General features: G+C 44.1%; 7 protein-coding genes, 3 long non-coding RNA genes, 5 other non-coding genes and 5 pseudogenes across 19 annotated transcripts in view; 5 read left to right on the top strand and 15 right to left on the bottom strand.

Moving 5' to 3' along the window:
* Positions 1 to 12,714: 12,714 nt before the first annotated feature.
* On the bottom strand, positions 12,715 to 163,812 carry LOC130378378 (zinc finger protein 345-like). The gene is made up of 14 exons (XM_056585155.1): positions 163,636 to 163,812; positions 163,340 to 163,399; positions 162,896 to 163,013; positions 162,515 to 162,631; positions 161,724 to 161,803; positions 161,376 to 161,502; positions 161,131 to 161,244; positions 160,804 to 160,925; positions 159,334 to 159,477; positions 159,173 to 159,237; positions 158,791 to 158,981; positions 157,696 to 158,363; positions 149,598 to 149,611; positions 12,715 to 13,460 (listed from the first exon to the last, which is right to left on the bottom strand). Exons 2-14 carry the CDS (start codon positions 163,358 to 163,360, stop codon positions 12,863 to 12,865), a joined length of 2,379 nt encoding a protein of 792 aa, XP_056441130.1. The 5' UTR covers positions 163,361 to 163,399; positions 163,636 to 163,812; the 3' UTR covers positions 12,715 to 12,862.
* On the bottom strand, positions 63,845 to 65,918 carry LOC130378387 (uncharacterized). The gene is made up of 3 exons (XR_008894678.1): positions 65,829 to 65,918; positions 65,572 to 65,753; positions 63,845 to 65,491 (listed from the first exon to the last, which is right to left on the bottom strand). It is a non-coding gene; the product is annotated as an uncharacterized LOC130378387 (long non-coding RNA).
* Positions 70,548 to 71,966, bottom strand: LOC130378389 (uncharacterized). Its single transcript, XR_008894680.1, has 3 exons — positions 71,770 to 71,966; positions 71,607 to 71,648; positions 70,548 to 71,249 (listed from the first exon to the last, which is right to left on the bottom strand). It is a non-coding gene; the product is annotated as an uncharacterized LOC130378389 (long non-coding RNA).
* LOC130378392 (5S ribosomal RNA) lies at positions 78,971 to 79,090 on the bottom strand. Its single transcript, XR_008894682.1, has one exon. It is a non-coding gene; the product is annotated as a 5S ribosomal RNA (ribosomal RNA).
* Positions 79,773 to 80,958, top strand: LOC130378382 (uncharacterized). Its single transcript, XM_056585162.1, has 3 exons — positions 79,773 to 80,261; positions 80,402 to 80,478; positions 80,657 to 80,958. Exons 1-3 carry the CDS (start codon positions 79,854 to 79,856, stop codon positions 80,898 to 80,900), a joined length of 729 nt encoding a protein of 242 aa, XP_056441137.1. The 5' UTR covers positions 79,773 to 79,853; the 3' UTR covers positions 80,901 to 80,958.
* Positions 85,246 to 86,640, bottom strand: LOC130378384 (putative ATP-dependent DNA helicase Q1). The gene is made up of 3 exons (XM_056585164.1): positions 86,132 to 86,640; positions 85,909 to 85,988; positions 85,246 to 85,635 (listed from the first exon to the last, which is right to left on the bottom strand). Exons 1-3 carry the CDS (start codon positions 86,602 to 86,604, stop codon positions 85,631 to 85,633), a joined length of 558 nt encoding a protein of 185 aa, XP_056441139.1. The 5' UTR covers positions 86,605 to 86,640; the 3' UTR covers positions 85,246 to 85,630.
* On the top strand, positions 129,041 to 130,252 carry LOC130378383 (uncharacterized). Its single transcript, XM_056585163.1, has 3 exons — positions 129,041 to 129,109; positions 129,221 to 129,314; positions 129,654 to 130,252. Exons 1-3 carry the CDS (start codon positions 129,093 to 129,095, stop codon positions 130,245 to 130,247), a joined length of 705 nt encoding a protein of 234 aa, XP_056441138.1. The 5' UTR covers positions 129,041 to 129,092; the 3' UTR covers positions 130,248 to 130,252.
* On the top strand, positions 132,272 to 136,640 carry LOC130378388 (uncharacterized). The gene is made up of 3 exons (XR_008894679.1): positions 132,272 to 133,412; positions 133,504 to 133,628; positions 133,851 to 136,640. It is a non-coding gene; the product is annotated as an uncharacterized LOC130378388 (long non-coding RNA).
* On the bottom strand, positions 144,977 to 149,560 carry LOC130378379 (uncharacterized). Of its 2 annotated transcripts, XM_056585156.1 has the most exons (7): positions 147,326 to 149,560; positions 147,061 to 147,236; positions 146,837 to 146,913; positions 146,558 to 146,738; positions 146,076 to 146,324; positions 145,750 to 145,921; positions 144,977 to 145,661 (listed from the first exon to the last, which is right to left on the bottom strand). In XM_056585156.1, exons 2-7 carry the CDS (start codon positions 147,077 to 147,079, stop codon positions 145,472 to 145,474), a joined length of 888 nt encoding a protein of 295 aa, XP_056441131.1. In that variant the 5' UTR covers positions 147,080 to 147,236; positions 147,326 to 149,560; the 3' UTR covers positions 144,977 to 145,471. The 2 variants fall into 2 exon arrangements, with proteins under 2 accessions (XP_056441131.1, XP_056441132.1); XM_056585157.1 differs by having other exon boundaries at positions 147,061 to 149,560.
* Positions 163,813 to 177,422: 13,610 nt separating the features above from the next.
* On the top strand, positions 177,423 to 198,424 carry LOC130378386 (uncharacterized). Its single transcript, XM_056585165.1, has 6 exons — positions 177,423 to 177,648; positions 178,765 to 178,809; positions 185,115 to 185,207; positions 191,406 to 191,495; positions 195,021 to 195,073; positions 197,161 to 198,424. Exons 3-6 carry the CDS (start codon positions 185,121 to 185,123, stop codon positions 197,378 to 197,380), a joined length of 450 nt encoding a protein of 149 aa, XP_056441140.1. The 5' UTR covers positions 177,423 to 177,648; positions 178,765 to 178,809; positions 185,115 to 185,120; the 3' UTR covers positions 197,381 to 198,424.
* A 49-nt stretch (positions 198,425 to 198,473) lies between these two features.
* LOC130378377 (tudor domain-containing protein 15-like) lies at positions 198,474 to 204,565 on the top strand (annotated as a pseudogene).
* Positions 204,566 to 227,227: 22,662 nt separating this feature from the next.
* Positions 227,228 to 227,288, bottom strand: LOC130378398 (U6 spliceosomal RNA; annotated as a pseudogene).
* A 4,458-nt stretch (positions 227,289 to 231,746) lies between these two features.
* LOC130378397 (U6 spliceosomal RNA) lies at positions 231,747 to 231,808 on the bottom strand (annotated as a pseudogene).
* Positions 231,809 to 234,054: 2,246 nt separating this feature from the next.
* On the bottom strand, positions 234,055 to 234,161 carry LOC130378401 (U6 spliceosomal RNA). The gene has a single exon (XR_008894687.1). It is a non-coding gene; the product is annotated as a U6 spliceosomal RNA (small nuclear RNA).
* Positions 234,162 to 236,407: 2,246 nt separating this feature from the next.
* On the bottom strand, positions 236,408 to 236,514 carry LOC130378400 (U6 spliceosomal RNA). Its single transcript, XR_008894686.1, has one exon. It is a non-coding gene; the product is annotated as a U6 spliceosomal RNA (small nuclear RNA).
* A 2,870-nt stretch (positions 236,515 to 239,384) lies between these two features.
* Positions 239,385 to 239,481, bottom strand: LOC130378394 (U6 spliceosomal RNA; annotated as a pseudogene).
* A 2,256-nt stretch (positions 239,482 to 241,737) lies between these two features.
* LOC130378399 (U6 spliceosomal RNA) lies at positions 241,738 to 241,844 on the bottom strand. The gene has a single exon (XR_008894685.1). It is a non-coding gene; the product is annotated as a U6 spliceosomal RNA (small nuclear RNA).
* Positions 241,845 to 244,720: 2,876 nt separating this feature from the next.
* On the bottom strand, positions 244,721 to 244,817 carry LOC130378395 (U6 spliceosomal RNA; annotated as a pseudogene).
* Positions 244,818 to 247,072: 2,255 nt separating this feature from the next.
* LOC130378396 (U6 spliceosomal RNA) lies at positions 247,073 to 247,179 on the bottom strand. Its single transcript, XR_008894683.1, has one exon. It is a non-coding gene; the product is annotated as a U6 spliceosomal RNA (small nuclear RNA).
* An 8,266-nt stretch (positions 247,180 to 255,445) lies between these two features.
* Positions 255,446 to 256,244, bottom strand: part of LOC130378381 (uncharacterized) — an 11,516-nt gene continuing 10,717 nt past the window's right edge. The window contains exons 7-8 of one of the 4 annotated variants that reach the window (XM_056585161.1): positions 256,213 to 256,244; positions 255,446 to 255,698 (exon numbers count right to left, since the gene is read on the bottom strand). The exon at positions 256,213 to 256,244 is cut by the window's right edge and continues 790 nt beyond it. The gene's annotated coding sequence lies outside the window, so the exon portion shown is untranslated. Of the gene's footprint in view, positions 255,699 to 256,195 lie in introns of those variants that run through there. The other 3 variants (XM_056585158.1, XM_056585160.1, XM_056585159.1) reach the window with 3 other exon arrangements.

The following is a 256,244-nucleotide window of genomic DNA, read 5'->3' as shown; positions in this document are numbered from 1 at the left end:
ATAGTTGCAGTTCACTCTTTATGGTGAGGTGAAGTAGGGTAAAACTGAGGAATGGAAGTACAGCATTTCAGTATGAGAATAACAGAATGCTGTAAAATTAGCTTAGCTACTAAGTTAGCTTGCTAACGTAAGAATATCCATCCATCTAATTTGTTTACAAAGTTTCCTTAATCTCATTATACATCAAACCCCCTTAACATATCAATACAGATAACGTACCAACGATGCTTACAAAGGCCAACTTGAAACCAGAGGAGACACAATTATGAACACGAGTGTGAGTACCATGCTTTCCGATCAAGTGAATGTAGTGTAATGGAGTGCAAGGCATGCATATCAGAACGTATTCCAGAAAAATACCAAAGTTCGCCAGTAGATGGCATCACAGGACCATCAATAAACATAAAAGACTGAATTACACAGGAGAAAACATGCATGTAACAGAACACATATGTTTATATATATGTATACATATGTATATATATAACGCATAGAAGTATATACATATATATATCTATATATATATATATATTTCTATGCGTGTGTGTGCGGGCGGGGTCCTCAGATCTCCCCTTTTATTTACTCTGATGTACTTTTCATCCTTTCCAATAGAAGTGTGTTTCTATGGGCCCGTTGGCTGTGTCACCGTCAGCAGTTACCAGGGACCGTCCTGCCGTCGCCTCTACCCACCACGGGACCACCACCCTCTCCGGCTACCCACCACGGAACCACCACCCTCTCCGGCTACCCACCACGGGACCACCAGCCTCTCCTCTACCCACCACGGGACCACCACCCTCTCAGGCTACCCACCACGGGACCACCACCCTCTCCGGCTACCCACCACGGGACCACCAGCCTCTCCTCTACCCACCACGGGACCACCACCCTCTCAGGCTACCCACCACGGGACCACCACCCTCTCCGGCTACCCACCACGGGACCACCAGCCTCTCCTCTACCCACCACGGGACCACCACCCTCTCAGGCTACCCACCACGGGACCACCACCCTCTCAGGCTACCCACCACGGGACCACCACCCTCTCCGGCTACCCACCACGGGACCACCACCGTCACCGTCAGCAGGTCAGAGCCCCCTCACAGCTTCACCCTTTTGAAATAGATCTATCTTTATTGAAATGTATTCACCCTGGAGGCCTACCTACACCAATCGCACCAACACCACACAGCCACACTACCACGCACACAACAGACGCACGCTACCTCCCACACCTACATCCCGTTATAGACCCCCCAGCCTTCCGTATAGACCCCCACACACCCACCATCACCACAATAGACCCACACACACATATCAAACCACAGAACACACCAGACCCACACCAACACACCCACACACACAACCACTCAGACCACAAAGACCACCTCCACCATCCACCCGTCCACTCCTCCCACCACCACCAACACACACCCGGTACATTGCACCAGATGGCCCCACCCGTGGAAAAGACAAAGTATATTTTAAAATACTCCAGGCCCTGCACCACAGGGACACAGCGGACAGAGCGGTGTCCACCGGGAACTCCCCAGGGGGATGTTACGACAGGTCCACAAATGATCACACTTCATCAAACCCATCACCCACAGACACCACATCACAAAGAAATAATGACAACACCAACACCTGGATGCACAATGACACGTTGATCCTAAAAGAACACTACACACACACAATAGACAAACTCACACAAACACCCCAGCCCACCAACACACTCACTTAAGACCGCTACCAACTGGGCGCACAAGAGATTGGGCCACAGACTATTACCCACCACCTTACATCAACTAGAACACACACTACTCCATACACCGTCCGCCCCTCACTCACCACTCATTACCAACCCACACCCCCTCAACCTACTCCCCCCCTCCCCCATACCGACCAGTCCCCATACCACCCCACCTCGAGCCTGGACCTTCCCCTCACCGACACCTCCACAGCCCACACTCAGCCACACAGATCCCCCCCCCCCCCCCCCTCCCTCTGCCTCCCCAACCAGCACCCACGCACACCCTAGATCACTCTATTTAGGCCCACGTCAGTCAGAAATCCTCCCACCAGATGAACCTCCGTCTCAGAGGACCGAGCAACAACCAACACACCACCATACACCACCCTCTCTCCAGAGTTCCCCCTCACTCCATCCAGACACTTGCATCCAACCACTCCCACTCCCAACCTACGCCACTCAACAGCTACATAGTCACTGATCTCAGTCCCCTAATAGAAACTCCCCACGACACCTTCACCACTCAGCCTGACAACATACACTGGACACCAAACACAGCACAACACATCCTGGGACTGTAAGCTCCCCGGGGTCCGGGGCCCTGGACCCTGACTACATCATGCAATCCCAATCTGAAGCCCCCTCTAATAACACCAAGTCTCCTCCGCTGTCCGTCCAGTCCACGAGCACACCCTCACAGCGCACTGTGCAGCTTAGACTCCACCACGTCCTTAATTCGGCCTCGTTAAGTCACCTCACCGTCACTCCAGAGCGCCGACGGCCGAGTGGAACCACCGACCCGAAGCCTCGACCGAACAAGACGATGTTCAAAAGGACCAGACACGATCCCACGGGGCATAAAGTTAGGGATTGGACTATTTGATCCATCCAGCCCGTAGTGATCATCGGTGACTCAACCCTGAGTCGGTTCCTTCCCCACACTCACACAGACGTCCACATGGAGAGTTATCCCGGTGCCAAATAGCAACACGTCACACAGGTCTGAGATAAACATCCAAGATCCACACCAAGATTGTGGTGATCTCTCTGGGCCTCACTCGCTCCCCCCGCTGAGAAGAGGGAGACCCCCCCACCCATCTACGAGGCAACACACACATACACACACACACACACACACCGAACTCACACGCACAAACACACACACACACACACACACACACACACACACACACACACACACACACACACACACACACACACACACACACACACACGTCCTTACATAAACAGACACACACACAATAACACGCACGTACGCACACAGTCTTAGCGTGTCAAGATGTAACCCCCGTCATGGCCCCCCCAGCGTCTAACATAGTGCTGTTTGACTCAACATGGTGGTGTGTTGAGCACCAAAGGCTCTTCAACCATTCAAACACCTCCACCACACACACACACACACACACACACACACACACACACACACACACACACACCAGACACCACACACACACACACGCACACACACACACACACACATACACACACACACACACACACACACACACACACACACACACACACACACACACACACACACACACACACACACACACACACACACACACACACACGACACACCTGTGTCTCCTTCACCCTAATCCTGTTGGCCAGAAGGTGAACTGCACCGAGGTGGATTCACCGCCTCTTGGTTAAAGGTTGTATCAGCGATTCTGGTTGCCCTGACTTCCGTTGCGAGATTCCAAAAAAACCGAGCCAGCTAGCCCCTCCCTCCTATGTTTTGAAAATGATCATGGACGCGCATTTTCATGAACGTGCATGAAAATGCAAGAGGAATTTGTAGCTACCACTTCGCGTGCACAAGCGCGAAACACCACAACACCCACCCCTTGTCTGTGACTGGTTGGAACACTGTATATTTTGATTTTGAGGTGTTGGTAGTACCATTTGTTTCTGTGTGCGATCTCGTAGCCTAGGCTGCCTAGAGAGACGCGGTTTTTTGACAGCCTGCTTATGGGACGGGCAGCTAGCGGATCGTGAGGAAGAAGCAGATTAATGTGATACTTTATGTTTCAATCAGAATCGCTGATACAACCTTTAATATGAATAAAATTAGGGCTATCAAATTAACACGTTAATTTCGATTAATTAAGCACAGAAAAAAATAATATATATATATTAATCACACTTCTATAGTGCCCTTTGACCCGGTGCGTTATTTGCGTTGAAACAAAATGGAGGCAGACGAGAAGACGCTGTTGGCCCCGTGCACGGAAAGTTCAAGTTTTAAACTCCCGGACGGAACTGTAGATAGCAACACCGTTATCTGCAATCTCTGTAGTAAGAATTTTCATATCACCGAGCTGCCACAGCCCCTGAAGCTGGCGCTAGCAGCCAGCCTCGTCAAGACACACTCGACTGAGATGCATTGAATCTTGAGTGAGATGGAAATGTTATTAATTTGATCTTAATATGCACCGTAAGTTAATGAAAGACATGTTTTAACTTTAAAGTCTATTATGTGAATTATTCATTGAATCACGAGGGAGACCGGGGGAGGGAGGGAGACGGGGGGTGGTGGGGGAGACGGGGAGAGAGAGACAGAGAGAGACGGGGAGAGAGAAAGAGAGACAGAGAGAGATTGTCCGGCCGTCTGTCTGTGCATATAATACAACGTGGGCCTAAATAGAGTGAGTAATACAATAACATTTGTTGTTCTATTAATAATTTCTGATTAATATATTATTATTCTTAAGGCACTTATGGAAGCATTATTCGCTAATAAAACAAGAAATCATCGGCTGAACACACGAGAACATTCAGTTGGATCCAATGAGTTGTTTATTGCAATTATGCTTCATTAACAAATAAGACAGAAAAATAGTCCCTTGTGCACAGAAAAATGTGCACAATAAACACGGGGACTAAAACAATAGAAGCAGCAGACTTTACAAATCATCAACAGGTGAGCACGTATCTTTAATAACTGAACATGTTCTGCGGCCGTTTGGTTCCGAAAAATCAAGATTCAGTCTTAAGTAATTCACAACATGCATCATTATGCCATAAACCTCTTGGATATTATGAATAAAATATAAAATCTGCTTTAAATCAGGTTGTAAATCAGGATTATGATAAAAATGATATCAGAGCCCTGAAGACCAAAATTGTTGCCGTCTGAAATTATACAAACATTTACCAATAGGTATTTTATATACGTTTCAAATAATAAATGTGCTTATCTAACTATGGTAGTTCTTAAAAGTATATACCAGAAGAGAGAGAGAGAGAGAGAGAGAGAGAGAGAGAGAGAGAGAGAGAGAGAGAGAGAGAGAGAGAGAGAGAGAGAGAGAGAGAGAGAGAGAGAGAGAGAGAGAGAGAGAGAGAGAGAGAAGAGACTGTAATTGCCACAGAGACACTGAGTCATCAGCCCTCTGTGTGTGTGTGTGTGTGTGTGTGTGTGTGGGTGTGTGTGGGTGTGTGTGTGTGTGTGTGTGTGTGTGTGTGTGTGTGTGTGTGTGTGTGTGTGTGTGTGTGTGTGTGTGTCATTTTGTGTATGTATGTGTGTGTGTGTGTGTGTGTGTGTGTGTGTGTGTGTGTGTGTGTGTCATTTTGTGTATGTATGTGTGTGTGTGTGTGTGTGTGTGTTTTTTTTGTGTATGTGTGTGTGTGTATGTGTGTGTATTTACGGGCTCGCAGGGGCCCCCGCACGCCCGTAAATACGACGCTGAGGCCCCTCCCCCCTACCGCTGAGGGATGACAGAGACGTGACAGAGACGCTGTTCCTCGGCCCCCATACCGCCACCCCCGGGAGGAGGTCCTCCTGGGTGAAGGAGGACCAGTAGGTGTGGAGGTGTGTCAGTGTGTCTGAGGACCCTCCTCCACCTGGGGACACTCTGTAGAAGGACAGAGAGCCAGCAGGCCGGTCCAGATACACTTCTACTCTGGTGGAGCCAGCGGGGCGGAGAGGGAGGTCTGTCTCTCTATCGTTGTACCGGGCAGAGTAACCAACATGAGAACAATGAAGACTCCAGGACTTGTTGTTCCCTCCAAGCAGGCTTTCATGAACCCCTCCTCTCCTTGTGATTCCTCTGTATGTCACTCCTATATCAACCCATCCTTCCCACTCTACCTCCCAGTAACAGCGGCCAGTCAGAGCCTCTCTACCCAACACCTGGGCCCAGGAGTCAAATCTCTCTGGTGCCCCTTTCACACAGCCGCAAAATCGGGGCCGGTTCCGGGCCAGTTCGGAGCTAGGGCCAGGGCTTTGGTTTCACACCGCCAAAGAACCGGCTCCGGCCCCTAAAAACCGGTTCAACTCTGGCCCCACTTTTGAGCTGGGCTAGAACTAGAACCGCTTTTACGCCGGGGGCAGGGGGCGGAGTTATCCGTACCTTCATAAACACGAAGACCAACGAAGACCGGCATTTTTTAAAACACCGAAGTAAACAATGGACGTGAATCCGTGTATGGTTCTTTTTTGTTTTTTCTGATTTTGTTTTAAATCGGAATATTCAAAGAACGAACCATACACGGATTGAATCGACCTTCAACGCGTCAACGCGCCAACGCAGCTAGATGAGTCCATGTCCATGCAAGTGAACGGAGTGTTCCCTCTTCGTCATAACTATAGAAACAAACATCCTTCACATTCACCGAGCGAACATTATGAAAGTAAAATGCACATTTCTCGCTAAAAATGTTTCCATAAACGCATTTAATGGCGCAACTATGTTACTATTTCCACCCAGAATAAAGAAAGATGTCGGCCGTATGCTTCTGTCCAAGCTCACTAGCGGAGACGTTTGCAGTGACGTCATGACGTTGCTCACGCCGGCTCCATGGCTGGCTCTGGCCGGTGTGAAACCAACTGGTTCTTAAGTGGGATAAGGCTGGAACCTGTTTGGAACTGGCCCTAGCACCAGCCCGGAACTGGCTCTTGGTTCTTTTTGGTGTGAAAGCAGCATGGGTGATCCGGATACGACTGGACCTCTCCTTCAACCCACGTCACCTTCCTGTTGTCCTCAGACAGAGAGAGTACTGTGTTGGCCGTGTTGGGGTCCAGTGTGAGGTCACAGGCATCTGAGGGAGAACCAGAGATGATGAGCTGCTGAACCGCTCTTCGTCCTCATCATCATCATCATCATCATCACTAGTACTGTTCTCCTGCGCTCTGTGTACATATACATAGATATGAACACATACATACATATACATATGTACACATTCATAGATACACACACCTCAACAATAACGTTATGAACACATCAACAACAATATTATGAAAACATCAACAACTATGTTATGAAAACATCAACAACATTGTTATGAATACACTCATTCATCACTGTTTTCCTGAACATGACATGTGGGGGGGGGGGTCATGTGATGATAGTTACACTATTGCTACATCAACAACAAACATCTCTCCTTGGATCCAGGACTTACCAAAGACAAGCAGCTCAGCGCTGTGATTGGCCGTGCCAGCGCTGTTGCTCGCCATGCAGCAGACCGTGTTCACGCCGTACCTCCCACCTCTGACGAAGAGTAAGCCCCTCTCCACCCAGGCCTCTGATTGGTTGACTGTGCTGTTCCTCTCCAGGGGCCTGCCGTTGTGGAGCCACTCTACTGTGGGCTCCGGCGTGCCGCCGGCGTGGCAGGTGTAGCGGGCCGTTTGGCCCACGGGCAACACGTGGGTAGAGGAGTGGAACTCTGTGATGCTGGGGGCCTCCTCCTCCTCCTCCGTGGGCATCACTGAACCTGAAGAAACCAGGAGGAGAGGAGTGAACGTCTACAACACAGATCTAGAGATGCAGCGTCAGACACTCCCTTCACTCTCTCCTAACACCTGTCCACTAGAGGGCGACCAGGGGATTCACACCCAGTATTCTGACCTGCCTTTACAAACATGATTGAATAACACAGCAGTGTCGACAAAGATTTCCCAGGGAGATTAACGAGTCATGGGCAGAGCTTGCAGAGAAGAAAGCAAAACCTTTAACCAGCTCCAATTGAACCCAACGAAAGCAATCGCAGAAAAAGATGCTACGTAAACACTAGAGATGTGCAGACAGAGTAAGAGTTTATCGTTTCATATTTTAAACTGTTTAAAATATGCAATGGATTTGTGGTTAATTTAATTTAACTTCTTACTATCAGCTATTTCTTGTATGCATCCTAATTATCTCTTCCAAGTTTTGTATTATCTGTATTATCTGTATTATCTTTATCTGTATTATCTTTGTATCATATCTTTTAAGGCGATTATAACCTGTCCTAAAAGGTCCTACCATTTTTTTTTCTGTAAGCCTGAAAAAAAATGAATTGAATGAAATAACTCTAATTCATTTAATAACTCTCATAACTTCTATAAAACCCTCATTAGGGTTTTATAGAAAACCCTAATGAGTTTAATATTAATTAGTATTAATACAAATTAATATCAATACAAATTCTTATAACAATTACAATTATTATGATTATTTACATTTACATTTAGGGCATTTAGCAGACACTTTTATCAGAGGGACATACAATAAGTACATTTGTCATAAGAAGTGAAACAATATATCGCTGTCGGTACAGTAAAGATATTCATACACTGGAAAAAGGGTTTTAAGCCGTACTTCATCTGATTATTATTTTGTAATTCAATTCAAATAAACATTTTTTGTTTTATTTTTAAAATAACTTTTTTTTATTTAAAAATACTGTGAAATATAGATATTTTTAATTAGGAGCTCAATTAAGAAATATCCATTTTGACAAATGTAAAATTTTAAGGTTGTGTATTCAACTGATTAATAATTTTGTCATTCAATCCAAATAATTTTTTTTGTTTTCTTCCTAAAACACTGTTATACTTGATTAGGAGCTCAATTTAGAAATATTTGTTCAGACAAATGTACAATTTCAAGGTTACGTACAAGCCTGCGCATGCGCATTAAATACAAAGACGCTTACGACTACTGGACCAAACCGCAGTGTTGCCAACTTAGCGATTTTGTCGCTATATTTAGCTACTTTTCAGACCCCTTTGGCGACTTTTTTTCAAAACAGCGACAAGCGACAAATCTAGCTTCTTTTTCAGCTGCTATTGGTGACTTTTGGCGACTTTTTGAGGTGAAAGCACTAGCCTTGACCAGAGTGACGATGACTCACTGGTTCTGTGAGCTAGGACAGTCTGTCTGTGTCTGGAGGGAGGTCTGGAGTTGGTCTAACTCTGCCATGTCGAATCCAGACAGAAGCGGCGAGAGCCGAGCGGGAAAAAATGATGATGATGATGTATACAATAATGAGAAACAATTGTTTGATTAAATTGTAATCTTTTTGATTGGATAAACCAAATTATTTCTGATAGATATTTCTTAAATGAGAACCAATTGTTGGAGTGAATCAATATTTTTTTGTTTAGGATTTAACATACGATTTAAATGTATTAACTTCATTCAAAGAATAGAATTATACTTGGTGCCAAGTTGTATTATTTTGTTTTTATGAACATAGGAAATATTGTTTGAGGCAAGCTATATATTTGTCATTGGCTCAAGTTATGTAATATAGATGTGAACCATTACCCATGTTTTTTTTAATTGGTTCAACAGAAGGCTTTTTCCAGTGTAGCACCAAGTGCAAGTTCTAACAATCGCCAGGCTACCCCATTCCCTGTGTATAGCAGTGATTGCAGCTACTACAGATGCTTCACAATTAAGTACTATGAATATGTGCAATGTAGATTAAGTGCGTACAAAAGTGTGTACATTAAGTGCCAGGACGTACAACAAACAATGGTAGCCGGAAGGGACTGGATGGCATTATCATTTTACTATAAGAATGAATTATTATTGTTTTTATTATTATTATTATTATTATTATTATTATTATTATTATTATTATTATTATTATTATTAATAATAATAATAATAATAATAATAGTAATATCAATAATAATATTATAATTTTTACTTCCATTGTTATTTTTTATTTTAATCAGGATGATATGATTTAGACTCACTGAACTGCAGGGAGATTAAGAGAATACTCAGCGGTCCGAATATCAGCAAGACAATGTTGCAGGACTTTAGGGCTGTTCAGGAATAGGACACACACACACACACACACACACACACACACACACACACACACACACACACACACACACACACACACACACACACACACACACACACACACACACACACACACACACACACACACACACACACAGAAACAGTTATGTACACAGGGATATATTCATACTGCATGGCTGTCATTCACAGTCCAGACAGTCTTCCTACGGTCTGCAGAATCCCTCCCCATCTAGAAGAAACATCAGAAGTACTGTAGCTCTCGTGTTGAATTATGAACACACTTAAGCAGAACAAGAATTGGTCTCCAGCATACTTGTTATTATTCCCTGATTATTGACATGTACACACATACAGTTACACAGTAATACATTCATACACACAGTTATACAGTAATACATAAACATAATACATGAAAATATTTCTTTGAGTGGTTTATTTCTTTTAAATGCTCTAAAAAGTTCACCTACCAAATCTTCTGTGGCTGGTCTTCCTCGGGTCCAAAGACTTGTCCTCCTATAAAAATAGAACGTATTTGTGAATAAATGCTTTGAATTCTGAATACTGGACTTGGTGAGCTTAAATAGGCTATTAAGTGACCTTTAGTGAGATGGCCTAAAACGGAATACAAATGAATTATTCTAGGACATAGGCTTTCAGGATCAATTCAGAGGTTCAACTGTTCGGGATTCATTTTGCTTAGCCAGTGAAAGTGACCAGCTGTAGATTCCGCACTGTTAAAAATACCTCACTACAAGTAGGCTATAAGTCCTCCAAATAATTCAGCAGAATTGCTTTACTGCCACAAGCATAGGCAGCAGTATGCGCTAAAATGGTCCCTGCCAGTGTTTTTCTATTCTGATGTTTGTGGATGAATCTTTCAGCTACAGCTTTGTTACATTTCCTTGCGATGGTTTGCTGGTTTAATACAGCAATACATCAAATTATGTAAGATGATGTGTCCGTTGCGTGGCTGTCATGTGAGAGCCGTATACGCATTTTAAAAACACCTGTAATCAGCGTGACTATGACTTTCCGAGCGGATCATGGGGGGCTCTTCAATCATTTATTTTTCAGGATTTTCTCCCGTCATCCTCCAGTTTATCGCAAACATCTGGAGATAAGTCGGTTTAATTAAATACTCAAGTGAAATACAAGTGTACCTCCAAATTGCACTTATTGTACAGTACTTCGGTAAGGGCATTTACAATCCATCACTAAAGTTTTGATAGAGTATTCTGATCCAGCGGATTTAAAATGTATTTGTATAATCTTCACAAATCTTGCAGCAATGCAATGTTAATATATCATCATGGGAAATGAGTATTCTGATTCAGCGCATTTACTATTTATTTGTATAATCTTCACAACTCACAGCAATGAAATGTTAATTTATCATCATGGGAAATAGCATATAAACAAGCTTCATAAAAATTCATTTCTAAGCAGTAGGCCTACTACATATTTCTCAACGTAAACATCATGACCATAAGCTATCCCAAAGTTTTCACACCTTTCACACAGTAGGGCAGCATTAGTCATACATGATTAACAACACATCAAAGAAACTTTATTGAGGGATAACAGTGAATAAAACATCTGCGTCTTGGGTACAGCTGGGCTATGCTTAATGTGAGGAGCAGGGCCCGATTGGAAGGAAGCCCATTCAGGACGAAGTTGACCCGGAGAAGGCAGCTTCCAGGCAGAAAAGATGGGGGGGCTCTACTTCTTATTACCACAACAGGAACAGAACGCAGCCAAGCCAATGAATTCAGCCAAGTCACTGAGAAGTCTGTCTGTAACATTTGGAAGATACAGTTCAACCTTGTAGGACTTTTCTAATTCCCCATTGTACTTTACAGAGATAGAGCACTTTGTTGCAGTCAGACATTTGTTTTTGTTTACCTTAAACATAGTGAGGCTGGAACACAATAGTTTGACCTGGCTTGGTGGAAAGCCCACTCACCACGTCAAGGTGCAGGTCATGAGTGGGAAAAATGGTGTGTGTGTGTGTGTGTGTGTGTGGGGCAGTCCAAGCGTCCTTCCCTGTGTGTGTGTGTGTGTGTGGGGGCACTCCAAGCGTCCTTCCCTGTGTGTGTGTGTGTGTGTGTGGGGGCACTCCAAGCGTCCTTCCCTGTGTGTGTGTGTGTGGGGGCACTCCAAGCGTCCTTCCCTGTGTGTGTGTGTGTGTGTGTGTGCGGGGGCACTCCAAGCATCCTTCCCTGTGTGTGTGTGTGTGGGGGCACTCCAAGCGTCCTTCCCTGTGTGTGTGTAGGGCACTCCAAATTGACCAAGAAAACTGCGATTGTCGCAGAAAAGCGACAAGTTTGCAGCTTTGTATATTGAAGTGAATATTTCACGGAGGGGCGGCGCCCTAGCGCCCTCTATTGACCCACCGCCACTGGTTGATATATCTATCATTTGTTCACTCTATTAGCCTACCAAATCACAGGCCTCTTCAACGGTTTAAATCAGACATCCTTTTTTTTCTCACTTCCATTGAAGGACGGTGAATAGTAATTATTATTGGAAGATTGAAACATAATTATCAATAATTAATTCAAAATGTCACTGAATCCGGGGAAGGGGAACATCTTCGTGGAGCTGTGGTTCCCTCTGGTGGTCAGTAACGGGACCTCAGCTCATCCTTTGAATTCTACGTTATACATAACAGCATATCAAATATAATTCACCAACATGTTGGACTGCATCTATTCTATCCAGACAAAACCAGACATCTCAACACTGCATATCTGATTTTATTTGAATTTCTACAGGATAAATAAATAAATACATACAAATGAAATAAATATAACAATGACGTCAGAGAATAATTCAGTTAACATTATCTCTCTCAAACAATTTTTCTTCTGAACATTTTTCGGGTAAAAACCTTCACTCATACAGACATGAATATAAATAAATACATAAAGTTGATGAGATAAACAATTAACCGTTCATGTGCCCTTTTAACATATAACAGCAAGGACCATGTTCGATTAGATTTGAATAACAGATGTCTGGGAACCATTTAGTTTCTTCACATGGTTGTTTGGGTGGAGACTCCTCTGTGAAGTTGTGCGTGACTCTTGAGATTACCAGATGTACTAAATGTTTTCCCACACTGTTTACAGTTGCATGGTTTCTCTCCTGTGTGGATGCGCTGGTGTACCTTCAGATGACTAGATGACCTAAATGTTTTCCCACACTGTTGACAGTGGTTTGGGTTCTCTCCCGTGTGGATGCGCTGGTGAACCTTGAATTCGTCAGATCTACTAAATGTTTTCCCACACTGTTGACAGTGGTATGGTTTCTCTCCCGTGTGGATCCTCTGGTGTAGCTTCAGATTACCAGATCTATTAAATGTTTTCCCACACTGTTTACAGTGGTATGGTTTCTCTCCTGTGTGGATGCACTGGTGTTTCTTCAGATCATCAGATAGACTAAATGTTTTCCCACACTGTTTACAGTGGTATGGTTTCTCTCCTGTGTGGATGCGCTGGTGTCTCTTCAGATCACCAGATAGACTAAATGTTTCCCCACACTGTTGACAGTGGTATGGTTTCTCTCCCATGTGGATGCGCTGGTGAACCTTCAGACTATCAGAGTGACTAAAGGTTTTACTGCACTTCTCACATCTGTGTTGTCCGGCTCCTTCTGCTGGAATCTGGCTCGTGCTTTGGACGGTTCCCGGGGAGGCTCCGATTGGTTCTTGATAGGAGGCTGCGACGTATGGGAGGAGACTAGGCTCCACCTTGATTTCTCCACTCCTCAGCAGTCGGCCGTACAGGTCGCCATGGCTCCTCTTCATGTGTTTGTGGAGGAAGATCTGAGACGTGTAGGAGTACGGACACTCGGGACAGGGGAAAGCCTGTGCTGGTGTCAGCTGGGATTTCCCTCCTAGGAGAAAGAGAGAGTCATATGTATTTTATTTTGAGAGTGCTGCTGATGGCTGGTTTAAGCCATCAGCAGCACTCTGATGGCTTTTTTTGAAACCTCCATGGTACTGTATATTTTGCATTTAGACATTTTTCCAAGTAAGAATATTTTTCTATTATGTTGTCATCTTTTGTTTATTATATTTAAATGTATGGTAAAACTTTACTATTTCCTGTATAATTTCTTAACTGCTTTGTTAATGTAGATGTTTATTGTCCAAGCTCTTTTGAATTAAAATGAGAGATGTGGTCATGAAGTGCCGCATAGAAACCAAACCCTGACAGAAAGACAGACTTGAAGGCAGACCTTTAGTAGAGCTCTTGTTGTTCCACAGTCGATCAAATCTGATTCCCAGATGTCTGGCGTATTCGTCCCCATACCAGACCAAGAGCTCTGCTCCTGAAGTCACGAGGCCACAGGTGCGATAAGGAATTCCTCCTTTGTGCTGAAACGCTATTAGGTTCTGTTCCTCTTCATTACGAGCACAATTGACGTACCTAACACACAGACAGGTACGTCAACACACCATTACAGTCTATCTTCTGCACATGTCATAGCAACACAGAAAATATTGTGGATCTAATCATATAACAGACATGGAGAAATATAAATGTTATCAATAAAGTAATGTAAGTAAGAAAATTGTGAACATTATTCATGCAGTAGATGGTATAAAAGTGAATAGGGTCCTACCTCATCCAGTTAGAAAGTGTCTCTCTCTTTGCATCAATGTAATCATTGTGTCTGCTCTTGTAGATCTGGAGAAATGTGTTAATCAGACTCTATGCCATCCAATAAACACACAAGCACACACACAAGACTAGATCAAAATAAATGAATACAAACACACTGACCTCCCAGGAGTATCCACTCTCCAGGGCTCCCTCTTCATCGGTCCTGTGTCCTTCGTAGGGTCCAAAGTGTGTTCCAATGGGAAGGCCACCGTCTCCACAGTAAAACACCCCTAGACCGGCCCCAGGGATCCCAGAATCTTTGATCTACCCCACATGAGACAGAGATGGAGAGAGGAGGAGAGTCGTAGAGTGAGAGGAATACATAGAGGGAGGGAGAGGTGGAGGAGAGATAGAATACAAGAGAGGTAGAGGAGAGCGAGATGGAGACACATGGAGCAGAGAGATGTAGAGAGAATGAGGCAGGGAGAGACAAAGAGAGGTGAGAGGAATGGAGAGAGGAAGAGAGGTGGTGAGATGGAGGGGGGGAGAGGAAGATAAGATATGATAAGAAATGAATGGAGATGAGTAGTTGGGAAACAAGTGAGAAAGAGAGATTTAGACAGGAAGAGGGAGGGAGGAAAGGAAAGAGGGGGTTGGGACAGGGAGTTCAGAGAGGGAGTCACAAAGAGAGGCAGATAGAGGGAAATGGGGGGAGAGAGGGAGAGATAGACGGAAAGCACGATTCAGGAAGAAGAACCATTGGGGGAGAGATATATCCATCTGCTTTGGCAATATAACTGTTCACATTACTGTTTTTATATACATTAGCTGGGAAATGTATTAAACAATGAATGTTATACCGTCTCATTGGACGGGGAGAACTTTGTTGTGTTAAAGTACGACATATACCTCAAACCCAGCGGGCAGCGTCTTCTTGGCTCTGACTTTCTCTCTGACAGCAACGGGGCGATCAGCCACGAAAACGATAGGACCGTGGACCTCGCACTCTTCAAGGAAGAAAGTCCTACACTCATCACAGACTGGAGAGAGTTCATTTATTTATAACGTCCAAAAGAGCTTCAGCTACAAATCTATATTAAATAGACAGAAACAGGAAGATTAAAAATTGGTTTGTGAATGAAAAAGAGGTGGGGAAAAAGAGGTGGGGAGAGAGAGACAGAGACAGAGACAGAGACAGAGACAGAGACAGAGACAGAGACAGACAGAGAGAGAGACAGAGACAGAGACAGAGACAGAGACAGAGACAGAGACAGAGACAGAGACAGAGTGAGTGAGCCCTCTTACAGAAGTAGTCGTCATCCTTAGGTACTTCCGGTTCTTGGTAGTTAACTCTGAGAACATTTCTCAGGTTCGTCTCTCTTGAATAAACACTTGAGCCCTGCAAATGTTCATGGAGAACTGATTCACACACACACACACACACACACACACACACACACACACACACACACACACACACACACACACACACACACACACACACACACACACACACACACACACACAGTTACAGACATACGTGCACAAAAAGGTGTTATTGCAGGGAAGCAGTGGTGGGATCAGAGCTAACCCAATGAGACCTCCTCCTGGACTGCAGAGCCCCTCTCTACTCCTCCTCCGGGGGGGTCGATCTCTGGATGAGAAGGAGTGGTCCCTCCAGAGACCTCCTGGTCACTCCAGCCCCGCCCTGAGAGACTCTGACAGACAAAACGTCTAGTTAGGAGTACTCCTTGTTTTATTAATGTGGGTAGGTGCTAGGGCTGTACGGTATGGACTAAAATGTACATCACGGTAGGGCTGGGCGATAACTTGATTACAATTATTAATCGCGATAAATCTCACGTCGATTACGACGATAAGCATTAGACATAAATGCTCGATATGAAAAAAAAAAATATATATCTATATATATATTTTTTAATTAAAAAAAAAAAACATTTCTGATATGGATTTACCTGACAGCCAATTCGGCAGAAATAAACAAAATAGTCAGATCGCAGTTTTGCGGTTAATGCCTAAGTACACGCCCATTCCCTGGTGCATGTTTGAGCTTCCGTTACACACACACACACACACACACACACACACACACATACACACACACACACACACACACACACACACACACACACACACACACACACACACACACACACACACACACACACACACACACACACAATCAACAACAATGAAAATAAGAGAAAGGAAAATATATATATTTTTTTTTTAATGGTCCCATGACATGAAAATCTCACTTTGTGAGGTTTTCTAACATAAATATGAGTTCCCCTAGCCTGCCTATGGTCCCCCAGTGGCTAAAACTTGCGTTTGGTGTAAAACGAGCACTAGCTGTTCTGCTCGCCTTTGAAAAAACGGAGGCTCAAGCGCGCTGATTTGGAATGTCTGTGCTCATGACGTCATGAGGAATCTCAGCTCCTCCCCTTACTCTGCCTGGCCCGCCCAGAGATGTTGGCCCGCCAATGAGACTCGACCGTGCGAGCGCCACATGTGTGTGTGTGAATACACACACTGTAACGCAAGTGTTTCTTGTCGGTTCTTTGACGTGTCTTGTATTTCCACAACGAGACTGTCGTGGGGGTTATCTGAGCCATGGTTGAGAAGGAATTGGGGGAAAGGAACTTTGGTTTGACTCGCTGAAGTACATGAACTGCGACATGCCGCCGGTTGCCGCGAGGCACCATCGCCCGGCATCGGGCAGCCGGCAGCAGGCAGCGCGCGGTTCAGTCGACTTCAGGTTGATGTGAAAGTGGAAGAACCTGAGACGTCGCAGAACCCGACAAAGTCGTTTGTGATTCATAATATCGTCTGGAGGCGCACACAATATGTTATATGATATAGATATCTATGTATTATATGATATTATTTAGATATAGAGCTCCAGGACTGTAACGCAAGTGTTGTACACTTCCTTGTTATTTGGATAACCGTTCTGCTGTTGGTGTGATGGCGCATAACACGTCGGACTCTCGTCTCTGGTATTTCTACAACGAGACTCGTATTGGGGGTTATCTCAGCCAAGGTTGAGAATGAATTGGGGGGAAAGAACTTTGGCTTTGACTCCCTCAAGTCAAGAACATGAACCACGACAAGGAGGAGAAAGGGATCTTTGCCGGGCAGCGCTTAGGCGCCTCCGGCGGTGGTCCCTCAGCGGGGCTCAAGCGGGAGACATCAATCCCTTTCTCCTCCATGTCGTGGTTCATGTTCTTGAGGGAGTCAAAGCCAAAGTTCCTTCCCCCCAATTCATTCTCAACTTTGGCTGAGATAACCCCCAATACGAGTCTCGTTGTAGAAATACCAGAGACGAGAGTCCGACGTGTTATGCGCCATCACACCAACAGCAGAACGGTTATCCAAATAACAAGGAAGTGTACAACACTTGCGTTACAGTGTGTGTATTCACATTGATGTGGACGTTGAAGAACCAGGAACGTCAGAGAACCCAACGCGGTCGTTTGAGATTCATAATATCGGCTCACACAGCTTTTGGCCGTGATAATATATATTATATGATATAGATATCTGTGTAGGCTATATGATAATATTTAGATATAGAGCTCCAGGACTCCCGTGTGTTCTAGAATATTTACAGAACACGGCTAAAGGCTGTGTGCGCCTCGCCATTGCGATACATCCACTGTAAACAGAGCGCATGGTGGCTGTAAGCTGCTCAGGGCCACACCCCCACCCTCCTCCTTGACACGCCCACCGAAACAGCGCATTTGGGGGAAGCTCAATGTGCGACTGGCTCGGAGTGGCTGTAACTCTGCACCACGGCTGAATTTCAGGAACGTCTTTGAATACTGTGTTAGTTGCCCACTAATACCTATATTAAAGAATACATAAAATAGCATGTCATGGGACCTTTAATATTATATATCGTGATTAATATCGAGATCGAAAAAATAATCGCGATAATATTTTTTGCTATATCGCCCAGCCCTATATCATGGTAAGATTTGAGGAATAGACGGTAACGGTATTATATCACGGTATGTTCATTTTATCTTAAATTTCGATATAAATGCCTCTGAAGGGGGAAAAATACTTAAAAAAAAAAAAAAACACTAATGTTTAATAGTATGGATTTGTTTCTCCACTTGCTTGCGGACCTTGCCGTATAGTTTTGGAATCTCAATCTGGCTGAAGTGTGTGCGGGCATGTAACGCGTACCTGGGATCGAGTGTTTTGACCATCTCTTTAAAGCCCTTTCTATCGACAGTTTGAAAGGGAACCATGTCCTTAGACAGGTAAACAGTGACAACGTTTGTCATCTCGTTCCACCACTGGCATTTTGTTGTAAGGACTGGCTTTCAAAATGCCTGCGGAAGCAATGTCTGATTGCAGAGACGGCTTCACGCTACCAGCGTCTGTCTCGTACGTTGTGGAATGAGAGCTCGTGAAGGGACTATTGCGCAACGCAGGAGGGCTTGCTGCGCGCCTGCGTGCTTGCGCAATAGCATACGGCCTGAGAAGGCAGTATCGCTGTCAATCTGTCCCTGGGAAAAGTAACGTGGTGCCGAATTGAAAAAGGAACTATGTTTCGTTACCATATTTTCAGTAGTTGCTCGTAACTTTACTTTTTACATGAAAAAGTAGTTAGGGAACTGTATTAACGCATTCCTTACTTTGTTACGCGTTACACACAACATTGTCTACCGGTCACACCGGTCTCACGGTAACGTCAAAATCCATACCGTAGCGCAAATTCACACCGGTATACGTTCAGCACCGTTTAGACCGTACACCCCTAGTAGGTACCTTACCTCCTAGCAACAATACGTCTAAGGTTATACATCGTGCTGGTGTAATTAATACCCTTAATCCATCAGTCTGCTGTCACACGGACATGAAGCAGGTCTCGTACCATAGAGGACAGGACATGGTAAGGCTGCTGAAGGTGATGTGTGCTGTTTTATACCTGTACAGAAACTGCATCTGACGTACTGGGCTGTTGTAGAGACCCCTGTCTGACTGTTGGTGGCTTCCACACTCGAGCACCTGCTGACATAACTGGCTTTAGGTTAGGATGTAACCTGCTAACTATTACAACTGACTATATGAGTTAGGATGTGACCTATTAACTACAACAAACAGACCATATGTAAGGATGTACTATATTAACTATGACTAACTGACTAAAAGGTAGCTTAGAAGCTATTAACAACCGAGGCAGTATAAAACCTATTACTATTAACTTACTATAAGGTAGTATTTAACTTTCTGACTTACGATAAATTCATATTTAACCAAATAACTACTTGTTGACTCTAAGTAAGGAAGTATCCTACTCACTACTAACTGACTAAAAAGGTAGTATAAGCTACTAGCAACCAATGAAGGATAAAACCTAACTTACATACTATATCTGACTAACTATAAGTAAGGATGTATGCTACTAACTGACTATTAGGGCTTTGACTTTTGCCCAAAAATCATATTCAAAGTTTGTTTGTTTATTAATATTCAAATATATTTGAATATTTATTAATAATATTTTGACCATTAAATGCCTTCAGTAAGATCTGGGCTGAATCCTAGTACTTAGTACATACTATTTCGGTCTACAACTATGCGTAGACCGCCTCTGAACGCTTCCGAACACCGCTGAAACTCCACCGGATGTTTGGAGATGACGTATCTCCCCTCAGATGCCGGCAAGTTTACCTTGATAAATTACCTGTTTTCCGTCTTGTCATCGTTGCTATTAAATTAAAAATGTCTCTTTTTACTTAATTACTTACTTTACTTTTTTACTCTTTTTAATGACTCTTTTTTTCGCCGCTTTCTACAACGTCTTTCTAAGCCGCTGTTGGCAGCCATCTCTTCTTCGTTCGTTACCAGATTCCGGTTGCATTGTGGGATAGTGTAGTGACCTACCGTAGTACTGAGCCTTCGGACGCCCTATATTTGTGGCGTACTAGAAATTGCATACTATAAGTATGAGTATTCGGATTCAGCCCTGGATTGGGCTTTGCGAGGTTTGTTTACCGGCGATGCTATGGTTACCGGTCTTGCGTGTTCCAACGGTTTATTAGGTTTCTAATAAATCGCTGTCTAATCAATACTTCATTCACTGCCTCTTCCGTGGTCATTACAATATTATGAACAGACTGCGTCGGGTTCTCCGACGTCTCTCCCTCTTGGCCTGCCCATAACAGGTTTGAATATTAAGTGCTGCCTAATATTCGTTCGAATTTTGATTTATTTTTTGATATTCGAATTACATTCGAATAACGAAGTTCGGAGTCAAAACCCTACTGACTATAAAGTAGTATATAAACGACTCACTTCAACTAACTGACTAAAATGGGTAATATAACTTGCTAATTTACTATGAGGAACAACCTATTATTAAAAATGTTTATTACAGGTTTTCCTTTTTTCAGATGCAATAAAATCCCTTTAAATCAATAAAACCCCTTTTTGTTGCTATATCTTTGGTCAAATGATTAAGCAGTATATGCAGGCTAATGTATCTTCAGGGCTTTGAAAGGGATAATGTTCACTGCACATTACCCCTTCCAGAAATGTCTTGTAAGTGTCTTTGTACCGGTCAATCCAGAGGTCCAGAGCTGCTCCTCCTCAGAGTCTGTCTCTTCAGGTGAGCAGACTCTCACCTGGCCGGGCTTCTCTCTCCTCATGAAGGCTGGAGCCACAAAGGACAGGCCTGACACACACACACACGCACACACACACACACACACACACACACACACACACACACACACACACACACACACACACACACACACACACACACACACACACACACACACACACACACACACACACACACACACAAAAGAAGCAGTGATGTGTACAGCAGCACAACCTGTGTCTGTATGTATAGCAATGTACTCAGTAAAATAGTATTTAAGTATGAGTGGTTTACCAAGAGACGACATAACCAAATGGTTTTCCTTGATCTGCAGGAATCTTTTTTTCTCTGCCATACAGAGGCGGTTCCATTTTGTTGTGGAAAAGTAGGCCCTGATATCCACAAAGTCCTCCTTCACCACAAACAGACAACATAATGTCCAATACTGTTCATCTACAACCTTACCACTTCGTAGATAAACAACCTTAACTACAACCGTAACACATTCTAGGTAATACTGAATATATCAAAGTCAACAGTTGCTACAGAGCAGCCAATTAACTGTTGTAAATCCCACATATTTTGCATAAATAAAGTAATATCGGTCTCCTAAATTGCCATTCATTCCATGGAGGGGCCCTTTCATGAACACATTGGTCTCATCTGATCGTATTTAATGGTGATTAACTCACCAATGTTGCATGAACAGATGTTTAAAGTATTGATATGGTGTCTCACCTCCTCCACTGAGTGACTCATCTGACTGGTAGGCCTACAGCTTGAGTCCAGATCAATCGTCTAACAATGAAACATAATCAGAGCATCTGGGGTAAATGTCGACGGCTAACATCCCTTTGCTAAGTTAATAAGAGTTACTTAACGTTGGTTAGTGAATTGGCGCTGACTAGTCAACACGATGATTGGAGGGATTCTGACCATAAATCACTTACGTCGTCCACTTATGCTTAGTTATGTTAGCCATTAAATTATATAATAACCAAACAAGTTTCAAATATAATACATTTCAGAGCATAATATGCCTTACCACATGCACTTGAATGGCACAAAAATGGAGATCCGAGATTCTATTGTTCAGTTGATTCGGCCCCAAACTGAGAAGAAGCGGGAAAACTTGGGCGAAGTCCCGCCCCTTCTGTTGGAGCCCACGGCACATATGTACGATGTGTATAAAATGGACAACAGATTCAAAAATGGCGCCTATTCATTCCTATGTAAACTGCTCAGTGGCGCAGGGCACAAGCCCCCAGGAGCACTGCATACTTCCGCAATCCACCAGTGCTCAGCGGCCAAGCCTGGTATTGCAGCTGTTTAAGCGGGCTGTGGACGGGTCCCTCAAATCATGGGACCCAGAAGTAGATATCTCCGTTCACTCCAATAGACCCTTTTACTGTTTGTAAACAATGATGACATAGAACGCATGCGCGCGCAGTCAGGCAACAGAAGTATGGCAGAGATCAACAGCTTGTCAAGCTATGCAAGGGAATTATCAACACAAGATCGCAAATTTTACTTCAACAACTTGACTTTGACAAATGGTGTCCGACTTCCAGATCCGTGTACTATTAATGAGTGGGTTGAAGACGTCAACAAGTGGCCGAATATACAGTGGCCAGATATATAAACGTACTTAATAGAGAAACCGAGCGTGTACACCAGAGAGAAATTACGAGCCTATAAGTCACTGGATGCTTATGAATACGTTGTCTGTGGTCATGTCCAGAACGTCAAATACCATGACATAGACTCTGAGTTTTGTGTGGTGAAATCAGAAATCCTCCCTAGTTAAAGACAAGGACACAAGACAACAATGTATGAGGCTTGGGTTATAATCTTAAATGGTTGTGATCCTGTCGGAATCCTATAAAACTTTAGTCCGCCGGTGGAATATCGATTCTGACAACCATATACGCAACAACCAGACATTTTAATGCTGGAAACTGTTTTTTATCCACTTTTAAACTCTTGCTAGCCAGTTGCTACCTCGTGTGTTTTCTACCTCGTGTGAGTCAGAACGACTAGGAAACAACCCCACTTCTGTTGCCGGCCTGCGCACGCAACTATTTGATGACGTTGGCTGTAAAAGGGTCTATAGAGTGGCGAAGTCACGCCCCTTCCGGTAGAGCTCATGGGACCTATGAGATCGAAAAATATGAATGGGTGTCAATGGAGAGAAAATAATTATTTTCTGGTCCCAGTCTTTATATGCCCTGGATTACACATATGTTGTTTGTGGATTTAAATGATAATTTTTTCAAAAATTTGTAAAGAAGTTTGATAATTTTAGGCTTTATGGGAGGCCGCTTTGTGAACTACAGCTCTTCGCTGCTCTCGACGCATATGATATACGTCACCACACCCGCACTTGGAACTCGGCACAGAGATGGCACATAGAGATGGCACATAACTAAAACTCTCCACATGCCCCGACTTATAGTGGTTTCTATGCTTTTATCCTCGCCTTGAAAAAAAGTGGTGAAGTGGAGCAGAGTTCCAAGTGCGGGTGTGGTGACGTATATCACATGAAGCATCCTTATTTGCATTATCTATACATTTTAAATGACATATATACAATAGGGAAGAGGAAGCAGCAGGTGAGTAGGGGATGGGAGATGAATGAGAGGGGACTGAGGGACACGGGATGGTGGAGAACGATAAAAAACGAATAAAATAAATGAAATTGAGGGCCTAGATAAAGGGGGAAGTCGCAGGAAGGGTCAATGGGGAGCCGGGAGGGTAAATTAATAGATTGGTGAAAGTAGGGGGGCCGATCGTAAGGTCGAATTAAACTGCAATAAAAATATAGCGTGTAAACAATGTTATTTTTGTACGTTGTACTACCATCAAACATCCAGGAGATGGAGCATGGAGAACCGTGGTGTTATAATGAATTTGGGTTACCAACAGGGGGTGCTAAGTGACTCCAAACCATATTAATGTTGGAGATCCAAGATGGCGGCCTCCGTGGGCAGAAACGTAAACAAAACATTAAATAAGAGCGGTATTAGGGGTCACAAAAATCCAAATGTGTGACGATAGATAGTAAAAGTAGAACACGAAACGAACAAGCGGAGAACAAAACACATAAAGCTACAAATTGAGCCGAAAAACTTAAAAGCGTTCGGACCAAAATGGCCGCAGAGTGTTTTCGTTCCCCGTGGTCAGCACGTGTCGCCAAATAGACCAAAACCATGCGTTCCTATTAAAACAGTGGGTCAAATCAATGTACTGTCGAGGTTTGAAGAGTACATTAAAGCACTTTTAAGGAATGATGTGGTAACGTGATCGCTTGAATAAATAAGAATGGCAGGGAAGGGGGGGGGGGGGCACAGGACATCAATAGAATAATTACACAGGGTGCATTTGGAAACCATATTAAAAGTAATATTGTTTGTAAATAGGAATGTATGAAAAATAAAAAAAATAGGGGAACGAAGGGGGGCTGGGGCAGGGGGGCAGAATAAACACAAACACATGGTAAGAAAAATAAGAAAGGGGGATCCTTTGTGGGGGGCCGGGGTGGAGGTCATGTAAGGGGGCCTTTGGGGGGTAGGGAAGGGAGAGGTTGGGGTTAGGGTCAGGGGTGGGAGAGGTTAGGTTTAGGGCCAGGGGGCGGGGGCGGGGTCAGGGTAAGGGCTAGGTAAGGGAGGGGGTTGGGGTTAGGGTCAGGGGTGGGAAGGGTTAGGTTTAGGACCGGGAGAGGGTCGGGGTTAGGGTTAGGGTCAGGTGAGGGAGAGGGTTAGGGTTAGGACAGTCAGCAATTAACGACGCCACGGTGGCGTCGCTGGCACGGGCCATCATCAGGCGGCTCCCCAGGGGTCCCCGACCCACCCCAACGTTCAAACCAAGGGGTTGCATGGTCCCCAGCCTGTCAATCCAAATCCTCTCCGACCTGCGCCGTTGGGCGGCAGACCAGAAGGGGTTGGCTTCTAGCACCGACGCGGAAAGGGCCAGCCATCCGTGTTGTATAAAATGCGCAACCAAGGGTAGGTGAGCGTCTCTTTTATGTTTGATATTATGTCGGTGCTGGTGGAAGCGGACACGTACTGTGTTTCCTGTTTCTCCTACGTATTGGAGTTCACAAGTGAGACAGCGGATCAGGTAGACACAGTTCTTCGTATTGATGCCTGCGTGCCGTTCAGTGGGGAGAACATTCCCATTGTTTTGGTTCCGGGCCAACGGAATAAAATTATAAAAATACGAGAGTCTAGTGACTCTGGGCTCCGACAAGGGGCGCAGTTTGGCCCTCACCAGGAGGTCTCTAATATTTTTGTTTCTCCTGTAGGCGGCGATGATGCCATAACCCGGAAGGTAAGTGGTCGTGTCGAGGAGATGTTGGAAGTTCGACCTGACCAGTCGGGTCAGGCGAGCGGACGAGGTGGAGGAGGTCGTGATAAAGGGGATGCGTTGCCCCTCGAGAGGAGGACGTGTGAGATTAAAGGTTTTAAGGGAGAGACGGCGGGCCGATCGTGAATATCCCCTAAGGGCGAGGGCGTCAAACAGAATTTTAACTGCTTCCCAGAAGTCTGCAGTTCTGGAGCATATGCGCTCAAAGCGCAGGAGTTACGGTTTAAGGAGCCCCGCGAACGTGTGCCTAGGGTGGAAGCTGCTCGCATGTAAGAGCTCGTGTGTGTCTGTGGGCTTAAAGAAAACTTTCACGTCTAACATGAGGGACGTCATGAACTGTGGGCCTTTGAACGTGGTGGTATCGAGAAAATCAACGGAGGAAAAATGTTTGCATGATTTGAGAGTAATGGACGGATCGTGCGTGTTTAGGATGTTTAGAAATTGATCGAATTCCGATTCAGAGTGTTGCCAAACGCCCCATATGTCATCTAGATAACGCATGTATGATAGAGGTTGCAGAGGGCAGACGGCGAGCGCAGAGGCTTCCCACTGCGCCATAAAGAGGTTTGCATACGAGGGGGCGAACTTCTTCCCCATTGCCGTGCCTTTGATTTGGAGAAAGAACTGATTGTCAAAGAGGAAATCATTTCTCGTGAGGTTTATCTCCAGCAAGCGAAGAAGTTAGTCGTCAGGGCGCGTGACGTCCGGACGCAGGTTAAAAGCATCACGCACGGCGCGCATGCCCCCAGCAATGTCTATATTAGAGTACAGACTGCCAACGTCCATAGTGAATAAGAAAGCGTGCGCAGGGATCCGAAGAGCACGGACCTTGGTGACGAAATCTTAAGTGTCTTTTACGTAGCTCGCGTGTGAGATAGAAAGAGGGTAAAGATAGTGATCCAGGTACTCAGCCGTATGGTAGGTTTCACTGCTACAGTCCGAAACTATCGGGCGCCCCGGGGGGATCTTAAAGGGCTCACTCCAGGCCACAGGCTCTTTATGTATTTTTGGTAACATGTAGAAGAGGCTGGGCCTGGGTTGCGCGGCACCCAAGAGGTAGTCACGCTGCCCGTAGGTGATGTACTTTTTTCTCCACAGGGAGTAAATCAAATCAACAATCATCGGGACGGTCGCAGTATATATGGGAGCCTCCAGTTTGGAGTAGTAGCGCGTGTCGTGCAGCTGCCTGTGGCCCTCCCATATATACTGAGACCTGTCCATGATGACAACAGCGCTGCCTTTATCGGCGGGCTTGATTACTATATTTTTGTTTTGAATTAGTTCGCGGAGAGCCTCCGACTCCTCAGGGAGGAGGTTAGCAGGGGCCCGGTTGATCCTGAAGGATTCGTGATAATAACGGAGGTCAGCATTGACCAAGCGCGCGACTTCTAACGGGATGTCATCCTCGGGTGGAACCCAGGAGGATTTGTATGTGAAGGGTAGTTTCTCCGACGGGGGGTGATCCCGGAAATAGACGGCTAGTTTAACCCTGCGGTGGTACTGTTGCATGTCCGAGCGGACCTGTTGGTACAACTCGCACGGGTCTATGTCGGTGGAGGGAATGAACGTGAGTCCTTTATCCAAAACTGAGAATTGCGCCGCCGTAAGTAGGAAAGACGTAGAAAGGTTAATAACCGAGCGGTTCCCTCGAGGCGTGTCTCGGGACGCGGGAGCGCTCAGTTTAAATACCGGACCCATTGGTTAAAGAGGAGCACTGCCGTGTCCCGAGACCAGTGGATGTTAGCACGTTCGGTGACGAACGCCTGTCTGGGCAGCGTTGGGATCGACTCGTATCGAGTGGCGATGAAAGCATTTAACTTGGAGAGAAGCTCCTGCTCTCTGAACGGGAGCGCACGGGAATAGTTGACTTCAGGAATCAGGAGAGCAGCGCAAGGGAACGCGATACGTGCCCATTTAACAGCGGTTTGGAGATTACGCACAAACGATTTCTCTAACTTGTCATTCCTTTCGTTTAAGCCGAAAGCCAGGACCAGTTTGCGGACCTTGGGGTTGATGGTGGTCTTGGCCATCACCGCGGAGGCATGACGGAACGACGCGCCAGGATAACCATCGATCTGGAGACCAGGTATGCTAAATTCAGCGAAGCGTGTGACGTTTGAGTCACCGAGAATGAGAAGCGGTTCCCTAGACTGTAAGTGCCACTCTTGGCATTTCTTAGCCGTGCTTGGGTGTCGGGTGGGTCGAGCGAGGGTCACAGTCGGGTTTGAGAAGGAAGAGGCGGGGCTGGCGGGGTCCCGTGCGTCAGCCGGTGCGTCGTTTCTCTCCGGGTCGGCCCGGGGTGTCGAGCCGGAGGGCGGTGGAGGAGGAGGAGGGGGAGGAAGAGGAGAAGAGGAAGGTCCGGGAGCGGGCATGGCTGCGACTCGTCGGCAGAGGCGGCTGGACGCGAGCCTGGTCCTTTGAGCCAACGGTGTGGTGCTCTGGAGAAGTCCCGGGGCTGCAGGCCGTGGAGGAGAGGGGGTAAGGGGAACGGGAGAGGAAGAGGAGGCGGGGGGGATGGGGGGGCACAGGGGCGGAGAAGAAGGAGAGGAGGAGAAGGCCAGCGAAAAGGTAGGCGACGGCAGCCTGGCCGGGGAGCGCCGTTCAGCAGGTCCTACCCCCACGTCGAGGGCCTCCGGACCGGGTCCAGGGGACCGGAGGCCGGGGGCAGGAGGCGGTGGTCCAGCAGGTAGGGTGAAGCGTGGCAGCACGGCTCCAGGGGCGGGTTGCGGGAACAGCTGGACCAGAGGGACCGGAACGTCCAGAACCTCTCTGAGGCGAGAGCGCAGCGCGCTCACTGTCTCCGGGCGCAGGCGTTGGCCGAAGTGGCGTTGAGCCCAGGCCAGGGCCACGGTGAAGTTCGGGCGCCAGATGGGGTCTGGAAGGAGGAGGAGAGCACCCACCTTCTCGTCCACCGCAGCCTTGTAGTGGTCCCGGAGCAGCAGCATGCTGGTGTACCGCCTGTTGCGCGCGTCACCGTCAATCAGCTGCGCGGTCGCAGCGTTGGGGACAGCAGGGCGAATGGAGACCCTCAGGGACTCAGCTAGCCTGGCGACGACGGGAAGGGGCTCCGGGCCCTCGGCGTTGGCGAGGTGGTGAGAGGCCTTCAGGGCCGCCAGGAGTCCGGGTCGTCAGAGAGCTGAGCAGCCGGGGCACGCGGCGCCCGCCTGGGTGGAGGCGGACGCGCAGACCCAGTGCGCGCCGCGGTGGTGACCGGAGGTCGGGGCCGGTCGCGGGGTCGTGGGTCGGGACGCGGAGGTGGAGGTCTCACCTGCGGGGTCCGGCGGGGGGGCTCGGAGCTCGGGCGGGATGGCGAGGAGCCCGACGCGTCTCAGGAGCGCGGCGATGGAGAGGCTCCTGCGCCTCTCGGCGAGGAGGCGAGTAGGCCGGTCTGCGAGGAGGTGGGTAGGCCGGTCGGCGTGGAGGCGAGTAGGCCGGTCCGTGGGCCTCGGACCAACCCTCGTGGTGGTGACGGGTAGGCCCGTAGGGAGACCAGTCCCTGACGGGCCTCGCGTGTTGCTCCCAACGTCTGGGAGACGGGTGGCGTGGGGCCCAGAGACGTTCGTGTCCGTGGTCGAAGTGATGGAAGCGGGCCTCCGGAGCAGGTGCAGCCCACGCGGAGAAATCCATCAGCGGTGGGGGGTAGTGGGGGTCCCGAGGAGTCCGCCTGCGACGTCCCCGTTGGACCAGGGTCCACTCACCGTCATCTTGAAGGTGCTTCGGTTGAATGTTTCTTTTCGAATAGTTCGAATTCAAATTAAAACGGAAAGTATCTAAGCTATACTGAAATAAACTAAACTGAACTGTAAGGTAATGAGACAAGTGCGATCCAGACAATATACGATTTATTTGGAAATTAGGCTGCTGTGGGCATAGTACTACGTTTCGTCAATATAATGACTTCATCGGGTACAAATAGATAGCATAGAAACAGACCGTATAATGGAGAATCCAGACAAGCCGTGGTTACAGAGCACAAATGAGAGACAACGAAAACAAATACTTTTATACAGACATGTAGGAGGGAGGGGGGACTTGAGGTCTGGGGCAGAGACATCCAATAGGGGGCCAGGGCATCAAAACAATTTCAAATTTAAACATGAAAAGCCAATGGGGGGGTCAGGTGAAGAGCCAATGAGAGGTCAGGAGGGTAAACATTTTAAAGTTTGAATTTGGGCCAATCAGGGGGTCGAATTTCAAAAGTAATGCTGAAGGAATGCAACATTGTATCACTTTTGCTGTGTTTCTCCAGGTCACCAGCAGGTGGAGCCCGGAGGATCGTGGTGTCTGCACCAACCAGAGCCGCCAGCAGGGGCTGCTAAGTTGCCTTAAACCGTGTGGTGTTAAGGAAGCAGAGATGACGGCCGTAATAGAAATAATTAAAAACACAATAAAATAATACCGTTGTATCGAATTATTTTAGTGTGGGGGTCAAGGTGATACAATCCAAGGGTAAAAAAATATACAAAAACATAAAAGGCAAACTGTACATTAATGCGACCGTGAAGGGTTCATACATAAAAAACATTGATTTTGACATGTATATATGCATTTGAAAAAATGTATATAAACATAAAAGAAGAGGGAGCAGCAGGTTAGTGGGGGAGAGGGGATAAGTGAGAAGGAGGCATGGAATGGGGGGCACGGGACACTGATAAAGGATGAAAATAAATAAAAATATGGGCCTGGATGGAAGAAGGAGCCGAGGGAAAGGTCAAAGGGAGGGTGAATCAAATTGTAATTACAAGTGGGGACGATAATAAGGTCAAATTAGACTGTTATAAAACCGTTTTGATAATGTTGTATTTTTCCGGTGCAATACCATCAAACAAACAGGAGATGGAGCATGGAAAGCCGTGGCGTTGGTGTTAGTCTGGGTCACCGACAGGGGGTGCAAAGTGACGCAAAACAATAATGGAATGGGGGACACGGGACATGGATAAAGGATGAAAACTAATGAAATTAAATAAAAGCAAGGGCCTGGATGAAGGGAGGAGTCGAGGGAAAGGGCAATGGGGAGCTGGGAGGGTGAATGAAAATATAATTACAAGTGGGGCCGATAATAAGGTCGAATTAGATCGTTATAAAAACGTTTTGATGTTATTGTACTTTAACGTTGCAATACCACCAAACATCCAGGAGATGGAGCATGGAAAGCCGTGGCGCTGGCGTTAATCTGGGTCACCAACAGGGGGTGCAAAGTGACGCCGAACAATAAAGGTAAATATTGTGTTCGTTTAAAGAGGGTTAATGCATTAAAGATATATTAAAGGAAGAGGGGCAGCAGGTGAGTGGGGGATGAGGAATAAGTAAATAAAAGGATGACAGGGAAGGGGGGCACGGGGCATATAACAAAAAATACCAAATAATAACAGTGGGTGCAGTGGAAGATCATATTAATATAATATTGTTATTAATAATAATATACATATATATATATATATGAAAAATAAAAAATAGGGGGACGGAGGGGGGGCCCTGGGGCTGGGGTGGGGGGGCAGAATGAACACACATGCATGTTATGAAAAATAAAAAATGGGGGGACGGAGGGGGGGCCCTGGGGCTGGGGCGGGGGGGGGGGGGGGCCAGAGTAAAAACACACACATATGTGGTATGAAAAATAAAAAATGGGGGATCCTTTGTGGGGGGGCGGGGGCTGGGATGGGGATCAGATGGGGGAGGGGGGTTAGGGTCAGGGGTGGGAGGGGTTATGTTTAGGGTCAGGGGGGGGACCCGGGTTAGGGTTAGGGTCAGGTGAGGGAGGAGGTTAGGGTTAGGATAAGGGGTGGGAGAGGTTATGTTTAGGGCCAGAGGGGGCGGGGTTAGGGTGAGGGCTACGTAAGGGAGGGGGTTGGGGTTAGGGTGGGGGGTGGGAGAGGTTATGTTTAGGGCCAGAGGGGGTGGGGTTAGGGTGAGGGCTAGGTAAGGGAGGGGGTTGGGGTTAGGGTGGGAGGTGGGAGGGGTTAGGTTTAGGACCAGGGGGGGCGGGGTTAGGGTAAGGGCCAGGTGAGGGAGGGGGTTGGGGTTAGGGTGGGGGGTGGGAGAGGTTATGTTTAGGGCCAGGGGGGGCGGGGTTAAGGTCAGGGTCAGGTGAGGGAGAGGTTAGGATGGGGGCTAGGGGAAGAGGATAAAAACCATGATGAGGGCCCGGTCTGTGGTGGAGGCAGAAGGGGGACGGGGCCAGGTAGGCTGAGGTAAGGGCCAGGGCGAGGGGCACAGCTCTAAGGGAGGGGGCATTGAGGGAGGGGGGCACACACACTAACATGAAACATAAAACATCAAACATAAAGAACCAACGGCAGGTAGGTAATCTAAACGGGATCACACTTAATAAATGTACAATCCAATGCATGAACCTTACATCATGTAGAGGATAAAAGGTAAGTATGAACATAATAAAGCACAAGCAACACATAAGGTCATAGCACATAGATAGTCATAGAACAAGTATCAAACAGTGATGACCCTGAGGCGGTGCAGTCCATGTAACAGAGATCCCAGTGGGATTCAAGGGAGAGCAGGCAATGGTGGCAGGGAGGGAAGGAGGTCCGAGGAGACTGTAGGAGGCACTGGCGGGTCAGGACAGTGTTAGGGTTAGGGTTGGGGTTAGGGTTAGGTTTAGGATTAGGGCGCTCCCTCATGCGCCATGCAGCAGTACATGGGACTATCATGTAGTCTCCCATGCACTACTACCATGTAACAGGAGGAGGGCACGGGCACAAGCAATTAAAATACGTTTACAACTTTTGCTTTAATAAAATCAATAAAATAAATAAAATATGGGAGAAAGGTTATGTTTAGGAGGGGCGAGGGAAGAGGTTATGGTAAGGAACTGATGGAGTGGCTATGTTTTAGGACCGGGACGGATGGAGGGGCGAGACGGATCATCATTTAGGCCAAACGGGGCTATGGAGGAAAGCCTAAAGATCCACCTTCTCTCAGCAGCTCTCCACTGGACCAGGGACCAACCGACATTGGTCTCTAGACCGGACAATGAAAAGTTGTTGATATGATGTGAGATGAAGTGAGTATACAGCCGTTTATCGTTTGTTCCTTTCTGAATATGGTAAATGTGTTGGTATAACCTCTGTTTGATAGTAGCTCCCGTTTCGCCCACATAGATGATCCTGCATAGTTTGCACTGGATGGCGTAGACGACGTTCCAGGAGAGTAGTGTGAAGGTCTGCGAGATGGGGGCACCGGCTCGACAGTTGTAGATGTACTTCAGGTTAGTAAAATAGGGGTCGAAGGTTGTGCGTATTGCCTTGTTGAGTGCCGTATGGACTAGCATGTCCTGCAGATTTTTATTACGGCGGTATGACATTAAAATTTTAAAAGAAGCGAGTGGGGCGGTTTGAGGTAAGGCGGAATTAAAATGTTGTTTTATAGCTTGCTTGAGGGGGCCTAGTTGTCACGAGAATGTTGTAATGAATGGAATTAACTTATGTTCCGTGTTCTTTTTTCCAGGGAGAACGGGCCGGCCTGGCTGGAAGAGGGCGGTCACTTCCCCTTTAATAGTCAGAAGAAAACGTTTGGAATAGCCGCGGGGTCTAAGGGCCTTGAAAAGGGTCCTGGTGGCCTCCTCTACGTGATGAGGTAGAGAGCAGATGCGGTGGAAACTGATTAGTTGGGACTTGATGATGGAGCTGAAAGTATGCCGGGGATGGTAGCTGGTGTTAAATAATAAGGTGTTACGTATTTTAAGAATCTAAACTACCCACACATAGACCCAATGAAGCAGGACCAAACATATAAGCCGTAAATACCATACATAGCCACAAGGGGAGCAAGACCTTACTGAAGGCTGTAATAAATACTTTAGCCACAGAAGGCAGTATATCACAGACCAGGCGAGAAAAGCCGAGGGTTATCTCACATCGGCTCCCCCCACTACTTCCGGACCGCGCTGATCAGACCATAACAGCCTACAGATCCACATTGTCCTCAGAACTCTCTCGGCAGCAATTAGACATAGATGGGTTTATGTTTTTGATCAGCTAGGAGAATACTCGCACGTGCTTAGAATACATCTTCAATCTCTCTTTGCTTCAGAGTATCAGTTTACCATACCGAAAATACTTTATACAAATAAAGTATCTTTAAAGCTATTCCTTTGGATTCGATCGCTTTCCTTGAAGAACTCTGCAAAGGAATGCCTGTCAGTGTCTTTAAAATAAACCTTGGTGGCTAATGTTTTGTGTCCATCCTTCGTCTCTGTGAAAAAAACTATCGTGTCAAGGAAGGGGACCTGCTGAAGATGGAGAGTGTGTTTGAGTTTGATACGGGAGTGGTGTGAGTTGAGGATATGCATAAAGTGGTTGAATTCCGTTTCGGATTTGTCCCAGAGTCCAAAGATATCAGATAGCGGAAATAAATTAAGGGGCGTGACGGGCAGATGCAGATTCCTCCCAGTCGGCCAGATAAATGTCTGCGTAGGCCGGTGAATATTTCCTCCCCATGGCGCAGCCGCATATTTGTAAAAAGAACGATTTGTCGAATAAAAAGTCGTTACGGGTAAGAGCGATTTCTAAAAACTTTAAAATAAATGTATCAGAACGAGATGGATCAGGTGACGAAGCCAATGCTTTCTTCACCGCCTCAAGGCCCAGGACAGTGTCGATGTTCGTGTATAAGGAATCTACATCGATTGAAAAGATAAACGTGTTATCGGAGACGGTGAGATTTTTTAACTTGTTAACAAATGTATATGTGTCCTTGAGGTAGCTCGGGTTAGTATGGGATAGGGGGTTAATATATAAATCTATAAACTCCGCCAAATGGTACGATTCATGGCCACAGTCACTTACTATGGGGCGTCCCGGAGGGACCACGAATGGAACAGTCCAATTCTCTGGGGGTTTGTGTATTTTGGGGAGAAGGTAGAATAATTAAGACCCTAACCATCGTCTGAGTCTCCAGGTACATGGGCTGCGTGAGAGGGCGATAGTAGATGGGGTCATTAAGTTGACGTGTCGCCTCCAGAATGTAATTAGTTCGATCATGAATTACAATTTGCCCTCCCTTATCCGCCGGTTTAATAATAATCTCATGGCGAGATTTTAATTTGTTGAGGGCCTGTTGTTGATGGACATTGGACAGTAATATTGTCCTCCCCTACAGGACGTCGAGGTCGGAGGTCACGGAAGGAACGGAGGTCCTGATCGATGAGCTGGCGTATAGGCTTCGAGATGGATTTCATGGCTGGTTCCCAGATAGACGTGTAGTCTCAACAGGTCACGGTCTGGGAGTGACGGTGTGGGGATGAAGGTGAGGCCTCGTTCGAGGATCTCCTGTTCTGACGGGGACAGATGAAGAGCAGAAAGGTTAGTAACGTTAGATACTGAGGACGGAGGGGACGGCGCTGCGCCTGGTGGTCTAGCTATAAATCCAGCTGAGTCAGCCAGTCATCCAGCATAGACTTCGCTGTCTCCGGAGTCCAGTGAATGTTGTCATGGGCGGTCTGGAATTTAAGTGTCGACAGTGTGTTAAGGTAGCCAGCACGTGAGTCAACGTCCTCGATATTATCTCTAATAAAGTCGTTAAAAGCCTTGACACAACGGAGTTGGGTGGCGGATAGTTTAATAGATACCGTTAAGAGGGGAATAGCAATGCGAGCCTGGGGGAATGTTTCTCTGGCTGTCCTGATTAAACGTCGGGTGTCCTTGATTATTGTGATGGCTGTTTGTTCTCTAAGACAGTTGTTTTTGCCGATGGATAACAAAATGAGTTTAGTGTCCGGTCTGGGAGATGTGTGTCTCAGTAAGACGGCTGTTAGGTGTCTTAATGTAGCTCCTGGAAAGCTGTCTATTTGGATGTCGTCCATTTTTCTTTTTGGAATCCGGGCCAAACTTGAATCGCCCGTGATAATTCTGGGTTTTCTGATAGGGAGGGACCACATAGTGGCTTTGCGGTTCGTAGGGGGGTGTATGCAGGGCTGGTGGTAAGAAGTACTGAGCATAGAGGAAGAGAAAAGGGAAGAGAAGTCGGGGTTTGGCGACTCGGACCTTCCCCCACTGGGGCAAGGGCAACATCAGCAGGAGTGGTCAGAGGAGGCGTGAGAGGGCAAGGGTGAATCTCAACGCAAACTGTGAGTGGGTCAGAGTTCTTAATTGAACCATTATTAATGATGTTTATCTTTGTCATTGTCAGGGAAGGTTCCTCCGCCTGGCCAGGTGGTGGAGTGGTCAGCGCCGGCGAGGAGGACGGCGGGCAGAGCCGCCTCCGGGTCGCGTCACCTGTAGGGGAGAGACGGCTGGGTCTAGGGGTTAAGGAAGCGAGAATGGTGACTGGGGGCTCGGGGTCCGGCGTGGGAGATCCAAGGCTCGTCTCCAAGACGCAGGGAGGGTCAATGACTGCCGAGGTGGTCCGCACCAGTGGGACGACCGGAGGCGGACGCGGCCTGGTCACTGGTAAGCGCTGTGGCAGCGGGGGGCGGCTAGGCCGCGGTGGTTGAGGGGCCTAGCCGCTCAACCAGTACAGATGTGGGAGGAAAACAGTGTTGGATTAAAGTCTTTACATCTTTAATCATATACTCTATTGTGTTCTCTTTGATTTGGTTTAAGACCAGATCGTCAGGTGCCGCCGGTTTGATGAATGCTGTAAGTTGAGCTACCTTCCTAGCCATCCCTAATGGTGGGATACCTGTTCTAATGGATTCTTCTAAAATGTCTGTGTGATGAATTGATTGTAGTATTTGAAAATAATGTTTAATTAATTTCGGGTCTAGATCGGTTGAAAGACTCGTCCCGACCGGAGTCAATTTCAAAAGAGAATGTTTCTGTGGGTCTGTGGGGTGAGTAGGCCGACCCAATAGGCTAAACCTATTTCTAAAATCATTAGCCATTTCGTTGGGAGAAAATGGAATGGAAATCAAAAAGGCCCAGGCCTATTTACAAAAACAGGAGGGGGTTTGGGAGTTGGAGTTTAAAAAGAACCAACGTAGAAAAAATAAGGAAAAGATAATAGAGAGATGTAAAATCAACTAAACTAAAATAAGGTTAAAACCATAGCTTGCAAAAAATGGAGATTAAAACAATAGATGTAGTTATAACCATACGATAAACAAAGAATGTCAAATAATAATGGCAAAATAGAAGACTGTTGATCCGGTCAGCTGGTGCAATGTCTTTTAGCTAGGAGGCATGGTTAGCTTAGCAAGGAAGCAGGATAACGTCGATTCCCCCAATCGGTTCAGTCGAGTGGTTTTTAGCTGGGAGGTAGGCTGTGCTTGGGTTAGGAGACAGGGTGTCGTTGATCCGCCCGATGGGGTTGTAGAATATCCCAAAACTGTTACAGTCCGAAGTTAAAAAAAGCTGAACACGTAGATGTCTCTGTACTCACCAGCCAAAAAAGGGGGGGCCATTTGAAGGAGATTCGATTAAAACCAAAGGGAATAAGGTAATTTCCACAGGTGGTAAAAAAGAATAAAGTTTATTCGCTCCAAAATGCAGGTCAACTAAGTTAAGACAAACTTTGTTTAAAAGTAACTTGAAAAAAACAAAGTAAAAGAAGTAAAATACATCCAAATTAGAAACTCCAAAGTTGCTAAAAAAAAGGGTTAGGGTTAGGTTCAAAAGCAAAGGTTGGCGCGCCACATGCGGCGACGCCGGGTGCACGGGCCATCATCACACAACTAACCTTTATCTCCAACCCAACCCCACACTATGAGATGATGTCCTGGAGGTATGCTACGGAGAGGCCTCCGTATCTGAGCCCCTCAGTGGTGGAGCAGCCAAACGAGGCTTCCCGGCAAGCCTCCTGGCGGTGCTGGCACGTCTAGAAAACATGCGTGCGTGTGCCATCGGTGTGACGCCATCCGCTGGCGGGTCAAGGGTCACACAGGACCTTCTGGCGGTATGGGCGTGTCCAGGATGGCGCTGTCAGCCGGAGGGTTGAAGGTCTGCCGGGCGCGGTTGGAGCCAACGGGGCTGCCGACAGGGACAGCGTCCCGACGAGGGTTGGTCTGGGCAGACCCACTGGGGGGTGTCATGCCGGGAGACGCAGGAGCTGGCTGAAGGGGCGTGGCGAGGGTCCGGCGCCGTGGCAGGGCGGAAGCGCTGGTCTGGGCAAACACATGGGGAGGTGTCGTGCCGGGAGACGCAGGAGCTGGCGGAGGGGGCGTTGCGAGGGTCCGGAGCCAAGGCAGGACGGAGGTAGGTGTCGTTCTCTGCGGCAGGGGGCGCGGCCGGAGGGGGTCTCAAGTCTGCAGGGAGAGGGGGGAGAAGAGGGAGAGGGGGGGAGGAAGTGGGGAGGAACAGCGAGGAGAAGAGGGAATAGCAGCTGGCCTGGGACGGAGAGCGGTCCTCGCGGTCTTCGCTGTCCGGGGCCCCGGGGTCCGGGGAGGGAGGCGGCAGGTCGGAGGAGGGCAGGGAGCCGTCCCGCAGGGCGTCCGCGGGGTCCGGGGCATCGAGCTCACGCCTGAGCTCGGAGCGGAGGGCGTCCAGCGTGTCCTGGCGGAGGCGGTGGCCGTACTGGCGAGCGGCCCAGGAGGCAGCCACATCAAAGTTGCGCCGCCAGGCAGGGTCCGCAGGGCAGGAGAGGTCGCTCACCTTCTGGGCCACCGTGGCCCTGTAGTGGTCTCGCAGGAGGATGGTGGTGGTGTGTCCCCAGTTGCGAGCGTTGCCATCAAGAAAGGCAAGGGTCGCGGCGTTAGGGACAGCAGGGCGGATGCGGATGGAGGCCGTCAAGGAGGCGGTGAGCCTGGCGATGATGGAGAGAGGGTCCGGGCCGGAGGCGTTGTCCAGGTGGTGGGCCGCCTTGATGGCCGCGAGGATGAGGCGGTTCTTCAGCGCGAAGTCCGGGTCATCGGAACGCGGGGCGTCCGGAGCTAGGGGTCTGGACCGCGCGGCAGACATCTCCGGAGGTCTGGGATGTCGTGGAGGGCGGGGTCGGACACGGGGCCTAGGACCCGGTCTGGAGGGCACCTGGTGGCGTGGTCGTGGAGGGCCGGTAGGTAGGCCTCGGTCACGGGCGTCGGGGCGGAAGTTCTGGCACGCGTTAGCTTCGTGGTAGCTGCGCTCATCTCGTCGTGGCGAAAACGCGGACCGGTAGGCCTGAGGCAGGAAAACTGGGGGATACGAGGCTGACTTGAAGGGAGACGGGTCCCGGGCGGGTCGTGAGCGGGCTTCCCAGCCTCGTGGAGGGGGGTCGCGGGGAACCCAGTCGCGCCCGTAAGGGTCCGCGAACGACGTGGAAGTGCGTCTCATGTCAGTTGTTTGTCTAAAAGGTAGACTACCCAGAGGAGGGATATCCGATGGGTCCCGGGGTCTATGGTGGCGTCTTCCGTGCTGGACCAGGGTCCAGTCGTCGCGCTGGCTCCGAGCAGGCATCATCAACGGTAGGTTGCGTGAAAGGCGAATGGCGAAAGGTTAAAAACTAATAAAAACACGAGTGGTCCGGTAAAAACTCTGTTTTTATTTGGGTTTAATTACCGTTTATGCAGGTACGACGTTTCGTCACAATAGTGACTTCATCAGGTACAACAGAGCAAAAGCAAAGCGTGAAAAATGTCCATACAAAAAACGAGCCGCGGTAACAGTGACAGTAGTAGACGCGTACACACACACGTTCCACTGAGACACGTGTCGGGTGAGGGAGAGTGGCCGTGAACTCCGCACGACCCTGAGCCAATCAGAGTCGTGCAGGGGAGGCGGGACTCTGCGTGTAACATGCGCAGAAGCGCCGAAGGCAACCCGGGAGGAGGAGGGGCCAATCAGGTGCCAGGCTGAGTGAACAATTTCAAATTTGTGAAGATTGTATCAAAGGTCACGAATGTATCAAAATAGAGAGGCCGTCTCCCAGATGAGGGGGGGGGGGCAATCAGATGTCAGGTCAGGTAAACACCGTTCGTATTTGAAAAATGTGTCACGCGTCATAGCTAGTGACGGTCGCCCGGAGACGGGGGGACCAATCACAAGCCAGGACGGGTAAACAACACTGAGCCGTGACAATGGGTGATCCCAGCCAGCAGAGGACGCCAAAAAAGCCGATACCTAGTGGCAGTCGGGACACAAGGGGAAACACACAAAAAGCGAACCAAATGTAAACGAACGTACCAACAGGACATAAACGAATACATTGGACGGGGCAGGTGAATAAATAACAATAAACAAAATAAAACGCATTAAAATGAGGGGATAAAGGGGCAAATAAACAAAGAAAAATAATAGAATAACGCGAAAGCGTCACAATACGAATGTGTAACGCGTCACGATTCTAAAATGGCGGCCCGGAAGTGGGGGAGCCAATCAAACGCCAGAGCAGAAAAACAAGCCAGAACGGCTGCAATCAAACCCAGCGGACAGCAGAGGACGCCAAACAAACCGGTACCAGGTAGCAGTCGGAATACATGGGGAACTACAAACGGGAACGGGACAGATGAAATAATGCAAACAAACGTACCAAGAGGACATAAACAAATGCATTAAGCGGGGCAGATGAATAAAAACAATAAACACAATACAATAAGGGGATAAATGAAAAATAATAAACGGATAAATGAATAGATAAATCAATAGAAACGAATGGAAACAACCGAGAGGCAGACGCACACACACACACACGCACGAGCGGTGCTGGGTCAGGCCAAACGGGGGGGACCTGAGAACGGTGGTGAGGGGGACCAGAAGGGGGTTAGGGTCAGGGTTAGGGTCAGTCGCTAAGGGTGGTCAGTGGGACCCGACACGTGTCACCTCATCTCTGAGTCGAGGGGTGGTTTCTAAATGCTTTTAAGCTGACTTTCCCGCAAAATTAATCTGTGTGTGTGTGTGTGTGTGTGTGTGTGTGTGTGTGTGTGTGTGTGTGTGTGTGTGTGTGTGTGTGTGTGTGTGTGTGTGTGTGTGTGTGTGTGTATGTGTGTTCATGTCTGTGTGTGGGTTTGCTTGTGGGTGTGTCTGTTCATCCATGGCTTTGTGTCGGGGTAAACCCTGACACGCTTGTCCACGGTGAACGAGTCTGCACAGCTCCTGACGTGTTGGAGGACTATTGATGTGAACCGTTCCAGGTCCTCATGCTCGTATTCCTCCCATCCGGTGTCATGGAGACTGATCTGCAGTGGCGTGGGGTCTGCTGGCCAGGTACTTTTCCTGATGGGGCTGTACACTGGAATCAGAAGGATGGACACATGGTCTGACTGGCCTAGGTGAGCCAGCGGTCTAGCTATGTTGGCTAGTTTAATGTTGGTATAAACCTTGTCCAGTGTCTTCACTCCCCCCGTGGCACATTTAACGTGCTGGTAGAATTTCTGAAGTACTACCTTTAGATTGGCATGAATAAAGTCCCCGGCGATGATGCCGACTGCCTCAGGGTCCATGCTCTGTTGTTTACTGATGACGTCATGTAGCTGAGCCAGTGCTATGTTAGCATCAGCGTCGGGAGGTTTGTAAACAGCTGTGATCAGCATGGCATTGAATTCCCTCGGGAGGTATGTAGGCCGACATTTAACTGTGATATATTCCAACTCTGGGGAACAGTGGGTACTCACAGTTCTAGTGTTGGAGCTCCAGCTGTCTTTAGTGAAAATTAGTAGGCCGCCACCACCTTGTTTCCCACTAGCCTTGATTCTATCAGCTCTGTGAGCTGCACGTCCATCCAGTGCTTCCGCAGAGTCGGGAATGGACGCCTGGAGCCACTAAAACAGCCATATCCCTCCTCTCAATCACACCACCTCTGAGCAATGTTTAAATCCTCACTTCTTCTCAATAGACTTAGCATCTTTAAACTGTTCAGGAAGTCCCATAGACCAGTCACCCTTCATGGAGACACAGCTGGGTCCAGGGGAGTCTGCTCTCTCCTGCTGCTCTGGGCTTCACCACAACACAGCTGTTACTCAGACTAATGATGAAGTCATGATATACATCCAAACAGTGTCAACATGGAAATATTTTGGTAAGACTTTACAATAAGGTACGCAAAAACATGTGTAGTTACTGAGGGACGAATGAGTAACGAATGATGAACGACCAGGGCCCTAACTGGAGCCCTAACGGGCCCTAAGTAACAGTTATTCATTTTTGAGCCGGGTTAGGGGTGGGCGTGGGTGGGGCGCAGTGTGTGTGGTGGCGACCTGATATGTCAGGTGAACACACAGTTCACACACAGTTTTTCTAGAACTGACCACTAGGGGTGTACTCCGAGAAATATGTACACACATAGATACACACACACACACACACACACACACACACACACACACACTTTAAATCCGGTGGAACCTACCCGACGAGGACCTATATGGATTTTGAGGGGTACATTGCCAAGCATGTTAGAATTGTGTTTTCTTTCATTTGCAATGCTTGTGCCTCTGGGGACCTGGACTCAGGTCCTCACCGCACACGAGGTTCCCACGGGTATGGTGTGCAATCAGGTTCAAGTTCCCGCTAAAGAGCCAAACAAGTACACCCACACAACCACACATAGACCACAGATAACAAGGGGTTATCAAAGGGTTTAGCGTCCTGTAGCTCTACGTATCTGGAGATGCAGCGGTGCAAGCCTGCAAGTCTGCAAGTGTACATAACAGCTTACACAACAGCAAACGTGTATGTCTGTGTGTGGTGTGTGTGTGTGTGTGTGTGTGTGTGTGTGTGTGTGTGTGTGTGTGTGTGTGTGTGTGTGTGTGTGTGTGTGTGTGTGTGTGTGTGTGTGTGTTTTGTGTGTGTGTGTGTGTGTGTTTTGTGTGTGTCAACATTAACTTTTTCATGAGGCCTTTCCCCTCGGATAAGTACATTCACCTTTTACTTGTCAAGGCCCAAAAGTCACTTTTACGAGTAAAAATTTGTCATCTTACAATTCAATAATTGTTCATGTTGTTTGTGAACGGAGAATGCGGAATTCAGAAGAACCAACAGTTGCAATCATTCAGACCATGTCAACCACATCACTAAAACAGCCATATCCCTCCTCTCATTCATACCACCTCTGAGCAACGTTTAAATCCTCACTTCTTCTCAATAGACTGATTTCCATCTTTAAGGAAGTCCCATAGACCAGTCCCTCTTCATTGAGACACAGCTGGGTCCAGGGGAGTCTGCTCTCTCCTGCTGCTCTGGGCTTCACCACAACACAGCTGTTACTCAGACTAATGATGGAGTCAACATAGAAATGTTTCGGTAATACTTTACAATAAGGTACGCAAAAACGTGGGTAGTTACTGAGGGACGAATGAGTAACGAATGATGAACGAACAGGGCCCTAACTGGGGCCCTAATGGGTTCCTAACGGGCCCTAAGTGATAGTTTTTCAGTAACTACTGAGGAGATACTGGTAAACAGACTAGGGGATACTGTATTCGTTACTGACTAACTAATGATGAACAACTGGGGCCCTAACTGGGGCCCTGACTGGGGCACTAAGTTACAGTTATTCAGTAACTACTGAGGAGTTATGAATCATTCGTTACTTATTCGTTCCTCAGCAACTACCCACGTTTTTGCGTACCTTATTATAAAGTGTGACCCACACACACACACACAAGCACGCACGCACAGACTCACAGACACACACACACACACACACACACACACACACACACACACACACACACACACACACACACACACACACACACACACACACACACACACACACACAAATACACCCACAAACACACCGGAGTGAATTATTGAGGTTCAACATAAAAGTGGTTTGCGTAGAAGTTAATTCCCCGTGAGCAGAAGAGATAGGCTTCACAGAAATTATACGAATCAGAGTTAACATCAAGTACTGGAACTACGCACACTGCTTTTAGACCATATACACAATCACTCTCTCTCTCTCTCTCTCTCTCTCTCTCTCTCTCTCTCTCTCTCTCTCTCTCTCTCTCACTCAATCACAAAGTTGTGATAGAAAAGTTTAAAAGCTGTCTGCTATATGTTGCATCTTTATATTCAATTAAAAAAAAATCTTGATTGTTTGTGTTTGCATGCATCCGTGAGTCTGTGTGTCAAATGAAGACATCTGATAAAAGTAGAAGACAAATACAGTCACTTCCTGATACTGATGATATCAGATTGCAGGCTGACGATTGGTCAGAATTAAAACATGTGACGTGTTTTTTCCAGCTGATATAGCAGAGCTGACTCCTGAGAGCAGACGTATTGGAAGCTTTTCAGGGAGGAACCACGGTTACCATCTTTGAACCGGACCCTGGACTCTCTGAGGAACCTGAGGACACGTCTTTGGACCGGAGGGAGCGCAGGAAGAGAAGATTTGGTAGGTGGCCTTTTGAGAGGATTTAAAAAAAATAATCCAGTAAAAAAAAAAAAAATTCAACTGCATACATATAAAATGTACTTTTAGAAAACGTTTTTAGCCAAAGGGTCCAACCTGATGAACCAGTGACCGTATATATTTATTCTAAATAAAGATGTGTGTGTTTGAGACCTAAAGCTCACATTAACCTTACTTGACTTTTGATTTTGCCCATGGGTTACAGACTATTGATAGGCATCTCAAGTAGTTGTGTGTTTCATGATATATGTTCGTTATAGTGGAACAGAGTGCAGAGTAACTTTAGGGAGCAGAACACAAGTTTAGTATCTCATGACTTATCATTAATGGTAGTGCAACATGAAATTAGAGTGACAATGGTTTATTTAATAAAAAATGTTGTGTTTAAATAATGGCTGCTAATATTACCGAAGTGATATCAGGTGTACTTTTGAATTTAACATAATTCTATAAAGTTTGTCATTAATATGAACATATCTTAAATTACCCCACAATACATGTCCTCATATTTTCTGCGTGGGCCATTGTGAAAGACCCTGGTGACAATCATGCCACATATTTCTCCCCCCTTGATTACTGTGTGTGTACATATGTATTTCAGTCTGTATTACTGTATAACTATCTTTGTATATACCGTATTTTCCGGACTATACGTCGCTCCCGAGTATTAGTCGCATCAGTCAAAAAATGCTCCATGACGAGGAAAAAAACATATATACGTCGCATCGGTGTATAAGTCGCATTTATTTTTAAACATTTAAACAAGAACGTTTAGTCTGGAGAGACTGAATAAAATTGCAATAGCAATATAGGTGTGTCGGTCCCACTCGTAGTTGAGAGTATACCGAATTCAGTGACACCGGGATTCCACCGGACGGGTATGCGCCGCGGTCCTAAACCTGAGCGCACGATCGGGAGGTGGAAGTTGTGCTCACAAGTCCAGCGGAGGGCTCCAGTTTTCGCCGGCCAAGTCATGCGCTGTGATATGTGTGACAGCTATGTTGTACAACATTGCAGCTAAGGCTGGGGTAGCTTTGGTTGAACCGGAGGACATTGAGGACGATGACGACGAGAATATAATTTATTCGGTGGTGCAGTAGGCTTGCAGCGTTCAGTTGTAGGCCTAATGAATGACGGTGCCATCTTGCGGCCGAAGATTATGTACGCACAATTTTGGCATATAAGTCGCTTCGAAATATAAGTCGCAGGGCAAGCCAAACTACAAAAAAAACGCGACTTATAGTCCGGAAAATACGGTATGTCAATAATGAGGGAATAATAACATGTATGCTAAAGACCAGTACTTGCTCTGCTTAAGTGTGTTCTAAACACGAGAGCCACAGTACCAATCATCACTTACTGAGGTGTTCTCAGTAGAGGTCTTCAGGTGTTTCTTCAAGACGGGGAGGGAGTCTGGACTGTGAATGACAAACACGCAGTATGAAAATATCTGTGTGTACATTACTCTGTGTGTCCTTGTGTGTGTGCTTGAGTGTGTCCATGAGTCTGCGTGTCAAATGAAGGCATCTGATAAGAGTAGAAGAAAAACATATGACACTGATGGTATCAGATTGCAAGCTGATAATTGGTCAGAATGAAAACAAGTGACGTTGTTTTTCCAGGTGATAAAGCAAAGAAAAAGGCTAAGTTCAGAAGCCGTCAGAGAGTAACAATGGTCACCATCTCTGAACCGGACCCTGCACTCTCTGAGGAACCTGAGGAGACGTCTTTGGACCGGGAGGAGACCAGGAAGAGAAGATTTGGTAGGTGCCCCTTTATAGATAATTTGAAATAAGTTACCCAGTCCAAAACAATGATCCAAAAAAGTATGTTTTCCTCCAAATATAGTTAAGATCTATCTTTAAAAAACTTTTTTATCCAAATTGACCGTGTGTGTGTGTGTGTGTGTGTGTGTGTGTGTGTGTGTGTGTGTGTGTGTGTGTGTGTGTGTGTGTGTGTGTGTGTGTGTGTGCGCGTGTCGATGTGTGTGTTTGTGTATGTTGGTGTGTGTCCTACTCCTGAACAGCTCTATGGTTGCCCATCACTCTCATTGTGAGCATCGGACTGCTGATTATTCTCACGATCTCCCTGCGCCTCAGTGAGTCTAAATCATGTCATCCTGAATATAATTGCAATACAGTATAATCATATCAATGATTCAAATAATAGCAATGATGATAATTGTTTTTGTTAGAATTAGTGTTAATGATATGAATGATCTTACTACTATATAATAGCAGGCCTGTCGGAAAAGTTACTCTGCACACTTGGTCGAAGCGAATGTGCCAAGCAGCCTGCAGCTCACACACACACACACACACAGCACGCGCGAACGCACACATGCACTCAGGCACGCACGCACATACACACCGCATACACACACACAAACTCCACACACAAGCGCACGCTGATGCAGACATTTCAAGACAAAGGTTGCGCAGGGCACAGCACACACACACACACACACCACACACATGAGCACACACGCACGCACACACATGCATGTGCATACACACACTGCACACACGCGGATGCAGATGTTTCAAGACAATGGCAAAATCGATATAACAGCCCCGCCGTTGACACATTCAAAACACTATTTATTTTTAAATAAAACCCACCTCCTTGAGCATCCTGTAATGTCTTGCGATATTGGTATCCCCCCCTCCCCCTTCTGACTGTTTTAACTCTCCCAGGTAAGACGATCTGCCTATGGACTGTAGAAATTGAAATAAGAAGTGAAGAGACAATTTCTCACGTCGACAACATAACGCCAGGACGTAGATTTTGCCATATAATGACCATTCAATTCAAACATCGTGCCGACCGGAATATCAACACACAAGTTGCAGGATCTTAAAGAGACAGCGTCCCTATAACACAGAGCGAAACCATGTCAATAACACAGTATGGTGAATTATGTCAAACTTAACATTATTCTCCTCATTGAGCCTCCCAAGATGTCTTGCAATAATAACATCCCCCCTTCCCCCTGCTGACTGTTTTAGTTTAATTTGTTTAATGTTTTGTGTGTAAGCTATGTGTGACTGTAGGCTACTACTGCCTGTCCTGGACAGATCACTTGAAGAGAAGTTTAATCTCAATGATGAATTTTTCTGTTGATTAAAATCATCTAAGGGCGTATTCAAACCTGCCTTGTTTGGTTCAAACCAAACCAAAAAAATCGCTGGTGCAGACCTTTTGGGCTGGTTTGAATACAAATCAGCGAGCTCTGGGGCGGACCAAACAGCCGGTCGGAGACCCAGCCGGATCGGTTCGCCTCCAAACGAACCCCGGTGCGGTTCGCTTGAGATGTGAAAGCGACCGCGCTCTGTCCGACCTAGTTCTAAAAATAATCTGCCTTTTTGAACGCAACAGGCTCCCATTGCTGCTTGTTATTTATATTGTTTGATTAGCGTGGTAAATTCAAAGATCAATGGCACGTTATCAGACCGGCATCACATCATCAGACTGGCATCACGTCATGAGCCCAGTTAACAATGAGCCCTGGCTCAACATGTAGTGAAGAGGAGACGAAATGTCTTTTGGATATTTGGGCAGACGCCAACATATAAAGTATGCTGCAGAACACTTAGAATACAAATTCCAATGCATTTAATACATTCAGTACAAGGATTGGGGAGAAGGCGTTCGAGCGGTCCACGGATAGCATAACATCATAAAACCGACGTTGTGCCAAACGCCCCTGATGTTCCAAAAGCACTACAAATGTTCGTAACTGTTTGAAACCTATCAGTATAAGCACAATGAGGGCAGCACGCTGAATCTCCATAATCTCCATAGTTTGTTGACTTTGTTTTCTTTGTTTACTTTATTTTATGCATTACCCGGCATTACCCGAATCCCGACCGTCTTGTCCAATGATTGAACGATCTATGCACACACGACTCCTTTTCACAAAAAGTGTTTTGGTCTGGACCAAAGACATCAAACTGAGGACTTTCCTGGTGTGAATACGCCCTTAAACTCTCACGTCAGGTAGCCCATGCACAATCTAAAATCTTGCCCTCAACCCCCCCCCCCCCCATCCTCCCCCTCCCCCACACAAGCCTGTGCTTTAGTTCACTATAGTTAGGTAGGTTGCTGCCTTAGCTGTTATATGAATACAATTTTCAGCTGTTTGTCGTTATTATTTTGAACTAACCAATAGTAGTTGCCATGCATTTTTTAAACGTCAATGCACTTTGAGCCCTGAATAACAGTAAAATCTATTGAATGATTGATTTGCATGCATAATATACTACACTGTTCAAACAACTGTAACCCAACAGTTAGCTGAACATTACATGGTCCCGTCCTTCCAGTCCCTGTTTTCTCACCCTGTTTAAACAAGAAATCAACTGCATTTGTCCCAGTGTTTGTTATATGGGAAATTAAGCAATACAATACCTTGTCCTTCTCCGGTAACACGTCATTCGACGCCTTTCTCCTTCGTCTTTTCTTCAATTTGTCTCTAACTCAATCTCCAATCTTTCATTGATCGATGTTTCGGATGGTCTGAATGCAGCGGAATATATGATGCGTTGTTCCAGGAACATTAAAGATGATCGTGATGAGTTCTGCCCGTTCTGCCTCCGGGATGTCTGCGGTCAAACAAAACAAACTACAGTGACAGCGGCCGCACTTATTCCGCCTCTTACAAATTTAGACCCTACGTCATATAGCGCCCCTTTAAAGCTCAAACCCCTTAACCCCCCGTTGATTCTACTGATGTCTTAGTGACAACGATGTCCGCATATTCATGTAATACATCAAGTGTAAATCAACCTCAGGGTTGAATCTCCTGACATACAAATGTGGCGAAAATGTGGAGGACATGTGTCCTTAAAATGATTATGCTTGCTTCATAACGTAAAGAGAAAAATATTATGCTTGCATCACTTCGTAATTGGTGAACCAAAATGTTATACGTTTTTTTTGGACGATAATCATTTTATCGTCAAAAAAAAAGAAGACGATAATCATTTTTTTTGATTATCGTCCGGGGTCTCACTTTATAGCTATGGGGTACTTACAACTAGAAATTTGAACGTGCGCAACACGCGTCCGGAATCTCTTGTTTGAGGTTGATGGCGCACAACCTCTAGTTGTAATTAAACATGCGCAATGCGCGTGTGGAAACTCTTGGTGTAATAATAGCAATGACGATGATCATTATTGTTTTTGTTAGAATTTGTGTTAATAATATGAATGATTGTAACAAAAGCAATGATAATGATATTGATAATTATAGTTATTGCTGTTTTAATTATTATTAATATGAATAATAATAACATGTTTTCTTTCAGGGGAGATGGACTTTGTGTTTGGTTGGCTGTGGGTCCTGTGATGTTTAGAGATGATGTCGTTCTGTTTTAGAGCTCATGTCTTCTGTATTCCTCTGTCCTGTCCTAGACTCACCATCATCTTGGAGGGAGGGGAGAAAGCACTTACTGAATGAACTCGGTGAGGGTTTTATCCAAGTTATTGAATCAATTGCGTGATTAACATTTATTTCAAAAACACCCTCTGCTTTTGTGATTTATGTTTGAACATCCCCTCTTCATTAGAACCCTTCATTAGTGTTGCACCGATGCCATTTTTTGCCTCCGATACCGATACCGATACCTGGCTGTGCAGTATCGGCTGATACCGATACCATACCGATACCACTCTGTTTGAAATTGATGTGTGTGTGTTTGTATATGAAGAGCTGCATACTACTTGGATGTAAAATCATTGCCATCATGGCTTTGTCAAGCTGCTGCCTACCTTTGTGAAGCAGGAAGACTAATACAAAGTGAATCCAGTAGAACTTTTTATTGCCTACCTGGTATGGGTGACAACAATAGCTGAATAAACTTTTGTCTCTCAAAGGCCAACATAGTGCAACATTCATGAAATAAGAACATGTATAATAGAAGTGAACAGTGCAACAGTGCAACAGTAAGAAAGTAAAATACATTAAAATTACATTACATTAAAAATACATTACAAACTCTTAAAAACCCTGAGTTTTGGCTCTCAAATGCCAAAATAGTGCAACTTTCATAAAATTATAACATAATACTAGTGTATAAAACTAGTGCAACAGTAAGAAGTAGAACGTTAAATTGTATTAAAATAAGAAATAATATACATATGAGGTACATTTGAGAGATAGCTGCATTAATTTAACGTATCTGAGGTAAGAACAAATAGCATTAATCAGTGACAGATCTGTCACACAACACCTAGTAGTGTTTACTCTTGTTTACTTTTGAGGATTCAAGTCTTTGGGGTTCAAGCTCAGGTACATTGGCAGATTTTTCTTGAGGAAGATTAGTGTTTCTACATGATCTCCTGACAGCCTATTCCTCTTCTCATCAAGTATGTTAGAAGCTGTGCTGAAAAGCCTCTCACTATCTACGCTGGTGGAGGGAGCGGAGAGAAACTTTGCAGCTGTAGTAGCCAGGGAGGGGAACCGTTCTTTATTCTTTCCCCAGTACTTGAATGGGCTCTCTGTGCGGTGGATTGTTTTCTCAGCCAGATATGTCTCTATCTGCACCTGTGTAACTGTGCTGCTGGCCCCACCTTGTTCAGCAGCATGCTCTTGCAGGAATTCCTCATACAGCCCCTTAAAGCAGCTGCTTGTGTTGGGCTCTGCTGTCATCCGTGGGGTCTTACTGGCTGGGTCTGCTGCCTCGGTGGTGGTTGTCTGCAGTGATGACTCCTCATTTTTCTCCACCTCTTGGGTCAGTGCACTTCTTGCAAGCTTGCTGCTCTCTGCACTTGTGAAGTATCTGCAGTAACGAAGTAAACAGAATGGCATAATATAGCTGTTAGCTCATATGTAAGGAATAATCACCGAGAGGCCGGGCAATAAACAGTTTGATATGCCCGGCTCGTGGACGGTAACATTCCGCGAGCCGCACATATCAAACTGTTTATTGCCCTGCCTTGAGGTGATTATTCCGTTTATTCTACTTCGCGCCGGCCAACATAATAAAACAATTCAAATACTTTAATAATTAGCCTTTTTCTTATTCGTATTGCATGCTTATTAAATGTATACTCTGTTTAAGTTCATCTCCCTCGAAAAGTAGTTCCCTTTAGAACTACGGTGAATAACGTTAGCTCAGCTGTAGGTAACTCGTTTCTATAGCAACCACACTAGGCTGGATCTGATCACTAGTTTAATAACGTAGTTGCTACATTCGTATCAAGTCAGTTTTAATGACGATCGATCAAACATGCACTCCTTGGTTTATTTTTACTATGGACCTCATGTTGGAAATGTATGTGATAGAAAACGATGCAAGCGGCGTATTGATCTACTGTGCTCAGTCAGCAGCAAGTAGAACCGACAAATCAGCGGGCAATATGCCGGATTAATGCACCCCTCCCAGCCAATCAGAATCGAGCATTCTTAAATGAAGTAGAATAAATGCTGTTATTTAGCACTGCATTTAATTACACACTAACACAAGATGTTTAAACTTTAAACTATACAGCTCACAATTAAAGTAACATACCTGTCTTTGTAACGTGGGTCCAATATGGTTGAAACAGAGTACAAGGGCTCCGCCTCAACGGTCTGGAATCTTGTGCCCATAGCTGCTAGAAGTGTCGCCTTCATTGTTTTTATCCCGCTGTCCTCTGTGGTCTGTTTGGCCAACAGACGCTTCAGGACGATGACTGAGGGGATGACCTCTGAGGTGGTGGAGGTGGCGAAGCTGATCTGTTTTGTGATCTCTTCAAATGGAGCCAGAAGAGTGTTGATTTTCTCCAGCAAGGTCCAGTCACTTGCTGTCAGTGTTGCTGGGAGCTGGGGGTCTGCAGCATAGAGTGAGATGGCACTCTTTTAGTCCAGCAGGCTCGCAGTCATATAAAAGGTGCTGTTCCAGCGGGTGGGAACATCTTGGATCAGACGTTTGACTGGCATTCCCAGTCCCGTCTGGACAGTTTCAAGTCTTGATGTGGCCAATGGGGAATGTTTGAAGTGCCCATTATTTTTCTCCCACTGGCCAGCGCATCGCTCACACTTCGCTGGGACAGCAGTCCATCGTGCACCACGAGTTGAATCATGTGCGAGAAACATCCCAGGCTGGAGACTCCCAGGTCCCTCATTGGCTTCTTCATATTGCTTGCATTGTCCCGAAGAATGGCATGGACCTTTAATAATAAGAATAATAATAAGAATAATATTATTAATAATAATGTAATTATAATAATAAAAATTAACCAAAGCATCCTGTCTTTGTATCAGCCTCCCTCTCTCTGTGCACCAGCAGCAACATCACTCAACTCCATCGTCATAGCAACGCACAAATGCAAGTAGCGCATGAGTCTCTGTCTCTGTCTGTCTGTCTGTCTGTCTGTCTGTCTGTCTCTCTCTCTCTCTCTCTCTCTCTCTGTCTGTCTCTCTCTCTCTCTCTCTCTCACACGGTTCCCTTGAAATGTATTGAACCGATAAGGGACGCGATTTGTTCCGTATTTTCATGAATGACTACAATTATAAAACAATTGGGTTCTAGCGCGTAATTTAGCTGTTTCTGATTGGACGAGAGATGTTCCATGCTACAGGTTATTCGTCAACATACCTACAGTTACGGGACTTTTCACAGCTAAAAATAAATCACTCCGCGATGAAACATTCGCATTGATGATAACCGTTAATTCAAAAAATTTAAAATTCCAAACCAAGACGTTGACAATGGAACTATTTTTTGTTGCGGAGAAACAATGGCGAAATAAACCATTTTTAATCAATAACTTTGTGTTGAAATGTTAATTTGTTGATGGTAGAATTGTTTTATAAAAGCAATATAGCACTCGTGGGAGTGGGGTAGGTAAGGGATAATCCCTTATCTACCCCACTCCCACGAGTGCTATATTGCTTAAATAGACAAGTCGCAATAGAGAGCACGACACACACACACACACACACACACACACACACACACACACACACACACACACACACACCTTTACTTCAACGGCTCAAATTACTGCCGCAAATTACTGCGGCATTTCTTTCAAAGTCTAGACTAGAAAAGTTACGTGACCTTTGACTTCGGGATGCTCCAGTTGAGCAGCATGCGCTCTATTGCTCCTGCAATAGCTTCGCCCGTGTGTGATCCCTTGAATTCATTCGCATGAAGTATGACGCTTTCTGGAGTGAATGTTTCCAAGTTTACCCAGTGGGCTGTCAAGCTAAGCAGGGAAAGTGGGGAGACTTGGCTGCTCCAGATGTCAGTTGAAAAGCTTATGGTCCCTGCCTCCCCTAGCTTTCCTAAAACATGCTCCGTTACTTTATGTTTTAGTGCAGGGATAGTCGTCCCCGTGATGTATTTGCGACTTGGGACCTTATACTTAGGTACTGCGTGAGCCATAAAAAGCCGGAAGCCCACGCTTTCAACGAAGGAGAGGGGCAGGTTACAGAGAACAGTCATCTCGGTTGTATTCTCGGACATCTGTCTTGCTGCTTCACTCTTCTCATCCCACTGCTCTTTCGCACGAAGTGAACTGACCAGGGATCGTTGCTGCGGTCCATCCCGCTTTCTCTTGCTAGCTGCAGTTGCCTCAGTCTCGAACTCTTTGTGTTCGTTCACATGTTTCGACTTCAAATGTTTTATCAGGTTTGAGGTATTGAAATTGCCCCGTTTAACTCCACCTCTCGAAACTTTCAGGTCGCAAATCTTGCATTTAGCCAATGTACTCGCCGGCGTTTCTATAATGAAATAATTCCACACTGCAGACATTTTCTTCTCCTGGTTTGTTTTCCCGCCGCATGAAAAAGACGGTTAAGAGTGGCTATTGGCCCGCTCTCATTGGTCTGGAGCAGGCCAATAGTGATAGTGAGTGTGGGGAGAGAGAAGGCTGCGTTTAAGTGACATACAAGCATCAAAATGGTATCGGTGCACTATTTGTTGGTACTCACCGATTCCGATACCACCATTTTAGTGCTGGATCGGATCTCCTTCCGATACTGGTATCGGAATCGGTTCAACACTAATTAGAACTTCACATTATATATTGTAAGGCTAACAGAGCATAGACGGTGTTAAACTACCACCAAATAAAATAAATAAAGGATGTCCCTATTCTGGCAGCACGGTGGTACTGCAGGTGTTGTTAGTCTCCTTCTCCAGCAGGGGGAGCAGTAGAGTTCAAAGGAGCTCATCTTTGCTATGCGCTCCTTTAAGCTGGGTTTACAATTTTAAGGCACTTCCACAAAGACAGACCAATTCATATTATGGTCTACTAAGGTCAGGGGCCGTATTCACAAAGCATTTTATCTTACCGCTAGGAGTGCTCCTAACTCGCGCTAAAACATTTTACGTAGGAATTTTTTCTTAAAAGTTATTCACAAAGCCGTTGAGACCTACTCTTACTAAGGATAAAACACAAAGAGTGAACTAAGAGTGACGCGCCGTTGCTATGGATTACGTCAATTCTCGTGCACGAGTTTAGAAGCGTTCAGTTCGGTGATTGGTTGTTCAGACGAGCCCACTGAATCACCGAACAACAAGGAAATAGCCTAGTCTAGAAATTAATTCCTATTAAGTAGTTATAGTGCAGTGTCATGGCAATTTCTCTATCAGATATTGCGTCTAAGCAGATGAGATATTTAGATGCAAAAAGCACACAATACTTGCAGGCAATTGCTGGTTATATATATTTGTAATAAAAGTACGAACAAAGATACATCACAACATGCATCAACAAACAACATAACAGGCATACAATACAATAATCTGAGGCCTCAGATGGGAGCTTCTCTTTGCGTGTTACTTCATACTCAAGGTACGCTGGGGAGAAGTCCACCGAGTGTTTGAATCGATGAGATCTTATTCACTTCGGTTGGCTTCTGGAGGAGGTGTGTCCCCCAATCAACCAAAAGCCTTTGTTTACCAGATGGTAATCTTTTCTATTGAAGCCCCCAATGCCATTTGAGGGGTCGGCGGTCGTGCCATGTAACCTTCTGGCCTCGTTGACGCTAGCCAGGGGGTCGAGGAACAGGCCCATACATCAAAGCATTGCTTGAAAGCTGATTTACAACACACGAAAAGATAGGAAGAGGCAGGCAATAAAACGCATCACACGATCCTAGAAGGTTCACACTTTAGATGACCCATAAGGAGAGGAGAAGGCAGGCAATATATGCATCACATAAAATAGTAAGTTCATAGATAGACCAAAAACGTAACAACATGTAGATTTTCCATCACAGCAGTTAGCAGAATACACCCATGATGACAATTTTGTGCAGACCATGATAATGACGTTGTAGCCTGCACGTTCAAGAGAGAGAAAGCAAACAATAAAAATACGTAAAATTTAAAAGAAAATAAATGTTATGAACTACCCAAGTGTTGACTGATTTGTGCCAAGGTGTTTACCTAAAATGTGTTTTCAAAGTGATCCCTAAATGCCTATCCACTCATCATCATCATCATCATCATCATCATCATCATCATCATCATCATCATCATCATCATCATCATCATCATCATCGTCTGGCTGTGGAATGTTCCTCTGCTTACAGAGGTTGTGTAGAATGGCACGTACAGTGATTAATGTGCTTGCCCTCTCTGGGGTGAGGCGTATTTCGCCGTGGAGGACATGAAACCAACGTTTCATCTGCCCAATTCCTCTCTCTGATGCCATCGTCTGGCTGTGGATTGTTCCTCTGCTTACAGAGGTTGTGTAGAATGGCACATACAGTGATTAATGTGCTTGCCCTCTCTGGGGTGAGGCGTATTTCGCCGTGGAGGACATGAAACCAACGTTTCATCTGCCCAATTCCTCTCTCCATAACATTTCGTGTATGTTTATGTGCTCTAGCATATATGGAAGAAATCAGTAAACAATAATAAATATGGATTCAACAAATAAAAGGCGTCAAAGAGACAATACGATGTGTTTTACGCATAGGACTAAGCGTAATCTGCGTAATCACTTACATGTTATACTTTAACTGTGCTCCCGGTTGTGGATTGAGGTAGGGTGTCTAGAGCCACGTCTTGCATGGATACTAGTCACTGTCACCCAGCAAGTGACACCCAACTGGTACATCTCAAAAAGCTGCCTCAGACCGCTCACCATTAAAATGCGCGAATCATGGGTAGCTGAGATCCAGGCCACTTTGCAACAACATCCAGTAGGCTATGTTAAAATTTGCATCAAAAACAACCTGCGTGTTGATGGAATGCACTTTCTTCCTATTGACGAGCACGTCCTCGTCTTTTGATGGCGCAATTATTTTATGTGCGTCCCGTCAATAGCACCGACCACACCGGGCATACCTGCAATTGCCATGAAGTTGGCTTTGATCCTGTGTAATTGTTGAATGTCCAAAGGAAAGTTTATGGCACGGCTGACTGATGGTTGCGATAATTTTAAATCGTCGGCATTGCAAAGTTGCATTTCCCCTGTTGCTAAATAACGTAGTGTGGCCAAACATTTTATTTCGGAATTTATCGGATTATTCGGGGATGTTATTGCATCGCGCATTAACTCAACATTAATCTAACATTTCGTCTCGCAGGCATTTTCCGATTCTTTGTGAATAGGTCTTACTGAGTTAGGAGTCCTCTTGAGGACTTTTAAGCTCTCCTAGACTTAGATGCTACTTTTAGGCCTAAAATACTTTGTGAATTGCCCTTAGTGAAAAAAGTTAGGAGTCCTAAATTTAAGAGTGACACGCCCATTATTTTTAGGAGTTACTCCTAAATTCGCCAGTTAGGACCTACTTTTAGCCCTAAGATCCTTTGTGAATACGGCCCCAGGTTTCTATTGTCGTCTATTAAGGTCATGCTTCTATGTGGTCTGCAAAGGTCAGGTCTCAGGGTTGTGTGTCCGTTACGAAGACCGTACGATAAGCAGTTCTCTGTTTGTTCAGGATTTTCTTTTACATTCAACAGATGAATTGACACTTCAGGGCTGGATGCTTTACGACAAGAGTCTCTACCTTATTTCTACTACTAAGAAGGGCTGGAGGGCCAGTAGAGAAGATTGTCTGCAGAGAAAGGCAGACCTGGTGGTCATCAACAGCAGAGAAGAACAGGTGTATGTGTGTGTGTGTGTTTCTGTGTGTGGGTGTGTGTGAGTGAGAGAGACACATTGTGTGAGTGAGAGAGAGAGACATTGTGTGAGTGTGAGAAAGAGAGAGGGAAAGTGTGTGTGTGTGTGCGTGCGTGTGCGTGTGTGTGTGTGTGTGTGTGTGTGTGTGTGTGTGTGTGTGTGTGTGTGTGTGTGTGTGTGTGTGTGTGTGAGTGTGTGTGTGTGTGTTCATCTGTGTTGTCATAACAACAGATGCTATTACCTTTGGAAACAGGGGTTTGTCAGCAGATTGATGGGTCCTTCCTGGATTGGACTGAGTGATCGAGAGACAAATGGGACCTTCAAGTGGGTGGATGGTACCCCCATGACCTCAAGGTAAGGCTGAAGACTATTCAGCAGTATTTCTTCTCTGAGAGTGACAGACTGACGTCCACTGTCTCCTCCTCGTGCACTGTAAAAACGAAAACTTAAAATTGTTGGTCTCATCATGATTTCTGAGTAAAATGAATATAAAACATTAAGTATTCATGTCAACTGTGCAATGCAATTTAGTCCAACCAACAATGTTGAGTTTTCGGTCAGAGTTGGGCTCACTGTAGTATCTTTGTTAGCAAGACACACGGGTTTAAGTCAGACTCTGTCTGAGGCTGGGCCAACTACGGTGCACATGCGCATTTCAACACTTTGGAAAATACGGGGTTTCCTAACGGGATTTTCAGATGGTAAATATTGTGGCGACTCCTCCTACCCCCCGGGGTGTCTGGGTATTCGTGATGCCGGTTGGAAAAAAGGGGTTTATTGCCTTTTGTCAATTTGTTTCTGTTAGGTTTAGTGGGGTTTGGGGTCTTAATTGTTTGTGTGTTGTTTATTGTGTGTAGTGCAGAGCATGTGAGCGGAGCGGAGCGCCGCGCAATTCCCGCTCCCTGCTCAGGAGGATGTCCGCTCATTCGCTCTGCCGCTCAACGTTGTGCCAGGGCGCTCCGCTCAAAACCGCTCCGCGCTCATCTTACATTTCCTGCCGCTCCGGCGAAATCGCTCCACGCTCCGCTCAAATTTACTTCCCAAACTCCATCTTGCTACTCTCGCGGGCACACGAGCCGGTGTTGCGGGGGGGGGGGGGGTGGAAGGGTCTCACGTGACGCGTTTTATCCAATCAGGTTGCTTGGATGCTCCCATTGAAACCCATTCTATTCTACGTGAACCACCTACATGTAATCCGCTAGAAGCAGTTAAAATCGGAGCGGACTGGAGCGGAGTGAAATCCCCGCTCCGGCCTTTGAATTTAAAACCGCTCTGCGCTCCAACCCGCTCCAATGTATTTCTTCCGCTCCGCTCCACCACCCGCTCCACGCTCCGCTCCGCTCACATGCTCTGGTGTAGTGTTGCCGCCGTCGTTACCGTGACTTGCATGACCGTTGGTTGGGTGTGCAGTGCGTGTGTGTTGTGGGTGTGTGTTAAATAAAGGCAGCTCTCGGGATCGTGCGGTGTATGAGGCACGAGAGTTGCGTCACCGTTTAACCTGGGCTCCCGTCTCGTGCAGAACATGTTTGACCATAATGTCAAACTTGCTCTGCACTTTGGGTTGCTGCATTTAGACAGCGATTCTCTGCTGCTGAACTAGCTACATGTTGCTTGTTCTATTGCTGTCTGGCATTCAGAAATGTAAAATGGAAGTTTCCAATTATTAATTTTAATAAAGTCAACTTAAAACTTGTTTTGCATTCTTTGAAATGTTTTTTTTTAAATAATATTGACCTTAATTTGAAATATTAAGTTAACAACCCTGACTTACTTTCTTGAGTTTTGTAAAATGTAAAAATATTAGTTGGTATAACTCTAAATTTCAAGTTTGTCTAAAGAAGAAAATGTTTGTTTGCTGGGCTCAAAACTCAAAAATGTATTGCAGTAAGTTGCCTTGCAATTTTGAGTTTTCTCAACTTTTTATTTTTTACAGTGTGGTTCTCAGTTGGAGACACGGTAAACCACGAGATGACGGCGGAGCAAGAGACTGTGTCGTAGCAGGGGAGGACGGCTGGTCTGAAGAACCGTGTAACAGACTGCACCACTGGATCTGTGAGAAGGTCCTAGACCTGGATCATCTGGAGGCTGAGCGGAACAAAGAGGGTCCGTAGACTTTGTTTGTGTTCATGAGTGGAGAACGGTTCCTCCTTTCTGTTCTCCGTGCCGTAGATTTAGTAAATATACTCTTTAAGAGTTGAAAGGAAAGGTTGTTTGATATGTTTAGGTCTACTAAGGTAAGGTTTCTATTGTGGTCTACTGAGGTCATGTTTATATTGTGGTCTACTAAGGTCTGGGTATATAGTGTGGTCTACCAAGGTCAGGTTTATATTGTTGTCTACCAAGGTCATGTTTCTATTGTGGTCTACTAAGGTCAGGTTTCTATTGTGGTCTCCTAAGGTCAGGTCACAATGGTCAACCCTTTCTGGGTTCACTTGCACTAGTTTCTATTTGAGCTGCTGAACAGTTTTGCATTCTTCTCTGCAAGCTTCGCCCCAGACTTGTTAATCTCTGCGCTGAAGTGACTCTCCCTCCCTGGGTAATCTTTGTAGACACTGCTGTGATACCCAATCATGTATGAAAAGGCAGGCCAGAATACTGGGTGTGAATCCCCTGGGTCGCCCTGTAGTGGACGGGTGTTAGGAGAGAGTGAAGGGAGTGCCTGACGCTGCATCTCTAGATCCGTGTTGTAGACGTTCACTCCTCTCCTCCTGGTTTCTTCAGGTTCAGTGATGCCCACGGAGGAGGAGGAGGAGGCCCCCAGCATCACAGAGTTCCACTCCTCTACCCACGTGTTGCCCGTGGGCCAAACGGCCCGCTATACCTGCCACGCCGGCGGCACGCCGGAGCCCACAGTAGAGTGGCTCCACAACGGCAGGCCCCTGGTGATGAACGATACAGGCGACCAATCAGAGGCCTGGGTGGAGAGGGTGTTCCTCTTTGTCAGAGGTGTGAGGTACGGCGTGAACACGGTCTGCTGCATGGCGAGCAACAGAGCTGGCACGGCCAATCACAGCGCTGAGCTGCTTGTCTTTGGTAAGTTCTGGATCCATTGAAAGATGTTTGTTGTTGATTTATTCATAACATTGTTGTTGATATATTCATAATATTATTGTTGCTGTATTCATAGCGTTGTTGTTGATATATTCATAGCATTGTTATTGATATATTCATAATGATGTTGTTGATGTATTCATAACATTGTTGTTGATATATTCAGAATACTGTTGTTGATGTTTTCATAACGTTATTGTTGAGGTGTGTGTATCTATGTATGTGTACATATGTATATGTATGCATGTGTACATATCTATGTATATGAACATAGAACGCAGGAGAACAGTAAAAATTATGATGATGACGATGAAGAATGGTTCAGCAGCTCATGTCTGGTTCTCCCTCAGATGCCTGTGACCTCACACTGGACCCCAACACGGCCAACAGACGACTCTCTCTATCTGAGGACAACAGGAAGGTGACGGGGGTTAGAGAGGACCAGTCATATCCGGATCACCCAGAGAGATTTGACTCCTGGGACCAGGTCTTGGGTAGAGAGGCTCTGACTGGCCACTGTTACTGGGAGGTAGAGTGGGAAGGAGGGGTTAATATAGGAGTGACATACAGAGGAATAACAAGGAAAGGAGGGGATCATGACAGCAGGCTTGGATGGAACAACAAGTCCTGGATTCTCTATTGTGATGATTGTCGTTACTCTGCCCGCTACGACGGTAGGGAGACAGCCATCCCTCTCCGCCCCGCTGGCTCCACCAGAGTAGGAGTGTATCTGGACCGGCCTGCTGGCTCTCTGTCCTTCTACAGAGTGTCCCCAGGTGGAGGAGGGTCCTCAGACACACTGACACACCTCCACACCTTCTGGTCCTCCTTCACCCAGGAGGACCTCCTCCCGGGGTTCAGGGTATGGGGGGGGGGGTCAGCGTCTCTGTGATCCCTCAGCGGTATGGGGGGGGGGGGGGTCCTCAGGGGGGGTTGTCCTCAGGGGGGGGTAAGACTCAGACTCAGTCGTAAAAAAGAAATGGGAGGAGGGACGGTCACACACACACACACACACACACACACACACACACACACACACACACACACACACACACACACACACACACACACACACACACACACACACACACACACACACACATACTGAGAGGACTGATGACTCAGTGTCTCTGTGGCAGTTATAGTCTCTCTCTCTGAAATGTATAGAAAATACCTTTTGATGGTAAATGTTTGTATAATTTCAGACGTCACCTGTTTTGGTCTTAAGGGCTCTGATATCATTTTTATCATGATCCTGATTTTAATCCTGATTTAAAGCAGATTTCATATTTTATTCATAATAACCAAGAGGTCTATGGGATAATGTTGCATGTTGTAAATTAATTTAAACTGAATCATGACTTTTTGTGTTCTGATGAGAACCAAACGGCTGCAGAACATCTTGATTGAATCTTGATTTTTCGTGTTCTGTTGGGTACCAAGAGGCCGCAGAACATGTTCAGTTATTAAAGATACGTGCACACCTGTTGATGATTTGTAAGGTCTGCTGCTTCTATTGTTTTAGTCCTCGTGTTTATTGTGTACATGTAAGGGACTATTTTTCTGTCTTTTTTGTTAATGAAGCATAATTGCAATAAACAACTCAGTGGATCCAACTGAATGTTCTTGTGTGTTCAGCCGATGATTTCTCGTTTTCTTAGTGAATAATTCTTCCAAAAGTGCCGTAATAATAATAATATATTAATCAGAAATTATAAATAGAACAACAAATGTTTTTCTGATATTATTCTCGGACCTCCTCCCTGGGTTTTGGTTTTGGGGGGGGGGGGGGGGGGGCGCCTCATATATATGGATAACTCTCCATGTGGACATCTGTGTGTGTGTGGGGAGGGACCCGACTCAGGGTTGAGTCACCGATGATCACTACGGGCTGGATGGATCAAATAGTCCAATCCCTAACTTTATGCCCCGTAGGATCGTGTCTGGTCCTATTGAACATCGTCTTGTTCGGTCGAGGCTTCGGGTCGGTGGTTCCACTCGGCCGTCGGCGCTCGGGAGTGACGCTGAGGGGACTTAACATGGTCGAATTAAGGACGCGGTGGAGTCTAAGCTGCACAGTGCGCTGTGAGGGTGTGCTCGTGGACTGGACGGACAGCGGAGGAGACTTGGTGTTATTAGAGGGGGCTTCAGATTGGGATCGCTTTGTGGGACATTTCCCTTTGCTTTGACCCATCATCACGGTGTTCTGTTCAGCCACCTGGTTGAGTCTCTCCGCTGTACCTGTACCAGTCCGGGTCTGTGGTGGGGGCCGCTGCTTGGTGGGATCTACAGGAGGGGGAGGAACAGAGTGTGTGGGGGAGGGACCGAGATCTAATTATATTGAGGGGGAGACCAGGGTAACTATGTGGCTGAGATGATGTGTGTTAATGTGTGTGTGGAGGTGTATAGATTAATTAATATATTGTGGCTGAGCTGATGTGTGTTAATGTGTGTGTGGAGGTGTATAGATTAATTAATATATTGTGGCTGAGCTGATGTGTGTTAATGTGTGTGTGTGGAGGTGTATATATTAATTAATATATTGTGGCTGAGCTGATGTGTGTTAATGTGTGTGTGGAGGTGTATATATTAATTAATATATTGTGGCTGAGCTGATGTGTGTTAATGTGTGTGTGTGGAGGTGTATATATTAATTAATATATTGTGGCTGAGCTGATGTGTGTTAATGTGTGTGTGTGGAGGTGTATATATTAATTAATATATTGTGGCTGAGCTGATGTGTGTTAATGTGTGTGTGGAGGTGTATATATTAATTAATATATTGTGGCTGAGCTGATGTGTGTTAATGTGTGTGTGGAGGTGTATATATTAATTAATATATTGTGGCTGAGCTGATGTGTGTTAATGTGTGTGTGTGGAGGTGTATATATTAATTAATATATTGTGGCTGAGCTGATGTGTGTTAATGTGTGTGTGGAGGTGTATATATTAATTAATATATTGTGGCTGAGCTGATGTGTGTTAATGTGTGTGTGTGGAGGTGTATATATTAATTAATATATTGTGGCTGAGCTGATGTGTGTTAATGTGTGTGTGTGGAGGTGTATATATTAATTAATATATTGTGGCTGAGCTGATGTGTGTTAATGTGTGTGTGGAGGTGTATATATTAATTAATATATTGTGGCTGAGCTGATGTGTGTTAATGTGTGTGTGGAGGTGTATATATTAATTAATATATTGTGGCTGAGCTGATGTGTGTTAATGTGTGTGTGTGGAGGTGTATATATTAATTAATATATTGTGGCTGAGCTGATGTGTGTTAATGTGTGTCTGGAGGTGTATATATTAAAGGCACCCAGTGCAACTTTCAAGGCTTAAAAATAAACATTCAATTTCTAGTCTTTTTTACACGTAGTAAGTTTCATTAACTCCATACCATTACATACCGACATTCAAGCAGCAAAGATGAGACGTCGTTGTGTGGTGAGAACTGATAGAAAATCGATAACAACAACAATGCCGCCATTTTCTTTATTTTTTGTAACCTACAATAAATAAAGCAGGATTCCAGTCAATGGAAAAATGGCTTCTCCCCACCGGCGATTGTTGTACTAGATGGTTATCTTTACAACTGCAGCTGTGGGGAATGCCATTGGAGGGGGTAGCGGCCGTGTCATCTAAAACCCCTGGCTTGGTTGACGCTAGACAGGGGGTCGAGAAAACAGGCCCACACATAAAAGGATTGCATGGAGGGTGATTTACATGACAAGAAACATAGGAAAGGGCAGGCAATAAAATGCTTCACACGACTCTCGAACATTCACACTTTAAATGACCCAAAAGGAGCCCAGAAGGCAGACACTATATAAAATTACACAGAATAGCAACAAAACTTAAATTCATATAGACCAAAACCATACAACATGTAGATTTTCCATCACACATCTCCACCATTTCCTGTCCCTGAGGTGGAGTGGTTGCTCCCCGGGAGCCACTCTGTACCCCATACTGGAGACCAAAAGCTGAAGGAACGGAATGACTCCGACCCCTCCCGCCCCCAGGTAACCCCTCCCGTTCCCACCGAATCGCCTCACCCCGGACATCAAGCAAAGTAGCAGTAGCCTGCCTCCTGACCAACTGCTTCAGCTCGCGACGCAAGGCACCGTCCAAAACATGCTCGACAAATTGGTCGCGCAGCAGAACGTCTGCATTCGTCATACCACCAGGTGCACTTCTCTTCACCGACTCCATCAAGCTCAACAACGCGAGGGAGAACTCGTGCAGTGTCTCCCCCTCTTGTTGCCGTCGGGAGAAGAACCCCTCCTGTAAGGCTACATAAGACTTTGAGCACCCATACAGTTCCTGTAACACAGTGATGGTTTTAGCTGAGTCTTCCTTCTCCACAACAGACCGATATTTGATCTCCTCTCGAGCCTCACCCTCAAGATGATCAAACAAGAAAAAGGCTTGCTCAGATGTGGATAAGTGACGCGCCCGCATGCAGGCTTGAGCCTCCTCAAGCCACTCAGTCAACCCCATACCTGATTTTCCCCTGAACATAGGACACTTTCTATCCCTTGGCACAAAAACCAGCCTCTCTGCTATGGGGTTCCTAGTAGTAACAGGGGCCACAGGTGGCACAGAAGAAGTGGAGGATTTCGGAACTAGGACCGGGCACGGCCACAGCCTGCTCCTGCCGCAACCTCTCATTGTCCACCTTTAACTGCGCCACCAGCTCCCTCAATTCCTGCAGCTCTACATCCATAACTGACACTACAGTCAGACTAGGACACAACAACCCCACAACTGGATTCTCACCGGGACTCTGCGGACCACGAAAGGCCAAGCTGCCGTTTTGCCTCTGAACACAATTCAAAACATCTACATCAAATATGTACCCTGGGGACTATTAAAATAAACAAAAAAAAATGATATAAAGAAACTGGACCACACGTCTCTGCTTTCCAAAAGTAATTATCCTGCCGACAACGCCAAATGTGGCATTCGGGGGTCGGGGAAACAATAAGATAAAGTTCAGTTAAAGAACTAGTGACAAGTTGCCAACAACGCCACCCCAGGAATTTCACCTGGAGAGTTAGATTAACCTAAGTTAAAGCACACAAGTTCGTTCACTAATGAAAGCTTGAGACTGGGTTCAGCATACAAATTCAATTCCTTTTAATTAATATATATAATCTTTAAGCATGACTTCTCAATAAAATATGTTCACACAAACACACTAAAGCGAACACACACACACACACACACAAAATACACAAAAAGGGAAGAGCAAATAACTAAATGGGGTTTAAATCAAAAGTAAAGGAGATTTATCCAAACTGATAAATCCAAATGAATAAGTAAAGCAATTAAACCAAACCAAAATAACTAAGAAAACGAATTAAACCAAAACAACCATGCAAAGCAACCCACAAAACACAAATAATATCATGGATAAGTAAAGCAATTAAGCCAAAACAAACATGCAAAGCAAACCACAAAACACAAATAATATCATCAATAAGATCAGTTGGAAGTCGGTTAAATGAACGGATCAAGATAATGAGACTGAGGGTGAGGCAGCAATCACCATACTCGGGGCAGGTACAGCACAGTAGGAGATGCAGAGTAGGATCGATGTGTTGGCTATATAATCAGTGGACAAAACGGCAGCCGGCCAACAGCAGCGTGAAGAGGGGGGGGGACGTGCTGGCAGAAACCGCCCACACACACGTCAACCCTGCCATAGAAAAATACATTTGTTCTAGAGGCTGAACAACAACTGTAATAACTTGGGTTAGCGTCATCTTATCCACATACCGTCAGGAGTTGAATGAACATCAAAGGGGAGGAAGGGGATCACCTGTAGCGAGCAACACCATTACAAGTGCAACTCGATCTACAGCTGATCGCTCCTCGCTGCAACAGGTAGAGGAGGAAACACTCGCACGCCCTACAACTGGGGTCGATACGGGAGAGGGAAGACCCGGCCAATAAACTGCCTGAGGGATGGAAGCCAATATTGAGGACTTGTGCAAAGTTTAGAAGGTACACAGATGCACACAACCACTACATACCAAACAACGGCGAGCTGCACGATCCAACTAAAAGGTGATCAGGTGAGGCGATCAGGTTTCGGTGACAACAGGGGGAGGGGTAGCCAGGAGCTCCCAGGCAAGAGCGCTCCCAGTGCACAACCACCCACCTTTATAGGCAGCGCACCCAACAGTGATAGGCCGGTACTGCAGCACTAATTAAAGGCCCATCCTGCTACATTTGCATAATTTCTTCGAGTGAAACCAGCCCTGCCCTTCTTCAATGCAGCAAATGGACTGAGGATACCATTGAAGTTATTGCTAGACATTTTGAAGTTGTATTGGCAGATTTCAAATTCAGTGGCGATACCAAAAACTGGGAGGAGGCTTGGACTATGGCAGTGAAGTGGGTGAGTCAAGAGTTGGTTGAACTGCATTGATGCGGCAGACAGAGCTAAAGGGATGATTCAGGAGAAATTTGAGAAATTGTATAGAGATAAAGCCTTGTTTACAAGACATGAGCATTTCAATGACAAATTTGGAAATTGGAAGCTAAGCATCCAGAGACCAGTATTGATCATTGGAGATTCAAATATGTCAAAGCTACCAAAATGTAATGATGAGAGAGTACAGATAGATTCTTATCCAGGTGCCAAATTTAGCCATGCCTTGCACATGTTGAAGAAAACAGAGAAAACAGATACTGGCCTGAAAGTAATTCTTTCATTTGGAATTAATCATGCAGACGGCTACAAATTAGAGCAGGTAAAGAAAGATTTGGAAAACATTTTTAAAGTTGCACAAGAAAGATTTCCAAAGGCTGTCGTAGTTATGCCGTTGATCTCTTTCTCAAAACATCTTCCCAGCCATAAGAAACGAGTGCTCTCTTGTATTAACTCATGGATTGAGCAGTATCCACATCTTTCTAACATACCTGAGGAAATGTTTAAAACTAGCGTGAATGATCATATACATTGGTCTCCACAAACAGCAAAACACATCCTCTCTGACTGGAGAACACAGTTTAACTTTTAATTATCAGTGCTAGAATATATACTGGTCCAGGCCAAGGATCAATTCTTGGCATGTATGGATAAACTGTCTGAATATGATGCTGACTAATTGTATTCTGCAGATAAAATTATTGTGTTGTACTACCTTGAAGCTATTGTGATTCTAGGACATGTTCAAAGGCCGAGCGTGGTGCAGACATGACTGTGAGGACAGCAGATGTGATTGCCACACCAAACAGCCGCCGGGCAAGTTGATCAAGTACTCCAAAAATAACTCAAACGTAAAGCCCAAACATTGCAGTTTGGTATTGAATGGAGAAATAGGCATGTGACTCTTTTTCTTGCAACCAGGACTATATCTCCAGATGAAGAGGTGTTGCTCCCTCTTAGTGTCAAATTAACTCTTTGAAGGACTCCTAAAGCTTACAGGGCATCTGCCTTCAGAGACACATATGACATGTCCCTGTTTGGTGAAATGTTTCATCTGTGTCTTTGTTTGTGCTGATGGCTCTTTAAAGTATAGGGATGAGGACTCCAAAAGCGTGAAATGACCCATTTTGGTGAAATGTTTCATATGTGTTTTTTAGTGCTGATTTTTGTTTTTGTTGTGTAGCTGTTTTGCAACTTTTTCTAGCTTGTGTAACTTAAATTGAGGTTCTGTGGTGATTTACATGGTTTTAAATTGTACAATTGTGATAAATGTGTTTTCTTCAAATAAAAGCAGATTTTATGGTGTATTTTCACCAAGTGTGTGTTTGAGTGGTAATCTGGGGACAAAACCATGTTAAAAGAGACAGCTGACCAATATTGGGTCGTCACATGAAGGGAAATCTGAGTGTAACTACTTTTTAAGTAGAGAGATATATGAAATAATTATTTAATCTACTTGTATTTCAAATTCGAGAGAGAGAGATTACATTTTTAAAGTCGCACAAGCAAGATTTATTTTGCAGAGTGTTTGCTATTCTTAAAATGACCAATTCCAACAGCATATGCTGGTTGAAATGTTTAAGGGAACACTTGATTAGGTTTAACTGGAGTCTTGGGGGGGGGGGAGGGGTAATTGTCATGTATTAAGATGTTGGTTGGTTAGAAAATAATTCAGAGAAATACAGAGATAAACAGATTCAGAGAAAAATGAAACTACGAAACCACAAATTTTTTTTTATTATTATTTAAACGAAACCACACAACTATATACAAAAACAAACATAAAAAAAAAATTCAATCATCCCCCTCATCATCTCCCAAATATCCCTCCTCGTCCCCCTCCTCAGCCGGGGGTAGTTGAGGGGAAGCAGGCTGAGGAGGGGGCTGCGGAGCCAGCTGGCTCCCCAGCTGGGGACGCAGCTGGGGACGCAGCTGGGGACGCAGCTGGGGAGCCAGCTGGGGAGCCAGCTGGCTCCCCAGCTGGGGAGCCAGCTGGGGACGCAGCTGGGGACGCAGCTGGGGAGCCAGCTGGGGAGCCAGCTGGGGACGCAGCTGGGGAGCCAGCTGGGGACGCAGCTGGGGAGCCAGCTGGGGACGCAGCTGGGGAGCCAGCTGGGGACGCAGCTGGGGAGCCAGCTGGGGACGCAGCTGGGGAGCCAGCTGGGGACGCAGCTGGGGACGCAGCTGGGGACGCAGCTGGGGAGCCAGCTGGGGACGCAGCTGGGGAGCCAGCAGGGGAGCCAGCTGGGGAGCGGGGGCCTCCTCCTCCCCAGATAAAGAAAATAAATCCTCCTCCTTTAAAAAAAACATTGTATGCATTGTATTGTACATATGTATTTAGAAATAAGTTTACATTGAGACTTGTAACATAAAATGTGGCAATAGGGTGTAACTTACAGTTCTGGACAGGATGATGGTGGAGTCCTCCGACATCCCCACCCCCCCCCCGTCGTGTAGCCACTTGTTTCGGCCATCTGAAAAAAATAGTGGTTAAGTTTTGTATAATTAGTCATGAATGGCCGAGTTAATAAAAAGGAAAAGGCCACACACACACACACCCTGGAGAGCTCCGGTCAGTCCGATTTTGATGCCCTTTTCCCGGATTACCCCGAGGCTCCTCACACACCCTCTGGAGGTATTAAAATCACTTTTGGGCACCGTGGAGACCCTGCAAAGCGCTGCTTTGGTAAAGTGCTATCACTTCGCTGCTATCACTGATATGCTGCTATCACTTCTGTGTATTATATTATTATTATTAATGTCTACTTTATCTTTTTATATATTTTAAATGTGTATGTCTATGAGTATGTCAGAAAACCTGGCGGTGGTGACAAAAAACTACCAACATGATCTGCATGAGTTGTTCAAATTAGCTAACTTCTTTCCACTTTGTTGCTAGCTACTTCAGACCTCTAATTAGAAAGCAAACATTTATGGTATAATCTAATATTCTAATATTTGTATACAAAAGTGACAGTGTTGACATGTTATGGTAGTGACAGCAGCAGTGTCTAAAAATATGAAGTGGAGAAAAAAGCGAACTTACATGAGCTTGAGCAATTTGAAATAATGTAAATAGAGCAGAAGGTTTGAAAAGAGGGTCCTCAGGAATATAGTTGACTTTGTAGGTGTACAATTGTAATGCTTATGGTAAATATCTGTCCCTGCACAGATAGCAAAACTTGATTGAATCAACGTTGAGATATGGTCAGGCTGAAGGTTGTGATCAATATTGATGTCAGACATTGAAATATACATTGAAAGTGCTCGCTATGATCAACATTGAAATAACGTTGAATTTCCAATCAATTCTGACAATGAATCAACCTTGATTCAATTATGATATGATCAACATTGAAACAATGTAGAATTGAACAACATTGATTCAACTATATATATGCATTGCATTATACATTGAAACAATGTTATTATTAAAGGGCCATTTCAACACTTTTCAACCTTGCTTTGTATGTTTACAATATGCCTCATCAGATTGGCTATTTCCATTCTTTTTAAGAAACCAAGGTTGAGAACAGCTGCTTTATTGAATGCTCTATGAACAAAAAAACTACAACAACAAAACAGACCATTATTCAAAAAGTTATTTAATAAATATTCAAAAGCAATTATAAACAAACATCTTAAGGAATTATGAACATTAACCCTATAATTAACCCTGTAATTAGAACATTACAGTAACATTTGTCCTTAATAGTCCTTAATCTTTGCCTTTTCTTGGTACCCCGCCACTCCTCTCCGGTGCGTAACGCAGCCACTTCTGCAGGGCACCCCTGTACTGCAATTCTGTCAACTTGCGGTCAAATTGAAACAAAAAGAAAAAAAGAATATTCATATAGTAAAACAATGGCACAGTTTATGTCTACTCTGTGTCTCAGAGAAGGGCACTGAAATGCTTGAAATTATGTCACTGGTAGGCCGGAAACGCAGAGCGAGTAGACAGAAGTGGTATATTTAGGTATTGAGTGATTTATTTATTTTTTAATTATGGCAGAGTTGGCCCTCCATATTTATCAGGCTCCCTCCATGGTGAGGAAAATGCATCCATTCTTATTGACTTCAGAAGAAGTTTAAAATACTTATGAATTAAATAAATATTAAATATTAAATAAATTTAACATCCATCATCAAAAATGCCAAAATCCGTAGTATTTTGATTTGCAGACTCACCAAACATGCAGTCCTGCATTAACGTGTCCTTGAAGGCCCTCTTCGGTCCCTTTCCCGCCCAGTTGAAGATGCATGCTACACGGTTTGCCATGGTAGTGGATAGCATTCGCCGGATCATATTTTCGGCATTGGTCCCTCCGACTAATGCCAAGCGGGTAATCTTAACAGATTAGAGAGAAAATGGTTAGTTTGCTAAAGTGTACAATGTGCCATGTCAAATGGACAGCGAGAGAAGCGTCGTAGCGGTCTCCTTTTGCCTCCTTCAGCTGATGAAAAGGTACGCCCAGTAATATGAAGGGAGGGAAAATAGTGCCGGATGAGGTCAGACTTTTTCACGGCCAACAATTCGTGATGCAAATGTATTACTCTTTTGAATGCATATTATTTTTTGAAGCAAAACTACTTTCTGCAGCGCAAAAACCGGGCCAGAACTCCGCTCACGGGACGCAGTGGGGGAAAAGGCACTGCTGATGCCCGACACCGCTGATGAGGATGTAATACGACCTCTTGTCCAAAAATCCAAACTATCCCTTTAATGCCTCCAAACCTACAATTCCTGACAAAATGTAAGAAAATACTTGTATGAAAAAATGGTTCACCATATTTCGAAGGTCTAATTCCTCCTTCAGTGCAGCTTCAGCCTCATCAAACTGCTCCTCATTGGCGAGTGGCAGAACAATGGGGAAGGGCTCCTCTCTCTGTGATCCCGCTCCAGGAATACTCATGGAGGATTTGGCAATTTCAGTCTTTATGAACTGAATGTCCCGTGACATTTGCTTCACCTCCATGAGTAGCTCCGTTAGCATCTTGGTGTTTTGGTTGGCAGCAATGTCTTAGAAGAAAAGCAATTGGTTTTACATTACATTTCAAGGATAGATTGACCATTTTCAATTGTTTAGAATGACACTCAGCAACTCACTGATGTTTGCACCCCTAACTGATAGTAACCATTAATTCCTTGCTTGCTCTGATGGCACAGTGTGGTAGGGGCTCGAGTTATACATTTGCATTCACATACAGACAGCAATAAGAAAATAAGGTAAATAAGCACTATCAAAGTTGTTATGAATGAGCACCATATAGCAACTAAGGATGCCGATTGATTGGCCATCGAATGGCAGCATTTGACATTGGTTGGCATGTCTGGTGTTAAAAAAAATATATATAAAAAAAATGTTAGTTAACTCACCTGTATAGCCCTGGGGGTGTTGATGGTGATTGCCAGGAAAGTCTAAAAGAGGACAAACAAATGATATCCTTGCAAGATAGGGAGACACTGAATAAACAGACTCTAGACACAATAAGAGTGGCTGAGGGCATCACATAGCCATGGAGCCTATTTGTCTACTTACCATCATTACAGAGATCTGTTGACTCTAGCTCTGCCAAGAAGTTTCCACAAAAGTCTAAAATGAGAGAACACAAAACATAAACTATGATTGCTATAACTCAGACAAAGCACATTTAAAATCTGTCCGACCTGATAGTTTTTTAGTTATGTGAAGTGGTTCACTTACCATTATTAGGCTGGTAAAATGACTGAACATCCTCAGAATAGTTTCCTCCAGAGGCTAAAAGAAGGGAACACAAGAAAGGAATAGAGCTGTAACTTTTCAACACATATCACATGACTGATATGTTTGCATGCATTGCCAGAGGAACTAAATTAAAGCTCATATGCCATTGTAATAAGCAATGACATACCACTGCTTGCATCTGGGGTTGGTAGAGAGGGGTACTGGTTGGATACTGGCAGCACTGTATTAACAAATAAGTTGAATTATACATGGCAAAAGTAGTTGTAGTATCATAACTGACAGTGTCACCACTGTACCTGGAAAGTGAATAGCAGGTGGCTTGGCAAATTTTCTCTTAACACTGCTGGTTTCTGGCTCCTCATCTGACTCCGCATACACAGTATTTGTTCTTGAAAAATATAAATCAAACATACCCAGCAATTGAAAGAATTTTAAATATAATTACATTAAATGAGCAAGCCTTGAGAAAGACTGTTCTCGGGTCAGGAGCCCATCGCCCGTTTCTGTGAAATTAGGCGGATTGACATACAAGTACACATAGACATAACACAGGACAGATATCCAATCAAACACTCAAAGCTGAGTGCCAAGCAGTTTCAAGTCTTTGTTATGACTCGTCCGGAGATCGAACCCTGACCTTATAATCTCTGGGTTGACACTCACCACAAGGCAGCGGCGTCTAGGTGTAGGCTAATTTACCCAGCACATTTGGTTGAGGAATTCAACTGTACCTTGTTCTTCTTTTCCGACGTACATCTGCTTCCACCTCTGATTCCAAATCTGTGGTCGGACATCCAGTAGTAACATACTTTTCTTCATGTTGCTTGGCCTTTTCAAACGAGGCTGTAAAAGAACAGGCAGAAAATACAGTGCCATTTTTAAGAAGTATGATAAACAACGTAATATAAACAGGGTTTTGCAAATGGCAATTCGATTTTAATTCAAATACATATCTGTTTAGTTTCCATCTGCCAAATGAGGTAACTAACTACCAATATATGTTATACTATACCCAAACACCCACGAGTAATGGTTCTCCTTAGATACCAGAAAGGAGAACAAAATAACATCAAGGTGGCCACTTCAATTAACCTGATTGACTAGTCCCATTTGTGACCGATATAAAAGTAATGCCATTCATTCTGTCACAAATGGGATTGACAGGCTTAGATATGGAATAATTCACATCAGACAATAGTGATGTAGTGACTGACTACTTACCACAAGTATTTAAGAGCCGAACATTCTCATACGCGGTCCATCCTTTACGGGGCATCATGTTTTCTTTTAGGGCCTTTGAATAATTTATGTTTTTTGGGGGCCAGGACAATGTACCTTCCTTTGCATTGAACCAGCTGGAAAGAACTGTTGCAGTTCCGCCATTTGGAAATAGAACAACGGCCCAAAGCACTGTGGGGAAAAACGGTCTGTCTAGCTACTGGACCAGATAAAATGAGACGGAGAGGTAATAAAGTCTGTCGGCACGAGGACCTTGGATTATTAAGTAAAGTGGCAACGGTTATACAGAGTCATAAAGCGTGAGAAATCGAATATGTCTAAGTCCCTAATCAGCGCTGATGGTTCGTCCGGAGCTTCGCCTCCGTGGAAGGTCTGCTTCAGAAGAAGGGGAGCAGAGTCCCTGTGTGGTACAGTTTTTATGCTGTATCCTCCTCTCGATGAGGTGTGTGCGTTTGAGGTGTGTGTGGTTCTGTGTGTTTTGCGTAGTCTTGGCTCCCAGGCCCTGAGAGAGCTTCGTAACGGGGGAGAGTTCCTCGTGTCTCCGGTGTGATAAATTTAAACGGGGAGTGCCCCCCTGAAATGTCTCGTGTGTGATAATTTAATGTGGCTCTCAGGCCCCTGGTGTGGGCAGAGGTATCTCTTGGTTCCTCCTAACGGGGAAGAGCTCTCAAAATGTCTCCTGTGTGATAAATTAATGTGGCTCTCCCGTTCTGGAGATGATACTGGTGCATTGTCTGAGTGTCCACCATCTGCCTGCCTGGGAGATGGGGCCTTCAGCTCCGGCCTTGACCTGACTATATATTATCATGTTTGTGTTGTTGGGTTAGAGCAAGAGTTGACTATATTGTAATGTGTCTGCCATGTGATGTGCTCATCGGGCTAGGGTAGGAGTTAGCTATATTTATAATGTACATGTGATGTACTCAGCAGGTTATTTTTCCCAACAGCACCACCTCTCTTTCCATTCTGTGTACAATAAATTCAATTAGAATATAAATGATTAAAAAAAAAAATACTCATGAATCGTAAGAAGTCATAAACTTGCTATGCTACTGCATATGAGCTATTGGAATAGCTATGAGGCTATTTCCCTCCGACTCTGGATACAGAACACATTTACGTTTAATACAGCCAAGTTTACCAACGCCGATATCATCACACAACTCTCTAACCTTATATGTACCTATGCATGAGGACTCACAGGGATAAGTGTAATATGATTCTTGGTGTCTGAACTTTCTGTATATCACATAGACCTCATCTTCTTCTTGGACTATATTCTGCACTACTGCAATTGTATCTCCCACCTCAATACAATTATCCCCCTGCTTTGTAGACAAGGTAAAGCGACTACTGGAGACCTTTCTGTACTGTAGAGCAACATTGAAATGTCGAGGAAGTGGTCCATCAGTATGGATGTTCTGTAAGACTGGTTCATCTGTTGCTAATGGACGCTCAACATGTGGCATTTCTGACAACCTTTTGACAACCTGCTGTAGAGGTTTGTGTGGCTTGCGTAAAAGATGCTTAATTTGGCCTAGATAATTCTCAAAAGGGAATCCCGAAACATGATCTAAAGGTCCAAATTGTTTGTATTCATCAACTAAATGTATAAGCTGATGAACAGTGAACACAATCTCATCCCTACCATACAGCTGTCCAAAGTGTTTCACAAAGGAAATCATCAATCTATGTGCAAATTCAACCATTTGGTCAGAAAGTCCCGGTGACAAATGCAAATACATGGCCACAGAAAATAACATAAAATTGTCATAAAACTCACTGGGAAGGCAACCCTTCAGAACTACAGGACCCCAGTATAACATAAAGGATCGGAGCTCAGTAGCTTTCCAACGATCAAGCTCATTCAAACCTCTTGGCTTACGATTGAATTCAACAGGGGTGTGGGAATGTAACACCAGCAGTTTGCTTGATATACTGTTAACAGTTTGTGAAGGAAGCCTAGTGGCTAGCTTGCCCTTTGACCACATATTCAACAGTTTTCTCATCAACCCAAGACAACAGAGATGCATATAATCTATTGGGAATGAAGAAACCATCTTTACAATCCCTGTTAAAGGACTGAGTGTCTGTTTCAAGTGATGTTCCTCATCAATCATATCATAATAACTCGAGTCAGTCCTCAGCCTGACATCTGTTTCAGGATACGTCATTTTGTTCTTCCACACACCCTCTTGATCACACTTGTCGCATCCTGAATACCTATTATGTGACTTAACATTCTTAACATAGGCTCTGGCGGGAGCATCACACACAAATGAGGAAACCTCTACATTCAATAGCTTACCCTTATGAATAATGCCATTAGCCAGTACATTTTTAAGGTCCCTAACAAATTGCTTCAGATACTCAACAACACACTTTGGCTTGCTTAAACCACAAAATATGCAGACAATAAATGGGGACTTAGTGTAATCACATTTCAGGATTGCAAGTATAGGCCAGAATTGAAGACTTGAACTCTTAAAGAGGGGGAGACCATCTATGTTGAACTGTAAAGTAAGAGTTGTGAGGTTCACTGGTAAACTCAGACATTTCAATCGTGAAAGTATTCCTTGCACCAATCCAAAATGAAAGTACTCGCCACCTTGCATTTGAGTGGTTGCAACATGAGATTGTGTTCCAAGCAGAGTTCTTCCATTTTTAGGAAGCCTGGGGTGAAATAGCTTTAAGATGGACAGCAGAGCAGACAAAGCAACCAGACTGATGGAGTAGGATGTTGCCCAATATCTCAGGCTCCTTATAAGCAGATCCTGACTAGGTTGATGCTCATCACTGTCAGAGTGAGAATCAGATTCATCTCCATCACTTCCAGCTACACTACCATCTGTATGATCATTTTCCATTTGTACATAATCTGATTCAACTTCATCATTGCCATCTACACTACCATCTATATGCTCATTTTCCATAGGTACATGGGAAGCTAGTGTTGTATCGAGTTGGCAAACTTGAGAGATTGTGAAGGGTGGTTCCCCATTCACACTGGTGCACTTTCATTATGCAGAGTTTCCTCGTATTCCTTAAGGATATCTTTCTCTATGTCCCTTACAGTTCTGATGACCCTACGTCTTTTGGCCCAATAAGAAGCCATCTTAGCTAGAGAGAGAGGTGGTGGTGCTATATTAAATTACTTGTATATTGCTTGCAGTGAATCCTCCAAGTCCAAGTGGGGACCTCTTGTAAGTTACTGCAACCCAGAAAAAGATGGAAACAAAGAAAAATAAATAACAATGCATAAACTAACAATACAAATATATATAAGACAAATAATTGTGTTATTCAGGCTATTAAAAAATATTTCAAAATATCTGAGAGCCGGAAGCATAAGGAGATAGTCATGATGTTGTCGCCATATATATAAATATTAAATAGATGCCTCGTCCACGCTGCTGGCCAATGGAGTTGAACGTCACCACTGGCGGCCATCTTCCCAGCGTAAGCTGCTCACCCATAACATTGTGTAGGTAGTGGTAGGTACACTGGAAAAAGGGATTTATGCCGCACTTCATCTGATTATTATTTTGTAATTCAATTCAAATAAACATTTTTTGTTTTATTTTTAAAATAACTTTTTTTTACTTCAAAATACTGTGAAATATAGATATTTTTAGTTAGGAGTTCAATTAAGAAATATCTATTTTGACAAATGTAAAATGTCAAGGTTACGTACAAGCCTGCGCATGCGCATTAAATACAAAGACGCTTACGACTACTGGACCAAACCGCAGTGTTGCCAACTTAGCGATTTTGTCGCTATATTTAGCTACTTTTCAGACCCCTTTGGCGACTTTTTTTCAAAACAGCGACAAGCGACAAATGTAGCTTCTTTTTCAGCTGCTATTGGTGACTTTTGGCGACTTTTTGAGGTGAAAGGACTACCCTTGACCAGAGTTACGATGACCCACTGGCGGCAGTAGCTCAGGTGGTAGAGCGGGTTGGCTGGTAATCTGAAGGTTGTTGGTTCAATCCCCGGCTTCACCAAGCAGTGTATCGAGGTGTCTTTGGCAAAGCACCTAACCCTGACTGATGTCGCGATGTGATGTCGAATCCAGACAGAAGCGCCTCAAGGCCATGAAGCGGCGAGAGCCGAGCGGGAAAAAATGATGATGATGATGTATACAATAATGAGAAACAATTGTTTGATTAAATTGTAATCTTTTTGATTGGATAAACCAAATTATTTCTGATAGATATTTCTTAAATGAGAACCAATTGTTGGAGTGAATCAATATTTTTTTGTTTAGGATTTAACATACGATTTAAATGTATTAACTTCATTCAAAGAATAGAATTATACTTGGTGCCAAGTTGTATTATTGTGTTTTTATGAACATAGGAAATATTGTTTGAGGCAAGCTATATATTTGTCATTGGCTCAAGTTATGTAATATAGATGTGAACCATTACCCATATTTTTTTTACTTGGTTCAACAGAAGACTTTTTCCAGTGTATGTACTTTTTAAATAACAACTTGCTCAATTTTCCACAGATTTTCAACCGGTTTGGTTCATTATAAACATCAGAGACGTAGTTATGACACTGCCTACTTTTGATAGAATAATGAAAAACAGAATAATGTTCTAAAATATGTACAATATCATAACCACGTTAATAACGTTTGTAATAAACCAAACCGTTTGTAAATCAGTTGAAAATTGAGCAAGTTATTGTTATTTAAAAAGTAAATGTACCACTACCAACACAATGCTATGAGTGAGCAGCTGACTGTGGTAAGATGACCGGCTATGGTAACGTTCTAGACGCCACAGTATTAGGCATCTAGTTAATATATATATCTATGGTTGTCGCCGTCGGAAAACGAGAAACGGCGATTTATTAAAAAAAGGTGGCGAAGAAGATAGAGGAAGCCGGTGTCGTGTCAATATAAGAAGTGTATCATCATCACGATGCATTCAGTACACACTACGCTCTCGTATGTGTGTGCGTGAGAATGGCAGCGTGTGTTGACTTCAGCGAGTGAGCGGACAAGCAAGGAGAGCGAGCGATTGCGCATGTCAGTTTAGTGAACGAACGAGTCTGGTTGTGTGTACTGTTAAGTCACTGGAACTACGAATAAAGTACCCAGCCCGTCAATAATCGTGTCCGATTCATTCCGACCTATAAGCAGACCCGCTGCCTGTCAAAGTTAAGGGTGTTACCCCGAGAGAACATCGGCCCTGGAGGGAACGTCTCTCCTGTGCCCCTGACTATTCAGCTATTAAAAACGCCAGTAATACTTTTATATACACAGATAAATAAAATAAGTTTTGATTGCGAAGCTTGCTAGCATGCCACACAGACTCATATGATGGTATCTGAACGGATAATATATTACATTAGGACTTACCAGTTAACTATTATTAGCGAGCATGCTAGCGATTGATAATGCTATCAAGCTAAAGCCTCCGGACTTCGGTTTACATGGCATGGCAATAATACACCAAGTTAACATTTAGTCATACGATGACAGGTGAATATATATATATATAAGGCAGACTGTGGGAGTCACCGGTGTCTGTGTGACTTCAGGACCATGGAGAGCACCACTGCAGCCTGCACTTGAACAGGCTGAATTGTGCTGAGTGCTGCGGGCAGCAGGGGCCCACTAGGAGGCAGAGCCAAAATGCTTGCAGCACCTGATATTCCCAGGCGGTCTCACATCCAAGTACTAACCAGGCCCGACACTGCTTAGCTTCCGAGATCGGACAAGATTGGGCGTGCTTTTTTTTTTCTTTTGGTGACACCCGCCACTACTTACAGCAACCTGGGCTTCTGAGGAGGTCTCCCATTCAAGTACTAACCAGGCCCGACCCTGCTTAGCTTCCGAGATCTGACGAGATCGGGCGTGTTCAGGGTGGTATGGCCGTAAGCAATTGCTACCTGTGAAAGTCAGCCTCATGAAGCTCAGGTGTGGGCAGTGCTGGGGGTTAGGGCAGTGCTGGGGGTTAGGGTTAGGGTGAGGGTTAGTGCTGGGCAGTGCTGGGAGCTCTGTGTGTGTCTGTGGGCTAGGGTTAGGGTGAGGGTTAGTGCTGGGCAGTGCTGGGAGCTCTGTGTGTGTCTGTGGGCTAGGGTTAGGGTTAGTGTTAGTGCTGGGCAGTGCTGGGAGCTCTGTGTGTGTCTGTGGGACCCTCAGTGACCTTTAATAGCAGGCAGGCTTTTGGGGCCTAAAGGGAGAGAAGTGTGAGCCATTGGGCCTTGCTGTGACTTAATACAATACACAGGGCAGTGCTGGGAGCTCTGTGTGTGTCTGTGTGACCCTCAGTGACCTTTAACAGAGAGCAGGCTTATGAGGCCTACCTGGGAGGTGTCTGTGCCTCTGGGCCTGTCAGTGACTTAATACAATACAAAGGGCAGTGTTTGGTGCTCTGTGTGTGTCTGTGTGACCCTCAGTGACCTTTAATAGACAGCAGGCTTATGAGGCCTACCTGGGGAGGTGTCTGTGCCTCGGTCTTGTACTGGAGGCCGTGGAGAGTGGGGGCCCTCTGGGCGCCAGGCCAGCCCGGGCATGTGTGCCCTGGGCTGGAAATAAATACATTTTATTTATTTCTTCACTACCACAGAGACCACTGTTCAACCAAGCAAGGAGGTGGACGCCGCTGATGACTTTACATTCAGTACATTGTCAGACTTGGACATGGCCGATTTGGGTGTTGCTCCATTGTCTGCCTCAGCACTTCCAACCTCACCTGCACCTCAAACATATTCCATCATATTCGACAACCTGGACTTTTACGTTCAGACGCATCATCAGTCCACCAGCCAGACCAACAAGTCAATTCACTGGATCCACCACATGTGTGTCATCAACAGAATCAACTCACTACACCTTGACAAGTTGAAACCGACAAATTCTTTGATTGACGATGATCTCGGGAATTCACTTCCTGGACCAGACACACAAACCAGTATGCGTCGGGAATTCGTTGTTTTGGGGAGCCGAATCCTGACAGCTTATTTGGAATCATTCAAGACCCTCTCCAGTGTGGTTGTTCAACATATCCCCCACCAGTTCTCTGAAGAAATGGCCCAGCCATCCACTCATGTAAGTTTCATGTCCTTTTAAATATCAAATGAAACAAATACATTTGTAAATTCACAGTGCAAGTTGCAGATGTAATGCACTTATTCATGCTTTAAGTGTTTCACACACTGACACATAATTGTAATATTACACTTTTGTAGTATCCACTTGGACTTCTATTCAAGGACGAAACACAAACTGCCGACCTGGTGGATGTGCTCCAGCACCTTCAAAAGGAGTAAATATCATGCAAGATCAATCATTACTTTGTGTACCCTGGGACAGTTTCCCATACATGAATTAGACCATTGGCTGAAAGCGCTAGGGGAAATCAAGTCTGGGAATAGTCTAAACCCATGTAAGAGAAATGGACCGATTGTGTTTAAATTGATATTCTAACTGTAAGTCCTCTCTAGGTATGTGCCAAGATGTCCTGATGGGCTTGAAAAGATTTTGATCGGGGGTGACAGACTGACAGAGGCCAATTCCCGGAATATCCAGTTGGCGTTTGCTGATGGGGAGACGGAGGAGGACCGCCTGGAAGGCCTCTGTGTCAAATATGAAGACTGGCACGCAATTCGAAATCTCTTTGAGGTCGGTATTGTAATCATTAACTACATGCACCCTGATACACAATTTATATTTACAAAAAGCACATAATGTTGATTTTTTTATGATTACAATACACTGCCTTCCAAGGCATAGAGAAGTAATGATGTTTTCTAAGGACTGGTTCAAACATGATGTTTTTGATATGCATTACAGATATATCATCAGATCTTCTTTAGTGAAGAATCTGCCAAAGACCATGGCACACTCCACGCCAACATGAATCTCTTGAGGTAATCAATCACTAAACATCAGAAACCATGTGTTTTCAGATTAATGTTAGATTGACATTCATTACTGTGTATGTATCTTATTGTATAATTCTTTTCTCTCTACATTTCTTCCCCTAAAGAGTATCTTCGCCAACCATGAAGTTGGCGTGGACTTATGAACTGTGTGCATGTTACCAAGAAAGCACAGCCACCATGAATTCGGCTGCTTTCCATTTGGGATTTAAGGGAAAAGTGGGTCATTGGTACCAGTGTTGGGAGTAACGCGTTACAAAAGTAACGCGTTACTCCCAACAAAAAAAGGTAATATTTTACTTGGCTAAACCTAACCCGACTAACCCAGAAATACGTTTTAAACCCGAAATTAACTTGTGTGTTTTTATACAAATTCGCCAACACTGCGAGAATCACAGAGGAGAAAAAAATCTTACTGCTAGAGGAGAAGATCACGGCAGCAGCAGAGTCCAGGGAGGCTGGTTGTAGTCTTTTAGCTTGGTTCTCCATATCAACAGTAGGGCTAGAACAGAGCGAAAAGACTACAACCTGGTTGTAGTAGAAAAGGGGGCTCAATGTGTTGTTGTTTTTTCCATCTTCCCTAGTAGGCTCTAGCTCTATTGATTTATATGAATACCTAAAGTTACAGTATTTCTATTATGAAATGTATTGTACCATGAGCCATAACTGCGACCATTATATTGTACTTTTGTTAGCCTTAAGCCTAGCTCAGTCATTATGCCATACCACATCACCTCCTGCTGTGCAATGAGCTGCATTGAACACAGGAAGATCTATTGAGAACAACAAATCCATATTTCCTGTTATTTTGGTAAAAGTAGTGTAATGCCGTACAATTCAAAGACAGTAATATTGCAATGTAACTAATTACTTTGAAATGACAGTAACAAGTAATAAATAATGCATTACTCTTTTGAAGTAACTTGCCCAACACTGATTGGTACTACTAACAAACACACACCATCATGAATTTATGAACTATGAATATAATTTCACAAGCAGATGTTTTATGCAGCCATTTAAATAACTGCTATGTGATTTACAGGTGCAGCAATGCGAAGAAAGGCCCACATGCTGCGTACAACGCTTACAAACAGTTTGTGCAGATTGACACGACAGCACTTTTCCTTGCGGCAGCAATGGAACATTTTCATTTGGATGATGTCACAGGTCTGTATCTGCTACATTGTGTTGAAAGGATTAAAATCAAGGAATCAAACATTACCTTTTCTTGGCATAAGGTACAATGTATGAATTTTTATATATATATTTCTTTTTTGTTTTCTCACAGCTACTCCAGACGGCTTAGTACCAGACCACATCCAGCAAGGCTCTGCAGAACAGAAGAGGACCTGGCTCCATGACTCTGTGGCAGAGGTCGTTGACAAGTTTTTAATGTCTACAGACATTGCTGACCTGACAGCTGGCGTTACTGAAGCGGCAACAGCCCAACGCACTGAGAAGGAGAAGCTCCCTTGTCGTGAGCCAGGTTGCAAGAAAGTTTTCATTTATCGAAAAGCCAGAGAGACCCACGAAGAGAAAGTCCACAGTTTTGTGGTGGCATCTATGCCAGTTGTTGAGCCGGCTTCCTCTGGTCTGATTGACCACAAAAAACAGCATACTGAGGCCAGGCTTAGCTTTGGATTTCTGCTATTCGATATGTTGGATGCAGTGAAAGAGGGAGATGGGGAGCGCTTGATAAGGCTGTACAAGGTGGCACTACTGATTTACAAGGCTTACGGGCACACTAATTATGCCTACAGCACTTTCCTCTTGACTGTACAAATCAATGCAACAATGTCCCCTAGGGTTAAACATGATGTAACCTGGAACCGATTCTGGAATAGTAGCGGCGGGAAAGGGAAAAATGTTCCTCTTGATCTGCACCTCGAGCACCTCAACAACTTCCTGAAATCTTTTTTGAGGAATAAAGGCACCAACCTTGCAGAGAAAACAGCTGACAGGGTCAGCAGGTCTGTTGGTTTATTAAAAACCCTGATGGATACAACAGACGGAGAGCTGCAGCTATCCCGGCCCAGTGGCATCCACCATGCAGCAGATCTAAAAAACAAAATTTTAATGGTGCTTCAGGTATTAAGGAACATGGATGCGTTGCAGGCTGAAAGACTGGAGGACTGTTGTTCTTTAAATTACCTACCTGTGCCCTATACCACGAAGCTCGCTGAACATACCCAGGCTTTCTTGGGAAAACCTGGCTCGACAGAGCCGCAACTCGCAATCAGAGTTAAATGGTACCACGAAGCTCACTTTAGATTCAATTAGTTGAACCAGGTTTTCCGCTTTTGGTTCAGTGCGCGTTCACGTGAAAGGGGCGTTTTTTGCGTCATTTTTCTCACCTTTACGATAGATCAAGCAGTCTATATGCGTATAAGTGAAAATATTCTGCATATTGTCTGTAAAATAACTATGCCAAATGCAGAATTGTTCGCCATTAATCCAAATAGAATGATGATGATTTAAAAATGCATAAGCAACGTCCATCCTGCCTTATTCTATCATTTAGGGAATTCACTTTAAATACACCCTATGTAAGAAATGTATCGCATGTTTTCAACCGCCGAGAGGTAGCGGCTGTAGCGTAGTGGATTAGTATAAGACCCGAACGCCAGCGACCGGGGTTCAAATTCGCCGGTCTATCATCATGCATTTTACCCCCATAGATGTGGTGCCAGCACGGCCTTTAAAATATGGGTTCAAGTTCGAAATAAGCACAAAAATATAATTCCATAAGCTTTAGTGAATAAGCATTCCATATGCATGATAATTGGGACTTTTTAAGCTTCACATAAATTCGCGTCACTTGGGAGTCGAACCCCCCGCGCAGATATTCAAGACTGACGCGCTACCTCCACTCTAGCACTCTGTCACGGAGACAAAATGCGCAACAGTAAGCATTGTCTACATAAGGTCCAAAAGGACGATCGAATAACGAACACCCTCTTATGAGAATCTGTATCTCTCATGAAGAACCCCAATTTCGTTGTTTGCACAATGACAATAAAGTCTGAAATCTGAATATCGTCAGACAATGCCAGGGAATCGGTTCTGTCCCGTAAAACCCTCTGTCTCCGGAGAGACGCCTGTACGAGAAGTGCGCAGAGGTCCACGGGAACACCCATAAATGGTGACGCCATTGTCAGAGGAGGGTCTAGGAAGCTGCGCACGCCGATTTAAGTAGCCGATCTCCGGCTAGACTAAGCCGAAAAACTGCTCCTGACCAGGTTTGTTTGCGAGCATAAGTCACCATGGTGATACAGCGACGCTAAAAGAGATCGACTTTCGTGGTACAACTAACCCAGGCTTGGAGCTCAACATACCTCGCTAACCCTCTAAGCGAGCTTCGTGGTACAGGGCCCAGGTCTGTAATGGTCCTAGCCTTGTCCTGCCAGACTATTTCATTTGAAGCTTTTATAGAAGGCCTATTTGTATGAATGTGTAAATAGTTCATATTGTTATGCAAGTACTTTTTGGTTGAATCAGTAAAAAAAACACTTTTTCATAGTACGTCTCGTTTCTTTTATAACTTAATTAGGGTCTTACAAGTATGTGTTTTGTACACTTTTATTTAGTTTTGTAGAATTGCACAAATAACAACCAAACACATACAAAACAATATACAACTGACACCAATCATGTTCCTGCACAAGTACACAAAGGGGTTTGAAGTGTTCTGTACATCACAAGCATCACAGAATTCACTGTTCAGACTCAGAGCTACTGACACGGCTCGTGAGTGTATCTTCAACATCATCATCAACATTGTCGAAGTAGTTACTGAAATAGAGATCTGGGTCAGTTAATGAGTGGGCACCTTGCACAAGCCAAGACGGATGTTTGTCTTGTTGGGACTAGCGATGATTTGAACAGCATTGTCCATATGGAGTAGTCTGATGACTCTGCTTCTTGACTTGATGTCAGCGGAGGCAGTCAGTGCCAAAACAGGTGTACCTGGGAGAGTAGAAATATGACAAGATAAACACATGCCCCATTTTATAACATACCCAACAAGTTGTCAAGTGTTTGTTTAATATTGTTACGGCCTCCACATAACTGAATAAGATACCCAGTGGCTCGAATTGGAGACCCCAACATAAAGGAAGGACACCATGAAATAAGATGTTTTAACAGGTTTTATTAACCAAATGAAACCATAGCTGAAATGCAGTATGAATACTTTAACAAATAAAGAAGACTGTAAACCAAAAGGGACCTGAGGATGCCGGACAAACTCAGCAAAATGGAGGGGGGACCAGGCCACCCCCTATAGGGACGTCGAGGCTGGCCCCCCTCCCTGCCTGACCAAACCAAATCATAAACTAAGAACTAAACGGAAAAGTAGGACCGCCGGCCATCCCCAGGCCTAGATCAAAGATTACAGAAAGAAAAGGCTATTTAACAACTCGCACTGTGGGACAAAGGTGTTGCCGGGTCTGTTCTCCTCAAGCAACTGACTTGCTGGCTTTATGCAGCAGGCTGGTAATTGGGCGTGGGGATCTCAAATTTGCTGCAGGTGTGTCAGCCTGATGGGAAAGCAAAGACATGGGGGTTTAGGCACAGCACAGTGATTGAATGAGTTATGGCCACACGCAACAAATATACTATTGCAGGGAGGACTTAATGAACAGCACTATGAACATGAATGCACTTAATCACACAATTCTGTTTCATTACAGTAACTAATCCTTGCAACAGATATTATCCATACACAGAATATTGACGATACTATAGCATTCAAATGAGATATTTCACAACATGTAAGGTAGGAGCAACAAAGGGCAGTGCATTCAACTCACCCTCCTTGGCTATAGATCTTAGCTCTCCGAGCTTGGCAAAACTCTCTCGGAATGCCGACTCGCCTTTGGAAGCCTCGCCCCTGAGTGAAACAAAATGGAGTACAACATTAGCCTAAGCTATCGAGTATGGAAGAACAGAACTACTCACGTTGTTTAACCTAAGCATTGAAGTATGCAACACAGCCCTATTTATGTTGTTTAACCATATTTAGTGCTTGCTTACCATTTGTACGTAACGTGGACCTCATCTACGACGATACCAATGAGGTTGTCCTGGTATATGGTTGAGGCTAGCATTCGTCGCCATTTGTTGTTCAGCAGCCAGGACTCGGGGCTGCCGAACACCAGACTCAAGCTTCCATCCAAAATGTCACGGTCATCATGCACGCCAAGCTGCCCAGCACGAACTCCCAACTGTTCTGCCTCCTTCACTTGGTCCTCCATTAGTGCAACGAGAGGGGAGACTACAATAACTATCGGCTTAGCATCGGCAGCATTCGCCTTACCCAACTCATTCACCAATAACGGAGCCAGCTGGAAAATCAAACTTTTCCTGAACCCCGTGGGGAGAAGCGCCACCACATCATGGCCACCAACAAAACTCAACAAAGCTTGTTCTTGCTCCGGCTTTAACTTCTCAATATTCGGCAGCGTTGCCACAACAGACCGAATAGCTTCGCTCACATCGTTCTCCATTGCCTTCTGACTACCGACCTACAACAACAACTCAAACTGGCGCACGACTTTATCGTCATTGTTCTCAGACACGCCCTCTGTTCGCTGATTGGGCGCCGCTGTGGCGGCCCCAGAAAACCAAATTACATACAGCAGGTCCAGACCTAGCCTGGTTCTACCAGACTCTCGTACTTCACTTCATTTAATTTCATTTGTACAGAGAGTCTGGACCTAATCAATTGACAAACGTTAACTCACTTGAAGGCGGGTGTCTGTTGAAGTTTAAAATGATTGGATCTGCCCAGTGCCACTCTGGATCTGCCATAACCAATCGCTAACGTTTGGTTGTGACGTATGTCATGCGCCGGGAATCACGCGCAGGTTGTACACAAACCAAAACACCTTGCGCGTCTGCACAAAAATGTCCGTCAACGACAGATGCAGGTTTTGTTCGTCGAATTTAATTTATCAGGGAAAAATTGCACATTGTAAATCAATATTTTATAGTAAGGCCAGAGATGATGTATGCAGTCAACTTTCGAAGCTGGGTCTAATCCATGGACATAATAAAGGATGGACCACAGACGAAAGAAAATGGCCGCCCATTCATTCCTATACAAACTGCTCAGTGGCGCAGGGCAACATACAGGAGCGATTTGCTTCCGCGTTATGGGGCCAAGACACGTGACCTAGTCCGTGACGTACCGGATGCAGAGATCTTCTTCTTCTTCTAGTTTAGTGGCGGATCATAGTTTTTCCCCATATACCGCCACCTACTGGACTGCTAAACAGGAGTTTGTGACAAGGACGTTGGCAAATGATACTTTAAATCATAAAAATAAATTCAAAGAAAAAACCAAACTAACGAAACAAAATAAACAAAATAAAACAAACTAACAAAAGAATTAAAAAATAAAAATAAAAAATATATATACTTAAGGTTAAATTCTTCTAATTAGGTTAGTATCTTTTAGCTAATTTATCAGCAATTTCATTGCCATATATTCCATGGTGGGCTAGAATCCAACAGAACTGAATAACTAAACCAAGGCTTATAATATTTAAAAGAAGATGCTTTACCTCTATCACCAAATCTTCACGTATTGAATTATCTGTTATAAAACTTAGTATCTACAACCCATCTAAGAGCGGTTATTATTGTGGCCATCTCGATTGAGTATACTGATAAAGTCACCCACTCTATATCTAGCTTTTTTTATTGTAACACTTGGTTCAAATCCTATTTCTTACACATGCAGCCATTTGGACACCATTCTATGATAGCTGATAACCAAGGTACACACTGTAATATTATAATCAAGAGGACATACAGGCAGTTCAAATAAAAAGAGATAGAACTTTATTGATCTGGAAACTTCATAAATATGTAAGATTGCTCCATATAATACCATAGTAACATAGTAAACGTATGTAGGCCTAAAAAATTCAGTTCAATGTTATTGCTTAAGAAACAGATTCCTTCGAACTAACTATTTACGAAAAATGCAATCAATAATTTATATAAAAGTAAATGTTTACATATCGACCAGCAACGAAGTTGGAGTAGCCTACCCAAATAATGAATTGTAATACACCAACATTGTCAACTGTCATACATAGCTAACCATAACCCTGTCATACATAGCTAAACAAGCAAATGAAAATGAAATACCTACCAACGCAACTGAAATGTTAATATCAGACAATTAACAATATTATGAAAATTACGTAGGTCTCCCATAATCATTCAGGTAATCAATACGTCCGTGCCTGTTACAGCTATTTCAATGATATGTGTGTTATATATCCGTGTTCAACGCCATTCATGTTAAGTAAAAGGACAAATCTCAGACTTTGGAAGTTAATGGAGTTAATGGAAGTTAATTCGGAATTTAATTTTAATTCGGAAGCCGTGCACTTCAAAATAGGTCCATAGCAAGGAGCCGTTTGTTTCAGTACGACTCCTTTCAGCTGCCCACCCAACATAAACTGCTAATAAAACGCTTGAGGAGGCGTTTTAAAAGAAAAAACTAAAAAAAATGTAGAACAGGGTAGAAATATAATTATGAGCCTTTGATTGATATCCAGACATTTTTTGCGGAGACACAATCCTGTTCCCCACTTGTATTGGAGTGGACGGCGATATCTACTTCTGGGCCACATGAAATGACGGACCCCCGTCCACAGCCAGCTTAAACAGCTGCAATACCAGGCTTGGCCACTGAGCACTGGTGGATTGCGGAAGTATGCGCCTATCCTGGCCCTGGGGGCCTGGTCTAATCGTTGACAACACGCCATTGTCATTGTTCTCAGACACGCCCTCTGTTCGCTGATTGGGCGCCGCTGTGGCGGCCCCAGAAAACCAAATTACATACAGCAGGTCCAGACCTAGTACTGAAGGGAAATTCAAATTGAGCGGAAGTACTTAGGCGGGCGGAGCCAGGCTAGTCCAGACCTAGTACTGAAGGGAAATTCAAACTGAGCGGAAGTACTTAGCCAGGCTAGTTTAGACCAGTGGTTCTCAACCTTTTTTGAGCCCCCCTGACCTAAAAAAAAAAAATTAAAAAAATTAAAATAAGCCGTCCACGAGCCGGGCATATCAAACTGTTTATTGCCCGGCCTCTCGGTGATTATTCCTTACTTAATTCTTTAATCTATTTAGCATTTCATATTTTGTATAGACCCTTTTACTGTTTGTACACAATGATGACGTAGAACGCATGCGCGCGCAGTCCGGCAACAGAAGTATGGCAGAGATCAACAGCTTGTCAAGCTATGCGAGGGAATTATCAACACAAGATCGCGAATTTTACTTCAACAAGTTGACTTTGACAATGGTGTCCGACTTCCAGATCCGTGTACTATTAATGAGTGGGTTGAAGACGTCAGCAAGTGGCCGAATATACAGTGGCCAGATATATATATACTTATTACACAGGTCTTTTCAACATTCCGTTCACTTGCATGGGCACTTCACAACTTCCGGCGGTGAATTATTTTTATAAGCCCCTTCATGGCGAACAGGACACCTCCGCTGCGCGTCGGTGTCCTGTTCGCCCTGTCGGGGCTTATTTTCTCGATAATGACCGGCGTTCTATACATTATCCCTTACGTATTTAATAGAGAAACCGAGCTTGTACACCACAGAAATTACGAGCCTATAAGTCACTGGATGATGCTTATGAATACGTTGTCTGTGGTCATGTACAGAACGTCAAATACCATGACAAAGACTCTGAGTTTTATGTGGTGAAATCAGAATTTTGTATTATGTCCTCATTCCAGTCAACACGTTTAATCGCCTGCAGCCACAGACGCCGCCGGTTGCTCTTAAATGGTTGTGATGCTGTCGGAATCCTATACAACTTTAGTCCGCCGGTGGAATATCGATTCTGACAACCATATACGCAACAACCAGACATTTTGATGCTGGAAACTTTTTTTGATCCACTTTTAAACTCTTGCTAGTCAGTTGCTACCTCGTGTGTGAGTCAGAACGACTGGGAAACAACACCACTTCTGTTGCCGGCATGCGCACGCAACTATTTGATGACGTTGGCTGTCAAAGGGTCTATTCCTCACTTTATCTTTCTTTTGCTCTTTTGACTCTTGAACTGCTGGAACAACTGAATTTCCCTCTTGTGGGGTTTATACATTTATATTATCTGGTTGTGTGTGTGTGTGTGTGTGTGTGTGTGTGTGTGTGTGTGTGTGTGTGTGTGTGTGTGTGTGTGTGTGTGTGTGTGTGTGTGTGTGAAAAAAATTAAAATAAAAATAAACTAACAACTCCACTCACACTCACTTCTGAGTCGGTTTTGGTGCAAAAAATATAAAAATATTAATGAATCTTCATGACATGCAATTCAACAGAGAGAGAGAGAGAGAGAGAGAGAGAGAGAGAGAGAGAGAGAGAGAGAGAGAGAGAGAGAGAGAGAGAGAGAGAGAGAGAGAGAGAGAGAGAGAGAGAGAGAGACCAAGAATGAAGTGTTGAGGAAGAAATGGTTGGATTGAACATTCATTCACCGTGACCGCGGTGCGGCCACTCCCGCGACTCCCGACCGCCACGTCTCCCGTCGTGCCCAGGCCGCGGCACCCTGCGGCCTGGGCACCGTGACCTTGGGCACTGCGACCACTCCCACGTCTCCCGCGACTCCCGCCATGCCCCGTGAACAAATGAATGAATGGCCCGGGAACCACGGCCACCACGGCCCGGGCAACGCGGACTCCACGAAAACAGATTGCAAGCAAAGGCCTAATAAGGCCTATATATTTTGTATTTGAAATGCAACAGCCTTTTTATGGAGACTACGCTCAGAGCAGCTGGAACTGAAAAAGAGGAAGAAGGAAAACGGGCTATGAAACAAAATGTGATATTTTTTTCTTGCTATCGGCCATGTTTGATTGTGTTGGTTATTGACCTGTTCACCCGCAAACTTGGGTTATGTTTATCAGCGTTACTATAGCTGATGTAACGGGAGTCCCGGCGTGTGCAGGACCGAACCGCGCTGTATTATCACTGTTCCACTGCGCATAGACAGTAAAAAGTAGCTGAGACGGTAGAGGGGTTAGAAAACAATAAATGAAAATAGGCTAAACATTTTTTTTTTAAATCTCCCCCCAAAAATGGAATCACGTTCCCAGCGCCCCCCTAGGTTGTGCCAACGCCCCCCAGGGGGCGGTACCGCCCCCGTTGAGAAACCATGCCCTAGGCGATCGCCTAGCTCGCCTATGCCGAGCGCCAGCCCTGCATCCTTGATTTGTTTACATATTTTATAGTTCATCTCAACTCAATACCATGACATCAAGCTCTGCAGAAATCGGCTAATAACCATTTGATTTGAATCAGGTGAGAAGGGAAAACATGCCTATAATAGTGCGTTCCAGGTACACTTCTATGCCCGTAAATAACCAGATATAATTGGGAGTACAAGAGGGTAGAAGGGGGCGAAAACACGGGTTCCCAGAAACGCACAATATGTATTTAGGATGAGTTTAACAGGTCAATCTCCTCATCAGTAAAACGCTAGAACTACTGCGGTCCAGTGGCCGGTAAAATACAGTTGTATTCGTTTGTTGTATGGTGAGCAGACATTGTAAAACATTGCATTCCCTTGGTATCCAAGCAGTAGAGATCAGTGCCTGTACCCCCTTTGATGAATTGTGCCCATTCTCGTGTGATGCCCCATGCTTGCTGAGGTGCACACTCGACTTACAGTGCGTGTATTTATAGGAATGAATGGGCGGCCATGTATTAGTCCACTGTCCTTTCTCTATAATAGGTCCATGGTATTTACACACATAACTGATGCTATCTCCCTTAACATTAGCGACAATAACTTGGCTGTTAGCTGTAGCGCTAATGCTAAAGCAACATTATAATGCTAACAAGGTAACCATATACAGTAAAGCAACACAATGATATGGCGTTAGTTAACTTACTTTTTCGAGGTTTGTAGCTGAGCCGAGGAGAGTTGGTACTGATCCAGACTTGATTTTCAGACGTTGAGCAAGTCCAGCTCTGTATTGGCCCAAGTTGAGGAAGCAGTGAAATGTTTGGCGCTGCCGTGTTCTAGCAACGGGACGGCCATATGTTCCTGACCTTATCTGACTCCCGCGCTGCGTTTGTATCCAGTGGGCGTGGCCTATGACCTAATGGCTCCGGCTTCCTCATCTGTCTAAAGATGCTGCCAGAGCCATAGAGAGAGAAGAGTTGCGACACTCTCTGATCTCGCCGGCAGGGTGGTCACGTGGTTCATGTAAGCCTGTATAGTTCCAAGCCACGCTGCTGTGTTCTTCAATGGGACTGACCGCAGCGATTGCAATATTGAATGGTAAATATAAATTAAAAAAAACTTTTTTAAAGTACTTTTCTGACCATTGTTGCATATTTGTAAACGTCAGTTTTACATTTGGAGTGGTAGGGTGACAACTGCAAGCTGATTAGATACGTTAAGTTTGAGGGAAAGCTTCACGTTCGTGTTAGCATGGGTAGCACTAGGCTACTGACTTTAGTGGCTTAACCTTGCTACATCTGTTCTGAAATCAAAGACGATTCAAGATGTTCATTTTAGCGCAACTGAACTATTGAATTTTCTTGATTTTGCTTGTAATTCCGATTCACTTACCCGTGGTCAGAGGGCGATTGAGAAAGCAGAGTAGCAACAGTCAATTTAGCATTTAGTTTCCAGGCAACTTCTTCTGATGAGGCAGATGCTGTGTCACGGTTAGCGGGTGGCAGGCAGGCAGGTAGGACCCAAACGCAGACAGTTCAGGTAAAAGGATAATTTATTAACTCAAAAAGGCAAGGAACACGGGTGACGCGGGTAACACAGGGAACACAGGAACACACAGGACAGAACTCACCACAAACTACAATGATCCGACAAGGAACAAAGAAAAGACAAGGGCTTAACACTAGAACAGCCGTCGAAGGGGTCAAATGACCCGTGAGTTAAAAAAATATATATCTTTGCACTCGATCACGTTCCAAATCCCTACTTTCTTGACTTTTCCTAAATATGTCTGTTGTACCACCCTGTGTTCATAAAAAAAAAAATTCAGACCGGGAAAGGTATCATAAAGCATTTTCTTATGTGTTCCTATGTTATTGTTCTTTTTCCAAGGATGCAATGCTCTTTCTTTGACAGCAGAGGTCGCAAGGGGACATTCTGATGTGAATAAGATTGATATATATAGGTAGATATGCACAGACAGGCAGACAGACGGACGGACGGACGGACGGACGGACGGACGGACGGACGGACGGACGGACAGAGGTGGCCAATATGTCGACCACAATCGACTGGTCGACCGCGAGAGTAGTGCGGGTCGATTGCGTCGTTGCTGTTGGCTGAGTGGTTTAGAATCTGCCCTGCAATACGGGAGACCTGAGTTCGCGTCCTGGGTATGTAATTTAATTCTTGCCGTTGACTTATTTTTGTAATTTCCTTTATATCAGAGAAATTAGGCCTGACAATTTACTTTTTATGTAATAAATATGTCTTACAATATCCCTATAACCCAAATATACTTTGCAAAAACTCATGGTAAAGTTAATGTTAATATTAATGTTACTGATAAGCCTTTGTCACAATGACAAAGTCACTGCATGGGAAATTACAGCCACATAAATTCCATTCAGGTGAGTTTCGCGGCAGGCAGCCAAGAAACTCACCACTGACCACTGACCACTTCTGTTGAGAAAAAATACTATGGTCAGTCAATTTAGAATATTCAAAGAAATGGAAAATATATATTTTTTTATTTCTCCAGTATTCCTTCCTAAAACACTGATTCGGTGGGGATTGAACCCCGGACGAACGGGTTTTAGAATAATTTGCGTCTCTCTCGTAGATCGCAACATCTTTCAAAATCTTTGTTTAATACAACTGCATCACCTTCTCTCTCACATTTCACTTTATCAAGTTAGAAGTCAACTGCTCATGATCATATCGCTGCGTTATCTCTGTGGAGATCCACCCCTGGAACAGCGGAGCCGTCGCATTTACAACAGAATGAAACCCAATAAACCACCAGTGTGTGCAGGGTCCGGGAGGGTAAATTGGGGTTCTAGCTCACACGCGGAAATATAAAAATGTGCTGCTCCAAATAAGCAACAAAGTCAGTAACGTGTCAACTGTGTTGTCTGTGTTGTTCTACTAAGCGGACGCTTGATGGTGACGTATTACGACGTGATGACAAAAAAATACTATTTCATTCATCCAAGCATAATGATTTGTTATTCTTATATTTCATAATTTGTGTATGGCTTAGTCTTAAAAGTATCATGTTTGTGTGGTATGTACAAGAGCCTACCGTGGCCAGGCCACAGTTGCGATTGCCTAGTGTGAATACAGGCCAGAGAACAATAGGGGCCAGTTGAGCACGGTTAGGTGTGAAAAAGGCCAACAGCCACGGCCAGATGGCCTGAAATCGGCTTTGTGGCCTTACTTATCTATTCAAATGCAAATGTACTGGCTGGGGGAGGGGAGGTGTGGCAGAGAGAGCGATTGAGAAAGCAGTGAAAACAGACCATTTAGTATTCAGTTCCCAGGCAACTTCTTCTCATGAGGCAGGAGGTGACCACACAAACATGATACTTTTAAGGCCATACACAAAGTATCAAATATATTAAAGAATAGCAAATCATTACGCTTGGATGAATGAAATAGTATTTTTTTTTATTAAACAATGAGTGAGACAACGTGTGTGTGTGTGTGTGTGTGTGTGTGTGTGTGTGTGTGTGTGTGTGTGTGTGTGTGTGTGTGTGTGTGTGTGTGTGTGTGTGTGTGTGTGTGTGTGTTGTGTGTGTGTGTGAAATGCATTATTTATTACTCATTACTTTTGTAATGCGTTACTGCCCAACACTGCAAATAACCAAATGACTTGGGTTTTAAATGAGTGTATTAGAGTTTATTAGAGTATAGAGTACATTGACATTCAGTAAGTCAGTAAACAAAGAAAACAAAAAAATACGGCTGACTTTGAATGAACTAGGAACTGGATGAAAATAAATGTCTTTAGGGACAGCAGTCTTTTTTTTTATTTTTCGGTTTCAGCAAAGTCTAATCAACATTCACAGCAGATTATTTTAGCAGGCTCACTGCATTTCCCACAGACAAGTCGCCTACATGACTCACAGACGTCACTAGTTTTGTTCCCACTACATCTGGCGACTTGACACTTTTTCCTTTTGGTAGGTGGGGAAGGAGTTTCAATCAGAAGTGGCCTACGTGCCACTGGTGCTGCCACTGATGACACAGTCCTGGCCATTCTCTGAGGCGCACACAGCTGTTTCACAAGCTCCAGAATAAATATCTTTCTGGTCATGTTGACGTCCATGCACTGTTTGTACAGAATGTGTGCATTGATTGCAGACAGGTCTAGGATGTTGTAGAACACAGCTACAGGCCAACGCCTGGTCCCTCCCTTTACTGAATACAAGCGTGCCATCTGGTCCATAACATCAACGCCATATTTAGTGCTGTTGTAGTGGGAAACAGTTTCGGGCATTTTCTTGGGGCCATTGTCAGTTGAAAACTGTCTGGTGCATTGTACTGAGGAGGCTGACGTTTTTGCGTGGTTTTCCCTGGTAAATGGTGAGTGTGGCTTCCCCAGCCCTCAGCACCTTGGAGGAGAATCTTTCCATCTGTGCCTTTGTTCACGGGGGCATCTCTGGTCTGATTCTATTCATTGTGCCAACAATGGTGGTTTTGTGCGCCAAAAGAGTGTTTGCCAGTGGTAACGAGGTAAAGTAATTGTCTGTCGTTACATTTCTTCCTTTCTCCAGGAATGGCTCCATCAGACGAAGCACAACATTGTCTGATAAGTGCTGTCCAGATGGCCTACTGTTGTCTTTCCCTAGATAGGGATGGGCATTCAACATGTATTTGGTTTCAACATCAGCAGCTACCCAGAATTTTATGCCACATTTATCCAATTTATTTGCCATGTACTGTGTGAAACGACAGCGCGCCTTGGTGGGGAACAATTGTTCACCAACTGTTATGTTCTCCCCAGGCATGTAAGAAGCAGTGCTGTTTTTCACAAATCGATCAAATGTCTCCGATATCATGGAAAATGTGTCCTCCAGAAGGCAGGCAGCCCTTGTGCTCTTGTCATCAAAGCGCAGATAGCGCATGATATCTCTGAAATTCTGGCGAGACATTGTTTCCTTGAAAACCGGATTTCCCATTTCAGCAGACCAGAAGTCCTCCAGTTTCTGGCTTTTCCCGCCGGCAATACCTCTCAAATAAACGAGACCCACAAATGCTTTTAGTTGGTCCATTGTCTCATTGAACATATGAGCATTGTTTCGGTCAGCTTCGGCCTGAGTATACTTTAGAATCTGTTCCCACATTTCCGTGTCAAGCAAACAGAGTAAACTGCTCAGTGGATCTGTGATATTTTCCTTGGCGCGAGGTGTGGGCCCTGGAGGTTCTCTCATGACATTGGCCTCTGTTGCTCTGCCTCTCGAACGGCCAGGGGGTTGTTCAATCCGTATGGTACCATCTCGTGCTTTCTCTTGCATGGATGGTGATGTCTCTTCCATGGATGTGGTCGCCTCAGGTTCTGATTCTGAACCTGAATCAGATTCTATAACAGCGCCACTTCCATCATCAGCTCTCTCATCATCACTCTCTAGCTCGCATGCCAGTTCCTCTGCTTCTCCATCAGATTCCCCCTCTGAAATACTCTGTACCTCGGCCAATAATTGCTCTGGCGTCCAGTGCCTCCGTATGCCTCTGCCTCCAGGATGCATTGTAAAAAAAAAAGATGCATTCCAGAGAATGAATTTGTGTTGCGTTTCTCTGGGTCGTTCACAAAGAGAAGGGGGAGTGGTGAAGAAGAGCCTTCGGATTGCATGGTTTGATTGTAGAGTTATCCTCATGTTTTGTATTTATTTCTTTACTATTATTGTTTTATAGGGACAAACAGCATTGCACTGAATGCCACATATATATATTTATGTTTTTGCACGTTTGTAACATTCAAAATCCAGGGAAAAGTATTCATATGGTTCATCTACGTCACGTTTTACTGGAAGGCCGCCATTTGCACGACCAATCTCGCCAAGTATGACCGCCCACACCGCTCATCTGAATGTTAGAGAGAGACAGAGATATTATCGATTTTAGGCTCCGATCCATATTTGTTATCCCTAGTTTTTTTTTAGTCCATTAGTATGCTTGCCTCAAATCAATCTTCATGACATATTTATTTAGTCCACAACCCCTCCCCATACAGTGGAGATATCTTGAAAGCGTTCAAGAGCACTGATGCCTACCACTATACTGTGGCTGGATGGGTGAAGGTCGCTAAAGTGAGGCACTTTGCCACCAATAATCTTTATCTGAAAAGGGCAAAGTTAAGTACTATATATTTGTGACTTCTTGTGAACAGTTTGTGGTGGGTTACCATCATTGATCGTTGAAATCAGTCATCAAATCATAGACGATAATTTCGCCGGGGACGCTTGGGACGAGTTTTTCTTCAAGATTAATTTTGTACCCACAACAAAACCCGATTTTAATTATTATGGATTATTTTGGACAATGAATGACGTATTAATACCAATAGTCTTTGGCTGGGACGATGTCAACAATGGGCATATGGAGCAGAACATAGTGGGTCATATGTCAACGTTTTTTGTATGCATTTTATTCATTAGTAAGCTACGTGGATATGCCACAGAGATAACGCAGCGATATGATCATGAGCAGTTGACTTCTAACTTGATGAAGTGAAATGTGAGAGAGAAGGTGATGCAGTCGTATTAAACGAAGACGTTGAAAGATGGTGCGATCTACGAGAGAGACGCAAATTATTCTAACACCCGTTCGTCCGGGTTCAATCCCCACCGAATCAGTGTTTTAGGAAGGAATACTGGAGAAATAAAAAATACTTATCGTGTCATTTATTTTCCATTTCTTTGAATATTCTAAATTGACTGACCATAGTATTTTTTCCTCAACAGAAGTGGTCAGTGGTGAGTTTCTTGGCTGCCTGCCGCGAAACTCACCTGAATGGAATTTATGTGGCTGCAATTTCCCATGCAGTGTCTTTGTAACAAAGGCCTATCAGTAACATTAACTTTACCGTGAGTTCTTGCGAGGTATATTTGGGTTATAGGGATACTGTAAGACATATTTCTTACATAAAAAGTAAATTGTTAAGCCTAATTTCTCTGATATAAAGGAAATTACAGAAATAAGCCAACGGCAAGAATTATATGACGTGCCCAGGACGTGAACTCGGGTCGCCCAAATTGAAGGGCAGATACTAACCCACTCAGCCAACTGCTGGTTCATAAGGATAAAGGAATGGAGTGTTATTGATAAAATATCCACGATAACAATATAGGCATATCTCAATTAATTGAATTACTTTATTTGCATCATTTAATCTTAAACCCTTAGTGAAAATATAGGCTGTTTGTACTTCATATATGTACATTTATGACAAAATCGTGAGGACTCGGCTTGTGACAAACACACACATGTGGCGCTCGCGCGGTAATAGCTCATTGGCGCCACATAGTGATCATTATGTGCAAATGCACAGCCTCTCATTCAAATGACTTAGGGGTCATTTGTCCCCTCTTGTGGCGCTAGTAGTAAGTAAAAATGGCCTGGCGTTTCTAGTGTTAAAAGCCTTTAATCTTGACAGCTATTTAGGTTTTGTTTGGTGTACAGTAAATATCAGGGATGGTAGCAATGATTTCATGGATTTCTGCGTTGCATAATCAATGTTTGTTCTTTTACCCTCGTAGGACTAGGGAGAGTGTCCCTGCACTCTTTTCCCCCTTCAAGCCCTAGAAGGGGGTGTTGGCTTGGGGAGGGGCTGGAGTCCTGGAGGGCCCTCAACAAAGCTCAAATGTAAGAGTAAGTCAGTGCCTGCACATGTTGTCCCTGACGTGATGTCGTATGAATTTAAGGAGCATGATGCTGTGCTCCCAGACGAGGAGGGGACCCGTGACCAGGAGTCAGGGAGAGACGGCGGGGGAACTGGCCGGTCGGACCACTGCTGGTGTTGTTTTCTGAAACTGGTTTGCTTCATCTCTGGTGATTGCACTGGAATGCACATGGCTTCTTGTGTTATTTATAAATCATCTCTGTCATTGACAATCAGTGTTTTTTTTGGCCGTGTGTGTGTGTGTGTGTGTGTGTGTGTGTGTGTGTGTGTGTGTGTGTGTGTGTGCGATAGAATAACATGCATGTCCAAACTCCTATTTCCACAAGTGTATAGCAGTAAGTAATCCTATTTCCACACAGTATGCACATAACGGTGTTAGAGAGAAGCAGTGCCTGCATTGAACTAGTTCCCAGAGGGACACTCTCTTGCTCTCTTCTTCCTCCATCATCCTACAATTGTCTCCGCTTCGCTCTCGCACTCTCAAAGATAATGTCATGTTCTCTTTTATTGAGGTCACCCCTTCGGCGGCACGTAGAGACGGTGGACGGCGTGGGGTTCTGCGCCTGGCCCAGATCCCATGATCTGGGCCAGGCGAACCTGCTCTGGAACCTGAGAGACTCTTCAAACCTGACCTCAGTCCACCACAGAGCAACAGGAGACTTAAATAAAGAAACACTTTGAGCTACTGGGCGGACTAACTCCTTGACTGTGAAGGTTTGTAAATCACTCATATTTTTCATAACTAGTTGAGAAAAACACATTGCCATGGTGCTGAACATTTTTTCTTTGCAGGAGGTGAGGCTGCCGTGTCTGTGGAGGAAGTTTTGATGTCTGCAACTGGACTGAATTCACTTCCCCCATCTGAATTGGAACCATCACCAAGAATAGAGTTCCTGGATGACTCTCCATTCCCAATGGCAAATACATGTTGTGAGGGACCGGCGTGGTCGCCCCACGTATCTGGGATACGGCCAACCAGATTCAGAGAGTGTGGTCAAAAACGAGGGCAATTGTCTCAGGACAAGAAAAGTGAATCTTTATTTTCTCTCTTGTACTGGCCTCCCATCAAGCCAGCACCACCTTCAGCCCCAAACACCAAATGAGCCAGCCCTTAAATAGGGAAATTAAGTGGACCAATCAAGGCCGTATGGGCCAGACCATTAGTTGGGGGAACACTCATATATATATATTTATACCACGGTCTGCGGGAATACTCGATTCTGATTGGATGCAGGGTGTGCATTAACTCCTGATATACGGACACCTGGACAAGTAGTTCCGTCAAATTGTCTGTTTACCGTTCTCAATTAATGCGCTAGCTGGCGTATCGTCGGGGACGAGTTCTGATTGGATGCAGGGTGTGCATTAACTCCTGATACACGGACACCTGGACAAGTAGTTCCGTCAAATTGTCTGTTTACCGTTCTCAATTAATGCGCTAGCTGGCGTATCGTCTCTAAAATAGTAGTAACCATAGCAACGGGAAACAAAACAAAGCTGAGCGGACTATAATACCTCCCGCTACCTCCCGTTCTAAAGTCGTAGCTATGGTCCGTCCTAATTACTGGAGGAGTGAACAACGTTTCCGTTGTATGAGAACCCAACGGGCGTGTAATGATGGTTCCGGGTATTAGTCAGACCCTCAGGCGTAACCAGGCAAACAAATGTATGTTTTGTGGAAAACTTTATATTCGGATTGTAAAACGCATGAAAATATAAATTAATGGTCTTAATTTGGTCACCGTTGGTAAGTGACCGTGGTATAAGCGGGATAATGCCCTTCGAGGTGTCCATTATCAGGAATTAATGGACTTCGCGGAGGCAACCGTCCTCCGCTTCGCGTCGGACGGTTCACGCCTCCACGTCGTCCATTAATTCCTGATAATGGACACCTCGTCGGGCATTATCCCTTACTATACACACACATATACAACAATATAATAATAATTTCTCTAATTGCAAGACTGAGAAGGGGAAGGATTTCACCTTCCACACATGTTCAACACATTGAAATACCACTCCTAGACATGTACACTGTGTTTAGACCAAAAAAAAAGGGACATTGGACTTCAAAATTCTCCAGGGATTTGGATGTTTTTAAGCCATGAGGATGACCCCTAGGGACGCTGAAAAGGGTGGTTCTTTGTTGTTATTAAAGGTTTAGAATCTTTATAATGTCAAAGATATGAGGGTTTTTCTCTCAGTTAACATTTTAGCCATTCTACTTCAGACAAAATACACAAGGCCAAGGAAGGTTTGTTTTAATACTCGTAAAACTGTAAGTAATATGCATTACTTTTGACTATTATTTAATTCATTTATTTCATCAAACACTGGGTAGAGCATTCAAGAACGCAGAGCAGAGCCAGTGTTCACACGCAGCTACAAATCAAGATTTCAGAAGGACATATTTTAAAAAAACATCTTAACACTCTGAAAAACGAATAGTTCAGCGAAGCAGAAAAGGAAAGGTTAGGGTTTTAGGAAGAGAAGAGGCCAAAACCCATTCACCTTTGCGCTGAATTCACCATTGCCCCTCCCACGGCCTCCCTCCGATCACTCCTGCGGATGTTACACCTGCCCTAGCAAGGAAGATCCGAGTCACCAGGCTCCATCTTCTCCTTCCCCTCCTCTTCCTCCCTACTCAGTTCTTCTTATCACCAGCCCGCATACACCCCTCCCCGAATCGCAAAGCCACTATGTGGTCCACCTCCGATTAGAAATCCATATCGACTCCATGGGCGATTCGCAATTCATGCCCGTATCCCAAAAGGTAAAACTGGACTAGATACATTGTTTCCCGAGGAGCTACGCTCAGACACATGACAGCCGTCCTACTTAGACACACGTCTCCCAGACCGGACACCAAACTCATTGTTTTATCGGTTGGCATAAACAACCCTCATTAATTTCTCACGTAATTTATCTGCACCACATCAGACCCTATTAACACGCCTTAATTCATTCATCACTATAAAATACACACTTTTCGAAATACACCATTCTGAATTTCACACAACTCATGACGACATACATTGGACAGCTGACACTGCATCACACGCACTTCAACATTGGCTGTGGGAAAAAGAGTTTCCTCGACGCACATGGTTGTTGTTAAAAAGCATATTTTTTACACACATAGCACAACCGTCGAGTCACTTGCACAACTCAAGCCTCCCTCAATTCTAAGGCTACGTTTACACGATGACTGTCTGAACAGAAGACGCAAAAGTGGCGTTGAGTCTTCACTTTTTATTCCGCGTTTAGAGGAGAGGAAATCTGCGTGCATACGGTGACGCAAAAGTGTCTGAGCCATGTCTGAACGCATGCGTAGAATCTTCCTTCTCTTATCCGTGTCGCCAAAAACCAAAAAGATCCTTCTCTGTTCAGTAATACTATCTGTAAATATCCTGTACATTTCGTGGAAATACTCCTGTATGCTTGTTAGAGCTGCCAGAGCAGCTTGAAGGTCCGATGCATGGAAATAATCTGACATGTTTGTTGTACTGGCACATGTATGTGACGTAAACGCGTACGCGACGTGAGCAGATCTGAGCAGTGTTTTGCGTCTTGGCCGTTTAGACGGAAACGCTAAGGCGGAGCGTATTCAACTTTTCCACCCTGGAGGGTGGTTTCAGATTTATGCGTTTTCATGCCCCAAAAACGCTGTCACCGCCTAAACGAAAGGCACTTCCGATAAAATATTTTGTCGTTTTCACCCACAAGCGTCCTTGTGTAAACGGGGCCTAAAACTCTGGCCTTCTTAAGGAGCACCAGAATGGGTGTGGCTCAATTAGCCTATTAGACTATTATGGCTAACAGCCAGACAGGAATATGTGCATCTTTTAAAACATGGTTTAAAACAATGAAGGTGCCATTCACATCTTCACAGGCTGGATCAGTTAAACGTCGGGCGGGGGCTAAGTCCCAACAGGGACACCCCCGTCCCCAGGAATCTAACATTCTGAACCTATCCACCATCTTCCATCTGTCAGAAACGGAAACTCAGCTGCTGGAGAGGGGCCTCAGTTTCATCCCCACCCCTCGTATTTCAGATCAACTCAAATTCCGAAATGGGTCCCCTAATCGGACTGAGTATTACGGTTGGTCGCCAACTGTCTGGAAGTCTTCCCAGAGCTCCAGAGCAGCGGGACAACGTCGCGTCTGAGGCCGAAACGGGTGCCCTAATCGGACTGAGTGGTGCGGTTGGAGAATACACTAAGCCCCACCCCTTTAGTCATGTGCTGCTTCAGAAATTGTAAATGGGCCATTCAAATTGGTTTCACATCATTTGTGGAAGGACCATTCAAACTGGTTTCACTTGAAGAAATTATCCAAAAATGCATTGCAGTTCCACAGTTGCTCTGTGTGTGAATGAAATGCATCCATTTATGTACAGACACAATTATTATGTGTCTGTAAGTGCAAATGTTAATAAATATCTTGAAAGTGTATCTCTGTCTTTGGGAAAAAAGTCATCTGGAGAAAGTCTGCAAGTGTGTTGAAGTTTACCAAAATGAAGAGAACCCTCAGCAGTCCTCTAGAAGTAATAAGATTTTTATTGATAATCTCTAAAGATAACGAACAGGATATCACCACAGAACCTCAATTTAAGTTACACAAGCTAGAACAAGGTTGCAAAACAGCTACACAACAAACACAAAAACAGCACTAAAAAACACATATGAAACATTTCACCAAAATGGGTAATTTCACGCTTTTGGAGTCCTCATCCCCATCCTTTAAAGAGCCATCAGCACAAACAAACACACAGATGAAACATTTCACCAAACAGGGACATGTCATATGTGTCTCTGAAGGCAGATGCCCTGTAAGCTTTAGGAGTCACCCGCCGCCCCACCACCCCCCAAAGGTCAAAGGCCACGCATCATATTCAGAAAGTTTATCCATACATGCCAAGAATTGTTCCACTAAAAAACATATGAAACATCTCACCAAACGGGTCATGGTACGATTTTGGAGTCCTCATCCCTATCCTTTAAAGAGCCATCAGCACAAACAAACACACAGATGAAACATTTCACCAACCAGGGACATGTCATATGTGTCCTCTGAAGGCAGATGCCCTGTAAGCTTTAGGATGTCACCCGCCGCCCACCACCCCCCAAAGGTCAAAGGCCATCGCATCATATTCAGAAAGTTTATCCATACATGCCAGAATTGATCCACTAAAAAACATATGAAAACATCTCACCAAACGAGTCATTGTACGATTTTGGAGTCCTCATCCATATCCTTTAAAGAGCATCAGCAACAAACAAACCACAAGATGAAACATTTCACCAACCAGGACAATGTCATATGTGGTCTCTGAAGGCTGATGCCCTGCTAGAGCCATGTCAAGGTCCGACCCCTCATTGTTAAAAGATTTTTTGTTGACTAAATAGTCAACAGAACTTCCTCACCCACTGGCAAGTCCTTGGTTGCAATGAAAGGATCCTCAATTCCTTCATTTCTCCATGCTTGTCCACCACACAGTGCAGGGGCTTTGATGTTCGAGTTATTTTTGGAATGATTCACCAGCCTGCCAAATGTTCTCATTGTCAGGGTGGCAATGACACCTGTTCTGAGTGGGCATCAATGCACATTGGGCTGTCCTTTTACTGTTCCGGAAAAGAAGATATATCCAGCTCCTTCCAAGTGTGTTTTTTGTATGTTGTCGCCTCCTATTCCACTAACAACAGGCCCTGATAAAATCACATACAACCTGGCCTTTCTTAAGGGGCTTGGTTGTAATGATCCCATCGCCCTTCTCTCAAACTGTGTGATGTGCTCCTTTCCTCTTGGTTAGTCACCAATGTCTGGATCCGTGTGTTTGTCCATGATGCAGGAATCCTCTCTAAATCGATCACTAGCTGTCTCAAGGAAGGCTGAGGGAGAGCACAATGGTCACCATGGCTGGAAGACTCCACTGACTGAGGGCTGGTCCCTTCTCCAAGAGCCTCTTGACGGGTCCCTTCTCCGGAAGGCCCAGCACTATATAAAAATAAAACACAATGAGATTATAAGAAAACCATGTGTGTGTCTACATATAGAATGTGGTGTGCTTGACTATGTTGGCATTATGTTGACAAATATGAAATGCTTACCTTGACTTCTTCTGCTTCTGTAATTTCTTCAGCAGACCAGCAGCCATCACAATGGATTCAAGAGATTTCATCCTGCAATGTTTGTCAGCTGTTGTGCCAGAATGGGCCCAGGTAGTCAGAAACTGCTTTCTTCTGAGGGTCATCCAGGCGGTTAGCTGCTGTCTCAAATACCCTCCGTACAACCTGGCTGCTCACCTGGGGGACGTTGCACTTTTGCTGGAGCTTTATCAGATCACCAGCTGCATTGTAAATTGGCTTACCGCGGGAGGACACAAAGAAAAAATCATCTCCATCCTTCTCATCCTGCTCATCTCGCTTACGTTTCCTTTCGCCAGCAAGGAGCTGTGGCCGCACTTTGGTGTAATATTTCTCAAACCACGCCTCCTCCTTCTTGGACAGGACAATTGAGACCACAAAATGTGCAGCCGTCTTGTGGTCCTTTACAAAAACGATTGAATCATCATCTGCGTGTTTCCGTTCAAGCCATTCCTTGACTGTAACAAAAAGAGGATATGCCATTGATTAGGAAATGTAAGGCTAAATGTCAGGGTAAATGTATCAATAGAGCACAATAGAGCAGTAACACTCACCTTCATGCTCTGCACCACACATGGCCGTGGGCAGTGTCTTAGTATGACAATTGCCTCAAGATAGTATAGCACAAATATGCACTCAGTCCTACTCAGGGAGGAAGAAGAACTGTCATCAAGTTGATTCATGATTTTCACTAAGTCACCTTCACCTTTATCAAGAACAGCCAAGCATTCACGAGGTGTGGGTTGACTTTTGTCAAACAACAAGGCATGCCTCTTTTGCACTGGATGGATGATCTGCTGAATGCTTTTTCAAAATGCCTAAATCCTTCGCTTTCACCATTTTGTCTTTGGTATACGTTTTCTCTTGTCTACATTGAAAAAGCTCATTGCTGCTGCAAGATTCCACATCAGATGGCTCTGTCTCTCCGGGTGCCTCCCCAGGGCATTCAGAAAGGGTTTCGGTGACCAACCTTGGATTACCAATGGGCAGAGGAGGAGGGACTCCTGTCACAAACAAGTGATGGTATTTCAGCTCCTCAATCAATCCTTCGAGTGGATTTGGTGATGAGACGATTTGCTTCAGGACTGCATAACTAAAAGCCCGTCCATTCTTCAGGAGGTCACACACATCTTTCTTGGCCTTTTCAACCACCTCTAGGATCTGTGGTGGTGTCTTATCCTTCATGCAGACTCTGCGCAGGTGACAGGATAGAGACTCTTGGGTCCTCAAACAAACTGGACAGAGTAGATAGTGTCTATGTGCAGCTGCAGATTTCCTGGTAAAAGAAAATAAATACGTTCATTCAGAAGTCATCACAACAAAACATTTAAAACATGGTAATACTTCATGAGCAATTACACTATATATATATATATATATATATATATATATATAATATATATATAAATAAACAGAGGCATTAAATATTACTTACTTTTCCCCAGCCATTTCTTAAGATGAGACAGTGAGTGAAGATGAATCTCTGGAAGAATTATGGCTGTTCAGAAGAAAGACAAATTAGAACAATAACCTTTAAGAATGTAAGCTTTAGCTCTCTAGGCAGAATGGTCAAATCAAATTTAGCAAATTAAGAATGTAAGCTTTAGTTCTCTGGGCAGAATGGTCAAATCAAATACAGCAAATTAGAAAGGCTTTTTGAAAAGAAAACCCTTCTTGATCAGAAATAGCAATTAAAATTGCTTTTAAAGGCTATTGCCAAGGAATAACAGCGCTTTAGAAGTAGAAGGTAGCAATTAGAATTGCTTTTGATTCAATGGATGGCCAATGAATATGCTCTTCGGAAGTTCAGTAGATTTCAGCTGGTAGATTTCTGTGGGAAGTGGCAGGAATCTTCTTGTTTCAGAAATTTCTGAGTGAATTCTTTCAAAATCAGTCCAGTATTTATGATGCCAAAGTCTTTGCTCATTGGTTAACAGAGCCCCAGTGCAGTGAAGCCCCACCCCTTTATTCATGTGCTGCTTTAGAAATTGTAAATGGGCCATTCAAATTGGTTTCACATCTTTTGGGGAAGGGCCATTCAAACTGGTTTCACTTGAAGAAATTATGCAAAACTGCATTGCAGTTCCACAGTTGCTCTGTGTGTGAATGAAATGCATCCATTTATGTACAGACACAATTATTATTTTCCAGACCTTGGGGAATGTGTGATTGAAATGATGAATCAAATGTGGAGAAAAAGCCAATCTTGGAAAAAGTCTGCAAGTTTGCTGAAGTTTAACCAAAATGAGAGACACATCTTCAAAAACACAGGTAAGAACACGCCCCTTTCAGCTTGCAACAATAGCTTGTGGGGGGAGGAGCTTTATGCAACAGGCATTATAAATACTGGAATTTCATGGTGAAGAATCTTAAATGCATCAAAGGTAAGCCTTTCTTTTATTTTTTATCAAAATATGTTGATATGATCTGTAGATATAGAATACACTCAGCTCTTCATGATCTAAAAAAATTAATATCTGAATTATTTTCTCTCTTCACATACTGACTATTTGATATAGTACCATTCTCCTTTTTACATTCCATGCTTTGTAATGCCTTGTATGTAATGCCCTGCTAAGTAATGCCTTTTTTTTCTAATTCAAGTAAAACAGCAAACAGGCACTACTTGCTCTGTCCACGCTGTCTCAAAACACAAGCAAGCCTGTCTGTCCATTTGCGGAGGGTATGCTTGAAGGATGGCTCTGATGCCGATGTTAATGCCATTGTTGACAAAGCAAAGCACGATGCAGACCAATTTTTGATTTTGCTTAAATTGTGAAATATATCATATGAATCTGCATGAAAACTATTTGGGGAGATGTTAGGAACCCAGCCTCACAATCTCTGATGTTTTTTTCTATTTTAAACATTATTTTTAGGCGTTCACCACAGGTGCTGATGCGTCAGCATATGTGCGAAAGTCCTCCATGACATACCCTCCCGATCCCCGACGGTCAGTCCGACGACCATGCATTATTTCGGACACCTTCTGAGGACATCCTGCCCACGCTGGAGGATGGAAACAAGGGCCTAGAAGAAGAATAAAAACATTTTCACAGTTTTTGAGAATAAGTCCATCCACATTTAGGCACAGAATGGAAATAAAAACGTTTTTGGCCGTTTTTTTGACTAAGCCCATTTGGACTTGGCTCAGAAGCAGAAAAAAACATTGTAACTTTTTTGAGTATATCCTTGTGGACTTAGACTCAGAATGGGAATAAAAACGTTTTTGCCCTTTTTTTAGTGTCCAGCTCCAGTTAAAGTATCACAGAGAGTAGCCTTGTAGTGCTGTGTAAGTGAGAGATCTTTTTGTCAGTCTTAACGGACCCTTTGTCATTCACAAAAACCACTTTTTCGGGAAGCGAGAGAGGTTACTCAGTGTTGGAGCTTCTCCAAATAAGAGAAAAGGACCCACCCACCCACAGCCTGTAGTGACTGACAAGTAGGGACCAGACCACCCCTCACTCTGAACCCTTGAATGGCAGGAAGCGCCCAGCAATTAGGCCACAGAAGACTGCCTGCTATTTGAAACTTACAGGTTTGGACGCTCAGATCATATCAGACCAGGCCTCCCTATGAACCGAAGTAATGCACAATGTTTATGCTGCTGATACAGGCCAGACTCAAGCAAGCGCAATTAGTGCAGCAGATAGAGAGAGAGAGAGAGAGAGAGAAAGAGAGGAGAGAGAGATAGAGAGAGAGAGAGAGAGAGAGAGAGAGAGAGAGAGAGAGAGAAGCTTTCATTTTTGTATCTCTAGTCACTGAGAGTCCCCAGAGGGACTTCTCCAAGTTTGGCTAAGACAGATGAGAGAGAGACAAGAGCTGGAGTGCAGATTCTTTGTTAGTCTTAACGACCCTACCAGTGGTGTAGTCTATTTTATTGTAGTGGGTATACTGTGATGATTCCCCTCCCAGCCTTGTACAAACCCGTCCGACCGGTAACGTGTACGTGTGTGGCGCTTATGGGGTGTCGCACCACACTCACCAACGCAGGGCTCTACAACCCGCTGATTTAAGAGTATAACGATTATCAACAATCATGGAAAGCTGAGTAGGTTTATCAGTTTTAATAACAGTATGAACAAATAGAACACAAAAATGACAAGTTGTCCTTTGTATATCTTTAGTAGCAATAGCACATGCTAAACAAGGACAAAATCTACTCAAAATAATTTAATGAACTGTTTACATCCATGGCTAACCAGTGCATGAGAAGGAGATGACATGTTTCACTCTCTCAATTGCTCTAATTTGAGCTCTTACTGTTGTTATCTAACATACATACAGTAATTGAATTGTGTAAAGTGTGAAATTACTGCACCTTAAAAATGACCATGAATTAGCTATACTCTCATTTGCATAGTGATTAACATTATGAATTTCAATTGTGTATACCAACTGTATGTTGGCTAGACATTTACCTATAACTTTTTTTTCCCTCCACTCTAACCAAGGATGCCCGTTTTTAAATTCCCTAGCCTGACACCCAGTCTTAAAGGCTGGCCAGGGGTTCTCATCTAAAAGTAACAAGGAGATATAAAGTGGGATTAAACATGTCTTCTGTTGACTACTTAAGGTACGAACACACCAAACGCGTACCCGCGTAAAGGCCGATATATGCTCTGTTTTAGACGTAACGCGTAAGCACGTAAGATACATAACCCCCCCTTGCGCGTAAAATATCCCCCTTACGTGCTTAAGTGCGTCGCCCAAAATTCCTGACTATGCGACTAAAACACTACGGCCCTACGCAGCTCGCAAAGACTGTGATTTGGCCCAGCTAACCACATCCTTTCAGGAGTCTCACATTTCCGGTTGTTTCAGAGTGTGGAAAAAGACCGCTAACCTAAACTTAGCTACTGTACTCTCTTCGCAAAATACTGGAAGTGCATAAATAGAAACAAGCCAGCGATTTCCACTTCCACGCCCACAGATTCGTTCGTTGCTCCCCCTACTGTTCTGGCGGAGATCCCCTGCAACACGCGCAATCCTTAAGGAACCTTAAAGGAACCGTAAATCAAAACTTGTCTAAAACAAGTCCCTTGTGTAAATTACGTGCTTACGTCTCTGTGTCTAAAACGACCCTAAATCGGCCTTAAGATTTACGCGCGTAACGCAGCTAAAATGTTGCTTGACCATTTTGTGTCAAAAATGGTCCTACGTACGCAGCTACGCGCCTGTGGCTGCGCTGGATTTAGGAGTCCGAGGAAGGAAACCAAACGCCGCGTGTTTGGGTGCATGATAGAGCTTGGATCGGGTTAGATTAAATAATCTCGGATATAAACAACAATAATCGGGTTAAATAACTTCACATGGTGTGTCTGGTGTGTTTCCGTAACGTCCAACAAACCAATGAGAGTGCCAGCTCCCATCCCCTTTAAGAGCCATGAGCGCATTTGAATCGGACGAATTGATATTTTGACAGCGCGTCTGAAGTCTCCGATGAGACCAGATGCACATGAATTTCAAACTGCAAATGGCTCAGTTTATTGCCAAATAATATGGCCTAATTCACACATGGAATAAGGTTTTTCTTCCACAACTTCAGAAATACTGAGTCCTCAAATAACTTTCGGCAAAGAAACGTTATATGATATAACATATGATATGCGGTAACTGTGGTTAATGATATACGCAATACATTATAAACATTGTTTCTTATCAGTATTGTATGTTATCCTAATATGCATGTGTCCCCGCGGTAATAGACATTGCCGTTGATTGTATTATGCGTTACGTGTTTAGTTTGCGTGTGTTTAAACAGAGCACACACGCGCCCGCATTCATTCATTCTTTTAACACTCACTCGCGTAAAACAATGTTTTTCAAGATCAAATACTCATCAATCCTAAAAGTTATGGGCATAGGCCTACACGATGTCTCTGTCAAGAAAATATGTGTTTGCTGTACGGTGTTTGCAGATGCATTGATTTAAAAGTACAACTTATTACCGCTGTATCAGCTGTTCTTTCCCAAATAATTTCCCAAGAATGTGCGGCTAGGTAGATGGGAGAAGCAAAGTGTATGCGCGAGGTGCACAATCAATCCGTATGCATCGCATGCGCACATGCGCCCTTAAAATAGAATCTGAACAACGCGCCACTGACTTTAAACCAGGTATTTCCTGGTCAGTAGCACAATGGTATCAGAAACAGCAAAATACCGTTTGCGCCAGAACACGCCTCCTCCTTCCGCCGAACCGCCCCTTGGGGCGCATGATCAATCCCTAATTTACCGGCGAGTGGTGGTGGTGGGAAAAGAACGCTCTGCGCCAGTTGTAAACTCGCAACGACGCATGCGCCAGTGACTAAGTCACTTGCGCCGGATGCAAGATAGGGCCCCAAGAGCCACCGACATCAAGATGAATCGACATTATGTCGTTTTAAAATGTAGAGAGATATGCACATTTATACAACCCCAATGATCAACAACTTCATCACCCCTGTTCCTCTGTCTGTTGCCATCATTCACTGTGTATGGGGAGAACACGATCTGGCACATAAACAAAACCACGACTCCCACAGACAAAGACGTCATTCTCGAGGTCGTCTTCAACGAAAAACTTTACTCCACATATTACTCCACCTACTGTTCTGGCGGTAAATTGCTTGGCAACACGCGCAACACGCGCAACCTAAAAGGGAGCATGAATTGCTTTGAGTACATTTTGCGCAACAACGTAACACCAACGCTGAAGCAAGCAGCCGCCAACGTGGGTAAAATGTTGCTTTAGCGCATGTAACGCATGTACGCAGCTCATACGCGCGTAACCATGGTTCCCTATGGAAAAATTGCCGATTTTATACGCGTCTATACGCGGGGTACTCGTTTGGTGTGTTCGTACCTTTATTATGTGGTTTACACTTTAATATGGGAGGACTGGACACACACACACACGCACACACACGCCCGCCCACGCACGCACACACACGCACACACACGCGGAGAAGGAGGGGCTCGGCCCGCCAACTTGCAGAGATGCAGGGGCAGCTTCGCGCTTCGTTACAGAGACAGGGCAGAGCGCGAGCGTGCAGCGGGAATTTTATGAATGGTGAATGTAGGAGATAACTTCCCCTGCTTAAAGTATTTTATTGCAGTTATACCCAACCGATATTTCCGAAAAATAAACACAGAAGTGAAAGACCTGTCACAAGACGATTGATACGTATCCGTGCACATTTTTAAGTGGGTATACGCAAATCCTGGTGCGTTCCTAGTGGGTATTACGGCGTATACCTGCGTATCACGTAGACTACACCACTGGACCCCTACCAGTTTAACTGCACAGGTGTGAAAAAGCCGGTTCGCTGTCCAAAGGGATTAAGCCAAAAAACAGTGAAAATGTTTTTATTCTGCTTCTGTCACTAAGTCAGAATGTAACTCGTCACAAAAAAGGCAAAGAAAAAAACCTTGAGAGAGTCCCTTTAGAGATTCCCTAACTGATTAACCATGGGTGAAAAAAGTTGGGGCTGGTGGCACGGGCTCCATGACATACCCTCCCGATCCCCGACGGTCAGCTCCGACGACCATGCACTATTTTCGGACACCTTCTGAGGACATCCTGCCCACTCTGGAGGATGGAACCAAGGGCCTAGAAGAAGAAGAAAACATTTTCACAGTTTTTTGAGACTAAGTCCATCCACATTTAGGCACAGAATGGAAATAAAAACGTTTTTGGCCGTTTTTTTTGACTAAGCCCATTTGGACTTGCTCAGAAGCAGAATAAAAACATTGTAACTGTTTGAGTATATCCTTGTGGACTTAGACTCAGAATGGGAATAAAACGTTTTTGCCCATTTTTTAGTGTCCAGCTCCAGTTAAAGTATCACAGGAATTAGGAATTATGCTGAAATAGACTGTCATGGAGGTCGCGCCGTCGAAGGTAACGGCTGACCTTTGACACTTGGGAAAGCCGCACGGGTCTGAAACTCTACAAGGCGATTGCCTGTGGGTGTCCTATAACACTACTGCAGTTTCAGACCCCTACCTTAAAGCGTCGATGCCTAATTAAACGGAGACAGTGTCATTTTCACTATAGGGCATTTCGTAAAAACAAGTCTCGTTGGCCGCCGCGCGGTGACCTTTGAGCCCAGGCCCACCAGATTCGCAACAGAGGTTCCCCCAGAGCCACTGAACGATAATCTGGGAAAAAAAAAAAAAAATGTCCCACTTGCCCTTTAAAATTCACACAGAAGCAGTCAGACTGGTGATCTCTGCCGCACGGGTCTGAAACTCTGCAAGGCAATTGCCTGTGTTGTCCTATGAACCATACTGCAGTTTCAGACCCGTACCTTAATGTTTTCATGATTAATTAATTGAATAGACAGTTTTCAGGAAATCACACTTTTTATTAATTTTTTCATTCATTTCATTAATTCATTTAATAAATAAAAGTTACTATAAAACCCTAAACATTTCTAAAACAATTTAATATTTAGTGCATGATTTGAATTCTTTACAGTTTATGATTAGACGGTTATCGTGTGTGTGTGTGTGTGTGTGTGTGTGTGTGTGTGTGTGTGTGTGGTGTGTGTGTGTGTGTGTGTGTGTGTGTGTGTGTGTGTGTGTGTGTGTGTGTGCTCTCCGTAGGGCATGTCCTCTGCTATGGACAAAATCTTCGTTTAATATTATTATTTCATTATTAATTATTGAACAATAACGGTGTGTCAGCTTCCTCGTTGGTGAGGATTAATTAATTCTTACAAATATACAAGTTAATGTATATTTGTGTGCCATGGCTTCAGACTAACCTCGTTGAGTTTACTTCTTTGTGGTTGAATTACCGGCAGCCACAGATGCAACATTGCAGCGAGTGAAAACCGCATTCCAATGTCCATGTATGGAGTCAACGGCGCAACCAATTCAACTGAGCGACCCCTCCCGAAGTGGTACAGCCCAAGTCAGCCTTGAACTGCGATAGTTAAGAAAGACGTAACAGCTTATAACAACATTGATCTCTCATGCAGGCAATAAGATAGTGACACACTGTTACGGTGTCCAACAAACATAAAATCAGCAGCCTTTGGACTACCCAACATAAGGCAGAAGACAGGATTCTTGGGGAAACAACGTTTTATGGTTTGACAATGATCGTGAGGTCAGTACGACATGACGATTGTCATTGTCTTTCTTTACTTCTCAAACTACGTTACAATTGAATGTTCATCAGCCCGAGCCACAATGTTTTGGCCAAATATTGTTACTATAAAAACAAACGAAACGAAGTGCTCCGTCTCCCCGGGAACATATATTGATTGAGTCTACATGGTTTTCTTTCGCAAAATGGCGCTGCTACTGCTGCTAGCTTATATAAGTTACGAATTGATCAAGAGTCAAATGTAAGTGAACAATGCATGACTTGAATTCTTTACCGTTTATGATTAGACTGTTATTACGTGTGCTCTAAGTAGGCCTAGGCATGTCCTCTGCTATGGACAGAATCTCCGTTTATTATTATTGCATTATTACGTAAATGTGCACAGGCCTCAGTCTGTCCTCCGAGATGTATTGAATCTCCGGTTATTATTATTATGATTAGACGGTTATCACGTGTGTGTGTGTGTGTGTGTGTGTGTGTGTGTGTGGTGTGTGTGGTGTGTGTGTGTGTGTGTGTGTGTGTGGTGTGTGTGTGTGTGTTGTGTGTGTGTGTGTGTGTGTGTGTGTGTGTGTGTGTGTGTGTGTGTGTGTGTGGTGTGTGTGTGTGTGTGTGCTCTCCCCGTAGGGCATGTCCTCTGCTATGGACAAAGCTCTGTTTAATATTATTAAATATCAACTAACCATCTACTAATAGTGCAACTTATAGTTAACTTACAGTTGAATATGCAACTGAGTATCTACTGATGGCTTGTTGAGTGTTAACAGTGGACTATCAAACTAAAGTGTTACAATATTATTGTTTCATTATTAATTATTGAACAATATCGGCGTGTCAGCTTCCTAGTTCGTGAGCTTTAATCCATTATTACAAATTCACAAGTTAACCAATTTACGTGATAGTGCCGTCAAATGACTGTATGTGATCTGATCTTTAATTCATTAAAGATCACTCTCCCGGCTCCCCATTGACCCTTCCCTCGGCTCCTCCTCTTATCCAGGCACCTATTTTCATTTAATTTCATTCGTTTTTTTATCTTTTATCACCATCCCGTGTCCCCCATTCCCCTGCCACCTTCTCCTTTATCCCCCATCCCCTACTTACCTGCTGCTTCCTCTTCCCCATTGTATACAGTGGGGCAAAAAAGTATTTAGTCAGCCACCAATTGTGCAAGTTCTCCCACTTAAAAAGATGAGAGAGGCCTGTAATTTTTATCATAGGTATACCTCAGCTATGAGAGACAAAATGAAAAAATCTAGGAAATCACATTGTCTGATTTTTAAAGAATTTATTTGCAAATTATGGTGGAAAATAAGTATTTGGTCAATAACAAAAGGTCATCTCAATACTTTGTTACATGCCCTTTGTTGGCAATGACGGAGGTCAAACGTTTTCTGTACGTTTTTACAAGGTTTTCACACACTGCTGCTGGTATTTTGGCCCATTCCTCCATGCAGATCTCCTCTAGAGCAGTGATGTTTTTGGACCTTCGCTGGGCAACACAGACTTTCAACTCCCTCCAAAGACTTTCTATGGGGTTGAGATCTGGAGACTGGCTAGGCCACTCCAGGACCTTGAAATGCTTCTTACGAAGCCACTCCTTCGTTGCCCGGGCGGTGTGTTTGGGTCATTGTCATGCTGAAAGACCCAGCCACGTTTCATCTTCAGTGCCCTTGCTGATGGAAGGAGGTTTTCACTCAAAATCTCACGATACATGGCCCCATTCATTCTTTCCGTCACACGGATCAGACGACCCGGTCCCTTGGCAGAAAAACAGCCCCAAAGCATGATGTTTCCACCCCCATGCTTCACTGTAGGTATGGTGTTCTTTGGATGCAACTCAGCATTCTTTCTCCTCCAAACACGACGAGTTGAGTTTTTACCAAAAAGTTATATTTTGGTTTCATCTGACCATATTACATTCTCCTAATCCTGTTCTAGATCATCCAATGCTCTCTAGCAAACTTCAAACGGGCCCGGACATGCACTGGCTTTAGCAGTGGGACACGTCTGGCACTGCAGGATTTGAGTCCCTGGCGGCGTAGTGTGTTAGTGATGGTAGCCTTTGTTACTTGGTCCCAGCTCTCTGGAGGTCATTCACTAGGTCCCCCCGTGTGGTTCTGGGATTTTTGTTCACCGTTCTTGTGATCATTTTGACCCCACGGGGTGAGATCTTGCGTGGAGCCCCAGATCGAGGGAGATTATCAGTGGTCTTGTATGTCTTCCATTTCCTAATAATTGATCCCACAGTTGATTTCTTCACACCAAGCTACTTACCTATTGCAGATTCAGACTTCCCAGCAGGTCTGGTGCAGGTCTACAATTGTGTTTCTGGTGTCCTTTGACAACAGTCACACTCCAAACTCCACTATGGCCAAGACCAAAGACCAAAGACCAAAGCCGTTTGTTTCCATGGTATTACCAGGTTCTTACCATATAATTTATTATACATTCCATTATCCATGCAGTCAAGACAAACTTGTACCATGTACGTTCTGCGACGTTACCAAGTAAAACACACCAATTTACCCAGTAATTAAGCTGAAACTGTACTATAAAAGGAAGCCTTGTTTGTTTCCATGGTATTACCAGGTTCTTACCATATCATTTGTATTACATTATTCCCTTTTCCATGCAGTCAACACAAACTTGTACCATGTACGTTCTGTGACGTTACCAAGTAAACACGACAATTTACCCAGTAATTAAGCTGAAACTGTACTTTAAAAGGAAGCCTCGTTTGTTTCCATGGTATTACCAGGTTCTTACCAAATAATGTATATTACATTATTCCCTTTTCCATGCAGTCAACACAAACTTGTACCATGTACCTTCTGCGACGTTACCAAGTAAAACACGACAATTTACCCAGTAATTAAGCTGAAACTGTACTGTAAAAGGAAGCCTCGTTTGTTTCCATGGTATTACCAGGCTCTTACCATATAAGTTGTAACTGGTTATTCCCTTTTCAATGCGATCAACACAAACCATATATGTTCTGCAACATCGTTCACCAGTAGTTAAGCACTTTAATTGTTGTTATAAAACCCCAAACCACTGTTTATGAAAGGCATATTAAAATTAAACAAAATCAAAGACTTATCTTTCAAACAATGCATATCTCACAAACAGGCACTGAACACTGAAGAAATCGAACAAAAAAAAGAGCCGTCCACATCAACTCAATTTAAATGTTACTGATGGTGTTTTCATAAAACACATGACAGTGTTATGGCAAGTGACCACAAGGAAGACTCCTTCAACCTCTTCAATTTGAATAAGCGGTGAATGCCATGCAGCAATCTGCCTATGGGAGCATCTTTGTGGTCATTCTCAAACCAATGAGTCCACTCGATGAATGAGAGATGGCTCTTTAGTGTCTTCTCTGTGAGGTATCCCTGCAGTCTCCACATCTGGGATTTGAAGGCTGACCAAGACCTGACCAGGTACCTCCAAATCTCCCCTTCCATACTGTAATAAAGAATCAGAAGAAAATAAAATAAACATTAGGACTGTTAATGAATGAACATTTCTAGAACATGTAGAACTCAAAGATTATTTTGTTTATTGGTTAAAAAAGGATGCTGGTCCTCTGGCCATTTTGTTTGGTCATATTGAAAAGAGAAAAAGGCATAGCCATAAATACAGTTAATAGGACGGGAGGGGACAGGCTGTTAGCTCCGGTTAGCACTTTAGCATCGAGCTAGCGGAGCTTCTGTCATTCAAATAACTCGGACATGTTGTTTAAAACCTATAACACCTAGTTTATTAAAATATCCGGATTTAATCGGGCTCTCTCCCATAAGTAAAGTTAATAGGACGGGAAGAGACAGGCTCTGTTAGCCCCGGTTAGCGCGATGCAAAAGAGCAGCTCTACCGGAGCATGCCACCTCAACAGGTGCAAGTTAGCCTCCGGTTTGATGTTCGCCGGATACTCGGTTTACCACCCAATCGGATTCATCAACATAAGTGCAATACATTACGGGCTTAGTATGTTGAGGACAGTTTAGGACACCGTATCGCGAAAATCACAAACACATGTTGTCGCCATCGATGTCTGTGCAACAACGTCATTCACGTTCTCTGGCTGCTACTTGTTTTAGGGACCGTCAACAAGTTACACTCACCGACTGGTGGCAGAGACGTTACCATGGAATTGTTTCTGGAAATAAATCATATAAAATAACATAAAAATCACTAAAAAATACATTTTGTCACCTGATTGTAGTAGTAGTTGCCAATGGTGGGCTGCTACTTACTGCAGGTAACTTTGCTAATATATTGCATTATTGTTAAATGGGATGCAATTAATAATTTCAAATATAGTTTAGTCGATTTTTGTCTAATATTAAACTATTAACTGCATTATGATTAACTATATTGCAATATATTTGTGGGATTAATTTCCTGAAACAATTCCATGGTAACGTCTCTGCCACCAGTCGGTGAGTGTAATTTGGCGAATATCAAACCGGAGGGCTAACTTGCACCTGTTGAGGTGGCATGCTCCGGTAGAGCTGCTCTTTTGCATCGCGCTAACCGGGGCTAACAGAGCCTGTCTCTTCCCGTCCTATTAACTTTACTTATGGGAGAGAGCCCGATTAAATCCGGATATTTTAATAAACTAGGTGTTATAGGTTTTAAACAACATGTCCGAGTTATTTGAATGACAGAAGCTCCGCTAGCTCGATGCTAAAGTGCTAACCGGAGCTAACAGCCTGTCCCCTCCCGTCCTATTAACTGTATTTATGGCTATGCCTTTTTCTCTTTTCAATATGACCAAACAAAATGGCCAGAGGACCAGCATCCCTTTTTAACCAATAAACAAAATAATCTTTGAGTTCTACATGTTCTAGAAATGTTCATTAATTGACAGTCCTAATGTTTATTTTCTTGTCTTCTGATTCTTTATTACAGTATGGAAGGGGAGATTTTGAGGTACCTGGTCAGGTCTTGGTCAGCCTTCAAATCCCAGATGTGGAGACTGCAGGGATACCTCACAGAGAAGACACTAAAGAGCCATCTCTCATTCATCGAGTGGACTCATTGGTTTGAGAATGACCACAAAGATGCTCCCATAGGCAGATTGCTGCATGGCATTCACCGCTTATTCAAATTGAAGAGGTTGAAGGAGTCTTCCTTGTGGTCACTTGCCATAACACTGTCATGTGTTTTATGAAAACACCATCAGTAACATTTAAATTGAGTTGATGTGGACGGCTCTTTTTTTTGTTCGATTTCTTCAGTGTTCAGTGCCTGTTTGTGAGATATGCATTGTTTGAAAGATAAGTCTTTGATTTTGTTTAATTTTAATATGCCTTTCATCAATAGTGGTTTGGGGTTTTATAACAACAATTAAAGTGCTTAACTACTGGTGAACGATGTTGCAGAACATATATGGTTTGTGTTGATTGCATGGAAAAGGGAATAACCAGTTACAACGTATATGGTAAGAGCCTGGTAATACAATGGAAACAAACTAGGCTTCCTTTTACAGTACAGTTTCAGCTTAATTACTGGGTAAATTGTCGTGTTTTACTTGGTAACGTCGCAGAACGTACATGGTACAAGTTTGTGTTGACTGCATGGAAAAGGGAATGTATTGCAAATGATATGGTAAGAACCTGGTAATACCATGGAAACAAACAAGGCTTCCTTTTACAGTACAGTTTCAGCTTAATTACTGGGTAAATTGTCGTGTTTTACTTGGTAACGTCGCAGAACGTACATGGTACAAGTTTGTGTTGAATGCATGGACAATGGAATGTATCTTTTCTAAATTATGTGGTAAGAACCTGGTAATACCATGGAAACAAACGAGGCTTCCTTTTACAGTACAGTTTCATCTTACTTACTTGGTAAATTGTCGTGTTTTACTTGGTAACGTCGCAGAACTTACAAACCGCGTGGAAATATCTGCGTTTTCCCTTCGTGTAAACAGGGCTTCAGAATCTCAATTTTGTTCAATGAGGGCTTTCAACAGGGGGCGGGGCGGGCCGATTGATCATGTCAATCAAAATGGGACGCGGACGCAGGTTAAGGGCACGCCCACCAACAAGAAAAAATGCAACTCAGGTCAAACTGCCTTCAGCACAAGACGGAGGAAAGCACGACTCGTATGGCTAAGATAAGGAATGCAGCTACAATAAAGACTGGGAAACTAGTCTATCTTTCCCTGGGTGAAACGAGTGCAAGGCGAGTCTGGTAAAGTTTTGTGTGAAGTTTGCTTGAGTCATTTTTCCATTTCACGGTGAATACGACGTGAAACGACGCAGACAATGCGGTGACAATTGCTGTGCCTACTCTTTGTCTCTGTCTCTCTGTCTCTGTTGCTCTCTCCTCTGTTTCTCTCTCTCTCTCTCTGTGTGTGTGTGTTATTGTCAAAGTTCCAATAAATCTGAAATCGGAAAACATTTATTGGTTTGCTTTTTTTATTAACAATACTTGTACTTTTAATTTCCATGCTCAAGTACACATAATATCAGAAAATTACCTTTGATACTTAAGTGCAATTAATGTCAGATAGTGGAAGACTTTTACTCAAGTCGTATTCTATTGGGGGCCTTTTACTTTTACCAGGGCCCTTTTCTGGGAAGACTCATGGCTTTCAGGTTCTTCTTCCACCATCTGCTATTGTTGTGTGTGTGCACACTCACACACGTGTGTGTCATAGAGTGTGTGTCTGCCACCAAGTATAAGACATACGAATACATCTATAAAAAGACACAAGAGGATGAAGATTTTGGCAAACATATTTTATTTATTTTTGTCACTTAGATCTTTATTGACAGTTTTTCACAGTAACATGACAACATTATATCAACATCAACAAATGGAATGGCAATAGAAATAAAAAAAAAAAACAAGAAAACAAGAAAAACCTGCCTGGGAAGTACCTTCATATTCTCATATCCTGAGTTTGTAATTATCTACTACTGTTCCAATTAGGGATGCAAACAATTAATCGATTATCGATTAATTGTCGATAAGAGATTACTCGATTAAAATAAATTACTTGCAATTAATCGCATTTTAACCCGTAATTCCCCAACCGTCCACGTGAGGGCGCACTTGACGCCAGACGTACTTGACGCACAAGCGGGAACACAAGCAAAGCAGGGCCGTGTTCCAATACCCGTACTTCCATGAGTATACTTAAAGGAAGTATACTATCCGCACTGGCTACTACGTACATTTTTCAGAAGCGAGTGCTGTTCCAAATCGAGTACTCCGTGGTGCACTAACCGGAAATTACGATCACGACTGCCGCCGTGACTCCTCCCCCGCAATAAACATCCCGCTTTGAACGGTGAACTCTTTACGCCTAGCAGCTATAAAAAGCTGCTAGAAAATGACTATATTAATGCAGGCTATGTGGAAAATGCGCCGACTTTGGCTCAGCCTGGCTCCGCCTCTTCTGCTACGTAGCTAAGAAGGCTGCCGTTGAGTACGGGGAGTGTCCTTAGATCCACACTTCACGATTAGCCCGTTTTGAGTACGGCATCCGGGTCCTTGAAGTATACTTCTTTTCGCCGGATCTGAATTGGAGTACTGCGTACTCAAATTTTGGCTAGTAAGTACGGACAGTACGGGAATTGGAACACGGCAGGACGGAGTGCAGTATGGAGCCACTTTAAGTTGGTTAATGACGACAAAGACGCCAAATGCACAATATGTGGAAGTATTCTAAAGTACAACAACTAAACGACTTTGTTGAATTACCACCTAAATGTGTCACATTCAGAAGGAAATTCAGCTTCTCAGAAGAATTGCCGCTTATCAATTAATCGATCATCGATCGATAAGATGAAACAACTATCGATTAATGAATTACTCGATAATTTGCATCCCTAGTTCCAATCCAATGTCTTCATTTTGAGTCCTGTAAAGTGTCCATTTTTCCCATTTACAGTCGAATTATGTTTCTTGAAGTCTCAGTTTGTGTGTCAGTTTCTCCATTACAGCTATCTCTTCAACAATAGTAAACCAATGAGTCTTCGTTGGTGGTGTTTCTTTACACCAATGTCTGGTGATAGCTTTCTTGCTCTCTACCAGCAGTATTTTTATCAAATATATATCACTCGCAATAATATTCTCTTCCTGAAATGTACATAGATAGAGCACCAAACTACTTTTGGGGACCTCTTATCCTGGTATTTGCTTTAATACTTTACGAACCATCTGCCAAAATACAGTTATTTTCTGACAATTCCAAAATACATGTGCATGGTCCACATTGTAAGACCCACATTCCCGCCAACATTTCTGACTCTTGTTAAGCTGCTTACTTTTCACTTTTGGTGTTATAAAGAAACAAATGAGATTCTTCCATGAGAATTCCCTCCAAGTTCGTGAACTGGTGGACGAGTGATGTACCCTCCACATATCATGCCAATCTTCATCTGAAATTTGTACAATGAGTCCTTTTTCCCATTTCGTCTTAATATATTTAGTTAAATGTTTGTCGTTAGTATTCAAAACTCTAAACATTGCCGAAATTATTCTTATGTTACTTTCCTGATATGCTTTTATTATGATTTGGATGACACCGTTCACCTCCTTGGGAGAATCTGACCCGATTTCCCTTTTGAAATAGTCCCTCATTTGAAGGTATCTATAGAATTCATGAGCTCCCAATTCATATTTTCTTCTTATATTTTCAAAACTCTCCAGCCTCCCGTCTTTAACCAAAACACACCAAGTTGTTATTCCCTTTGTTACCCAGTGCTTGAATCCTGGATCATACAATGCAGGTTTGGAATTTCTATCATGTGCTACCCATTTTAATATATTAATGTCATTCTGAATCTTATATACTTTCAAAATTTTAAACCATAGACCTAGCGTGTGTACTGTTGTTCGGTCCATTTTATTTTTTAGTTCTTTGTATAGTTTGTTATCTCCAATGAAATGTTGAATTGGAATTTGGTTTACTTCTCTTTCTATGTCTTTCCATTTTGCTCTAAATTCTGACCTACACCAACAGTACACAGGTCTCAATTGAGCAGCATAATAGTATTCCTTTAATTTTGGAAGACCCATACCTCCTCTCTCTTTCCTTAGCTGAAGAGTTTTGCATCTGACTCTAGGTCTTTTACCCCCCCCAGACAAATCTGGAAATCATTCTGTCCCAATTAGCAAATTGACCCCTGGGGACCTCTATTGGTAAAGATTGGAATAGATAGAGAAATCTGGGCAATATATTAAGCTTAACTATCTAAATTCTTGAGTTTAGATCAAGTGGGAGGGGAGACCATCTTGCTATATCTTTTTTTATTTCTTGATCTAAATTGTTATAATTTGCTTTATATAGGTCGGTGGAGTTTTTAGTGATCGTAACGCCCAAATATTGAATTGACTTTAGGTTCCAATTAAGGGCATATATTTCCATGATCTCTTTTGGTGGGGTATAATTCAACGATAAAATCTGTGTTTTGGAAACATTAATTTTATATCCTGACAGATGGCCATACGTGTGTAGTAGCTTCATCAAATTAGGGAGCGACGTGTTGGGTTGTTCGAGGAAAGCTATTAAATCATCAGCAAAAAGTCCCAATTTATGTTCTATACCCTTAATCGTGACCCCTTTAAGTTCTTTATTTTGTCGGATTGCTTGAGCTAAGGGCTCAATGAAAATCGCAAACAGGATCGGCGACATACAGTATCCTTGTCTGGTCGATCTCTGTAGATATATTTTCTTGGACAAACTTTTAATTCTAGCAGAGGGTTTTTGATAAAGTGTTTTAATCAATTGTACTGATTTAGTATTAAATCTCAATCGTTCCAACACCTGATAAAGGAATTTCCAATTCACACAGTCGAATGCCTTCTCCGCGTCAATGCTAACCAGTACAGTGCTTTGTTTCTCTCTTCTTGCATTGTCAATTATTTGTAGAGTTCGGTGTATACTATCTTGGGTTTGGCGGCCCAATATGAATCCCGTTTGATCTTCGTCAATTAATTCTGTAATGAAGGTATTTATTATTTTAGAGATAATTGACGTATATAGTTTATAATCTAAATTTAGTATTGAGATCGGTCTATAATTTTCACATCTATCCTTATCTTCGCCTGGTTTTGGAATGACTGATATAATTGCTTCGGCCCATGTTGGTGGTGTTTTGTTTTCTTTTAGAGTCCAATTAAAGGAAGTCTGGAGAGCTGGTAGCAGTTCCTCCTTAAAAATCTTGTACCACTCTGCAGGATAACCATCGCTCCCTGGAGATTTATTGTTATTCAATGATTTTATATCATAAATAATCTCTTCCCTTGTAATGTCTGCTGTTAATCTGTCATTTTGGTAAGTGCCAATTGACGGTAAATCCAATTAGTTTAAAAAGGTTCTAATTTCTTCCTCGTTCGCAGCAGCCGGTTGTGTATATAATTTTTCCTAGAACCCCCTAAATACTCTTTCTATATTTTCCGGCTCGTCTATCGTCTCATTGGTGCATGGATCCTTAATTGTATGTATGGTATTAACTGCTTGTTGTTTTTGTATACGTTTTGCTAGGAGTTTAGTTGCTCTTGGGCCAATTTCATAATAATTTTGTTTCATAAATATGTTATTTTTTCCATATTCGTCCATTAATATATAATTTATCTTAGTTTGGGTAACCCTAATTTTTTTACATATATTCGGGTTGTTTGTCTTTTGATATTGCTGTTTCAGTTCTCTTAATCTTAAAGAGTGGTTCTGGTACGCCTCTGCTTTAAGTTTCTTTATTTTAGAGGTTTTAGCTATTACTTTCCCTCGAACAACCGCCGGCAAACATATTTTATTCGATTTTATATACAAGAATTGGCATTTGGGCCCAGGCGAATTGAAACAAAATGTGTACGTCCAACATCGGATGGGACCCGACCAAGTCCACATCGATGTGACTTCACACTGGAGAGAAACCGCAGCTTGGTCCAAGCGCAGGTGAATTTAAACCAAGCATTACACACCTCAGTGTGATGCAACACCGATGAGGACTTGGTTGAGTCCCATCAGATGTTTGACTACTTTGTTTAAATTCACCCGGGCTCCGACAAAGCTGCGTTTCCCTCCTGTGTGATGTCACATTGATGTCGACCTGGTCGGGTGCCATCAGATGTTGACGTACATACTTTTTATAAATTCACCTGGGCCCAGACAAAGTATGGACCTCAAACATCGGATGGGTCCCGCCCAAGTCCACATTGGTCCGGGGCGGTCCGGCCTCGGTCCGGGGCGCTCCGGCCTCGGTCCGGGGCGGTCTGGCCGTGGTCCGGGGCGGTCTGGCCGTGGTCCGGGGCGGTCTGGTCGTGGTCCGGGGCGGTCTGGCCGTGGTCCGGGGCGGTCTGGTCTTGGTCCTGGGCGGTCTGGCCTCGGTCTGGGGCAGTTTGGCCGTGGTCCGGGGCGGTCTGGCCGTGGTCCGGGGCGGTCTGGCCGTGGTCCGGGGCGGTCTGGTCTTGGTCCTGGGCGGTCTGGCCTCGGTCTGGGGCAGTTTGGCCGTGGTCCGGGGCGGTCTGGCCTCGGTCCGGGGCGGTCTGGCCTCGGTCCGGGGCGGTCTGGACTCGGTCCGGGGCGGTCTGGACTCGGTCCGGGGCGGTCTGGCCTCGGTCCGGGGCAGTTTGGCCTCGGTCCGGGGCGGTCTGGCCGTGGTCCGGGGCGGTCTGGCCGTGGTCCGGGGCGGTCTGGTCTTGGTCCTGGGCGGTCTGGCCGTGGTCCGGGGCGGTCTGGCCTCAGTCCGGGGCGGTCTGCACTCGGTCCGGGGCGGTCTGGCCGTGGTCCGGGGCGGTCTGGCCGTGGTCCGGGGCGGTCTGGACTCGGCCCGGGGCGGTCTGGCCTCGGTCCGGGGCGGTCTGGCCTCGGTCCGGGGCGGTTTGGCCGTGGTCCGGGGCGGTCTGGCCGTGGTCCGGGGCGGTCTGGTCTTGGTCCTGGGCGGTCTGGCCTCGGTCCGGGGCGGTCTGGCCAGGGAAGGGATTCAGGCCTGAAGGGCGGCCCAAAGGCTTCTCCTCCTCCTGATCCAGCAGGGCGATGGTAAGGGTCTCAGCCCAGAGCTCCCTGGGTCCCCTCAACCGGGTCCTTGGGTTCCCCGTGACCTGGGACAGGTCCTTTCTGAGGGCCCTGTCTGCTGTCGGAGACAGTGAGTCGCTCAGTCAATGTTTCGTGATTATGCTGACACATAAAGCTCAAACGATAAATGCAAACAATACCGTACGCACACGCGCGTGTGCACACAGCAAAATCGGTAGTGTTAATTTGAGTTAAAATTTTCGGTGTTAACTATTCAGAGTTAACAAGTGTTGATTTTAGAGTTATTGTAACACTTACAGTGCTGAAAACGCTCTGTAGCTGGGGTTATTTCAAGGAGTCAATACCCATCACTTATTTGGAGTTGATTTCTACATCCGGTTTTTACGCGCTCTTGGGCATGAAGAGGCTGCTAGAAGTTTGGTGTCGAGATCGATCGTGGAGTTTGTTAAGGTAAGAACCATACATTAGAATTTAAGTTTGTTTTAATTAAAATCATAATTAGGCCTAAATATTTGAAATCATTTTTAATAACGGTATTTATCTAAAGCACGCAACATTTTGCCAATGTGGAAGCTTAGGTTACGCTACTAATAAACTGTCTGGTAGCCTAAATGCCAGGATTCCTTAGCCTAAGTAAAGCTGACCATCTTCCACAGGTTTATACAGAGAAAATAAATGTACATATAATAAGTGCTTAACAGTGTTTTAAAAGAAATGCGAGCCATTTTATTCCTTTTGAATGAAGGGGGGGGGGGGGGGGGGGGGTACACTCGAAAAATGCAGACGTTAGAATTTGAATTTGTCATAACGTTAGTAGCTGGCAGCTTGTGGTAAGGTGAGCTCGACAGATAATTGCACTTTGCTCATTTACATAGCTGTAAAGGGGAGAGAGAACGTTCTTGTCAGGAATATTCTGTTAAAAAGGTAAGAATCTTATATAAAGACAGTTTAAGTCAAGTTTTGTCGTCGTAGTTACGCCTAACTCTGCTTGACCAAACGCATAAGGATAACGCAGTATAGGTATTGATTGCTTGCTAATAGTAAGGGAAGCAGTAATTAGCATGAACAAAGGGAACACTTTCCACTTTGCTTTGGCTTCAGCGAAATAGGCTACTATTCAGTGTTTTACACTAAACAAAATATGTCAGTGGAGGGAGGGTCGTCGATGCCGCCGATATTTTATATGATGCAACTTCTAGCCTAGCATGCCATATGAAAACGACTACCAACAAGCTATGGATAGCAATATGTCAGACAGAGCTGTGCATGTGTTAGAAAAGCCGGTTTCAAATGTAATAAATGCATTTATCAATGTACTAAGGATGTTTTGTTATATAAAGTAGGAAGCATGTTAAGCGCACATTATTGTATGCAACAAACTTTATTGCCACTTAAACCATGGGTTAAATATATGGTAATATAGTTTAATTTCACCCCCTTCCCCTACTTTCGCCACCAGGTGCAGTTTTAGGACATGTTGCTGAAAGTGAAATACCTCAGTGTAAAGAAGTACATCAAATTGCACGCCAGCTTTACTTATTTGGAATTTATAAGTGAAGGTAAGATATCCTAAGAGGCTTAACAAGATATGTTGTCCATGTATCAGCTCCTCATATCACTAGACTGGATGTAGCTCATCTTTTTAAAAACTAGGCTATACCTGTAACACAGTTTATTGTAGACTATTGTGTCTCATTAAAAAAAAAAAAAAAACTTAAATTAATGATCAATCTGTATCACTGTTGCGGCAGACTTGTTTAATTTAGTCTACCATTATCACAAAGAAGTGCAGAGTTACTAATCCAAGTTGCAGGACCATAATATTGCCCCAAATAAATGTAAGCCTAAAATAATAATAAAAAAAGATAAAAGCAAAGTTATTTATTCTGTTTCAGGTGACTTTATGGTTACATTCTGCATTTCTACAGTCAAAACCAAGTTTGGACTTCAGGATGCTGCTCATCTTGAAATTTTCGATGAAACTGACACAGCAGTTGACATTTTTCTTGAGTTATTGGAGGCCCATCCAGACCTATGCCTGACAGTACGTCAAAGGATTTCAGATGAAGGTAGATGTTATCATAATACCTTATGTTGTCAGTGTATAGCCCAGTCAGTGTAGAGCCAAGTTTTTGCTCCTTTATGCAGATAATACTGACCTTTCTTTATGCAATGTGCATGGCAGTGGACAGGGTTGACATATTTGTGTACATTGTTGTCTGAATATGAACATGGCAATAGTTGTATAATTATTAATGGACTTGTAAGAGATTAATGAAAATTAACCAATTTACTTTTTGTAAAGATTTTTCTCCTTTAGCTCATTCAACACCATCTTACTCGGATACAGCATCTTCCCTCACGGATACCATATCACTTTCATCAAGCGACAGTGACCTAAGGGAACATGGTATTCCTGCAGGCCGCAGTAGATCCAGTAAAGAAGACATGGGCAGTTCTGCAGCGAAAGAGGTAATTGAGAGTAAAAAATATTTTTGAGTTATACTGAATTGAAATTATAACCAATCAGAGCATGTGGTTCCCAACTTGCCTGTAATGAAAGTAAGTTATTGATTTGCATCTTGCCAGATGTTTGTCCTTTTACAAGTTTTTTGACATTCCTCTAAACTTTCACCTTTAACTACAAACATGAGTGTGTTTTCTCTCATTTGACATAAAAGAGAGAATTGAACACCATTTTTATTATTATTATTATTTTCTTATTTGTATGAGCAGATGGTTGAAGATGCCTTGAATAGGAAGCCTGGTGGAGGATATCCTTGAAGAATACATGGGAGAAAATTCACTAAGCCACCGCACCCGGAGACAGCTTGTAAACATATTGGCAAGTGATATGACCGAGAGACATGGGTAAGCTTAATATAAATGTAATGAAGGGCCATACACTGTATTCTTGTATTGTATACTGTAACTCCGATCCGTAAAACTGACTCAACATCATTGGTTGTCTTTTCTCTATAGCAGGTTTCCCTCCCGTCAGCAAAAGGAGAAGTATGCCCTAGGAATTATTACTGTCTTTCCTTCACTGAAGGATCCCTTTTCTCCAAAGGGCTATGTAAGTTATGCAATGATGGTAAAGTGGCACAGAAGTTTTATCATGGAATAACTACAGTAGATAAAGTGAAAGTATTAAAACAATTGTGTGGTTGGTCCTATTGTCTCTTTGATAGTGACTGTTGTCATATGACTGCATTTGAAATTGTGGAGTATTTTTAAGATGTGAAATCAAAAACAATGATAGAGCCCTGCTCGGAAGTGACTCAGGGCATTTTGCACATAAACTTGAAAATAGAAAAGCTGTTATATAATAATAGTTCTATTGTTTCATTTTGCTGCATCTGCACATGCTGTAAGATCACATTTGATGTTCATTTTCTTTGTTTAAATGTAATAGGAGCATTTCTACGATGGCGTGAAAGGGACTGGATATTTAGCATGGCGCCTCAAGACCATGACTAGGTCTACAACTAAACGGCCAGTGAAGGAAGTCTCAGTGCCTCAAGAACAAGGGCCAAAGCGCCGAAGATCAGCAACCACACTGCCTCAGCAACTTGATGGAGATGCCTGCAAGGAGGCCATTTCATTTCTTGTTCACTCTCCTGATGAATCCTTCTGGTCCTCCACTCGTCGTCCTCCGAGAAACACCGGCCGCCGCCGGGTTGACCCCAGCTTGCTAGCCAGCCTACCCAGGTCGGCTAGCGCTACTGTCCTGAACGACAGCTCCACCGTCAACTTCGGGCTTCTGAACATCCGCTCACTCACGAGCAAGGGCCATCTCGTCCAGGACTACCTCACCGACCGTAAGCTTGACTTTTTCTGTTTGACAGAGACGTGGCAGCAGCCTAATGACTTTTCACAACTCAACGACGCTACCCCTCCTGGGTTTGTTTACATCCCGTGGCTCAGGTCGCGGCAGAGGTCTCGCGATAATTCATCGCGAGAAGTGGAAGGTGATTCCCGTCTCTGTCCCTGCATCCAGCTCATTTGAGTGCATTGCCTGTAAACTGCCTGGTCATACTCCCACCATTGTGGCCACTGTTTACCGTCCACCTAGGCCCCACTCTGAGTTTTTAAATGACATTGCTGTTCTACTCGCCCATCTCTCCACTCTTTCCCCTAATGTGATTCTGCTGGGCAATTTCAATATCCACCTGGACAACACCACTCTCCCCCTCACCTGTGACTTCTCATCCTGCCTTGAGAGCTCTGGTTACCACATCTTCACCGACTTCCCTACCCATATTAAAGGACATACTCTGGACTTAATATGTTGCTCTGGTCTCACTCCCTCCAACTGCACAGCTGATCAACTCCCCATCACTGACCACTTCCTCCTTTCATTTAATGTCACACTCCGCCTCTCTACGACCAAGCCACCACGTCTCATCTCATTCCGTTATATCAAGGCCATAAATCTTCACTCCCTCTCCTCCACCATCGCATCTATACCGGACCCGGACTACTCTTCCTCCCCTGATGAACTGGTTCTCCACTACAATAACTCGCTCACTACCATTCTCAACTCCCTCGCTCCTGTTAAAACTCGGTCTGTCTCGTTCTCCCATTCTGCCCCTTGGTTCACCCCTGAACTCCGCTCCATCAAGTCCAAAGGACATCAACTTGAGCGTCTCCATAATAAGACTGGTCTCACTGTCCACCATGACATGTACAAAAATCATATCTTATAGTATAAGGACTCTATTGCTTCAGCCAAATCTACTTACTATTCCAGTCTCATCTGTTCCAACCATGGCAACTCTAAGGCACTCTTTTCACTCCTCAACAAAAGCCTTCAACCCCCAGATCTCCTACCCCCCCATCTGTACTCTTCGGACACGTGTGACTCCCTCCTTCTGTTTCTTAATCAGAAAGTTGAAAAAATCCACCAGCACTTGTGCCCCACTCCCTCACCTTCCCCCTCCTCTGAACCTCTCCCCCACAGTCTGCCATTTTCCTCTTTCCATCTCCCTGATCCCTCTGCTATCTCTGATCTCATCTGTAAATCAAAACCATCCACATGCCAGTTAGATCCCCTCCCTACTGCCCTGGTCATATCCTGCCTCCCCTCACTGCTCCCTCTTATTGCTGCCATCATCCACTCCTCTCTCACTACTGGTTCAGTTCCCTCACCCTTCAAAACTGCTGCTGTCTCCCCAATCCTCAAAAAACCTGGTTCAGATCCCAACAACTTTAATAACCTCCGTCCCATTTCCAACCTACCTTTCGTCTCCAAAATACTTGAGAAAATCGTTGCTTCTCAACTCCATTCCCATCTATCTCAAAACAGTCTATATGAACAGTTTCAATCTGGTTTCCGTCCCCGTCATAGCACTGAAACGGCCCTTCTGAAAATCACCAACGACCTTCTTATTGCAGCTGATTCTGGTTTAATCTCCATCCTCATCCTCCTTGACCTGAGTGCGGCCTTTGATACAATTTCCCATACCATCCTCCTCAATAGATTATCCTCCATCGGCATCACAGGCATCCCCCTTGACTGGTTTCACTCCTATCTCACAGACCGCACTCAGTTCATCCAACTCAAATCCTTCCGTTCCCAACCCTCCCCTGTCTCCTCTGGTGTCCCCCAGGGCTCTGTCCTGGGTCCCCTCCTTTTCATTACTTACCTCCTTCCCCTTGGCCTTATTTTCCGTAAATTTAATATTCTTTTTCACTGCTACGCGGATGACACCCAGCTCTACCTCTCCACCAAACCCAACTCCATCCTCCCTCCCTCATCCCTAACAGATTGCCTCTCTGAAGTACAAACCTGGTTCACCTCAAACTTCCTCACACTTAACAGCAATAAAACAGAAATCCTTTTAGTTGGTACTAAATCAACTCTACTCAAAGTTGACAGTTTTTCCCTCTCATTTGACAGCTCCATAGTTTCCCCCTCCCCCCAGGTGAAGAGTCTGGGTGTCATCCTCGATGGCTCACTTATCTTCAAATCCCATATCAACATCACCACCCGCACTGCCTACTTCCATCTTCGTAACATAAATCGCCTCCGTCCCTCCCTCACCCCCCACACCACCTCTATTCTTGTACATAGCCTTGTCACCTCCCGTATTGATTACTGTAACTCTCTCCTCTTTGGTCTCCCCCAGAAATCCCTCCATAAGCTCCCACTGGTCCAGAACTCAGCTGCCCGTATCATCTCCCAAACCCCCTCTTTCCACCACATCACCCCCATCCTAGAACAACTCCACTGGCTTCCAATCAACTTCCGTATCAACTTCAAAATTCTCCTTCATACCTTTAAAGCCATCCACAACCTTGCCCCTCCCTACCTGTCTGATCTCCTTCACACTGCCACCTCCACCCGCTCCCTCAGATCCTCCTCTTCCATCCACCTCACTGTCCCCTCTGCCCGGCTCACCACCATGGGGAGCAGAGCTTTCAGCCGCTCTGCTCCCAAACTCTGGAACTCACTCCCACCTCACATCCGAAATATTGACTCCCTCCCTCAGTTCAAATCCTCTCTCAAAACCCACCTTTTCAGGATAGCATTTTCACTGTAGTTGTCATGTTTTTTACTTGCACTTTTAATGGTTTTGTTATTTGTTTGCCCTTGTTTTAAATTGTTTTAAATTTGTAAAGTGTCCTTGAGTGACCTGAAAGGCGCTGTTAAATAAAATGTATTATTATTATTATTATTAAAAACATTTCCACGTTTTTTGGACGTTAAAGGACTAGTAAGTCATACATTTTACATTTTCAACTAGTTTTCTAGTCTTTTATCATTGTTTTGCTCACTTTGATGGTAGCAGTTAAATATGTGATCATTGGTCATCCCGGTCTCCTGGTATTTCCCATATTGCTCAAAATTACCTCTTTGTATCATAAAAGGAAATATTTAGAGCCAATCAGCCCATATCCCTGTTCTTTGAAACTTCAGGGTGCTGTTGGGAGCTATAGGAAGGACAGCATTTGGTGCAACGTAGACTAAATGTAACACTTTTGTATGATAAACAGGTCAATCAAGACTTCCTGCTGCTGTTTGGTGCTGAAACAGCCACCAAGTTGCTTGAAAAGTGGGACACCTCATTCAAGCCAAAAGTCATCAAAGAGGCCAAACAGCTGACTCCGTCAACTGACCTGTGTCATTTGCTAAAAGCTGCAGAGAAGCTTGCAGAGAATGATGACAATGGTACGCTTGACTGCATGTTTGTTTGACAATACTAATATTTATTTTTACGTTCTCATTTGATAAATTGTCTGATAAATTCCACCCCAAACAGACTGGGACAGTGACATGGCTTCTGTGCTGCTACTGCTTCATCTTTTGCCACCTTCAGCTGGACGGAAGAGGAGGACCAAAATAAGTCCAAGGGATGCAGCAGACAAAATGGTGCACTTTCACAAGGTAAATACTGTATGTTCCCTCACTTTTTAAAGTCCTACAAGACACTTTTTTAGCTCTGAACTTTCTATTTTTTCCTCTCCATGTGGACTATGTTTACTTAGTACAGGCCTATTGTTCAGGAGTCCAGTAAGGAACATGATTCAAAACTAAAGGGGTAATTTATACTCGGCATTACTGAACAGTGTATGTGTTTTTTTTTTTTTGTATCTTATTTGTTTTTAGTCATGCTGCAGCATCGATGAACACCTGCAAGAAAGAGATGGCAAACCATACATCCTTGCAGTCGGCCGAACCCAGAGCAGGATTGACACCTTTTACATCGCAGTGGACAAACAACTCATCCCCTGCCAAGCCACCAGCTCACTGGGTGCTTTTGATGAACTTTTCAAATCCCACTACGCGTTCAACTTAAATTACGACGAGTCTCTGGTTCATTTCTACAGTTTTGTGCAGACTACCATTTTCAACATTGACGCTACCTCAACAGACGAGTCACCGCGTGTTCGTGAGTTGCGTGCTACAATTTTGAATGAGAACAATGTTTAAATGTTTCATCTGTCAATCGCTGCATATCAGCAGTCAGGCTTTGATAAGTCATTTGCGACTAGGCCACAGTTTTTATCCAAGCACCAAATTTAAGTTGGCTTGTTCACAAGAAAGTTGTAGGCATCAGTTCACGTCATTTTCTGGTTTTAAAAAACATTTAAATAGTGTTCATAATGAAGATTGTTGTCAAAGTGGTGATGCAGAAACCTCAGAGTCATTTCAGGATGATTTTTTCATTCAGGATGAAGTTGCGGAAACAAGTGTCACACAGAGCCTTGAGGCTGGTTGTTCTGAAAACAATGGATCTGGTCAAAGAATGGAAGAAAAAACGAAATCCATTTTAACTACTATTGTTGGTAAACTCAGTGGTAGTGATTTGGCAAATAGTTTTGTGACATCACTTGTTAATAATTTGGAAGAATTTGCTGATGGACTGCACTGTCAGTTTAAGCAAAAAGTACTCTCCGTTGTGCCAAAAGATAATCCTGTAAGGTCTACATTGGAAAAATGTCTTGAGACTTTTGACAACCCAGTTGAGGGCTTTGATACAGAAGCTAAAAGAAAGACATATTTCAGTGCAAAATGGGGAATTGTCGAGCCAGTGGAAAGAACTTTAGGAATTCGTTATGATACAAGGTTAAATAAAAATACAGGAACTTATGACCAGGTACCAGTGAAAGACACTTTTGTGTACATTCCAATTTTGGAAACCATCAAATTTATCTGCCGCAATACTTATATTTGCGAGCTGCTGGCTAAACCAAGTGTATCAAAAAGAAGAACGATATGATGACTTCTGTGATGGAAGTTATTTTAAGTCTCATCCATTGTTTTCAAAACAACCAATATCTTTGCAAATTCAACTGTTTTACGATGACTTTGAGACAGCTAATCCACTTGGTTCCAAACGTGGGGTTCACAAAATTAGTGCAATGAACTTTGTCCTCAGAAATCTGCCTCCAAAGTAAAATTCTGCATTGATGAACATTCATTTGGTTTCATTGTTTCATGCAGAAGATGTGAAAAAACATGGCTTTGATCCTATTTTACAGCCACTGATTGATGACATAAAATTATTGGAGCGTCATGGCATTGATTTACCCTTCTCATCTGAAAAGGTCCATGGCACTATATGTCAGATAACTGGGGACAACTTGGGGATGCACACAATTTTGGGTTTTGTAGAGTCTTTCAGTGGACGTCACTACTGTCTTTGTGTTTAATTTCAAAAGAAGATGCGCAGAGTGTGTATACTGAGGATGATCCAAAGATAGTCTTACGAGGGAAAGAGCTTTTTGAAATGCACTGCAGAGAGTTGCAATCCGATCCTCAAAAGCTGCATGTGTTTGGATTAAAAAAAGAATTCAACACTGAACAGTTTACAGTTCTTTCATGTTTGCCAGACATAATGCACGACATTCTTGAAGGGGTGGCACAGTATGAGATAAAGTTGCTCTTGGAAAATCTTTCCGACAATTTTCTGCCAAAACCTGCTCTTTTGTCACGGATCTATGCTTTTGATTATGGCTACTCAGAGCGCAAAAATCGTCCAACAAGGGTGAACTTGGACAGTCCTGGCAATAGTATAGGCCTCAACTCCATTCAGACTCTTTGTCTAATAAGAAACGTTCCTTTAATTTTTGGTGACATTGTGCCAGAAGGAAATCAGAACTGGACCTTGCTATTGCTTTTACTACAAATAATTATCATCATTTTCTCTCCATCAGTTTCAATTGGCATGACTGTGCATCTAAAGCATTTAATAATGGAACACCATTACTTGTTCAAACAGTTATATCCAGGGAGAAACCTGATTCCCAAACACCACTTTATGTTGCACTACCCTACTGGAAAATTGGACCCTTAATACATGTATGGGGTATGAGAGGTGAGGCTAAACATAGGGTATTTAAAAACACCCTTAAAAACTTTAAAAACATTACAGTGTCACTTGCCAAAAAACACCAAGCATCAATAGCATACAAGTGGGAGACATGTCCTTTTAACAATGTTGAATATGGGCCCTTAAAATTGTTCAATGTTGAAGATGAGGAAATGATCACCCAAGGCTTGCCTGCTGCAGAAGACACTTTCTCTGCTAACTGGGTTATTATTAATGGGACCGAATACAGAGCAGGATTGGTCATTTGCTGTGGTTCGAAACATGACATGCCTGTGTTTTGTAGTATAAAAAAAATTGTTTTGGTCAATAGTGTCACCTTCTTTTTAGTTAACAAGCTTTTTGTTGAAAAGTTCAATGAGCATTGCCATGCCTATCAAGTCTTTGAAACCGATGAAAACAATGTTATTAGAGCAGATTCTATTGAAATTTACAAGCCCTTTGATTTACAAAGTTCTTATGGCAATGACAATGGACTTTACATTGTGCCATTATTTTATTTGTAAAAGTACAATGTTTCGATGGTGCTTGGAATGTATTAAAATTGTAATGTGAATGGAATGTATTAAAATTGTAATGTGAATGTAATGTCATCAGCTTTCTGTTTTTTTTTTCACTGATAGTAACACAATTGCACTTCAATGTGCTATAAGTATTAGATACTAAATACAGATTAGAATTTAAAAACTCATAGAGCACTCTAAAGTCTCATACAATAACACTGTAAATGTTATAAAGTAACACTGTTAGTGAAAAAGAGTTAACACAATTCAGTGTGAAAATGAACACTTAAAATTGTTATAAATAACACCATGGATGTTATGAAGTAACACTCCCAGTGAAAAGAGTTAACCTTATCCAGTGTTATAGTGAACACTTAAAAGTGTCCTAAACAACACCACAAGTGTTATGAAATATCACTCCCAGTGAAAAGAGTTAACACAGTACAGTGTAGAAATTAACACTTAGAGTGTTAGATTTTTAACACCACAATGTAGTTAAAATATTAACACTTTGCAAAGTGTTGATTTAACTCAGAACCAGTGAGGATTATATAAACACTGGAAAAGTGTTCCAGAAAAGTTGCACACACACACACAGACACACACTAGAGCCCGACCGATAAGGGATTTTTAAGGCCGTTACCGATAAAAATATTTGGTGATTTATAAATCCGATATTCCGATATATCGGACGATATATATAAAAAAAGGGAAATCCAGAAACGCGTATTAAAACATAAACAGATTTACCTAACATTGGTTATTTGGAGTCCTTTATGAGTCCTCACTAAAATAATAAGGTAATGCAGTTCAAAAATAAACTTTATTTTGTTATTTTATTGTCACAATAGAAAAGTCAAAATCTAAATTTATTAAATTTCTCATATATAAAATGTATAAAAATACAAACTTAAGGTATGATAATCAATGTCCTTTGAACAAAAAACCACAATGACTAAATTTTTTTATTAATTAATCGGCCGATACCGATAGTTTGGAGAATGTCTAATATTGGCCGATAATGTCGGATCGCCGATATATTTGTCAGGCTCTAAAAACTGCAGCGAACTCACCAGGTTCATCGGGGGTCTGGCCTTGGTCCGGGGCGGTCTGGCCTCGGTCCAGGGCGGTTTGGCCGTGGTCCGGGGCGGTCTGGCCTCGGTCCGGGGCGGTCTGGCCAGGGAAGGGGTTCAGGCCTGAAGGGCGGCCCAAAGGCTTCTCCTCCTCCTGATCCAGCAGGGCGATGGTAAGGGTCTCAGCCCAGAGCTCCCTGAGTCCCCTCAACCGGGTCCTCGTGTTCCCCGTGACCTGGGACAGGTCCTTTCTGAGGGCCCTGTCTGCTGTCGGAGACAGTGAGTCGCTCAGTCAATAATTCGTTATTATGCAGACACATAAATCTCAAAAGATAAATGCAAACCATACCGTGCGCACACACACACACACACACACACAGACACACACTTTAGCCCGATCGATAAAGGATTTTTAAGGCCGATTCGGATACAAATATTTGATGATTTAAAAATCCGATATTCCGATATATCGGCCGATATATATTAACAAAAGAAATCCCAGGAACGCGTAACAAAACATAAACAGATTTCCCTAACATTGGTTATTTGTAGTCATTTATGAGTCCTCACTAAAATACTAAACTAAGGTAATGCAGTTTGAAAAATAAACTTTATTTTACTGTTTTATTGTCACAACAGAAAAATCTAAATTCTTTAAATTTCTGGTAAATAAAATGTATCTAAATACAAATTTAAGATATGAAAATCAATCTCCTTTGAACAAAAACACAATAACTAAAAACAATAAATACATTTAATTTTTTTAATATTGATTAATCGGCCGATACGATAGTTTGGAAAATGCCTAATATCGACCGGTAATATCGGACCGCCGATATATTAGTCTGGCTCTAACACACACACACACACACACACACAAACACACACACACACACACACACACACACACACACACACACACACACACACACACACACACACACACACACACACACACACGCACGCACACACACAGATTAAAAAAAACTGCAGCGAACTCACCAGGTTCATCGGGGGTCTGGCCTCGGTCCGGGGGGGGCTGGACTCGGTCCGGGGCGGTCTGGACTCGGTCCGGGGCGGTCTGGCCTCGGTCCGGGGCGGTCTGGCCTCGGTCCGGGGCGGTCTGCACTCGGTCCGGGGCGGTTTGGCCGTGGTCCGGGGCGGTTTGGCCTCGGTCCGGGGCGGTCTGGCCTCGGTCCGGGGCGGTCTGGCCTCGGTCCGGGGCGGTTTGGCCGTGGTCCGGGGCGGTCTGGCCTCGGTCCGGGGCGGTCTGGCCGTGGTCCGGGGCGGTCTGGCCGTGGTCCGGGGCGGTCTGGACTCGGTCCGGGGCGGTCTGGCCGTGGTCCGGGGCGGTCTGGCCTCGGTCCGGGGCGGTCTGGCCGTGGTCCGGGGCGGTCTGGCCGTGGTCCGGGGCGGTCTGGCCGTGGTCCGGGGCGGTCTGGTCTTGGTCCTGGGCGGTCTGGCCTCGGTCCGGGGCGGTCTGGCCAGGGAAGGGGTTCAGGCCTGATTGGCGGCCCAAAGGCTTCTCCTCCTCCTGATCCAGCAGGGCGATGGTACGGGTCTCAGCCCAGAGCTCCCTGGGTCCCCTCAACCGGGTCCTCGTGTTCCCCGTGACCTGGGACAGGTACTTTCTGAGGGCCCTGTCTGCTGTCGGAGACAGTGAGTCGCTCAGTCAATGTTTCGTGAATATATTGACACATAAAACTCAAAAGATAAATGCATGCAATACAGCACGCACGTAATCGCGCGCGCGCACACACACACACACATTAGAGGCCGACCGATAAAGGTATAAATGTATGTTTCTGGAATTCCAGAAACGCGTAACAAAACATAAACGGATTTCCCTAACATTGGTTATTTGTAGTCATTAATGAGTCCTCACTAAAATAATGAGGTAATGCTGTTTAAAAAGAAACTTTATTTCATTATTTTATCGTCACAATAGAAAAGTCAAAATCAAAATGTATCAAATTTGTCATAAATAAAATGTATTACAAACTTAAGATATGAAAATCAATGTCCTTTGAACAAAAACACAATAACTACAAAAACATATACATATTTTATTTTTTTTAATATTAATTAATCTTGTTTTATTTTCAAAACAGAAAAGTCAAAATCGAAATTCATTAAATTTCTCATAAATAAAATGTATAAAAATACAAACTTAAGATATGAAAATCAATGTCCGTTGAACAAACCACAATAACTAAAAACAATATGTATATTTTTATTTTTTTTAATATTTATTAATCGGCCGATACCGATAGTTTGGAAAATGCCTAATATCAGCCGATAATATCGGACCACCGATATATTTGTCGGGCTCTAACACACACACACACACACACACACACACACACACACACACACACACACACACACACACACACACACACACACACACACACACGCAGGTACAAACACAGACACGAACAGATTAAAAAAACTGCAGCAAACTCACCAGGTTCATCTGGGGTCTGGCCTTGGTCCGGGGCGGTCTGGCCTCGGTCCGGGGCGGTCTGGCCGTGGTCCGGGGGGGTCCGGCCTTGGTCCGGGGTGGTCTGGCCTGGGTCCGGGGGGGTCTGGCCTTGGTCCGGGTCATTCGCCTCTTCATTTGTCTCCATCCATCTGATCACCACCTAGGACACAAACACACGCCATCAGGAACCCTTCGGGTCAAACACATTTTTGTTTGGTTGTTTTGCTGTCTTTCTTTTTATTTGTAAAGCACTTTGTAGCTCTGTTTAGAAAAGCAATGCATAAATAAAGGTTATTAGTTGAGTGCTGAATGCAGCGCTCAACTATTGTTCTTCATAAGTTTTATTCTTTCTTTATTATTCTCTACAAACTTTGGGACCTATCTCCTTCCTCAATTTTTCACCTAGAGACTCCATTCACATTTTTAAATATTCAGAATAGCTTGGAATCGCGCGTTTCTCTTCAGATTTTGAAAATATTTTATACTTTTTGAGATATTCTACTTTTAATTATTTTTTATAACATGGGAGTCAATGGGAGGACGGCAGAGCCGTCCTCTGGTACTTAGTAACGTTACGTAACTAAATCAATTTTCAACCGTTTATCTTCGTTCAAACCATTTAACAAATCTACACACTTTTATCTTCCATAATATCTAAACGGAATTTCGATATCATTTAAACTTTGTTCAGAATCACACTTTTAGTTTCATACCGCTTCGTTTTCAGCTGTTTTCATTGAAGACGTCAATGCCCATTCTGATACACCTACTTCTTATAACTTCTTAACTCAATCCTTTTTCAACCGTTTATCATCGGTCAAACCATTAGACAAATCTATACACTTGTATCTTCAATACTATCCCAACGGAATTTCAATAGCATTTATACTTTCTCCAAAGTCACAGTTTTAGTTTCAAACCGGCATCGTTTTCAGTTGCTTATAATAATTTAGGTAACCATAGCAACGCCGATAAACAAACCCGCAAAGCACAATCCCTACAGAGTTCGCCGCGCTACGGCCACCCGGCACGTTTCAGATACAGCACAGCGCTTTTCATAATATTTTCAAACTCACTTTGCACTAAAACACTAATTTTCTGCAGGAAATGCATTTTCTAGTTGTTATTATTATCTTATATCGAGGAGCGTGGCCCCGTGATGTCAGAGGGCCGCCGCGGTGACGTCGTCACGGGGACGTCGTCAAGGGGACGTCGTCACGGGGACGGAATGTTTGGGTATACATTCTTTTGAAAATGGCAAAAATATGCTGAAGCATAAATCAATAATTTTGATGTTTTTTCGAATAGAAAAGTTCAAGAAAAACATGCATAAACGTATTTATAGATCATATACATATGTATCATATATATTTTTTATAAAGCACTGATATTAAATGTGTACAATCGTATGTGTGTATTTGAGTGTGTGTGTGTGGGGGTGTGGGGGTGTGTGTGTGTGTGTGTGAGTGTATGTGTGTGTGTGTGTGTGTGTGTTGCCTGCACTTCTTTAAAGAAAGTCAGTTGGACCCTAACTTAATATAATCATGTACAACCACAAGTTTTTACAGAATACAAATGTGCGTCTGCAGACTCAAAGTGTGCGTGTGCGGTTGGCGTGGTGTCCTCTCCTTCCTCACCTGTGCCGGACGCTGTTCTCCGGGGGGCGACGAGGGGTCCCCACACAGGGTCTCCTGGTCTTCCTCCTGTCTCTCTTCCTGTCTCTTCCTCACCATAGTGGATCTCTCAGTTTGTTGCTGTCACTGGTTATTGATATGCAGCTCAGTCGTTGCTCTCTGATCACCACTGAGGACTGGAATGAGGAGCGGGGACTTATATATAGAAGCGGTGATGTCACAACGGCCCGTCGGGTTCCGACCGGCCAGAGGTGGTACCTGATGTTGATTCGTCGTCGCAGGCAACTGGATTTGTTTTTATTGCAATCTACCGAATAGGCCTTTTAATAACTCAAATGGAAACCACTGAAATAAGAATATTACTTTAATACAAAAAGTTGACAATAACACAGTCGTGTTTACAAAGTCACCATTTGAAATTTGTTCTCCCAAGTCCATCAGCTGTTTCCAAATCTATTCATGTTTTATACCCAAACATTTGCATCAACACTCACAGTGGGGCAAAGAAAGACCATTCATTAGTTTGTCTCTGATCAATTCTATTGATACTCAAACACAAGTTTGAGAGTGTCATTCTTCAACCGAGGCCTGAGGCCCTTCCCCTCAGCCTTCTGTGTGGCTTCCCCCTCCTTCTCAGCCTCAACGACTAAATCTTGATGTTCAGGGTTGTTCTGGGGGCGTCGTTGGTGATGACGGCTTTGGTTTCGGCCCAGGCCATCTTAATGTGTCTGAAGGGGTTCCGTCCTGAAGGGCCTGAAAGGCTTCACCTCCTCCTGATCCGTCAGGGCGATGGTATGTGTTTCAACCCTCTGCTCACCCGGACCCTCACGTTCCCCAATACCTGGGACCGGTCCTTTCTCGGGGCCCTGTCTGCTGTCAGAGACCGTGAGAGAGACGCTCAGTCAATGTTTCGTGATTATGGTGATGTATAAAACTCAAAAGATAAATGCACACACACACACACACACACACACACACACACACACACACACACACACACACACACACACACACACACACACACACAGAGTTTGAGATGGTCATTCTATCTAGATCAACTGGGGACAAGTCCCTCCTGAAATCAACACCCATGTTACCCCCTATGTTTTATTCAATACATTTCGACAATGTTACCCCTTATGGGTTTTTCATGACGACAGATAAAAAACCAGAGTGTTACCCTTTACGTTTCATTTGATAAAAACGACAGTGTTACCCCTTATGTTTTTTCCCATGATGACTGATGAAAAACAACAGTGTTACCCCTTATATTTTATTTGACCAGAACTATTCTTTTTTTTTTTCAAATGTTTTTTTAATGACAACGTTACCCATTATGTATTATTAAAGTATCTATCTATCTATCTATCTATCTATCTATCTATCTATCTATCTATCTATCTATCTATCTATCTATCTATCTATCTATCTATCTATCTATCTATCTATCTATCTATCTATCTATCTATCTATCCCCTTATATTTTATTGACAAAGACAACAGTGTTACCCCTTATGTTTTTATTCATGACGACCGATAAAAAAACAACAGTGTTACCCCTTATGTTTTTTTTCCTGACGACCAATAAAAAACAACAGTGTTACCCCTTATGTTTTTATTCATGACGACCGATAAAAAAACAACAGTGTTACCCCTTATGTTTTTTTTCCTGACGACCTATAAAAAACAACAGTGTCACCCCTCATGTTTCATTTGATAAAAACGACAGTGTTACCCCCTATGTTTTAATGGATAAATATCGACAGTGTTACCCCATATGTTTTTTTCATGACGACCAATGAAAAAGGAAATTTTTACCCCTTATGTTTCATTTGATAAAAACGAAGGTGTTACCCCTCATGTTTCATTTGATAAAAACGACAGCGTTACCCCTTGTATTTCTTTTCATGACGACCAAAGAAAAACAACAGAGTCATCCCCTATGTTTTATTGGATAAATATAGACAGTGTTACCCCTTATGTTTATTTCATGATAGCACATAAAAAACGACAGTTACCCCTCATGTTTTTTCCCTGTTGACCAATAAACAATGAAAGTGTTTTTGCGGGGATCCGAACCTGAGCTGTTAACCTCCTAACTTATCAATGCACCATCAAGACACTGAATTAAAGGTCCCATGACATGTTATTTTATGTATTCTTTAATATAGGTATTAGTGGGCAACTAACACAGTATTCAAAGACGTTCCCGAAATTCAGCCGTGGTGCAGAGTTACAGCCACTCCGAGCCAGTCGCACATTGAGCTTCCCCCAAATGCGCTGTTTCGGTGGGCGTGTCAAGGAGGAGGTTGGGGGTGTGGCCCTGAGCAGCTTGCAGCCACGTGCGCTCTGTTTACGGTGGTTGTATCGCAATGGCTCGTAGAAACCCAGTCGTTCAAGCCTTTCAGTTTGACCCAGAATCGGATCCGGATTACGAAGCACCTGAAGAAGTTGGTACTCAGCGGCTACAGCAGGACGTCTCTGAATGGTAATTTAAAATATTGTGTCTGGATACGGTACTTTAGTTGGTTTGTTTATGTATGCGGTTATCATGTGCTAATGCTAGCCTACATTGTTGGCTTTTAAAGTTGCTGATTTGCTATCGTTACAACGTTATATTAGCATCTATATCAGTCATCTTTGTAGTTTAGAGAAGTCACTGGCTCATTTAATGGGTGAATTTCAACCTATATTGAAGTCATGTTACACGTAACCCATGATTTACTCGTGAAGATTTACGTCTAACATCAGCTTGTCCACTGTCATATGTATAGCTATAGACACTAACCAGAGCCACTATAGTCAGACCTCTGCCATTATTACATCTACCTTTATTTTATGGATAGGTGCCATTGTGGAAAATGTGCGACCATGCCCACAGAAGCGGAGAATATTTGCTGCATGGAGATACCGCAAGTAGCACTCTCCACTAAAATGGAAACTATTTTGTCTCATTTGACAAATAATGCTTAAAAATAAAACTTACCCTTTCAAATTCTAATTAGGTTACTAGAAGACTACGGGAGGTCGAACTACAGCTAACGTGTATGGTTGACCATCCTGGATTGGAGCCGGTCTGCCTAAATGTTTACTCTATTCAGAATGCCAGCCAAATATATAGAGCCGACTATGGTCCTCTAAATTTGAGAAGAATACACAAGTAAGTTGTGCATTGTTATAGAATTTAATAAAATAAATGAAGTTGTTCTCAATCTTGTGCCTAATTTTGTGAAGATGTATTTATATCCGAGCTAAAAAAAACAACTTAAAATAGTAACAGAACAAACCAGCCATAGGAGCATAGTAATATTTATTTTCATAACACAAAGCAATGATAAATCTGCAAGACTTAATCTCTGAATCAATTGTTCAGTCGCTACAGGTATCTCTCCTATCGTTCCTTTGTAAGCTGGTGCTGGGGCCTCCTGGGACGCAGTATCCGGGTTGTGATTCCAGCTTGTGTGGTCCCCCTCCGAGTTTCCTGCTGAGGAAGGCCACTATGTCGGTTTTAAACGTCCCCCCGTTTGAACCTTGACACAAGGCTGCTGAGGACCGCCTCCTTGTCAGGCTTCTCATACTGTGCCGTTAGGGGCTCTGGAACAGGGATCTCCAACAGGGCCTCTGTGTGGCGTAGGGTTGGGAAAGACTTCCTCAAAAATGACATCTATGATGTCATCAACGTAACCTGTATCGAAAAACATTTTAGAAATCCAAAATATGTGTCGTTTGAATTGATTTGAACCCAAAGGTCTGCTGTGTTTTTTGTGGTTTAGCTCTGCACTCTCCCTTCCTAGCCTTTGCAAAGGAGATTTTATAAATTGGTACTCCTTCCTTTGTTTCGGCCTGTGGTCGGTCCACATTGTGATTTGAATGCATAGCAGCCAGGTAGAGTCTGGAAGTACAAGACAAAACATGTCAATATTGACAGATATTTTAGGCTACAATTCCAAAAAGTATTTAGTAAACAAACTTTCTTTAACCTGCACAGCATTCCAATAAAGGGAAAGACAACATTTTTGGGGGCAAAGCGAAGAATAACCGCATGGAAAGCCTCCAAAGATGAAGTTCGGTGGTGGGGGCTCAGTTTTGCAACATCCTTCAGCGCCCTTTTATTGGTCAGCAACTTCTCCAACTTGGAGAAAGTTGGAGTTGCTGCAGACAATAAGAAAATATGATATTAGAAAACCATTACCCATACAGTAAAGAATACCTCAACCATGTCCTCTGGTAAATTTCTGAAAGCCACTAAATAACTGTATTTGTCTGTTCACTGTTTTGACATTTAGCCTTTATATTGGTGAAATACCTGCTTGAAGCCATTTACTCCGGTCACTTGTCTGGCGGATCGCATGCTCGCACTTGGGGTAAAGAGGATCTTCATGTACATGGACATCTCGAACATGGTTCAGGATCGAGGTCCACTTTGCGATTCTCCCTGGCCCGGAGGTTGAGCCTGCTGCAGTCCAGTATATGTGGTTGTTGATGCTCTTCATCCACTTCTTGAGTTTCTCACCGTCTTTCTGCATACTGATTGCCAACAGCTTCTTTGAAATACCTACAATGAAAGCAAAGTACTTTCCACTTAGTTAAGATACTCATAAACTGAGTGATTATTCGATTGTAGCATTTGATAATTTCAAAGCATTTCTTACCATTTACTCAGTGTCACAATTTTAAAATGAAGGACCACCAAATGGGAGCTTTTCGCAAGCTTCAAAACATCAGGTCCTTCTCACCAAAAGGATATCACTAACAAATCAAAGAAAGGAAAAGGCTGGAGAAACATACCTTTTGCAAAGTGCCAGACATTGTAGTAATGGGTCATGTTTCTCTCCCTGAGGAACTTCTGTACTTGAGGATGACGATCAGTGACAATGCAGTCAAGGTTGACGCCACGCGACTCCAGTAAGGCTAGACTCCTCTTCAGTCCCTCCTTCTCCATATGGGTGCTACCACCAACTTCGTTGCTCTGTTAACACAGAAAAAATATATATTAATAGAATATGCATGTTAGACTTTGAAATTACAACCAATAACCCCTTTACAATATCCTTTTTGACAACTCACCTGGACCAACTGAATGTCCACAATGGTGTTAGTATGGAGATCCATCATTGTGTAACTCCCATACTTTGCAGAGTGACCTATTTTTGTTCAAATAGGGAAATTAGTGTAGTAATCACCCTCCAATACTTTGGTATTATGTCTGACTTTATTTAGGTCACTTCTTTTAACTTCAAACAATATTGAACACCTGTATAAAATGCACTATTTCAGTTAGGTATCAATACCTGGAGAGTCAGCTCTCATGTCACCACCAAGTATCACTATTTCCTCCTGACTTAGCCACTGCAGATTCAAATCATTTAGGACTTTCCACTGGTGAATAACTGCTGGTTCAATGAAACTTTTGGCATGGTGGCGAAATGTTTCATACCGAAACAACTAGCTTCATTTCCTTGAAGACCTTTTGGTGTGGGGGGATAAATAATACATGTAATTAGATCTATATTGAAGCAATTCACAGTCACACATTTACAGTTCCTCATCATTTACCTTTTCAATTTTTAGGAAAGATGCACCACTCAGGTACACAGCGGCAGAAAGGTGCAGATTTCCAGCTGGCGTGCTCCCAAGGATAGGCTGGCTATTCCCAAGGGCGTCAGTTTGTTTTTAGAAGTGGTGGGGACAATAACCATAAGCTTGAGTGTGGTCTGAAAAGTGCTGGGTACCCTTATGTAAGCTATTCATCCATTCAACGCTGCATTACAATATGCTCTACAGTGTATTGTCAGGTGTTGAAATTATTCGAATATTCGAATACTGGTTCGGAAAATTAGTATTTGAAGCTTAAATCAGTATTCGGAGCTTCGTTATTTTTTTTTTCCACGTAGGTGACTTTACCAGAGCGAGGGAGGCAAACTATAAGCGTCAGCGTCACCAAGCAGAGAAGCGAGAGAGGTGGAGGAAGAATAGATATCTTGTTTCCCTTTACTTTATAACACAACATTAGCGGGATCTCTGGAGGAAAAGTAATACTTAAAACCTTAGCTTAGTTGTTTGTTTACGTTCGCTGTACAGCGCCGCGCCAATCAACTGTGACTGGCTTGCTGCAGAGCGTGAGCGTCTTGGGAATACCCGGTCAATATAATGGATATAATATGGACACATAAGACAATCAATATTCGGTATTTGTTATGGATTTATTGTACAAATTCCCTGAAAAGATGCACGTTCCAGGATGAATCGAAAAGCTCCCGTAAGGGCTGAGATGACAGAGAACAGCTGATTTGGAACGGAGCAACAGTTGTTCGCTTTCACGGGGGAAAACTAAGGAACTTCAACCTACTTAGGCCTACTAATTAACGTTCAAAAAGCTATTAAACAAAATATGCAGATACTGTCAAAATCGGTTCCAGGGAGTATATAAGGATTATTAATGTTGTTTTTGATGGTGTTTTTTTCTGGAACGAGTATTCGAATATTCGCTCGGAAAAACCAACGAGTATTCGAAGCCTGAAAAATGGCATTCGGGCCAGCCCTATGAAGATCCTATTCGAACAATAAAAGTTGAAAACCACAGTTTGTGTTTTGGCTTGTTTTGCAAAACAGCGTTGGAAACACCAGGGTATTGGCTCGGGATATGTAGGCCTAATACTAATACACACAGGACAAAGAACAGTGTTGGCAATTTAACACTTATCTTGACATCGACAGAGTTTACCAGACAAACAATGCCAGACTGTAAAGGGGGTACGAAATGAAACGAGGTACTGAGCATCAGCCTTTTGAAGACGCGCAAGGGCTGCTGGTAGCATATGTTATGCTGCATTAAAAAAATAAAAATACAAGCACCCAGAGGAGAATTGCATCTGCCAAATCCTGACCACCAGTAAACACTTGCGAAGGACCAATGTAGACTTCACTCGTTACAACATCATAAGAAAATTGTCCGCAAATAAAATCCCCTTCAGTTTAGGATAATCACACAGGTTATGCGAGAACATATTTATGTCAGGATAGGCCTACCAGGCTCCAAGTCGTCACATATCTCAATCAGACAAAACCAACTATAACCACATTGGCATAGCAATCGCACCGTGTGTAGCTGCTACTAGCTGCAATCTATATATACAACGCACCAACCAGAATCAGATCAAAATCGCTTGGGACCGTTGGTAACCTTTGGCCAGGTCATCACGATTCACGAGCAAACAGAACCAGCAGCAAAGTTTACGTAAACCAATTTCTTACCTTATGTGGCCCTCCACATGCAGGCTAGATGACGTATCCATATCGATATCCAGTGTCACAAACATGCTTTTTATAGGAAGCAAAAGGACCGGCTATTTTCTGAATAAAAATGTCAATTTTGGCTGTCTGTCTTGAAACTTCTCCAGTGCGTTCACCCCAAAATGCAACGGGACGACAAGATCCCATACAAAGTGAACGTATAGACGCGTATCGGGCGAATATTTTTGATTTGTCGCGCCACACTTTCGCCGTGCACAGGCAAGCGCGTTCACGAGGATTTGTGGCGCGAAAAATTTCAACTTTGACACGAATTTCGCGTGATGACAGCCAATCAGCGTTCAACAGCGTGGCCACTGAGTGACATGTGTAACGTAACAGCCAATCAGCGTTCAACCGTCAAACTAAGCGCAGTACAGTCCGGGGTGTACTGCAGCATGGAGGAGAAAGTGATTGTTGCCGTTTGCGACTCTCGGAGCTCTATATATAATAGTATATAATATAATATAACTGTATATATAATATCAATCACGGCCAAAAGCTCTGTGTGCCTCCGGATGGCCGTAGCGCAGGGAGCTCATAGGGATTGGGCTTCTCGGGAGTCAGGGTTTGTTTACCGGCGTTGCCATGGGTTCCGGTCTTGTGTGTTCCAACGGTTTATTAGGTAGGCCTATCTAATAAATGATGTCTTCGAGCGCGCCTATCACATGATTTTAGACTCGACGATTTCGGTTGAGTATGTGGGGATTTTTTTTTTTTTTTTTTCTTCCCCTTTTTTAAAAGTGGTGGGGACAAAATTCGTTTTTCAAATAGTGGGGGGGACATGTCCCCCCCGTCCCCCCCGTAATCGACGCCCATGGCTATTCCAGCGTCTTCCGAGTGTGCAATGGGGGCACTGCTGCTTCACAGACAGGAATGTCCCCAGCCTTTGGGTTGTAACTTCACATGCCCCCGTGCAGACTGGACATGCATTAAACAACTCCATGATGCAGCTCTCGTACACCATGTATTTCTTGCCTCTTGCGTGTGTTGCAGTGGATGAATCTTCTCTATATCAAACCACAAAGAAAGGGAAACGCTTTGTGTTAAACTGATTGAGCTTTCATCTGGACTGTACCTTAAACCATCACCCTGTTTTCAGCTAGTTTAATTATTTTTATGCATGTAACAGGGTTGTTATATCTTTTAAATTATAATTACACAATTGCCTTTGTTTTTCTTTCTATTACCTGAAGTTTAGCTTTCCATGCCGCCTTATGCTCTATTTGATTTTGTTCTTTGTTTTGGCTCCACCTCCTTCTGTACTCCCGCCCACATTCCAGAGAACCCCATAAGTTTCCCGCGCCCCCTGCCCTCTTCCCTTTGTTCCGATACCCTTGGGAAGAGGTGTGTACATTTATTTTGTGATCAAATCTTTGACCATCTTATAGTTTATCATTATTTATATTAGTTATTTTGATTATACATTGTTTAATTGGAAGTCTGGGGTATATATCTATCCATAGTTATTAGATAGATTTCAGTGTTTTGGGGAACTTTGTGTTTTGTTGCGATGTCCTAGCATACACCTGACCCTCGTGTAGTCATGCTAGTTCCCCTTCCCCCCCTGTGTGTTTCGTAGAGGAGTTGGAGTAAGGGCACAAGTGCTAAGAGGAAGCTATTTGTACATGTGTGTATTCAGGTATGTCTTTTATTTCCAAAAATGTTGTTATAATATTGTATGTAGTCGCCCTTTGTTCCGATACCCTTGGGAAGAGAGGAGTTGGAGTAAGTGCTAAGAGGAAGCTATTTGTACATGTGTGCATTCAGATCGAATAAATGGACGTCGGAGTGCCCGAGTCCGGACAGATCGTGGGTCACGTCATTCATTAAAAAAAAAAAACACAACGCAGATTCAGCCGGTCACACTTGGTGCCGTTTGACCCGTCGGATCGCCGACCATCATCGCTTGCCTGGTCGCCGGGGTGCGCCCGCCGCTGCCTGCCCTGCTCTGCTGCTCGGCCCTATCTCCATCGTCTCCTCACCGTATTCGCCGCTGTCTGCCCTGCCCCGCCCCCTGCTGTTATAAGTGCTGAGTGCGCATGAGGTACTAGGTAGTCGTTAAGAGTGCTTAAAGGGGAAGTAAATACTGCGCTATTTTGCTATAGTTGGGTGCGTAAGAAATAAATGATTATATATATATATATATATTATTTTTTTTATGCCTTCTGTTTTACATTGGGTAGGATGAAGTGCAATACGCGCACTGAAGTGGTTGATCTGATTATGGCAAGACTGACTGGTAAAGCGAGAGACGTGGTGAAGGTATCTCTACGCAGCCACCCTGAGTTGGACTCTAGTGAATTCCCAACAGCTGTATTTGACATTCTAAAGCGCAACTTCAGTGAGCTTACGTTCTCAAGCCTCCCTATGAAAGACTTTTACAGCACTGCCCCGAGGGCTGGTGAGGACATGATGGATTACTGGATCCGCCTTAACAAGGCTGTTGATGTCGCTGATGAGTGCCTCCGTAGGCGTGGAAAGGGCGTTGAGGACCCCAGTACTGAGGTGGTCATGATGTTCATTACCCACTGCTCTGACCCCGGTCTCGCCATGTTGTTTAAGTTGAAGTCCCCTGAACTATGAACCGCAGCGGAGGTTCAGGAGACACTGGATAATCACATGACGAGTCTGAGAAGAAATGCAGCTCATGCCCAACATGCAGTGAATGTGTCAGTGTGCAGCCAGAGCCCTGTGGCTGTGTCTTCTCATCATCCCCAGCATAGTGAACCACATCAGGCCCCTTCAGTGATACACCAATCACTGCCTCATCCTGTCTCTATCGCTCCTGTCTCTGCCCATTGCCAGCCTCAGCCAGCCCACATGATAATGAACCCGTCCCAGTCCCCTCCTGTGTCCCCCCTCTATCCTGCCCCGGCTACTGTCCCTGTTCCCGTCACTGCCAGTCCCTCTGGTGTTGAGCTTGGTCCTCAGCAGGTGGACGCTATGTTTGACAGAGTCCTCTCTATGTGTACCGCTTCTCTTGCCACTGGTCAGAGGGGTCCTCGTCAGAACGCCCGCTCACAGAATCAGCAGAGTTCTCAGAGCCAGCCAACGTAGAGAGAGGGATAGCGTGGGCAGTGATGGAGTCACCCTCATTGGAGAACGAGATTTGCAATCTGTCTATGTAAATAGTTGCAGCCAGCTTCCTGAAGACAAGACGGTCATAATGGTAGGGTCGCAGAGAGTGGACAGAGCTAGTGAGTTGTTTTATGCTCCAGTGTCAGTCGGTGGCCAGTCTATATTGAAAGGAATGTTAGATTCAGGCAGCATGTCATGCACGCTTAATGAGGAGGCAGAATCCAAACTGAGAGCTGCCGGTGTTCTCCCTTGTTCTTATCCTGGGCCTGGTAATGTGGTGCTGATCAGTTGTGGTGGCCTCACTACACGGCCAAAGTGTATCTACGATCTGGATGTTGAGGTCTATGGATTTAAGTTCATTGTGCCGACATTCGTTGTTCGTGGACATGGAGATGAGTTCATCCTTGGGAGCAATGTAATCAGACCTATCAAACAGGAGATGAAGTCCACTGAGAGGTACTGGGAGCTCATCTCCTCCAGTAGCAGTGACCCAGAGTGTGAGCAGTTCCTCCAGCTCCTGAGCTGCGTTTCACGGTGGTCGGCCCTGAGCTGCCAAGTAAGATAGGCACAGTGAGGCTGAGGCAGGCTGTCACTCTCCTTCCTCAGCAGGAATATGTGGTCTGGGGGAAGTTGCCGAGCAACGGTCCTGTGTCCCCAGGGAGCACTGTGGTCGTGGAGCCCAGCTCGGCGCGGTCAACCCCAAAGAAAATTCTGGTGGGGCGTCTCGTGACACCCATGTGGGGGGATCGTTGGGTTCCTGTCAAGGTCCTGAACCCCACACACAGCCCTGTGACGCTCCGCCGCAATGTCAAGCTGGCTGACGTCTCTCCCTGTCTGGCTGTTGAGGATCTGCCCATCACTCAAGGTCTGTGCGAGACACAGTCTGATGTCTCTGGTTCTCCTACTCCTTCGAAATCCATGCTTGATCCTGTGCAGCTGCTGAAGGATCATGGGTTAGCAGACATAGACATTAGTGGCTGTGTCTGCTGATTGGAAGAAGGAGCTGGCTGAGCTGTTGTTAAAATTTCAGGATGTCTTTTCCAAGGGGAAGCTAGACTGTGGGGAGGCAAAAGACTTCGTCCACCGTATCCACCTTTCTGACGACCGTCCCTTCCGACTGCCCTACCGTAGAGTCCCTCCTGCTCATTACCACCACCTGAGAGAAGTACTGTCTGAGATGGAGATGAAAGGTATCATCAGCAAGTCTCTGAGTGAGTACGCCTCTCCACTGGTCATGGTGTGGAAGAAGAACGGGGACCTGAGAATCTGCACTGACTTTCGCTTGCTCAATGCAAAGACCGTCAGGGACGCCCACCCACTGCCCCATCAGGCTGACTGCCTTGCCGCCTTGGGGGGAATGCCTTATTCAGTACCATGGATCTGACATCAGGGTTCTATAACGTCCCTCTCCATGAGTCTGACAGGAGATTCACAGCCTTTACGACACCTCTGGGCTGGTATGAATACAATAGGCTCCCCCAGGGCCTGTGCAACAGTCCAGCGTCCTTCATGTGGATGATGCTTAGCATCTTCGGGGACCTGAACTTCTCCAGCCTCCTTTGTTACCTGGATGACCTGTTAGTAGTTGCTCCCTCTGAAGGCGAGGCCCTGAGTCGTCTGGGGGAGGTCTTCTCCCGGCTGAGGGCCAACAATCTGAAGCTGGCTCAAAAGAAGTGTCACTTTCTAAGGAGGTCTGTGAAATTTCTTGGCCATATGGTGGACAGCAGTGGCGTCTCAGTTGACCAGGAGAAAGTCAGAGTTATCTCTGGTTTCAGTAGGGAAGATCTGATGAAAGCTGATGGCTGCACACCATCACAGAAGAGGGTGAGATCTTTCCTCGGAATGGTCTTGTCCTACCAACACTTCATCCCTGGGTGTTCCTCCATCGCAAAGCCCCTCTTTGCCCTGACAGCGGGCCAGAAACGTAAGGGGAGTGGCACTGGTGGTACCAGGAGAGCTGGCACCTTCCGTGTGCTCACTCCACAGGACTGGACCCCTGTCTGTGAGAAGGCGTTTGATGATTTGAAGAGGGTGCTCCTCAATTGTGTGGTGTTGGCTCATCCAGATTTCGATAGGCCATTCATCCTCTCCACCGATGCTTCATTGGATGGCCTAGGTGCAGTCCTTTCGCAAGTTCCTGCTGGCCAGGAGAAGGCCAGGCCCATAGCGTTTGCCAGCAAGTCCCTCAGTCGCAGCCAAGCAAATTATCCTGCCCATCGAATATAATTCTTGGCTCTGAAGTGGTCTGTGTGTGACAAGTTCAGCCACTGGCTCAAAGGACACAAGTTCACTGTCTGGACTGATAACAATCCTCTCACGTTCATCATGACCAAGCCGAAGCTAGACGCCTGCGAGCAGCGCTGGGTCTCTAAGCTTGCACCATACTCTTTCGAGATCAAACATGTTCCAGGGAGACTGAATGTGGTGGCTGATGCCCTCAGCAGGGACCCCTTTGTGAAGCCTCTGAGCCAACGTCTTCTGTCTGAGCCATACTCCGGGCTGCTGGAACAGGTGTGTGAAGTGGAGGAGGGATGTGTACAGGACTCATTCCGCCTGACATGTCAGCCTCAATCATTAGGGAGCGTTGCTCCTTGTGCGGCCGTCGATGTGTCCATGTCAGAGGATCTCGTCTCCTCTCTCCTCTCCTCTTGTGATAACTGGGACTCAGCACCGAGGCAGAGGGCTGCTTCTATGAGTGACCGCTTGAGCTCGTTGATCCTTCCTGGCCAGGATTTGTTCTCCTCTCTCTCACTGGCAGACCTGCAAAACCATCAGCAGCAGGATTCGGTCGTTTCGAGAGTATTCTGCTATGTAGATAGGAAGCAGAGACCCTCCAGGCGTGAGCGCTGCAATGAGAGCCAGTGTACTCTTCGGGTTCTGAAACAGTGGGAAAAGCTCACTATACTGCATGGAGTCCTCTACAGGGTTACCAGGGATCCACTGACAAAACACAAGAGGTTCCAATACATCCTGCCTGAGTCCCTGAAGTCACAGGCATTGTCTGGTGTTCATGACCTGGCTGGTCACCAGGGTCAGTCTCGTTCTCTCTCTCTCTCGCCCGTCAAAGATTCTTCTGGTGTGATATGGAGAAGGATGTACGCGATCATGTCCGTAACTGCCACAGATGTGTTCTCAGCAAAACCCCGGAGCCCGCAGCAAGAGCCCCTCTGGAGAGCATTAAGACCACTGCCCCTCTAGAGCTCGTTTGCATTGACTTCTGGTCAGCCGAGGATAGTAACAACAAGTCTGTGGATGTGCTAGTGGTCACTGACCATTTTACCAAATTAGCACATGCTTTCCCCTGCAAGGACCAGACGGCGAGGAAAGTGGCGAAGAAGCTCTGGGACAACTTCTTCTGTGTCTACGGCTTCCCTCAGCGTCTCAACTCTGACCAGGGTGCGAACTTTGAGAGCGAGCTCATCGCTGAGCTTCTGGAGCTGGCTGGTGTCAACAAGTCTCGGGCCTCCCCCTACCATCCCATGGGGAACGGCGGCACAGAGAGGTTCAACCGCACTCTGGGCAACATGCTACGGTCTCTCCCTCCCAGATCCAAACAGAAGTGGCCCCAAATGGTCCAGACGATGACGTTTGTCTATAATTGCACAGCACATGAGACAACTGGCTTTGCGCCATTCTATTTGATGTTTGGGAGGGTCCCTCGGCTGCCGGTTGACCTCCTATTCAAGAATGTCCCCCGTGACGAGACAGTCTGTGACTATGATGCCTATGTGAAGTCTCTGGCGAGCGACCTCCACTCTGCTATGCTCCTGGCTCATAAGAATTCTGCTATTGAGCAGAAACACCAGTCTGACCAGTATAACAAAAGGTCAAGGGTCTGCCTCTCTCCGTCGGTGACCAGGTTCTTGTAGCAAACAAGGGTGGCAGAGGGAAGCGTAAGCTTGCTGACAAATGGGAGCCGGTTGTTCACACGGTTGTGGCCTCCAAGCCTTCTCTCCACGTCTATAAGATCAGGGATCGAGTCGGACATGAGAGGGTGGTGCACCGGAATCTCCTGCTCCAGGTCAGCTCCCTGCCCTCTTCCCTTTGTTCCGATACCCTTGGGAAGAGGTGTGTACATTTATCTTGTGATCAAATCTTTGACCATCTTATAGTTTATCATTATTTATATTAGTTATTTTGATGATATATTGTTTAATTGGAAGTCTGGGGTATATATCTATCCATAGTTATTAGATAGATTTCAGTGTTTTGGGGAACTTTGTGTTTTGTTGCGATGTCCGAGCATACACCTGACCCTCGTGTAGTCATGCTAGTTCCCCTTCCCCCCCGGTGTGTTTCGTAGAGGAGTTGGAGTAAGGGCACAAGTGCTAAGAGGAAGCTATTTGTACATGTGTGTATTCAGGTATGTCTTTTATTTCTTTTATTTCAACAATTTTTGTTATAATATTGTATGTAGTCGCCCTTTTTGTTCCGATACCCTTGGGAAGAGATTCAGCAACGAATAAATGGACGTCGGAGTGCCCGAGTCCGGACAGATCGTGGGTCACGTCATTCATTAAAAAAAAGAAACACAACGCAGATTCAGCCGTTCACACTTGATAGACAGCAAAGTTAGCTAGTTCAGATTGACTTCAACGTGGCCGGCGCCCCTGACTTGGAGGAGGGCTTTATTTTGAATTACCAATAACTAGCCTAGCCCAAATCATTGACGTTCAGACGCATTTAAATGGGTGCTGGCAGTGACAAGTATATCACACAATTAAACGAGGATAAACGCTATGTATTTTTGTTGATTCATTTCGTGTTGATAAAAGTTGATTAATAGTTGGCAGATATATTGAAATGATTATTTCACGGAGGGGCGGCGCCCTAGCGCCCTCTATTGACCCACCGCCACTGGTTGATATATCTATCATTTGTTCACTGTATTAGCCTACCAAATCACAGGCCTCTTCAACGGTTTAAATCAGACATCCTTTTTTTCTCACTTCCATTGAAGGAAGGTGAATAGTAATTATTATTGGAAGATTGAAGCATAATTATCAATAATTAATTCAAAATGTCACTGAATCCAGGGAAGGGGAACATCTTCGTGGTGCTGTGGTTCCCTCTGGTGGTCAGTAACGGGACCTCAGCTCATCCGTTGCATCCTACGTTATGCATAACAGCATATCAAATATAATTCACCAACATGTTAGACTGCTTCTATTCTATCCAGACAAAACCAGTCTTCTCAGCACTGCATATCCGATTTTATTTGAATTTCTACAGGATAAATAAATAAATACATACAAATGGAGTAAATATAACAATGACGTCAGATATAAGATACCTTACTGATGACAAATGGAAGTTAAATAATTCAGATAATAACATTATCTCTCTCAAACTTTTTTTTTTCTGAATTTTTTTTGGGTAAAACCCTTCACTCATACAGACATGAATATAAATAAACACATAAAGTTGATAAGATAAACAATTAACCGTTCATGTGCCCTTTTAACATATAACAGCAAGAACCATGTTTGATTCGATTTGAATAACAGATGTCTGGGAACCATTTAGTTTCTTCACATGGTTGTTTGGGTGGAGACTCCTCTGTGAAGTTGTTGGTGTCTCTTGAGATGACCAGATCGACTAAATGTTTTCCCACACTTCTGACAGTGGTATGGTTTCTCTCCCGTGTGGATGCGCTGGTGTTTCTTCAGATCACCAGACTGACTAAATGTTTTCCCACACTGTTTACAGTGGTATGGTTTCTCTCCTGTGTGGATGCGCTGGTGTTTCTTCAGATCACCAGACTGACTAAATGTTTTCCCACACTGTTTACAGTGGTATGGTTTCTCTCCTGTGTGGATGCGCTGGTGTCTCTCCAGATGACCAGATTGACTAAATGTTTTCCCACACTGTTTACAGTGGTATGGTTTCTCTCCCGTGTGGATGCGCTGGTGTCCCTTCAGACTATGAGGGCGACTAAAGGTTTTACTGCACTTCTCACATCTGTGTTGTCCGGCTCCTTCTGCTGGAATCTGGCTCGTGCTTTGGACGGTTCCCGGGGAGGCTCCGATCGGTTCTTGATAGGAGGCTGCGACGTATGGGAGGAGACTAGGCTCCACCTTGATTTCTCCACTCCTCAGCAGTCGGCCGTACAGGTCGCCATGGCTCCTCTTCATTTGTTTGTGGAGGAAGATCTGAGACGTGTAGGAGTACGGACACTCGGGACAGGGGAAAGCCTGTGCTGGTGTCAGCTGGGATTTCCCTCCTAGGAGAAAGAGAGTCATATTTATTTTATTTTTGAGAGTGCTGCTGATGGCTGGTTTAAGTAGCCTCACCTGGCCAGAGTCAGGTGGTTTAGGCTTTGGGGCTTGATAAGGCTGCACAGCCTAATCAGCCTAATCAAGCATACCTGAATTAGTATACTTGTATATATTTTTTGAAACCTCCATGGTACTGTATATTTTGCATTTAGACATTTTTCCAAGTAAGAATATTTTTCTATTATGTTGTCATCTTTTGTTTATTATGTTTAAATTTATGTTAAAACTTTACTATTTCCTGTATAATTTCTTAACTGCTTTGTTAATGTAGATGTTTATTGTCCAAGCTCTTTTGAATTAAAATGAGAGATGTGGTCATGAAGTGCCGCATAGAAACCAAACCCCGACAGAAAGACAGACTTTAAGGCAGACCTTTAGTAGAGCTCTTGTTGTTCCACAGTCGATCAAATCCGATTCCCAGATGTCTGGCGTATTCGTCCCCATACCAGACCAAGAGCTCTGCTCCTGAAGTCACGAGGCCACAGGAGCGATACAGAATCCCTCCTTTGTGCTGAAACGCTATTAGGTTCCTTTCCTCTTCATTACGAGCACAAGTGACGTACCTAACACACAGACAGGTACGTCAACACACCTTTACAGTCTATCTTCTGCACATGTCATAGCAACACAGAAAATATTGTGGATCAGATAACAGACATGGAGAAATATAAATGTTATCAATAAAGTAATGTAAGTAAGAAAATTGTGAACATTATTCATGCAGTAGATGGTATAAAAGTGAATAGGGTCCTACCTCATCCAGTTAGAAAGTGTCTCTCTCTTTGCATCAATGTAATCACTGTGTCTGCTCTTGTAGATCTGGAGACATTTGTTAATCAGACTCTATGCCATCCAATAAACACACAAGCACACACACAAGACTAGATCAAAATAAATGAATACAAACACACTGACCTCCCAGGAGTATCCACTCTCCAGGGCTCCCTCTTCATCCGTCCTGTGTCCTTCGTAGGGTCCAAAGTGTGTTCCAATGGGAAGGCCACCGTCTCCACAGTAAAACACCCCTAGACCGGCCCCAGGGATCCCAGAATCTCTGATCTACCCCACTTGAGACAGAGATGGAGAGAGGAGGAGAGTCGTAGAGTGAGAGGAATACATAGAGGGAGGGAGAGGTGGAGGAGGGAGGAGAGATAGAATACAAGAGAGGTAGAGGAGAGCGAGATGGAGACACATGGAGTAGAGAGATGTAGAGAGAATGAGGCAGGGAGAGACAAAGAGAGGTGAGAGGAATGGAGAGAGGAAGAGAGGTGGTGAGATGGAGGGGGGGAGAGGAAGATAAGATATGATAAGAAATTAATGGAGATGTGTAGTTGGGAAACAAGTGAGCAAGAGAGAGATTTAGACAAGAAGAGGGAGGGAGGAAAGGAAAGAGGGGGGAGGGACAGGGGGGTAGTGATGTTACGTTTTGCGTCGAGGCATCGGGGCGTGTGTCGAGTACCTTGGCTCCTCCCCCAGCGAAGCTCCGCTTCGAGTAGGATTCACATTGGCGAAATGACGTAGGGTGTGACGTTCGAGGCTTCGCCTCGGGCTACTGCTTCGAAATATGGGTTCAGTATTGGCGGGAGATTTCGACTTTAATGGCAATTAAATTAATAACTCCTTCTCAGTTGTCATGCAGGGTGGCTCGGCTTAGCTCAGGAGGTAGAGCAGTTGACTTGTAACCGGTGGCTAGTTCAATCCCCAGGTCCTCCAAGTTCAGTGTTGTTGTGTCCCTGTCACTTTGCTCCTGACAGCTGACTGTCGCCTTGCATGGTTGACTCTGCCGTCGGTGTGTCAATGTGTGTATTTACCGATGTAAGTCGCTTTGGATAAAAGCGTCTGCTAAGACACACTTTTGCCAAATGATTTATTTTCTAGCATGAGCTCTGTGCCATTTTATGAATGGCACACTCACACACATGTATCACTGAAATGACTTCAATTCTCAAATGATTTAATGTTGTATCGGCACACAAAGCAAAAATCACATTTTGGGTTGGGTTGTCATAATTTCATTCACCACTAGATGTCCCTAGGGTACTCATTTGAAGCTTCGAGCACGAACCACTTTGGTGGTTCATCTGGCTGAGAGGCTTTGACGTTTCATGAGGCATCATCTCGGCACCACTACAGGGGGGACAGTTCAGAGAGGGAGTCACAAAGAGAGGCAGATGGAGGGAAATGGGGGGAGAGAGGGAGAGATAGACGGAAAGCACGATTCAGGAAGAAGAACCATTGGGGGAGAGATATATCCATCTGCTTTGGCAATATAACTGTTCACATTACTGTTTTTATATACATTAGCTGGGCAATGTATTATACAATGAATGTTATACTGTCTCATTGGACGGGGAGAACTTTGTTGTGTTAAAGTACGACATATACCTCAAACCCAGCGGGCAGCGTCTTCTTTTTCTCTCTGACAGCAACAGGGCGATCAGCCATGAAGACGATAGGACCGTGGACCTCGCACTCTTCGAGGAAGAAAGTCCTACACTCATCACAGACTGGAGAGAGTTCATTTATTACGTCCAAAAGAGCTTCAGCTACAAATCTATATCAAATAGACAGAAACAGGAAGATTACAAATTGGTTTGTGAATATAAAGAAATATATGAGAGAGAGAGAGAGAGAGAGAGAGAGAGAGAGAGAGAGAGAGAGAGAGAGAGAGAGAGAGAGAGAGAGAGAGAGAGAGAGAGAGAGAGCTCTTACAGAAGTAGTCGTCATCCTTAGGTACTTCTGGTTCTTGGTAGTTAACTCTGAGAACATTTCTCAGGTTCGTCTCTCTTGAATAAACATTTGAGCCCTTCATATGTTCATGGAGAACTGATTCACACACACACACACACACACACACACACACACACACACACACACACACACACACACACAGTTACAGACTATACGTGTACAACAAGGTGTTATTGCAGGGAAGCAGTGGTGGGATCAGAGCTAACCCAATGAGACCTCCTCCTGGACTGCAGAGCCCCTCTCTACTCCTCCTCCGGGGGGGTCGATCTCTGGATGAGAAGGAGTGGGCCCTCCAGAGACCTCCTGGTCACTCCAGCCCCGCCCTGAGAGACTCTGACAGACAGAACCTCTAGTTAGGAGTACTCCCTGTTTTATTAATGTGGGTAGGACACACCTTACCTCCTAGCAACAATACGTCTAAGGTTATACATCGTGCTGGTGTCATTAATACCCTTAATCCATGAGTCTGCTGTCACACGGACATGAAGCAGGTCTCGTACCATAGAGGACAGGACATGGTAAGGCTGCTGAAGGTGATGTGTGCTGTTTTATACCTGTACAGAAACTGCATCTGACGTACTGGGCTGTTGTAGAGACCCCTGTCTGACTGTTGGTGGCTTCCACACTCGAGCACCTGCTGACATAACTGGCTTTAGGTTAGGATGTAACCTGCTAACTATTACCAACTGACTATATGAGTTAGGATGTGACCTATTAACTACAACAAACAGACCATATGTAAGGATGTACTATATTAACGATGACTAACTGACTAAAAGGTAGCTTAGAAGCTATTTACAACCAAGGCAGTATAAAACCTATTACTATTAACTTACTATAAAGGTAGTATTTAACTTTCTGACTTACAATAAATCAATATTTAACCTAATAACTACTTACTGACTCTAAGGAAGTATCCTACTCACTACTACTAACTGACTAAAAAGGTAGTATAAGCTACTAACAACCAATGAAGTATAAAACCTAACTTACTTACTATATCTGACTAACTATAAGTAAGGATGTATGCTACTAACTCCTACTAACTGACTATAAAGTAGTATATATAAACGACTCACTTCAACTAACTGACTAAAATGGGTAATATAACCTGCTAATTTACTATGAGGTACAACCTATTATTAAATACGTTTATTACAGGTTTTCCTTTTTCCAGATGCAATAAAATCCCTTTAAATCAATAAAACCCCTTTTTGTTGCTATATCTTTGGTCAAATGAATGATTAAGCAGTATAAGCGGGCTAATGTATCTTCAGGGCTTTGAAAGGGATAATGTTCACTGCACATTACCCCTTCCAGAAATGTCTTGTAAATGTCTTTGTACCGGTCAATCCAGAGGTCCAGAGCTGCTCCTCCTCAGAGTCTGTCTCTTCAGGTGAGCAGACTCTCACCTGGCCGGACTTCTCTCTCCTCATGAAGGCTGGAGCCACAGAGGACAGGCCTGACAACACACACACACACACACACACACACACACACACACACACACACACACACACACACACACACACACACACACACACACACACACAGACACAGACACAGACACAGACACAGACACACACACACACACACACACACACACACACCCACACACATACACATACACACACACAAGAAGCAGTGATGTGTACAGCAGCACCACCTGTGTCTGTATGTATAGCAATGTACTCAGTAAAATAGTATTTAAGTATGAGTGGTTTACCAAGAGACGCCAGAACCAAATGGTTTTCCTTGATCTGCAGGAATCTTTTTTTCTCTGCCATACAGAGGCGGTTCCATTTTGTTGTGGAAAAGTAGGCCCTGATATCCGCAAAGTCCTCCTTCACCACAAACAGACAACATAATGTCCAATACTGTTCATCTACAACCTTACCACTTTGTAGATAAACAACCTTAACTACAACCGTAACACATTCTAGGTAATACTGAATATATCAAAGTCAACAGTTGCTATAGAGCAGCCAATTAACTGTTGTAAATCCCACATATTTTGCATAAATAAAGTAATATCGTTCTCCTAAATTGCCATTCTCTCCATGGAGGGTCCCTTTCATGAACACATTGGTCTTATCTGATCATATTTAATGGTGATTAACTCACCAATGTTGCATGAACAGATGTTTAAAGTATTGATATGGTGTCTCACCTCCTCCACTGAGTTACTCATCTGACTGGTAGGCCTACAGCTTGAGTCCAGATCAATCGTCTAACAATGAAACATAATTAGAACATCTGGGGAAAATGTCGACGGCTAACATCCCTTTGCTAAGTTAATAAGAGTTACTTAACGTTGGTTAGTGAATTGGCGCTGACTAGTCAACACGATGATTGGAGGGATTCTGACCATAAATCACTTACGTCGTCCACTTATGCTTCGTTATGTTAGCCATTAAATTATATAATAATCAAATATAATACATTTCAGAGCATAATATGCCTTACCACATGCACTTGAATGGCACAAAAATGGAGATCCGAGATTCTATTTTTCAGTTGATTCGGCCCCAAACTGAGAAGAAGCGGGAAAACTTGGGAGAAGTCCCGCCCCTTCTGCCGTGTTCCAATACCCGTACTGTCCGTACTTACTAGCCAACATTTGAGTACGCAGTACGTTACAATTCAGATCCGGCGAAAAGAAGTATACTTCAAGGACCCGGATGCCGTACTCAAAACGGGCTAATCGTGAAGTGTGGATCGAAGGACACTCCCAACCATAGACATCATATAGGTAGACGCCCCCTTCGGCCTTGGGCGGCATAAATCGTCGGCGCCATCTTGGTACGGGAGTTATTTCGTCTTCGGAGTGAAGATGCCTACTTCATGCGCCGCTTGGGGGTGCACTACCGTCAGGACGATTCAAACGAGATCGCAAGGAATTACCTTTCACAAGTAAGACTAAACAATTGTTTCTATTTGTAATTGTAAAATTCAGTCATGTCACGTAGATCATGTGTTATGTTGAGAGCTAAGAGCTGTTGAGACAGCTAAGTTGCCACCAGAATCAGACTATAGCTAGTCTAACGTGAAATGGACATGGTGAGCAAAGCCTTATTCTATCGTTCGTCAACAGGAGATAATATTGTCAAGAAATATAGGATATACAGTATATATATATATAATCTACCACTACTTGCTTGTGAGTAATTACAATGTATGTATAATGTAATTATATAGCATTTATGGTCGCGACGGAAAGCTGCGTTTCGGCTGAGCGACTGGCCTTAATTTCTCTCTGTGATGTATTTAAAAAAGAGACTAGATTAAAACAAAAAAAGGCTCAAAACATGCCACTGTATATGTAATGGTTCTACAATATATGAAGGTGTCACGTTATGAATGAAACTACGGAAAAAATGTCACGATACTCTACATGCACCTGTGAGATGCACCTGCAGTCAGTCACCGGCCGAAATTGACGTTTTAAACGTTATTTCTATTTAAATGTTTTGTTTTTTTAAAGATACATCTGTATTATGAATCTGACTGACTGGCTAGCTAACCTTTCTCGCAATTTTAAGGTTTCCCAAAGAGAAGCAGTTGAGGAGACAGTGGGAAGTGGCTGTGAAAAGGGAAGACTTTTCTGCCAATGAGAGGTTCAGCCGGAGGATTTTGACCGGACAGGCCAAAATGTCAGGCTCAGGGATGGAACTAAACCATCTGTGTTCAGTTTCCCAACACATCTCAAAAGAGTAAGTGCATCACTAAGCTTGCTGAAAATGGTTTTAGTGTGTGTGTGTGTGTGTGTGTGTGTGTGTGTGTGTGTGTGTGTGTGTGTGTGTGTGTGTGTGTGTGTGTGTGTGTGTGTGTGTGTGTGTGTGTGTGTGTGTGTGTGTTCATTTGGAATGATTTAGAATGAGATACACCTGTTCAAGTATTTTGTTCTTCTGTTTTAGAAAGTGGCAGCCAGGACTGCACAAGCCTCAAGGAAGGCTGAAGCGAGCCTTGTAATTGACTGTTCTTTACAATCATTACAAGTCACTGAACCTTCACCTAACTACCTTGTGAGTATTTACACTAGCTATGCCCCAAAACAGCAGTGAGCATCATGGCATCATAAACATTACTCACTACTGTTTTGTCCTTTTTTACTAGGAACACATTTATGCATTGCCTCCATCTCCCACTCTTCTCAAGACTAGACTCAATGAAGCCCTGGCTAGGGTGGAGAGTCTTGAGAAAGAGATGAGGAACTCAAAGGCCCGAGAGCAGAGTGCGAAGAAAACAGTGCGTTGTCTTCTGGAGGACCTCAGGGGGAAGAACCTCATAAATGAAGAGCTGCAAGAGAGGCTTGACTTATACTCAGGTAACATTGAAATTAAACTTTGAATGTCATGTATATCTTAGGGCTGTAACCAAAGAAATACAACTGCAATAATGTGTTCAAATGCTTGGCTTGTCTGAATTTCATATATCAAACTTAAACTCCAAATACCTGACAACGTCTGTAATATGCCCCCATTCATAGTTTGAATAGCATCTGGCACAGACAAAAGCCAACAATCATAGTCTGATAGCTCTAGCTTCAAGACACACAATAGCCAGGTACCTTTGTTGGCAGGTGTTTATGGGCACCTGTTTAGAGCAATCAGTCATGGTTCCTGGCTTTTGTGCATCTTTAAGCTAGAGCTATTAAGACAATGATTGTTGGCTTTTGTCTACAGCCACGACAAGATTACATATTTGCATTCATATGGCCTTGCCTGGAAATAAACACATTAGCTTATTGGTGTTTTCATAATGACATTCATACTCTTTCAGTCACTTACTAATTACTCTGTGCTATCTGCATTTCAGATCTTCCATTAGGCCTCCTGTCCAAACAGGGCCACGAGTACACTAAAGAGCAGAGGGAGTTTGCCCTCACTCTCCACCTGCACGGGCCCAAAGCCTACTCTTACCTGAGAGAGTCTCTCCACCTCCACCTACCACATCCACATACATTGCAAAGGTATTTGCCATTACATTTAATTGCACTTTAGTGATAGGAAATTACTGGTTCAAAATACATTTTTATTATATTATTGCTACTTAATAATAACTACTTTTTCATTTGATAAAGGTGGATGAGCTCTGTGGATTCCAAGCCTGGACTCAACACCATGATGCTGGACATGTTGAGAAGAAAAAGAGAGGAAGATCCAGTGAAGTATGGACGTGTGGCGCTCATGCTGGATGGCATGGCCATCAGGAAACATGTCCAGTACAGTCCACATTCCCAGAAAATGACCGGATTTGTGGACTTGGGGGATGGCCTAAACGAGACAGATATTGCCACTGAGGCTCTGGTTTTTATGGTGGTTGGCCTACAAGGCCATTGGAAGGCTCCAATTGCCTACTACCTGACCAAGTCTCTGACGCCCGACACACAGAAGGTCCTGCTGGTACATGCGATGGAGGCCCTGCATGAGCGTGGCATCCGGGTCATGTCCCTCACAATGGATGGGCATGCATCAAACATAAGCATGTGCAACCAGCTGGGGTGCCAGCTAAAGGCCAACCCTTGTGAGCCTTTGAAAACATTTTTCCCCCATCCTGCGACTGGCGAGAGGGTGTTTGTCATGATGGACGCTTGCCACATGTTGAAGCTGGCAAGAAACATGCTGCAAGCGTACAGCCCAATCTGTAGCAGAACTGGCCTCATCAACTGGGACTACGTTGTTTGTTTGAACGATATTCAAACAAAGAATGGACTGCATGCTGCCAACAGGGTCACTGAAAAGCACATTCAGTTTGACTCACAGAAGATGAAGGTGTCCCTGGCTGCACAGACGCTGAGTCGCTCTGTGGCAGTAGCGCTCCGAACGCTGAGGGACCTGGGGTATCCACGCTTCACCCTCTCTCTAGCGACAGCCGAATTCATTGAGGTAAGACTACATTCAAACATTGTTTTCTTATCAAAGGGTCCTGGCCATCTTCTTCATCTTCATCTTCATCTCCATCTTCTTCCTTTCTATTTCCTAAACAATTTCTTTTAGATGATTGACAGGCTGTTTGACATTATGAACAGCCGCAATCCCCGTGCCAAAGGATTCAAAGCCCCCCTGGGATCTTTGAATTGGACAAGGAGTGTGGAAATCTTGTCCAGAGGCCGGGAGTACTTAATCAGTTTGGTGATGAAGGATGGAACTCCCCTTCATCGTTCAAAGAGGTCTTTTAAATAGTGACTCTTCCATATGTGCATGCTCTGCTTATGCATGCATATGATGCTCTGTTCTCTTGTTCCGATCTTTTTGCTGTCTGCGGTTTTTCAGTTCATACAGGTGAATGTGGAAATGTCCATGAAATGTCAGGAAATGTCCATCTACAACTTTCAAACTGACAAAACATTTTCTTTAAGGTACCTGTCTGTCATGGGGTTTGTCATCAACATTGACACCCTAATGCTGATGTGTCCTGAGCTGCTGCAGAGTCAGCAATATATCTGCACCTACCGGTTCAGCCAGGATCATTTGGAGCTCCTTTTCAACTCCATCAGGGCATCAGGTAAGGATCTCAGAAGTTTCTAAATTAATTAAATTGTCTTTCCAAAAAAGTCTTTGACGTCTGAGAAGAGTAAATATCGGTATTAAGTGTTGTGTGTTTTTGGTTTTTAGGGGGCTGGAACAACAATCCCTCCGCAGGCCAGTTCCAGGGCATCTTCCGCCGGCTCATGGTCCGATGTGGTGTCACACCGAGCACTTCAGGGAATGTGGCACCACAGGATGAGACCGTGTCCCTGTCGGCTGTAGAGATGTCCTCTCCCTCTGAAACGGAAGAGCTTGAGGTGCCCTTCGTGAATGTCTCTGCGTTGATTGGGGACCACAGCTACTTGCCAACCCGCTTTGGTGGCCTAGTGGAAAACGCACTGGTCTACATTGCAGGGTTTGTGGTGCGGCAGGTTTTGAGAAAGCTGTCCTGTGGTGAGTGCCGTGCTAGCCTGGTGACAGATGCTGCACGCGCATCTTTCGACGAGAGCTACCACCTGCTGACTCTGAAGAACAAAGGAGGGCTGATGATTCCTTCAGAGGGGACAGTGAAGGTGGTCAGGTCAGCAGAGCGGTTCATTCGCCAGCGTGCATCAGGGCAAGCTGTCAGTGTGTCTGTGGTCAAGCAGTTTGTCCGGGCTCACATCTGGACAGATGATGTGTTTCTCCTCAAGGAGCACATTCAGGACACACAATTTGGCATTGAAAACCACCACTTTGCACTGTTGTCCTTGGTTGTGTCTGTATTTCACAAAATCAGGCTGCACCACATTGCAAAACTGAGCACGCTGCAATTACAGACTGGCAACAGTCAAAAAAAGCTCAGCAAGACTATACTTTTTAAAGGGTTCTAGCCTAGATTAAATTATTATATTATATCATATTGTGGTGACTCCTACCCCTGGGGAGTCTGGGTAATGGGGTATTCATAACGTTGTTTGGGGAAAAGGGGGTTTATTGTCTTTAGATAAGTTGTTTATGTTATTAGGTTAAGTGGGGTTAACGGGTTTGGGGTCTCTATTGTTTGTGTGTTTATTGTGTGTAGTGTTGTCGGCAACCATTACCCGGAGTCGTATGTCCGTCGGTCAGGTGTGCCGTGTTTTCTGTTATGTGTGTGTGTTTGAATAAAGGCAGCTCTCGGGGTCGTGCGGTGTATTGAGGCACGAGAGTTGCGCCGCCATTTAAACCTGGGCTCCCGTCTCGTCCTTCCCGCGCTGCTCGCCACAATATATTGTGTGAAATTATATATTTTGTAAATTGCACTGCATAGATGTGAAAATGTTATGAGCATGATTGTATATTATGTCAAATTGTACAAATGTACAAATATATATATATTATATAATATGAATATATACCTATACTTAAAATATATTATATTGTTTCACATATTATATATATCATATATATGTTATTCCATTGCACATTATACTGAGTCATTATATTATATTGTATTATATATATGCTATGTTATTTATATTACAGTTCAACTATTGAGATGTGTATGTATATATTGAGATGTGTATATTTTTACTGCTATAGAATATATATATATTCTCTTATAATATATATAATAATATATAATATATTTCTCTTAATGATGGTCAATACGTAGTAACTAAAGAAGCACTATTTCGATAGTTTATAGATCTTCTCAGTATTTTCAAAGTGCACGGGCTGTGCAAGAAAAGTGAGCGTTTATCATAGACCCATGCACATGTATGACTGGCGATTTAACTAGCGAAATTCAAAGTAACGTAGAGGCAAATCTTTTTCACACACTTCACGTAGAGCATAAACCCTTGAATACTCCATGAAATTGGTTGCGAAATGTAAAAGGTTATCGTGATTTTTATCCAGATAAACCGCAGCTCCTGGCAACTTGCGCTTGTTTTGACACGTCTGACAGACCTCTGGCTTCAGAGAGCTCCCGTACCAATATGGCGGCGCCGCGTTTCGCCTAGGCAACGGGCTGAAGCAGTGGAGGCGGCGTCTACCTATATGATGTCTATGGTCCCAACCATAGATCCCAACATACAGGAGCGTTTTGCTTCCGCGTTATGGGGCCAAGACACGTGACCTAGTCCGTGACGTACCGGATGCAGATATCTTCTTCTTCTTCTAGTTTAGTGGCGGATCATAGTTTTTCCCCATATACCGCCACCTACTGGACTACTACACAGGAGTTTGTGACAAGGACGTTGGCAAATGATACTTTAAATCATAAAAATAAATTCAAAGAAAAAACAGAACTAACGAAACAAAATAAACAAAATAAAACAAACTAACAAAAGAAATGAATAAATAAAAAATTAAAAATATATATACTTAAGGTTAAATTCTTCTAATTAGGTTAGTATCTTTTAGCTAATTTATCAGCAATTTCATTGCCATATATTCCATGGTGGGCTGGAATCCAACAGAACTGAATAACTAAACCAAGGCTTATAATATTTAAAAGAAGATGCTTTACCTCTATCACCAAATCTTCACTTGAATTATCTGTTATAAAACTTAGTATCTACAACCCATCTAAGAGCGGTTATTATTGTGGCCACCTCGATTGAGTATACTGATAAAGTCACCCACTCTATATCCATATCCTTTTTCAAATTCTGGAATATATATGCCAATACCACATTGTCCTTTGGGATCTTTAGAGTGGGTGATACTGACACTTTTAGGACCAATGCCTTCAGCCTTCTCCACTCTGAATTGTAATTTCAACAGTTTTCAATACTGTAATATATAATCCAGGTCCTTAATCTTTATTCGATGATGCTCTTCTCTGCGTATTTGATAAATCAGTAATTATAACCTTTTTGGTAATCATTTGCGTTTATCACACTGTTCATTCATTTCACTGTTCTTCCTCTCATTCCTTTCCTTACTTCTTCTTTAGGCTACCTTTCTTTGTTTCCCCTTCCACTCTTCTGCCCCAGCCAAACAGCCCAAAAAAGTGTTTTGTTAAAATTTGGGGTGGGGGGTCTTGTAATAAAAGCTTTTTTTATTGTAACACTTGGTTCAAATCCTATATTTCTTACACATGCAGCCATTTGGACACCATTCTAAGATAGCTGATAACCAAGGTACAAACTGTAATACTATAATCAAGAGGACATACAGGCAGTTCAAATAAAAAGAGATAGAACTTTATTGATCTGGAAACTTCATAAATATGTAAGATTGCTCCATATAATACCATAGTAACATAGTAAACGTATGTAGGCCTAAAAAATTCAGTTCAATGTGATTGCTTAAGAAACAGATTGCTTCCAACTAACTATTTACGAAAAATGCAATCAATAATTTATATGAAAGTAAATGTTTACATATCGACCAGCAACGAAGTTGGAGTAGCCTACCCAAATAATGAATTGTAATACACCAACATTGTCAACTGTCATACATAGCTAACCATAACCCTGTCATACATAGCTAAACAAGCAAATGAAAATGAAATACCTACCAACGCAACTGAAATGTTAATATTAGACAATTAACATATTATGAAAATTACGTAGGTCTCCCATAATCATTCAGGTAATCAATACATCCGTGCCTGTTACAGCTATTTCAATGATAGGCTATGTGTGTTACATATCCGTGTTCAACGCCATTCATGTTAAGTAAAAGGACAAATCTCAGACTTTGGAAGTTAATGGAGTTAATGGAAGTTAATTCGGAATTTAATTTAATTCGGAAGTTAATGGAGCCGTGCACTTCAAAATAGGTCCATAGCAAGGAGCCGTTTGTTTCAGTACGACTCCTTTCATCTGCCCACCCAACATAAACTAAAAAAGCTAATAAAACACGTGAGGAGGCGTTTTGAAAAGAAAAAACTTACATTTTTTTAGAACAGGGTAGAAATATAATTATGAGCCTTTGATTGATATCCAGACATTTTTTGCGTAGACACAATCCTGTTCCCCACTTGTATTGGAGTGGACGGCGATATCTACTTCTGGGCCACATGAAATGACAGACCCCCGTCCACAGCCAGCTTAAACAGCTGCAATACCAGGCTTGGCCTCTGAGCACTGGTGGATTGCGGAAGTATGTGCCTATCCTGGGGGCCTGGGTAACATCAGAGCCCATCTACGAAGAGCCTGGGCACTCCCTATACGCCCCGTTGTACCGATTTTGGTTGTAGTTCCATGAGACATCCACTGGGGGTGATCGCGGGCGAGTCCAGATTGAATGGGAGTCTATGGGGCTAGACGGCTAATTATGCCTCTTTCAGCTGCTTGTCGTTGAAATATCGCAAATTTTATTGTAGATTCCGCAAGTTCAATATAGATTATGGTTCAAAAGTCAAATGAGTGAGTACTTATGTCCATTCGATTTCTTACAGTTTGGGCCGTTGTTGGCCATACACGCTAGCATTCTGCTAATGAATGCTGATTGGTCAGGGACGGACTTGCGACTGATTACGACCAGAGACCCCTCTTGACGGCATCTGAAGCTGAACAATCAGAAACGTGTTAACTCAATTTTTGCGTACTGTATTTATATTTTCCTGCAGGTCCTTTTATTTTTTAGATAGTATGTATGGTGAAAGTACATGGGCATAAATGGAATTTCTTCCATTTCTTGTGTTCAATGTTCAATGTGTTATATACATGGTAGGTACAGTATGACCACCTTAAATAATACATTCAATATCCCGCTCAATATCATTCAATCTGTCATTGTCTATTTTTCGAAAATAAAGATAGTTTAAAAAAGAAATGCCTCGTAAATGTGCAATGATTGATAAACTGCACTTACAGTGGAAACGGATTGTCCGTCTTTTCGTTTCCCAAGGACAGAAAAAGGTAACGTTCTTGCTTGCTCCTGTATGAATGGTCCTAGGCTACCTGAGGCTTCACCTGGTAAGTAAAGTTGCGCTGGAGCCCTGGTAACAGAGGCGGAGTGGCCGTCGGGACGATCGGGAGATTTCCCGGTCGGCCGGCGAGGTCAGGTGGACCGGCCCGCAATTGTTTAGCGGCCTGCGAAGTCAGTTGGACCGGCCCACAGTTGTGAGCGGCCGCGAAGCGTCTGCAAGCCGGCCCTGAGCATAATTTATTCCCCGTCAAGACCCCGCGCAAATCCCCGAAATAAACAAAATATATCTCGTGAACATCCAACCAATATTTATACCACTTGCTTACTCTCTATGTCTCTTTCATGTTTTTTTTTTTATATTATTTTTTTTTACTTCATTTAATTCTTCATTATTCAGGCGTTACAGAACTTTCATAGCCATAAATAAATAATACGAACTACAGTTTACTTTAATTTGTTTGTTCTTGAATTGACGTAGAATGGAGCAAAGACTCCTGGGATTGGGAAATGCGTTTATCCAATAAACAGCTTGCAGGGCAAGTCCATTTTCGGAAATGTAGGGGGATATATGAGCGGCCCCACGTCTAATGGAATGACCCTGAAGACACGTCAGACAGAGAAGGCGAGCAAGTTCGTGCTTGCTTGCTTTTGTTTACCGGCGTTGCTATGGTTACCGGTCTAGTAAGGAAGTGCGCCAATTCTCGGAGTGCCAATTCTCTTCCGCACAGAGCAGAACTGTGGCCTATTTTACACATTTTTATTTTCTTAATTATAATTATATCATTCATTTTTACCGAATTTTTTTTTATTACTGAAAATTCAAACAAAAAAAAACGTTGTTGGCGGGGGGGGGGGGGGGGGGGGGGGGGGGGGGGAGGGCCGGACCGGGGAGGATTCTCCCGGTGGCTATTAGTGTCCCACTCCGCCCCTGCCGGGTAATATCGCACATGGCTTATTCAAGTTGCGCGCAAGACATTCTCTAAAGTGTCGAGACTCAAGCACTTAACTTACCTTAACCGATTGTTCCATACAAATGGTTAGTTAACGATTTAACAACTTCAAGCTCTGCTATTACAGTCGTTATTTTTTTGTAGGACTTGGGCTAATGACCTTGCACAGAGGGAAAACCATCTACACCACTTGTCATTGATTTCTATGCATTCACTGATCTTTACAGATGGGTTTGTTTTAAGCCATTGAATATAATTGCTCTGCCATGCAACACATTATAAGCTACACATGTTTGTTAAATGAGAAATATGGTCTGGGTCACATTGAAACAGTAACAGTTGTATAACAGTAAATATACAAACATTATACCAACATTGCAACAGGCAAGTTTATTCAAACATCACACTAACAAGAACACAATAAGAACAGTAACTAATAAAAAAAAAAGAGAAATGATTTAACAACACTGAACATACTGAACAGAGGCAGGGGAAAAGGACAGAGGAAGAAGACTTGTCCGTTGTCACAGCATCAAGGTCCGACTGTAGAGATCAAGAAAGGAAGAGGCATGAGGAGAACAACAGAACACTGCTCTCTAGCAGATTGTTTACTGATGTAAACTAAATTGATGCAGTCTTAAAATTATGATTCTAATCCAGGTTTCTATTTTAGGAGAAAGAAATGGCTCATAATCGTTACTAAAAAAAAAAGCTTTATCATCGGCACTAGTGAGGATTAGAAAAAACACTCTCTGAAAGTAACATACATATGTAAAACATTCGCGCATTTCTTTTTTTTACATTAGCTCACTAAAATTCTGTAACTAGGGTATTAAGCAAAAAAAAAGCCTTACCTCCAACAGCTGGTGTTATCGTTGCGGGAAAAGGAAAGTGCTTTAGAAACTGCCGTAAAGCAGTACCTCTGACAGTATGACAATGTGTGACGTCATCGCATGTTTTTAACGCCTTTTTAGAACAGATACGTGACCTTAAAAAATGCAATATTCAGCTGAGTTTATTATCTTAGCCCCACCCTTTGATAGCAACTTTCAAAAATTACATCGTGAGAAAAGTGGATTCTGAGGATAAAACCCCGTTGGCTCCCATTCATTCTGGACTCGCCTACGAGCGCCCCGTGGTCAAAGATTATTACTGCAACCAGTCCAGAAAACCGGAACTAACCCGCGAGTGCCAGTTCTCCTCATATTAGACATTGGCCGTTTCTCAATTCGTAGCACGCGTACTACGGACTCGATGACTTGCTAGCACGTACTTGGCAAGTCTGTACTTCAAGCACATACTTGCGAGCACGCGAGTACGTACCTGCAATTGGAACAGCAGCGGACTCGATGACGTCACCACCTCTGCTCGTCCGTTAACTGTGCTACGGCCTCATTTAGGCATATACTACTGAACAATATAAACAAATGATATAAAACAAAATCCCAGCCTCTTTCATTTTCAAATAGTATGTAAATATTCTGAATGAATAACAATTGAAAAGATATGAGTGTCCTGTCATGTGTATAAGCTATACACACACGACCTTATATATTTATATATTATTATTATTATTGTTATTATATTAGGCCTATATATTATATAAATATATATATAAGTTAAGAGTAACTTAAGCTACAGTTGTAACTGTGCGTCTTCTCCATATTGTCCGCCCTCGTACTGCTGCGAGTGCGAAATGCATCCTGGGATTTATAGCGGGAGCAAGCACACACGAGCCACATCAGAGCCCGTCTACGAAGAGCCTGGGCACTCCCTATACGCCCCATTGTACCGATTTTGGTTGTAGTTCCATGAGACATCCACTGGGGGTGATCGCGGGCGAGTCCAGATTGAATGGGAGTCTATGGGGCTAAACGGCTAATTATGCCTCTTTCACCTGCTTGTCGTTGAAATATCGCAAATTTTATTGCAGATTCCGCAAGTTCAATATAGATTATGGTTCAAAAGTCAAATGAGTGAGTACTTATGTCCTTTCGATTTCTTACAGTTTGGGCCGTTGTTGGCCATACACGCTAGCATTCTGCTAATGAACGCTGATTGGTCAGGGACGGACTTGCGACTGATTACGACCAGAGACCCCTCTTGACGGCATCTGAAGCTGAAGAGCATTCAGAAACGTGTTAACTCAATTTTTGCGTACTGTATTTATATTTTCCTGCAGGCCCTTTTATTTTTTAGATAACCTCTCTCAATTTCTCTCTCGTTCTCGTACCTCTAATAAGAACCTCATTGTGGAAAAGGATTGTTTTTTGTATTTTGCGTTGGACAAGTAAACCCTTTAAAAACATCACGTCGTGGTCCGGTGGATTATTATCGTGGATAGTGGATGAGGTATGCGAAGAAGGGAAAACGGAGCGTCAAGCTGAAGCTTCACATTAGAAACATTGTTGGCCGTACATTAGTCAAAAAAGGTATGGTGAAAGTACATGGGCATAAATGGAATTTCTTCAATTTCTTGTGTTCAATGTTCAATGTGTTATATACATGGTAGGTACGGTATGACCACCTTAAATAATACAGTCAATATCCCGCTCAATATATCATTTAATCTGTCATTGTCTATTTTTCGAAAATAAAGATAGTTTAAAAAATAAATGCCTCGTAAATGTGCAATGATAAACTGCACTTGCAGTGGAAACGGATTGTCCGTCTTTTCGTTTCCCAAGGACAGAAAAAGGTAACGTTCTTGCTTGCTCCTGTATGAATGGTCCTAGGCTACCTGAGGCTTCACCTGGTAAGGAAAGTGGCGCTGGAGCCCGGGTAATATCGCACATGGCTTATTGAAGTTGCGCGCTAGACATTCTCTAAAGTGTCGAGACTCAAGCACTTAACTTACCTTAACCGATTGTTCCATACAAATTAGGTTAGTTAGCGATTTAACAACTTCAACATCTGCTATTACAGTCGTTATTTTTTTGTAGGACTTGGGCTAATGACCTTGCACAGAGGGAAAACCAGATCTACACCACTTGTCATTGATTTCTATGCATTCACTGATCTTTACAGATGGGTTTGTTTTAAGCCATTGAATATAATTGCTCTGCCATGCAACACATTATAAGCTACACATGTTTGTTAAATGAGAAATATGGTCTGGGTCACATTGAAACAGTAACAGTTGTATAACAGTAATTATACAAACATTATACCAACATTGCAACAGGCAAGTTTATTCAACATCACACTAAGAACACAATAAGAACAGTAACTAATAAAAAAAAAGAGAAATGATTTAACAACACTGAACATACTGAACAGAGGCAGGGGAAAAGGACAGAGGAAGAAGACTTGTCCGTTGTCACAGCATCAAGGTCCGACTGTAGAGATCAAGAAAGGAAGAGGCATGAGGAGAACAGAACACTGCTCTCTAGCAGATTGTTTACTGATGTAAACTAAATTGATGCAGTCTTAAATTTATGATTCTAATCCAGGTTTCTATTTTAGGAGAAAGAAATGGCTCATAATCGTTGCGGGAAAAGGGAAGTGCTTTAGAAACTGCCGTAAAGCAGTACCTCTGACAGTATTACAGTGTGTGACGTCATCGCATGTTTTTAACGCCTTTTTAGAACAGATACGTGACCTTAAAAAATGCAATATTCAGCTGAGTTTATTATCTTAGCCCCACCCTTTGATAGAAACTTTCAAATTACTTGACAAAAAATTACATCGTGAGAAAAGTGGATTCTGAGGATAAAACCCCGTTGGCTCCCATTCATTCTGGACTCGCCTACGAGCGCCCCGCGTGGTCAAAGATTATTACTGCAACCAGTCCAGAAAACCGGAACCGGAACCCGCGAGTGCCAGTTCTCCTCATATTAGACATTCTCTGGCCACATCCGATGCATGCTCGGTGAAACGGCGACATCGAGCACGCATCCAGAACACTTCCGGGTTTTACGACAGTACTCGCTTGATGCGTGCTTCGAATTGGAACAGTGCTCGGGCAACGACTGATGACGTTTCACGAGTCCACGAGCACACGAGCACGCACAAGTACGCGAATTGAGAAACGGCTATTCTCTGAACCAGGCACAAAGGACTGATGGATTGGTCTGGGATTGGTTATCTCGATCAGTCAATCAGAGTTACTCGAACTACAGCAAGCGGGAGGACCACACACACGTGCCTGCCATCACTTCCGGAGTCGTCGGACCTCGTGTTGTTGACATCTCGAAGCTCATCTGAATACTTAGGTGAGTCAATCTATGAAAAAAAGGGGCTTAACCCCAAAAAATGTTTTTCAATGGATTCTCGTAGTATTTGGTGTGCTGAATAACGTACTAAAAGTATACCTACCAAAATATACCTCCCAGAAAGCCACACGCAAACTCAAAAATGCATAGGAAGAGCAGAATCCCATCTTATTCAACGTATCTAAAATGAACCTAGATCGGTTTAAATTGTGCATTTGCACTGCAAGGCCAATATGCAAAGGGACAAGTACATCTCGCTTACAGCTGCTTGTACAATTGCGTGGCCAATGCTAGCAATTTTCTGCTCCGTCTCATTACCGACAAACAAAGCTTTTAACACAATATGGAGTGATTTTGGAATATAATCAAGGGCATTTTGGAGTTTGAGTGTGTCTGTAGTCGGGTACTCATTAACAGGTGGGACATTTGTCATTATGTCACTTTTTATGAGTTTTGCAGCCGTTTCAAGTAAGCGTCTCTTCCCCTGCCTTTCTAGCAGTTATATTTACCTAGATTTGTTGCACGTTCCTAATGTATAGAGGTACCAGAATCAGTTGAAACATTCTTTTGTAGCATTTTCCATTTGAGACATAGCCATTCTAAGCTCCCGGCAGCCATTTTGGATGCCATTATGAAAATGAAGCCTTTCTGGGAGGTATATTTTCCTAGATTGTTAGTATGTCCATCAGCATATTTGCAGGTACCAGAATCAAGTAAAAAATCATTCAAATAATCTTTTTCTATTGAGATACCATTTTAAGCTTGGTCGGCCACAATTTTGGACGCCATCTTGAAAATGAAGCCTTTACTGAAGGTGTATTTTCCTAGATTTGTTGTATGTTCGTAAGCATGTCCAGAGGTACCAGAATCAGTTGACAATTCCTTTGCAACATTTTTTCAATTTGAGATATAGCCGTTTCAAGCTCCCCGCCGCCATTTTGGAAATGAGGGCTTTCTGGGAGGTATATGTCGGTATATTTTTAGTACGTTATTCAGCACACCAAATAATAATAGAATCCATTGAAAACCCTTTTGTATACATTTTTTTGGGGTTAAGCCCTTTTTTTCCATAGATGAAGCCCAGTGTGATAACTGAAGATCTGTTGACTCCCGCAGCTCCTGATGGCTGGTACGTGACGGGTGGAGTCCTCACCAAAACAAGTAGGTACAGGGTTTCCCCCAGCACTATCTTGTTAAGGCGGCCGCCTTAACAAGACTAGGGCCCCGCCTTGACTACCAATGTATTGAAAAAAAAAAAAAAAAAAGTTCAATTACAGCAGGGCGCTGGAACTGTTCTTTGCACAGCCACGCAGAATTGCATGCACTGATGCCTCTTGTCAGCTGTGCCGCAAATAAGATCCAAAAAAGGAACTGTAAATAGTTGAATTTGCATACAAAAGTTAAGTGTATTGTCCATTATTTGTATTTAATTTGCACTTTTCTTTAATTTTATTTTGTAGTGTCTGCATGTTTGCACAACATTTTTACCTACTGTTGTTTATTTATATGGAAATAAACAGTTGTTTATTTCATTCATGCGTACTGGCATCTTTGAGCAAAATACCCCCAAAACAACAACACCACCGACTGCTTACCACCTTGACTGAGACATTTACTGGGGGAAACACTGAGGTATTGTCGTGCAGTGCTACAACACTCTTATACAGGCGAGTCGCCAATCGCCATTACTACATAGCTTCTCCGTGCGTTTTGCGGACCCACGTAGAGTTTCTTTCTTAAACTGTACCATCAACACTAACAAAGTGGCACTATCCATAGAAATATAAATAGGCCGCGGTCCAAACCTCATAATTTCTGTTTTTACTTGTAGTGCTAACTAGGGCTGGGCGATATGACCAAAATATCATGTACCGATAACGATATATATCACCATATAGCACATTTACTGTAAATTCAATAGTTAGTTTATAGTTTTTATAAAATGACCACATGGAAATGTCTATTTCGTATTACATTTTGAATTATATACTCTGCAAATAAAGATAACTTACTCATGATTATTTTTCTCCTTTTATTTAGAACTTTTGTGCAAATTATGCATGGAACAAAATATAAAATATGAATGTATAAATATAAAAAGGTAAATAGAAAACACTTTTTTGGTTGGTTTTCAAAAATATTAAAACCAACCATACCAATAGTCTTTAACAGAACTTTGTATTAAATATATTGAATATAATAAGTAAACAAAACACTTCAAGTTTGAATTATAGTAGCATTCTATGAAAACAACCCAAGTGCAACAATGCTTAAAAATGCAGAATCTCAGGGAGTTAGTTTTACAGGTTGAGAGCCATGAGTACAAGCTGGTCAACTCTTTCTGGTTTAAGTGATGACCTCTGACATGTCACAATCTTCCCACTTGTACTGAACGCCCGCTCCGATGGGGCACTTGTGGCAGGGATGCACAAGTATTTATTTGCTAGCTTGGCCACTAGTGGAAAATGTGCCTCCGCTGCCTCCACCATTCCAGTGGGTTTGTCTCTGGACCAGCCTCCAGTTGAAGATAGAGGTTGAGCTCCTTTACAATGGACTCTCTGCTTGACTGAGGGGCCATTTGGCTTTGCTTTGCTGCTTTTTTAAAGTAGCAGCTCAAACTCTTCTTTTGCTTCTTAGCAGGAACCTCTGGCTCATCTCTAGCAGCTGCAGCTGATGGAAGGGAGGCTGTCTCTTCAGCCACCAGGCTCTCCAGTTCTGCAGCTGCTTTTGCCTTCATGTAGTCCACCCTCTCTTCTTTAATGTATGTGGTTTTCAACCGAGGGTCAACAAGAGAAGCCATGTCAAGCAGCTCCTCGGTGGTCTGGTCCACATACTTCTCATTTAAGTAATTTAGAATGCCCTCTTTGATGGTCGTGGTGAGATGAGTGTCGTCATCCTGAGGCTTGAGTATCTGGTTATTAAAAAGATGGAGGACCGGTTTCAAGTAGGAAACACTTGTGTACAGCTCCCTAGACGGGGCATCCGTAAGCTCCATGAGAGGACTCAATGCCTTGTTCATGGACTCCAGAACATCCAAATCCTGCCAAGTTAGGACCAGATGTCCCGTTTTCTTGTCGGCATGGAGGACCTGTGAGAGAGCCTTCTTCTGCTGTATGACCCATTCAATCATTTGTTGCAGAGAGCCCCACCTGGTAGGGGTGTCTGTGATCAGCTGATGAGCAGGCAAGCCCAGTTCTGCTTGAGCCTTGGCCAGTTCACGTCTTCTCTTCCATGAATTAGAGGGGGCACTCAACACCTTCTTGGCTCGACCACATATCTGTTGTTGTAGCGTAGTGCAATACCTTGTGGATTTCCTCCTCTACTTTGGCCCGACACTCGATATAAATGAGGCAACTGGACTCCAGTGAAGTATTTTCGGCTTGGCATTGTGTACCTTGGGTCGAGTATTCGCACCAACTCACGATACCCCTCTTTCTCGAACGTGTAAATTAGGGCCATGTCTTTACAGATGTAAATTGCAATGGCAGCCGTTATCTCCTTCCATCGTCGTGAATCTTTGTCATATGGTGTGTCGCGGGCAAAATTTCTTGCACGGTCTGGGGTTTGTTTTGAGCACTCGACGACTGTGCTTTTGTGGATTTCATCCGTAGACTCTCTCCGTACTATTTTTCTTGATTCTTACGTAGGTGATAAGTGTTTTTGTGTTTGAGTCTGGTGAGGGGACAGTTTACGGCATACTTGGAGTTAGGGATGGGCCGATAGTCGATTCTATCGACTATCGACGATAGATGGATTCCATCGTCGATCGTCTCAAATAGCCGATAAAAAGGCGATAATTATATTTTAATAATTATTTTTTTTATTTTTTTTGATTATTATATATTTTTTAAATCGTGATCTGGTAGCTATTTTTTCAACTTCAAAAGCCCCGCAAATTGTAATTGAAATTAACTGGCACCGGTGGAAAACATACTATGTAGCGCTGACCTGCCGTATTCACTCACTGCTGCGAGAGGAGAGGGGAGGGGCTCGAAACCTACCGGTCTGCTCGCACGGCGAAATGACATCACACCCCGCTGCACCATTTCCGGGTAGCAGCTGTGGTACATGAGCTGTGTTCGAAATCGTTCCCTATTCACTCACTCACTATTCCCTATAGTGTTCATGATATAGTGCACTACATAGGGAACGAACAAACGAGAATTCGGACACTACGCTGAACATTTCTAAACGTCATTTGCGTCAGTAAATGCGCCGGGTATTTGTGTGACGCAGACAGATGCGCCCAGATCATGTAAACAAACCGGGCACTCTCGAGGAAAGCTGGAGGTTGTATTGATGTTGAATGTTACATTTCCTTGAACAAGGTTTTTCTTATTAATTTTGAATGTTTCATTTTCTTGTTAAATCCCAAATAAATTGTTGATATTTCTAAACGAAAGCCGGTGACTCCTTCATTAAATGTATTCGTTTTCGCCGCTTGCGGTTATTGAGCTTCTTCTTCTACTCCGGAAAAACACGACCGCATTGCATTGTGGTATGTGGGAGTAACACGTAGGGAACATCATATGTACACTCACATTTTGGGTATTTTAAGTGCACTATATAGGGCATGAAATTAACCAGTGAGAATTCGAATTGGTGCACTATATCCGTGATAGGGAACGATTTCGAACACAGCTACGAGCTGTGTGTCATCAGCGTGTGTCATCATGACAGCGCCGACGCATCGAAACTTAAATCAGCGGAGGCTCACGGCTCACGCTGGTCCAAGGGGAAGACCATCGTATTCGTTTTTTAAAAAAAAAATCGAAAAATAAAAACGTGATTTTTTTCAAAGTGATAAATTATTATAAATAGTTAATATTATACAATTATTATAAAGTTGCCCCCCCCCGATAGTATCGACTATCGGCGATCGCTAGGGGGCGCTATCGGACGATGGAAGCTTGTAGACGATTGCCCAACCCTACTTGGAGTCCTTCTCCTGTTCAGACGTTTCACGTTCACTCGCCTCCATGTTTGTTTGTGTTGCCTTCATGTGCCGTGTGGAACGTAAAGCGTTGTCCATATTAGGGCTCTGACTTTTGCCCAAAAATCATATTCGAAATTCGTTTGTTTATTAATATTAATATTCTAATATTTATTAATAATATTTTGACCATTAAATGCCTTCAGTAAGACCTGGGCTGAATCCGAATACTTAGTACATACTATTTCTGTTCAGTGTCTACTACTTGACCAAGTTCAGCTATGCGTAGAACGCATAGCTGAACTTCACCGGATATTTGGAGATGACGTATCTCCCCTCAGATGCCGGCAAAATTACCTTGATAAATTACCTGTTTTCCGTCTTGTCATCGTTGCTATTCAATTAAAAATGTCTCTTTTTACTTCATTACTTGCTTTACTTTTTTACTCTTTTTAATGTCTCTTTTTTCGCCGCTTTCTAAGACGTCTTTCTAAGCCGCTGTTGGTAGTGTCCATGGACATAGGTAGTGTCGGGTCAGCCATCTCTTCTTCGTTCGTTACCCGACTCCGGTTGCATTGTGGGATAGCGTAGTGACCTACCGTTGTATACTGTGGCGGTAGTACGAACAGTAGTTCTACCGCCGGTAGTTCTTTGACGTTTTCCGTACTACACAATGCGTACTGAGCCTTCGGACGCGCTATATTTGTGGCGTACTACAAAATGCATACTATAAGTATGAGTATTCGGATTCAGCCCTGGATTGGGTTTTGTGAGGTTTGTTTACCGGCGTTGCTATGGTTACCGGTCTTGCGTGTTCCAACGGTTTATTGGGTTTCTAATAAATCACTGTCTAATCAATACTTCATTCACTGCCTCTTCCGTGGTCATTACAATATTATGAATAGACTGCGTCAGGTTCTCCGACGTCTCTCCCTCTTGGCCAGCCCTTAACAGGTTTGAATATTAAGGGCTGCCTAATATACGAAGTTCAGAGTCAAAGCCCTAGTCCATATGCCGAAAAATATTAGCGTAAAGAGTGTGATTTGCGACAAGACGATGTAAGCAATAGAGCATAATATGAAACGATAGACATTTTTATTAGAGCTGTCAGTTAAACGCGTTATTAACGGCGTTAACGCAAACCAATTTTAACGGCGTTAAAAAAATTATCGCGCAATTAACGCAATTATTTTATTAAAAAAAAAATAATAATAATAATTCTTTGGCTCAAAACAAAGAAGCAGTAGCCTGACTGCTATGTTCAAATGACATTTGTTCAAAGCAGTCGTTTAATTGCACTATAGGCTCTTTTTTTGTATCGTCCTGTTTTGATCAGTGTACGCCAATGTTGTTATCAATAAAAAATCATTTGCACAAGGCAAGCCGATGCACTTCACCATGTTGATAAGAGAATTAAAATGAGAAGAATTATGGGACAAAAAAAAATCAAGGGATATTTAGCATCGAAAAATAATTTGCGATTAATCGTGAGTTAACTATGACATTAATGCGATTAATCACGATTAAATATTTTAATCACTTGACAGCTCTAATTTTTATATCTTCACACGATATATATTGTCATATCGCCCAGCCCTAGTGCTAACTGTTGCACTCAGTATGCTATGATGGTATTAATGTAGCAGAAGTCTTTAGCATAGACTAAAGTCACAAATGTGTAACAGTAAATTTGAAGTCGTCAATATCTATTTTGCATGTGTACACGAAAGTCACAAATGTGTATCAGCAATTTTGAAGTCGTAAATATTTTCTATCATTGTAAACGCAACATAGGGGCTACGAGTTCACAAGTCCTTTGTTACAGGCGCACAAATCCTATCCTGTGCATCACGACTTCAAAGAGTCATGCACTTGACGCTTTTGCTACATTCATACCAGCGCAGTTGGTGCAAAACACATTCACACAACCGCGTTTCATAATCTTAGAACAACATGCAAAAATTGTGCATTCGTAAGTTATTATCCTGAACTAATGCATCAGAAGTTGCACATTTGTGAATATTTCCTCACAAATGAAATTATATAAGTTAAGTTATCCTTTATTTATCCCTTTTTAGGGGGAAATTCTTCTCTGCTTTTGACCCATCTGGGTAGCCGGTGAACACACACACACACAGAGGTCCACACACATGGGCACACCGGTCTAACACCGAATTCTGCGACCCACCGCGAATTCTGCAACCCACCGAAAAGTGTGACCCCAGGGGGCGCTGTTGCATATTTTCTGCAATATGCACGAGTTTGAAGCGTAGAAAATGATGTTTAGAATTAATGTTAGTATCAAGAAAAGAGAGACCCACCGGTGGGGGGAGATCTTATGTTTTATTTAAGTTTTTGTTATAATGCACACGCATGTTGCAGAAAATGCGCCCCCTGGGCTCAGACTTTTCGGTGGGTCGCAGAATTTGGTTAAGCGCACTAGTAAACTAGCGCCTTAGTAAACTAGCGCACTAGTAAACTAACTTAATCATTCTTTCTGTTTTAACCACACAAACAAAAAACACACACACAGCAGCAAATGGAGGAGATCCGCAAGTGGGAGGATGAGGAACGGGCCAAGCAGCAGGAGGAGGAGGAGCGGTCCCGACGAGAGGCAGATCAGAAGGTATGTTGGGCTGTGTTTCTAGGAAGGGCCAGAGGACTGTTAACATTGTCTGTGTGACTACGTGGACGATGAAGCTTCATTTGAAACTTGGATGCAAGTCTAAATCTTTCACGATGCCAGTGCTCACTAGTGATGGATTTCATGATTCTTTTCCTTGATTCGGTTCGCGTCGGTCAGTTCGCCGAGGGGAATCATTCAGGAATTGTTCAGAATGTTATAGCAATAATTTGGGGGGAATTCAGTTGAATTAAGTAATTTATTTTGACATAATGTAAGATACCCAACTCCGTTGTCTAGGATGACCTCTTGTCTGCTTTCAAGATTCCAGAAAGTAAGCGCTTGCTTGGATGCTCTCAGGGTAATGATGCTACATTGTTAATGCTGTTTCATAACGTCTAGTGAGTTTAAAGCGTTATTAACAGCGTTAACGCTAACCAATTTTAACAGCGTTCATTTTTTTAGGCCGCGATTAATGCTCTTTTGGCTTGGCAAACGTTGTAGTTTTTCCTCTACTGTCTAGCAACAACTAGTCACGTTAGAAAAACTACAACACCATACCAGATCTAGCTACACCGGAAACAAAACAACAAGCACGCCCTATAAACTTGTTGGGGGCAAGCAAGAATACGGAGCGGGTGAAAAACTCCTTAAATGTGTGTGTGTTTGTGTGTCACTCTGCTCGAGCCTCCACGAGAGTTCAATGTTGTCATTAGCTGTAATCGCAGTTCAAGGCCACCTGGGCTGTACCACTTCGGGAGGGGCCGCTCAGTAACTCCCCTCTAGACAAAATCGAATTGGTTGCGGCGCTGACAGATTGTATGTGTTGTGTCTGTTGAGTGAGTGAGAGGTTGCGGTTGCACAGCTCAGGCTGCCGGACGGCGCTGCAAGGATCTTTTATAAATGCAATATTGTTATCCCGCAGTAATCAGCCCGACAGCCCCGAAACGTTAACGTCCCACCGGGAATTCTCCCAACTCCCGATTACCACTCCGCAACCGTGTGTGTGTGTGTGTGTGTGTGTGTGTGTGTGTGTGTGTGTGTGTGTGTGTGTGTGTGTGTGTGTGTGTGTGTGTGTGTGTGTGTGTGTGTGTGTGTGTGTGTGTGTGTGTGTGTGTGTGTGTGTGTGTGTGTGTGTGGCCGTGTGTGGGCGTTATTCGATAGCCTGGTAATGTGTATAGGCCTACGTACGGTAGGAATATTCATAATGGTTTAAATAATACATTTAATAGTATTTCCCATCTTTGCTGAGCAAGAGTTTTGTTCGAAAGTTGAGTGATTGAAACAAATAAAAGCCTGGGCTATTGAAGCTTTACAGCAGGCCTACCACTGTCATGCACCTACCCGATGTCAAGTGGACCGGGTTGAATTCACTGCGGGTCTCTCTTCTTACTGTCCTCAACAGTCTCTGATCTCACTAAAAGGCTAGCAGCACGAAATCAAGGGATATTTAGAATAGAAAGAAATGTGCGAGTAATCGCGGGTTAACTATGACATTAATCGCGATTAAATATTTTGATCACTTGACAGCACTAGTATATATTGAAAATGTCAGGGGTACAGAATGTGCAATGTATGTAATGTAAAAAAAAGCACTCAAAGACAAAACATTAACAATAATCAATCAAACTAAATAACTTGATCAAGAAAAGTGTATCAAAGTATTGTTAAAACTTGTTTGTGCATGAGATTCTGTATAATTGTGCAGTTAAAAAACATGTTTTAAAGAAAATACTCAGCCAAAAAAGTAGTTGAATTTAAAGGATGCGCACGCAGGATCATGAATTTTTTGGATGCGCATGCGTGTAAACACTGGGGAGCACAATTTGATGGGCAGCAGAAATCGGCAGAACACCGGCTCAGCAGCATACAGCTGCAGCGCCGGTGTAACATTGTATTCTGTGGCTCATCTTAACCCATTTAAGCCGGGAAAGCATTGCCGCTGTTCTACCTTTAAAGCCGGGGGCGCTGTTGCGTCATTCTACCTTTAAGGACGGGAAAGCGTTTGCGTCGTTTTCCTGTATAAGGGGGGTTTTTGCCCAAAGTGTCGGCCTCTGGGCCAACGAAATGCATCAGAATAGACACATATAGGTGTCAACTTGTTCCTCGTGAGTTTAGTTCAGAAATTTCTTCAATCAAGTATGGCGGATTTTGAGACTGAAGACTTTTCTGACGGTAGAGGAGTTTCTCGGCTTCGAAGATGTTGATGAGGCCGAGTACTTTGAGGACGAATACGAACCGATTGACCGGAAATTATGGTTAAGGCACATGTTCGTGAATGACGACGAGGAAGAAGAAGTATGGAATGGGGCTGCTTGTGTTGCCGGTGCGAAGAGATTACTGGCGACAGAGTAAGAATCTCTTTCGGACCCAATTCGCCAGAAATATGTCCCGGGAAAGATTTGCGGCCATCTGGAGGTAAGGACAATAGTAATACTTATTGATTGTGATGATGCTGTAATAAGAAATTACGACAGTTTATATGTAAGAGATGTATTACTGTCCCGGAGATGCGTAAAGCACCCGGGTGCGTAAAACCAGATAAGCTTCTCTGGAATGTCACTTATACTTATCAATAGTAATACTTATTGATTGTGATGATGCTGTAATAAGAAATTACGACAGTTTATATGTAAGAGATGTATTACTGTCCCGGAGATGCGTAAAGCACCCGGGTGCGTAAAACCAGATAAGCTTCTCTGGAATGTCACACGTAAATGCGATCTCCAGACTAGCAATACATCTCTTCCAAAGAATAGAGCTTCTTTGGAATTTCACACCTAACTGCGATCTCCAGAACAATAAGGCCTAGGCTACTATACATTCCCAAATTATAGCCTGTATCTTTTAATTACGCTACTTCTTAGGATGGAATGCAATTGTATTTATGGATGGACTCTCCTCATGGATAACCGGCCAAAACCCCATCACCATTTTAATATGATGTGCATGTATTTACCTGTATGTCAATTGTATTTACCTGTATGTCAATTGTGGCACCCATTGCACTCCTGACCATCCCTGGAAGAAGGGATCCCCTACACTGCGTTTCTTCTCAAGATTTCTTCCTTGCTGATTCAAGGGAGTTTTTTCTTGCCCGTGTGGGGGCATGGGTAAAGGGGGGTGTCACAAATATTTGGCCTGTTAAGCCCTTTGAGACTGTAATGGTGATTAAGGGCTATACAAATAAAATTGAATTGAATTATTTGTATTATGCATAATACTTTTATTCAGTAGTCATCACATACAAGTGCATGTAATTTAAAACGCAGACTGTTTACAGTTTTAGTCCCAGTCTGTTCCCCTTCCCATGTTTGTTGTTATATACTTTATTACTTTCTTATATACTTATTTCACTTTTTTATACTTTATTTTTTTTACTGTTTTGTGCTGTTCCTGCACTTTTACATATTTTTTTTACTTTTTTATTTACTTTTCTACCTGTATGTAAATATTGTAAATATTTGTAAATAAAAACTCCAATTTCCCATGAAAGCCACAGGTGTCAGCTCTCAAATACTTTTTGAATTGTGTTCCTATCTGTTACAGGGGCTGAGAAATCAGTAATTTAGTAGGCGTTGACACAATTGCTGAATTTCTAGAAAAACTTCAGGTTTTGGGGGCTTTTCTGAAATCGCCTATAGGTTTTACAGGCATTTTTTCCATGCGCTTTAGGCCTAAATGGGTTAAAGGAGCATTTCACCGGTGGAGCCATGAATATGTATTGATATTGGGTCCTATATGTAGTCGAATAATAAAATAAAATTCTAATTTGGTGCCGTCTTGACCGAGAAAAGGCAGAAAGGGACTTTTTGGCGCTTGTGGATTGAAGACAACAACTCCCACCATGCACCACGATGCCCGGCTTCCCTTGCCACTCCCGCTTATCTAGATCTCCGCCTATCGGACACCTCGCTGTTCCATCTACCAAGCTGATACCGCAAGACTGCTTGAAAATCATTTCACACAATATTTCTAGTGAAGAGTATTAGTTGGTGAACTCGGTGAATTAGTCCTCGTTTGTATTTCTTTCGAAATGGTGAACTTTTGCATGGTGTGATCTTATGTCAGATCCATCCGCCATTGTACTTCAGTTTTATCAACAGCCTCTGTTAGCTTAGCTTCAGATGCTGTGGATGTTAGTTTCTGCTGGTGAAGTCCCACCCACTGGCACTGCTCTAATAGGTCTGTAGCGTCAGTGGGTCCCACCCCCTATAGAGGGGTGGGACCAGGGCTTGTAGTCTTACGAGAATCCTCCCCTCTTACACTTCCTATTTACTTCTACGCAAAAATCGTCATATTGCGTCATCTTAAACAGGAAGTGTTGGAGATTGATACGGATCTCTCCAGAAAATAAGGGAATGATGCACGACCATTCAAAAATATGAGTGTGTTTCTAACGACACAAAGCTTAATGGAAATGGGTGAAGTTTCCCTTTAAAGTGTGAGCCCTGGCGGCGCTGTTTTAACGCTGTTTTATTAGTGTACTTCATACAATTTAAGCTATCACAGCAGTGTTTCCCATACATAGACCATTGTGTGGCGCGGCGCCACAGAATCAACATCGAGCGCCACGAATTGATTCTTTATTTTATTTATTTTTTATAATGCGATTTGGAAATCTAAAATTCGTTCCGTCCATTCATCTCTGCATAGCACTCGTTCTTCACACACACACACACACACACACACACACACACACACACACACACACACACACACACACTAGGGCTTTGACTTTTGGCCAAAAATCATATTCGAAGTTCGTTTGTTTATTAATATTAGTATTCGAATATATTCGAATATCTATTAATAATATTTTGACCATTAAATGCCTTCAGTAATACCTGGGCTGACTCCGAATACTTAGTACATACGATTTATGTTCAGTGTCTACTACTTGATGCTCAGCTATGCGTAGAACGCCTAGAACGGTCTACAACTATGCGTAGAACGCCTCTGAACTCTTCCGAACACCGCCGTAACTCCACCGGATGTTTGGAGATGACGTGTCTCCCCTCAGATGCCGGCAAAATTACCTTGATAAGTTACCTGTTTTCTGTCTTGTCATCGTTGCTATTAAATTAAAAATGTCTCTTTTTACTTAATTACTTACTTTACACTTTTACTCTTTTTAATGTCTCTTTTTTTCTCCGCTTTCTATGACGTCTTTCTAAGCCGCTGTTGGTAGTGTCGGGTCAGCCCTCTCTTCTTCGTTCGTTACCAGACTCGTAGTCTGGTAACGTAGTGACCTACCGTTGTATACTGTGGCGGTAGTACGCATTCGGAAAAGTTTTCCGTACTACACAATGCACACTGAGCATTCGGACGCGCTATATTTGTGGCGTACTACAAAATGCATACTATAAGTATGAGTATTCGGATTCAGCCCTGGATTGGGCTTTGCGAGGTTTGTTTACAGGCGTTGCTGTGGTTACCGGTCTTGCGTGTTCCAACGGTTTATTATGTTTCTAATAAATCGCTGTCTAATCAATGCTTCATTCACTGCCTCTTCCGTGGTCATTACAATATTATGAATAGACTGCATGGGTTCTCCGACGTCTCTCCCTCTTGGCCTGCCCATAACAGGTTCGAATATTAAGGGCTGCCTAATATTCGTTCGAATTTTGATTTATTTTTTTGATATTCGAATCACGAAGTTCGAAGTCAAAGCCCTAACACACACACACACACACACACACACACACACCCCGAGAAAGAGCGAGCGACGATGCTAACACATGAACCCACCGATGTCACCCGTCGCTTAGCAACCGGACACGCTGGGGTTGATAAGTTACCGGACTACTGTAACTACTACGGAGTGATAATAACAAAGACGTGAATCAGGCAATTGGTCCAATAGTGGACCAATTGCGAACTACTGCAGCTGCTCCAAGTTAAACCCCAAACTAATCGGAATAAGTATTTAAAGCGGACTACACCACCTATTCTATTCCGCATAGAATTCTATTCCGAACCGATTGAGGCGTATGTATATGATACTTTTCTATTCCGATTGAGCTGTTCTTCCACATCTATGCGAATCAGATGTGTCCGCATGTAAACACCACACATTGGTCCTTGGTCTGTGGGAAACACTGATCACAGGGACGTACAGATAAGCGCACTAGTAAACTAACTTAATCATTCTTTCTGTTTTTAACCACACAAACACAAACAAAAAAACACACACGGCAGCAAATGGAGGAGATCCGCAAGTGGGAGGATGAGGAACGGGCCAAGCAGCAGGAGGAGGAGGAGCGGGCCCGACGAGAGGCAGATCAGAAGGTATGTTGGGCTGTGTTTCTAGGAAGGGCCAGAGGACTGTTAACATTGTCTGTGTGACTACGTGGACGATGAAGCTTGGATGCAAGTCTAAATCTTTCACGATGACAGTGCTCACTAGTGATGGATTTCATGATGCTTTTCCTTGATCCTGCTTTGGGGTCAATTCTTGATGTAAATAATATTTTTAATAATGCACCAGGATGGAGGGTTCCTTGTACAATTTACAGCATTAGTTCTATGAAAATAAATTTCATATCGAAGCAAAATGGGCATCGCAACTGAAATAACGTTAAATTGAATCGATATTGAATCGGATCGAATCTTCAATTAATCGATTCCGGACCTTGTGAATCGGAATAGAAAGAATTCAGGAAATAAGTGGCGATACCCAGCTCTAGTCTTAAACCAGTCCCAGTAAATATATTGCCACAACGGTAAGGTGACTTATTATCGTTTAACGAACCAGGTGAAGAAACGTTGTCTCGGTGGTGAAGGACAGCATTATTATTTTCTATCGGCGAGTGTGATCGAATCCAGCTCATGAGTTTTTTCTTTTCAGTAAGAAGACAAATAATTAATATAATCATGTTATGAATGATGCCGTCATTGAGTCGTGACCGTCTTGGTCGTCCTCCGGTGCTCACTGTTGCGTGCATTCGGCTGTATTCCTCAGACATGCTCCGTTTTCATGTCGTTCACCAGGTGGCCGGTGTTTCCACCTCTGGTTGAAACACGTCAAAACAACTTTCAAAGTATTGTTCGTTGGTCGTGGTTGGAGATCTGGAAACCGAACCACTTCCAAACAACAGAGGAGCCCCCTTTCTTACAATATTCATCGTCTTTTTCTTGATTGTGATCGGCATCCATGTCTACCTGCTCACTGTGTGTTTGCTCATCTCTAGAATTCACTGTTTTTCCTTCAGCTGTCGGTGTGCGCGTGTCTCCATGTGTTTTTCCTTCAGCTGTCGGTGTGCGCGTGTGTCCATGTATTTTTCCTTCAGCTGTCGGTGTGTGCGTGTGTCCATGTGTTTTTCCTTCAGCTGTCGGTGTGCGCGTGTGTCCATGTGTTTTTCCTTCAGCTGTCGGTGTGTGCGTCTGTCCATGTGTTTTTCCTTCAGCTGTCGGTGTGCGCGTCTGTCCATGTGTTTTTCCTTCAGCTGTCGGTGTGCGCGTTTGTCCATGTGTTTTTCCTTCAGCTGTCGGTGTGTGCGTGTGTCCATGTGTTTTTCCTTCAGCTGTCGGTGTGCGCGTGTGTCCATGTGTTTTTCCTTCAGCTGTCGGTGTGCGCGTGTGTCCATGTGTTTCTTGCTCTTCACTGTGTTGGCTAACAGTTGTTCAGTGTTTCCTCTAGTATGGAGTTGCAGCAGCGGAGGTGAAATTTTTTTTTCCCCGCTCGCAAATTTGTGCTCGCAATGCGCACCCTGCCGGGAGGTAGGGTTGGGTATCGTTTGGGTTTTATCCGATACCGGTGCCTACTCAGTACTTTTCAAACGGTTCTGGTGCTAAAACGGTTCTCGAACCGGTACATGAAAAAACGAAACCGCACACGCTTGCATACATGCACGACGTGTTATCAGTTTCACATTAAGCAGAAAGTCAGCGGACGCTGAGTTGAATGGCAACGGTGTTTGCTAGCCTACTTGATATGCAAGATTTACGGTTGGCATTAAATTACTCGACTTACCCGAAGAGGCTGCTGTGAGTGCTGTGACTGATAAATATCTTTTTAAAAAATAATTACAAATAATATTAATTAGTCGCTGAAAGCAGGCAGGCACGCATCATGGCGCAACATTACTGCCAAAGTCATATTAAGTAATATAACGCAGGTGCGCAAGGCAGCCACAGGAGACGCCAACATTGTTTTCAACCGCTCGGTACCACAATGTATTAATTCCAAGTTTTGAAAGGAAAAAGTATTTGAAGCGAATAACGCTTATTTGGTTTTGAACAGAAAGTTTTGGATGCATGCATCGGCTTTGAGTTTGTTTGTTACTTTAAAATTACATTCGCTCGCAACACAGACACACGCACATTCATTCACCCACAGCAGAACACCACTACACTACAACCTGCCGATCTTCAATCAAAACAACATCAAGTAAGCGATGCCACAGCGCGTTGACAAGCCCGTCCCGAGTCTCGAGGCGCCCATAGGCTTTATGTTTTGTTTTGTTTGAAAGCCGTGACACACTCTTTTGCCAGTTGGCCTGAAGTACCACGCCTCGCAGTCATGGACCTATAAAGAAAGTCGTAGTCGTACCATGTGTGTTTAGCGCATGATTGAAAAGGGTCCCGTCTGAAACAGTGTCGCGCAGCGCTGCGTTCCGAACGTTGTGTAACCAAATACACACCGTTATTAAGTGTGAACCGGTGTAGCGCCCAGCACTAACGCAAGTTGACGCCGCAACACCATGGGGGCGGGGTAGGGGGCGTTAGAAAACGTCAAGCACCGTTATGAGGCACTGAAATGTACGTTCTTATTCGATCTCGTTACAACCGTTTACGTCGGAACCGGTTCCCTACTGGAACCGAGTTTCAGTGCTCAACCCTACCAGGAGGTTTCTATGTGTCTGCCGGCACCATAAGGGTGTACATACAGCACATTTGTGCACAGTAATGAGCAGGGGAAATATGGAGAGATTGATAACACAAATACTACAACAATCGAAAAGGTCTGTGCCTTCAAACCCATGCATCTTCCCTCCCTCCCCTCTCCCCATCCCAAAGGTTGTAGCAGGACCATAAAGAGACCATGCCTCTATGGAACACGTTTTGAGATCCTTAATATCGTCTGGAGGCGCACACAGCTTTTGGCGGTGATAATATATATGATATGATATAGATATCTATGTATAATATGATATTATTTAGATATAGAGCTCCAGGACTCCCGAATATTTACAGAACACGGCTGAATTTCGGGAACGTCCTCAAATACTGTATTAGGGGCCCACTAATATCTATATTAATGCATCCACAAAGTAGCATGGGACTTTTAAAACATTGATGCAATGTTTCCCCCAATGAGCATCATCTTGGGGGTAACATGTTTGCATTTCATGATGTGATTGTCAGAAGGTGACTAGTTTGGGTCTATTACATTCCAGCTTCATAGAGGGAAGATCAATTGGAGTCAAACATTGTGCTGAAGGCGACTGCTAGAGGAGTGAATGTCACCCTCTCCCATGCCAGTCCAACCAGGTTCAATGGGTTATGGTAATTTAAACGGACACTTAACCCTGTATTAACTTAAGTTAATTAAATTGACGATCCATTAATTCAACCATATCATAAGGATTGTAATGTCCTGGTTGCTCTGATGTTTTGTCCCATGCATATAATAAATACCATTAACCTTTAAATTAGGTGTTTACATTCCAAGCATATTGCGTTACTGTTTAGGAAACGGATAATAGTACGCGAAAATTGTACTTTTGTGAAAAGTAAATTTCCCTTCTGAACATTCATGATGATGTCTAACCCTGAATTATAATTCTAACGATATTTCAAATCTCTATTTAGGCGTCAACAGGCTCAGCTGCTGTAATGCCGGGGCTGGACTATATTAGTCCCAGGTACGTTTGACACAAAGCTGCTGATAAGTCTTTATATGCCGGTTAAGCTGCTGAAATATGATGTTTGCAGATGTTTTTTTACATGACATTTGAAAACTTGCTTAAAGGAATAACTCACTTTAAAAGGGTGTGTGTGTTGATAAAGGTGACATTATACCACCAGGTGTCAGTGTTGATTAGGCGTTGCATTCCGTTTTTATAATCGGCCCCTTATGACATCACAAGATGTAATGCATCTTTCCCCTGCAACAGCTCCTGTCAATGATTCTTGCATGGAATCTTAAAGGTGACCTATTATACCAACGGGTGAACCCACCCAGTGGAGTCCCCTGGGTGGGCTCACCTGGTGGTACAATAGGTCACCTTTAATAGTCCATGCAAGAATCTGATTCATCTTCAAACAGCAGAACATATTTTACGTGGAAGGCTTGGGGGTTAATGATCTATTCGGCCCTGGGCTACACTGTTATTGTACCTGTGGACGGTATTTTTTTGCTTCATCCTCGCTTCCTAGTTTAATTTGGATCTGTGGATACCTATTGTTATCTATAATTCTGATTCTACATATTCAGATTCAACCCGTGTTGCATTGATATACAATATATCAGCATTTGTTATCCTTGCTTGCAATCAAAGGGAGTGGATGGGCCATATATAAACCAGTTATTTTAGGAAACCGCGATACAGTGAGTTTTGTATAATGCATGACAGACACTGAACCAGGGATACATTCACCCTTTGATATTTTATTCTGTATATTATTTGTCTGTACACGTACAATGCCGGATTGTATGTAGACTTGAACCACTCGTACCTCCATTGTATCAGAGCTGCGTGCGGTCCCCCTAGCTGTGCACGGTGCTCCACCGTGCGGTGAAGCCTGAGGACCGGGGTTCAGTAGATCCTAGCTCTCTAGAAGTCTGGGATAGGGGTTCAGTAGATCCTAGCTCTCTAGGAGCCTGTGGACCGGGGTTCAGTAGATCCTAGCTCTCTAGAAGCCTGAGGACCGGGGTTCAGTAGATCCTAGCTCTCTAGAAGTCTGGGATCGGGGTTCAGTAGATCCTAGCTCTCTAGAAGTCTGGGATAGGGGTTCAGTAGATCCTAGCTCTCTAGAAGTCTGGGATCGGGGTTCAGTAGATCCTAGCTCTCTAGAAGTCTGGGATCGGGGTTCAGTAGATCCTAGCTCTCTAGAAGCCTGAGGATGAAGGAAGCTTACACATCTTTTGCAAAACCTTCAGCATTTGATGTCTAAATGTTATAGACACATTTCAGAATAAATTGTTTGGGATTATTCCTTTAATTTGTATAATTTTTAAAATCATATTAGAATCAGAATCAAGAATCAATCCAGCAATGTTGTTAATGCAGATACTTTTGAAATATGGCTAACGGTAAGAATTGACTAATGGGGTTTATGTTCTCTAAGGTATTAATGTATACGTTATTTTATAGGGTTAGGCTTAACCCTTACACTTTCGCTAATACTATATAATGCTTATAACTAGGGATGTTCGGCCAATATATTCGGCCACCGAACATGTTCGGCCGAAAATGGCCCATGACATAATGTTCGGTTTCGGCCGAAGGAGTAAAAAGGCTGAACATAATACACCAAACTTTTTTTTATTTATTTTTTTAAGTTTTACTCATTCCTAAATTCTTGCTATAATGTCTGCTGGAATGTTGGAAAACGTTCAGTATTAAATAAATATTTTGTATCAAATTTGTAATTGGTTTTTTTTATAGAAAAGCAAGACAAAAAAGTTTATAAAGGACATTTAATTGTTTGATTCATTTAATGGTGAAAAATTAAAGCAAAATCAATGAAAACAATTAAAAGCCACATTCGGTATTCGGTTTCGGCCTTCGGCCAACTGTTTCAGTATATTCGGTTTCGGCCAAGAATTTTCAATTCGGTGCATCCCTACTTATAACTGCCTTGCCTAATATTAATGTATTGTTTATTAATGAACCATTATTGTAAAGTGTTACCAAAATATGTTAATGTGACTGAATGGCTGCAATGAAAAGTGCCCTTATTGTGTTGAGGAGTATCCTAACCCAACAAATGAAAATGTGTCCTATAGGTCTCCAGATTCTGCCACATCTGCACTATGTTCCCAGTGGCCCATCAATCTGAAGCTAACCCACCTGGAGTTGAACAAGGAAACACCTCTTATTCAATTTCAGGGCCATTATCTGAACATGTCGCAACTGGACTATAGGATCCTGCAGGCAGAGATACAGAACACACCAAAGACCAGGCTTCGGTGGGACTTGGAGAGTTTTGCCTGGTTGAAGATGTGATGGCAGGGCTGTGGTATCGAGGGGAGGTACGAAATGCAAATGCAGATACCTTTGATGTGTTCCTCATTGACCAAGGCAACGTCATGAGTGTGGACATTTCGCAAATGTATTCCTGTTCAAATGAGCTACTTGATCTTCCCCCAAAGATAGTCTGTGGCTATTTTTCCAACGTGCTGCCATTACACGACTGCTGGGATTCTGTCATGGAAAAGTACCTCTTGTCACTGATTGGAACCCATGTCACTGGCTACCTTCATGCCCTCCTTCCCCATAAAGTGATGCTTTTTGAGGCCACTGACATCAACAAAGAGTTGGCTGGACGGGGGTTTTGTAAGCATCTGGATGCAGACACATTCCTCCTCTTAGTTAAGATGCTTACAGACGTGCCCCTTGAACAGAATATGGAACGTGGCCCTGACTTCTACCAAAGGCCATGGGTACAAAGTGACTTCAAATCGTTTGGCGGGACAGATATGAGTGCTGGAACATGTGTTCAATTAAAAGTAACTGCCGCGGTGAACCCTGGCCTTTTCCACTGTCAGGTGAGCAGTGCTGCATCGGATTTACAGGCAATGTCAGAGAGATTGACTTTAGCGTGCAATTCTACTCTAAGTGATCCCAATCAGACACCAAAGGACAACATTGGTCTGCTTTGCTCAGTGAAGGGCAAAGATGGCAAATGGTACAGAGGCTGTTTGCAGTGCCTTCCTGTAAACTCCAAAGTGAAAGTACTTTTTGTCGACTATGGATTCTGTGAATCAGTCAGAGTTGAGAATATTCTCAGACTGCCAGCTAATTGCTTTTCTTTGCCCATTATGGCTTTTCCATGCACCCTCTCTTCTGTAACTGAACAAGACAAAGACTGCAAACTGAGGCAGCTATGTCTTCTCAAGAAAGGGATACTCAATGGAGTACTCAATGCTAAGGTCCTCAGTTTGGATGTGAAACTGAATACCTACTCAATCGAAGTACTCAGTAATGAAGACTGCTTTGTGAAAGAACCAGAGCTGACCCAGGAGCAGTCCTTGCGCTTGTCAGTTCAAGCTGAAGTTCTTAAACCAGGGTCCAAATCTGTGGGCTATGTAGTTCATGTCATCGATCCAAACGACTTCTCATGAGAACCGAAAAACGCAACGGCGACTTTGAAGACTTGATGAGTCAAATGTCAGAGCATTTCAGTCAAGTAAAGCTCAACGAACAAGTGCTGAAGAATCCTCAAATAGGGAAAATGTGCTGCGCAATGTATGAGCGTGACATGCAGTTTTACCGAGCGGTAGTCAAACAAAAGCTTGACCATGGAGCTGTTGTACTTTTCATTGATTTTGGGAACACGGAGAATGTTCCATACATGCTAATTAAGAAAATACCGGAGAAGTTTGCGAGTCAAGCAGCATTCGCCCTGAGTTGCACTCTGTGTAATATCATGCCCCTGACTGATGTTTGGACGTCAGCTAACATTCAGTTTTTGAAACAAACTGTGTTAAACAAATCCCTGATGGTCCACGTTGTCCAACAAAGAAAATATCAAATTGTCGTCGACCTCTTTACCATGGAAGGCCAAAGTAATCAAAGCATTACAGACCTACTGATCTCTTGTAAGCAGGCTGAACCCTGGAGGTACACACAGTCAGAGTCTGTTAAGCAGGTTACAACAAGTTGGAGGCCCTGCAAACCTAAAGAATTATGTACCTGGACACAGCGTCAGGATGTAGTTCCAAGGGATGAGAAGACCGTGGTCTCCCAATATAAAAATATGCCAGTGTGTGCACTAACTCTGTTCAATGGAGATCTCCACATTAATAACAAAGTCAATGAGCATATTGACAATCCCTCCCCAAAAACAACCCAATGCCAACAGCAAGACAAAAGGGTGTTGCCAACATTAAATACAACCCACAGCCAACACCAAGACAAAGGGGTGTTGCCAACATTAAATGCAACCCACAGCCAACACCAAGACAAAAGGGTGTTGCCAACATTAAACGCAACCCAATGCCAACAGCAAGACCAAAGGGTGTTACCAACATTAATCACAACCCAATGCCAACAGCAAGACCAAAGGGTGTTACCAACATTAAACCCAACCCAATGCCAACAGCAAGACAAAAGTGTGTCGCCAACATTAAACCCAACCCAATGCCAACACCAAGACAAAAGTGTGTCGCCAACATTAAACACAACCCACAGCCAACAGCAAGACAAAAGGGTGTTGCCTATTGGGTTGATAGCTATGCAAACAAAAACAACAAAATTGAGGCCCTGCAAACCTGAAGAATTATGTACTTGGACACAGCGTCAGGATGTCGTTCCAAGGGATGAGAAGACCGTGGTCTCCCAAATTAAAAATATGCCAGTGTGTGTACTAACTCAAAATATAACTCCAAAACCTCAAGTACCTTCTGCATTCCCTGTCTCTTTTTCCTATTCATCATTCAACTTGGGCTGTGGGAATAAGGAGCATGTCTATATCACACATATAAGCGACGAATGGGAAATCTATTGCCAACTTGACAAGAACAGTGAAATCATTGAAGAACTTGAAACCAAAATCTCAGAGGAGGAGGAGAAATTACATGGGGCAGATGCCACAGCCCCAGTAGATGGTATGTGCCTGGCAAAATACATTGATGGAAGATGGTACAGGGGACTGGCAAATCCCGTCCAGTCCTCTTTGTGTCTTAATGTGTTCTTTGTGGATTATGGCAACACAAGCATTGTAGAGAAGATCAACGTCTTGTCGATTCCTAACCATTCAGCTGAACTGCTGTACACTCCAATGCAGGGCAGTGAAATGTACCCTTGCTGGGGGTACCCAAATCAGAGCCCTTGGCCTGGGTGACACAGTGGCTAAGAAAACTCTTCTCAATGAGCTAGTGAGAGCTGTTGTAGTTGGAAAGCTTAAGGATGGTTCATTGACTGTTGAGCTGTTCAATGGAGATCTCCACATTAATAACAAAGTCAATGAGCATATTGACAATCCCTCCCCAAAAACAACCCACGGCCAACACCAAGACAAAAGAGTGTCGCCAGCATTAGACACATCCCACAGCCAACACCAAGACAAAAGGGTGTCGCCACCATTAAACACAACCCACAGCCAACACCAAGACAAAAGGGTGTTGCCAACATTAAACACAACCCAATGCCAACAGCAAGACAAAAGGGTGTTACCAACATTAAACACAACCCAATGCCAACAGCAAGACAAAAGGGTGTTACCAACATTAAACACAACCCAATGCCAACAGCAAGACAAAAGGGTGTCGCCAACATTAAACACAACCTACAGCAAACCCCGAGAAAAAAGGGTGTCGCCTACAATAAACGCAACCAAAGCAACCCAGATCCCTAAAATGCCTACACTCTCCAGTGTTCCCGAAACAAGACTTAAACCAGGTCAACAGGCTTTACGTTATGTCTCGCACATCAACACTGTCAGTGACTATTTCCTTCAACTTCAAGATGAAGAAACTAATATTCTGAATATGAGGGAGGTTCTCAACTCAAGTGTGAGCAGAGCGTCCCTGATAAAGAGCACACGAAGGGAGTTGGAAATAAATAACAATGTTCTGGCAGAGTATGACGATGACAGGGCTTTCTATCGAGCGGTCATAAAGGGCTCTGAGCAACACGGCTTCAAAGTTGAAATAACAACAAACTTCAAAGACGAACAAGCCAGACTAGGAAGCAGGCAACTCTACTTTGCCCCCACCGATATGGGCCAGGTGTATTATGGCTTTGCTGCAGCAGTGATCTCCCCCTTTGACTTCTACATAGTCCCGCGAGGCTCCCTTCTCATTATGAATGAGTCTCTGCCATGCTCGACGAGCTCCCCGATGAGATGCCGCCGCTTCCTGAAGCCCACCGTGTCCCTGGCTCATGCTGCCTGGTGTATTCAAACACAAAGGGCAGATGGTGCAGGGCGGAGGTTGTACATGCTGAAACAACAGTAGTGATCAACCTTGTAGATTACGGCCACTACATACACCTGGCCTACAGCAGCTACCAAGTCAAGGTTCTTCCGGAAGCACTTAAGAGACCGCCGAAGGTGACCTACCCGTGCTCATTGAGGGGAGTGAGCCCAGTCTCAGATACAGGGCAGTGGACGGATAAGGCAGCAGTGTTCTTTCAGGAGCGTGTGTGCCACAAGGACCTCCAGATAGTCTTCCGGGAGTTTGTTTCAGATGACCGACAATGGCAGGTGGACATCCTTGTCGACGGCATACATCTGGCCAAGGAAACTGGTGAAGGCCGGACATTCCAGCTACAGTGACCCTCTTCTTGGACTGAGGTAACGTCAACCGAAAATACAGCGTCTTAATACATTTTTACTATATAAATGATCTGCCATTTTACGTCAACATTGAATTAACAAATTTTTACAATAAATGTTATAAACTGTTAGCTATTAACATTTTAATGTGAACACAAAATCGTATATCTTTTTGCTTTAAACTTGGTAATATGGCCTATATAATCGTCTACCATAGCCTATCTCAACTATAACCACATTCCACATTAAGCGCATTGTTTGCTGCATTACCAACGTTATCTATGCTGACTTAGGGTACGGGATGTTCAATATCAACGTTGAGTTCATAAGGGATAACATTATCTTTTCTGAGTTAACATTAATTTCAGGCAGGTCTTTGAGCACAGTACATCATACTAAACTTTGGTAAAACGGTCGCTGACCGTCTTCTCTGTGCCGAATAACCCGCTGCTTCAGGTTTTCCTTTGATAGGCGCGTTGAGTGGAGGACCGGGTGAATCAGCTGTTTATAAGTGTAGGCCTACCCGTGCACCACTGGCATGAATGAGCGCTTGTCTCTGTGTGTGCGTGTTTTTGTGCGTATGCGTGTGTGAACGAGAATGTCAGGGAGAAAGAGTGCTATGAGGAGATGAACGAACGGATTTATATTTATTAATATATTATTATTTAAAAATCTCGAGAAAAATAGAAGCGGCATCAATTTATGGCGCTCAGTGTTGATTCTGTGGCGCTGTGCCACACATTGGTCTATGTATGGGAAACACTAATATTTTATCAGAGAAAAGGCTTTTGTCACAAATATGACTATCTATGAACAATGCAATAATCAATGCTTGCATTACAACACAATATGGAGGTATTTAAGAAATAGGGTTCTGTTTTCTTTTCTTTCTAATCTTTCTATGCTATGTCATTAAAGTAAAAGCTGCTCTTGACTTGGAAGGAGTTCTTGTCTCTGGCTGAATTTGCGTGCATGCTATGCGTAGGCTGAATCGCAATCGTGGCCAATACACACTGAAGATAAAGTTAATAATTTTAAAATTACTAAAATGATCCCTCTGGCGAACAGTGAGCAGGCAAAAACAAAAGGCGGAATCGTTCTATAGAGAATTGCGATGCATCAAAGAATCAATTATTTTTCCCACCCCTACCAGTTAGCATACTCTATGATGTCACAACTAAGGGACACGGGCGAGCTGTGTTTGGCTGTGCCGAGCATACGTGTGGATGTGGGGATTTGTGGTGCTCGTTCCTGACAGCCGTTGAATTTGATGATTGTATCTGAGGAAGGGTTAGGCTTCCCGGGAACCAATAGTATAACGCTACTGGATCTGTGGCACTCCGTCCAAGCAGTGGTTTATTTTGATTGAGGGAGTGTGGGTTAAGCTTCTCAGTTTAACCCTACGGCCTGTTGCAAATAGACAATGTCGCTTATGCATAACAACGGTACTTAGAAAGTACCATAAAGTTGCCGTCGGCCGTAACCCGCTCCTTCCTAGATTTTTTTATTTTTTTTTAATCTATCAATACAAGCTGAAACAGTGGGTTCACTTAAAGATATTTTTTAGTGTAGTGAGGAGCACATACTTTCTTATTTACCATATATAAGGGTATGCACACCATCAAATTAAATTGAATCAATTAATTAAAGATGTATACAACTATAATGAATTATCTTTGAATAATATGGATTATTCGGAAATCTAATAAATTTAAAACTATAGGTCATCAGCTGAATTAGTATATTCTTTCGCTATTCTTTGAGAGTTGTGAGTGTCCTAATTTGAGTGAAGTTACTGCCTGTGAGAGAGGTGTAGTTTTTATCAGGCGGTTTGTGTAGTGGTGATTAGTGTTATTCATTTTCCAAGGTTTGTATACTCAGGAATTGGGCCTAGCTGCCGCACCTCCAATTAAATTTCTAATTTGAACTGACGCCCAACCCTGTTTGTCATTTCCCAGGTACGAGACAGAACGCCTGGGGAGCGTTTTTCTGAGGGCATCCCGTATGGAGGACATTGGGCATGAGGTGTGTACTGGCTCATGGAGTGTTAGTTGAATTGGATGACAAATCCAGTGGCATAAGCATCAGCTAAATTCTAAAGATTTCTAACCCGATTTATATTACTACTTAACCTTAGGAGATCTTTCATATGTTCCATTTGTTTTTAGGTCCATGGACACAATTTATCCCTTCCTGTCCTGGGAATTTATTATTCTTTTTTTCTCTGTTCGAATATATGCTCAAGGCTGGTACAAAATGTCAACCAGTCAGGATTTTCACCCTGAACTTACTTTTTCCATTGACACTGTATTATACAAGCACTGTGAACACTATAGTGCGCGCTTGATTAGGTTAATTGAACAAGAAAATCCCAAACATGCATGTTTATACAGTCTGACGACAGTTCAATGTTGCCATAAAATTACGGTTTGTTTTATGCATGTTCCGGTTATTTATCTGCACCTCAAAAATATATAGTTTGAAAATGAAAAGAATCATTGTAGACTGTTGAAATGTATGAACCAGTCAGGATTTTCACCCGAACTTACTTTTTCCATTGACACTGTATTATACAAGCACTGTGAACACTATAGTGCGCGCTTGATTATGTTAATTGAACAAGAAAATACCAAACATGCATGTTTCTACAGTCTGACGACAGTTCAATGTTGCCGTAAAATTAGGGTTTGTTTTATGTTTGTTCAAGTTATTTATCTGCACCTCAAAAATATGTAGCTTAAAAATTAGAAGAATCTTTGTAGACTGTTGAAATGTATGTATTTTTATGATGCTTGGTTAGACATTTTGTTTAGATGTTATTGAAGTGGGCTGATAAGTACGTTTAAGTCTGACCTATTCTTTAAGAGGAACATTAAACCCATCTCAACTACTGTTCCAAGTGTTTTTGTTTACAATCTCAAAGTTGCTTCTACGTTCTCCCAGGGCTAATACATCAATTATATCAAGAATCATGAGACGTGAATTGTAGTTGACCCCAAAAACAAAAAAATGATTTGTGAGTGCTAAAGGGCAGAACCTCGGCCATCCTGACTACTTCAAGGTTCCGTTTCCAAAAAGGCCAAATGGTGTCGCATCTTTGGAATTGCCATGGTGCGGGAGTCACGCTTGGAAACTTAATTGCCTAGGCGTACGCGTCCAAAATTGTAAAACTGAAAACGCACGGCTAGCTAGCTTGTACTCAGTCTGTTGCTAATGAAATCGAAATATTGTTGAAAACTTAAAACAATTAAACAGAATTCTGAAATAGTCTGCCTCATATTATATGAGCATAACTAAACTATATGGGAAATATTCGATTGCTGACCACTTGTACAGTCTCTAGGCCTACAGAGTGAAGCACTAAAGCACAGCCATGGTGCGTAATGGAGATTCCAAAGCGCTCTTCTTTGGTCAGAACCGATTTTTACACTCCCGGACCCTACACACTGGTTTCTTTTTGATGCGATTAGACCTCCGCGGTACAAGAAGGGGTGCGGGGTGGCTTTGGTAGAGGTGAAGACGTTGAAAGATGGTGCGAGAGATCTACGAGAAAGACGCAGAGTAACGTTCCTTCGTGCCAAGCAGCGACCGAACCGGCTAGGAAGTGTAAAAAGGCCTAAGGAGAGATCGCAGACAGGTCCGTCCTATGCACCGAAACTTTTTACAATGCAACAAAATATTTAAAGAGCATCAAGCTATTATGCACAGATAATGCAACAGTATGTTACTCAGTCATTTGTGTTAGGTTAAACATGGATTTGATAAAGTTTTTAATTTAAGGACCACCCGCAATTGGTCTGGCCCATCCACAACTGGAATCCTGGCGCCGTGCCTGTCCTGCACACGCCCGGACTCCCTTAACATCAGCTATCGTCATGATCTCTATAGTAACGCTGATTAACACAACCCAAGTACGCGGGTTAACAGTTCAATAACCAACACAACACAATCAAACACATTTTTCCTCCTTCCTCTTGCTGTTGTTCAGTTCAAGCTGCTCTGAGCGTAGTCTCCACAAAAAGACTGTTGCATTTCAAATACAAAATATATAGGCCTAATAAGGCCTCTGCGCATATTCTGTTTTCGCGTTGTCCGTGTTGCCCGGGCCATTCGTTCACGTGGCACGGCGGGAGACGTGGGAGTGTTTCTCTCTCTCTCTCTCGCTCTCGCTCTCTCTCTCTGTTGCCGCTTTCACACCAAAAAGAACCGAGAGCCAGTTCCGGGCTGGTGCTAGGGCCAGTTCCAAACTGGTTCCAGCCTTACCCCAGTTAAGAACCGGTTGGTTTCACACCGGCCAGAGCCAGCCATAGAGCCGGCGTGAGCAACGTCATGACGTCACTACAAACGTCTCCGCTAGTGAGCTTGGACAGAAGCATACGGCCGACATCTTTCTTTATTCTGGGTGGAAATAGTAACATAGTTACGCCATTAAATGCGTTTATGGAAACATTTTTAGCGAGAAATGTGCATTTTACTTTCATAATGTTCGCTCGGTGAATGTGAAGGATGTTTGGTTTGATAGTTATGACGAAGAGGGAACGCTCCGTTCACTTGCATGGACACGGACTCATCTAGCTGCGTTGGCGCGTTGACGCGTTGAACCACCACTACAATGATCAAGCGTCAGGTTAGGCGCGCAGAAGAACCCTCGCGCCAGTTTCAAACACAACAACAACAATTTCGTCTTCGATTCAATCCGTGTATGGTTCGTTCTTTGAATATTCCGATTTAAAACAAAATCAGAAAAAACAAAAAAGAACCATACACGGATTCACGTCCATTGTTTACTTCGGTGTTTTAAAAAATGCCGGTCTTCGTTGATCTTCCTGTTTATGAAGGTTCGGATAACTCCGCCCCCGGCGTAAAAGCGGTTCTAGTTCTAGCCCAGCTCTAAAGTGGGGCCAGAGTTGAACCGGTTTTTAGGGGCCGGAGCCGGTTCTTTGGCGGTGTGAAACCAAAGCCCTGGCCCTAGCTCCGAACTGGCCCGGAACCGGCCCCGATTTTGCGGCGGTGTGAAAGGGGCATGTGTGCATTCATTGATATTAGTGACCAACGCAAAATCAATGGAGAGAAACAGAGATTCTCTCATTAGACTTGAAAACCAACCTGGGGCTGGGGGAGGCTGCACACCTGTTGCTCGTTGACCAATCAGTGGTCAGCAGGTTAACGTCCCCTCACTCTGATCCACAGTGTCGTCCAATCACAGGGAGAGGGTTGGGCTCACAGAGGGAATATTGCATTGGGAAACCGGGATTGGGAAGAGTGTATGTGTAAGTTGTGTGTGAGAAAGAGTGCGTGTGACCGTGTTTGTGCGCATGAGGAGTGTGAGTGAGTGAGAGGATTGATATGGCTGTTTTAGGGATGAGGTTGACATGGTGTGAACGATTGCAACTGTTTGTTCGTATGAATTCTGCATTCAGAATTGTTACTATTGTAAAATGAAGACTTTTTACTCTGAAAAGTTACTTTCTGCCTGGACGAGTGAAACGTCAATGTACTTATTCCAGGAACAAGGCCTCATAAAAAAAGTTAATTTTGACACACACACACACACAGCTTTTCTGCAAGCTGTGATGGACACTTGCAGACTAACACTATTCTCACTTCAGTCCATACTCATTTTATCTAAAGTATAATTTCTAAAAGCCAGGGCAACATGTTTGTGGTCGCTGTATGGCTCTGTTGGGAGAAACTGGAATAGATCTCAACACTTAATTTCCTCTTTTGCACCGCTGCGTCTCCAGATACCTCTGTCTGTCTGTCAGGGATTAAAATCAACAACGTCCCGTCGTCCCGGGGACGTAATTAATTGACATCGGGAGGATTTTTATTCTCTCTCTGGTCGACTTCGGGACGAAGAGAATTTTGCGGGCACTGACATTTTTCTGCTCAAGTTTTCAACACTTTCTGCGATGTTTGCGGTCGGTGGAAAATACTTATTTAATGGAAAGGGCTTCGTTCAATTGGCTGGCGCGCTCGCGTTTGCGTTGTTCAGTGAGACAGCGGGGGTAAAATCCCCCGTTCGTCAGGCTTTCTTGGTTCACTGGAGAAGGCGGGGCTGCGCACGGAGTCAAAAAAAAAAGTGGGCCGGCCCACCGGGAGACTTCCCGATCTGCAGCCTATGCTGCAGAGCGAATTTAAATCGCCGGCAGAACGGCCTGGGGGTCTAACACCGTCATTTATCTAAATTTAATTTATCTAAATTTCATATCACATCAGCATTTCACATTAATCGCAATTATTACATCATGGGTCTTCTCAATGCCATGGAACGCTCCGTTCACTTGCATGGGACCTTCACAACTTTCCGGCGGTGAATTATATTTGATAATTCACCGTTGCTAAGTATAATCATGAGTATTTTTCGCCTCTAATGAAGTCTTACTCTGCAAGTACCGGTAACTTGTCAATCCCAGCGTCTTCGGTTGCTAAGCGACGTCAACGTCTTGGGCGGACTATTTCTCTGCTGATCAACACTACGAATGCTGGTGGTATCAAATAAATTGTAAAAAGACACACCATGTGAATTTATTGTTTCGTTTTGGCAAGTAGCCGTGTAATAAGCGGGATGTGTAGAGAACATCGCCGGTCATGATCGAAAATGGGCGAAGCAAGTTCGCCCTGTCGGGGCTTATTTTCCCGATAATTACCGGCGTTCTATACACTATCCCTTTTTACATTCCTGCTGCTTCGGGTTTGCCTTTGTAGGCGCATTGAGAGGATGCGCGGGCGAATCCGCTGTCAGTGTGTGTGCATGATACGCAGGTTATCCAATAAGTGGTAGTGTACCCGCGCACCATTGGCATGTATGCGTGCTTGTCTCTGTGTGCGTCTGTGAATGACAGGGAGAAAGATTGCTACGCGGAGATGTACGAACGGAATGATATTTATATTTAAAAATCGCTAAAACGTTTAAAAAAAAAAGCAGAATCAATTTGTGGCGCTCGGTGTTGATTCTGTGGCGCTGCGTCACACATTGTTCTATGTATGGAAGACTGTTCGCTCCCGAATGTTTTTATGAATGAAGACACCCGCATGCAAGAATGAGTTCAAGTCTTCGCTCCCGAATGTTTTTATGAATGAAGACACCCGCATGCAAGAATGAGTTCAAGTCTGAGTGTAGGCTACAAGCGCGATTAGCGACAAGTGCAAAAACGCAACATATTATTTATTTGGCTGACCACTTGCTTTTTATCCCGACAAAAGCCTCGTAAGGACAGTTCCTCTGGTCTCATTCGTAGATCGCACCATCTTTCTTTGTTTAATGCGACTGCATCACCTTCTCTTACATGGTCAGCAGCTCGCAGATTCCTTTCTTTTCAGTTAGAACTGCTCATGATGATATGCTGCGTTGTCTCTTTGCAGACAGCGCAACACCTCTACCCAAGCCCCCCCCTTGAACCGCGGAGCCGTCGCATTTACATCAGAATGAAACCCAATAAACCGCCAATGTGTGTAGGTTCCGGGCCGGGTAAATTGGGATTCTAGCTCAAGCAGGCAATTTACCTCGGGCAGTGTAAAACATGCGGACCGTGCCGGAAAAAAGGCGTGCATAAGATGGCATATTAGACACTCTCGCGCGGCTCGAGAGGCAAGCAGTGCCAGAGCCTGCTGCTCTGCAATCACAGGCGCAAAACTGTGGTCACGTAGATAGACTACAGTTCTGCGAGGATGTTGCTTGTCATCTGGAAATAAATATATTATTTCATCAACATAATGTAGGCTGACCAAACGTCCTCTTTTCCCCGGACATGTCCACTTTTTACGTCCCGTCCGGGGCGTCCGGGGGGGTTTTATTAATTGATGATAATGTCCGGTTTTCGGACATTATCTCGTCGCATATTTGTTTTTGCCTCGTCGCATATTTGTGTTCCTGGGTCTTTCACATAACCTACTAGTTATTACCATTGCATATGTCTATGGTTATTACGGCCTTCCAAGTTCTGGAAATGGTATCTCCCTTACGTTCCACCTTGTTGCGTGAGCTGACTGTAGAGAGTCTGTCATTGGGAGACCGATCTCAGGGTTGCCAGAGCCACGATAATTATCCTCCAAATACGACCATTTTGAGCCTTTGGTACGTTACTTTACCATTTCCAATCTGGCAACATTGAGCACCTTGCCGCTTCCACTCTGTTTACAACAGCACATTACATCTGCAGCCATGCCTAAACGTAAATGTAAGTTCACGGACAAACTAAAGAAAAAATACCCATGTTTTCGCCCCCCCCGCGACGAAGTGTCCTCTTTTTCACAAACTCAAATCTGGTCACCCTAACATAATGTATTGTGTTTTTATTATATTATCAGTAGGCCTAAGTAACGACTCAAAATGTAAAAAATATTTATGGGAAATATTCGGGACGGTTCAAAATGTTTTTTGGGACGTTTCCGGGACGGTGGTGAAAAAAAGTTAATTGTCTGTCTGTCTGTCCGTCTGCCTGTCTGCCTGTCTGTCTGTCTGTCTTGCAAGTGAGAGGATTTAAACAGTTACTGCTCGGAGGTGGTGTGATTAAGAGGAAGGCAGGGGTTGACACTAACGGTTGCCCGCTTGCCCGGGGCAAGTAAAAAAAATGTTTGGGCAAGTTGAGATTTTTTCTGGTTGCCCGAACGGGCAAGTGGATTTTGGGTGGATGTTAATATAAAAGCTATTTATTCAAATGTTTTTAGAAACTGCAGAAGAACCTTTTGTTCCGCTAAACCACACAAAATAGAAGTATTTGCAATTGATCAGCGCGCTGTCTTCTCTTCTCTCGGAAAGCGAGTTAACAGACACGCATCGCTTCAGTGCGAATATAGCCCCGCCTTCTGTCACTCACTCGCAGTGCGGTCTCTGGCCGTGATTCGCTTAAGGTTAGCCAACACAGCTAGCATCTCAAGTGCAGCACCTCCGTGAACGGTTTAGGTAGAAGTTAAATGGAGTAGTGATGGAGGAGTGCAGTTTGGAAGTACTTTGGATTGAGGCAAATTATCAAGGAAAGTCAAGAACACGGTTTTGGGTTTCATAACTGTGCACATGCACACAGCAATAGCGATCTTTTTCACGAAATTGGACCCTCACAAACTACTGTATATATTACATGAAAGCTGAGCCTCCACTTATTCCAACAGTCCAAACCATATTATACTGTGACTAAAACTCGCAAATAACAACTTAAAAGATGAAACGTCTCCTTTTCTTTTAACAACCAAAAATGAAGTAGGCCTATTACTTTTGTGATTTTTGTCCACAATGTTGATTCTGATCGAATAAAACCACCATAAACAGATTATCCAGTATCTGGGCCAAATTTTGCAAATTAACATGGTGTTTTCAATCAATGAATAAGAGAAGGTTTATTAGGAAATATGTAAATTGCCTTCAATTAGAAAACATATTCTTCGGCGCAATCTAGTGGCCATATATTCATTTGCGAGTGTTTGGCTTGGTGCATTCGATTGCCCTGAACTTTAAATAGAGGTGTCAAGTGTCAAAATTGTAAGATATCTACCTTTATTTGTGTCTCATAGTAAGACATCGCTCCCAACTGATAACCACCAACTGATACTGATAATTATTTCAGGTGGAAATGTTATCTTCCACTTATGCTGGGTTCCATGGCTTTATTCACCAAGTATTAACCCCATTGAATATTTCACTTGTACAACAATCTTTCTTTTGGCCCAAAGATGACATTATCGCCCTTGCAGTTGTGGAGATATAATCTATTTACTTTGGGTATGTTCTTTCCTGAAAAAAACTTTTCCCCTGATATCGAAAATGGTATAGAATATCGATCTTTATCCAGGAATAGTGTTGAAGTTAGAAAATCCAGTATCGTGACTGACAACCCTACTAGAAACGCGATTGTGAGTATTCAGTTAGAGCTTCAAGAAACTTGAAAGTTAAAAAAGACATAGGCCTATCTTTGCTACTACCTCTGACATTTAGTTATGTACATTTGCATCAAATCATGCAGGTCTACATATAACTTGGCGATAGCTTTAATAGGTTGCAACGGTGGACTGAAATCAATTCATGGCACGATGTGACCGCTCGATAAATAAGTAAACAAAGAGAAGTTTGTTAGGGTTAGGGTTAGGGTTAGCTAACCCTTTTTTTAAACACAACATGTGTGATTTTTCCGAGCCCCACCAAAACCAGGCCGGGTGCCTGGCAAAAAGAGGCCCGTTCACGATTCTGATTATAATTTGGGCAAGTGAACATTACATTCGGGCAAGTTGAACCTGACCTGTACTTGCCCGATGGGCAAGTGCTTTTGAAACCTTAGTGTCAACCCCTGAAGGATATGGCTGCTTTAGGGATGAGGTTGACATGGTGTGAACGATTGCAACTGTTTGTTCGTATGAGTTCTCCGTTCGCAAACAACATGAACAATTTCAAATGATGCATTTTACTCGGAAAAGTGACTTTTGTGCCTGGACAACTGAAAGGTAACTGTACTTATCCGAGGGACAAGGCCTCATGAAGAAGTTAATGTTGAGACACACACACACACAGAGACCACAGATAACAAGACTCAGGGTGTAGCGTCCTGTAGCCAAACGTATCTGGAGACGCAGCTGTGCAACAGAGGAAATGGAGATCGGTGAGATCTATTCCAGTTTCCCCCAACAGAGCCATACAGCCGAACAAAAACATGTTGCCCTGACTTGTAAATGTTTTACTTTTAATAAAATGAGTATGGACTGAAGTGAGAATAGTGTTAGTCTGCAGGTGTCCATCACAGCTTGCACAACAACAAAGGTGTGTTTGTGTGTGTGTGTGTGTGTGTGTGTGTGTCAGGGCTGGACTGGCCATCGGGCGTGCCGGGCAATGCCCGGTGGGCTGGCAGGCCTTTTTGGGCCGACAAGGTTTACTTGAGGTTTACTTTTTTATATTTTTTTTATTTATTTGAATGGACCCGGCCCGGCCCAGCCATGTCACACAGCCGAGGGCCGAGGTCCGTTCCTTCCCTCTCGGTCGTGCGGGCTGTCAACTTTCTCTCACTCTCTCTCTCTCTCTCTCTCTCGCTCTCTCTCTCTCATATATATTTTTTTTATCTATGCATACTTTAGGGTGCCACTTTGACTTACTGTGTTATAATTTGTTGTGTTTTAGTTAGTGTAGGCATTAATAAAATAATACATATATTTTGTATTCTTCCTGTTCTGTGTTCTTGCATTTTTTGCTGATTGTGAGACGGTTCAAACGGCACATATTATAAGCATTAGTAATTTCAGAGGGGATTTGACCTAGCTGCAAAAGTCTCTGCAAGTATAGTGAAAGAGCGTATACATTATTTAACATGTTTACTCTCTTCCATGTAGGCTACTGCGCTTTATTTTAATTGTTGAAACAGCACAATATGTAAGGGATAATGTATAGAACGCCGGTCATTATCGAGAAAATAAGCCCCGACAGGGCGAACAGGACACCGACGCGCAGCGGAGGTGACTTGCTTCGCCATGAAGGGGCTTATTTTTCGATAATGAACGGCGAAGTTCTTTACATTATCCCGCTTATTACACGGCTACTTCCCAAAACGAAACGATTGATTTACAATGTATTTGTTACCAGCATTCATAGTGTTGAGCAGCAGAGAAATACTCCGCCCAAGACGTTGACGTCGTCGCTTAGCATCCGACAACGCTTGGGTTGATACATATCCCGCTTATTACATTGACAAGTTACCGGACTACGTGCGGAGTGTTACCAAAGGCAAAAAGTCCTATGTTTACCTTGACAGCGGTCCTTATTCATCCGTTGCCAATGAATTATCGAAAAATAATTGACCGCCGGAAGTTGTGAAGTGCCCATGCAAGTGAACGGAACGTTGAAACGACCCGTGTAATAAGCGGATATATCCTCTGGTATGTCGTGTGCCTCCGCATGTCGTATAAATAATCATAGTGGGCTGCCATGGCCAAAAATGCCAGGGCCATTTTTTGGTCCCAGTCCAGCCCTGGTGTGTGTGTGTGTATTTGTGTGTGTGTATTTGTGTGTGTGTGTGTGTATTTGTGTGTGTCAACATTAACTTCTTGTTAACTACTTGTCTTCAGATAAGTACAGTTACCTTTCACTTGTCCAGGCACAAAAGTCATTTCTCCGAGTAAAAATGCGTAATTTTAAGTGATAATTGTTCATGTTGTTTGCGAACGGAGAATGCAGAATTCATACGAACAAACAGTTGCAATAATTCACACCATGTCAACTACATCACTAAAACAGCCATATCCTTCCTCTTAATCACACCACCTCCGAGCAGTAACTGTTTAAATCCTCACTCACACAAAAACAAACTAGGGTCAGGGGGCGTCCTTTTAAAGGTCCCATGACATGCTATTTCATGCATTCTTTAATATAGGTATTAGTGGGCAACTTACACACTATTCAAAGACGTTCCCGAAATTCAGCCGTGGTGCAGTTACAGCCACTCGCACATTGAGCTTCCCCCAAATGCGCTGTTTTGGTGTCTAGCTATTATGCAAATGAGGAGGAGTGAGGTGGGTCAAGGAGGAGGGTGGGGGTGTGGCCCTGAGCAGCTTGCAGCCACGGTACCATGCGCTCTGTTTACAGTAGATGTATCACAATGGCGAGGCGCACACAGCCTTTAGCCGTGTTCTGTAAATATTCTAGAACACATGGGAGTCCTGGAGCTCTATATATAAATATTATCATATAGCCTACATAGATATCTATATATTATAACGGCCAAAAGCTGTGTGAGCCGATATTATGAATCTCAAACGACCGCTTTGCGTTCTCCGACGTTCCTGGTTCTTCAACGTCACATCAATGTGAAGTAGACTGAACCGCGACAAGGAGGAGAAAGGGATTGTTGCCGGGCAGCGCTTAGGCACCTCCGCCTCCGGCGGTGGTGCCTAAGCGGGGCTCAAGCCGCCAACAATCCCTTTCTCCTCCATGTCTTGGTTCATGTTCTTGAGGGAGTCTAAGCCAAAGTTCCTTCCCCCCAATTCATTCTCAACCTTGGCTGAGATAACCCCCACTACGAGTCTCGTTGTAGAAATACCAGAGACGAGAGTCCGACGTGTTATGCGCCATAACACCAAAAGCAGAACAGTTATCCAAATAACAAGGAGGTGTACAACACTTGCGTTACAGTCCTGGAGCTCTATATCTAAATAATATCATATAATACATAGATATCTATATCATATAATACATATTATCACGGCCAAAAGCTGTGTGCGCCTCCAGACGATATTATGAATCACAAACGACTTGTCGGGTTCTGCGACGTCTCGGGTTCTTCCACTTTCACATCAATCTGAAGTAGGCTGAACCGCACGCTGCCTGCTGCCGGCTGCCCGCTGCCGGGCGATGGTGCCTCGCGGCAACTGGCAGCATGTCGCAGTTCATGTACTTCAGCGAGTCAAAGCCAAAGTTCCTTTCCCCCAATTCCTTCGGAACCATGGCTCAGATAACCCCCACTGTCTCGTTGTGGAAATACAAGTGACGTCAAAGAACCGACAAACACTTGCGTTACAGTGTGTGTATTCACACACACACATGTGGCGCTTGCACGGTCGTGTCTCATTGGCGGGCCAACGTCTCTGGGCGGGAGTCCAGGCAGAGTAAGGGGAGGAGCTTAGATGCTTTATGACGACATAAATAAAGACATTCCAAATCAGAGCGCTTGAGCCTCCGTTTTTTCAAAGGCGAGCAGAACAGCTAGTGCTCGTTTTACACCAAACGCAAGTTTTAGCCACTGGGGGACCATAGGCAGGCTAGGGGAACTCATATTTATGTAAATCTCATAAACTGAGATTTTCATGTCAAGGGACCTTTAACAACAGGGAGCCTGGGGGTGTGAGGGCAGCGGGCCAGCTCCATGCACTCTGCAGTAAGGCCTCAGAGCGCTATCCCCAAGACACCATCTATGTCCCAGACATCCACTTCTCCCGCCACCTATCCAGACCACAGCAGGACACACTCAGATATCTCAACGGACACTTCTAGGACCACACCCCTCACGTCTTGTATGTTACCTACCCCACCATAACCTCATCCACCACCAGGTCTCCCCATAACCCCAACCCTCACCCTGACCCCCACCATAACCTCATCCACCACCAGGTCTCCCCATAACCCCTACCCTCACCCTGACCCCCACCATAACCTCATCCACCACCAGGTCTCCCCATAACCCCAACCCGCACCCTGACCCCCATAACCTCATCCACCACCAGGTCTCCCCATAACCCCAACCCTCACCCTGACCCCCACCGTAACCTCATCCACCACCAGGTCTCCCCATAACCCCAACCCTCACCCTGACCCCCACCATAACCTCATCCACCACCAGGTCTCCCCATAACCCCAACCCTCACCCTGACCCCCACCATAACCTCATCCACCACCAGGTCTCCCCATAACCCCAACCCTCACCCTGACCCCCACCATAACCTCATCCACCACCAGGTCTCCCCTAACCCCAACCCTCACCCTGACCCCCACCATAACCTCATCCACCACCAGGTCTCCCCATAACCCCAACCCTCACCCTGACCCCCACCATAACCTCATCCACCACCAGGTCTCCCCATAACCCCAACCCTCACCCTGACCCCCACCATAACCTCATCCACCACCAGGTCCCCCCCCCCACCACCGAGCTGTGGCCTCTGCTGTGGCCCCCCACCCAAACAGCTGACCCCAGGAGCCACCCTGGTGGGGTCCCCCTCTCCACACTGATGGGAAGCCCCCCCTCCCCCCAGAGTCCCCTATTTAGACTAGATGGGGTCAGCAGAGCACTAAAACACCTCATTAACAACACAGGGGGGGGCACGGCCTCCCCTGCTCCCGCTGGGGGGGGTGTTGTTAACCCCCCCCTTGGGGTTTCCCTGCATGGCCACGGCTCCACAATGGGTTTTATTGTGTTGCATGTTTCCTATTTCTTCCCCTTCAGCACTTATTCACGTTTACTTATATGTCCAACATTTTAATTAAAATCCTTAACGCCTTTATTCTAGTTGGAGTTTTATTTTGTGGTGTCCAATGTGTGTATCTATGATACTTTATATATTTATTTATTTCACTTATGAATGATCTGTTTACTGTCCATATTTTACTATATTCTTATTTATTCGTACCTGCTTTCTATCCACTTACTTACTCTGTTGTTTTTAATGCTCCCTTCTAACATGTGTGGATTTTTATTGCATGCACCTGCAGTGTTTCACTAAAACCTTGCAATGGGCGCCTGTTCCTTCTCCCTTTAGACCCTGTGTGTGTGTGTGTGTGTGTGTGTGTGTGTGTGTGTGTGTGTGTGTGTGTGTGTGTGTGTGTGTGTGTGTGTGTGTGTGTGTGTGTGTGTGTGTGTGTGTGTGTGTGTGTGTGTGTGTGTGTGTGTGTGTGTGTGTGTGTGTGTGTGTGTGTATGAGAGAGGGACACACAACGCATCCCTTCCAGACAGTTTATTTTAGGTTAGGCTTTTATTTCATTTATTTATTGATCGTGGTATCACTTGCATTGATTGATTGATTTATTCACTAGATGTGTAACTTGTATTGACCCGTGCGCTGTGGGGGGGCCCCGGCCCGGCGCTGACCTGTTCCCCTTGGCTCCTCCTGGGGGCGCTATAACAGAACTTAACCAACAACATCAATCTGCAACATGGACCTAGCTCTGCTCCCTCCTCAGACTCCGCCTGCTGCCTCCCATTGGTCCTTCTTTCCTCCCTCATCCCTTTTTAACCTAAAGGGGACAACAACACAAAGATAAAAACAACACAAAAAAACAAAGGATTATATCTGAAAAAAGTAACAAATATACAAATGAAAAGGTCTCCCCTGGGTGCACCGGATGATGTGCCGGTATGGGGATGATGCACCCAGAGACATTTTGACCAGCAAGAGCTGAACAATATATTAAAAGGGTTATCTGGATCAGGCCTCAGGAGACACGCCCCCTGAGGTCAGGGAGACACGCCCCCTGAGGTCAGGGGTCCTTAATGACCCGTCTGCAATGTCCACCGTAACTGTTTGAGAGAGAGAGAGAGAGAGGGAGAGGGAGAGAGAGAGATTGAAAACAGACCCACTCAGCGTCGTGAGCCACTACTCACCACAGCCCTACCAGAGGGCCGATGGCAGCGCGTTGCAGCAGACCTCTGAAAAGCAGAATTACCTCGTGGTGACGGACTATTATTCAAGGGACCTCGAAATAGCTCACCTCTCTCCAACGTCCAGCATACCAGTCATCAACAGGCTCAAAGCAGGCTCAATGTTCCTGAGATGGGGGATACCACTCCAACTGGTGAGTGTCAACGGCCCACAGTTCACCGTCCAATATGGTCATTTTTAAGTTCAAATTACCCAAAGGAAATGTAATATACCTCAAATTTGTTATTACAGTTCACATCCATTTGGTTATTCCTTAATCCAAACAGTCTTTTATCTTTTCACCACTTTAGTGGGTCAGAACTGCATTATTTAGCTCACACTGCCATCTATTAGCTTAGACATGCAACAGAATAGTTACAAAGAAAATAAAGGTCACAGAATCGTGGACAGGACGAAAGAAAAATCATGGATAATATAATACTACATTAACAACAGTGTTGTCTATAACTCAGATGTAAAGGTTAAGTTATAAACAAATTATTTCTTCTTTAAGAGCTAGAGACTAGCCAAAATGTGTTTAATTATTTTCTCTGGGATGAAATACTCATTGGTATCATGCGTTTAACTGAGGTTAAACTGTTTCAAAATATGTGTGCTTTTCTGACAATAAATCAGCAGACTGTTCAAAAGTATATACCCATCTAGGTCACCCTAAAATGCAGCAGAATGCAGGAATCACATGATATTAAAAATCCCTGCCCCTTTATATACTTCATATACCCCTGTGGCTTCCAGGGGGCTGAGCACCCCCAAAAGTCAGAACATAGAATCGTCCCTGGTCTAGCCAGAGACAACGCAGCGATATCAACATGAGTAGTTCAAGCTGGAGAAGGGCATGTGTTCATTCTATTGAAGTCTACGCAATACTATTGTATAGCCTACTACTGCATTGTTGTTTTTATAATTGCCATTTCACCATTTTCCTCAGACCAGAACCAGGTCCGGGACCGTCCCGGTCCGGGTCCTGGACTTGGACCCGGTCCGGGTCCCGGTCTTGGTTCTGGTTCTGGTCCTGGTCTCGGACCTTGTTCTGGTCCTGGTCCCGGTCTGTATCCTACGCATTCAGGTCCGGGTTCTGGTCCGGGTCCTGGTCCGTGTCTGGGTCCTGGTCCCGGTCCGGGTCTTGGTCCGGGTCCTGGTCCTGGTCCCGGTTCTGGCCCTGGTCCCGGTCCGGGTCCCAATCTGGGTCCTGGTCCGGGTCCGGGTTCCGTTCCAGACCAGAGGTTCTGCTGTAACCAGGGGCGGCTCTAGGTTCTTCTTCTGGGGGGGCTCAAGCCCAGGAAGCCTCAGGGGTACATGAAGTATATAAAGTCCTGTCCAAGAGTTCTTTATTCCACCACCTTTATTTTATTCACAATGCTGCTGACCATCACGGGAGAGAAGGTGATGCAGTCGCATTTAAAGAAGACGAAAAATGGTTGATCTAAGAGAAAGTACCAGACAAACTTTCCTTACAATGCTTCGTCAGCAGAGTGGTTAGCAAAATAAAGAATATGTTGGGATTTTTGCACTTGTGAATAGTTAATCGCGTTTTAGCCTACACTCAGATGTGAACTCATTCTTGAATGCGAGGGTCTTGAATCAAATTTCTTTATTTGCAATTCATTGTAAAAAGTCCTCCAGTTTGTAGCCCTGCCTTCTCCTGTGAACCAAGAAAGCCAGCTCTGAGACGAAGGGGGATTTTATCAGCTTGGCAGAGTAAAAATGCCTAATCTTTCGTTAGTGGGGATTGACAACTATTCTGTGAAAATGAAAGAATATGTATTTTGTGTGTTTCCATCTTTATGTGGAAAGCAGCAGACCCCAGGCACCATTTCAATCAAGATTGAAGAGGATATTGGTGGAGGCATGCCCGCCGTAGGTTAGTAATACACATTGCATCTATGCAAGAAAACTTTAAACTGAGAATGTACGCAATTCTGCCTTCTCAGCAGGAGCCTTTAACCCTTGACCATCCAAAGGGCAACAAGGAAAATGCATTATCAACAAATAGAAGTTTGAAAGAATGTCCAAATATAATTCTTCCAATACACAAGTGTGTACAAAGTACATACTGTATACCTTTTGTGAAAATGATTAATTAAAAACATTACTTTCTCTCTTTCTCTGTTTTCCTCTCTGAAGAAGACGGCTTTTACATTAGAGACTGCAGCACGCAGCGCGGCGCCACCTCGGAGAGTCTGCGTGTGGACGCCCCTGGCTCCTCCCACATGTTAAGTCACAGCGGGGAGCTGCGCATCCTGAGCGTCTACGGACAAGGGGAGGGTCCACTGGCGGTGGACGGCCATGACACCCTCTTTGGCACGGCAGAACTGGAGGCCTTGTGCTCGCTGTCCGCTGACCACAGCGTGGTCAAGAGCCTGAACTGCAGCGTGCGGTTGATCCGCCTTGAGGAGCTGAATGGGCATCAGGGCCTGCGCCACCGGAATGTTGTTGTGCTCTACACTTGTGTCTCACTTGTCTCACTTGCTCCCCCGCCCTGGCAGAAAAAACGCTCCTGTCTGATTGGTCTGTCTCATTTACTGTGCCAAAACCACGCATGGTTTGATTGGACTGTTTCACTTACGTCATGAGACGTGATTGGCTGCCGGCGGGGAGCGCAAGTTATCATAAGGTCCTCCAGCCGAAAAATGTCCACTACTTTGAAAGACGACTCGGTTATATGCTATAGAGTCTAGACCATAGAGTGTGTGTGGTATAAAGGATGGGACGAATTTCGAATTATAAATATGTAAAACTTGTTGTTGAAAGTACGGAGTACGCGCTTCCCATTAAAACGTATTGCGCGGCGGTTAGCATTCACAACGAGTGCTGGTAAATCGTGAAAAATGCATAAAAATGCGAACAGACGACTCGGTTATATTCTATAGACCATAGTATGTATGTGGTATAAATGATGGGACGAATTTCTAAACGCTGGGACGAATTTCGAATTATAAATATGTAAAACGAATGGTTGAAAGTACGGAGCTTCGCGCTTCCCATTCAAACGTATGGCGTGTGCTGCTGGTAAATCGTGAAAAATGCATTAGTGTAATTGTGATATAAAGGCTGGTCTAAATGTGAAATTATTAATGTGTGATTTCGGTGTTTGAAATGCAACCGCGATTTGCATAGGAGAGGTGTTAATAGTGGGGGGAGAGCAACAGGTCACTCTCAGGCTAAACCTAATAGTCTCTTGACATTAACGTTGACAGTATTACCCTAAACACCCCTGATGGTTATAGGCCTCTTTTTGTATATTGGGTAAAAAAACCCTCTAATTTGCCGAAATTGAGTGATAGGTTATACAATTAAGAATAACAACGGTGGGCCTCTTCATGACTAATTTATATATATTTTTAATTCAATAATGTAATTGTTATTATGTATTTATTTTTACAAACCTTAATTCTTGCCCCCCCCCCCCCAGGTACTTGGTGTGCTTAGCACTCTGCCTTTCATGCGTATAGGGAGCGGCGGGCCTGCCTAATGGGCTGATCTCCTGACATTAACATTGTTATCAACATTGTTATCTTAACACCCAATTAATACATTGTAATACACTTCACTGACTTGTTTTGTTTCTTCTTGTCTTTCAGGAAATGTCTTTTGTTCCCCGTTTCCGGTTCGAACCCTCTTCCTCCGAGCTCACCCTTCGCCCCTCTGATGCCGCTGACGCAGTGGCAAGCAAACGCCAGGCCTCTGCCACTGGGTCTCAGGTGAAGAGGGGTGATGTGGTTCGAGCCGAGGCGAGGGCCAGAGCCCTGCAGAAGGGTGGCATGTCGGGCGAGTTTGTGGAAAACATGGACGCCCTCGCCTCCTACGCCGGGCTGTTCCGACCCATGGTGAAGGCTGTCGCCAGGCGTAGGTTGTGCAAGGGCTCCGCGTCTTCCAGGGGGCTGGGCGACGCACGGGTGGGGTTCGGGGTGCACTCACACCGGACCTACAAGTCCCTGTATGGCGCGCGGGACCAAGAGAGCCGAACGTAAGTTGTGCGTGAGTGTGTGTGTTGATTTTATGTGTGTGTGTGTGTGTGTGTTGTTTTTATGTGTGTGTGTGTGCTGATTTTGGGTGTTTTTTCTTTGCTCTTCTACAGCTATGTGGCTTGGGTCAGGACGCAGAAGGTGGGAGCTACTGCGTCCAGGATGGGGACCCTGAAGCAGTATGTGCTGGCCCGGGACGCTGAGCCCACAGCAGCACCGGAGCCAGGACATGTCCCTCCACGGCCAGGTAACTGCACCGTCTACAAAACAGCCTGGGAGGTGCTTTAAAACAACACAACAGTGCTTCATCAGTTCATGTTGTCGTCTCCGTTGTCGTTCTTTGCAGGTGTCTCCTACTCTGAACTGCTCGCCGCTGCCGACGAGGTCGACCCTCCCAGTGAGTATACGTTTTGATGTGAATACACTTGTACCGCACGTTTAACACACCTCCCTAACGCTCATATGGGTTGTCAGGCATGTCCCAGGGACGCCCCGCCAGCCGCGGCCCCCGCTGGAAGGACCAGCACCAGGTCCAGGACCAGGACTGATGGCCACGAGGCCTGCCTCCGGCAAAGAGGTTTGCATAATGTGTGTGTGTGTGTGTGTGTATATGATGTGTGTGTTTATGTGTGCCTGTCTGCTGAACATTCACACCCGCTAACTGTGTGTGTCTGCTGGATGCAGCGCTCCATCGCTTACCTGTCGGTGCTCCGCAAGCTGAGGGGGCCCGGTGCGGCCCAGAAGGACGACGTGTCCCTGCCGACCTTCGTCAAGGTGCCCGGGCTCACCTGGTTTGGTCGGGTGTACGTGCTGGAGGCCGTGACCAGGCTGGACGAGACCAAGGCCAGGGTGACGTCGATCTTCGGCGACATCCTAAAGATGGACTCCACCAAGAAGGTGAGGTTTCTCTCTCCGTGTGCCGTCGCCTCGTATGACGTCTGTGTGCCTAAACGTGTGTTTTGTGTCTTGCAGATCGCCAAAAAGCTTGCGGGCGCCGCCGCCGGGTCTGCCGCCTGGATGACCAACGTTGGCAAAGAGTACGGGCAGGTGCTCGTGTCCGTTCTCACCTCGGCCGAGGGGGAGGGACTGACCAACATGGCGGCCGGCCTGATGCGGCGGTACCGCGAAAGCCGGGAAGGCCCCTCCGAGGGTCCTGTATGTGGACCGGGACTGCTGTGCCGCCGTGGGCAATTCTGCCACGCACGGCATGTACCACGAGTAGCAAGAGCTGGTGGTGCGGCTGGACGTGTGGCACCTCATGCGGCGCTTCGCGAGGGGCGTCACCACCGACAGCCACCAGCTCTACGGCCTCTTCATGGTCAGGCTGTCCTTCGCCATCTTTGAGTGGGACGGCGAGGACGTGCGGCGCCTGAAGGAGGCCAAGCAGTCCTCGGAGGGGAGGGACGCCCAGGTCACGCTGTCCGCCAAGGAGCTGGCTCGCCACTGTCGCCGCCGTACGAGGGGTGCGGCGGAGACGGAGCGGCTCATCCAGGAGGTGCTGGACGCCTTCTGCGCTCGCGGCTCCACCTCCCTCGAGTCCTTCCACGTGCACCAGTGCCGCTTCGTTCCGGGTAAATCTATTTCCACCGCGTTGACAAAGTTCTGTTTGTTTGTTTTCCTTTTTCACTGACTCTTCTCCCCCTCGTGTTTTATGTACAGGTACCACCTCGAGTGACGTTCACTATCAGGTGTACCTGCTGGAGGGCCTGGCTCGATGGAACGAGAACCGCGGCAGGGCGGCAGTCGAGGGAGGACCGCGAGCGGCGCTGCGGTGCTACAGCGCCCGGCTGCAGCACAGCTTTAACGAGCTGGCCTCTGAGGTCAACGGGGTCCAGCCGGTCGACGACTTCAACCAGCCCAGAGAGTACACAGGTACATGGAGATTAGCGACGGAGAGTGTTTGCTGCGGCTGTTCTTGTGGCATCTGCTAATGTGTGTGTGTGTCTCTCTCTCTCTCTCTCTCTCTCTCTCTCTCTCTCTCTCTCTCTCTCTCTCTCTCTCTCTCTCTCTCTCTCTCTCTCTCTCTCTCTCTCTCTCTCTCTCTCTCTCTCTCTCTCTCTCTCTCTCTCTCTCTCTCTCTCTCTCTCTCTCTCTCTCTCTCTCTCTCTCTCTACTCCCAGTCGGGCGCTGTGCTGCAGCCGGATCCCAACCCTCTGGATGGGGCAGAGGAGGAGGAAGAGGCCGATGACGGCTTCGAGGAGGAGGAGGAGCAGCCGGAGGAAGAGCCAGAGGAGATCCGTCTCCTGGCACACCACAGCGCCCTCCTCCAGGAGCCCCGCGGTGTGCTCAAGGTCGATGCCACCTTGGGATCGCCCCTTTCCGAGGTGGAGGAGGAGGAGGAAGTGAGTGGCAGTCGCCTGTCCACATTTCATATCGGCCGCGGTGTTTGCGTGCGGCGTCTCATCGTGTGCCGTGTCTACGTTTTCTTTCAGGACGTCGTCGGGCTGGACGGTCAGCCCGGGTACCACCACGCGGTGGCCCTGGCCCACGGCCTCGTGGAGCTGCGTCACCACGCCTTCGTCACCGCCCGTCAGACCAGAGGCATCATCGCTCTCTGGGAGAGGCTGACGGAGCGGGACAAGGCGCCGGTGACCTTCACCCCCCGCCACCAGGACCGGCTGGCTAAAGGTCGGTTCAAGACCAGCAACCGACACGCCCACATCCCGGGAGTGGACAGTGTGAAGCGGTAAGCAGTGCATTAACAATTTCATTCAATTTTTTTTTACAGCCTCCTATAATCACTAACTAACACGCTCTATCTCTCTCTCTCTCTCTCTCTCTCTCTCTGCAGTGTCGTCGTGGGTAAGGGTGCGGGAGCGGCACAGTACCCAAGCCTCAGCAGGGTCGTCGAGGCCATCATGCTGGAGCTGTGCCGCGTCCACGACGCCAAGCGACGCCAAGACCTTGGCGACGCCAAGACCATCGCCGGGGCACGCCTCAACCGCTGGGGTGCCGTCATGAGGGACTACAAGTTGATCCAGGACAACGTGGTCAACTGTCCTGCCCTCATGGCGAGCACCCGCATCCAGCTGTACGACGTGAACCAGCGGACCCTGTCCATGTGGTAAGTCCATATACTTTGGCTCGCAGAACTGATGTGTGTGTGTGTGTGTGTGTATGTTTGTCGTCGTGATTGATATCTTTGTCGTCATAATTAACGCATTGTTTCTATTTCTTGAAAGGCAAAACACCAGGGAAAAGAACATGATGAGGAACACCCTCTCCCTCGCAGTCCCGGGGCCCAGCGCTCCCCAGACTGCAGCGGAGCCCCTGTCGGCCCCACGGACTCTGCTGCAGCAGCCCCAGCAGCCAGACCAGCCCCTCCAGCACCGCCTGCCCGCGGATGCCTCTGGTCTGGCGGCAACGATCAGAGGGCCGCTGGCCCCGGAGCTCTACGACCTCGTGGTGAAGCAGCAGAGTGCCGCCGCCGCCGCCCCCCCCCCCCGGACCTCAGCCCGCTCTCAGCCGCGGCCACCGCTCCAGCCATTGCCGCTCCGGCCGTCGCCATTGCTCCAGCCATGCCCCGCTCCACTGCCTGGAGGCACAGGGTCCTGGAGGAGAAGGAGCGTCGTGCCCGGGAGCTAGGGGTCTACCTCAAGCCCCTTAAAAAGGTCTCTGCCTTTACCTGCAGGCGCTGTGGCCAGCACAAGACCAGGGAGAACGGCCGCTACAAGCGGGAGACCTTTTGTGCCCGGGCCGACGGGGGAACGGTGGAGCAGTGGCGCCGTGATCGGCTGACCAGAGACCGCGAGGCCCCCCCCCCACCGCCACCCTGACATTCTCTCCCCCCCCCCCCCCAGCAGCAGTGTGGAGCTGTGGCTGGCTGTGTAGAGGGACCACCAGCCATTGTAAATTGTGTATATATATATATAAACAGCCTACCATTACCGAAAGACTCTGTGTCGTTTGTGTGGAAGAAAGAACGATTTTTGCTCAAATCACATCACAAAAAGAAAACACACCTTAAAAGCTGGTTGAAATAAAGCCATTTTTTAATAAACGATAAATCAAATAAAAACAAAGCGGGTTGAAAAAAAGCCATTCTTTATTAAACAATGTATAAATTAACAACACATAAAAGAGGGTTGCTAAAAGTCATTCTTTTTTCCAGATCATGCATGCGCATCAATTAATTTCTGCTACCTTTTTGGCTGTGAGTATTTTCCTTAAATCATGTCTTTAACTGCCACACACATACACACACACGCACACACAACACTTCAAACAGCATGATGGACACACACACATCACACACATCTATCATGACAGTAGCAGTGGGAAATAGAACTGAAGCGCAGAGAGCCCACCCCCCCCGCCCCCCCAAGTCTTGCCTAAGGCAGGACACCCGGGTGCTGGAGGAGCAAAAGGGGAAGCCCCAATGATGGCCGGCCGGGGGACCCCTGCCCCACGTGCGCCCAACCCAGGACCCTGGACACGGGGCACGCGCTCTACAAGAGCAGCGTGTACTGCGAGTCGGAGGCGGGCCCTGTGGGCCTCACTGCTCGTGAGTGGCTCATCAGCCAACAGGCCCTGGAGGACGCCGGGAAGGTGCCCAGGACCACCCTGTGGAACATCGCCCGCAGGAAGGAGGGGCAGGTCGGCGGCTCCTCTTCCCCTGGACGCAAACCGCACAAGCTGCGGATCTGCCAGCGGTGCCTCCAGCCGGCGCAGAAAGACTTTGGCCACAGCCGGTTCGAGGGGGAGAGTTTCTGCTCCCTCTACGCCGGCAAAGGCGTAGACCTGTGGCTGGCCGAGAGGAGGGACCGCAAGAGGCGAAAGCCAAAGAGGTGAATTGATTGTTTCTGAATGCGTTTCGAAGTAAACTGCTTGCATTTACCTTAAGAACTAAAATTCGATGTTGAAATCCGTTTGCCAGGAAGCAGAGGAAGCAGCGGGAGGAGAGGAGGGCGAAGGGCCCAGCGTCAGACCTTGGAGAGGAACACAGCCCCTGGAGAGGAACACAGCCCTGGCAGAGTGTGAGGCTGCTCCTCCCCGGGAACCCCCCTCCTGTGTTGTGCTTGTGTTTTTAAATGTAATAAATCTATTTGCATTACACACGCTTGTCCCTTATTTTTAGTTTAAGCAACAAGTCCACAACAACAATGATAACAAATGTTTTTAGTTGAATAATAAAAAAGCAATACATTAGAAACAGTATAAAAGCGTCTCGAAATAAAGCCATTCTTTAAGAAACAATCACATTGAAAATAAAGCCTTGATAAACACATTGAAAATAAAGCCATTATTTAATAAACAAATACATTGAAAATAAAGCCATTCTTTAATAAACAAGCAACACATTGAAAATAAAGCCGCTCTTTGATAAACAATCAATCACATTGAAAATAAAGCCATCTTTGATAAACAATTGTGGCAACCCGGCCCCAAACCCTCACGCCAGGCGGCCAGAGGGAGAGGGCCCGGGGTGCGGCGGCCGGAAGGGGGCGCCAAACCGGACCGATAGTGAAAAACGGTAACCTTCCTGGCCATGCTAATCTTCTCTGTATCGTTCCAATTTTAGTATATGTGAAACACAAGGTAACACATCTATGGAATGATCCTGGTTTTTATATATACCTCTACTCACACAATGAATCTCTCTCTAATGGTTCGGTTTAATAAAAAAACACTGCAATACAATAAAATACATAGCAATAATAGATCAATACACCGGTCCAGTTATGGTGTCATTAGTGTTGTGTGTGCAAACACTACGCGAAACACGGGAGCCTCATAAGTTCAACTGTTTACTGAAACTTATCCCAACGGACACACACACCGGAAACACGTCATCCGTTACGTTAACATAAGGGCATGCCGTAAACACTGTCATGGATACATAACAATTAGGATATTATGTACAAGAAATGCTCGGTTAAAAACAACCCAATCTTAACCCAACTGCTGGTTTAATATAGGACCGACCAAGCGTTGAGTTAGGATAACCCAACCAAATGGGTCGACGTTTTAACCAAACATGTTGGGTTACCCGTTTACCCAGACTGCTGGGTTATTTTAACAAAGCTTTTGGGTATATTCACACCACAGTTGAGTTACTTTGCTAACCCAGTATTTTTGTTGTATTGACTACAGAATTGGGTTAACTAGTCAACAAGGCTGGGTTAAATTAATTTAATTTATGAGTCAAAACAAATCGGCTATTTCTTCATTATTTAATGTTATCACAATTCAGTGATGATCCTGAATACACTTATTTAATTTACCAAATATTAAATATATTCTTAATATTTCATATTATTTTTTAATCTGGCCTATGCACAGGTATGGAGCAATGAATAATGATCAGACCAAAAGATGGGGAAAACCTTTTTTTATAATAACAAAAGTGCAATGATCATGTGCAAATCGCAATATCAATAGCAACAATAACTGAACAAATATGGCTGCGAGCAGTGATGTGGGTGTCAAGCATAATGGGACTCGATAAACTAATTCTGCCGGACGGACGTAATCGGACAGGGGGCAACATGACGACCGTCTCGGTAATCGGTAATACCGACAGCTGGTGGGATGAGCATTATGCGAGTACGCGTCAATGTTTACAAAATGGGAAAATGACCCCCCCTAGAGGTAAGGGCGCAATACAGTCTGCCTGACAGAACAAATGTCACAAATACATAGGGGTATTCGGAACAATATCCCTAAAAGAGACACAATATAAACAAGCATCCGTTCTGGAGGTGGTTCGTGAAGCATCTAATCCAGTGGGCATTGCAGTTTATATTGTAAGTGGGCGGAATGGTAAATATAGTCATTGTTGCATTATACATTAAGTACCGCTTATCGCCACACGAGTGCAGTGTCTACCCATTAATGTGCGCCGTCATGTTTGATTGGCTGTCACGGCCAAACGGTTTTGAATTTGAGAAAGCTGTTTGAAACATTTGTTCAACTTGGTCTGAAGATCATATATGCCAAGTTTCATGAAGATTAGACATAATTTGTGGCCTGTGGAAATGTACTCATGTGAAGAGAAAGGAGTTAAAACACGTCTTCATTAATTATAGCGCCCCCTAGAGGTCAATGGTCACCAAATTCATTGAGTTTCCCCATGATGATGTTATGGGTCTATGTATCAAGTTTGGTCATGATATGTCAAAGGGCTGCAGAGATATTGGTGTGTTTCCGGTTTGGCGGCTTCGCGGTCGATTATCATTGGCTGTCGCGGATATTTCTGCAGAAAATATTATACTAGCTATATGGGGAGGTCTGATAGTATCACCTGACATGGAAAATAAGTTTTAAAATATACTCATGTGAAGAGAGAGGAGTCAAAACACATCGACATTAATAACAGCGCCCCCTAGAGGTCAAAGGTCACCAGATTCATTCAGTGTCACCATGATGGGGTCATGGGTCTATGTACCAAGGTTGGTTATGATATGGCAAAGGGCTGCTGAGATATGGGCTTACTTCCTGTTTGGCGACTTGGCGGTCAAATTTGATTGGCTTTAGCGGGCAAACGGTTTTGAATTTGAAAAGTCTATTCAATGTTTTTTATCAAGCATGGGCTGAAGATGTAAATGAAACTAAAACTGTGATTCTGAATGAAGTTTAAAGGATATCGAGGCGGAGGACCTCACCCTCCACGTTCCTGGCGACCTTGTGCTGGGACACCAGAGGTTGATGGCCCGGGCGCCCAGCTCTATGAGTTGAACAGCAGGACACTCTCGCTGTGGTAGGTTTGATGCTTTGGACAGTGTTACGGTGACATGCTTGAATCCCACGCTCTCAATGGTGTACATGGAACCAAAATACTATCTCGTAATCCGTTCTCGGGTTCACCAGGACGCATCGAGAGAAGGAGAGGACTGTGTTGGCTGCATCGCACAACTCCGCCACTAGGGGGGCGGTGTCTCAACAGAAAGAATACCCAACCCATGAGTTATTATTACAATTATTAGAATAGAGATATTAATAAGAAACTAAAATTTAGAACGCTTCACGAGTTTGCGTGTCATCTCTGCGCCACCGGAATGTTGTTGTGCTCTACACCTGTGTTTCACTTGTTTCACTTGCTCCCCCGCCCTCGCGGAAAAACCACTCCTGTCTGATTGGTCTGTTTCATTTACTGGGCCAAAACCACGCATGGTTTGATTGGACTGTTTAATTTGCGTCCTGAGACGTGATTGGCTGCCGGCGGGGAGCGCAAGTTATCATAAGCTCCTCCAGCCGAAAAATGGCCACTACTTTGAAAGTTTTCAACCGTCACTGGTGTTCGACCATCACTTAAGTAAATTAATCGTGGAAACTGCATTAAAATGTGAGAGGACGATTTGGTTATATGCTATAGACCCTAGTGTGTATGTGGTATAAATGCTGGGACGAATTTCGAATTATAAATATGTTAAACTTAATGTTGAAATTACGGAGTAGCGATCCCCATTGAAACTGGTGGCGCGGCGGTTAGCATTCACAACGAGTGCTGTTAAATCTTGAAAGATGCATTAAAATGTGAGAGGACGACTCGGTTATATGCTATAGACCCTAGTGTGTATGTGGTATAAATGCTGGGAGGAATTTCGAATTATAAATATGTTAAACTTAATGTTGAAATTACGGAGAGTAGCGATCCCCATTGAAAGTGGTGGCGCGGCGGTTAGCATTCACAACGAGTGCTGTTAAATCTTGAAAAATGCATTAAAATGTGAGAGGGCGACTCGGTTATATGCTATAGACCCTAGTGTGTATGTGGTATAAATGCTGGGAGGAATTTCGAATTATAGATATGTTAAACTTAATGTTGAAATTACGGAGTAGCGATCCCCATTGAAAGTGGTGGCGCGGCGGTTAGCATTCACAACGAGTGCTGTTAAATCTTGAGAAATGCATTAAAATGTGAGAGGACGACTTGGTTATATGCTATAGACCCTAGTGTGTATGTGGTATAAATGCTGGGACGAATTTCGAATTATAAATATGTTAAACTTAATGTTGAAATTACGGAGTAGCGATCCCCATTGAAAGTGGTGGCGGGGCGGTTAGCATTCACAACGAGTGCTGTTAAATCTTGAAAAATGCATTAAAATGTGAGAGGGCGACTCGGTTATATGCTATAGACCCTAGTGTGTATGTGGTATAAATGCTGGGACGAATTACGAATTATAAATATGTTAAACTTAATGTTGAAATTACGGAGTAGCGATCCCCATTGAAAGTGGTGGCGCGGTGGTTAGCATTCACAACGAGTGCTGTTAAATCTTGAGAAATGCATTAAAATGTGAGAGGACGACTCGGTTATATGCTATAGACCCTAGTGTGTATGTGGTATAAATGCTGGGACGAATTTCGAATTATAAATATGTTAAACTTAATGTTGAAATTACGGAGAGTAGCGATCCCCATTGAAAGTGGTGGCGCGGCGGTTAGCATTCACAACGAGTGCTGTTAAATCTTGAAAAATGCATTAAAATGTGAGAGGGCGACTCGGTTATATGCTATAGACCCTAGTGTGTATGTGGTATAAATGCTGGGAGGAATTTCGAATTATAAATATGTTAAACTTAATGTTGAAATTACGGAGTAGCGATCCCCATTGAAAGTGGTGGCGGGGCGGTTAGCATTCACAACGAGTGCAGTTAAAGCAATGCATTGAAAATAAAGCCTTCTTTGATAAACAAGCGATGTATTGCAATAACGGACACAGGTTGAATCAGACAAACGCTTGTTTAACGGACACAGGTTGAATTAGACAACGCTTGTTTATAACGGCACCGCACCGGTCCCTCGACATGGGCGTTTCCACCCGTGTCCCGACCTGACCCCTGTGCGTTCCGTTTCGTTCCGTTTCGTTCCGATTTCGGCCTCTGCTCAAAGCAGACGGTGCGTTCCAATTCCGACCCCGAACCGTCGGTTCGACCGGTTGGACCGGACGAATTCCCGGTCCGAGGTGCCCGCCGGGGCCGGGACCGGCCCGAGGAGCGGCGGCCGAAAGGGGGCGCCAAAGGGGACCGTCCCGCGGCTGTGCCGCGGGCCGGACCCCGGGCCATGCTAATCTTCTCTGTATCGTTCCAATTTTAGTATATGTGAAACACGAGGTAACACATCTATGTAATGAACCTGGTTTTTATATATACCTCTACTCACACAATGAATGTCTCTCTAATGGTTCGGTTTAATAAAAAAACACTGCAATACAATAAAATACATAGCAATAATAGATCAATACACCGGTCCAGTTATGGTGTCATTAGGATATTATGTACAAGAAATGCTCGGTTAAAAACAACCCAATCTTAACCCAACTGCTGGTTTAATATAGGACCGACCAAGCGTTGAGTTAGGATAACCCAACCAAATGGGTCGACGTCTTAACCAAACATGTTGGGTTGCCCGTTTACCCAGACTGCTGGGTTATTTTAACAAAGCTTTTGGGTATATTCACACCACAGTTGAGTTACTTTGCTATCCCAGTTTTTTTGTTGCATTGACTACAGAATTGGGTTAACTAGTTCACAATGCTGGGTTAAATTAATTTAATTTATGAGTCAAAACAAATCGGCTATTTCTTCATTATTTAATGTTATCACAATTCAGTGATGATCCTGAATACACTTATTTAATTTACCAAATATTAAATATATTCTTAATATTTCATATTATTTTTTAATCTGGCCTATGCACAGGTATGGAGCAATGAATAATGATCAGACCAAAAGATGGGGAAAACATTTTTTTTTAATAACAAAAGTGCAATGATCATGTGCAAATCGCAATATCTATAGCAACAATAACTGAACAAATATAGCTGCGAGCAGTGATGTGGGTGTCAAGCATAATGGGACTCGATAAACTAATTCTGCCGGACGGACGTAATCGGACAGGGGGCAACATGACGACCGTCTCGGTAATCGGTAATACCGACAGCTGGTGGGATGAGCATTATGCGAGTACGCCTCAATGTTTACCAAATGGGAAAATGACCCCCCCTAGAGGTAAGGGCTCAATACAGTCTGCCTGACGGAACAAATGTCACAAATACATAGGGGTATTCGGAACAATATCCCTAAAAGAGACACAATATAAACAAGCATCCGTTCTGGAGGTGGTTCGTGAAGCATCTAATCCAGTGGGCATTGCAGTTTATATTGTAAGTGGGCGGAATGGTAAATATAGTCATTGTTGCATTATACATTAAGTACCGCTTATCGCCACACGAGTGCAGTGTCTACCCATTAATGTGCGCCGTCATGTTTGATTGGCTGTCACGGCCAAACGGTTTTGAATTTGAGAAAGCTGTTTGAAAGATTTGTTCAACTTGGTCTGAAGATCATATATGCCAAGTTTCATGAAGATTGGACATAATTTGTGGCCTGTGGAAATGTACTCATGTGAAGAGAAAGGAGTTTAAACACGTCTTCATTAATTATAGCGCCCCCTAGAGGTCAATGGTCACCAAATTCATTGAGTGTCCCCATGATGATGTTATGGGTCTATTTATCAAGTTTGGTCATGATATGTCAAAGGGCTGCAGAGATATTGGTGTGTTTCCGGTTTGGCGGCTTCGCGGTCGATTATCATTGGCTGTCGCGGATATTTCTGCAGGAAATAATATACTAGCTATATGGGGAGGTCTGATAGTATCACCTGACATGGAAAATAAGTTTTAAAATATACTCATGTGAAGAGAGAGGAGTCAAAACACATCGACATTAATAACAGCGCCCCCTAGAGGTCAAAGGTCACCAGATTCATTCAGTGTCACCATGATGGGGTCATGGGTCTATGTACCAAGGTTGGTTATGATATGGCAAAGGGCTGCTGAGATATGGGCTTACTTCCTGTTTGGCGACTTGGCGGTCAAATTTGATTGGCTTTAGCGGGCAAACGGTTTTGAATTTGAAAATTCTATTCAATGTTTTTTATCAAGCATGGGCTGAAGATGTAAATTAAACTAAAACTGTGATTCTGAATAAAGTTTAAAGGATATCGAGGTGGAGGACCTCCCCCTCCACGTTCCTGGCGACCTTGTGCTGGGACACCAGAGGTTGATGGCCCGGGCGCCCAGCTCTATGAGTTGAACAGCAGGACACTCTCGCTGTGGTATGTTTGATGCTTTGGACAGTGTTACGGTGACATGCTTGAATCCCACGCTCTCAATGGTGTACATGGAACCAAAATACTATCTCGTAATTCGTTCTCGGGTTCACCAGGACGCAGCGAGAGAAGGAGAGGACTGTGTTGGCTGCATCGCACAACTCCGCCACTAGGGGGGCGGTGTCTCAACAGAAAGAATACCCAACCCATGAGTTATTATTACAATTATTAGAATAGAGATATTAATAAGAAACTAAAATTTAGAACGCTTCACGAGTTTGCGTGTCATCTCTGCGCGAGGGCCATGCTAATCTTCTCTGTATCGTTCCAATTTTAGTACATGTGAAACACGAGGTAACACATCTATGTAATGAACCTGGTTTTTATATATACCTCTACTCACACAATGAATGTCTCTCTAATGGTTCGGTTTAATAAAAAAACACTGCAATACAATAAAATACAGAGCAATAATAGATCAATACACCGGTCCAGTTATGGTGTCATTAGGATATTATGTACAAGAAATGCTCGGTTAAAAACAACCCAATCTTAACCCAACTGCTGGTTTAATATAGGACCGACCAAGCGTTGAGTTAGGATAACCCAACCAAATGGGTCGACGTTTTAACCAAACATGTTGGGTTGCCCGTTTACCCAGACTGCTGGGTTATTTTAACAAAGCTTTTGGGTATATTCACACCACAGTTGAGTTACTTTGCTAACCCAGTATTTTTGTTGTATTGACTACAGAATTGGGTTAACTAGTCCACAATGCTGGGTTAAATTAATTTAATTTATGAGTCAAAACAAATCGGCTATTTCTTCATTATTTAATGTTATCACAATTCAGTGATGATCCTGAATTTACTTATTTAATTTACCAAATATTAAATATATTCTTAATATTTCATATTATTTTTTAATCTGGCCTATGCACAGGTATGGAGCAATGAATAATGATCAGACCAAAAGATGGGGAAAACATTTTTTTTTAATAACAAAAGTGCAATGATCATGTCCAAATCGCAATATCAATAGCAACAATAACTGAACAAATATAGCTGCGAGCAGTGATGTGGGTGTCAAGCATAATGGGACTCGATAAACTAATTCTGCCGGACGGACGTAATCGGACAGGGGGCAACATGACGACCGTCTCGGTAATCGGTAATACCGACAGCTGGTGGGATGAGCATTATGCGAGTACGCGTCAATGTTTACCAAATGGGAAAATGACCCCCCCTAGAGGTAAGGGCTCAATACAGTCTGCCTGACGGAACAAATGTCACAAATACATAGGGGTATTCGGAACAATATCCCTAAAAGAGACACAATATAAACAAGCATCCGTTCTGGAGGTGGTTCGTGAAGCATCTAATCCAGTGGGCATTGCAGTTTATATTGTAAGTGGGCAGAATGGTAAATATAGTCATTGTTGCATTATACATTAAGTACCGCTTATCGCCACACGAGTGCAGTGTCTACCCATTAATGTGCGCCGTCATGTTTGATTGGCTGTCACGGCCAAACGGTTTTGAATTTGAGAAAGCTGTTTGAAAAATTTGTTCAACTTGGTCTGAAGATCATATATGCCAAGTTTCATGAAGATTGGACATAATTTGTGGCCTGTGGAAATGTACTCATGTGAAGAGAAAGGAGTTTAAACACGTCTTCATTAATTATAGCGCCCCCTAGAGGTCAATGGTCACCAAATTCATTGAGTGTCCCCATGATGATGTTATGGGTCTATTTATCAAGTTTGGTCATGATATGTCAAAGGGCTGCAGAGATATTGGTGTGTTTCCGGTTTGGCGGCTTCGCGGTCGATTATCATTGGCTGTCGCGGATATTTCTGCAGGAAATAATATACTAGCTATATGGGGAGGTCTGATAGTATCACCTGACATGGAAAATAAGTTTTAAAATATACTCATGTGAAGAGAGAGGAGTCAAAACACATCGACATTAATAACAGCGCCCCCTAGAGGTCAAAGGTCACCAGATTCATTCAGTGTCACCATGATGGGGTCATGGGTCTATGTACCAAGGTTGGTTATGATATGGCAAAGGGCTGCTGAGATATGGGCTTACTTCCTGTTTGGCGACTTGGCGGTCAAATTTGATTGGCTTTAGCGGGCAAACGGTTTTGAATTTGAAAATTCTATTCAATGTTTTTTATCAAGCATGGGCTGAAGATGTAAATTAAACTAAAACTGTGATTCTGAATAAAGTTTAAAGGATATCGAGGTGGAGGACCTCCCCCTCCACGTTCCTGGCGACCTTGTGCTGGGACACCAGAGGTTGATGGCCCGGGCGCCCAGCTCTATGAGTTGAACAGCAGGACACTCTCGCTGTGGTATGTTTGATGCTTTGGACAGTGTTACGGTGACATGCTTGAATCCCACGCTCTCAATGGTGTACATGGAACCAAAATACTATCTCGTAATTCGTTCTCGGGTTCACCAGGACGCAGCGAGAGAAGGAGAGGACTGTGTTGGCTGCATCGCACAACTCCGCCACTAGGGGGGCGGTGTCTCAACAGAAAGAATACCCAACCCATGAGTTATTATTACAATTATTAGAATAGAGATATTAATAAGAAACTAAAATTTAGAACGCTTCACGAGTTTGCGTGTCATCTCTGCGCGAGGGCCATGCTAATCTTCTCTGTATCGTTCCAATTTTAGTACATGTGAAACACGAGGTAACACATCTATGTAATGAACCTGGTTTTTATATATACCTCTACTCACACAATGAATGTCTCTCTAATGGTTCGGTTTAATAAAAAAACACTGCAATACAATAAAATACAGAGCAATAATAGATCAATACACCGGTCCAGTTATGGTGTCATTAGGATATTATGTACAAGAAATGCTCGGTTAAAAACAACCCAATCTTAACCCAACTGCTGGTTTAATATAGGACCGACCAAGCGTTGAGTTAGGATAACCCAACCAAATGGGTCGACGTTTTAACCAAACATGTTGGGTTGCCCGTTTACCCAGACTGCTGGGTTATTTTAACAAAGCTTTTGGGTATATTCACACCACAGTTGAGTTACTTTGCTAACCCAGTATTTTTGTTGTATTGACTACAGAATTGGGTTAACTAGTCCACAATGCTGGGTTAAATTAATTTAATTTATGAGTCAAAACAAATCGGCTATTTCTTCATTATTTAATGTTATCACAATTCAGTGATGATCCTGAATACACTTATTTAATTTACCAAATATTAAATATATTCTTAATATTTCATATTAATTTTTTAATCTGGCCAATGCACAGGTATGGAGCAATGAATAATGATCAGACCAAAAGATGGGGAAAACATTTTTTTTTAATAACAAAAGTGCAATGATCATGTGCAAATCGCAATATCAATAGCAACAATAACTGAACAAATATAGCTGCGAGCAGTGATGTGGGTGTCAAGCATAATGGGACTCGATAAACTAATTCTGCCGGACGGACGTAATCGGACAGGGGGCAACATGACGACCGTCTCGGTAATCGGTAATACCGACAGCTGGTGGGATGAGCATTATGCGAGTACACGTCAATGTTTACCAAATGGGAAAATGACCCCCCCTAGAGGTAAGGGCTCAATACAGTCTGCCTGACGGAACAAATGTCACAAATACATAGGGGTATTCGGAACAATATCCCTAAAAGAGACACAATATAAACAAGCATCCGTTCTGGAGGTGGTTCGTGAAGCATCTAATCCAGTGGGCATTGCAGTTTATATTGTAAGTGGGCAGAATGGTAAATATAGTCATTGTTGCATTATACATTAAGTACCGCTTATCGCCACACGAGTGAAGTGTCTACCCATTAATGTGCGCCGTCATGTTTGATTGGCTGTCACGGCCAAACGGTTTTGAATTTGAGAAAGCTGTTTGAAACATTTGTTCAACTTGGTCTGAAGATCATATATGCCAAGTTTCATGAAGATTGGACATAATTTGTGGCCTGTGGAAATGTACTCATGTGAAGAGAAAGGAGTTAAAACACGTCTTCATTAATTATAGCGCCCCCTAGAGGTCAATGGTCACCAAATTCATTGAGTGTCCCCATGATGATGTTATGGGTCTATGTATCAAGTTTGGTCATGATATGTCAAAGGGCTGCAGAGATATTGGTGTGTTTCCGGTTTGGCGGCTTCGCGGTCGATTATCATTGGCTGTCGCGGATATTTCTGCAGGAAATAATATACTAGCTATATGGGGAGGTCTGATAGTATCACCTGACATGGAAAATAAGTTTTAAAATATACTCATGTGAAGAGAGAGGAGTCAAAACACATCGACATTAATAACAGCGCCCCCTAGAGGTCAAAGGTCACCAGATTCATTCAGTGTCACCATGATGGGGTCATGGGTCTATGTACCAAGGATGGTTATGATATGGCAAAGGGCTGCTGAGATATGGGCTTACTTCCTGTTTGGCGACTTGGCGGTCAAATTTGATTGGCTTTAGCGGGCAAACGGTTTTGAATTTGAAAATTCTATTCAATGTTTTTTATCAAGCATGGGCTGAAGATGTAAATTAAACTAAAACTGTGATTCTGAATAAAGTTTAAAGGATATCGAGGTGGAGGACCTCACCCTCCACGTTCCTGGCGACCTTGTGCTGGGACACCAGAGGTTGATGGCCCGGGCGCCCAGCTCTATGAGTTGAACTCACCCTGGCTGATGCAGAGAAGCTCGTCCATGCCTTTGTCTCCTCCAGGTTGGACTACTGCAATGCACTCCTCATTGGGATCCCTGGCAAGAGCATCCAGAGGCTCCAATACATTCAAAACAGTGCTGCCAGGGTCCTGATGAGGGTGCGCAAGCATGACCACATCACCCCCATCCTGAAATCACTGCACTGGCTCCCTGTCTCACTCAGAATTGAGTACAAGGTCTCCCTCCTCACCCACCAGTGCCTTCACGGACTTGCCCCCCTCTACCTTCAGGAACTCCTCACCCCCCCGACAAACTCACGTACACTCCGTTCAGGATCCACTCACACCCTCCAAACCCGACATACGAAGCTGTGCACCATGGGTGATCGGGCCTTTTCTGCTGCTGCCCCTAGACTATGGAACGCCCTCCCTGACCACCTGAGGGCTCCACAGACAACAGCTCTTTTTAAACGGAACCTCAAAACCCATCTCTTTAAAAGAGCATTTAGCTAAACTTTCTTTGAGGTTCCCCCTTTTTAATAGTTTTTTTGGTATTTTTTTCTCTGAAGCACTTTGAGATTCTTGAATATAAAGTGCATTATAAATAAAATGTATTATTATTATTATTATTATAACAGCAGGACACTCTCGCTGTGGTATGTTTGATGCTTTGGACAGTGTTACGGTGACATGCTTGAATCCCACGCTCTCAATGGTGTACATGGAACCAAAATACTATCTCGTAATCCGTTCTCGGGTTCACCAGGACGCAGCGAGAGAAGGAGAGGACTGTGTTGGCTGCATCGCACAACTCCGCCACTAGGGGGGCGGTGTCTCAACAGAAAGAATACCCAACCCATGAGTTATTATTACAATTATTAGAATAGAGATATTAATAAGAAACTAAAATTTAGAACGCTTCACGAGTTTGCGTGTCATCTCTGCGCGAGGGCCATGCTAATCTTCTCTGTATCGTTCCAATTTTAGTATATGTGAAACACGAGGTAAAACAGCTATGTAATGAACCTGGTTTTTATATATACCTCTACTCACACAATGAATGTCTCTCTAATGGTTCGGTTTAATAAAAAAACACTGCAATACAATAAAATACATAGCAATAATAGATCAATACACCGGTCCAGTTATGGTGTCATTAGGATATTATGTACAAGAAATGCTCGGTTAAAAACAACCCAATCTTAACCCAACTGCTGGTTTAATATAGGACCGACCAAGCGTTGAGTTAGGATAACCCAACCAAATGGGTCGACGTTTTAACCAAACATGTTGGGTTGCCCGTTTACCCAGACTGCTGGGTTATTTTAACAAAGCTTTTGGGTATATTCACACCACAGTTGAGTTACTTTGCTAACCCAGTATTTTTGTTGTATTGACTACAGAATTGGGTTAACTAGTCCACAATGCTGGGTTAAATTAATTTAATTTATGAGTCAAAACAAATCGGCTATTTCTTCATTATTTAATGTTATCACAATTCAGTGATGATCCTGAATATACTTATTTAATTTACCAAATATTAAATATATTCTTAATATTTCATATTATTTTTTAATCTGGCCTATGCACAGGTATGGAGCAATGAATAATGATCAGACCAAAAGATGGGGAAAACATTTTTTTTTAATAACAAAAGTGCAATGATCATGTCCAAATCGCAATATCAATAGCAACAATAACTGAACAAATATAGCTGCGAGCAGTGATGTGGGTGTCAAGCATAATGGGACTCGATAAACTAATTCTGCCGGACGGACGTAATCGGACAGGGGGCAACATGACGACCGTCTCGGTAATCGGTAATACCGACAGCTGGTGGGATGAGCATTATGCGAGTACGCGTCAATGTTTACCAAATGGGAAAATGACCCCCCCTAGAGGTAAGGGCTCAATACAGTCTGCCTGACGGAACAAATGTCACAAATACATAGGGGTATTCGGAACAATATCCCTAAAAGAGACACAATATAAACAAGCATCCGTTCTGGAGGTGGTTCGTGAAGCATCTAATCCAGTGGGCATTGCAGTTTATATTGTAAGTGGGCAGAATGGTAAATATAGTCATTGTTGCATTATACATTAAGTACCGCTTATCGCCACACGAGTGCAGTGTCTACCCATTAATGTGCGCCGTCATGTTTGATTGGCTGTCACGGCCAAACGGTTTTGAATTTGAGAAAGCTGTTTGAAAAATTTGTTCAACTTGGTCTGAAGATCATATATGCCAAGTTTCATGAAGATTGGACATAATTTGTGGCCTGTGGAAATGTACTCATGTGAAGAGAAAGGAGTTTAAACACGTCTTCATTAATTATAGCGCCCCCTAGAGGTCAATGGTCACCAAATTCATTGAGTGTCCCCATGATGATGTTATGGGTCTATTTATCAAGTTTGGTCATGATATGTCAAAGGGCTGCAGAGATATTGGTGTGTTTCCGGTTTGGCGGCTTCGCGGTCGATTATCATTGGCTGTCGCGGATATTTCTGCAGGAAATAATATACTAGCTATATGGGGAGGTCTGATAGTATCACCTGACATGGAAAATAAGTTTTAAAATATACTCATGTGAAGAGAGAGGAGTCAAAACACATCGACATTAATAACAGCGCCCCCTAGAGGTCAAAGGTCACCAGATTCATTCAGTGTCACCATGATGGGGTCATGGGTCTATGTACCAAGGTTGGTTATGATATGGCAAAGGGCTGCTGAGATATGGGCTTACTTCCTGTTTGGCGACTTGGCGGTCAAATTTGATTGGCTTTAGCGGGCAAACGGTTTTGAATTTGAAAATTCTATTCAATGTTTTTTATCAAGCATGGGCTGAAGATGTAAATTAAACTAAAACTGTGATTCTGAATAAAGTTTAAAGGATATCGAGGTGGAGGACCTCACCCTCCACGTTCCTGGCGACCTTGTGCTGGGACACCAGAGGTTGATGGCCCGGGCGCCCAGCTCTATGAGTTGAACAGCAGGACACTCTCGCTGTGGTATGTTTGATGCTTTGGACAGTGTTACGGTGACATGCTTGAATCCCACGCTCTCAATGGTGTACATGGAACCAAAATACTATCTCGTAATTCGTTCTCGGGTTCACCAGGACGCAGCGAGAGAAGGAGAGGACTGTGTTGGCTGCATCGCACAACTCCGCCACTAGGGGGGCGGTGTCTCAACAGAAAGAATACCCAACCCATGAGTTATTATTACAATTATTAGAATAGAGATATTAATAAGAAACTAAAATTTAGAACGCTTCACGAGTTTGCGTGTCATCTCTGCGCGAGGGCCATGCTAATCTTCTCTGTATCGTTCCAATTTTAGTACATGTGAAACACGAGGTAACACATCTATGTAATGAACCTGGTTTTTATATATACCTCTACTCACACAATGAATGTCTCTCTAATGGTTCGGTTTAATAAAAAAACACTGCAATACAATAAAATACAGAGCAATAATAGATCAATACACCGGTCCAGTTATGGTGTCATTAGGATATTATGTACAAGAAATGCTCGGTTAAAAACAACCCAATCTTAACCCAACTGCTGGTTTAATATAGGACCGACCAAGCGTTGAGTTAGGATAACCCAACCAAATGGGTCGACGTTTTAACCAAACATGTTGGGTTGCCCGTTTACCCAGACTGCTGGGTTATTTTAACAAAGCTTTTGGGTATATTCACACCACAGTTGAGTTACTTTGCTAACCCAGTATTTTTGTTGTATTGACTACAGAATTGGGTTAACTAGTCCACAATGCTGGGTTAAATTAATTTAATTTATGAGTCAAAACAAATCGGCTATTTCTTCATTATTTAATGTTATAACAATTCAGTGATGATCCTGAATACACTTATTTAATTTACCAAACATTAAATATATTCTTAATATTTCATATTAATTTTTTAATCTGGCCAATGCACAGGTATGGAGCAATGAATAATGATCAGACCAAAAGATGGGGAAAACATTTTTTTTTAATAACAAAAGTGCAATGATCATGTGCAAATCGCAATATCAATAGCAACAATAACTGAACAAATATAGCTGCGAGCAGTGATGTGGGTGTCAAGCATAATGGGACTCGATAAACTAATTCTGCCGGACGGACGTAATCGGACAGGGGGCAACATGACGACCGTCTCGGTAATCGGTAATACCGACAGCTGGTGGGATGAGCATTATGCGAGTACACGTCAATGTTTACCAAATGGGAAAATGACCCCCCCTAGAGGTAAGGGCTCAATACAGTCTGCCTGACGGAACAAATGTCACAAATACATAGGGGTATTCGGAACAATATCCCTAAAAGAGACACAATATAAACAAGCATCCGTTCTGGAGGTGGTTCGTGAAGCATCTAATCCAGTGGGCATTGCAGTTTATATTGTAAGTGGGCAGAATGGTAAATATAGTCATTGTTGCATTATACATTAAGTACCGCTTATCGCCACACGAGTGAAGTGTCTACCCATTAATGTGCGCCGTCATGTTTGATTGGCTGTCACGGCCAAACGGTTTTGAATTTGAGAAAGCTGTTTGAAAAATTTGTTCAACTTGGTCTGAAGATCATATATGCCAAGTTTCATGAAGATTGGACATAATTTGTGGCCTGTGGAAATGTACTCATGTGAAGAGAAAGGAGTTAAAACACGTCTTCATTAATTATAGCGCCCCCTAGAGGTCAATGGTCACCAAATTCATTGAGTGTCCCCATGATGATGTTATGGGTCTATTTATCAAGTTTGGTCATGATATGTCAAAGGGCTGCAGAGATATTGGTGTGTTTCCGGTTTGGCGGCTTCGCGGTCGATTATCATTGGCTGTCGCGGATATTTCTGCAGGAAATAATATACTAGCTATATGGGGAGGTCTGATAGTATCACCTGACATGGAAAATAAGTTTTAAAATATACTCATGTGAAGAGAGAGGAGTCAAAACACATCGACATTAATAACAGCGCCCCCTAGAGGTCAAAGGTCACCAGATTCATTCAGTGTCACCATGATGGGGTCATGGGTCTATGTACCAAGGATGGTTATGATATGGCAAAGGGCTGCTGAGATATGGGCTTACTTCCTGTTTGGCGACTTGGCGGTCAAATTTGATTGGCTTTAGCGGGCAAACGGTTTTGAATTTGAAAATTCTATTCAATGTTTTTTATCAAGCATGGGCTGAAGATGTAAATTAAACTAAAACTGTGATTCTGAATAAAGTTTAAAGGATATCGAGGTGGAGGACCTCACCCTCCACGTTCCTGGCGACCTTGTGCTGGGACACCAGAGGTTGATGGCCCGGGCGCCCAGCTCTATGAGTTGAACTCACCCTGGCTGATGCAGAGAAGCTCGTCCATGCCTTTGTCTCCTCCAGGTTGGACTACTGCAATGCACTCCTCATTGGGATCCCTGGCAAGAGCATCCAGAGGCTCCAATACATTCAAAACAGTGCTGCCAGGGTCCTGATGAGGGTGCGCAAGCATGACCACATCACCCCCATCCTGAAATCACTGCACTGGCTCCCTGTCTCACTCAGAATTGAGTACAAGGTCTCCCTCCTCACCCACCAGTGCCTTCACGGACTTGCCCCCCTCTACCTTCAGGAACTCCTCACCCCCCCGACAAACTCACGTACACTCCGTTCAGGATCCACTCACACCCTCCAAACCCGACATACGAAGCTGTGCACCATGGGTGATCGGGCCTTTTCTGCTGCTGCCCCTAGACTATGGAACGCCCTCCCTGACCACCTGAGGGCTCCACAGACAACAGCTCTTTTTAAACGGAACCTCAAAACCCATCTCTTTAAAAGAGCATTTAGCTAAACTTTCTTTGAGGTTCCCCCTTTTTAATAGTTTTTTTGGTATTTTTTTCTCTGAAGCACTTTGAGATTCTTGAATATAAAGTGCATTATAAATAAAATGTATTATTATTATTATTATTATTATTATAACAGCAGGACACTCTCGCTGTGGTATGTTTGATGCTTTGGACAGTGTTACGGTGACATGCTTGAATCCCACGCTCTCAATGGTGTACATGGAACCAAAATACTATCTCGTAATCCGTTCTCGGGTTCACCAGGACGCAGCGAGAGAAGGAGAGGACTGTGTTGGCTGCATCGCACAACTCCGCCACTAGGGGGGCGGTGTCTCAACAGAAAGAATACCCAACCCATGAGTTATTATTACAATTATTAGAATAGAGATATTAATAAGAAACTAAAAATTAGAACGCTTCACGAGTTTGCGTGTCATCTCTGCGCGAGGGCCATGCTAATCTTCTCTGTATCGTTCCAATTTTAGTATATGTGAAACACGAGGTAAAACAGCTATGTAATGAACCTGGTTTTTATATATACCTCTACTCACACAATGAATGTCTCTCTAATGGTTCGGTTTAATAAAAAAACACTGCAATACAATAAAATACATAGCAATAATAGATCAATACACCGGTCCAGTTATGGTGTCATTAGGATATTATGTACAAGAAATGCTCGGTTAAAAACAACCCAATCTTAACCCAACTGCTGGTTTAATATAGGACCGACCAAGCGTTGAGTTAGGATAACCCAACCAAATGGGTCGACGTTTTAACCAAACATGTTGGGTTGCCCGTTTACCCAGACTGCTGGGTTATTTTAACAAAGCTTTTGGGTATATTCACACCACAGTTGAGTTACTTTGCTAACCCAGTATTTTTGTTGTATTGACTACAGAATTGGGTTAACTAGTCCACAATGCTGGGTTAAATTAATTTAATTTATGAGTCAAAACAAATCGGCTATTTCTTCATTATTTAATGTTATCACAATTCAGTGATGATCCTGAATATACTTATTTAATTTACCAAATATTAAATATATTCTTAATATTTCATATTATTTTTTAATCTGGCCTATGCACAGGTATGGAGCAATGAATAATGATCAGACCAAAAGATGGGGAAAACATTTTTTTTTAATAACAAAAGTGCAATGATCATGTCCAAATCGCAATATCAATAGCAACAATAACTGAACAAATATAGCTGCGAGCAGTGATGTGGGTGTCAAGCATAATGGGACTCGATAAACTAATTCTGCCGGACGGACGTAATCGGACAGGGGGCAACATGACGACCGTCTCGGTAATCGGTAATACCGACAGCTGGTGGGATGAGCATTATGCGAGTACGCGTCAATGTTTACCAAATGGGAAAATGACCCCCCCTAGAGGTAAGGGCTCAATACAGTCTGCCTGACGGAACAAATGTCACAAATACATAGGGGTATTCGGAACAATATCCCTAAAAGAGACACAATATAAACAAGCATCCGTTCTGGAGGTGGTTCGTGAAGCATCTAATCCAGTGGGCATTGCAGTTTATATTGTAAGTGGGCAGAATGGTAAATATAGTCATTGTTGCATTATACATTAAGTACCGCTTATCGCCACACGAGTGCAGTGTCTACCCATTAATGTGCGCCGTCATGTTTGATTGGCTGTCACGGCCAAACGGTTTTGAATTTGAGAAAGCTGTTTGAAAAATTTGTTCAACTTGGTCTGAAGATCATATATGCCAAGTTTCATGAAGATTGGACATAATTTGTGGCCTGTGGAAATGTACTCATGTGAAGAGAAAGGAGTTTAAACACGTCTTCATTAATTATAGCGCCCCCTAGAGGTCAATGGTCACCAAATTCATTGAGTGTCCCCATGATGATGTTATGGGTCTATTTATCAAGTTTGGTCATGATATGTCAAAGGGCTGCAGAGATATTGGTGTGTTTCCGGTTTGGCGGCTTCGCGGTCGATTATCATTGGCTGTCGCGGATATTTCTGCAGGAAATAATATACTAGCTATATGGGGAGGTCTGATAGTATCACCTGACATGGAAAATAAGTTTTAAAATATACTCATGTGAAGAGAGAGGAGTCAAAACACATCGACATTAATAACAGCGCCCCCTAGAGGTCAAAGGTCACCAGATTCATTCAGTGTCACCATGATGGGGTCATGGGTCTATGTACCAAGGTTGGTTATGATATGGCAAAGGGCTGCTGAGATATGGGCTTACTTCCTGTTTGGCGACTTGGCGGTCAAATTTGATTGGCTTTAGCGGGCAAACGGTTTTGAATTTGAAAATTCTATTCAATGTTTTTTATCAAGCATGGGCTGAAGATGTAAATTAAACTAAAACTGTGATTCTGAATAAAGTTTAAAGGATATCGAGGTGGAGGACCTCCCCCTCCACGTTCCTGGCGACCTTGTGCTGGGACACCAGAGGTTGATGGCCCGGGCGCCCAGCTCTATGAGTTGAACAGCAGGACACTCTCGCTGTGGTATGTTTGATGCTTTGGACAGTGTTACGGTGACATGCTTGAATCCCACGCTCTCAATGGTGTACATGGAACCAAAATACTATCTCGTAATCGTTCTCGGGTTCACCAGGACGCAGCGAGAGAAGGAGAGGACTGTGTTGGCTGCATCGCACAACTCCGCCACTAGGGGGGCGGTGTCTCAACAGAAAGAATACCCAACCCATGAGTTATTATTACAATTATTAGAATAGAGATATTAATAAGAAACTAAAATTTAGAACGCTTCACGAGTTTGCGTGTCATCTCTGCGCGAGGGCCATGCTAATCTTCTCTGTATCGTTCCAATTTTAGTACTATGTGAAACACGAGGTAACACATCTATGTAATGAACCTGGTTTTTATATATACCTCTACTCACACAATGAATGTCTCTCTAATGGTTCGGTTTAATAAAAAAACACTGCAATACAATAAAATACAGAGCAATAATAGATCAATACACCGGTCCAGTTATGGTGTCATTAGGATATTATGTACAAGAAATGCTCGGTTAAAAACAACCCAATCTTAACCCAACTGCTGGTTTAATATAGGACCGACCAAGCGTTGAGTTAGGATAACCCAACCAAATGGGTCGACGTTTTAACCAAACATGTTGGGTTGCCCGTTTACCCAGACTGCTGGGTTATTTTAACAAAGCTTTTGGGTATATTCACACCACAGTTGAGTTACTTTGCTAACCCAGTATTTTTGTTGTATTGACTACAGAATTGGGTTAACTAGTCCACAATGCTGGGTTAAATTAATTTAATTTATGAGTCAAAACAAATCGGCTATTTCTTCATTATTTAATGTTATCACAATTCAGTGATGATCCTGAATACACTTATTTAATTTACCAAATATTAAATATATTCTTAATATTTCATATTAATTTTTTAATCTGGCCTAATGCACAGGTATGGAGCAATGAATAATGATCAGACCAAAAGATGGGGAAAACATTTTTTTTTAATAACAAAAGTGCAATGATCATGTGCAAATCGCAATATCAATAGCAACAATAACTGAACAAATATAGCTGCGAGCAGTGATGTGGGTGTCAAGCATAATGGGACTCGATAAACTAATTCTGCCGGACGGACGTAATCGGACAGGGGGCAACATGACGACCGTCTCGGTAATCGGTAATACCGACAGCTGGTGGGATGAGCATTATGCGAGTACACGTCAATGTTTACCAAATGGGAAAATGACCCCCCCTAGAGGTAAGGGCTCAATACAGTCTGCCTGACGGAACAAATGTCACAAATACATAGGGGTATTCGGAACAATATCCCTAAAAGAGACACAATATAAACAAGCATCCGTTCTGGAGGTGGTTCGTGAAGCATCTAATCCAGTGGGCATTGCAGTTTATATTGTAAGTGGGCAGAATGGTAAATATAGTCATTGTTGCATTATACATTAAGTACCGCTTATCGCCACACGAGTGCAGTGTCTACCCATTAATGTGCGCCGTCATGTTTGATTGGCTGTCACGGCCAAACGGTTTTGAATTTGAGAAAGCTGTTTGAAACATTTGTTCAACTTGGTCTGAAGATCATATATGCCAAGTTTCATGAAGATTGGACATAATTTGTGGCCTGTGGAAATGTACTCATGTGAAGAGAAAGGAGTTAAAACACGTCTTCATTAATTATAGCGCCCCCTAGAGGTCAATGGTCACCAAATTCATTGAGTGTCCCCATGATGATGTTATGGGTCTATGTATCAAGTTTGGTCATGATATGTCAAAGGGCTGCAGAGATATTGGTGTGTTTCCGGTTTGGCGGCTTCGCGGTCGATTATCATTGGCTGTCGCGGATATTTCTGCAGGAAATAATATACTAGCTATATGGGGAGGTCTGATAGTATCACCTGACATGGAAAATAAGTTTTAAAATATACTCATGTGAAGAGAGAGGAGTCAAAACACATCGACATTAATAACAGCGCCCCCTAGAGGTCAAAGGTCACCAGATTCATTCAGTGTCACCATGATGGGGTCATGGGTCTATGTACCAAGGTTGGTTATGATATGGCAAAGGGCTGCTGAGATATGGGCTTACTTCCTGTTTGGCGACTTGGCGGTCAAATTTGATTGGCTTTAGCGGGCAAACGGTTTTGAACTTGAAAATTCTATTCAATGTTTTTTATCAAGCATGGGCTGAAGATGTAAATTAAACTAAAACTGTGATTCTGAATAAAGTTTAAAGGATATCGAGGTGGAGGACCTCACCCTCCACGTTCCTGGCGACCTTGTGCTGGGACACCAGAGGTTGATGGCCCGGGCGCCCAGCTCTATGAGTTGAACAGCAGGACACTCTCGCTGTGGTATGTTTGATGCTTTGGACAGTGTTACGGTGACATGCTTGAATCCCACGCTCTCAATGGTGTACATGGAACCAAAATACTATCTCGTAATCCGTTCTCGGGTTCACCAGGACGCAGCGAGAGAAGGAGAGGACTGTGTTGGCTGCATCGCACAACTCCGCCACTAGGGGGCGGTGTCTCAACAGAAAGAATAATAATGAGTTATTATTACAATTATTAGAATAGAGATATTAATAAGAAACTAAAATTTATAACTTCACGAGTTTGCGTGTCATCTCTGCGCCACCGGAATGTCGTTGTGCCCTACACTTGTGTTTCACTTGCTCCCCCGCCCTCCCCCGCCCTGGCGGAAAAACCACTCCTGTCTGATTGGTCTTTTTCATTTACTTGGCCAAAACTACGCATGGTTTGATTGGACTGTTTCATTTGCGTCCTGAGACGTGATTGGCTGCCGGCGGGGAGTGCAAGTTATCATAAACTCCTCCAGCCGAAAGATTGAAAAATGCATAAAAATGCGAACAGACGACTCGGTTATATTCTATAGACCATAGTGTGTATGTGGTATAAATGATGGGACGAATTTCGAATTATAAATAAGTAAAACGAATTGTTGAAAGTACGGAGCTTCGCGCTTCCCATTCATACGTATGGGGAGTGCTGCTGCTAAATCGTGAAAAATGCATTAGTGTAATTGTGATATAAAGGCTGGTCTAAATGTGAAATTATTAATGTGTGATTTCGGTGTTTGAAATGCAACCGCGATTTGCATAGGAGAGGTGTTAATAGTGGGGGGAGAGCAACAGGTCACTCTCAGGCTAAACCTAATGGTCTCTTGACATTAACGTTGACAGTATTAACCTAACACCCCTGATGGTTAAAGGCCTCTTGTATATTGGGTAAAAAAAACTCTAATTTGCCGAAATTGAGTGATTATACAATTAAGAATAAACAACGGTGGGCCTCTTCATGACTAATTTATATATATTTTTAATTCAATAATGTAATTGTTATTATGTATTTATTTTTACAAACCTTAATTCTGCCCCCCCCCCCCCAGGTACTTGGTGTGCTTAGCACTCTGCCTTTCATGCGTATAGGGAGCGGCGGGCCTGCCTAATGGGCTGATCTCCTGACATTAACATTGTTATCAACATTGTTATCTTAACACCCAATTAGTACATTGTAATACACTTCACTGACTTGTTTTGTTTCTTCTTGTCTTTCAGAAAATGTCTTTTGCTCCCCTTTTCCGGTTCGAACCCTCTTCCTCCGAGCTCACCCTTCGCCCCTCTGATGCCGCTGACGCAGTGGCAAGCAAACGCCAGGCCTCTACCACTGGGTCTCAGGTGAAGAGGGGTGATGTGGTTCGAGCCGAGGCGAGGGCCAGAGCCCTGCAGAAGGGTGGCATGTCGGGCGAGTTTGTGCTGGCGGAGAGCGAGGTGCAGTTTGGCCTGTACCGCGGCCAAACTTTCCAGTGGCTGCTGGAAAATGCGGTGGGGTACGCCGTCACCATCTTGGCGTCCCACCAGATGGAGAGAGAGGGAGGGGACACCAGCAAGTCGCCCCTCATGGAGAACAAGGACGCCCTCGCCTCCTACGCCGGGCTGTTCCCACCCATGGTGACGGCCGTCGCCAGGCGTAGGCTGTGCGAGGGCTCCGCGTCTTCCAGGGGGCTGGACGACGCGCTGGTGGGATTCGGGGTGCACTCGCACCAGACCTACAAGTCCCTGTATGGCGCGCGGGACCAAGAGAGTCGAACGTAAGTAGTGCGTGTGTGTGTTGATTTTATGTGTGTGTGTGTGTGTGTTGATTTTGTGTGTGTGTGTGTGTGTGCGCTGATTTTGTGTGTTTTTTCTTTGCTCTACTACTGCTATGTGGCTTGGGTCAGGACGCAGAAGGTGGGAGCTGCTGCGTCAAGGATGGGGACCCTGAAGCAGTATGTGCTGGCCCGGGACGCTGAGCCCACAGCAGCACCGGAGCCAGGACATGTCCTCCCACGGCCAGGTAACTGCACTGTCTACAAAACAGCCTGGGAGGTGCTTTAAACAACACAGTGCTTCATCAGTTCAAGTTGTCGTCTCGTTGTCGTTCTTTGCAGGTGTCTCCTACTCTGACCCGACCGACGCAGAACTGCTGGCCGCTGCCAACGAGGTCGACCCTCCCAGTGAGTATACGTTTTGATGTGAATACACTTGTACCACACGTGTAACGCACCTCCCTAACGCTCATATGGGTTGTCAGGCATGTCCAGGGACGCCCCGCCAGCCGCGGCCCCGCTGGAAGGACCAGCACCAGGTCCAGGACCAGGACCGATGGCCACGAGGCCTGCCTCCGGCAAAGAGGTTTGTATAATGTGTGTGTGTGTGTGTATATGATGTGTGTGTTTATGTGTGCCTGTCTGCTGAACATTCACACCCGCTAACTGTGTGTGTCTGCTGCGTGTGTATTTCAGCTGCTTCCCCTCAGCTGGAGGAAGACGCTGCCTGAACAGCAGCAGGAGTGGGTGGGCCGGGCGCTGTTCCGCAGGGACCCCAGCAGCGGGAAGGCTGTCCTCACCACACCGCCCCGACTGTGGTGGTACCCGCCAGGCGCCCGGCTCCTCTACACGCAGCCCCCCGCCACAGCCCACGCCTTCTTCCAGCGCCCCTTCTTCCTCTGGCTTCCGTATCGGATGTGGGCGTACCACCTCAAGTGCCCCACCGATGGGGGTAAGCTGATGGGCGCTGGCCTCTACAAGACCGTGCGGAGGGTCTTGGACAGGAGCGGGTGGTACTATATGGCCACAGAGTGCCCTCAGTGCCCCTCCTGCGGCAAGAAGGTGGCGGGCTGGTCGCAGGACATCCTGGAGCAGCTGGACGTTGCTCACCGTGAGGAATTCCCGGCCGTTCTGACCTACAAGTATGTCACTTTTAGTCATTCTGCGTTTACCCAGCGTTTTGTCGCTCGTGGTTAACTACGGTTAACTGTCTGTGTTCTCTGTTTCCAGGTTGTCCTGCGACAGAGCGGTGATAGCGATGCTCAAGGAGCGCACCTTGGGCAACGGCGTCTCTCGCCTCCATGCCTCCCTGGTTGAGCAGCACTCCAGGGACTGGATGCAGCGCTCCATCGCCTACCTCTCCTGTGCTCCGCAAGCTGAGGGGACCCGGAGCGGCCCAGATGGACGACGTGTCCCTGCCGACCTTCGTCAAGGTTCCCGGGCTCACCTGGTTTGGTCGGGTGTACGTGCTGGAGGCCGTGACCAGGCTGGACGAGACCAAGGCCAGGGTGACGTCGATCTTCGGCGACATTCTAAAGATGGACTCCACCAAGAAGGTGAGGTTTCTCTCTCCGTGTGCCGTCGCCTCGTATGACGTCTGTGTGCCGTCCGTCCGTCCGTGTGTCTAAACGTGTGTTTGTGTCTTGCAGATCGCCAAAAAGCTTGCGGGCGCCGCCGCCGGGTCTGCCGCCTGGATGACCAACGTTGGCAACGAGTACGGGCAGGTGAACGAGTACGGGCAGGTGCTCGTGTCCGTTCTCACCTCGGCCGAGGGGGAGGGACTGACCAACATGGCGGCCGGCCTGATGCGGCGGTACCGCGATGCCGGGAAGGCCCCTCCGCTCTTCGTGCATTGGTCACAGCTGTAGGGCTTCTCCCCGGAGTGCGTTCTCATGTGGATCGTCAGAGAGTAGCTCTGACTGTAGCGCTTGATGCATTGGTCACACCTATAGGGCTTCTCACCGGAGTGCGTTCTCATGTGGATGTTCAGGTTGCTTTTCAGACTGTAGCGCTTGATGCATTGGTCGCACCCGTAGGGCTTCTCGTCGATGTGAGTCTTCATGTGGCTCTTCAGGTGATCACTTCGACTGAAGCTCTTCGTGCATTGGTCACAGCTGTAGGGCTTCTCCCCGGAGTGAGTAATTTTGTGGATCCTCAGGGTTTTTTCCATCTGTAGCGCTTGATGCATTGGTCGCACCCATACGGCTTCTCGTCTGGTCGGGTCCTCATGTGGACGATCATATTGGCATTGTTGGGAGAAACCTGCCACCAACCATCCACCGCCAGTGGGCCCTCCCCTTTTCCGTAGACGCTCAGGATCCGCAGCTCCCCGTTGTGACTGGCCATGTGGGAGGAGCCAGGGGCGTCCACACCCAGACTCTCTGAGGTGTCGCCGCGCTGCGTGCTGCAGTCTCTGATGTCATTGCTGTCTTCTTCAGAGAGGAAAACAAAGAGAGAAAGTAATGGTTTGAATTAATTATTTGCACAAAGGGATATTTTGACACTTTCTTTCTAACGTCTTTTTGTTTATTATGCATTTCCCTTGTTCCCCTTGGGGGGGGTCAAGGGTCAAAGGCGTCAGCTGAGAAGGCACCGCTACGTCTCTGCCTTTTAAGGATGTGGGGAGGTCATAAAGACACAACCCAGGTCATCTGTTGTTTCCGATCACCTGCTTTACCAATACTGTAGTTATACTGGGAATCAGAGCGGATTCAGCATTCCTGACACCTGCCATGAAGAAGATGTAAATCATTCTACTTAGAGCTGTCCCAAACGATTATTTTTCAAACGATTATTCTAGCGATTTTTTTTTATTATTAGTCGACTAATCTAATGACAAATTTTCCCATTGATTATTTTTTCAGTTACCGATTACTTCACATTACTTCATCAATGTAACTTTTCACACAATATGGATATCAAAACATTTGTTGTTAAAATATCAGCATTTATTAAACATTTCTTTAACATGCCACTTTTTTGTGCAATAACATTGTGCAAACACGGCACTAAAATTGTGCAAACTGCAAAATAGCGCATTTTGATGCCATATGTAGTATCTAACAAATGAACAAAATAAGTCAATCAGGAGGAATATACCAAATATAAAAGTACTGTTCTACTCCTTCCTCACTCTCTCATTGTGCAAACTGAAAAATAATGCACTACCACCTCAGAGACCCAACTTCGAAAAGGATTTACGTAATTTAAATTGTCAACTTGTAGTGTGTGTTTACTACTTAGAACTTGTTGATAGATCGTGGAATTTCGACAGTCAACAGCTAGACTAGAACTACATAACATGACAAAAGTTCTCTTTTCACCAGAGTATAAAATCCGAACCCGACAAAGTCTATTCATAATATTGTAATGACCACGGAAGAGGCAGTGAATGAAGTGATTAGACAGCTTATTAGATACCTAATAAACCGTTGGAACACGCAAGACCGGTCACCATACCAACGCTGGTAAACAAACCCTCGGAGCTCGGCCGAGTTTTATACCACCAGCCTCCGTTTTCCCGCTACTGCTTGCCGCCACCATTGTTATGAATTTAAACGATTGGCGACTAGCGTTCTGGTGCATATTTACCGCCACGACTGGAGTGAGAGTAGCGGGGGGGGGGGGAGGCGACGCGTCAACGCAAATTATTCACGTTGACGAATTTTTGAAGTCGACTAATCGTCCCAGCTCTAATTCTACTATAAACTCTATAGTAGTCCTGGTGTTTTTGCAGGGTGCCGGTCATGATGCTTTTCAAAAGAGGACCAGCGCAGTTAGAATCGAGTACATTCTCAGATGGTAGGTCAGTTTGCTTGCATGGATGCAATGTGTATTACTAACCTACGGCGGGCAAGCCTCCACCAATATCCTCTTCAACCTTGATTGAATGGTGTCTGGGGTCTCCGGCTTTCCACTTAAAGAAGGAAACACATTTTAATTTCCTTTTATTTGCACAGAATAGATGTTAATCCCCATTTACGATAGACTGGGTTCCCCCAACCTGTTCTGACGGCGATTTGAATTCGCCCTTCAGAAGGGTCTGGAGTAGAGCAATTCATATCTTTCTGCTTCCGACACGTTTTTGGAGGAGCTGTCACACCAAAATTGTACCGGACGATCGCGTCGAACGATGACGTAGGAAGGTTCATGAATATTCACAAACATTCGCGCTCATTCATTGAGCGTCACAAGACGAAATAACATTAAGCAGATAACACTTATTTTACAAATGACATTTATTCTTGTTGCTAACTTTATATTTGCATTGTATGTAATTTTTTAATGTCATTTAGCTAGTAAACTGAGTGTATTAACATAAGCTAGCTAGACTATGATACATTTAAAAACACTAGCTAAATTCAATACAAATATAAAGTAAAAAAAAGTGGGTAACCCTTCCTTTTACAGTCCCCTAATTACTAGGTATTTACCCGGTACATACATGGTAAATCATAGTGTATTACTGGGTAATTGCCACTGGTAATAAGAAGGTAAATACAGAGGTAGTTACCCGGTAAATACATGGTAAATCATAGTGTATTACTGGGTAATTACCACTGGTAATAAGAAGGTAAATACAGAGGAATTATCCGGTCAATTATAGTGTATTACTGTGTAATTACCACTGGTAAGAAGGTAAATACAGAGGAATTAATGCTGAAGTACTAAGTAAAACCTCCACTATTACCCATCAACTCAACTAAGTAGCGTGTAGTTGTAACCGTTTTAGGTTGGTAATAACTCCAATATTGTGTACTTCCTAGGAAATTAGGCAACCAATTCTTATAAACACCTATTATCCAATGTTTATGTTGGTAACAGCCCAAATTTAATGATGTACTATCTAGAAATTAGCATAGTGCTTTCCAATAAAATACTTTTTCTTAGTTATTATTCATAGCTAGACCCATTTAGAAAGGGTTTATTCGATTTACCACTATGGAATTACTTACCTGGTAACAACCTCTGCAGGAACAGTTTTCCTCTAGTGTCATGGTACATCTTCTTAAATACTGGGTACGAAGCCGTTTGTTTCCATGGTATTACCAGGTTCTTACCATATAATTTATAATAGATTCCATTATCCATGCAGTCAACTCAAACATGTACCATGTACGTTCTGCGACGTTACCAAGTAAAACACGACAATTTACCCAGTAAGTAAGCTGAAACTGTACTGTAAAAGGAAGCCTCGCTTGTTTCCATGGTATTACCAGGTTCTTACCATATAATTTGTAATACATTATTCCCTTTTCCATGCAGTCAACACAAACTTGTACCATGTACGTTCTGAGACGTTACCAAG

This window comes from Gadus chalcogrammus, unplaced genomic scaffold, assembly GCF_026213295.1.
Source record: "Gadus chalcogrammus isolate NIFS_2021 unplaced genomic scaffold, NIFS_Gcha_1.0 GACHA074, whole genome shotgun sequence".
NCBI lineage: Eukaryota > Metazoa > Chordata > Actinopteri > Gadiformes > Gadidae > Gadus > Gadus chalcogrammus.
This window is presented reverse-complemented; position numbering and strand designations above follow the sequence as displayed.

Excerpts from the sequence above, each read along its gene's own strand:
- LOC130378382 (XM_056585162.1), top strand. The coding sequence starts at position 79,854 with ATGGCCGATTTGGGTGTTGCTCCATTGTCTGCCTCAGCACTTCCAACC. Across the intron at positions 80,262-80,401 it reads TGGCCCAGCCATCCACTCAT|TATCCACTTGGACTTCTATT; the intron begins GTAAGTTTCATG and ends ACACTTTTGTAG. Across the intron at positions 80,479-80,656 it reads CTCCAGCACCTTCAAAAGGA|GTATGTGCCAAGATGTCCTG; the intron begins GTAAATATCATG and ends AGTCCTCTCTAG.
- LOC130378384 (XM_056585164.1), bottom strand. The coding sequence starts at position 86,604 with ATGGAGAACGATGTGAGCGAAGCTATTCGGTCTGTTGTGGCAACGCTG. Across the intron at positions 85,989-86,131 it reads GTCCACGTTACGTACAAATG|GGGCGAGGCTTCCAAAGGCG; the intron begins GTAAGCAAGCAC and ends TGTTTCACTCAG.
- LOC130378383 (XM_056585163.1), top strand. Across the intron at positions 129,315-129,653 it reads CCTTTTCTCCAAAGGGCTAT|GAGCATTTCTACGATGGCGT; the intron begins GTAAGTTATGCA and ends TAAATGTAATAG.
- LOC130378379 (XM_056585157.1), bottom strand. Across the intron at positions 145,922-146,075 it reads GAGTAAATGGCTTCAAGCAG|CAACTCCAACTTTCTCCAAG; the intron begins GTATTTCACCAA and ends TATTGTCTGCAG. Across the intron at positions 145,662-145,749 it reads TTTATTGGAATGCTGTGCAG|ACTCTACCTGGCTGCTATGC; the intron begins GTTAAAGAAAGT and ends TTGTACTTCCAG.
- LOC130378378 (XM_056585155.1), bottom strand. The coding sequence starts at position 163,360 with ATGAGTAACTCAGTGGAGGAG. Across the intron at positions 161,245-161,375 it reads CCAGGAGGAGGTCTCATTGG|TTCTCCATGAACATATGAAG; the intron begins GTTAGCTCTGAT and ends TGTGTGAATCAG. Across the intron at positions 158,982-159,172 it reads ACACTTTCTAACTGGATGAG|GTACGTCACTTGTGCTCGTA; the intron begins GTAGGACCCTAT and ends TCTGTGTGTTAG.
- LOC130378386 (XM_056585165.1), top strand. The coding sequence starts at position 185,121 with ATGGAGGAGATCCGCAAGTGGGAGGATGAGGAACGGGCCAAGCAGCAG. Across the intron at positions 185,208-191,405 it reads GACGAGAGGCAGATCAGAAG|CAAATGGAGGAGATCCGCAA; the intron begins GTATGTTGGGCT and ends CACACACGGCAG. Across the intron at positions 191,496-195,020 it reads GACGAGAGGCAGATCAGAAG|GCGTCAACAGGCTCAGCTGC; the intron begins GTATGTTGGGCT and ends ATCTCTATTTAG.